The 288,358-nt window shown below is 41.9% G+C and overlaps 1 protein-coding gene across 1 annotated transcript; it reads right to left on the reverse strand.

The window, feature by feature from the left end:
- Positions 1–9,726: 9,726 nt before the first annotated feature.
- LOC126092609 (glycogen phosphorylase) lies at positions 9,727–175,248 on the reverse strand. The gene is made up of 15 exons (XM_049908311.1): positions 174,944–175,248; positions 42,577–42,678; positions 42,283–42,465; positions 40,115–40,246; positions 38,793–38,904; positions 38,563–38,708; positions 38,314–38,487; positions 37,894–38,040; positions 30,484–30,647; positions 27,955–28,069; positions 23,869–24,051; positions 23,651–23,776; positions 11,082–11,303; positions 10,265–10,594; positions 9,727–10,122 (listed from the first exon to the last, which is right to left on the reverse strand). Exons 1-15 carry the CDS (start codon positions 175,184–175,186, stop codon positions 9,928–9,930), a joined length of 2,574 nt encoding a protein of 857 aa, XP_049764268.1. The 5' UTR covers positions 175,187–175,248; the 3' UTR covers positions 9,727–9,927.
- Between the last annotated feature and the right edge of the window lie 113,110 nt (positions 175,249–288,358).

Raw genomic sequence — 288,358 nt, forward strand, 5'->3', positions numbered from 1 at the left:
ACCACTGTTGTTTTGAACCGCAAGGATTACCTGGCAGAAGGACTCCGCCAGCTGTCAGATACTTCCATCAACAAACCTTGCCACAGTGACCCTGTTCCAGTAATCCAGCAGGGTCTCCTGCCACTCCTCAATCTCTACTCACCCCTACCACTCCCTGTACTCCTACCTTCTACAACCTCCCTAAAATCCATAAACCTAATAACCCAGCATGCCCCATTGTGGCTGGTTACTGTGCCCCCACTGACAGAATCTCTGCCCTTATTGACCAATACCTTCAACCTACTACCCAGTACCTACCCTCCTATATAAAAATTACCAACCATTTCATCCACCGACTCTCCGCAGTTCCGGTCCCTTTGCCACACCGTGCCCTGCTCATCACTATTGATATCACCTTCCTGTACACTAACATTCCTAATGCTCACGGCCTTACCACTATTGAAAACTACTTTCCCCAATGCCCGACAGATTCCAAACCAACAACCTCCTTCTCAGTCGCCATGACCAACTATAGCCTCACCCACAATTACTTCTCCTTTGAAGGCATTACCTATAAACAAATCCGGTGCACCGCTATGGGCACCAGCATGACACCATCCTATGCCGACCTGTTCATGGGCCATCTAGAGGAATCCTTCCTAAAAACCCAGAATCCTAAACCCCTCACCTGGTTCAGGTTCACTGATGACATCTTTGCTATCTGGATCGAAGGTGAGGCCACCCTATCCACATTCCTCCAGAACCTCAACAACTTCTCCACCATTTGCTTCACCTGGTCCTACTCAACCCAACAAGCCACCTTACTAGATGTTGACCTGATGATGGCTGCATCAGTACCATCATCCATATCAAACTTACTAACCACCAGCAATACCTCCACTTCGACAGCTGCCACCAATTCCATACCAAGAAGTTCCGTACAGCCTAGCCACCTGTGGTCGTCGCATCTGCAGTGACAAACAGTCCTGCTCGAAATATACCGAGGGTCTCACTGAAGCCTTCACTGACCATAATTATCCTCCCAACCTTATACAAAAACAAACCTCCCATTCCTTATCTTTTGTCTCCCATCACCTCCCAAAGTCCCACCGTCTGGCCTCAGAGGAGCATTTCCCTCGCAACTCAGTACCACCCAGGACTGTAGCAACTGAATTACATTCTCTGCAAGGGTTTCAATTACCTCTCATCATACCCTGAAATGAGAAATGTCCTGCCCACTATCCTTCCCACCCCTCCCACAGTGGTATTCCGGCATCCACCGAACCTACACAATATACTCGTCCATCCTTACACAACCCCTGCTCCCCATCCCTCACCTCGTGGCTCATACCCCTGTAATAGACCTAGATGCAAGACCTGTCTCATACATCCTCCCACCACCACCTACTCCAGTCTGGTCACTAACATCACCTATCCCATCAAAGGTAGGGCTACATATGAAACCAGTCATGTGGTCTACAAGCAAAGCTGCAACTACCGTGCTGTCTTCTATGTAGGCATGACAACCAACAAGCTGTCTGTCTGCATGAATGGCCACTAACAAACTGTGGCCAGAGAAACAAGTGGACCACCCTGTTGCTGAATACACTGCCAAACATGATATCCTCCATTTCAATGACCCAGGCCCTTCCCATTCCAGCACTACACAGCCATTATTCCACCATCACACCCAGTCTTTTTATTTCTCTCATTTCCTGCTATTCGCCTCCCCCCCCCCCCCCCACACACACACTCCCCACTATATTAATCCTCCCCCTCCCCACCCCAGCCTCCTCCTTACCCCCTCAGTCGCCACTCCCGTCATGCACTTGTGCTGCTGCTCGCAATGTTGTTTTATTTGCCTGAGACTGCAGTCATGTGTTCATGTGTGTGTGTGTGTGTGTGTGTGTGTGTGTGTGTGTGTGTGTATTGTTGACGGAGACCTTAATGACCGAAAGCTTTAATTGTGAGTGTCTTTTTGTTGTGCCTGTCTGTGACTCAGCGTCTCCGCTATATGGTGAGTAGCAACTTACCTTATAGTATACCTCCTCATTATTCCTCACAATCACATTGTTAGCTTGGAACAGTCCTTAGTTGAGCATTCTTTGTAACACTGCTAAAAAACCTAACAAAAGCAATGGGCAGAACTTGTACGCATTTGGCTGGACATGACCACAAAAGCTGAAAGACAGGCACTTGGAAGCTCTATGCTCAGCAAAAGGCTATGTTCTGTAGCACTTGCAGCCTCTGTATCTTGTTTGGAGCAGCATGCTCCAGATATGCTTCCTCTAAACTAGGGTGATACCACTTGAAACAATCATTCAAAGATACTACACTGCGTAATTGTAGAACATTAATGTTAGCTGCATTCCACCAAGCTTTCACTGCAATGAAAGCAGTTTTGATTAACTTGTTGACTGTAATGTCCTGTGGTTTTCTCTGAACTGTTAATTTAAATCCAACAGTGTTCACTGCATTTGCAGTATATATTATGCAAAATAAAGATTAAAATGTGCTTTACAATTTTTAATTCTGGGAAAACAGTTTATTGAAGGAATAGGGCTTATGATAGAACCAACTGAAAATAACGTAAATGATGGGAAAATGTAAAATCTTGGAATGTAAAAATAGGTTTTAATATTTGTCTCTCCTAATAGTCATTAGCCCCATTTCCTCTGGTGTTTTGACCATATTTGCAATTTCATTTTGGCAATGTGTAGTTGGTAACAACCCAAATGAATATTGCTCATCATATCTTTCATGTGACACCCATTGTTGATGGAAAATGTCTGTTTCCCATTATGAAGAATATAATTTTTAAAGCAAATTTTTAAACGCCTATTTGATAAAACTGTCTTGTATAAGTCTAGTGCCACACCTGTTTAATCAAGATATATTAACACAAAGAATAATCAATTCTTCAGCAGCGAATTGCTGGGCTGGATGGTTCTGTCACTGCGACAGTACTGTTTACTCTTTGTGTTTTACCATCTCTGTTAACCGATGCTGATAAAACAAATATCGACTAGATTAATATGGGACTACTCTATCAAATGGGCATGTAAAACTCCACTTTAAAAATAATTTTGTTTAAAATGAGAAAGAAACCATTGCTTTCCATTGACTGTGTGTGTGTGTGTGTGTGTGTGTGAGAGAGAGAGAGAGAGAGAGAGAGAGAGAGAGAGAGAAGAGAGAGAGAGAGAGAGAAGAGAAGAGACAGACTGAATGACATGAAAAACTGCGGGCACCCCTGGTGAATGCAAGGGTTGTCCCAAAATATAATACCACACATGGTAATAGAGTGAAAGTAAACAAACATTCGTATTTCAGTGTCAGAGACAGAGGAACTCATTCTCAAATGTGTTAGATCTCGAACATGATACTTTTGTTGCAGTTAAGCATTTATCTCTTCTCAGAAAGTTATCCGCTGATGTTACTAATTACCATCTCTTTCACAATAACACTTCCGTCATCGAAGAGAGAACAATGTCTATGTCAGGTGTCACTTTTAAGGGCAATCAATGATATTTACTGTGAAAAGCAATCAACCCAAAAAGAACATTGTGGCAACCCCCCCCCCCTTTTCTCCCACTTTACATGACTAGTCAGACCCAAACCTCTCACCTATTTGTCAACACTGGTGGACAACCTCCTGCTTCCTACATTTAGATATTAAGTGAACCACTGTTGACCTCTTCCATAATCCCATAATGTTCTAGTTATGCAAAAGTGTTATCTGGTCCACACAATGAAATGCTTTTCTTAAAGAAAATCTCTATTATTTAGCCCTGCTAGTGTCTCATACAGACAATATTAATAACAAACTAGTATTTTCTGTCGGTATTCCTTTCCTGAGGCCAAAGCGATGGTCCGACAGTAAATTATATATACCGAGATTTATCACTACCCTCCTATTCTATGCTTTCTCAAAAACTTTTCAAAACACTGGTTGCAAAGAAATGGGCTGCTAACTATCTATGTTGTCTCTTTCACTTTTCCTATAAAGTGGTTTCACTGACAAGTATTTCAGTCTGTAAGGAAACTGACCACACATGAAAGACACATTGCACAGGTGACAGTACAGAACTAATGGATGGTGTATTGATCTTCATACACTACTTGAAATTCCATCATACCCACGGGAATCTTTACTCTTTAATACCATAGTAAGTGATTCAGTTTCCTGTAGCTGCATGTGATGTAGTTGTCTTGGAACACCAGCTTTCAAGAGTTCAATGTATTTACCTGTACCAATAAAATATTGGTTTGACTTGATGACTGTTGACAAGAAGTAACAACTCTGGTGGGTCAGTAACAGTTTAATGCTCACACAAGAGGTGCGATACATTGAGCATGCACATTCTGCCCTGGTACCTCTTTCATAAGTGTCCATATGCACTGTGCAACCCAAATAAAGTGCCACTTTTCCGAAAACTAGTTATTGTTTCCCACTGTGATGTATAAGTTTGAAATTTTGTTCAAAGGGCCCTACAGCCTTCCTCAGTAAAGGTGAAAATGCGTGGCACCCTGCAGTGTCACTCTCCAACTCATTGATGCTTCAAACTGCAAGATGTCGATATATGTGAAAAAAATGCCAGAGCTCAGCAGTTCATGCGATATGCAAGATGGGGCACTAGATTTCACCACAATGTTACTGTGGTTGTGTAACACAATGGGAATGTCATCACATCCCCTCTTATCCAAACTTCAACCCTCCATTTGACACCTCAGCAATAGAGGACAGAACCACAATACCCAGCAACCAAATCACACAGTTTTATTATTGGTGATGAAGGAAAACATTTCAGACACACCACTGCTCAAAATTGACATGTAAGGGCCTCAGGAAGCTGCATACAGGGTATCAATTAAATCATCCCCTCCCTTACCTTGGTGTGTCGATTCCCACACATTTCACAGTAAAAAGCAACAGTATGACATTCTTGATAATCTTTAATACTGCCCCCCCCCCTAAACTCTTCAACACTTCTCTAAGAACATTGTGGGCCTGCAACACAAGTGAACATGATCACACTCCTTTGGAGAGAGTGGTGAAAATTTTTGCTATGGTGTACAGGTGGAACCTCTAGGGACCCTTAAAAAGTGTTCAATGAAAGTTGAATGTGATCTGAAGCAGCAAAGGGTGTTTATACTCTATCACTCTAAAATCCTCCAGTTCAGCAACACCTTTGGTGCCACCCAAGCACTTTTATTGGGCACTTTACAAATGTCCCTAGATACAGACCACCATTCACCAATTTCAAGGTGCCAGTATGACCGGCATCCCTTTCCGCACCCCTTAGATTTTGCATGCTGCCAGCAGGTGATAGTTCAGTGATGTGTCGCCACTTAGCCGTGCTGTGTCAAATGGTTGCCTGTCACATCAGCACCAAGGAATTTGTGAACAGCTGTCTCTGTACAAGGATATTTTTAAAGTGCCAAACGAAGGTGCACAGATGCACCGAGGGTGTTACCAAAGTGAGGTTTCTTGGGCGGACCCTTTGCCACTTTATTCAAGCCTGATGACGTCACACTAGGGTGCAAAATGAGGAGGCTGCAAATATATAGACACCTTTTGCTGCTTTTGATCATGTTCATACTTTATTGAATGGTTTTGAAGGGATCCTAGTGGTCCCACCCTGTGTACCAGAGAAAAAATTGTGGTTGCACCACACTCCAAAGGGGTCAGCTAACGTTCAGTGGGACTGCGACCCCACGATGTCCTTGGTAAAGGTCTGAATTGCCTGGGGGTGCCAGCAGTGTTGAAAGTTGTCAGGAACATTGTCCTGTTGCTCATCGCACTGCAAACTGTTGTTTTTGACCATGAGATGTGTGGGTTCAAATGGCTCTGAGCACTATGGGACTTAACATCTATGGTCATCAGTCCCCTAGAACTTAGAACTACTTAAACCTAACTAACCTAAGGACATCACACAACACCCAGTCATCACGAGGCACAGAAAATCCCTGACCTCGCCGGGAATCGAACCCAGGAACCCGGGCGTAGGAAGCGAGAACGCTACTGCACGACCAAGAGCTGCGGACGAGATGCGTGGGAATCAATGCCCCAAGGGAAGCGGTGGTTTCATTGACACCCTTTATAGCACTCCCTGACGCCATTTCATGTGGATTATGAGCTGCAGTGTGTCTGAAATGTTTTCCTAGGCCACGCATGAGAAAACTGCACGATTTTAACGCTGTTTATCTTGGTTATGACCTCCATTGTAGAGGTGCCAAGAGAAGGGGGTTAAATGTGGTTGATAGGGGCTATAATGAACTTCTCATCATGTAACATGTCAACAGTGGAATTTGTAAGAATTGTGGTGAAATTTGGTACCAATGTGGCATCTTTAACCCACCTTACACCTCACGAGAAACTGCTGAGATCCAGCCTATTTTCACATGTGTCAATACTTGTTTGAAATGTCAGTAAGCCCAAGGTTGACACTGCAGAATGCTCACCTTTTGCACCATTACAGAAGAAGGTTGTATGCACCTTTGAGCCAAATTTCAAACTTCTGCATTGCAATGTGACAACTATGGGGGTTTCAAAAAAATTAACCCTTTAAAATTCCACTGCACAACACAATTTTGTTCCGAGAGCTCCTTGTTCTCTTGGCATAATTTTAACCTGTCTGATGACATTCCTCAGAACTTCAAGATACTGTCTGTTGTGGAATTCTCTTACCAGGTTCCAACTTTCTGTCATAATATTATACAGCTCCCATTTCCTCCTACATGATATTCTAATTCCATTAGTTATACAAATCAGTTCATTAGTACTACATATATGCCTGCTCTTCGTTTAGTATGAAAGAGGTGTTACAGAGAGTGATAAAGGCTTGAAGGAATATATTATATTTGTTGTTCAAATTGTGTGTGTGACAGACTTCTCGCCAAATTAGTCCTTCGAAGCTGCCTTTAGATGTTTACATTGCAAATGGATTTATATATCTAAATCTTCTGTTTACTACTTTGAAACATGACTGGGTTGATCCTTTTGGTAATACTACCTACACATTCTGTTGTAACATGCTATTTTTAACTTTCCTCACAATATTCATCAACTAGAAAACTATCTATGAAGATATTATCCGATAGTGCTGCTATTTCCTGAACTTTATTTGTTAACTATCCTGTCTAGTGGGTTGTGAGATCCAAGTAAATTCACTAACAATCTTTCCTCTAGAGACTCAGTCAGAAAACTTACATTGAAATCACCACAAAAAATTAACTTAATGACTTTCTTTAGAACTGAGCATTGTGATGTGTGAAGTCTGAAATGGATGGAGCTATAGAGGCTTGGAATGAGAAGCTTTCTTCCTTAAAAATTTCTTTGTTCTTTGCTGCACAACTTTTAAGTATTTGGTCATTGCAATGTCTTGATAGGTTAACTCATTTTTGTAACATGAGAGAGAACATTTGGCATAAATGGCCACACCTCTCTTTTGCAATGAACTCCTTGTAAAGAAATCAAATAACATACACATCACCTTAGCATTTCTTTGCTACGTAAATAACGATGAGATACAAATAATGTAAGTGTCAATATATACAAGCAATTTATTTACTTTGCTTTTAATTCCCCTAATATTTTAAAGAAATACTCTCACTCCACCTTCTGACTTGCATTCCCCATTTATTGAATTTTCTTTCATCATTAAAGGAAACTTCTTCAAGCAGTTATACTTCCTATCTGAATTCACATAAAATACTGGTCCTTGTACACATTATCAACAGGCTTTAGCCTTGAGTGAGCCCAAATCCACCTGCTATACTGTCACTTATTGGCTTCGCCCACCATCCTTTTCCCCTGTTCAGGAGCAGACCATGTTTAATGTAGTCAGACCTATGGATACCTCTACTGGCACCATCAAATGGTGACGCTGGCAACTACAGGACACTCCTGTCCATATGACTGAAAGTTGGATAAATCTATTACTCAGCATTCAAAATGAAACTGTCTGAGCATGTTCTCTTACAATAGCCTTACTGCCAGTTCCTACTTCTCCATCCTCCTGCTCCATAGCCTCTTCAGTTCTTGTCGGGCTTTCTCTAACTGTGCCTGAAGGGCACATATTCTCTCTTCCTGCTTGACTATTAAAGTTTATTCCTACTATACGTCCAGCAGTTTCAGGAGAGGGCCTCTCTTACATTCACTCTGGTGAAACTACTTACTGCATCTGGTGCAGCACATATGAAGTCCTATCTGAAAAAATACATGTTCACTAGATGAACAAACTGAACTGACCCTTTGTACAACACAAATGCTGGTTTTATGTTTTTATTCAGATCTCTTTTCCATACAGCAAATACAAAAATTAGTATTATAACTTAAATGTACAACAGAAGCATGCATTCACGCAAGTCATAAATTACTAACATGCAAAAACCCAATAAAATAAGGAATAAGTTAATTGTTATAAAATAGTTCCACATGTCTGAATGTATTACAGGATGGCTTCATTTACATTCAGTATGTACAGTTATGTTATCTCCAGTACTACCATACGTTATAGTGAATTGAAAACAAGATGATCAAATAACCAGTATGAAAATTTATGGTATGAGATGAACAATGTTTTCTTTAATTGAAGCAAAATGTTGAGAAACAGTGGAAGACAGAATAGTATAAAGGAAAAACAGATGAAGATGGTTTACATAGTTGATGCCATGATTTGGAATGGGATAACTACAATGGAATGGCATAGAACTTCAGCAATATGAATTATAAATCTAGTTTTTAATGCAGTTACAATGTTGCCTGAGTTGTCAGGGTTGGAGCTTAGGCTATGCACTGGGCCACTGTTGCATACTAGTATCTGCTCAAGGTTTCATATGGAAGGGGAAGGGGGGGGGGGAAGAGGACAATAATGAGCACTACATCCACTGTCTTGTGGACATTGCGATTACAATGACAATCATACCAAAGTATGCATTCAAACCTTTTACTTACTTCATGTGTTTTTACACCAAGCCGTACTTTGTACTGGGTTTGTAAAATGCTTGAGCAGCAGTAGTCCCAATTTTACTAATGAGCTTCAGCAAAAGGAGGATCACTTTTGTTGTAGTTAAGACATTGCATTGCCAATGGAAGGATTAGAGGGTAAAATTTTCAAAAACCTGAAATTTTCTGCTATACATCAACGACCATCAAATGAAAACTGGAAGAGCTTGCTTGGACTAATTTCTCATAGAACATATGAGTAGACAATTTCTCTAAAACAACATCAGAATTCCTTTTCATAATGTTACTATCCTACCTGGATTTTCCATTGTTAGAATATATTATTAAGCTGCCATACCTACATGAAACAGTGTATTTTCACCGGAATATAAAAAACACCCCGCACAGAAATGAAATGTAATAGTTTTTAGCATATCACTAATTACTTTTCTGAACAGTTGTTGGAAAAAAATTTGTTCTGTAAATATGTTTTTATCTAATTTAATACAAGAAGTTTCCTAAAATTACATTTATTTCATATTGTGAAGAAGATTGTATTATTTACATGTGCAGGCTGAATTTCATGGAGCTTATACTGGCAGTGAGCAGTAATAATACAAGTACTATATTAAAATACTTAATATTTGTTTAAAAAATTCAGTTTATAATTAAATTTGTCATTGGTTGTACTGTAAGAGGAAGACAGCTTAAAACATTCTTTCTACACACTCCAAATTTTAATGCCCAGCCAGCCTGTTATAACACGCTACTGATATATGCAAAAATAAATAAAAATAAAATTAAATTTAGTTTACTTTTATTTCTGAAAATAGCACAATGTATTTACATGATGTCAGCACTCTTATACACACAAGAGTCTTTCAGTGGCAGACCTGCCCAGCAAAGAAATGTTCTTTTCTTTACAGTAAGCGCACTAAACATTTCTTGCACACAGCAGCAGAGTGTGCCACACAGAAACGGTCTTTTCGGAGGCAGCCATTCTACTTCTTAGCTTGTTTGGAGGGTGCTTCTTTGGCAGCATCCTCTTCACGTGGTTCATGCGGTGCTGGAAGTTTTTCCCAACTGGGTTCCACACCCCAAATTTCTCTTGCATATTCTGCTATTGTGCGGTCACTTGAGAACTTCCCAGATGAAGCAATATTGTTTATTGCCATTTCTGTCCACTTGCTCTGGTTCTGGGAACAGAACAGTGAATTAACAACAATGGTGACAATGATAATCCGAGAAACATAGATTTATAGTCATGATACGTTAAGTTTTCATACATAGTATCTTCATCTTGAAGAGATTTTTAAGTGTATCAAGCCTGTCACATACCTGGTACACTTCACCAACTTTTTCTTGGCACTTAATATATGCTTCATAGTCAGCTAACAAATAGAACCTGTCATACTTCATTAGCATGTCAGCAACATCTCTGAACTCGTCAGGGTTGCCAGGGCTGAAGAAACCATTCTGTATCTGATCAATACACTGCCTAATTTCAGGGTTACTATTATAGTAATCGTAAGCATTGTAGCCACGCTTCTTCAGTTCTTCTACTTCATCAACAGTCATGCCAAAGATGAAAATATTATCACGGCCCATCTCTTCTGCCATTTCTACATTTGCACCATCTAATGTGCCAATTGTGAGAGCACCATTCAACTAGAAAATGAAAATAGTACACCATATAATGTATTATTTTGGCCTGCTTTAACACAAACATACAACTTTACAGCTGTTTATGGATAAAATCAATGGTGAGTTTGAATAGAAATATGTATATTAGTGATGGCGAAAAGATATTTTACACTCTGAAACATGTGAATCGTTATTCAGTTATTCACTGTTCTGCTTACATCTTGGTATAGAACTACTTGAATTAACAGTGCTGTGGCCAGCTGTATGTTATGCTATTAAAAATCGGCACGATTGCCACTCGCACTATAATTTGACATTTACTCATACAGTTCAATGAAACCTCCTAATACAATTTAAAAGGCAAAAGTCATGCCCATCAACTGAGAGAATTTACCAGGGTTGACATAATGAGAAAATAAAAGCCTTCTATTTGTCATTTTCGAACTTCATTCTTTATACTTAATCAGTCATACTGGGGTAGGTGTATTGTTTGTACTTTGTCTACACTCACCATGAACTTCATGTTCCCGGTTCCTGAGGCTTCAGTGCCTGCTGTGGAGATTTGTTCACTCAGATCTGCTGCTGGCATTATTCTTTCTGCCAGAGTCACCCTATAATTCTCCAGGAAGATCACTTTTAGTTTGTCACCAATAACAGGATCATTGTTCACAATATTACCAACACTGCATATTAGTTTGATAATCTTCTTTGCCATATAATAACCTGGAGCAGCCTATGAAAAACAAACAAAAGCAGAGTTCACAAGATGGAACAGTTTACATACTCTTTTGGTTTCATGTTCAATGACTTTTTTTTAAAGATCTTATGAACTGCGCAGAAATAAATCTTCTTTTCCCCATTTGGTATCTTTCTCAGGTTCATATTTGAACAAAGAAATACATCATAGAGAAGTTATATTTCTAGGAATGTGTACCTCAGAGCTTCCCCATTCTTTTATCAGCACATACCACATAAGTAAGTGTAATAAACTATTTGTTTACACACATGAAGTAATGGCTTTACTGCAAATATTTCATTTGTGAAAATGATGTTGTCATTCATATAGATGGACACTGGGTGTAAATGATATAACTAAGCAGAAGCTGTAATTGTCAATGTTGTGTTGCCCATTTATGTTTCAGACATGATTAATAAATATACATTGGTGTCCAAAAGTGAAGCAACAAACCACTATTTCCCTGTTCTGTGCCCAAGTCATGATATAATCATACCAACTATCAACAAATGTCCTTACAATCATGTTCTGCACCGAAGATGGCACTCTGGTCAACGGATAACCATGCGAGCAATGACAATAGGGCACCCGTCAAACGGGGTAGTACCTGTCCACAATCACAATGTACTAAGTCACAGATGGTGCAGGATGGGACAGGAAAGACACCTACTAGACTCTCTCCATTGGAAAGCCATAGGAAGAAAGGAAGTAGGACAGTTGCAAACTGATTTGGACCAATGGCTTAATGTGAATCGTTCTGTTGTTTCTTGGATGTGGCGACAGTTTTGAGAGACCAAAATTGTATCCCAAAGACCTGGGCGGGGCTGACCATGTGTGACATCAGAAAGAGAGGACCGTTACTTGGTTGTAAGGGCACAACGGTACCACCTTAGTACTGAACAACAACTGGGATCTGATCTAGCAGCATTTTCTGGACACGTTGGATCGAGGCATACGGTGTAGAGGAAGCTTTGGAAGAGTGGCCTTTATTGTCGGAGACTTGCTGTGAGTGTACCTTCGACATCTCTTCTCAGGAGGGAACATCTAGAGGGGAGTTGTCAACATGCCACCTGTATGGTTGAAGAATGAGCCAATGTTCTTTCACAGGTGAGTCCTGATATGGTCTGGAGAGTGATTCTCAATCGATTCGCCTCTAGAAGGAATGTGGAACACTATTTTGAGATCCAAACTTTGTGGAAACAAACTGATGTCGAGTAGGGTCCATAATGGCATGGGCAGGGATTATGTTTACCACTCGAACAGGTCTTGAGGAAATTGTACAGGTGAATCGACAAGGTTTAACTGCTGTCAGGTATCGTTATGAGATCTTGGGACCTCATTTGCTGCTGTTGTGAGGTGCTGTGAGCCCAGACTTTGTACTGATGGACAATAATGGTCAACCTCATTGAGCACAGGTGGCTGATGTTGTCTTGGAAATTGGACATATTGTGTGCATAGCATGGCTTGCTAGCTCTTCTGATTTGAATCCCATAGAGCATGTTTGGGTACACTGTGGAGACAGGTTACATCATGTCAGCATACACCAACCACTCCCCAAGACTTGCAAGCAACTCTGCAGGAAGAATGCAGGTTATTGCCTCAACATGCGATTGATGACATCATTCACTGCATGTCCCATCATTGTCAGGCCTATGTTGCTGCCAGAAGTGGTCACACTCCGTACTGAGCACACCAATCAGTTGCTGGAACGTGTGAGCAATGCTGATAAGTTGGAAAAAAATGAAGAACATTTTTGTCTACCATTACACATATTGCAATTGTTTACGTTCTGTATTTTTTACACTGTTTCTACTTTACTGTCATCTATTTAAACTGTTTTCTGGCAAAGTAAATGCAACCTTGCAAAGTTTTCATTTGTGCTTCAATTTTGGACACCAGTGTACTTCAAATAACACGATTTACGTAAGTATCAGATTCATAAAATACGTTGCCTATGTTTCAATTAAGTTTTTAATAACAGCCACAAGTTGCACTTTTTTCGCTCTTCAAATGTACAAGAGCATCATCAGAATATACAGTTTAAAGTTGGCTGACAGCATTAAAGATTGCATTTAAAGTTCGCTGACAGCTCTAAAGACTAAACTGGCTGTATTGTAGTACTATATTTAAAGTACAGTAGTAGATTATGCCACTGACAGCATCCAAGATTAAATGGAAATGCCTGTTCTTGCTAAATCTTTGAATTATTCAGTTCTTTGAGGTGCATCATACGTGTTAGTTATATCTCACAGCCATATTGTACAGCAAACAGTGTGCTGCTGGTCTTCATTCTTGATACAAATGTTACAGAACTGATATGTCAGTGGTCAATGTGACAGTAGTCACAACATTCAATTGCTCCTGATGAAGATGGAGAAAGCTCAAGATTTTTGCCCAGATGTGACATACACGTAAATAAAAAATGTACAGGTTTGTCTGCCAGTTGAAACAGTAAATTTTTTATCCAAAATAAACAAATGAACAAGAACTATTGCTGTATTATCAGAATCAGAGCCCTTCTGAAAAGTCTGGTTATTTAAACCTGCAGTAGTTGTGTGTGGACTGGCAGTCCATATGGATGATTTTTTTTTTCTTTCCTTTTAATCTCGTTGGACCTAAGAACCACTTGATCTGTGAACCTTCCTACAATCAGCAGTACTATGCTACTCCTTTGTGTCATTTGGACTGGAGCAGTGGTGGTGGAATGGTTTACAGTCCCGTGCAAGCAATGGTGTTACCTGAGTAATAGTAAAAGGTATGCTACTATTGTCATATTATTGTTAATTTTCAAGGTGTTTCTTATTATTGGAGTGTTACTTTCTGCTAGTTACATTGTTTTGTTAGGTTCAGGTTAGTTACTTACTTTATTTATTTATTTTGCAGAATGGTTGCATATGAAAAAGTCTGAAAGAATTAGAAACTTGCTTGCTGAGGTTTTGGCAGAGAGTGATCATGAAGGTGACTTTGATGATGGATGTGAAGAAAGTGTAGATAAGGCATAGGAGCAACCTGAAAATTCTGATACAGAACACGAGGTGTCTGATGGCAAAGACACTATTGACAATATCAAAAATGATCCAGTGTATGTTGGAAAAGATCAGGTTACAAAATGGAATAAACACGAACCTTCCAAAAATGATACCATAATCCATGTTCCTGGTGTAAAGTCTACTCTAAAACATCTGAAAATGCCAATTGAAATTTGGAAGCATATTTTTTACTGATGATATTATCAGCACAATAGCAGAAAAGACAAGCCTGTTTATTGAGCCCCAGAAGGGTAAATTTTCCAGAGACAGGGACTGCAATGCTATGAGTGCAAGTGACATTCAAGTTCCAATAGGTTTGCTGCATTTGGCTGGAATGATGAAGGCTAACCATCCAAATGCAGACACTCTATGGAAGATTGATGTCACAGAGGTAGAAATTTTCAGGGTCACCATGTCACTGTCTAGATTTTGCTTCCTTCTCAGCTGTCTGCAATTTGACAACAAGTTGACAAGAGACTGAAACATGTCAAGTTAGCTCCAATACAAAACCTTTTGATATTTTTGTCTAGAATTGCATAACAGCATACACTCCCTTTGAATACCTCACGATCTAGGAGAAGTTAGAGGCATTTTGAGGCAATTGTCGGTTTAGACTGTATATACCCCGCAAGTCAAACAAATACGCAATAAAAATATTTACCCTTTCTGAGGCCAAAATGTATTATGCCCTTGATATGGAAGTACATGTTGAAACAAAACCAGAGGGGCCATATTATGTAAGTCTCTGTAGTTCAGAGACTGTCTACCTCCATCAAAGGAATTCACAGGAATATCACAGTGGATAACTGGTTTACCAATCTTCAGCTGGTTGAAACACTAAAAAAAAGATTTTTGGCTAACTTTATCAGGAACCACATGAAAAAACAAAAAGGAATTGCCACGTGAATTCACAAAGCCAAGTAAGCATCCAATGGGTTCAAATATGTTTGCCTTCAGAAAATCTTGCAGTCTTGTAACATGTACTGCTAACAAGGGAACCTCCCCATCCCACCCCCCTCAGATTTAGTTATAAGTTGGCACAGGGATAGGCCTTGAAAAACTGAACACAGATCAATCGAGAAAACAGGATGAAGTTGTGTGGAACTATGAAAAAAATAAGCAAAATATACAAACTGAGTAGTCCATGCACAAGGTAGGCAACATCTAGGAAAGGATCAGCTTCTGAGCGCCGTGGTCCCGTGGTTAGCATGAGCAGCTGCAGAATGAGAGGTCTTTGGTTCAAATCTTCTCTCGAGTGAAAAGTTTAATTTTTTATTTTCAGACAATTATTAAAGTTCAGGCACTCAAACATAATCAACTTCGCTCTCCAAAATTCCAAGACATGTTTAGATTTGCTTGGACATATGCAGGATTTGACGGTCTACACATGGAAACATTTGAAAACGAAAAAAAAAAAGATGTTTTGACAGAGCACAGGGAAAACTGTGCGACTGTGAAACTGTTGCATTCATTTGTTGCAGTTTATGTGACAAACTCTTATGTTTTCATCACTTTTTGGAAGTGTATCACATCCACAAGAAAACCTAAATCGGGCAAGGTAGAAGAATCTTTTTACCCATTCGCCAAGTGTGCAAGTTAGGTGGGTCGACACCATATTCCTGTCATGTGGCGCACATGCCGTCACCAGTGTCGTATAGAATATATCAGACGTGTTTTCCTGTGGAGGAACCAGTTGACCTATGACCTTGCGATCAAATGTTTTCGGTTCCTATTGGAGAGGCACGTCCTTTCATCTACTAATCGCACGGTTTTGGGGTGCGGTCGCAAAACACAGACACTAAACTTATTACAGTGAACAGAGACGTCAATGAATGAACGGACAGATCGTAACTTTGTGAAAATAAAGAAAGTAAAATTTTCACTCGAGGGAGGACTCGAACCAAGGACCTCTTGTTCCGCATTTGCTCACTCTAACCACGGGACCACGGCGCTCCGCAACTCACATTGTCCTTGATGTTGCATATATTGCACATGGACTATCCAGTTTGTATATTTTGTTCATTTTTTCATAGTGACACACAACTTCTTCCTGTTTTCTCGATTGATCTGTGTTCAGTTTTTCAAGGCCTATCCACTGCATCAATTTATAACTAAATCTGAGGGGGGTGCGATGGGGAGGTTCCATTGTCAGAAAGGCAAAAATCTTGTACAGTTATAGGGTCTCCACCATGATGAGAGTGCTGATGAAGAGACAGGCAAAGCAGAAATGATAGTCATGTGTAACAAGACGAAAGGAGGTATAGACATGTGTGACAAGTTGTGTGCTGTCTAAAATTGTGCAAGACACACTTGCTGATGGCCTATGGTCATATTTTATTCATTACTCAATGCTGGAGGCATCATTTCTTTAGTGATTCATGCTGCCAACAACCCAGCCAGCTGCACTCCACAAAGAGATTTTCTGCACCAGTTGTCTTATGAGCTTGTTACAGAACACATGTGAGTCCGAGCTGCCATGAGTACCATACTGTCTAATATTCCTTCAAGGATTTGTGAAATTTTCCTAATTGGGGTGAAAGCAAGGCCCACCAACTATGGTAACAAACAGAGAGGACATTGTGTATACTGTGACAGGAGAAAACAGACCTACCAGGTACAGCTGCTGCTAATAAGTAAATATCTGTGTTTGGAACATGCATGTGTTATTTGTTCAGAATCTTTAAAACACAGAAGACTGTGACTGAACTGTGTAAACTGAAAGAACTGTTGCAACCAATGTGTGCCTATCATCCTGTTTACGATATTATTAAACATCTTTTTCATATCCACACAAATATTGTAACATATTTGGAGACTTAGTATTTCAGTGGAACTAGACAGAAAAAAATATACCTTTATAAAAGGTATGTACTTAGTACATTAAAATCAAACATAGTAAACAGCATATTCTCATTTACTTTGTTGATTTGCACTTTTAAATTTGTATGTATCGCCAAGTGGACTAAAAGACCGCAGTGACTACTGATGGTACTAAACACTGTGCAACTACTGCAGGTTAATATGGGTTTATTTGTACAACTGACAGAAATATATTTGGAGTAGGCATGGCACTTACTGGTATGGTGCACTGCCAGTCTTTGGCTAGTTTCTAGGTGGTTTCTTGAAAGCCCTGTCAAGAATGGTATGCTGGCTCCCTTATTTATGAAACTATATGCATGGTGAATCCAAATGTTATCATCAAATTTCCAGGACTCAATCAGGAGATGCTCGATTTCCTATGCCTCCACATGAGCCCTAATTTTTCCTGCCTTTGTCTTCATGGTTCTTAAGCGAAATAAATGTTGGTGGCTGTAGAATCATTCTGCAGTCAGCTGCAAATGGCTGTTCTCTAATATATTGTATTCTCTCCAAGGATTCCAATTTGAGTTCACAATGCATCTCCCCAACTCTCACATGTTGATAGAACCTACTGGTAACAAATCTAGCAGCTTGCTTCTGAATTGCTTCCATGTCTCCCTTTAATACAATCTGGTGGGGTCTCAAACACTCAAGCAATGCTCGAGAGTGTTGCACAAATGCTCTGTAAGTGGTCTCCTTTGTAGATGAACTACACATTCCTTAAATTCTCCCAATAAATCAAAGCTGACCATTCACCTTCCCTACTACTGTCCGTATGTGCTCATTTTATTTCATATCGCTTTGCAACATTACATCTAGATATTTAATTGTCACGACTTTGTCAAGCAGGACGCCACTAATACTGTATTTCAGCATTATAGGATTGTTTTTCCTACTCGTTCATTAAATTAGATTTTTCTACATTTACAGCAAGCTGCCATTCATCACATGAAATAGAAATTCTGTCTGTCATCTTGTATCCTTCTACACTCATTCAACAATACTTTCCCATATTCTACAGCATTATTTGGAAAGAGACACAGATTGCTCCTCATCCTGTCCTCAGATAATTTATATATAGGGTGATCCAAAAGTTAATTAATATTTGAAAATTCAATTCTTCACACAATAATGTAGGTACAGAGGTAAAAATTGACACACATGCTTGAAATGATATGGAGTTTTATTAAAACCAAAAATGTACATGAAACAGCCAAGAGATGGCACTTCAGATGATACAAAAGCAATAATTAGCACAACAATTAATATGTAGCAAAGATTTTGTTCCTTATAACAAATGCTTAACATTTCACCAACATTCATTAACAATACCTGTAGCTGAGGGACAATGTTGTGAACAGTACTCTATAGCATATCAGCAGGTATGGTGAGTTATTTCCATTAGATGTTGTCTTGTTAACATCCCTAGTAAGGTTGGACGGTCACAGTGCACTTGCAACTTCAGGCAGTTCCACAACCAATAATCACACAGATTGAGGCCTAGGGTCTGGGAGCTCAAGCACGATGGACATGGCAGCCCAGCATGCAAGCCTCAACAAACGATATGCACAAAAGATCTTTCACACATGTAGGAATATGGGGTGGAGCATCATTCTGCATAAAAGTTGTATCTTCCAGCAGGTGTTTCTCATGACAGTCCATGTTTGACATGATTTTCATGCGGCCTCACTGATGTGTTGCTGTCCAGCACCATCTTGTGGCCGGTTTTTGTATTTGTTTTTGGTTTCAATAAAATCCCGTGTCAATTCAGGCACATGTGTCAATTTATACCTCTCTACCTACAGTGTTTCGTGTTTTAGTGCATTTTCAAATGTTAACCGACTTTTGGGTCAGCCTGTATATAGAGAATAAGAGTTGTCCCATCACACTTCCCTGGGGCACTCCTGATGATACCCTTGTCTCTGCTGAACACTCAACATCAAGGACAATGTACTGGGTTCTATTAAATAAGAAGTCTTTGAGCAATTCACATATCAGAGAATCTATTTCATATGCTCAAACCTTTGTTAATAGTCTGCAGTGAAGCATTGTGTCAAACTGTTTCTGGAAATCTAGGAACACACAATCCGCCTGTGCCCTACATTCATAGTTCACAGGATATCGTGGGGAAAAAGGGCAAGCTGAGTTTCACTTCAAAATACTTTCTAAATCTGTGCTGACTTGTGGACAGAAGCTTTTCTGTCGCAAGGAAAATTATTGTATTTGATCTTAGAATATGTTCAATAATTCTGTAGTGTACTGATGCTAAGCACATGGGTCTAATTTTGTGGGTCCATTCTCAAATCCTCCTTATATACAGGAATCGATGGCATTTTTTTTCCAGTCACTTGGGAATTTGTGCTGGGTGAGAGATTCCTGATAAATGGAAACTACGTAAGGGACTAAAGCTGTTTAGTATTCTCTGTAAAACCAAACTGGGATTATATCCAGACCTGTGGAGTTATTTGTTTTCAAGTCTTTCAGTTGACTCTCAATGTCAGGGATGCCTATTTCTATTTCCTATATATGGAAATCTGTGTGATGGTCAAATGATAGTATGTTAATGTGATCCTCCTCTGTGAATGATTTTTTGAACATTAAATTTAAAACTTCAGGTTTCCTTTTATTGCCTTTTGTTGCACAAGACTCGTTGCCGAGTGACAGAAACCTTCAGCCTGCTTAATGATGTTATGCAGGACCAGAATATTCTCAGAAAGATCCTTTGGCAAAGCATGGTGGTGAAAGTAGTTGTGTGCATTAATCCTTTACAGATGCACAAATTTCTGCCAACCTTTGCCTCTTGACATTTCCACATTCTTTTTTTACCCGAAAGTTAAAAAAAAAATATCTTGTTCAGCATTTTCCACATTTTATTGCTAACAACACTGAGTCATTTCCATCCTTAATCCACTTACTAACTACATGTTTCTCCAGGGCGAGACTTACATTCAATTTAAAGTTTGCTCATAATTCCTTTACATATATCATACTGAAACTAAATTATGTCTCTTCACTATCCAAGTAGGACACCAAGAACTGCTTATCTGCTCTTTGTACTGTAAATACTCTCCTAGGTTTCTTGATGGATTTATTAACTTTAGCACACATTTTTGCTATGATGACATCACAATCACTAATCCTTGCCTCACACTGTTGGTAAGGTCAGGTCTGATTATAACTACAAGGTCTAAAATATTTCCGGTTGTCGAACTAACTGCTGAAGAGTGTTTTTTGAAAATGTATTCACAACTATTTCACAGGACTCTCTGTCTGTACCACCTGAAGTGAATACACTGGTATCCCAGATTATTCTCTATATGTTAAATTTATCTCCAATTTGCATGATTGGGGTATTTATGTGCTACTTAGTGTGGACTTCCTTTGAATGGTTCCACAACTCTTACAGCAGAATCGGGTGGCCAGTAAAAGCATCCAATTATTAATCTGAGTTCACCAAGGCTGATAACTCATGTCCAGATAACTTCACAGTCAGTTTTGATTTCAACTTCAACAGACAATTCATTGTATTCTATTAGCTGAACAATGAAATGTCCTCATGCCTGAAGTATGTTGCTGAATCATATATTTGATTTTGTTTCTGGAAATGTCGATTGTAATATGCAGTACTGGCTGATATTGAACTCATGAAAAATTAACACTTCGAAGAGCTGTTCCCACCGTAGGCATTGTTATGAGATTCTACATTCTTTGAGCAAAATATTTTTCTGGGTTCTTTCAATCTGCGGTGAATTGCCCCTCCCATTTTAGCTGGTTGCATACAAGCAGATTTCTGTGATGGGCTAGTTCTGTAAATATATCTGATGGGTCTGGCCCACTGAAATCAGACCCGTCATTTCACTCTAAGGTGTAGTCCCTGCTCAACCAAACTAGTCTCTCCAATTTGCCCACAGGCAACTGATTTTAGGGGTTGCAACTGTGTCTTACTGCAAGCACATTGTACAGTGTGGTGTTTTATAGGTGTCTTATTATTTCTTGTACATTTATGCACTTTAAAATAGTTTATACCTTCAAGAGAAAGAATAGATGATGCTAGGAAGAAAACTGTGGCATTCATCCATCATTTGGCTCCTTTGGAAGTACAGTAATTTATAAAGCCAGTAAAAATGGACATAATATACTTACGGGCAATAGCCTTCCATAATGAACATTGTACCAGCAACATTTTATAGGCACTCACTATAATGTTGGTTTACACAACTCGCACCACCCCCCTTTTATGCCTCTTTCAAGACACCAAACCTTTCTGAGATTATTTCTGAAATTACTGAAGGCATTTTAAATCCGCATTTGCAACTACAATAAAATGTGTATTTCTGTCACCAAATGTTTCTTGTTTTACTAAAATAAAGCATCATCAGTGGTTTCTAGAGAAACATATTTACAGTCTGGCTTGCTGTCTGCATCTAAAAAGAGTTCATTGTAAAAGATTTTTATTTTACTTACAGTACTTTTATCCAGTTTTCTGCTTGCAGTTTTGTGGGGTATTCTGCATTTGGCACTTTTGTTAGTTTTTATAAGACACTTTGAGTATCGTATAGAAGTGTTCCAACCATCTCTCTGTACAGTCTATTTCTTTACATTTTTGTTCGTGTATTGCTCATGTGTCAGTTTTCACAGACAAGATATGTGGTCTTGGGCCTATCCTCTTTTCTTTACTTGTAGTAACTAAAGCTTGCTGTCACCTATAAACCAGGTATTCATCTGCGGCAAATTTCGAGTATCACCTACTTGTCTCTGGTTGGCAAGTTAAAATTTGCTTCTTTTGACAAAACAAGGGAGGGTTTACACAGTGTCACCTCGCTAACATCCTAATGCGATTGCAATTGTGGTAGAATGCTGAAACAGTGGTTTATTAAATGAGGAAATGAGGAAATGAGGACAAACCAGGTCAAAATCTTGGTATAAGTATACAAGTACAATTTCTTCACTTACATTGTTGCACAGCCACACTAACTCACATTTCATCAACATTGATGACCTTCAAAAAATTATGTCATTCTACTGCAGAAGTCTGCCGTTAATTGTACACTGCGGTAGATAAGAAAGTTCCACTTGTTTACCTTATGGCAACATACTCTCCTCTTTGCTTGCTATCATTTGCCAAAATCCTGTTTTGATATCTCAAACCATTTGGGAGACATGAGGTCTAGCTTTATTGCTGGTGCATGCGATCGCAAATGAGTGCACTATAGAACATCATTTCAAAGAAACTATGTGAGAAAGATTGCAGGGTAGCAGATGTGAGCGTGCCATCTGTCAGACTAGTGTGTCAGCCACTGGCTCGCCAAAAACTTACGGACTTGGCTGAATGAGGCCCATTGCAAAACTCTGCCCGTGTGTGTGTATCTACTGAAAGACGAATCAGCACTTTCCAGTACTACAGGTAACAATCTCAAGGTTGTGCCTCCACTAATGCACAGAAACTGCCACAAATGTCTGTGGTCCATCACTAAAATCTACTTGTGTGCCCAGCTTTTGTCACATCCAAGAAATATTTAGTGTAAGTTGGTTTTTTAGTGAGTTCAAACAGCAAAAACCAAATTAACCATACCAGTACTTAAGTAGGCATATCAGGTCTATACATAAGTACCATATTTTGGAGGAGGTGCAGAGGCTTCTGCTGATTTTTTGTCCATTTCTTAAGGATTATCTGACATTCCTCATGATCATTTAAGTTTGTTAACAGCCAATTTATCAATTAAACCTTTGTCAACATACACAGATCTTGCTCATCAGACAACTGACCAAAGAGTGAGCCATATTGTGGGGCAACAATTTAAACTAATTTGATAATTCTAGTTAGATCATATTTATATGATAAATATAATGAAGCAAATAGAGAGAAAGTGAAAGGGGGAGATTATGCTGTTATCTATGAAAACAGCTGTAAGACTTAGTTACTAGTTTATGAAGACACCTCAATCTGAAAGTTTTAAATGAATGAGAAGATTATTTATGGCAAGTACATTAGGGTAATATCCCAGAGGGAGTGGCTACAGCATATGTAACATCTGTACAAGGAAGCAATTTATGTGGAAGAATGTATCAAATGATAGTTTAGTGGCTTGACAGGGAAATGGGATGAAATATTGTAAAAGAATACTAAGAAGTAAGTTAAGTGTGCATGGTCAAGATATTTTCACAGCCACATTAGGACCAAGATAAGTGAGAAGCAGTGGGAAACAGATGTCTGACAGGGATAATCATACAATGTTGCACTAATTTTTCCCTTTGCATTAACAAGACACTCATTCATATTTCACAGAGAAATAATGGAGCTACGTGGACAAATGACCATTGTGAACAAAACAAGTTATGGCTGGAAATCAGTTGTGATCATTGTTAGTTTACACAGAAGAAATATTAATGTTATAACAGACTAACAATATGCATGATCGACAATAGAAAAGTAGATGTTTTTCACTGATTGCTTACCTTGCCACCAATCATAATAGTACGAGGTGAGATCTTGACATTAGGGTTCCTTTTAATTCTATTGTACATTGTTATTATATGAAGGCAATTTAGCAACTGACGCTTGTATTCATGGATTCTCTTCACCTATGGAAACAAAAGAGTAGCCATGTGTCACAAAAGAAGGTAAAAATATTTTTGTCACTGAACTGAAACTTCATATGTTCTTTTAACGATACCTGAATGTCAAACATTGAAGCAGGATTTACTTTCACATTATACTCTTTTTCTAGCAGTTGGGCCAGTTTCAGCTTGTTCTCCTGTTTGACCTTCACGACAGCTCGCTGGAATGTTGCATCCTTTGAAAATGCCTTTAGTTTCTGCAGTTGCTCCAAATGCACAATCCAGTCTTCACCAATTTTCTAAAGAATAAATAAATAAATAAATAAATACTCATTGCTTTAAATCTGTATGAAGCTGAGAAAATGATTGTACAATCAAAATTTTCCATCAAGACCTTTTTTAAAATATTCAAGCAGCATTTAATGTAACAATGTCAATTTACACAGCACAGCAACAACAATCTTAGTGTTAGAATAACTGCATGAAAACTTCCACAAATACTTAGATATGATAAACATTTTAAGGAAGAGTCATGTGCAGGTTAAGTTTTAATTCTGGACACATCTAACACAAAAATAAGAAATCAAAATAATATGCATTAAAATAAGTTTCACTTATCCCTGCCCAAACACCATCCTTACACAGCAGCAAATTCGCTCAAGGTAGTGGTGACAGTTACTGTTTTTTTAAGAGATTTAACTGACTTTGACAATTCACTTTTTATAGTGACACAAATTTTCTCATTTTACCATTACCAATTTCGAGCCACTTAGCAACTTTTCATCAAATGGTACACAGTTCTTAATCATTGGTTGTAACATTGAGGGAGGTGTCATGCAGCTGTGCCAGGAAAGACAAAAATCGAAGAAAGTATGGGTTGCATGTCTGCTGCTTCAACAACAGATTTTATCAATCACGACTTATTTACAATTAAATCATTGAAGTAACAGTTCCAGCTTTTTCTGGAAATACACAAAACCAAATACTTCTGGAGATGGCTACCATGTGGTCAGTACAGTACTGAACATCAGTATTGGCTATCACTGTCTGCAGGTTCAACTGTAAACACTCAGATACAAACCACACTTTTGGTGCACCCTTATGCTGTCAGTCTGTTCACTGAAAAGACAACCTTCAATTAGACACAATCTCACATTAGACAGACTGACAAGTCTGCGTGCTAGACAAATGTCAACTACAGATATCAACAAAGACCAAGCAACGTCATCATCAATAGATACTCCAGAGACTTTGCTGTAAACATCAGTTGGTTGATGAGTGAAACCATGGTGGTTTGCAGCAGTCATTGAATCTGATGTGAGTGTTTTGTCATGTGATGTGAAGTGGGAAAATGTATCCTTCCACACCATGCCTATCAGATGATGTGCAAATATACTGAGTGATATATTTATATCCCCGGAGGGCTTACAAGAGCAAACACTGAATGTGGCAAAGTATCCGGAATTATTTAGTCATAAGGGTGGTGTTACTTACTGATGAAAATACTTATAGTAATACAGCAATATTGTAAGTAATATTGTCAAATCAACCTTATGATGTGCATAACTCCAGATATTAAGTTGATACATAAGTTTGTAGCATTTTTGTTTTTCATGTTGATGTGCTGGTTGCTTGAGTTTACATACTGTCATTTTGTCACTTTGGGATAGTGAGCGGAGCTGTGGACACTATAAAATGGAGTACCAAGGGGAGAAATCTGAACATTTCAAACATATCTTTCTGTTTGATTTCAATAGAGGAGTGACAGCAGTGAAGGCAGCCAGGAACAGTTGTGCTCTGTATTGGACAGAGCACAGGAAGAAAATGGTTTTCTTGTTTTAAGGAGGGTTGTTTTGACATCAGTGACTCTCCACATTCAGGAAGACCTTTGGGTTTGATGAAGAGTGTTTAAAGGCATTAATCCACAATGATACATGTCGTTGTATTCAAGAACCGGCAAATGTGAAGAACTGTGATCATTCCGCCATCATGTGACATATGCATGCAGAGGGAAGGATAAAAAAATTAGGTGTATGCATACTGCATGCGCTCCGCTGAAATCACAAAAATCAGCAGGTGACCATATGTGCATGTCTGATTGGTTATCATCAATTGGCTCGCCAACAAAAGTGTCCATTCCTATCTTGTATTACTGGTGACAAGAAATTGTGTCTTTATGCTACCATAAGGAAAAGCTCTATGAAGTGATGCTACTCAATGATAATGCCCATCTGCATGCTGCTAGACTGACAAAGAACACTATACAGGAGTTGAGGTATGAAGTCATTCGCACCCACCCTATTCATCTGATCTTGTGCCCTCATATTTTCTCCTTTTCCACACTCTATCAAACACCCTTCAACGAACTTCCTCTCTGGATAAAAATGGGGTCCAAACGTGACTCAAGTTCTTAGCCTCAAAACCACATGATTTCTACAGTCACGGAATCAAACAGTTACCCCAATGTTGGCAGACTATTGTAAATAGTTAAGGAGACTATATTATTGATGGTTAAAGTCTCTGTTATGTGTATCTCTTGTGTTTATTAAACTTACGGAATAACACTATGAACTTATGCACCAACCCCATACTTTACCACATTCAATGCTTACTTGTTTCAATTTTACTGTCTTGCCACCACCATACATTCCCCACAACGCAACAAACAACTGTGAAGAACTTTATACCATCTAATGACAAGTCATCAGGTGACATGAAACAGTAATGGTAAAATAAAAAAAATTTAGTAGTTATTTCTAAACATTCTTATTCATCACAGGCACAGTATTCCACACCCACAATGGATGAAAGTTTTCTTTTTTGAGGTTTTGAGTTTGACCAACAATAATAGCAGGTATATGAAGCAGTGTCACTACAAATTGACTCATTTACCCTTCCTGCAGAAGTTTGGAACACGTATTAGGTTCGAGTATAATGACTTTTCTGGAGACTAGAAATCTCCTCTGTAGGAATCAGCATTGGTTTCGAAAAAAACGATCGTGTGAAACCCAGCTCACGCTATTCGTCCATGAGACTCAGAGGGCCATAGACACAGGCTCCCAGGTAGATGTCATGTTTCTTGACTTCCGCAAGGCGTTCGATACAGTTCCCCACAGACGTTTAATGAACAAAGTAAGAGCATATGGACTATCAGACCAAGTGTGTGATTGGATTGACGAGTTCCTACATAACAGAATGCAGCATGTCATTGTCAATGGAGAGAAGTCTTCCGAAGTAAGAGTTATTTCAGGTGTGCTGCAGGGGAGTGTCGTAGGACCATTGCTATTCACAATATACATAAACGATCTTGTGGATAACATCGGAAGTTCACTGAGGCTTTTTGCAGATGATGCTGTGGTATATCGAGAGGTTGTAACAATGGAAAATTGTACTGAAATGCAGGAGGATCTGCAACGAATTGACGCATGGTGCAGGGAATGGCAATTGAATCTCAATGTAGACAAGTGTAATGTGCTGCGAATACATAGAAAGAAAGATCATTTATCATTTAGCTACAATATAGCAGGTCAGCAACTGGAAGCAGTTAATTCCATAAATTATCTGGGAGTAGGCATTAGGAGTGATTTAAAATGGAATGATCATATAAAGTTGATCGTTGGTAAAGCAGATGCCAGACAGATTCATTGGAAGAATCCTAAGGAAATGCAATCTGAAAACAAAGGAAGTAGGTTACAGTACACTTGTTTGCCCACTGCTTGAATATTGCTCACCAGTTTGGGATCTGTACCAGATAGGGTTGATAGAAGAGATAGAGAAGATCCAACGGAGAGCAGCTCGCTTCGTTACAGGATCATTTAGTAATTGTGAAAGCATTACGGAGATGATAGATAAACTCCAGTGGAAGACTATGCAGGAGAGACGCTCAGTAGCTCGGTACGAGCGTTTGTTGAAGTTTCGAGAACATACCTTCACCGAGGAGTCAAGCAGTATATTGCTCCCTCCTACGTATATCTCGGGAAGAGACCATGAGGATGAAATCAGAGAGATTAGAGCCCACACAGAGGCATACCGACAATCTTTCTTTCCACGAACAATATGAGACTGTAATAGAAGGGAGAACCGATAGAGGTACTCAAAGTACCCTCCGTCACACACCGTCAGGTGGCTTGTGGAGTATGGATGTATATGTATATGTAGATGTAGATGTACATGCATGGTACCCACTTGAGCATTAAGTTTACCTCTGCAATGAGATCAGCCAGTCCAGGGTTGCAGAGCAGCAACCATCTTCTAGGGGTTATTCCATTTGTCTTGTTCTGAAACTTATGAGGCGTCATCTCATAAAAGTCATGGAACCTGCAACAAAATAACAAATTTTGTGAAAGGAACTACCTCTATGAATCTTAAAAACTAAAATTATGCACACCTAGTAATTATCTGTATTTGCAACTTCTGCAAAAATTTTACTATATTAAAAAAAATGTTGTTGTTGTCTTCAGTCCAGAGACTGGTTTGATGCAGCTCCCTATGCTACTCTATCGTGTGCAAGGTGGTTCATCTCCCAGTACCTACTGCAACCTACATCCTTCTGAATCTGGTCTCCCTCTACGATTTTTACCCTTCACGCTGCCCTCCAGTACTAAATTGGTGATCCCTTGATGCCTCAGAACATGTCCTACCAACCAATCCCTTCTTCTAGTCAAGTTGTGCCACAAACTCCTCCTCTCCCCAATTCTGTTCAATACCTCCTCATTAGTTATGTGATCTACCCATCTAATCTTCAACATTCTTCTGTAGCACCACATTTTGAAAGCTTCTATTCCCTTCTTGTCTAAACTATTTATCGTCCACGTTTCACGTCCATACATGGCTACACTCCATACAAATACTTTCAGAATTGACTTCCTGACACTTAAATCTATACTCAATGTTAACAGATTTCTCTTCTTCAGAAACGCTTTCCTTGCCATTGCCAGTCTACATTTTATTTCCTCTCTACTTTGACTATCATCAGTTTTTTGCTCCCCAAATAGCAAAACTCATTAACTACTTTAATTGTCTCATTTCCTAATCTAATTTCTGCAGCATCACCCGATTTAATTTTACTACATTCCGTTATCCCCGTTTTGCTTTTGTTAATGTTCATCTTATATCCTCCTTTCAAGACACTGTCCATTCCGTTCAACTGCTCTTCCAGGTCCTTTACTGTCTGACAGAATTACAATGTCATCGGCGAACCTAAAAGTTTTTATTTCCTCTCCATGGATTTTAATTCCTACTCCAAATTTTTCTTTTGTTTCCTTTACTGCTTGCGCAATATACAGATTGAATAACATCGGGGAGAGGCTACAACCCTGTCTAACTCCCTTCCCAACCACTGCTTCCCTTTCATGTCCCTCAACTCTTTTAACTGCCATCTGCTTTCTGTACAAATTGTAAATAGCCTTTCATTCCCTGTATTTTACCCCTGCCACCTTCAGAATTTGAAAGAGAGTATTCCAGTAAGCATTGTCAAAAGCTTTCTCTAAGTCTACAAATGCTAGAAACGTAGGTTTGCCTTTCCTTAATCTTTCTTCTAAGATAAGTCGTAAGGTCAGTATTGCCTCACGTGTTCCAACATTTCTATGGAATCCAAACTGATCTTCCCTGAGGTCAGCTTCTACCAGTTTTTCCATTCGTCTGTAAATAATTCGTGTTAGTATTTTGCAACAGTGGCTTATTAAACTGATAATTTGGTAATTTTCACATCTGTCAACACCTGCTTTCTTTGGGATTGGAAATATTATATTATTCTTGAAGTTTGAGGGTATTTTGTCTGTCTCATACATCTTGCTCACTAGATGATAGTGTTTTGTTAGGCCTGGCTCTCCCAAGGCTGTCAGTAGTTCTAATGGAATGTTGTCTACTCCCGGGGCCTTGTTTCGACTTAGGTCTTTCAGTGCTCTGTCAAACTCTTCGCGCAGTATCATATCTCCTGTTTCATCTTCATCTACATTCTCTTCCATTTCTATAATATTGTCCTCGAGAACACTGCCCTTGTACAGACCCTCTATATACTTCTTCCACCTTTCTGCTTTCCCTTCTTTGCTTAGAACTGGGTTTCCATCTGAGCTCTTGATATTCATGCAAGTGGTTCTCTTATCTCCAAAGGTCTCTTTAATTTTCCTGTAGGCAGTATCTATCTGACCCCTAGTGATATGCACCTCTACATCCTTACATTTGTCCTTAGCCATTTTGCACTTCCTTTCAATCTCATTTTTGAGACATTTGTATTCCTTTTTGCCTGCTTCATTTACTGCATTTTTATATTTTCTCCTTTTATCAATTAAATTCAATATCCCTTCTGTTACCCAAGGATTTCTATTAGCCCTCGTCTTTTTACCTACTTGATCCTTTTCTACCATCACTATTTCGTCTCTCAAAGCTACCCATTCTTCTGCTACTGTATTTCTTTCCCCCATTCTTGTCAATTGTTCCCTAATGCTCTCCCTGAAGCTCTCTACAACCTCTGGTTCTTTCAGTTTATCCAGGTCCCATCTTCTCAAATTCAAAAAAATGTAAACGACAAACATTTGATATTATGCCAGTGCTTATTTTTTCCTGGAATGAAATGAAATGGAAGTTAATCTTTTACTATGAAACTCAGTTGTACATAAACTTACTATCAGTACGTCCGTATTAATTTTGCACAGCAGACAATACTAAAGTTGTGTGTTTATCATAAGGTCTTATAATAACATAAATGTTTATATAGATTTACAGGTTCTTACACATCTTTCTTCAGAATGTCTGAATGAATAGCTGCAACTCCATTTACAGCATGTGAACCAACAATGCAAAGATGTGCCGTGTTGACCCTCTTTTCACCATGTTCTTCAATCAGAGACATACGTCGTAGTTTGTCTAGGTCTCCAGGGTACTTCTTGCCAACCTCCTGTAAATAATAGGAATTGAGGGACATGTGAATAAACTTAGAAAGTACAAAAAATAAAACAAAATTATTTTTATATACGAAGACAGTGAAAGAGATGAGTTATTTCTGACCTATTTCAGTTTTTAATGCTGAGTAGTGATTGGCACGGGTGAACAAAGTATTTGACTTGCAGAACTCAACTCCATCAGCATCTGTCATGAATTTCTGCACTTTGACAGATGTGTAGTATTCCTCATTCATTTTCAACAAAAAATTAACAGTATATGTCAGGTCAAAACAAATTTAAAGTTATACAATAAAGGAACTTCCAGGATGGAAACAATGAGCAAACATAGTTGTTTTGATGTGGGGTACAAAGACAAACACAACACACATATTTAATTAATTTTGAAGATATAACATTTTTCCAGTGTAAGGGAAAAGAACACTACCCCACAACTGCAGTGACACTGAGAACTTCCTCAGGATCATACATTATTTCAGCTCTAATTTTGTTAGTTCTGTTGAGTGCCCCCTGTCTCCCTCCTCTATCGTGCCTTCCACTACCTTTCCATCCCAGCTGCCACTTGGTTCCCTGCCTGTAGCTGCAGGTTGGTGTGTTCGCATATGTGTGCTTGTACCCATGAGTCACAACTGTAGTCAACTTTTGCATACTTGGGAACAACAGTTTCTAGAGATATGAAATGGTATGGTCATTTAGTTTCAGTTATATTAGGCAGATGGCAGACTTTGAATCATTGGCAGGATACCGGGAAAATGCTGTTGGTCTACAAAGGATACTGTTTACAAAACCCAAATAGGAGTAGCAAGGGATACTGAATCTACATGAATGGGTAGCGCGAATGGTCCCAGATTTGCGCAATTCATGGGAGAGTGTCCCATAAATGTTGAAAAAAACATTAATTGTCACACTTTGAGATAGATAGAAATTATCCCACTAAAGCCAGCTTACAAAGTTTTTAAACCAGTATTATTTGGAGAATTTAGAGATGTTCTTTAGCTCCCTATGTATTGCTCCGTTAGCGGCTGAGAATATATTATTACACTAACCATAGCACATGCTTCTCACACTCCACACAACCCTTAAAATTGGCACTGGGCCTTTACAGCCAATGAAAGGCAAATGAAATCTTGGTCCAGCTGTTGGTTTTAATATGTAATTAATTTCCAGTCCCTGAAATACTCCACTGTGAGTAATATTCTCTAAAAATAAAAATGTAAAATTAACTAGAAGAGAAAAGAATATTTTCCTACATGAACAGTGCAAAGAACTGGAAGAGAATAACAGAATGGGGAAGATAAGTGATCTTTATCTCCTCATATTCCAATGCCATATACTAACTTTATTTTTCACTGCACTTTTATGAGAATCTTGTGATATTTTAACATATCTAGTACCTGCCTTTCTGAGCTTCTCATTAAGCTTAATTTCATTCAATGTTGGATCATTGGACAGTGATCTTACCCTGAAAATGAGGTACTTTCATGAGTTTTAGGTTCCCCCCCCCCCCCCCCCCCCGAAATTATTTTGCTATCATCCTGGACAATTTACCCTTCCCTTTCCTACTGAGATGCAAGGTCATGCCTTGTGAATTCCATTCCTTTTGAATTACTAACTTGGATGTTGAATTGAAAAATGAATGTGTTACTGTGCATGGGAACTGCATGGTTTGGCAGTTTATCTGTGTGGATTCAATGCCTTCTAACTGCAATACAGTGCAGTTCCAGTGTTACAAAAAGTGAACTGTTGCTCATGTTTCTAAGTTATACATGGAGGCAGGAGATTACTACAGATTTTGTCTCCTGAGTAAACTGTTGAATACTGCATTCTTCGATGGGGAAACAGAAGGGAATAGATAAGATATAAATATGAAGTAAATAGCTATCTCGACATAAGTGAAATTTATGCTTGGGTTTTTTGAAGTGATATAAAATCTCAATGCCAGCTACAAGAGAACTGCTTTGGTATAGAGACGGACTTGACGCCAGATGGGATTTCAAAGAGTTTTCCTGTGTTTTGTCACTCTCCCTTGCATTATAGCTTCACCGTTTTCTCTCTGCTATGCACCAACACAAATCTGACTGAGGTTTAACAAAAACCTAACTTCCACTGATCGACTGTTAGATTATTTTATACATTATGAACGAAAACACATAGCACTGGTGTTATGTTTTACAATATTTATTATTTGTTCACAAACCAGTTTTCGGCTGTTATGTCATCATCAGGTACATAGAGAAGTATGTGGTGCAGTGAAACTTTGTTGGCTCAAAGATTTTAAACTAGTGCATCTACACAGTATCCTCATACTTTCTGGAACATGTTACCAAAGTTTATTGTTCAATTATTTTCTTCTGTGTACAACTGTTGTAATTTGTCCGTAGTTTATTAATTAATTTGTCATATGTTTTATCTTAGTTAAATAATCTTACATTGCATTTACGCTTAAGTAATCCCTCTCGTTTTATTCCTAAATCTAAGATTAAAATTTTTCATCTCTGGTAATGGAGATACTCTGTAGATGCATTAGTTTCAAATCTCTGATCCAACAAAATTTCACTGCACCTCATATGTATCTTTGTACCTGATGATGCAATAGTCAAAAATCAGTTTGTGATGTTTTCATTCACAATGAAAACCTTAGTTGTACATACAAGTCTGAGACATCACAACCTTTATTTATGAAGGTGAACTGGTTAAGTTCAATGAAGAACTAAAATTATCCCTGACAGAGAGAATTCTGTAGCAGTACTGAAGGGAAATTCAACTAAAAAAAAAACTAATAAATTATGAGACAGAATGACTGACTAGTATGTAATTTCAAATGGGAAAATGTGTTTACTGTCGATAAATACATGTAAGTAAAAGTGACAGACTACAGGAGTCATTGGAACTAATAGTTCCTTTGTCAGTGAGGAGAGAGAAGCCTATAGAGTTGTTGGTGCATTATGTGAATAGTCATTGCCTTTTATAAATTTTCTAATAGTGTTACAGTTGATATATATTTTTAAAACAACAATTTGAGAGATAGCTGCTGCAATGATGACTAGACCGAAGAAACTTTTGTTTATGAGAAAGACTGAAATGATACATTTTCTGTAAAATTTAGGGGAAATTTGTTCAGGTTTACACTGATGAGACAAAACATTATGACCACTACCCACTGTGAGGCTGAATGCCTCCTGGTGGTGTTGTGGACATGGGGCACAATAACGAAAGAATGTAAGCAGAATGGAGACAAATGGGCAGTCATTATAGCTAAGGTAAGTGCCACAAATGCAGAAATCCACTGATTCGGTTTTGTTTCGTTTTAGGGTGCCAAAACAACTAAAGTCATATGCGCCCATGTTAGAACCTTACAACACTAATACAAAAAAGGAGCTAAAACCAGTCAATGGAAGGAAAGAGCTAAGAAAAAGACTTCCTCTTTGAGTATCTCCACAAAATATGCCATAGAGACAATGGAGGTTCCAAACTATGACGTATAAAAAGTAAAATACAGTTGACAGTCTATGCGTTGTTCGCTGCAACAGCCAATAACTCAAGATGGCAAACAGACATGAGAATGTAAATGGTTAAGAAAAGGGCATTCGGTCACAAAATGGCAAACTGTCAAAGGTTGATTTTGATGAGCACAAAGTGGTAGGCGAGCACCACTTAACAAGTGGCAATGGCTAAAATGACAGTCCCCAATATAACTGTCTGAAATGATCTCCTTGTGGCAAGAGGGCTGAGAGGAGGATGGCACACCACTGGAGATAGGTTAATTCCCCGGAGCTTGTTCCCTGGAGATAGAAAACAAGTGGACCCTGTGATTCCAAGAGCATCTGTAATTCCTCCTTGTTGGATTTAAGGCCCCAAACATGCTATTGGAGGAGAGTCATGACGGAGAAAGCGAAGGAGGAAAAAAATGAAGGGTTGTACCTCATTAGTTGCTGAGTGCCAGCCTTTGAAGACACACTGCTACAGGGTGCAGAGGCTGGAGGAGATCTACAGAGTCTTCAGCATTCTCTTTGGGTCAGGCTGCAGATTCCAGGACAGCAAAATGGTTGGCAGTGCGCACCAATGAAATGGAGATCTGCCAGGTGAGGGTATCATGGGACAACACTGTTTAAGGGGGGGTCTCTGCATTGGCAAAGGAGAAGACTGTTCGTCTTTGTTTGATTTTTTTGAGCCTTTGTGATTGGCAGATGAAGACTCAGATGCCTGTTGGCCGAAGGAATGTAAGAAGTCACTACAGAAGTGTCCCTTCCATCCTTTTGTGGCCTGTCGGTTGTGAAGCATGAGATTTTGATGCCAAGGGCATAGATCTGGTGGCTTTGTGTGCAGTTGTAGGAGAAGCAGACAGGGATGCTACAGTGATACTGGGCTATTTGATAACTGCAGTGCTGAATTTGAAGTTGCAAGTCTGTGTGGCCATGTCCTTCGTGGAGCAATGCATAGCAAGAATGGTACTGTAAGTGCCAGATGGTAAAACACAGGGCTTTTCGACTAACCAACAATTTGTGAGCAAGAGGGAAAGGGACTTTTTCCTTCAGCCACACCACCTTTACAGTCCACTCACTGAGATAATGGGACATTCTCAGGATGAAGCGGCATGGTCTCCATTATAATTAATACAGTGGGGAGGAGAAGGAAGGCAATCGCCCTAGTGGGCAACCTTACCACAAGTAACACATTTGGCAGTGTTTTTACATAACATTCAAGTGTGGTTGTAACATGGACACTGGTAGCAATGCATCAGATTTGGAATGTACAGTCAGACTGTGATGACTTCGTAGCCTGCTTTGATCTTTGATAGAAGCACTACTCAGTCAAAAGTGATAAAAAAGAGTGTGCATAGGGACTTAGATGGCATCAATCATTGTCATTACCCAATGCACTGCAGTGGTGCCCTAATCAGGGAGATAAGTTTTGATTTCTCCCTCAGTCACACCATCATGCAGCCGAGTGTAAATAATACCACATGAAGAATTCAGCATTTGATGGACCGCTACACAACAGGATACCTGTGTAGGAGAGAAGCTGTAAGCAGTTGTTAGGATTGAAAATTAACATTGGCTTCCAAAAGCAAAGTCCTATTATGCCGATGAGAGCAAGATTTCAAAGAGCCAGCAATTGCATCCACATCTTTCTGAATAATAAAAGGACTAACTGTAGCAAAGGACTGACCTCCTTCAGTACGTGATGCCACGAGGAACCGAGGTGCGACAGGGAGAGTCTTTGAATCTCTAGCCTCAGTCTGTTTACATTTAGTAGACACAGACTGAGATGAAGGTGAATGGCTCATTGCGAAAAAATCCCCCATTATTGCCAGTGTCTCTGATGGCATGCTCCTTCCAACTGGGGCTCCTTTCGGATGTGGGCTCACCCACCTTATATGATTGTTCACACCTCTGGTCACACCTTCTGAACTTCTGACAGAGGTACCAATGAGCAATTTGGAAACATCACAGTCGGTCATCCCTCCCTGGGCCTGGCCTGCATCGGGCGTACGTGTGAACCCTACCTGTTAACCCTGGGCTGGGAATTATGAGTTACCCAGTCACCAGTTATGCATCAAGCATGTGGGCCTCCCTTCAGAAACTCACAGGGAGGAAGAAACAAAGGAACCTCAAACACCAAAATGGAGGAAAAGTATGATATGGGGAATGAAGAAAGAAAGAAAGAAAGAAAGAAAAAAGAGATGAGGGACCGTTCTAATGCCAGGCTATTGAAACATCAGAATACATTCCCAAAAACATCCCAGACATGTTCCCCAGGAGAGGGGAAAAAGGATATCAGAAGGATAGACATGCAGCACGGAAAGGGAAGAGGTACTGCAAAGGCTTGCGCCCATGGTAGCCAAGTATGAACTCACCAAAGAGTGGTGAGCCCCCTGGGGGAAAAAATTCACTGACGTAAGTGGTGTTGACAAAAGGCACATTGTTGTGACACAGCAGGTGGAAATGATAATCTCTGAAATAGCAAAGCCGGTCAACAGTTTCTGTACTACTATTGTGAACACCTACGGAAATCGGTTGAAAGGTAATGGAATAACGCATAGGCTGTATGGTAGTTGATGTACACATCTCATCACAAAATGCAGAGGTCGGAGGATCCGCCACTGTGTAATCCAGGACACGCACTTGTCTGTGGCAGATCTGATGACAGAATACGATGCTAGTGCAGGAACACACCATTCAAAGGCCATTGTTGAACATGGAGGTCCACATCACATGACCCCTACATGTTCCTGTGCTGACCCAACAACATCATCAGTTACGATTGCAGTGGGCACAGCATCACTGAGTTTTCACCATGGATCAATAGAAACCTCTTACCTATTGAATGAATTGCATTTCTTGATACAACACGTTGATGGTTGGGCCCTTACACACCATCATCCAGTCGAATGGCTGCTGGAAAGGTGCATTGTGCCACAGATGCAGGCCGCCAAGAGCACACTTGTGCTATGGGGTTCACTGAGTTGGGCTTCTATGGGACCTCTGGTATTACTCAAAGACACTATGACAGCAATGAACAACATGAACATTATTGTGGACCACCTGCACCCCTTCATGATTGAAGTCTTCTCTGAAGGCAATGACATCTTCCAGTAGGATAACTCTCCACAATACAAGACTAGAATCGTGCTGCAGTGGCTCAAGGAGCATGATAGTGAACTCATATTTATGTCTTAGCCAGCAAATGCCACTGACCTGTGGACATTGGAACACATGTCGGGCACCTGCTGCATGCCCACAAACCACCGTCCTGTAATTTAGTCAGTAGACATCCAGTACCACATACTTCTGGAAACCTATCAAGGACTTGTAGAATCCATGCCAAGCAGAATCACTGCTCTACTTTGTTTGATGGAGAAACATGCTATTAAACTGGTGGTCATAATTTTTTGGCTCACTGGTGTATCTTACAAATGGCAGACATAAGAGGGAGAGAGGCTAAAGTTACCTTTTCTCCTATTTTCTTATCAACTGTACTATATCAGTGAAGCTCTCCTTTACATGTTTTTACAACAAAAGATGATAGAAGTAAAATGTTTCTTTTTCCTTAGTATTTAATGGAAAACTTAATTTGACTGCTATAATTTTTCCGATTTTTATCAGGAATAGTGCTCAGACTTAAAGCTCCTGTAAAAAGTCATCCCTCAGATGTATGAATAAGGCTCTCAAAATCAAGGATATCAGGGTCCAAGTCATATCAAACCACTATTTTGATATGCTGATTAAGCATTTAGCTTACCTCAAGATGGAGATGATTGATGTGGTAGATGATCTGCATGTGCCGTGGCAAAATTCTTTCAATCATATGCACAGGCCACCTCTCCAGAGCTTCAGGTAGCACAGTGTGGTTTGTGTACGCACAGGTACGTACCACAATATCCCAAGCCTAAGGAAACAGTGTTTCATTATATACATACATAAATTTTTGTGCCTTCAAACACATCTACATCATTCTTACAACAATCTCAGGAAACTTACTTCTAGGGACCATTATATCAGATAATCTGCAGTCAGGAAAGCATTATAAGGACTGTAAAGTTATTAAAAATCTTAAATGAGTATTGAAGTTATATCTATTGTCTTCCATGAGATAATTTTTGTCAAACACTTCTGAAAACAATTACAAAATCACAGATGAGAAGAAATCACAGCATAATACCTTCTCCCAAGGTAAACCTTCAACATCCACAAGAATTCGTTGCAACTCTGGAATAGCCATTGATGGGTGAGTGTCATTTAGTTGTATTGCAACCTTCTCTGGAAATTGATCAAATGAGGTTCTCACAGCATCACGGCTGCCAAATTTAGAGGCCTTGAAACGACGTATTATGTCCTGTCAAAAATACCACATTATCAAAAATCACTTCTCACATCCACCAAAATCAGCATAAGATTTCACAGCTGTTACCTGAAGTGTTGCAGCACACATGAAATACTCTTGTTTCAGTCTTAGTTCTTTACCCTCAAAGAAATTATCGTTGGGGTACAATACACGTGAAATATTTTCTGCAAGGTTTCTGTCCAATACAGCCTGAATATAATCACCATCATTGACTGAAAAAGAAAAGAAAAATGTGCCCTATTGAAACATAAATAATTTATTTTGGTCAAACATAAATCACGATTCACAACACTTACAAAATTTGAGGTTAAATTCAACAGGTGATTTTGCTGACCACAGTCTCAAAGTATTGACCACATTGTTACCATATCCTGGAATTGGACTGTCATATGGCATTGCAAACACAATCTGAAACAAAATTGTTGAACTGCATTACAAACTTACATATTCACTTCACAAGCTACCTTACAGTTTGGGGTGGAGGGCATGTAGAGTACAATGATCATTTTGCCCTCACTTTCCTGTTTCATTTGTGAATAATGTGCAGAAAGAGTGTGTGCTGATCAGCCTGCAAATGTAACAATAATGGCAATTTCTATATACAGAAATATGTAAAATAAGGGAAATTCAACCACTCACCTATAGTGAATTGATATGTGGAGCACATAACAGAAAATGGACTCTCACCATGGCAATGGGAATGTTTGTGGGCATGTCGGTATGGTTGGGCATGTGAGTGTATTCTTGTGGCAAAAATAGTTAGTGCTTGAAACTACTGTGAATGCTGTTTTCTGTTATGTGTAGCAGTGCTCCATGCATCCATCAGCTACAGTGAGTAGTTGCCTTTACCTTATTTTACATAATGTGTTAGTTTATTTGTTGTGGAAGGTGCATTGTACAACTTGTCCCAGCAAACCTCTGAGTTGCATGTATTGCTTCTCTTTTACCATCTCCTGTGAGATGGACGCTCACCTCTTTGCTGTTATGTGACAAAGTTATGGCATGAGAGAAAGTTGGAGAAATAATGTACACCATAGCAAGACTACAGGATTTGTCATTAGCATGGGGAATGTTATGTAAATAGACTTGAAGTGGATAAATGATGATAAACAAAAATATTTTACTGCATAAGATACAGAACATTTTGTATTTTAGATAATTTATAATGGAACACAGGAAAGAAGAATGAAGACAAATGGTAACTTACAGAATTTTCACTGAGAGATCCTTCTGTGGATTCAAACAAGATGTACACAAAAGTCACTTCAGGATGGGTAGCAAGGAATGTAATAACTTCCTACAGCACTGTGTGGATGGGGACTTTGCTAGTATGGAAAGTGATGCCGATAACAAGAAATGACTGGTCGATTCTCAAATTCTCAACTGTTCTTTACTTTTTAACAAATCTTTGTAATTGAAGTCAAATGGATACTGAAAGATCAAGGAAATTAGAAATTAACAGTATTTATTGACATTAATTGCTGCAATAGTCAATTAAAGAAATATAGTCCAAGAGCAGCAACAAATGACTAAATAAACTTACTTAATTAAAAAAAAAATTATTAAGTAGTCTGCTTTAAAGCAATATTTAAAATAAAGAATTATGTCAAAAACAAACCTGTGTATCAACCCATTTCTTGCCCTGGGGAGTATCTTCCACTCTCCCATAGAAGTTCACTGGTAGCATGTATTCCGGTCGTGCCTTCTCCCAGGGATTTCCAAATCTTAACCAGTCATCTGGCTCTTCAACCTGACGAACACATTGTCAGTGTGCAAAAAAGGAAAGTAACATTTTGTGTTAACAACAATTTTTAATAATGAAGCCCATGGCATGCCTACTTAATTGATTTCACTCTACACTACCCTATACAGTCTTCAGTATTGTTTTACTGTTTAACAGTTACACTTCTACCAGTGTTTGCTTCTTACGTAGAGATATGGAAAAATCATTAAAAACTGTAGTTTAGTCAGCAAACAATGGTGAGATGTATGTTGAGAATTACTAGGTGAGATGATAAAACTGAATCCCTGCTATTTGTTAAGCTGTCCTTAGTTGCCAAAAGAATTTGGTGTGGAGGCAATGGAAGAATGCTATACTCAGCATAATGGCTGTTGCTATCAGAAGAGAAGTGTGGGAGGCACATACTTTGCCCTCTTCACATAGTGCTGGTACTGCACTTATTAGTACTCCATATCAAGCATCTACTGAAGCAAAATTGACTTACATCTCATTTTGTTTGTGACCCTCATTCCCCAAGTAGCTGCCCACAATAGATTCAGAATTTTTCACCATTTATTTTGAACCAACCAAACAGACAACAAAATATGACACTCACTGACAGCTGTTGCACTTTAAACATTATCAGCCCAAAGTCTTCCAACGTCCATCAGTTCAAGAACTAGAGAGCCTAGAAATCAAGAAAAATTGGAAAAATAACATGTTTTGGAACTGTATCTTAGTCAGTGTCCACTACCGTTATGTCTTTCCACTCAGAACTATGTCTTTTCAATCCTATCCTTTCTCCCAACCACGAAGTAAAAATTAGGATTTTATTATTTTTCTATCTGAACATATAAACAAGGTGCCTGCCTCAGAACAACATATGCAGTCATCAAGGGCACTCAACATCCCATCATTGATCATATTACAGAATGTGACAGCTAGGACTGCCCACTTACTACACTGTTATCATCTGGATATTTGGATTCTACTTCCAAGTACAAGGGCCTCTGAGCTGCAGAAATTGTAACTTTAACTTTAGCTGGACTGCGAGAGCTAATGTATTTTAATTTAAACTAATTCCCTGCTTCTTTGGTTTTTGTATTTCATTCTGCTTTAACATTCCCTCTGCCAGCCTAACAGCATAATTTATTTATTATCTCCCCACAGTTTAATCCCCCCATAGTTTTATCATGTTTTTATTTCTCATTACCATTATCTACCTCTAAATGCATCATATTTCATCTCTCATCTTTGATCTGTCAGTTATCAATAGTTCATTATCAGTAGTACTCTGCAATTTAGATTTTGGCTCTTTGTTTACATTACCTTCTGATTGATTCCCACATTTTTCTTTTTTGCCTTATCCAGAGGGTGATTCCTCCTTTCCTCTAGTACCTGTAATCCTCTCCTTCCTGACACTCTTTTCCCCAAAAATGAAATTTTATTAATACTGTATTCCACAGATTCAATTTTTATTTTTTGTATATGTAAGCCCTGGTAGTGAAGTTCCCATTTCTGGGGTTCGTGAGGAAGAGGCATGACATTATAACAAATAGCCACAGCTGGAAATAATCCAGACAGGCAATTTGAAGCCAGATGTTACTGATTGTAGTCTTGGATTAACAGGATGAATCTTTTAGCAGCAAGGAACTAAGAGTAAAAGTTTCATAACTGTTTCATATTTAGATCATTAGCCTGAATTCGGATCACACTAATATTCAGTAGAGGGTGAATTTGAATAACGATGGGAGAGAAATAGGAACTTTGAGGAGGAGGATTTGAGTGTAAACAGCAAGACATATTTGAGTACCATATATATTTACAATAGTACTCACAGTCTCCATTTCATTCATCTTTATATTCTCTCATACTTACTAAGTGGTGGATAAAGTAAGCAAATGTGGATTGTCAAAAGAAGGCTTTTTTAGCGGTATTCAACACAATATGTTTTACTGATAGCACTTCATAAACTAGGTGATTTCTAATCAAGCAAATGTTTTATAAATAACATTTTAACATTAGTGTCAACTGCCAAAAAAAAATAAAATAAAATATCAGCGAACCTGTTCTCCATTCTTGATTTTTTGAGCAAATATACCATACTCATATCGAATTCCATATCCATAAGCAGCAAGCCCAAGTGTTGCCATCGAGTCCAAGAAACATGCGGCAAGGCGCCCCAGGCCTCCATTACCCAAACCAGCATCTTCCTCAAGTTCTTCTAACTCTTCTATATCTAACCCCAGCTGCAAGAATAACATCACTTTTCTTTATTCTACAGCAACAGAAAACAAAGTAAGAATAAAAAATTATATCCCCTTTCATGTAATAAAATGCACACAGTAAGTTATTCTTACCTGATACATTGCCTCATCACATGCATTCTGTATGCCAAGGTTAATCATCGTGTTCTGAAGGGAACGGCCCATATAATATTCCAGTGAGAGGTAGTATATCCTCTGCAAAAAAAAATATCGATGTTAATATTTACATTAACACTTCAAGTATATGACACAATTAATATTTATTTTGTATGTGTATGTCCATGTATAATGTAACTGGCAAGAAAATCAGCCAGACAAGTAAGTTTATAAAGCAACAGATTTCCGTATGGTATTAACTCTATATGGATCATATCTGTCACTGGTACCCAAATCATACACAACATGGAACCAAATAGAATCGGTTGACTTAAATCATTGTTATCATTGCAGTAACCCAACACAGATTTACTTCCAAAGGAATGATTCCCAAAGCTCTTGGAGCTGAATGTACTGGAACATCATCAATTTCTAGTTGCAAAAGAATGACGACTTTATATATGAGGTTTTGATATGACTCAAGAAAACTCAACACATTTTAAAAATTAATTAAATTGATTATGAGTGAAAAATATTATAATTTGCATTACTTTCTTTAACAGTATTACTCTGCTTGCATTGTGCAATGTGTTATGTGCTTGTTTGTAAGACAAGTCAGTAAGAAAGATGTACCACATTAACAACAATTAGTCTGGCAAGCTGGCCTACTGAACAGTTTTCCTAGGCAGTTTCCATTCTTATTTTGGTAAAAGATAGATATGGTAGTAGCCAATTTAAATTTACAATGAACTATCAAATAAATATATAAAAGTATATTGAAAAACTCAATACATGACTTTCCTCATTTATGCATACTATTGTGAAACTTTTGCAGGCATCCAACACACAGCCACATGATGATCTGTTAGGCTTCCAAGATAGAAATTCTGTTTAGTTGTTTTCAATACGAAGTTGAATGAACTACAGTAAATTTAAAACTGGGGAAAAATAGAAAAGAAACTGCTGACACCAGTATATTGCATCGCACATCAGAGGGACAAACTATTGATCAAATACTTCAGTGTAATAACATGAGGTATGAAGCTTGTCATGCCCTGGTTGTCTATATTTCCAGACAACATAAACAGGATAACAGACCTTAAAAGGTCACTTCAGAACTAACAGCAAGTCATCACTGGCAAGATGGCTTTGTACTGAGAAGCCTATACCAGTTACATGTTGTAAATATAGATTATGTGAAAGGGCTGATCCAGCTACAGAATTATTGTGGGAAGACATCTGATCTTCCTCACTTATCACTCAAGATTTTGTAAAGTAGACAAAGTAGGGAGGGATATAGTATAATTCCAAGTAGATACTAATCAAAGTTACTGGCAGAAAAGTCATTTTATTAAGTTTTGCACATGTTCAGTGTTCACCGGTGTAAAAGTCAAATGCTTACTTACATTATTTGATTTACAAAATAATGTAATGAACTGCTCTGTAAAAAGAGAGGAAGGGCTACTTAAGATATCTGTTACTTGCTAACAATTGAAAAAACGTGTCTACAGGTTCTGCAAGTTTTATTCTTTTGGTAAATGTTGGAAAAAAGTTTTCAGAAATTTTCTACTGTAGCACAATAATCCAGTTGTCTTGAGAAGTTTTTAGATAATACCACATGATCTGAATTCACTTACATGAAATGGATGCAGGTAATGGAAATGATATCACTGACGTGTGACAGGCTGAGCCAAATTCATTTCATTGCTGACCCTATTCTGGAATGGAGAACAATCTACACATTTTCAGAGCTTTGTAGTGGCACAGAGCAACAGCAAGTGGTCAAATCATAATAAAGTCTTACTTCATATTATAATTTATTAATGGGCAGTTTGAAATGACACAAACCTGTTATCAACTTTCAAATTTGACGAAACATCACTTCATCGCTATTCCAAACGTAATAAAAGTTGTGTTACATGAAACCAGGCATCAATAACTTGTAATGTGCAAGTAAGACTGTATACTACGCACTATGATCTCTATTTGTTCAGAAGTAACAGAAGGGAAGTCTGTGACTAAGGAAGCTTGAGTCAGGCCTGGAGTCATGCTCAGATCACCTAATGGTTAAGATAACTGCTAATGAAAAGCAGGAATTAAGATTCAAATTTAAAGGTGACACCAATTTGCATTACTCATAGATGTCAATCAGCATCTATTTTGAAAACACTGGTCATCTGAAACCCAACTCTCACTTGACATCCTAAAAGCTGTGGATCAAGACAGTCAGGCAGATGTAGTACTTCTTGACCTCTCAAAGAATTTGATTCAGTTCCCACTGTTTGCTAGAAAAAGTATGATCATATGGGATATGAAACAGAATTTGTGACTGGATGAAAAATTTATTGGGTACGGATGACAGCATGTTATGTTGGATTGAGAGTCAGCCAGAGATGTAGAAGGAACATCAAGCACATCACTGGGAAATATGGTGGAACCCTTGATTTTCATTTTTATATTAATGACCCTGTACATAATAGTAATCCCAGGTTTTGCAAGAGTGCCAATCTGCTTTATGAGTAAATGTACAGAACTGTAAAACTGTGAACTTCACAATGAAAAACTTAGTGTCCTATGACTGCAATATCAATGAATCCCAGTGAAGTCAATCTGGCTGTATCAATTTGTACTGAAGTGAAATGGAATCGTCACAGATGTTAAATTGTATTTAAAATTTAAAGCAGTGGGTTGAACTTCAGTTTCTTAGTAATAAAAATACAGCAGTCACATACCTAGGGGTTTGGTTGTGGGGAGGGTGGGGGTGAGGGTGAGGGGAATGTGAGAGTTTGTTACTTCACCCCCACCCCCCACCCCTCCACTCCCTCAAATATAACTTGATACCTAAGATTTTAAATATAATAACAATATATCATTATTGTATTACAACATTTTATACAACAAATTGGTTACATCCACACACAGTACATCACTTTAGCATAACTTCCTAGGAATTGCAAATCAGATAAATGCATCATTTGAAAAGTACTTGTCCAAAAATTTTACAGAGAACTTGGCCATCCAATTGATTCAATAAGTATAATAGCAACAAACATCCACAACTTTGACAACTTATACAGTATAAAATCGAAGTGTGCAGTCACCATTATGAGTGCTAGCTCTAAGATTGTGAACACAGATCCAAAGACTACAGCTGTATGCGAACATGTAAATGGGGCAGAATGAGATTTTTACTCTGCAGCGGAGTGTGCGCTGGTACGAAACTTCCTGACAGATTAAAACTGTGTGCCGGACTGAGTGAGACTCGAACTCGGGACCTTTGCCATTCGCGGACAAGTGCTCTACCAACTGAGCTACCCAAGCACAACTCACGACCCGTCCTCACAGCTTCAATTCTGCCAGTATCTCGTCTCCTACCTTCCAAACTTCACAAAAGCTTCACAGAGGTTCGCAGAAGAGCTTCTGTGAAGTTTGGAAGGTAGGAGACGAGGTACTGGCAGAATTGAAGCTGTGAGGATGGGTCGTGAGTCGTGCTTGGGTAGCTCCGTTGGTAGAGCACTTGCCCACGAAAGGCATAAGTCCCGAATTCAAGTCTGGTCTGGCACACAGTTTTAATCTGTCAGGAAGTTTTGTGTAAATGGGGAGGCTACTGTGTCTTTGTGTTGTTTCCACCTATGTTCAGAAAAGTCACTCTTTCCAGCATTTTTTCTTTGTGAAGCACCTTTTCCCCTTCTATCCTGCTTTCTCACAATGGCCTGTAGTTTACCGGTTCCACTGGTCAGCTCACAAACTATGTCAGTTTTGTTGTTGGGAATAGTATGGTCAGCCTATGAATAGAAGCATTTTCCTGGCTGGAATGTTTTATATCGCCAGTCAGAACGAAAACCAATCCATGTGGACCAGTCCTCAGGAAAACAAGTGAAACGTATCCTGTGTTACACAATGCATGGAATTTGTTAGAATATCTTGCCATGTTCGAAGGAAGGAATGAAGGAAGATCCAGTTCAACATCCCATCAACATTGAGGTCATTAGAGACACAGCACAGGTTCGGATTGTGTCAAGGACGGGCAAGGGAAACGGTCATGCCCTTTCAAAGGAACCATCCCCCCCAGCATTTGCCTAGAGAAATTTAGGGAAATCACAGAAAATTTAAATCTGGATGGCCAGATGCGGGTCGGAACCATCGTCCTCCCAAATGCGAGTCCATTGTGGCGATGTTTGAGGCGCTCAGTTCTTGTGATACTGTATTCTCCAAAAGTTAGCAGAAAACTTTGGAAATTTATATTTTTTATATATATTAATATTTTTGTAAGATCTTTGGCTATGCCTGAAGTGCAAACAGTGTGTAAAGGAGGCTAATTATAAAACATTGATGTGTCTCACCATAGCATATTGCTCTAGTGTGTGGGACCCACAGCAAATAGCACTAACTGGGAATATTGAATGTATTCAAAGAATGGCAGCACCAATGGTCAGAGGGTTCTTTGACTCATGGGAGAGCGTCACAGAGATTCTGAAAAAACAAATGGTGGATGCTTGAAGACAGATGACAATTTTTACATTAATGCCAACTTACTATGAATCAAGAACTAGTATTAACAGAAGAATCTAGGAATATAATTCAGCCTCCAAGACATCACTGCTGTAGTGACTGCGAGGACAAGATTATACTAATTCCACACTCTATTCTCAAATGGAATGGGGGAAAGATCCTCTCTGAAAGTATCTGTCCTCACTACTTTTGTCAAATAGTGACTGTGCACAGGCAGATTTCGTACTGAGTTTGAATATTTTTAATTATTGTAACTAGATATATCTGAGTTGCAATGGTTCTTTTCTCACACAATGCAAAACAGCTAGCCACGTAGAGGCCGATGGAGTATTGGTGGTAGCAAACCCAAGCTGTGCTACATTGCTTGTAATACTGACCTTACACAATTTTAAAAATGCTTCTTTTGCATGCTGAAACTACAATATGATGGTCTGTTGCAGATGCCAAGGAAATCAAGAAGGCAGACCATTATGGGGAGTTGAAAAGAGCAAACAATAAAATTAATTCAAAATTTATAGAAAAAAGTTCAGTAACTGATGCTAGAACAATGGTCAAAGGCCTTTTCAGCACCCAACTTGAGCAGAAAAAACTAAACAAATAAATGTAATATTTCAATTATGACAAAAATTAATTTCACTTATGAATAACAGGCAACCCTTATCAAGCGGATAAAACTGTTAGGCAATGCAGTCTGCTCACAGTACATGGACAGTACTGCAGCCTTGGAATTCACAGTAACTCCTCATAGATTTTCTAAAACAGAATGTCTAGCAAGAAAAGATTGGTTTGGAGCATATCTGAATGAAACCCAAGGATCAGAATTACGAGAAACAGAGCAGCATCACACATTAACAGATTAGCGGGCTTCATCAAAACTATGTTAAGAAATAGTTTGAAAACCTGGAGGATTTTTCTTCTCCTTCTAGTTGTGGCTTCACACCAAATAGCATATACCTGATAATGCAGGTAACCACAAGAGCATGGCACATCATTTGCCAAAAACACAAGTTCTAAAATACTTGTCTCAGTAAAAATTCAGTTTTCAGTAATGACATCACGTTTTACAAAAATTTTTATTCCTCTTCACACACTGAGGTACATGGAGAACTGACGTACTGCCTTTACCACATGAGGCTGGGAATGGCAGGTGGATGTAGTAGTTTAAATTTTTAATTATTATCTCTTCCCACATGCACAGTAGGCCTGTCAGAATTATCTGAAATAAATAGAACAGCATTACATTGATGTGACAATAGTCACGGCACACCATTAGGTGACAACAACCATGGCACACCACTTAGTATCGTGTCGGATGTCCTTTTGCAGCAATTGGACATAGCATAAACTCAACAAGTCATTGGACATTCCCTGCAGAAATATGAAGCTATGCTACCTCTATATTTGTGAAACTGTTGCCGGTGCAAGACTTCGTGCATGAACTGATCTCTTGATTATGTTCTATAAATGTTCGATGGGAGTCACAACAGCTGAACTGGGTGGCCAAATCATTCGTTCAAATTGTACAGAATATTCTTCTAACCAGTCACTAACAACTGTGGTCTGGTGACGTGGCACATTGGATTTTGAACATGAAGTACATGAATGGCTGCAAATGGTATCCAAATAGGCAAACATAACCATTTCCAGCCAATGATTGGTTCAGTTTGACCAGAGGACTCAGTATATTCCTCATAAACACAGCCCACATCATTATGCAGCCACTACCAGCTCGCAAAGTGCGTTGTCGACAACTTCGACCCGTGGCTTCGTGGGGTCTGAGCCACACTCGATTCCTACCATCAGCTCTAACCAACTAACATTGGGACATATATGACAAGACCACAGTTTTCCAGTTGACTAGAGTCCAACCGATATGGTCACAAGCCCAGGAGAGGCGCTGCAGTTGGTTTTTTTGTGCTGTTAGCAAAGGCACTCGCAACGGTCATCTTCTGCCATAGCCCATTAATGCCAAATATGAGCTGCACTGTCCTAATGGATACATTCATTGTACATCCCACACTGAGTTCTGCAGTTATTTCATGCAGTGTTGCTTGTCTGTTAGCATGGGCAACTCTATGCAAGTGTTGCTGCTCTTGGTCATTAAGTGAAGACTGTCGACCACTGCGTTGTCTGTGGTGAGAGGTAATGCCTGAAATCTGGTATTCTCAGCGCATTTTTGACACTGCTGATCTCGGAATACTGAATTCCCTAATGATTTCCAAAATGATATGTCCTATGTGTTTAGCTCCCATTCCCCATTCAAAGTCTTAATCCCTGTCGTGCAGCCATAATCACGTCTGAAACCTTTTCACATTAATCACCTGAATACAAATGAGAGCTCTGCCATTGCATTGCCCCTTTTATACCTTGTCTACGCGATACTACCGTGATGTGTATATGTGCATATCGCTATCCCAACGGTTGCTGTAGTCATATTTTTAGCTAAAACTCCTTGATCTACCGGAATTCACTCCCTAATACTTCGTTGTGCAGGAGAAATGGATTTTCGTAACAGTACATCTATATCTACATCCATACTCCACAAGCCACTTCACGGTGAGTGGCGGAGGGTACTTTGAGTACCTCTATCGGTTCTCCCTTCTATCCCAGTCTCGTATTGTTCGTGGAATGAAAGATTGTCAGTATGCCTCTGTGTGGGCTCTAATCTCTCTGATTTTATCCCCATGGTCTCTTCACGAGATATACGAAGGAGGGAGCAATATTACTGCTTGACTCATTGGTGAAGGCATGGTCTCGAAACTTCAACACAAGGCCGTACCGAGCTACTGAGCATCTCTCCTGCAGAGTCTTGCACTGGAGTCTATCTATCATCTCCGTAACGCTTTTGCGATTACTAAATGATCCTGTAATGAAGCACGCTGCTCTCTGTTGGATTTTCTCAATCTTCTATCAACCCTATCTGGTATGGATCCCACACTGGTGAGCAATATTCAAGCAGTGGGCGAACAAGTGTACTGTAACCTACTTCCTTTGTTTTCGGATTGCATTTCCTTAGGATTCTTCCAATGAATCTCACTCTGGCATCTGCCTTACCGATGATCAACTTCATATGGTCATTCCGTTTTAAATCACTCCAAATGCCTACTCCCAGATAATTTATGGAATTAACTGCTTCCAGTTACTGAGCTGCTATATTGTAAGTAAATGATAAAGGATCTTTCTTTCTATGTATTCGCAGCACATTACACTAGTCTTGTCTACAATGAGATTCAATTGCCATTCCCTGCACCATTCGTCAATTCGTTGCAGATCCTCCTGCATTTCAGTACAATTTTCCACTGTTACAACCTCTCGATATACTACAGCATCATCCGCAAAAAGCCTCAGCGAACTTCCGATGTTATCCACAAGGTCATTTATGTATATTGTGAATAGCAACGGTCCTAAGACACTACCCTGCGGCCCACCTGAAATCACTCTAACTTCAGAAGACTTCTCTCCATTGAGAATGACACGCTGCGTTCTGTTACCTAGGAACTCTTCAATCCAGTCACACAATTGGTCTGATAGTCCATATGCTCTTACTTTGTTCATTAAACAACTGTGGGGAACTGTATCGAACGCCTTGCGGAAGGCAAGAAACAAGGCATCTACCTGGGAACCCGTGTCTATGTCCCTCTGAGTCTCGTGGACGAATAGCGCGAGCTGGGTTTCACACGATCGTCTTTTTCGAAACCCATACTGATTCCTACAGAGTAGATTTCTAGTCTCCAGAAAAGTCATTATACTCGAATATAATACGTGTTCCAAAATTCTACAACTGATCGACGTTAGAGATATAGGTCTATATTTATGCACAATCCTTTGGAACGCTACGCTCTTCTAGAGACCTACGGTACACCGCTGCAAGAAGGGGGGCAAGTTCCTTCGCGCACTCTGTGTAAAATCGAACTGGTATCCCATCAGGTCCAGCGGCCTTTCCTCTTTTGAACGATTTTAATTGTTTTTCTATCCCTCTGTCATCTATTTCGATATCTACCATTTTGTCATCTGTGCGACAATCTAGAGAAGGAACTAGAGCGCAGTCTTCCTCTGTGAAATAGGTTTGGAAAAAGGCATTTAGTATTTCGGCCTTTAGTCTGTCATCCTCTGTTTCAGTACCATTTTCGTAACAGAGTGTCTGGACATTTGGATCCATGTGTATGAGACAATGATTGCTGAACAGCCCTCGCACCAGTTTTGGGAACTGGTTTCGGTATTCCACTGCATTACTTAACACGTCTCGTAATCAACCGAGTAAATTATTCGTACCCGAGGCGGCGCGGGCGTTCTAGATTCGAGGGCGATGGCCTCGGCGCTGCACCCATTAGCAGGGGCCGCTGCTACTCATGGGATGTGGGACGGCGCCTGCAACGCGATACGTGGTCCCAGTTCACTGACCGCGCGACCACTTTCACTTGCGGCCCCATACATCTCTTAACGCGGATACCCGGCTGCTCTGCCTGAAGCGTGTCGCTGCAGCGATACACGACAATCTAAATACATAAACGATTTGTAGGGATCGAGTCAGGCGATTCACCAGCAAGGCTAGTTACAGGCTGTTATCTGTTATAGGCTAGTTACACGCTGTTATCAGTTACAGACTGTTATCCACGGCCAGCCAACAGGAAGAGTGCCGAGATTGGTGTACGACATGCAACACATGTACAGCTTAAATTTGGGCTACCTGTATGGGATCAACTAGCAGCAAATCGGACTGCAGGAGGGTGTCGTCTGCCCTGCTTCTATTGGACGTCTAGCTTATTTACACCAGTAGTTAAAAAATCAAATGGCTCTGAGTACTATGGGACTCAACTGCTGAGGTCATAAGTCCCCTAGAACCTAGAACTACTTAAACCTAACTAACCTAAGGACATCACACACATCCATGCCCGAGGCAGGATTCGAACCTGCGACCGTAGCGGTCGCGCGGGTCCAGACTGCAGCGCCTAGAACCGCTCGGCCACACCGGCCGGCACACCAGTAGTTGAACAACTACATTAGTTTCCACACACTGAGGGTTTTTCCCCCCACAATCAGTTTTACACTGTGAATGATCTTATACTGCGATTTAAGTTGCCAACTTTAAATTATTACCGCCCGCATCTCGTGGTCGCGCGGTAGCGTTCTCGCTTCCCACGCCCGGGTTCCCGGGTTCGATTCCCAGCGGGGTAAGGGATTTTCTCTGCCTCGTGATGGCTGGGTGTTGTGTGCTGTCCTTAGGTTAGTTAGGTTTAAGTAGTTCTAAGTTCTAGGGGACTGATGACCATAGCTGTTAAGTCCCATAGTGCTCCGAGCCATTTGAACCATTATATTATTACGTACTCAGTGGTAGCCTTCGCTTCCAACAATCACAGCAACACTGAGCGGTTCACTGGGCCTCTTGAATGGACGAGTTATTATGTAAAGTATTTAAGTATTAAGGTTGTGTATAGAAGTTACTTTGTATTTTAGTTTTATAATTTAGTTTCTCCTCTTTTACTCTCTTTTTGAACAGATCTGAGAATTAATTTATAATACAGAGGGATCCAAAAAAATGTATCAACTGTTTAAAAGTCCATAACTGGCAAACTAATTGACGGAGTTGTCTCATATCTGGTAGTGTAATAGTTTCTAGTTCCAGCAATCGCCACACAAGCGATGTATTGCGTTGTTTTGCTTTGTCAGATGACAGTCGCCAGATAGTCAGTGTTTTGTTCTTAGTTGCACCTAGTTACTCGAGTAAACATGGCTGGCTCAAGGCTTACATTCGATGACAGGAAGTCAGTTTTGAAGTGTTATTTTAAGTACGAAAACATTAATGAGGTTCAACGACAATGGCGAAATGAGTATCAAACAGAGCCACCGACACGTTTAACGATTCGTCGCATTCGAGACAAATTTGAAGCCGAAGGCTGTGTTAAAGATGTACACAAGCAACGATCTCGGCGACCTGTAACAGTAGCAAGTCCAGCTAACTCCCGTCTTGTGTTACAACAATTCACTCGCTCACCACAGAAGTCTGTGAGACAGTGCGCTCGTGAAACTGGAGTGAATCGCTCAAGTGTTCGGCGAATTTTGAAGACAGCAAAGTGGAAGTGCTACATCCCACGATTGCTACACATAATGAACGAGGACGACCCAGATAGTAGAATGGAGTGCTGCGAGTGGTTTACTAACGTGGTGCGCAACGATGAAGAGTTTGCAGAGATGATTGTGTGGTCTGATGAGGCACAGTTCAAACTCAGTAGTACAGTAAATTGCCACAATTGCATCTACTGGGCCGCCGAAAATCCGAACGTCCATGTAGACAAAGCCGTGAATTTGCCAGGAGTAAATGTGTGGTGTGGGTTGTCTTACCGGCGCTTGATTGGTCCATTCTTCTTTGACGGCACAGTTAACGGTGAGGTGTACCTTCAGAAGCTTCAGACATCCATTTTACCTGCCATCCGAGACATGTATGGAGACGGAAGAGTTTACTTTCAACCAGATGGTGCCCCAGCCCACTACCAAAATCGTGTTTGGGCGTATCTCGACGAAAATCTACCAGGAAGATGGATAGGCCGTAGAGGTGCTATGGAGTATCCACCACGTTCCCCAGACCTAACTCCTCTGGACTTTTACCTCTGGGGAACACTAAAGGACGTCGTTTATCGACAAAAGCCACGCACATTGGATGAACTTCGAGAATCCATCGTACATTCATGTGCAAATATCCAACTGAACACGTTGCAGTCAGTGGTTCGAGCTGCAGCTCGGCGGCATTGTTTGTGTGTGGATGTAAATGGTGACCATTTGGACTTTAAGCTACACTTTCACCAAAAATGAGACAACTCCGTCAATTAGTTTGCAAGTTATGGACTTGCAAACAGTGGATACATTTTTTTTGGACCCCTCTGTATGTCGAAACTGGTACTGATAGCACTTCTGTGACATGCAGCTGAAGTATAGGGCCTACAACAAAAAAATAAATTTTACAAGACGGTCACTGTGTAAGTAACTCTTCATCATATAAACGATCCCGATGGAAACAAACAAGCGCGGTGATTGGTCAGCGGTCATAGAACACGTTCACGGGTGTTGTTACGTTATTGGAAATAGGCTCTAATTATATATAAAATATTTTATGTTATACTAGCGCTAATGAAATTTTAAGATTTTCTGCAGCATTAACAACAGCAATAGTTTTGCTGTCAGTAAGCTGAATGCTTACGCCATGTACTTATTATTTCAAATCTCAGTGTTCAGTTATTTCCTCCGAACAGTTCTTGGACGACATTATGGCCAGTTCTCATCGGTACATGTCAGCTTGGTTTGTAAATACTCTCACTTTCTCCTGTAAACGTGAAATATCGAAACGCTTGATTTTTCACATTTTTAATAAATTTGAAAAATATGGTATAGGATCATTACAAAAATACCACCAAATCTACACAGTTGCGGTAGCGTAGTGGGTACAGTAACTACAGCAAGCTTGTGGGTGTCAATTGCTTTTATGTTTATCGAAATTGCATCTTGTGTTGCACACTTGAGAATAAATGGAGTGTGCGAAGGAAAATCAACCTTTGTATGTGACAATGCACTATTCATCATTCGTCAGCTTGTAAACGGTGACCTTCCTTTACAGAAGCGTTCAATTATACACATCATTCTGAAGAAACATCCGGAGGATAGGAGGGTGCAAGGAACCTCTCCCAGGGAGGGTAATGAATAAAATGGTGGGAGAACATATGTGTACTATGAAAAACAGATCTTTGTACATACGAAGATATTGGGCGATGTTAAAATAATCTAACTGATTTTTAATAACTTTGAAAGTTTTTCAAACACATGTTTGTTTCTTTCAAATGAACTTTCAGTTTTTATTTAAAACCCGGCATTAGGAACCCCTTATCCGAAGGACCAAATTACACTCTTTAGCTGTAAGATCTCCTCCTTACAAATGCGACTTACGTGTCACCTGAAGATTTATGTTACAAGCAGTACCAAGGAATGTGTGCTACGTATATCTGAAAATTTTGATTTCACAGTTTCGCCAAAATAACTATTTTTAAAAAGTACCACGAAACAGAGAATTTTCCACTATGGCCGACCGGACAATCCAACTCCATTCTTCCTGAGAACGTGTCCTCTGCTTTACTCCAAGTGCCTCATCAATCGGCGACGAATCTGGGAGATGTGGTTACCGCGACCAACCGGAAGTCATTTAAATGTGGAAACCTTCCCGCTGATCTGAGATGTTGCTAAACAAATTTACGGGAACCTCAAGCGAGAAAAATGTTTCATAGGTCTAACATGAACGACTGAAAACTGTTTTTTTTTTTTTTTTATGTATACATCTTCTCAACGTCATCGATTAGCGGTCTGCCGATGAATGCGAGATGAACACCCATCCCTCCCACATTTTATCTCACAGATTAGGATGAATCTCACCGAATGAACTTGATATTGTCCTATAATGATATCTTGATGTGAATAGGATTGCCATACGTCCGCCGGCCGCGGTGATCTCGTGGTTCTAGGCGCTCAGTCCGGAACCGCGCGACTGCTACGGTCGCAGGTTCGAATCCTGCCTCGGACGTGGATGTGTGTGATGTCCTTAGGTTAGTTAGGTTTAAGTAGTTCTAAGTTCTAGGGGACTGATGACCACAGATGTTAAGTCCCATAGTGCTCAGAGCCATTTGAACCATTTGAGAGCCATACGTCCGGGTTTCCCCGGATTTGTCCTAGTTTTGAGTGCGTCCTGGTTTTCTTATACAACTGCCCACAGTAAAACACTTTTTTTTCCGTGGGACTGAGTGATGTGGTGCACTGGTTAACACACTGGACTCGCATTCGGAAGGACGACGATTCAAATCCGCGTTGGGTCATCAAGATTTAGATTTTCTGTCATTTCCCAAAATCTCTACAGGTGAATGCCGGGATGGTCCCTTTGAAAGGGTACCGCAGATTTCCCTCCTCATGCTTGAAACAATCCGAGTTCGCGCTCCGTCTCTGATGACCTCGATATCGACGGGACGTTAAAAGCTAATCCTCGTTTGTTTATAGAGAAAAAACGGATTGCAAATAAACAGATTTTAAGACATCTTAGTTAAATTCACTAAATGAGGACTAGTGCGTAGGTTCTTTCGTTCCTTTTACGTTGAAAAACCAGCGGCTAATACGTTTAAACGTTCCCTACCCCCTATTTCCCATACTTCTTTACTGAGAACAACGAGAAGCCGCCAAAAATCTAGGATTGTATGCGCTGAGGACGGGAAAAACCGGCCGGTCCAAGCCGATACCGGTATTTTAGTTCTAAATAACTGGTATTTTTCGGTATTTGTTTCGTCTCGGTTATAACACATACATTTTTTAGTGATAACCAAATAGAAAACCGAAGTATTAGTTAGCCGTAGCAGAAGTGCTAAATTTGCATATTTTTCAATAACAACTTTTTTTAAAAAGGAGTAATTTTTATTCGTAAAATTTGCATTGGTTTGAAATATTGCGTTATTGTAGAAAATGGGAAAAGCGATCAGTGATACTATAATAACAATGCCGGCAGAAACGAGCAAGCCGGCCGCTGTGGCCGAGCGGTTCTAGGCGCTTCAGTACGGAACCAAGCGGCTGTTACGGTCGCGGGTTTGAATCCTGCCTCGGGCATGGATGTGTGTGATGTCCTTAGATTAGTTAGGTTTAAGTAGTTCTAAGTCTAGAGGACTGATGACCTCAGATGTTAAGTCCCATTGTGCTTAGAGCCATTTGAGCCATTTTAGAAACGAGCAACACACACATGACATAAGAATTCGTACAGTATTGCTGAGACAGTACTGTCCCTGTTTCCATGTGCCGTGGCCTAAGGTACGCGTGTGCGTTGTACTGCAGAAGGCTTCAACCCTAGTCTGGAAATATTTTTACGACATGACGTAGCAGTGAAGTACAATGTTTCATTTGGTTTAAAATATTAAAGATCTGTCTGCCATTTATATGAAAGTGGAAGAAAACTGCGGTAACAGTAATAAATTAAACGAACGAGCGAGGTAGCGCAGTGGTTAGACACTGGACTCGCATTCGGGAGGACGACGGTTCAATCCCGCGTCCGGCCATCCTGATTTAGGTTTTCAGTGATTTCCCTAAATCGCTCCAGGCAAATGCCGGGATGGTTCCTTTCAAAGGGCACGGCCGACTTCCTTCCCCGTCCTTCCCTAATCCGATGAGACCGATGACCTCGCTGTCTGGTCTCCTTCACCAAAACAACCAACCAACCAATAAATTAAAAACTTAACAGCAATCCATTCATGTAGACAATAAAAATAGAAAGTAGCCGATCTGCTGCCTATGTCTACATGATAAGCCTTTATCTGCTTGTAGCCTTTGAAAACGGACAAATTTACACGAAAAATAGAGTTCTTCACACCCTCAATTTTCACCTTATCCTCAATTTTCACCTTTTAGCGCTGAGTATTAGTAATGTCCAAACAGTGGTATGATGCCCGATTACATGTTTTCTGAACAGTTTCAAAAAATTACAATCAATAGGAGAATATTAGTGACTTTTTACAGTATTCAGCTACTTATTACTCTTCGAGAAAAGCAGTGAGTGGGCGGATTAAATTTTCTTTTATTTGCCTGTTTAATGTTTCAATTCTATGTATCCTGAAACAGTGAGACGAAATTTTTCAATCTACGTTTACTACACGCTATTAAAAAAAATTGTTACTTCAGAAGCCGGTTATTTTGCGCGATTTTAACAGTCAGGTTAAACTGAGGCGAAAAAATAACCGATAGAAGCCAAAACCGGTTGTTTCAGCGATAAGCGCCCTTCCTACTATGCACCGCGCCGCCGCCCCACCAACCTATACGCAAGCAAGTCAACAGTGTAAGTACCTTTCACTCCTCATGCCCATGCTGCAAACATAATATAATGTTTTAACTGTCATTTATCTTCTAGTGATTGAGTTGAATAACAAATAATTTAAGTTCATGTTCATAACTGTAAATAAGCAGTACATTCGAACCATGAACGTCACTATAGGCGCTTTCACAAATCATTGTTACTATTGTGCGTAATTTATATCATAGCCGCTCATCAGTATAAAGCATGCGTAAGCTGGCGTTGACAGCACTGAAAGACAAACGGGGAAACACCTTCCCTTCCCAAGTCCCCGTCTCGTATGGTACGCCGTGTTCGTCGGCCAGCTTATTGTCGACGGTCTGTGTGTGTCTCGGAAAAAAATACGATTTAACCCAAATGTCGCGAGTTTTCGATATCTTTCTCCGGGGTCGACAATTTAAGTGATGGTAGGCCTAGATGCGACGGAGGTTTGTTGACCTAGTCAGCGTCACATCAGCTGCTCCACATGCTGAAAGTTAACGTAATGCTAGTGTTTCGTCCTGTCAAATGGCTTTTGTCTGTCGTTTTGCTGCACCATGGAGAACAAAGTTATTCAGGAGATACGAACTCGCAGTACGGAACATTGCGCAACGGGAAGAATTCATTGTCTCTTGGCTGGGGAGACTGCATTGTCTTGCAGGGCGTTCGAAATAGAGACTGCCTCCATACCCCTCCCCTACCCCACTGCGAAACAATGCACGTTACTTGGAAACCTGCAAGAATTGCCAGTAACACCGCAGTTGTAACTATGTCTATTCTGCAACCAACAGAGTACCTGGTTTACTGGTATCGTGGGGCAAAACTGCAAAATCCCAAAATCCCGCAAATTTAAACTAAAAATAGTTTTTGAAAACGAGAACTGGCTATTCCTTGATACCTCATGGTGTGTCCACCCGACAGATCCTTTATTTTCGCCAGGCTGTGCCATAAACTTTCTTCCCAATACCTGAAACCTAATCAGTGGCAATGTTCTCAGCTTCATTTAATTTAAATACACCTATAAAAGACAAGAGGATTATTCCTTAGCTGAGAGTAGATTGCCAATAGGTTCTGTATTACCGTTATCATCACGCAAACCATCTTAGCATTTCGTGGTTTTGCCACTCAAGGCGAACAGTATTCTTACTTACCACAAACTTTTATAACCCACTGTATACAATTTTGTTAGAAAATATAGCTGAATCGATGAGTACATATACGAGGGCGGTTCAGAAAGTAACCTCCGATCGGTCACAGTGCGGGTTGTGGGGGGAGTAGCGACGCCATCTGTGCGTTCACGCACTCAACAGGTCAGTCGGCATCAAGCCGTGGTCGAGTGAACGTCGTACCTGCGCTAGTTTAGTTTTTGTGGCAGTTTGAAATGTGTGCTGCAATAGAAAACCCCGCCAAATGTGAAGTGCGTGCTGTCATAAGGTTTTTTACAGCCAAAGGATATTCTGCAGCAGCTATTCATCGTGAGCTTTGTGCCGTGTACGGACCAAGAGTTATGAGTGAAGGAGTTGTCCGTGAATGGGTACGTTTATTTAAAAGTGGACGAAAAAACGTTCATGATGAAGAGAGGAGTGGTAGACCATCATTGGTGACTGACGAACTCGTTCAGACAGTTGATGCAAAAGTTCGTGAAAATCGACGTTTCTCAATGTCGGAGTTGTCTACTGGTTTTCCACAGATTTTTAAGACTCTCTTGTACGAGATAGTGACAGCAAGATTGGGTTACCGTAAGTTCTGTGCACGATGGGTGCCCAAAATTCTTACTGACCACCACAAAACTCAAAGAATGGCCTCTGCATTAGACTTTCTGTCACGTTATGAGGACGAAGGAGAACCATTGTTAAACAGAATCGTGACCGGTGACGAAACCTGGATTAAGTACGTGAACCCTGAGACAAAAGAACAATCAAAGATGTGGGCACATTCAAATTCGCCTACCAAACCAAGAAAAGCCTCGCAAGATTTTTCTGCCAGAAAACTGATGGCAACGGTGTTTTGGGATGCCAAAGGGGTGTTGTTGGTTGAATTCATGGAACGTGGTACGACCATTAATCAAGACGTGTACTGTGAAACAATAAAAAAGTTACGACGGGCTATACAGAACAAACGCCGTGGTATGCTGACTTCCGGTATCGTTTTTTTGCACGATAACGCCCGTCCTCACTCTGCTCGCAGAACAACGGCCCTTCTTGAGTCCTTCAAGTGGGACGTTATCAACCATCCACCTTACAGCCCAGACCTGGCGCCAAGTGATTATCACCTCTTCATGCATTTGAAGAAATGGCTCGGGTCACAGCGGTTTGATGACGACGAAGAGCTCAAAGATGCGGTCACAGGCTGGCTCCAGGCACAAGCGGGTGATTTTTATGCAGAAGGAATTTCAAAGCTTGTGAAGAGATACGATAAGTGCCTCAATCGCTATGGAGAGTATGTAGAAAAATAGTGCAAAGATGTAGTTGTAAGATGTATATATCAAAATATTTTTATTTAACTTGGTGTATTTTTTTAAATCAACCGGAGGTTACTTTCTGAACGGCCCTCGTACTAGAAACCGAAAGATCTGTGGTTCACTTCCAGACCAGTCCTGAAGTGTTACTGATGCTCAAAGCGTCTACGCAAATGGTCTGTACACAGACGAGAATAAGGGGCGGGCGCATCAGCTCAAATAGGATTCACTATTTTACGGATTTTCTGCCACTCCTTAGTCGTCAAATGTAATAATGCTGTCTTCGTAGCGTATAAATCCCGTCTCTGCAGCTATACACGTTTCGCTTCTTTTATTTTTCAAGAATTTTCGGTGGTCTACAATACGCATTTTGTTTCTTACTACATTTGTATATTAGATATGTGATGAAATGAATTCTGAATCTGTTTCTACAAAACAGTTTTTAGTCTGAAAAGTCCGAAGCTCGTGGTCGTGCGGTAGCGTTCTCGCTTCCCACGCCCGGGTTCCCGGGTTCGATTCCCGGCGGGGTCAGGGATTTTCTCTGCCTCGTGATGACTGGGTGTTGTGTGATGTCCTTAGGTTAGTTAGGTTTAAGTAGTTCTAAGTTCTAGGGGACTGATGACCATAGATGTTAAGTCCCATAGTGCTCAGAGCCATTTGAACCATTTTTTTTAGTCTGAAAGTAGCCAAACATTGTAATGCATAAACAAATTCAGAATTATTTCACCACACGTCTAGTATACAGGATAGACAAAAACTACCTGATAAGATCAGAGTCCGTCGATTCGAGCAAAATTTTCCAAATAATCGCCGGTAGGAAATAACTTGTGGAGCTAGGCTATAAAACGACAGCCAACCAGCCATGGATAGGAATTTAAGGTTTGCCTAGTTTCCACTGTTCAGTTGATACCCGTATCTTTAGCTAATTTAATTAGTAACTGCATTCTTTCGCATAGCTGGTATTAGCTGGGGCAAGTTAGTGCAAATTAGAGATCCGGCCCGGCTTTGCACGGGTAGCAGTAAGTATCTAGGGCCCTCGTTCAGCGTTTCTTGTTTGTGAGCCACTGCGTCGAGTTATGAATAAATGTCAAATAATAGCGTTAATAACTGAATTTCACTACTTTCATATAACTTACGCGGTGTAAGCAGCGCACTGCAGGAAAGTTGCCTGGAGCCACGAATGTTGTGGGTTCGATAAGGAATGGGCGTTTGTAGTATCGCGATGTAAGTAATACGTTTACAACCAATATAAATACTGTCTGCGAATTGTGGATGTATGTGTGTTTGATATCGTGGCTGGCTGAGGTGGCACAATTAAAAAATAAGAAAAAACACGTTTGATGTACATGTTTCGCTCATGTTACAACACTCCACGTACAAAATCGTGTCCACATATAGGTTTGATTCAAGGAAGGCAGAAAGCTGAGTCATTTTCTGCGCTGTTAGCAGAACGTACTGTATGCAAACGATGCAGATTTGCTGAAGTAGTTTTTCAGCAAACGCCCTTGTAGCATAAAAATGAAACAACACATATTTTGGATTCGATATTTCCATTATGCAACTGTTTTCAAACGGCTGCGGCGAAACTATTGGTTAAAAATATTTGGTCATATTTAATACGTTACTTCACACTTGAGTAACTCACTACACGTCGTTCGAAGAATTTGAAAGAGCGTGAACTGTGGTTACTTTGAGGACAGCAAAAACTGGCAATCTGAAATGAATGCTATGTTAAAAGGTGGAGTGAAGGAAATGACTCAGCCAGGATTGGCTCCCACATCCTTCAAGCTTCCAGTCACATTCTCTACCACTAGACGAGGGGTTCCAAAACTTTTCCTCAGACACAACACTGAATCCTTTTTGTTTGATGGAACACCTTGTATATTTTGAAGGTTAGTAACAATTTAAAAAAGGACAAAATATTGTGTATGTTCAGTGATTACTTCAATTTTAAATTACAACTAATAACACAGAAATCATAATGAAATTAAAATAATCAGTCCAAATGTTGAAAAGAACACGCCCTGTAATATTAAGTTTTTCCGCAGAGCACTTATTCAGTTCCTGTAGAACACCAGTGTTCTGCGGAAAACAGTTTGGGAAACCCTGCGCTCGACCACCAGGCCAGAAGCGAATTACATCCCGTTTGCTGCGTTCTCGAGGGATTGCTCCTCTCTCGATTTACGGCGGCTGTTCGCTAGGTGGCACTGGCATCATTTTCATAACCTAACTGCAATTGAAGACATGCGCGGAGAAACGGGCTAACCCTCAAATGTAAAAGCTCAGGGGTAAGTGTTGTCATCTGTTGCCGGGTACGGGAAGTATCAAAATTGACATTGGTCTCACCCCCTAAATATCACTTAAGGGTGAGACCAATGTCAATTTTGATACTTCCCGTACCCGGCAACAGATGACAACACTTACCCCTGAGCTTTTACATTTGAGGGTTAGCCTGTTTTTCCTCGCATGTCTTCAAACAATCATAATTTAAACAATCATAATTCAGACAATCTGAACGACATATTTATAACTTATACACAAAAACTTTCCTCGTAAGTCAGTGTATATATTGGTCAAAACCGGATCAAAATCCATAAGGCAGTTCCTGAGATTAGCGTGAGTGTACAAACGGATGCGAGCAAGCGACTTCAGCTTATATTTACTGATAACAGAAGAGAAGATAAGAGATGTACACACTTCCGTACGCCCGTCCCTGATTGTCTGTCGTTTTATTGAGCTAGTTCCACACTGGTGTATTTCTAACCTATAGTTGCCGGAAAATTAATCCCTATTTGATATGCCCTATCCTGCTCTGACCTCACTACCAGACTGATTTTCTCCACCCGTCACTTGGGGCACCACGCCGAGATGAAGCTCCCAAGCTTAAGTACGTATACAATGCGAACCACAATTAGCAGGAAAAACCGACACAGGTGGAAGTGCAGGAGGGAAAATGGGGGCGCCAAATGATAACTGGCTTGTGTAGAAAAAAAAAAGTACTAGAACTGACCCTGCATATAGCCACAGACGCACTTCGGCACAACTTACGAGCAGAAAACTGACTCACGATACAGGATTCCTTTACGGAAGCTCTATGAAACTCAAGGACGCCAGTCGTAAGAGGTAGTGCGGTATTCACAAAGATCTCTCAGTTGCGTAAGTTCAGTACTTTCATCTACACTCCTGGAAATTGAAATAAGAACACCGTGAATTCATTGTCCCAGGAAGGGGAAACTTTATTGACACATTCCTGGGGTCAGATACATCACATGATCACACTGACAGAACCACAGGCACATAGACACAGGCAACAGAGCATGCACAATGTCGGCACTAGTACAGTGTATATCCACCTTTCGCAGCAATGCAGGCTGCTATTCTCCCATGGAGACGATCATAGAGATGCTGGATGTAGTCCTGTGGAACGGCTTGCCATGCCATTTCCACCTGGCGCCTCAGTTGGACCAGCGTTCGTGCTGGACGTGCAGACCGCGTGAGACGACGCTTCATCCAGTCCCAAACATGCTCAATGGGGGACAGATCCGGAGATCTTGGTGGCCAGGGTAGTTGACTTACACCTTCTAGAGCACGTTGGGTGGCACGGGATACATGCGGACGTGCGTTGTCCTGTTGGAACAGCAAGTTCCCTTGCCGGTCTAGGAATGGTAGAACGATGGGTTCGATGACGGTTTGGATGTACCGTGCACTATTCAGTGTCCCCTCGACGATCACCAGTGGTGTACGGTCAGTGTAGGAGATCGCTCTCCACACCATGATGCCGGGTGTTGGCCCTGTGTGCCTCGGTCGTATGCAGTCCTGATTGTGGCGCTCACCTGCACGGCGCCAAACACGCATACGACCATCATTGGCACCAAGGCAGAAGCGACTCTCATCGCTGAAGACGACACGTCTCCATTCGTCCCTCCATTCACGCCTGTCGCGACACCACTGGAGGCGGGCTGCACGATGTTGGGGCGTGAGCGGAAGACGGCCTAACTGTGTGCGGGACCGTAGCCCAGCTTCATGGAGACGGTTGCGAATGGTCCTCGCCGATACCCCAGGAGCAACAGTGTTCCTAATTTGCTGGGAAGTGGCGGTGCGGTCCCCTACGGCACTGCGTAGGATCCTACGGTCTTGGCGTGCATCCATGCGTCGCTGCGGTCCGGTCCCAGGTCGACCACTGGCGACAACATCGATGTACTGTGGAGACCTCACGCCCCACGTGTTGAGCAATTCGGCGGTACGTCCACCCGGCCTCCCGCATGCCCACTATACGCCCTCGCTCAAAGTCCGTCAACTGCACATACGGTTCACGTCCACGCTGTCGCGGCATGCTACCAGTGTTAAAGACTGCGATGGAGCTCCGTATGCCACGGCAAACTGGCTGACACTGACGGCGTCGGTGCACAAATGCTGCGCAGCTAGCGCCATTCGACGGCCAACACCGCGGTTCCTGGTGCGTCCGCTGTGCCGTGCGTGTGATCATTACTTGTACAGCCCTCTCGCAGTGTCCGGAGCAAGTATGGTGGGTCTGACACACCGGTGTCAATGAGTTCTTTTTTCCATTTCCAGGAGTGTAATAATGCGCCCAAGGGATCCGAAAGGCTTGTATGCAAATTTAACACAATGGTTTATGAATGAAATCTGCGTTTCCCTTATGCAAACGTGCGATCGGGACACCACTCTTGAATAAACAAGATAAACTCGTCGATAGCATGTGCCCCAGAAATTAAAATACGAGATATCATATTACGTACAAAGTATTCTTTTACATTTATCTCGGATTGCACTATAAGTTCAGGGTCGTGGCTTCTGACATGTCAATTCGTCTCGTGTGCGCCTTAGATAATCAGAGCGCTTCGGCCTTGTAGGACATGCGGTCTCACTCGCAAGCTGTGACGCACGCATATACGTTGTATCCAGCTCACTGGAGTCTACAGTCTACAAGTTAGAAACGTAGCCTTTTCTTTTCTACGTTAGTATTATGCTGAATCCAACAACAGAGTCTACCGCTACATTTGAAAATTTAAAAGATCAACAAAGAGCAATATCCTCTTTCCAAGCCTTCCTTGACTAGATCTGCAGGCCGTTGTGGCCGAGCGTTTTAGGCGCTTCAGTCTGGAACCGCGCGACCGCGCTACGGTCGCAGGTTCGAATCTTGCCTCGGGCATGGATGTGTGTGATGTCCTTAGCTAGGTTTAAGTAGTTCTAAGTTCTAGGCGACTGATGACCTCAGATGTTAAGACGCATAGTGCTCAGAGCCATTTGAACCATTTGACTAGCTCTTTCATTCAAAGGTAGCGAATATTTCGACGAATATCGGTCGACTTTTGGGGTAACACAAAAAGAGGTCCATTTTTTGTCCTCTGTCAAAGACCAGGTACCTGGTATATTCTCTTCAGGACGTCTTACGCCTGTGCAACGTTGCGGTCTACCGTGTTCCCCGCAGTTGCAGCTTGATATAGGCTACTTAGATCAGACCAAGAGGCATACACTATAAATTCTTCCGCAACTGCCGAATAAGTCTGATGTTCCAGAGCAGTGCCGCACTACTGATCCAACTGATAGCTACAAGATGGAACTTTCCGTCCCAACTTCAGACTACTAGGTCAACGTTCAGGAGGTCAAGAATGAGATTTGTCTACCCCGTGGCCTGTTAAACAAGGATGGAGACTTTTGAACTCCGAGTGAGATTCAGCTGTGTTAAAACTGAGAGGTGCAGAAGGCACCAGCGATTACTAGGCAGTCCTCGCCTTGCGAACATCCTTAGCTGTTATCTCTGGTTTTAACCGTCGACAGGTGGCGTTCGTGCTTCCTAGGTATAGTCCCTCTTCGCTTGTCTTTCTAATGGAGTGTGTTGACGCTGCCCTGTCCAAGGCAAAGTGAAATTACGCAGCAGCATTCTCGCATGCAGGTATTGTCTTGAACGGAACATCAGCCGTCTTTGACGTCTGTTCGCCCGATTCAGTGACCTGCTTCAAACAGACATCACTATGTCGCTGGAAGTCTGTTGTACGACACCAGCAAGCCCGTCAGCCACACCTCACCGTTTCGCTTCGGTTACAGTCGATGTTTGATATACGTTAATAATTCGACTTGTGACAAAAGATATTTTTGGATCTGACCTACTTTACGCAGCAAACACAGCTTCTAACACGACTTACAGCCATTGCTAAATGTGCTCAATTCGCTTGCGACTTTGTTAAATAAAAACGTACTATTCCTTACCAATGATTGCCTGATACCTACGAAGCTTATTTGTGGCCACGGCAATTTCTTAAATAGTTACAGCTTGCCACAAATCTCAACAGTTTTCAGACAACACACCGCAAACACTTTCTAATATAACTGCAAAAAAATGTGGACAGGGGGGCATGAAGTTGTTTTAAAATCACAGTACCCTGACTACGACACTTCTGTCACCGTTCCTACTTCACAGACCTTTGGAATGCACTATTACTTGGTTAGTATTATGCTATTGTCTGCATCAGATAGCTACTTTAAAAATAAACCGCAGCTGTTTGAACCCTGTTACCCATAAACTTATGACACGATACGTAATTTATCTCTGGAGTTATTCATTGCCGCCGTTCTGAAATCCTTATTGGACTTTTTGAATCGAAAATTGCAGTTTGTTCCATCGCCGCACTACGTTATTTTCTTCTTCTCTACTGTATTTAAAGGACGACCCCCACAGAATTTTTGGGCAACGCCCATCCTCGTCGCAGATAGTGCTTGTCTTGTATACTTCGTCAGGTTATATTTTAATTTCTACAACAATAAGCTTTGACAATCTACTAGTCTTGTGCTTAACGTAAGTCTCTCAGCGAACCAGGATGCTCAAATCAGGTGTCTAAAATACTGCTTCTTTTCCTCACCCACATGCTTACGACAGACATGTTCAGATACGAGAAAGATCCGATAGCAGACCTTGTGGTGGACAAGCATTAGGGAAATCACAATACAGGATTAGAATGCATTAGAGCCCGCATCTCGTGGTCGTGCGGTAGCGTTCTCGCTTCCCACGCCCGGGTTCGATTCCCGGCGGGGTCAGGGATTTTCTCTGCCTCGTGATGGCTGGGTGTTGTGTGCTGTCCTTAGGTTAGTTAGGTTTAAGTAGTTCTAAGTTCTAGGGGACTTATGACCACAGCAGTTGAGTCCCATAGTGCTCCGAGCCATTTGAACCATTTTTTAGAATGCATTAGAAAAAATAACTCCAAAAACTGTGACGGCGCAGTTCCTACTGCAATCCGAGATCATCACAAAAGAGAACAAAATCTTTCTACACTGACAGCTCAAAGGCTTAGTCGATTTATCGATAGGCTGCTCTCAAATCGCACTGTTCGCGAGTAAAATATTGTGTACTGGTTACTACAGTGAAATTACTTGATATTCCAAGTTAATCAGAAACTAGTTTTAAGCAAATAAAATTTGAGCATGGAAAAGGAAATACACGGAATTCAACATTTCCTTTGTGCTTTATTTGGCGGTATTATTTTAGTGTTTACATAAAAGCGCACAAAACAGCACCTTACCATCACGCAACTTCCCTGTGAGAGCGAAAGACGGGAGTTACTGTCAGTGACACGTGCATTACTTTCGGCGCGAAGTGTGAGCTACTAGAGTATTTCTCGGCCTTCTGGGTTTATTATTACGGTACAGACTACACAATAAAGTCGGCCAAGTAACCGCTGGATCTGTGGAATAGTTCAGATCGTACGGCTTTTTAAAGTTATCATGTTGTACGAGTTTTATTCTAATGCTTTAACTGTAATCAGTACCGTCATAAAATTCTGTGTTTTTGAGGTTTACTGTTATCGGAATTTCATCAAAATTGGCGAAGGCTTACACGGAATTAATTCCTTGATTTCTTCAAAATTTAGGAATAAGGTTACTGAATTAAACCACATCGAAAACATCAAGAAATGGCAAGACGCGGTGGTAGAAATATGGCGATTAATGCTGTATGAAACAGGTGACACTATACGCATATCAGAAGAAAGGGTATGGTACACTTGTGTGCAAAACTTAAACGATGAAAGTAACTTTCGCATGATGTGTCATTACCAAGTAACTGAGCTAAAAACTTTTGAATCATACATAGAAACAATTGCTCCCGTATTGTACAGAAGGTAAATACGCAACGAGACGAGCAGTAATGACGTTTTTATTTGAAGATAATATTTTACTGGAGTCACCACGATTCAAGACGTGTCTCTTATTTATTCCCAAACTCAGCGTTTTTTTTTTTTTTTTGTTTTTTTTGTTTTTTTTTTTTTTTTTTTTTTCTCCTGGTGACATCGAAGTTAGTTATGCTGGAAGTGAACTGCCATTTTAAGATAATACACGAACCTCGGCCTTGAAGAGATTAGAAGTCAAAATGCGATTTTAAAAGTCGATACCTACCAGTTACGAATGTTAGTAAACTGTCGTTCTGAGATTTATTGAATTTTTTTTCGCGGTATCTATTTCATATTATTTCGCTCAAAACAGCAAATGTCGCGTTACTTTTCGTTTTATCGTATGCACGAAATTTTCCCGCCTTTATCAATACGGGGTTATGACAGCCCGAAGACAAGTATTTTCCCGACTTTTCATAACAGCATTTTGGGAAAACGTCGTCTAAAACACACTGATCCTAAAATACTATGTGGGAAAGAGTTCGTTTTTATTTAAGAAACAGGGTGTAGAATGGTTTTTTAAATCTTCAGCGTGGTTTTCGCTAGTTTGCAACCTCCTGGCAGATTAAATCTGTGCGCTGGACGGGTCTCGAGTCTGGAACCTTGTCTTCCATGAGCACTGCTCTTAGCGGCTGAACTATCCGGACATGACTCACTACCTGTTCTCCCAGCTTTGCTTCTGTCAGTACCTCATCTCCTACCTTGCGACCTACTCATAGGTTCTCCTGTACACTTTTTCGGAACCAGCAGTCCTGGAAGAAAGGATACTGCGAAGATATGGCTTAGCCACAGCGTAGGGGACTGTTTCCAGAAGGCAAACACCAGTCTTCCTCTTTTTGAGCCGAGACATTTACTTCACTCAAATTTTCTGCCACAAACGATAAAAATACACACTATCTAACCAAAAATATCCGGACACTCTGCTGCGAGGCGGAATTGATCACCAGATGTCGCCTGAGGCTGACCTGCCAGTGAAAATGTAGGCGAGGAGTATTGGTTTAGTAGATAATAGGTCAGTAACAGCAGAATGAATTGGTCAGAAGATGATGATGATGCGTTGGTGGGGTGCTCAACTTCGCGATCATCAGCACCCGTATAATGCCCCAATTTGTACACAGTCGAAATTTTACACAATCTAATCTAGCTAGTGTCACGAATGATGATGATGAAATGAGGAGAACACAAACACCCAGTCAACGGGTAGAGAAAATCCCTAACCCGGCCGGGAATCGAACCTGGGAGCTCGTGATCCAGAGGCAGCAATGCTAGCCACTAGACCACGAACTGTGGATGGTTGGTCAGAAGAGCTCAGTGACTTCGATGGTGGACTGGTCGATCACCTGAGTAACAAATCCATCAGCGACATTTCAACCCCAATGAAGCTGTCTAAGCCAGCAGTTGGTGATTGTGTTTGTGAGATGGAAACTCGAGGAAACAACCACAACTAAGCCTCATACACTGACGGACAGGGACCGTTGAACACTGGGGAGGGTGGTTGTACAAAAATCGCATGAAATAAGCGGTACGGATCACTCGAGAGTTCCAAAGTTATACTAGCTGTTCAGCCACCACAATGACTGTGTGAAGAGTTAAAAAGGATGGATCCAGTGGTTGAGCAGCTTCTCATAACCCACACACTTCTGTAGTCAGTGCTAAGTGACTGGTGTAAAGAACGACACCAACAGATTGTAGATGTCTGGAAAAAAAGAGTGATTTCGGGTGATGAATCACTCTATACCCTGTGATGATCATCAGCGCCTGTACAAGGTCCCAATTTTTTTTCACAGTCCAATCTAGCCACTGTCACGAATGATGATGATGAAATGATGAGGACAACACAAACACCCAGTTCCCAAGCAGAGAAAATCCCCAACCCGGCCGGGAATCGAACTGAGGACCCGTGATCCAGAGGCAGCAACGCGAGCCACTAGATCACGAGCTGCAGACTCTATATCCTGTGGCAATCCGGTGGAAGAGTTTGGGTTTGGTGAATGCCTGTGGAATGTTACCTGCCATCACGTGTAGTGCTAACAGTGAAGTATAAGAAATCGCTAAATGTACTCGCCAAAGGATATTATGATGATGATGATGATGATGATTAGCGTTTGAGGGCGCAAACAACGAGGTTACCAGCGCGCGTTCCCAAAAGCCAAAGGATATGAACACATCTTACAGCATTGTGCACTGAGTACAGTAGAGGGACATCTCAGAGATTATGACTGATTGTAACAGCATTACAATGCATACTGCCATGAAGCAGGGTCTGTGAGGCAACGGTTTCTGGACGGTAACATGCCTGACATGGACTGGCCCCCCACGGTCCCGACCTAGACCCCATGAAACACTCTTGGGATGAGTCGATTCCACTCCAGAACGCAGCGTCTACACCACAACCTCCTCTGGTTTCCGACCTTGAGGAAGAATGGGCTGCCATTCCTCTACGTAGGTTCAGACATGACACCAAAAGCGTGTAACATACGGGCGAATAGTGGACACATCCCAAATGTATGTCCATTAACAAGTGTCCACATACTATTGATCAGAAAGTACCGTAGTGAAGCATCACATGCTAGCAAAAAAGGATGGAAGGTGTTAAATACATAAAGAGAATCTCATGTCGCGTCAACAAGGAAATCGTTACAGAGGGAGTTCTAGCACTATCAGAGAAGACTGGATGAAAGGAGTCGCAATGGTTTTGCACAAGGAATTACTCCGTGACCTACTTAGTCTTGCATGAAGTAAGAAAAGCGAGGGAAATCTACATACGAATGATCGAAGGGAGCACTTCTGATTCTCCGAATATGAGGCTTGTGTGTTACGGCGCCATGTCGTTTGACCTGAGCGAGGGGGGAGAATGAACTTCGTTTTAGTTCAGTAAGCCTGGGAATATTGTCGATTCCCTTTTTGTGCACGGTATTCCAGCGACTCGTCTTGTCTGTAACAGGTACTACGAGCACTAGTCTACGATGTACTCTGCAACTCGACTCTAAATATATGTAATGGTTTGACCATCGACCCGAGTTCTTGACAAAAGACGTCTAGGACAGTTGCCGACGTGTGTGTAACATGGGAATCGGTAACATGCACGAATGCAAAAAAAAAAAAAAAAAAAAAAAAAAAAATATATATATATATATATATATATATATATATATATATATATATATATATATATATATATATATATGCACCGTCTACCAGCCACCCTAGGAAAAATGAAAATATCCTCTGTCGTACGAACGTCGAGTCTGAGGGATTGTTTATTTGACACCGCGACACAGATACAGAATGCTCTCTCCCAGCAGAAACATGGTTTTTCAGGTGTGATAAATCCGTAATTGTCAGCCATTCAAATCGTACTGAATTACTTTAGAAGTGCTTTGAAGTGCTTTTCCTGCCTGAAATCGGCCTTTTTCACGCACCCGTTTTTTTTTTTTCGGGAATTTCGACTTTGTAGCCGCGAAAAATTATTCTATGTTCTTTCCCATGACTAAAACTGATAAAGTGATCAAGGAGCTTACGACGTACTACGGCTTGGCGATCCGACGGCATTCCAATTCGGTGGAACAGATGAAGCAGGCAATTTGGGCAACGTATTTCTATAAGTGTTCGACGGACGACCACCCGTAACACCAAAATTGTCCGGCTGGGGAAACTAGTTGGTGCAAGTGGCGCATTGCAGAACCTACAGGACATTTGGACGAATATCAACACGACCAGCCGCTCTCCAAAAAAGTTCAGAAAGTGATTCATCAGATCTACGACGCCCTCTGAGAGGACGAGTTATTGTACCTGTGCTTGGGAGGAAACACAAAATTCAAATGAAAGTCTGAACGCTTGTGTTTGGAAGTTAGCCCCCAAGCATTTGCATTCTGGTGCGACGACTGTGGAGATTGTGACTTTCCTGGCAGTGAGCAGCTTCAACGAAGGGTATTCAGCAATTCTGAAGATCATGACAACGATGGACGTCACCCTAGGACTCTATTCATCGCAGTGCAACATGAATTTGGACGACCACCGGATTCAAGCGGCCGAAAACTGCTTGTCACCGGCCGTACGAGCGGCTCTGGAGCAGCGCAGGATGGCCCAGATCGAGCAGAACGTTCACTATGAGGAAGAGGAAGGACTAGTTTATGGACCCGGAATAGCAGATTGAACGTAAGTTGCATAATACTGCACTTATATGTGGTCAAAACTCAAAAAGGAGTTTTTCTCGAAATTACTTTCTTTTTATCGCGCGTTATGGTAACTTCAAATCTACTGAACCGATTGGCATGATTTTTTGTTTCCGACGAAGCTAACTATATTGTCTAGGAGTTGTACCACTTTTATTCCGATTCATCAACTATAAATATTTTTACTTGCCGACGAAGTCGAAAAATCGATGAAAAAACCCTGTTTTTTTCAAATGGCAGCCATTTTGTTTCCTATGGTCCAAATCACTTAAGCGAGGTACAACTCCTAAAGAATCTTATATACTTCACTAACGTCAACTCAATTTTGATTTCAGAGGAGCCGGCTGACCTATGACATACCGCACGTGGAGGTCTACATCGAAATTTTGTTTCGTTCCGACGGCACTTCCGCCTTTGCTCTTCGACATTTCCGGTCGAAAAAATTCCAGTTTGTAGATTAAATATCAATAAACATTTTGACCAAATTTGAAATTGATATCCATAACACATCCCGAGAAAAAAAATTCTCAAAGAACATGCCTTTTTCGGGCCAAAGATAGTAAACCTCTACATCTACATGTACATGATTACTCTGCAATTCACATTTAAGTGCTTAGCAGAGGGTTCATCGAACCATAATCATACTATATCTCTATCATTCCACTCCCGAACAGCGCGCGGGAAAAACGAACACCTAAACCTTTCTGTTCGAGCTCTGATTTCTCTTATTTTACTTTGATAATCATTCCTACCTATGTAGGTTGGGCTCAACAAAATATTTTCGCATTCGGAAGAGAAAGTTGGTGACTGAAATTTCGTAAATAGATCTCGCCGCGACGTCTTTGCTTTAATAACTTTCATCCCAACTCGCTTACCATATCTGCCACACTCTCTCCCCTAGTACGTGATAATACAAAACGAGCTGCCCTTTTTTGCACCCTTTCGATGTCCTCCGTCAATCCCACCTGGTAAGAATCCTACACCGCGCAGCAATATTCTAACAGAGGACGAACGAGTGTAGTGTAAGCTGTCTCTTTAGTGGACTTGTTGCATCTTCTAAGTGTCCTGCCAATGAAACGCAACCATTGGCTCGCCTTCCCGACAATATTATCTATGTGGTCTTTCCAGCTGAAGTTGTTCGTAATTTTAACACCCAAGTACTTAGTTGAATTGACAGCCTTGAGAATTGTACTATTTATCGAGTAATCGAATTCCAACGGATTTCTTTTGGAACTCATGTGCATCACCTCACACTTTTCGTTATTTAGCGTCAACTGCCACCTGCCGCACCATACAGCAATCTTTTCTAATTCGCTTTGCAACTAGTACTGGTCTTCGGATGACCTTACTAGACGGTAAATTACAGCATCATCTGCGAACAACCTAAGAGAACTGCTCAGATTGTCACCCAGGTCATTTATATAGATCAGGAACAGCAGAGGTCCCAGGACGCTTCCCTGGGGAACACCTGATATCACTTCAGTTTTGCTCGATGATTTGCCGTCTATTACTACGAACTGCGACCTTCCCGACAGGAAATCACGAATCCAGTCGCGCAGCTGAGACGATACCCCATAGGCCCGCAGCTTGATAGAAGTCGCTTGTGAGGAACGGTGTCAAAAGCTTTCCGGAAATCCAGAAATACGGAATCAACTTGAGATCCCCTGTCGAAGCGGCCATTACTTCGTGCGAATAAAGAGCTAGCTGCGTTGCACAAGAACGATGTTTTCTGAAACCATGCTGATTACGTATCAATAGATCGTTCCCTTCGAAGTGATTCATAATGTTTGAATAGAGTATATGCTCCAAAACCCTATTGAAAACCGGCGTCAATGATATAAGGTCTGTAGTTCGATGGTTTACTCCTACTACCCTTCTTAAACACTGGTGCGACCTGCGCAATTTTCCAATCTGTAGGTACAGAGCTATCGGTGAGCGAGCGTAATCTGAAAGGAACCTCCCCTTAAAATAGTTATTCTAAATACTGAGCGCGGCGTGCAACCATAGGACACGGTAAGTTCACGAGCACTGGAGCAAGGTTGCATCGCTAGTGCGGAAGCATTCTATGAAAGTCTTAATGTGTCGACATGGCGCACGGAATTATCATCCTAAGACGAGCAGCGTTTCCCCACGTGAATACCCAAACGCAATAAACCGCTCACAGTGACCCGTCCCCCCAACAGGTCAGCTATTCTGACGGGCGGAGATTACGTGCGACATCCGTCTCACCCTATCTTACGCGCGTTTTTCTGATGCAACTCCACTTTTCCGTCCCCTGCGATTGTGGCAGTCTGCACGACAAACACTTCTGTGATACTCTGTTGCTACGTCTATTGCTTGCGTAATGAGTCTCTTAGCAGCGAATTCTTTCAGCACTGAATGACGTCATACTGCAATCAAAGTTTTATATCCGCATTCGTACGCGGCAAACCACCGTAGGATGTGTGGTGCAAAGTATGTGTGTACGGGCGTCATTTGCACATAAGGAACTAGGACTAGAGATATTTTTAAAAAACATCGGGGATCCGATCTATCGATATTTAAAAATGATCTTAGACGGCTCTCGATATATCGAGAAAACGTAGCGATATATCCAGAATGAGACTTTCACTCTGCAGCGGAGTGTGCGCTGAAATGGAAATTCCTGGCATATTCAAACTGTGTGCCGGACCGAGATTCGAACTCGGGACCTTTGCCCGAGTTCGAGTCTCGGTCCGGCACACAGTTTTAATCTGCCGGAAGTTTCGTAGCGATATATCGACGGAAAAGTAAAGATATAACTGGCTATAAAAATATCGGCTGAACATTGTAAATACACTGCCTGTTTTAGAGCTGTGTATTTTAGTATCGATTTATTATTAGATATTCTGTTCATTAACAAGCTAGCAGCCTGTCTACCCCCTTAGAGCAAGAATAGAAAGGAAAACGATGCACCCGGCCGTGGTGGCCCATCGGTTCTACGCGCTTCAGTCTGGAACCGCGCGACCGCTACGGACGCAGGTTCGAATCCTGCGTCGGGCATGGATGTGTGTGATGTCCTTACGTTAGTTAGGTTTAAGTGGTTCTAAGTTCTAGGGGACTGATGACCTCAGATGTTAAGTCCCATAGTGCTCAGAGCCATTTGAACCATTTTTTCGAAACGCTGCACATTGACGCTTGGCGATAACCACTTTGCTAACATTGGTAAGTGCATGTAACTAGCACAATAAAAGGTGTACGATAGGTCCGTCATTCGATTTCGTCACATATCGGATTTGTCTGCAACACCTCATATCGACTACACTGTTTTTTTCCAATTTCTGGTAACACCAGCGACATAGCAGTTGTAGTGTCAAAATTGTGTGGTGAAGCTAAATATCACAGTTTCTTTTGCTAGCGCCGAGCGACGATTACGTCAGCATTTCCCCTCATACGTCTCCGCTTAACGTGAAGATCAACCTTGCCATTTGGCTACGAAGTCTTTCGCGACGTATTTCTTGAATAAAAATCTCTCGTTGTACATGCAGCGTCAATTCAGAAAAAAACTCCTAAACTTTCGACCACTACCTCCATGGTCGTCGTCAGGGCTAAAACAGTTTTAGCCCTGACGACGACCATGAAGGTAGTGGTCGAAAGCTTGGGAGTTTTATTCTGAATTGACGCGGCATGTACACAGAGAGATTTTTATTCAGCCTTGCCATTTATTTTTTTGTTCATCATTTTCATTGTTTTCCAATGCAACTGTTGAGCTATTTCTTCACATCGAAAATCTTGTTGCTCTATTTATATCGGCACCTACCACTGCAATCACACTTCTTTTGAAAAAAAATCGATATATCGATATTTTATCAACAGCCCTAGTGAGAACGACTGTCGCTTGGGTATATACACAAGGAAACTAGAAGCGCGCCGTCAATGAAGTGCCATTGGAGACGGAGGACCAGCTGCGATTAAACAAGGAGTACGAAGGAATTCAAAAGAGTCCTTTCCAAAGGAACTACTTCGGGACTCAATCGATGTAATGTAACCACGTGCCCCTGTTATTAAGTTGCTGCAGGCTGGTGTGTCCCTTAAATCTGCTTACACCTGAAACTGTTACAAGCTTTCGAAGGTGTCTCCTCGCCGTGAACTGCCACACAGGCGTCTAGCGGTTCTAGGCGCTCAGTCCGGAGCCGCGCGACTGCTACGGTCGCAGGTTCGAATCCTGCCTCGGGCCTGGATGTGTGTGATGTCCTTAGGTTAGTTAGGTTTAAGTAGTTCTAAGTTCTAGGGGACTGATGAACTGAGATGTTAAGTCCCATAGTGCTCAGAGCCATTTGAACCATTTTTTTGCCACACTGGCCGTATGATAAACACTTCTGCTTGAAAAGTCCCGTACATATAAATATGCCGGTAGTAAAGAAGTGAGACGACGTCGTTAGTGAGGGCTAAGTTGCTTCTCATGCGATGAAAGAATAAAAATACGAGGGGACTTCAAAAAGTGAGTTTACACCTGTCATCACACGCTACGACCGTTGCGTAACAAGAATGGCGCTTTGTCCGAAGAGAATAAATGTTGTGGCTTTCCTGCAGACACTGTTCTGCTGCAGTACAGATAACTAGTGCGCCACAGTGGGAGTGAAATGACGCAGTAACTGGAAACGTGCTTCAGAGCTGAAGTGCGCGAGGCAGTACGATTCTTATTGCCAAAACGTCTAAACTGCAGACAGGTTCACCGTCCAGTTCTTGCCGTATTAGGACCAAATTTAATGTCACGTCTAGCCGTAGTGGAATGGTGCCAACGAATTTATCAAGGCCGCAAAAGCATGGGTGGTGGTGATTGGGTAGGAAGGCCATCGACATCGACTACAGACCACAATGTCCAGGCAACCAAGGAAGTGGTTCACAGAAATCGCAGATTTTTCAACGATACAGACTTTCAAGCAGCAGGTCTCGAATGGCTCCGAGACCAAGAAGCTGAGTTCTATCGTCCAGGAACTGAAGACTCCGACCATTGTTTACAGACCTGGTGACTTTATTGAAAAATACTGTCATTTATCTGCGTCACTCAAGTGTAGCGCAGCATTCAACAGAAGTTACTTGGCCAGCCATAATAATGTGTCACTTTATATAGTCTCTTCGTACTTTGAATTGGTCTTCTACTAGTCAGACTGAGCTGCTATTGCTATCCAATCTGTACTTTCTTCAGGGGAGTGTTTTATATACATGATGTCTAACGTAACGCGACACAACAAATATGTCACACACTGTTCGAGATAAAGAAAAAAATCGTACTGTGGTACAACGAGAAGGAGCTGTAAACTAGACTAACACTGAATATTTTCTCTGAATAATACTTTCTCTCTTGAAAAGAAGAGAGCAATAACACTTTTCTGAAAACTTGGGGGGAAATGTGTTTAGAATATTACGGTTTGGCGTAAGTGCGAGTTAGTCAAGGAGCGGAAAGAGGTCGGCCGTGACTTTTTCAAACAAACCACCCAGATATTTGGTTCAAGTGTTTTAGGAAAATAACGGAAAATGTAAACCTGAACAGCTGGGCGGAGCTTTGAGCTCCCTTCTTCTGAAACACAAATATGATACCCTAACCACTGCCTCAACTCGTATGGTGGGAATCTTTTTATTGTACGGTTGAAGTCAACGCACCCAAGACACTATCAGCATTCGTATTCTATCTTAACGTGACCGCAGAGATCAGAATAAGCTTTGCCATCTATGTCCATCACGTGTAGCACGTGACCTGCCGCATTCTTCGAAAAGTCTCACTTTTATTCCACTATTCTTTTAAAGAGATACTCAACACTACTTAGACAAGTTCACAATTCCACAAATATACAAAAATTGGGTACTTCACTATCCCGACAGATAAAATTTGGAGTATTAAACGTACAGTAAAGTAATTGTACTTCCCACACTGAGATCATTACTTCGGTGTAATGAATCATTCATTAAATATTAACAGTGTCAAGGTTACACTGGACACCATATTAAATGAATGTGTACATAGTTTTACTTCGTTACGAATATGGTGTTACGACATGACGATTGATTTGCTATGCACTGTGTTTAGAGATTCCTGCACTCTACATAGACAAAATATACTCACAAAAAAAAGTTATGCACCGAAGAAGAGTGAAACGCAATTTCATGCGTTGAGATTTTGTCATTTTATTTCAGTGGTAATAAAAAAAAGTAAAATGACTAACGAAACTGGCAGTATGTGCTCAATGCTGGTAGGGCATTTCGATGCACGCTGTGGCTCGGGAAGGATATTATACAGTGATATCCCCTCTTAGATCAGGCTCTCAGTGTCCTTAATTTTGGCACTGGGATGGAGTTGACATTCGAGCTGGCCTGGTAGCGTTCTGTCGGGGACAGGACAGACTGTAGGGTTTTGCTTGTCAAAGAGCACTGCGACCACATGCAAGTGGTTTATGGAGACACATACCATACGTTGGAAGACAGAGCCACGACACAGTGTCATGAGTAATAACACTTTTTTGTTTTGTTTTGTTTCGTTTCGTTACAAGGCGCCAAAAACAACTGAGGTCTTAAGCCTTAGAACACCAGTAAGTAAAGGAAGATAAAAGCTATTATACGTTAAGCCCAATCTACGGAAGGAAAGAGAGTAAAATGTAGGACGTCCCCTTACAGAAAGGTCCACAAAATACGTCGTAGAGACAGGGGAAATTTCTAATCAAAGATTAAATGTCCTTAGCCATATTAATACGACGGATAAAAAATAAAACGCGATCGGAAGCTTTCTTGGACCTGTTGCATTAAGGGGTTGACTGTGTACCGCACACAGAGGCTCTGAAGGGCACAGAGAATCGGAGCCTGTGTCGCTGTACTGGGTGGCCGGACAGAGGGCGAAGGGCTCTGCTGTAAAAATTGGGCAGTATTGTGGAAGCCGAAACCGAAAATGGTCGGTGCTAATGAAGGCACACCCGGCTCCACAGTCGGTCTTACGTGTATCAGTGAACATGAAGGTGCTATCGCTAAGTTCCGTGAGAAGGTCGAGAAACTTTCAACTATGATCGAATCCGGAGTACTGTACTTGGGAAGAGAATGAAGCCCACTATGGTCGGCCGCACGAAGACAAGACGGTGCAGGGTTCACACTCATCGGGAATGTGGCAGGTAGTGTGAAGTTAAGCTGCCGGAGCAGTAGCTAGAAGTGGACTCCGGGGAGGTAACAAAGAAGGCCGCGCCACATACTAGCGGTCAAGGGAGTCATCGGGAAAGGGCGCATACGATGGGTGGCTGGGCATGGAGGACAAACGGCATGCTTATCCTCTGACGAGGTCATCACGCCGGTATGACAGCGATGGTTTGTCAGCTTCTGCAAAGACTCTCAACCGGGCTGAAAGACGCCAGAGGCCAAACGTAAAACGCGATGGTAGATCGTGTACAGACGACATAAGATGGGCGGACGTGCAGAGGAATAAAAAGAAACACTCATACTCAGCTTCGAAGGAACAAGAGATGGTATAAAGGTAAGAGGATGGTCCGATCAGCTCCCCAGGAAGTACCACTTGGGACACTTAGGACATTGATTGGGTACAGCGTGTGGCCGGGTAAGACATGTGGGATGAACAAAGTTTCCTTTCAAATATAAGCCCCAGGAATTCCGTACTTTCAGCAAATGGAAGACCAAAAGGTACAAGATATAAAGACGGTGGAAGGAACACAGTGCTCCGCCAGAAATTCATACAAATGGTTTTGTCAGTGACAAAGCGAAAGCCATTCTCGGTGCTTTGCAAAAACAGACATAATGTCTGATGGGATACCGCAATCACTGGTTATACAATGTTACTTATAATCCGTCTTGATTGCAAAAATGTTTATTCACATGACCGGTTTCAGTTCATCTAGAACCATTTTCAGATCTGCAATTTCGGTTACAGGAGTAACCCGTCCACATACAGTACCATTGCATTTTCGATGCTCCACAAGTAAAGACGACCGATACAACGCTGAAGACGCCGCTCGAGGAGACAAGTCCGTGGTGAACTGTAATAGACTGCAAAGTCGTCGACGAAAAGGAAGCGTGCGACAGGCCATAATGGGTTAATCGCTATAGCAAGGAGGACGTCGCTCAGGACGGAGCCTTGAGGCACTGGCTAAGACTGTCCAACAAGACCGAACCCACACATACCTTGTAATCTCAGACCTTTAAAAATTCCTGAAGGAAACGGGAGAGGCGGCCTCAGAAGCCCCACCTGTAAGGAGTCTTCCAGCACGTGTAGTAGGCTTTCTCCAAAACACGACCACAGTCTGGTATTTCCGCCGAAAACCGTTCATGAATTGGATTGACAAAGTCACGATATGGTCAACTGCAGAACAGCGAGCACAAAATCCACATTGTGCAGTGGCTAGTAGATTGCGAGATTCAAGCCATCATACCAGCCATCCTTGAATCAAACATTCCGTCACCTTGCAAAGAAAGCTGGTGAGCGAAAGGGGACAGCAGCTAGACGAAACGTGTTTGTTCTTACTGGGCTTACGTATGGGTATGACTGTGGCTTGACACCGCCGTTTGGGAAACGTGCCACCTGCCCAAATGCGATTGTATATATGAAAGAGAAAGTGCTTGCCCGCAAGAGAAAGGTGCTGCAACATCTGATTGTGATCATCATCTGGCCCTGGGGCGGAAGATCGAGATGAGGTGAGAGCATGGTAAAGCTCCCTCATAGTAAAGGCAGCATTTTAACATTTACGTTTCTGAGAGGAGAACGGTATCATCCGAGCCTCCTCCACATGTTTACAAGGGAGGAAGACGGGGTGATAGTGGGTGGAGCTCGAAATTCCGCAAAATAGCGGCCCAAGGTGTCGGAAATAGCAATGTGGCGCATAATGACATCATCTGCTACAAGGGGCCAGAAATCGGGTCCCAGAACGCAAACGGAGGTTGGCCGACACGACGGAAGTGGAACTGTTAAAAGAATTAGTAAAGGAAATCCAGCTAGCTTTTTTGCTATCCCGAAGAATGCGACGACACTGGGCACACAACTGTTTATAACGAACCATGTTCGCCAAGTCTCCGCGAGTGAATCGCACCGCAGCGTACCTCAGTCCACCGTGGAACCGGGACACAGTGCGGTGAAGAAGTGAGTGGTGTGGAACATTCTGCAGCAGTAAGGACAACGCTCGTAAGGTGCTCTATCTGGTCATCACAACTGGGGAAATGTGGTTCGCTGAACGCCGTCAGCAAGGAGTAAAGCCTCCCGTCGGCCTTAGGAAGCTGCCAATGAGGTTTACACGCAGGTGGGGTAGGAGTCAGCAAACGAACAGAGATGAGACATATCGCTCATGTAATAGACAACAGACTTGGGCAAGGTGGGCAGTGCAGAAGAGAGGTCTAAATAGGAATAGGTGTGTATGGAGTCAGAAAGTAACACTGGTGGCTCCACTGTTAAGACATGTGAGGTTGAGTTGATTGAGATCAGCCAAGAGGGAACCTCTCAGACAAATTCCCGAAGAGCCTCAATAGGGATAGTGGTCGTTAAAGTCGCCGAGCAACAAAGAGCGAGGGCGTCGACAAATAAGCTGGAGTGACTCTGCCCTGGCGACAGTGAATGACAAACGGATGTAAATGTTACAAAGAGAAAAGGTGAAACGAGGAAGGAAAATGCGGACTGCAACAGCTTGCAGCCAGTTGGTCATTGAGATAGTTTGTGTATGGACGACATCCCAAATTTGATGGAAACACTACTTAGTCAAATGAAAGAAATAGTGTGTGTAAGCACTAAGTTTGCATCAACATTTTCCATTACCCGATGGACAACAGTGACACCCTGATCAGAGAGATGGCGTAGGATTCCCCCCTCAGTCAATCCATCAAGCAGCCAAGTGTAAACACCACCATGCGAGGAATTCAATGTACGTAGGGCCTCGACACGAACAGAATAGTTGTGGAGGAGTGAAGCTGTAAGCAGTTACTGGGCTTGAAAATCACAATAGATTATGTAAACGAGAGCAGAATTTCACAAGGCCTGCAAGGGAAGTGGTTCTGCAAAGACCTGGGCCCTATGGTAGCCAAGCACAAACTTACCAAATACACTCCTGGAAATTGAAATAAGAACACCGTGAATTCATTGTCCCAGGAAGGGGAAACTTTATTGACACATTCCTGGGGTCAGATACATCACATGATCACACTGACAGAACCACAGGCACATAGACACAGGCAACAGAGCATGCACAATGTCGGCACTAGTACAGTGTATATCCACCTTTCGCAGCAATGCAGGCTGCTATTCTCCCATGGAGACGATCGTAGAGATACTGGATGTAGTCCTGTGGAACGGCTTGACATGCCATTTCCACCTGGCGCCTCAGTTGGACCAGCGTTCGTGCTGGACGTGCAGACCGCGTGAGACGACGCTTCATCCAGTCCCAAACATGCTCAATGGGGGACAGATCCGGAGATCTTGCTGGCTAGGGTAGTTGACTTACACCTTCTAGAGCACGTTGGGTGGCACGGGATACATGCGGACGTGCACTGTCCTGTTGGAACAGCAAGTTCCCTTGCCGGTCTAGGAATGGTAGAACGATGGGTTCGATGACGGTTTGGATGTACCGTGCACTATTCAGTGTCCCCTCGACGATCACCAGTGGTGTACGGCCAGTGTAGGAGATCGCTCCCCACACCATGATGCCGGGTGTTGGCCCTGTGTGCCTCGGTCGTATGCAGTCCTGATTGTGGCGCTCACCTGCACGGCGCCAAACACGCATACGACCATCATTGGCACCAAGGCAGAAGCGACTCTCATCTCTGAAGACGACACGTCTCCATTCGTCCCTCCATTCACGCCTGTCGCGACACCACTGAGGCGGGCTGCACGATGTTGGGGCGTGAGCGGAAGACGGCCTAACGGTGTGCGGGACCGTAGCCCAGCTTCATGGAGACGGTTGCGAATGGTCCTCACCGATACCCCAGGAGCAACAGTGTCCCTAATTTGCTGGGAAGTGGCGGTGCGGTCCCCTACGGCACTGCGTAGGATCCTACGGTCTTGGCGTGCATCCGTGCGTCGCTGCGGTCCGGTCCCAGGTCGACGGGCACGTGCACCTTCCGCCGACCACTGGCGACAACGTCGATGTACTGTGGAGACCTCACGCCCCACGTGTTGAGCGGTACGTCCACCCGGCCTCCCGCATGCCCACTATACGCCCTCGCTCAAAGTCCGTCAACTGCACATACGGTTCACGTCCACGCTGTCGCGGCATGCTACCAGTGTTAAAGACTGCGATGGAGCTCCGTATGCCACGGCAAACTGGCTGACACTGACGGCGGCGGTGCACAAATGCTGCGCAGCTAGCGCCATTCGACGGCCAACACCGCGGTTCCTGGTGTGTCCGCTGTGCCGTGCGTGTGATCATTGCTTGTACAGGCCTCTCGCAGTGTCCGGAGCAAGTATGGTGGGTCTGACACACCGGTGTCAATGTGTTATTTTTTCCATTTCCAGGAGTGTAGTAGTGAGCCCCCCCTTGGGACGAGAGGATGCACGACGTCTGATGTATCACAACTCTGCCGGAATTCTCTGTCCTGACCTGAATTCATACACAATGACTCCCATACGGCAATGTTAGCGATAAATGCTGCAGAACCGCAATTCATTGCTGACAATAAGACACCACTCGTCAGCAGTCCATGCCTTCCGAATGTGGCACCATCCAATGATAGCAATCTGCGGTATTTTGTTAATGACCATCTACTCGTCAGATGGCGGATCAGAGCTCAGCTTCTGCTAGTTTCCGACCAATGGATGGGTGATATGGGGTGTTGTGGTGAGTTTATTTCTTATGGCCGCATTGTTGGCACAGATGTGAAGGTGTTCTGATGTATTTAATCCACCATTAGTATAGTCAGACTTGGTTGACCAAAACATAGGTAATGTGTGTAGTTTACATGTTACCATTACGTCCTACTGTCGTAAAAAACGCCCCAAACGCCAGGGTACTGCAAGATGCGACCAGCCGGCCAACTCAAGCCTCATGATACCGTTTTAAATTCTGTCAAATTTTGGGAACACTGTCTCACCCGAGCACGTCACATTCTCCGTGGTCAGTAACCATCTGGTGGAGCACACGTCCATTATACCTGAATTTTTCATTTTCTATGTAGAGCCGACTGTTCACGTAATGACCATGTAGCAGGGACTACTCAGCCAGGCAGGCTGGTTGGAGGCAGAGGAGTTCCCATTTGGGAATCATTGGGAGAGAGTCTACGAGGACATGCTAAAAAGTAATGCCTTTGAATTTTTATGTGAAATCTCTTAAAACTTTTTAAACAAAACATGCGTTATTATCATTCCACGTCTTTATTCTTCATGCCTACATATTTATTGCTCAACATGGCCACCCTGGAAATAACCCTTTTCGCCCAACGAGAGAACAGTTTGTTGATATCGTTACTGGAGAATGTTTGGTTTTGTTGACGGAGGCAAAACCTCACCTCTGCTTGAACCGCTTCATCACTTCCAAAGCGAAATCCTGGAAGACGTTTAAGTTTTGGAAACAGATGAAAATCAGATGGGGCCAGGTCGGGACTATATGGAGAATGATAGATGCCAGTGAAGCCAAGGCAGAGGATTTTCGCAGATATCACAGCGCTCGTGTGTGGTATGGCATTGTAATGCTGAAGGGGAGGCTGCTCAAGGTGCGGACGAACTCTTCAAATTCGAAAGTATATTACAGCACACCGTTTCTCACACACACCAACAACGTAGTTAAAGTTACATACCGCCATGTTACACACAAATGGAGCCCTCTTGCGGCAGAGGGCTGCAAATATGTAGACACGAATAATTAAGACGTAGAATGTTAATAACACTTGATTATTTAAAAGGGTTTAAGAGATTTACATAAGAAATTCGATTTCATTACTTTTCAGCACGCCCTCGTAGTTCCGGCATTGCCTTACGCAAAAGGAGAACCTTCCCAAAAACTTAAACCCTTGGGTTCGAACTATTTTTAATTTGATTCTGGGACAATACGTCGCAGGCAAAAAAAAAAGCCTAGATTATCTACATCTACATCAATACTCCGCAAGCCACTCAACGGTGTGCGGCGGAGGGCACTTTACTTGCCACTGTCATTACCTCCCTTTCCTGTTCCAGTCGCATATGGTTCGCGGGAAGAACGACTGTCGGAAAGCCTCCGTGCGCGCTCCAATCTCTCTGATTTTACATTCGTGATCTCCTCGGGAGGTATAAGTAAGGGGAAGCAATACATTCGATACCTCATCCAGAAACGCACCCTCTCGAAACCTGGACAGCAAGCTACACCGCGATGCAGAGTGCCTCTCTTGCAGAGTCTGCCACTTGAGTTCGCTAAACATCTCCGTAACGCTATCACGCTTACCAAATAACCCTGTGACGAAACGCGCCTCTCTTCTTCGGATCTTCTCTATCTCCTCCGTCAACCCGACCTGGTACGGATCCCACACTGATGAGCAATACTCAAGTATAGGTCGAACAAGTGTTTTGTAAGCCACCTCCTTTGTTGATGGACTACATTTTCTAAGGACTCTCCCAATGTATCTCAACCTGGTACCCGCCTTACCAACAATTAATTTTATATGATCATTCCACTTCAAATCGTTCCGCACGCATACTCCCAGATATTTTGCAGAAGTAACTGCTACCAGTGTTTGTTCCGCTATCATATAATCATACAATAAAGGATCCTTCTTTCTATGTATTCGCAATACATTACATTTGTCTATGTTAAGGGTCAGTTGCCACTCCCTGCACCAAGTGCCTATCCGCTGCAGATCTTCCTGCATTCCGCTGCAATTTTCTAATGCTGCAACTTCTCTGTATACTACAGCATCATCCACGAAAAGCCGCATGGAACTTCCGACACTATCTACTAGGTTTATATATATATACATATATAGTGAAAAGCAATGGTCCCATAACACTCCCCTGTTGCACGCCAGAGGTTACTTTAACGTCTGTAAACGTCCCTCCATTGAGAACAACATGCTGTGTTCCGTTTGCTAAAAACTCTTCAATCCAGCCACACAGCTGGTCTGATATTCCGTAGGCTCTTACTTTGTTTATCAGGCGACAGTGCGGAACTGTATCGAACGTCTTCCGGAAGTCAAGGAAAATGGCATCTACCTGGGAGCCTGTATCTAATATTTTCTGGGTCCCATGAACAAATAAAGCGAGTTGGGTCTCACACGATCGCTGTTTCCGGAATCCATGTTGATTCCTACAAAGTAGATTCTGTGTTTCCAGGAACGACATGATACGCGAGCAAAAAACACGTTCTAAAATTCTACAACAAATCGACACCAGAGATATAGGTCTATAGTTTTGCGCATCTGCTCGACGACCCTTTTTGAAGACTGGGACTACCTGTGCTCTCTTCCAATCATTTGGAACCTTCCGTTCCTCTAGAGACTTGCGGTACACGGCTGTTAGAAGGGGGCAAGTTCTTTCGCGTACTCTGTGTAGAATCGAAGTGGTATCCCGTCAGGTCCAGTGGACTTTTCTCTGTTGAGTGATTATGTGAAAGTGCAGCTGTTTGTGAGTACAGAGTGTGAAGTCTACCACTTGCTCGACATGTGCACTGTACAGACGTCAATATCGATTGGAGGAGATGCGAACGACGGTCACTGTTGGTAGCTGTGTCCTCTCTTGGTCTAGTCCGCATCTCGCGATCTAGTGGCTAGCGTTGCTGCCTCTGGATCATGGGGTCCTGGGTTCGATTCCCGACCGGGTTGGGAATTTTCTCTGGCCGGGGACTGGGTGTTGGTGTTGTCCACATCATTTCATCATCATCATTCGTAACAGTGGCTAGATTGGAATGTGTACAAAAATTGGGCTCTGTAAAAATTGGGACTTTGTACGGGCGCTGATGACCGTGCAGTTGAGCGCCCCACAAACCAATCATCATCATCTCTTGGTCTATGTTACTAAACAGGTAGTGTCACTCGTTTGAGGCTGTAGGTTGCCCGTCGAACGGCCGCCAGTGGCAACACAAATTCGATTTTCCGTATTTCATATAATTACTGACCGAATTTAAAATCCTGTCACAGTCTACCAGTTAAGAGCTACAATCTTATGTTAAAGGCATAACACAATAAATTCTTACGGAGGATCTGGAGAAGATGTCAACTTTCTTTAAGAATTGGAGATTGATCCCAAGCACATCAAAAACTGAAGTCTCTTGTTTCCATCTAGCGAATCGTGCTGCGAACTGCAAACCAAGAGTTCTGCTCAATGGACAAACGTTGAGGTACAATCCTTTCCCAAAATATCTCGGAATCACTCTAGATAGAACCCTGAGCTACAAAAGGCACATCACCAAGCTTTCTCATAAAGTTGCTGCAAGGAACAATATACTACGTAAGCTCAGTGGTACAACCTGGGGAACCTCTACTGACTGCTTTAACTGGCGTCAGTCTTGTGTACTCTGCTGCTGAGTACTGTGCACCTGTCTGGTTGGAAAGTGTACATGTGAAGAAGGTAGACACAATGCGCTGCATTGCTGGTTCCATCAAATCAACCCCATGCCACTGGTTACCTGTACTGAGTCACATCCCTCCATCTCACTTAAGGCGGAAACAAGCTCTACTGAGGGAGGCCAAGTAAATCTCTGCATCACCCTCTCTACCACTGCACCAGGAATTCTGTCATCCGCCACAGCAACGATTGCGATCAAGAAGACCAGCAAGAGTTACTGCAGGACAACTCATTGCGGAAGGTTTTGATCTAAATGAAAGCTGGAAGCATGAATGGACAACAGAAACATTGGGAACAATAGCCCATCACCTTGATCCCACAAAGAAGCCAAAAGGTTTTGACCTACCGAGGAACCTATGGTGCCGCCTCAACAGGTTAAGGACTGGACATAGTTGTTGTAGCTGCTTCAGGTACAAATGGGGCTGGATCAGTTCACCAATGTGTGAATGTAATCAAGAAGAGCAGACAATTGAGCATTTAGTCCAACGCTGTCCACTTCATTCATACCCTGGAATTCCCGACGACTTGTTCACTCTCACACCAAGCTTAATTAATTGGTTGAAAAACACGGACTTTAAGGTTTAATCTTGTCTTATATCAAATGTATATTGTATAAAATTTTTGTGTTGGGAGAAGAGCCAACACCGTTTTACGAGTGGAGGCCGAAATGCACGTGTTTTAGCTCACGCAGACTGGCGTGAGGAGGGAAGAACTGTACTGACGTGAGGTCTGGAACATGACAAGGAATGAGAATTCAGAAAACGGACGCAATTAGTTTAATACTTAACTTTAATCCATTAATGATGAACGTCGCTCTTGACGGTACATGAGTCACAATATTATCTGTTCAGAATACATTCTTGAAATAATTATAGTAACTGAATATGGCGCCTTGCTAGGTCGTACCAAATGACGTAGCTGAAGGCTATGCTAAACTGTCGTCTCTGCAAATGAAAGCGTATGTATGCAGTGAACCATCGCTAGCAAAGTCGGCTGTACAACTGGGGCGAGTGCTAGGGAGTCTCTTTAGACTAGATCTGCCGTGTGGCGGCGCTCGGTCTGCATCACTGATAGTGGCGACACGCGGGTCCGACGTATACTAACGGACCGCGGCCAATTTAAAGGCTACCACCTAGCAAGTATGGCGTCTGGCGGTGACACCACAAAAATCACTTGCCTTGTATCAACTGTATATTGTATAAAATCACCATACGATTAAATAAATAAATAAACACAATAAATCAAGAACTGAAGTTAGAAACTGTGTATATGTCTTATGGTAGCTTAATTCACGGCGCGCAATATATATATACACACACACACACACACACACACACACACACACACACACACACACACATACACATACACACACACACACACTTTCAAACCTTGCCTGGTTTTTTTTCCTCGCTTACAGTCCCACAAAACAGTTAGGCCTTTGCTTGTTCAACAATAAAGGTATTACATGCTTAATGTCAAATATTAAACACATTAACTGATTTGTAAAGCAAACAGAAAACTGAAGTTGTTTTATTCGTGGGAGTTCGATTGTATGAGGACGGGGATGGGGACTACATGGTCATTTGTTGGTAACACTGATGCACTATGGGAGCATTTCTAGCCATCACAGTTTATTCGAACTAGGTACAGCAGATGAAGCTACGTACGTCTAATAATTACGTGTACATCGGACAATTTCTTGCAGGCGTTTAACATTTTTGTCACTCTGTGTATTACAGTATTCGCTCCTCTAGTGAAATGTACAGGTATGCTCGCTTAACAGTGCAAACAAAGAGCGACGACGACCAGTGACCCGCGCAGGTAACGGTAAGCGCTCGCGCGGCGGGAATTGTGCGTGACGATTCTACTCAGGCAAGTCGCCAAACTGGTCCCATATGAAACTTGACGAGGTGCCAAAGGGGGCCCAACAGGACACACAGAGAATGAACGGACCCCGCTTTGCTGGTACGACTCGGCAGGAAATCTGCAACAGCGGCGATCGAACTCACTGACTACTCTACAACTGCGTCCTAGGTTTGTCACTTGTACACAGGTGGTTCATGTGAAAAGGTTTACGACGTGGTTATGGCCGCACGACGGGAATTAACAAACTTTGAACGCGGAAGGTGGTTGGGGCTAGACGCATGCGACGTTCCATTTCGGTAATCGTTAGGGAATTCAGTATTCCGAGATCCGCAATGTAAAGAATGTGCCGAAAATACCAAATTTCAGGCATTACCTCTCACTGCGGACAACGCAGTGGCCGAGATGGCCTTCGCTTAACGACAGAGAGCAGCAGCGTTTACCTAGAGTTGTCAGTGCTAACAGGCAAGCAACACTGCGGAAAATAACAGCAGACATCAATGTGGGACATACGGCGAACGTTTCCGTTACGACAGTGCGATGGAATTTGGCGTTCATGGGCTATGGCAGCATACGACGGAAGCGAGTGCCTTTGCTAAAAGCATGACATTGCTTGCAGCGTCCCTACTGGGCTCGTAACCATATCGATTACACCCTAGACGACTGGAAAAGTGTGGTCCCGATTTCAGTTGGTAAGAGCTGATGATAGGGTTCGAATATGACTGAGACGCACGAAGCCATGCACTCAGGTTATCAACAAGTCAGTGTGCAAGCCGGCCGGGGTGGCCGAGCGGTTCTAGGCGCTACAGTCTGGAACCGCGCGACCACTGCGGTCGCAGGTTCGAATCCTGCCTCGGGCATGGATGTGTGTGATGTCCTTAGGTTAGTTAGGTTTAAGTAGTTCTAAGTTCTAGGGGACTGATGACCTCTGAAGATAAGTCCCATAGTGCTCAGAGCCATTTGAACCACTTTGAACCATCAGTGTGCAAACTGGTGCTGGCTCCATAATAGTGCGGGCTGTGTTTAGGTGGAATGGGGGGGAATGGTTATGTTTGGCTACTAGGAAACAATTTGCGGCTATTATTGTAATTCATATTCCCAAACAGCGATGGCATTTGTATGGATAACAATGCTCCATGTCACCGGGCCACAATGAGCAGATTATGGCAGCATTTTACTTTTTGAAATTAAGTCAATAATTATATGAAGTACTGAAAATAACATTTTTGATGCCCCTGGAAGCATTTAGATAGGCAAACTGCAATGATACCTGGATGACCGTACACTGGGTTAGCGATTTAGTAATACAGATACAAGGTGGTTACGATGAACGCAATACAGACCGAGAAAACTTTGAGATTATTGAGTGATCCATTAGTCCGAAGCAACTCCAATTCTATAAATAGCTGTTCGTACGGGGGAGTTTTGGTCGGACGAACACCTGGTCGACTTCCGCTCCCTGGTCGGCTTCCGCTCCCAAGTAGCTTGCCCTTTCTATAGCGACAGGTGTCTTATTTGCTTTTGGGAGGATATAAATGTTCTTGCACTGAATGCTTTGAATAGCCTCAAATGCAGAACTGGTTGTTAAAGGGGGTAAGACGTCAAACGGGCCGACTTGGAGCAGGAGAAGCACCACAGGACATTTTAATTCCCACTGTCTATACCTTTAAAAAAAAAATTCATAAAACTTTGTCAGCATGACCAGGAAGGATTCAGGATTCACATTCATAGCAGTGGAAGTTCAAAAACAGAACAAAATGTTTTTTTTTTATTACATGTGCGATTTCGTCATTTTCTCACTTAATACTGGTTGCATTTGTTGCTATAGGTACACTTTTCTTCATAAGTAAGAGAGATTGTTCGATGAGTTTTCCACAGCATACAAACCATATTTACAGGTGTATGAAACTGTAGCATTTTCCAAATCTATTAAAAACTGTCATAAAAATTGAGATAATTAACCATAAAATTTGTTTTTTCTGAACATGAAGTTTAAAATGTAACAGCTCACTCATTTCTTCATAAATTAAATAACTTCTAGAGTCTCACATACCAGTAAGTATTGTTTGTATGCTGTGCAGAATTCATCGAAGAATCTCTCTTACTTATGAAGAAGAGTGTACCTATGGCAACAAATGCAGCCAAGAGTAAGTGAAAAAATGATGACATTTCACATGTACAAAAAATTTATTTTGTTACGTTCTTGAACTTTCACTGCTATGTGTGTGAATCCTGAATCCTTACTGGTCATGCCGACAGAGTCTTATGAATTTATTTGTAAAAGTATAGATAGTGGAAATTAAAATGTCCTGTGGTGCCTCTCCTGCTCCAAGTCGGCCCGTTTGTCGTCCTACCCCCTTTAATCATGGGCTGCTATCGTATAACCGGACTGTGAGTCGCTTAGTGAATAGTTTTAATACTCAATCAAATTTTTAATAGTCTGATTATCCATTTTACTACGTTGTCCTGTGGAGACATTATATTAAAAGAAACAGCGTTAGTACCGTACTTTACAGACGGTAAGACGCCCTTTCTAAGAAAAATTGCCTCCAAAATTCAGGGGCGCCTTGTACTCGAAATTAATACAAAAATGTCCAGTGTTTGATTTAAAATTCCGGCCAGTCTTGAAAATGGCCATATATTCGATGTCGCGGAAAAACTACCTCTATCTCGCAACATTAGGTCAACTGGCAGCAGCAGTGCACCGATAGGACGAACATGAATTGCGGGGATTCACAAGCTTGCTAACACTGTCTCCCTCTCGCTCCGCCATCACAAAGCCTGAACATTTTCCAACCTATGATGCGTCATTGCAGGCTTCGGTGCCAGTGAACTTGAATTGAAAGTGATTTGCGTTATCAGTGAAAGTACAATACTTTTGTCAGTAGCTAGTTTCGTGATGGAAAAAAATGGTATTCATACAATGCGGGCTATAAATTGACAGGAACAGCGTATGCAGAAGAACATGGAAACAGACGAGCTGAGCGGGGTTTCGGCCATCCACCAACAGAAAAAAAACATTCGAGATTGGAGGGCTAGTAAAGAATAACTGAAAAAAGAGGAAGACTGAATGTGCAAATAGAGGACTGAATGAAAAATGGCCAAAACTAGAAGACGACGTATTGAAATGGATTCAAGGACACCGTGAAAATGGCATTGTAATTAATACAAAAATGATTCAAATACATGCTCGTAAGCTAGCGCTACAGTAGAACTTGACAGACTTTAAGGGTGGAGTTGGTTGGTGCTACAGCTTTGCGAAGCGTTAAGGACTTAGCATGCCAAAACCTTCTGAAATACCGCCAGATGTTGTTCACGAACATGACAAGCGTTGGATGGACGAGGCTGGTGTGAAATTATGGTTAACAGAGTGTGGGCGAGAAGGAAAGGTGCTTTATTAAAGAGGACTTTTCCTCTTGTGCTAGATCAGTTTAGTAGTCATTTGAAAAATTGTGTGAAAGAGAAATTGAGGCAGGGAAATACATAGCTTGCTCTTATTCTGGGAGGACTTGCTTCACAACTGTAATCTCTTGATGTATCGATTAATAAACCATTTAAAGCGTATGTGAGAGAGAAATGTAACAAATGGATGAAACCCAAAATTAATTCTCGCCGAAGGGAGCTTTGAAACGGCCTATAATCGAACAAGTGCCTCAGTGGATAAAACAGTCGTTGTCTGGAGTGAGAGAAGACATTATTGATAATTCTTTCAAGGAGTGTGGCATAAGCAACGCTCTCGACGGCAGTGAAGACCATCTTATACATGACGAAGACAACGATGAAGAAGAAGAAGAAGAAGAAGAAGAAGAAGAAGAGAGTTCGCATGAGTATTTTCGGCGATTTTAAAGGTCAGTTCGGTTTTACAAACTAAGAATTTTAGTCTAGCTTTGCAATTAAATAATAAAAATGGTAAATATCTTATTTTTTTAACAAATTGCTTAAAAGTTTACATGCGTTTTATAGTCCACAACTTCTTAAAGTCTGTCCATTTAATTCATGGGCCGGATCTAGTTTCCGCTTACCAATGCAACTTGTTATAGTTGGGAAAAGGAATGTCGTATAACGCCAACGACGGATTTATATGACAAAAGGGGCAGTACTATATACACAAGGCGGTCGGAAACAGTCTGAAAAGCTTGCAAGGGAGTTGGAGGGTAGAGTGTGCTCAAAATAACTGTTAAAAAAAAAGATTCGATACATTACGCCGTTTTCGAGTTAATTAGCTTTGAATTTAGCAAATCAGGCTGTTGTGCACGCAAATTCTAGCGGACCACCTAATATAATTAGTATCAGTTGTTCTTATAGCTTGTAACAGCGCAGGAGACTACTCTGCTTTTGGATCGGTTTAGATCCTTACCACTTTCCCACTTCCAGTACCTGTAACGCTCTCTTGTTGAGTTTTAGGAAACCGAACTAAAAACACATCTCTAGCAGGCCGCTTCAATTCGCGCGCCCAATGGCCTGATCGACTATCTGCAATGCTAACTGACTCTGAAACGGCGCAACGTATCGAATTTCTTCTTTTAGCTTGCTTTCGTAATATACTGAAGGAATACTGAGAATATAAAATCTAAGGAGAAATATAATTTGTTCCACCATGAAAAGTGAGCTTTCAAATAGCAGACATCAAATATAACCAAAAATAGGAAAGAGTTGCTTTGCATGCAGAGATCGTAGTATCTACCAACTCTTACTGTATTCTCAGATTAATAAAAGAAGGAACAAAGATCTGAACAAAATCGCATTTAGATTAAAGTTATTCCAATGAAATTAATTTCATAGAGTTAAGGGAAATACTTAATTCATATCCTTTAAACTGATTAAAAAACTCTCGTTAGCAATAATAATCAGTAGTTAGCGTGAGTGATCGCGAACGAGAGAAGTGCAATATAGCTGAATTATTGCCGGGCTGAGAAACAAAGGGAGGAGGAGGAGATTAGTGTTTAACGTCCCGTCGACAACGAGGTCATTAGAGACGGAGCGCAAGCTCGGGTGAGGGAAGGATGGGGAAGAAAATCGGCCGTGCCCTTTCAAAGGAACCATCCCGGCATTTGCCTGAAGCGATTTAGGGAAATCACCGTCGTCCTCCCGAATGCGAGTCCAGTGTGCTAACCACTGCGCCACCTCGCTCGGTGAGAAACAAAGGAAAGATATACACTTCGTGAAGACGTGGAGGTATAGTATTGTTATAACTCTACGTGTAAGGAGCAATTTAGCATAAAACTTAGTTATTGGTAGCGGAAAGAAATATCAAAGAGCTCTTATACAGTTGTAATGATGATGAAGTCCCATACTGCTTGGCAAAGCGCAGGGGAACGATGCGGGAGACCCGCACCGCCGTACTAGGCAACGTCCTAGTGGAGGTGGTTTGCCATTGCCTTTCTCCGACCATAATGGGGATGAATGATGACTATGATGATGACGACGACACAACAACACCCCGTCACCTCGAGGCAGGTGAAAATCCCTAACCCCGCCGGGAATCGAACCCGGGACCCCGTGCTCGGAAAGCGAGAACGCTACCGCGAGGCCACGAGCTGCAGGCTATAGAGTTGAAAGGTAAACTAGAAAAAAAAAGAGACGCTTCACATTTAGTAGATACTGTTAACAAAATTATAAATATTTACTATATATTTAGCGATTTACGCGGTCAAGATTATTATAATATTTCATACTTTTAACTGTTTGCATGCATACAGTGTGTAGTAAGTTATTTTATAAGGATACATTTGCTTCAGACGTACTTTATACTTATTACTAAAATGGAATATTAAGGAGTATAACTGTAAAGAAAAGTACTTTTTTACCACTGCGGTGTCTCTAATTTAAGCACCCAGTCCGCAGTAAAAGTCTAAGTTGGTTTCTGGTTATTTTGCTGTATCGATTAATTGTATCTTTAGTAGACACACTGAGGAGCTAAAGAAATTGGTACACCTGCCTAATATCGTGTAGAGCCCTCGCGAGCACGCAGAAGTGCCGCAACACGACGTAGAATGCACTCGACTAATGTCTGAAGTAGTGCTCGAGGGAACTGACACCATGAATACTGCAGGGCTGTCCATAAATCCGTAAGAGTACGAGGGGGTGGAGATCTCTTCTGAACAGCACGTTGCAAGGCATCCCAGATATGCTCAATAATGTTCATCTCTGGGAAGTTTGGTGGCCAGCGGAAGTGTTTAAACTCAGAAGAGTGTTCCTGGAGCCACTCTGTAGCAATTCTGGATGTGTGGGATGTCGCATTGTCCTGCTGGAATTTGATGAGTGGGAATGTCGCATTGTCCTGCTGGAATTGCCCAAGTCCGTCGGAACGCACAATGGACAGAAAGGATGCAGGTCATCAGACAGGATGCTTACGTACGTGTCACCTGTCAGAGTCGTATCTAGACGTATCAGGGGTCCCATATCACTCCAACTGCTCACAACCCACACCATTACAGAGCCTCCACCAGCTTGAACAGTCCACTGATGACTTGCAGGGTCCATGGATTTATGAGGTTGTCTCCATACCCGTACACGTCCATCCGCTCGATAAGTTTGAAACGAGACTCGTCCGACCAGGCAACATTTTTCCAGTCATCAATAGTTCAAAGTCGGTGTTGACGGGCCCTGGAAAGGCGTAAGGCTTTATGTAGTGCAGTCATCAGGGGCACACGAGAGGGCTTTCAGCTCCGAAAGCCCATATCGATGATGTTTCGTTGAATGGTTCAATGCTGACACTTGTTGACGGCCCAGCATTGAAATCTGCAGCAATTTGCGGAAGGTTGCACTTCTGTCACGTTGAAAGATTCTTTCAGTGGTCTTCTCCCGTTCTTCAAATGGTTCAAATGGCTCTGAGCACTATGGGACTCAACTGCTGAGGTCATTAGTCCCCTAGAACTTAGAACTACTTAAACCTAACTAACCTAAGGACATCACACACACCCATGCCCGAGGCAGGATTCGAACCTGCGACCGTAGCAGTCCCGCGGTTCCGGACTGCAGCGCCAGAACCGCTAGACCACCGCCGCCGGCGACTCGCGGTTCCAGACTGCAGCGCCAGAACCGCGCGGCCACTTCGGCGGGCTGTGTCCCGTTCTTGTAGGATTTTTTTTTTCCGCCCACAGCGATGCCGAAGATTTGATTTTTTACCAGATTCCTAATATTCACGGTACACCCGTGGAATGGTCGTACGGGAAAATCCCCACTTCATCGCTACCTCGGAGATGCTGGGCCTCATCGCTCGTCGCCGATTATATCACCACGTTCAGATTCAAATCTTGATAACCTGTCACTGTAGCAGCAGTAACCGATCTAACTACGCCAGCCACTTTTCTTATATAGACATTGTCGACCGCAGCGCCGTATTCTGCCTGTTTACATATGTCTGTATTTTAATAGGCATGCCTATATCAGTTTCTTCGGCGCCTTAGTGTATGTCAGTCACTCAGTATTAGAAAACGAACAGGGATTATGGAATTTACGGACTACGCTGTGTATGCTACGTCAGACGCGTATACTATAGCTACATGAAGGCACACATGTCCTCACAAACAGAAATCCATCTTCCTCAACTTGTGGACGTGTAAGAAAGAACGACAGCATGAGGAACAGACCAGTCCCCCTGAAATACAACTAACACCAAATACTTCCCACAACGCAGTGTGAAGCAGCTGTGTATGAACAGTATGTCATCACTAAAGATGTTTGTCGCCTTCAGGAAAGCTACTGGGAGCACAAGGAAAGAAAAGCTTTTGTTTGTCCATCGAGAAATGGAGATGCTCTGACAGCGATGGAGCTGTCTTCTGTATGCCGAATGTAAATAAAGCCCGTGTGTTTCGTAATGGCTTGCAGGTGGACAGGAGCGAGTTCTGGCGCCGCCGCTGTCTGCTCGCTTTGGCTGGCTGCCAGAACAACCTGAGCAGTACAAGCCGTCTCCAGCACCCTGCGCTGTGCCGTGACAGTGTCCTACCTGCTAGCTGGCGGTGGCCGAGGCCTTGGCGGCTTGTCAAGGTGACTGACGGTTCAGCACATTTCCAGTGACGCTGTGCATCATCCAAGTGTAACTGCCAGTCACTTCCTGCGACATTTCACAACTCGTTTCATAACGATGATCTTGCTGCTGCAGAGAAGTTATTGCCTGAATCCAGAATTTGTCCACATGGCGTGTAGCAATATTTTTCGATTGATACCGAATCAGGTGTACAAAGCTAGGAGTCAAGATTACATTTTCACGCAAATTACGTGCATAGATCCTCGGAAATCAGTACCCAGAACAACCACCTCTGGCCGTAATAACGGCCTTGATACGCCTGGGCATTGAGTCAAACAGAGCTTGGATGGCGTGTACAGATACAGCTGCCCATGCCGATTCAACTCGATACCACAGTTGATCAAGAGTAGTGACTGGCGTATTGTGACGAGTCACTTGCTAGGCCACCGTTGACCAGACGTTTTCAGTTGGTGAGAGGTCCGGAGAATGTGCTAGCCAGGGCAACAGTCTAACATTTTCTGCATCCAGAAAGGCCCGTACAGGACCTGCAACACGCGGTCGTGCATTATCCTGCTAAAATGTAGGGTTTCGCAGGGTTCGAATGAAGGGTAGAGTCACAGGTCGTAACACATCTGAAATGTAACGTCCACTGTTCAAAGTGCCGTCAACGCGAACAAGAGGTGACCGAGACGTGTAACCAATGGCACCCCATACCATACGCCACGTGATACGCCAGTATGGCGATGACGAATACACGCTTCCAATGTGCGTTCACCCCCCGCGATGTCGCCAAACACGGATGCGACCATCATGATGCTGTAAACAGAACCTGGATTCATCCGAAAAAATGACGTTTTGCCATTCGTGCACTCAGGTTCGTCGTTGAGTACACCATCACAAGCGCTCCTGTCTGTGATGCAGCGTCAAGGGTAACCGCAGTCATGGTCTCCGAGCTGATAGTCCATGCTGCTGCAAACGTCGTCGAACTGTTCGTGTAGCTGGTTGTTGTCTTGCAAACGTCCCCATCTGATGACTCAGGGATCGAGACGTGTCTGCACGATCCGTTACAGCCATGCGGATAAGATGCCTGTCATCTCGACTGCTAGTGATACGAGGCCGTTGGGATCCAGCACGGCGTTCCGTATTACCCTCCTGAACCCACCGATTCCATATTGTGCTAACAGTCATTGGATCTCGACCAACGCGAGCAGTAATGTCGCGATACGATGAATCGCAATCGCGATTGGCTACAATCCGACCTGTATGAAAGCCAGAAACGTGATGGTACGCATTTCTCCTTCTTACAAGAGGCATCACAACAACGTTTTACCAGGCAACGTCGATCAACTGCTGTTTGTTTATGAGAAATCGGTTGGAAACTTTCCTCATGTCAGCACGTTGTAGGTGTCTGTCGCCACCGGCGCCAACATTGTGTGAATGTTCTGAAAAGCTAATCATTTGCATATCACAGCATCTTCTTCCTGTCGGTTAAATTTCGCATCTGTAGCACATCATCTTCGTGGTGTAGCAATTTTAATGGCCAGTAGTGCATTACTCTACGCTAAATTCTGCTACCAGTAACTTAAAATAACTCATTTTCGTGATATGCCTCGATCCGTTCGTACCTTCGACAGCGATTACTTGTTTCATTACGTCTGTTTGTACATAAAGTTTCGGCGAACTACTTATTCTAATAGGCGCAACATAATACATAATCACCATTCCTGGTTCTAGGGTAAGATATAGTTCATCCAAATTCTTGTGCTCCTTCTGGGGAATGGTTTACAGCTTTCTTTGAACAGTCCATGGAGATATTCTGTTTGAGTGTGAAGATGGCATCTAAACTGGGATTCTTATCGGTTTGTCATCTTGCTGGACGAAATTATTCGATTTCTTTACCTTCAAAACATATTTTCAAACCATATCCTTCACTCAAAGTAGTAAGTTTCTAGCTACTTTCGTCGTTGTTTGCCTAACCCGCAAAATGTACGGCGGCTATTAAAGTCTCCCAAGCTGGTAAAAGGAGTCGGTAATGGCTGCAACGATAGGGGTTGCCCTAAATATCTGGTGGTCTGTACACTTATGCAATCTTCAAATCACATAGATCAAGATAGTCACATAGTTCAATGTTGTACCCCCCCTTCCCGTTTTTTGGGCAAGTTATGATTATTTGGTTATGATTATTTGTTGTGAACAATCAGACATTCTTTTCCTGTTCGTAACTGTGACTATCAATATATTAACACAATACATGACAAGCACAGATCAACTTGTTAAGAAATAGAATGGCGCATATATTGATAATTATATCTAAAGAAACAATTGTTACTCCCGTATCAAAAAGCATAAAAAAATAATTAAACCTGTAAAATAAATCATAATTGCTAGTAATTTTTTTGTTTTTGTAGCTGTGGCCTTTTGTCCCCATCACATTTCAAAAGCTTCTCTTCTCTTATTGTCTGAAATGCTTATTGACTGCGTTTCACTCCATGCAAGGATATACTAGACACTGCATGTCGTGACACCCCTCAATTTACTTCGAACACTTCGACTGTTAACAATGTGTACTATAACATTCTCAGCTCCTCATAATTATATCTCTAACGCGTTTTAATGACTGTGAAGTTTTTCCTGAAATTTGCCAGTATAAAATTAGGCGGGGAGTATTGTATTGTCAGTATAGAAACAGTAACAGAAGAATGGGTCGGACAGCAGGGCTCAGGAAGTTCGAATGTGGGCCAGTCACTGGATGTCACCTGAGCAGAAAATTCATGAGGGAGATTTCACGCCTGCTCAAGCAGTCCAAGTCGACTGTTGCTAGTGTTGTGCTCTCTATCTAAAAAAAATATACCTGTCAATCATGTCAAGGTTACTGTACATATTAGTATTTGGCAGAGACTGTTTAAATGAAATGATAATGCGTATATGGATTCTAATGTAAGACAACAACCTAGCATTATTGACTGTCATTGACATGACAATGTGAAAAAAATTTATTGTTACTTCAGGATACTGTTAGACAAATGTTGTGCCGTAAACCCACGTGTAAGAGACATGTAAACTGTGTTTACAATGTATTTTATTGTTATTTCGTTAGCCACGCTTAAGGGAAAAAGAAAGTTGGATATTAGACATGCTGAGAACAAAAACCAGTCCTGTTCTTTGTTTTGCGTAATAAATTAAATGTGCACCGCCGTTGACAGCTACCGGTAAGATCTTTACATATAAAGGAGATGCGCTGACTGTGAATGACTGTCTGTCTGACTGACTCATCATCGCCCAGCTAAAACCGCTAAGAATAAAAGTTGAAATTTGGAGAGGGTGTTGATATTATACTATAGTCGTTGTTTAAGAATGGATTTTTGAAATTCCACCCGTTAGGGGTTGAAATGTTTTATGAAAATATTTTTAAAGCTAAACCTACGAAAGTTTGAATTTGGCTTATCAGTTAGCAATAAAAAAATGTATTTAAGAGTTTTTTGAAATTTAGTAAGGCATTTTTCGAAATTCCACCCGTAAGGGGGATGAGAGGTCTCTTTTGAACATATGTCGCTATTACGGCAATTTTTAAAGCTAGAACTAGAGAAAATTGTATTTAGGTTCTCGATCAGAAATAAAAAAAACATGCTTCAGAATTTTTGAAATTCAACCGTTAAGGGAATAAAATAGGGGATGGAAGTTTTTATGGAAATATATCATTAAGAAAGCATTTTTGCAGCTACATCTCTGAGAATTTGTACTTGACTTTCCGGTTAGAAACATAAAAATACATGTTTCAGTTTTTAAGTTCAACCCCTGAGAGAGCGAACATTTTTTATGAAAATATTTCGTTATATTAAAAGTAAATTATGAAAATAGATATCTGTGTTAGAGGATGAAACTTTCTATCAACATAAGAACTCAAAAGGCAGGATTAATAAAGACCTCCGACTCTAGCTATCTGAATAGCTTTTCGGTCAGAAGTATATTCGGAAAAGACCATGCTTATACGACCTTAATTATCATGGAAACTTTAAAAGCTGTCGCAACTTGTGAACAGCATAAAAATTCGACTAAAGAAAAACGAAAAAAATCTGTGCTGATTACACAGTCTACGCGAGTGAAGCAGCGAGCTCTAAGCTAGTAATTAAATAAACACCATAACATAATGGTGTCTGGTTGTTACAAATCCTCCCTCAGTAATGTAAGACACGGGTCACTGCGTTCCTCTATCGACTGAGAAACAAAAGCAGGAAGTTTTCACGGGGAGCGGCTGGGTAGTGTTCTACGCAATGGAGGCGGCGCAGACCGAGCTGCCAAGAGGCGAGAGACGCAAGCTGTTGCTTCGGGCTCCCACTGTTCCTCCTCCCCTTCAGTTCCAAGACAAACAGGCGGCAGCCGTGGCGCCGCACCTCCACTGACGTGAGTCACGCACACAAACCCAAATACCTCCAAAATAGACCGCCTGCACCCGTGTTGACACGTTCAAGGCAATTGCACATAGTGCGTGAGACGCTAGCACGTGTCTCCTGGAACAGCGCTATGTGGACGGAACAGTCCCACAGTGAGTCTGTTTAGCTTTTCTCACACAGCCTACACGATTTACAGTCCACGAAATGATGGAAATTCATTTCTATTACAGATGCCGAAGAGATGACAATTCGCCACTAACTTAACTGACTCACCATACAAAAACATAGCCGCTCGAAGGAATGTATAGACCAAGGTTAATTAATGTAATAACATCATCCAGACTCATCTAAAAGGCAGCATTCTTCAAACCCTTTGCGCCAAATACGAAGGGCGTTTGGAAAGTCCGTGCAAAAACAAATACTACTTACTTGTTTGGGGTAAACCTTTTTTATTTTTCGGCATGGTCTCCTTCGTCCAACGCTGTTCTAATTTGTTGATCCCTTACGAATAATAGGAATTGTCCAAGTCTGCAAAATAGCTATTAGTTGCTGCAATCCCCTCCTCGTTTGAATAAAATCTTTGTCCCGCCAGCCATTTCTTCAAATTGGGGAACAAATGGTAGTCCAAAGGAGCCAGGTCTGGAGAGTAGGGGTATGTAAAACGAGTTGGAATCCTATTTCCATTAATTTTGCGACAACTGCTGATGCATTGTCGTGATGGAATGGACTTTTTTGCGGTCCAATCACCGTCGTTTTTCTTGTAGCTCGATTTTCAAACGGTCCAATGTAGATGAATAATATGCACTATAATAGTTTTACCCTTTTCCAGATAGTCGATGAGGATTATCCCTTGCGAATCCCAAAAGACAGTCGCCATAACCTTTCCGGCCGAAGGAATGGTCTTCGCCTTTTTTCGTGCAGATTCTCCCTTGGTAACCCATTGTTTACATTGTTGTTTGGTCTCAGGAGTACAGTAATGTATCCATGTTTCATCCACAGTGACGAAACGACGCTTAAAGTCCTGCGGATTCTTCCTGAACAGTTGCAAACCATCCTTGCAACACTTCACATGATTCCGGTTTTGGTCAAGAGTGAGTAATCGCGGAACCCATCCTGCGGATACCTTTCTCATGTCCAAATGTTTATGAAAAGTATTATGTACCGTTTCATTCGAGATGCCCACAGCACTAGCAATCTCACGCACCTTAACTCTTCTGTCATCCATCACCATATCATGGATTTTATCATTGATTTCTGGAGTCGTAACCTCCACAGGGCGTACAGAACGTTCAGCATCACTTGTGCGCATATGGCCACTCCGAAAACTTTGAAATCACTTATAAACTGTTCTAATCGAAGGTGCAGAGTCACCGTAATGTTTATCAAGCTTCCCTTTAGTCTCCTGAGGCGTTTTGCCTTTCATATAGTAATGTTTAATCACCACACGAAATTCTTTTTCGTCCATTTTTTGACAACCACTCGACTTCTTTGAGACTTACGAATTTCAAACACAACGAAATAGACCAATATGGCTGAAATTTGGTGTGCGTTCTTTCCAAAGATGCTACTAACTAAACATGAGCTCGATACGCGCCGGTGGTGCCATCTCTCGGACTTTGTGCGGACTTTTCAAACGCCCCTCGTAATTTTCGGAGAGATACACAAAAGGATGACAACCTCAAAGGAGCGATTTCTTAAAAACTTAATGTGGTAGCTTGTTATTATAACAACCTGACGAAATGCAGCTCTAATATTAGGAAGAGTGTACAAAATATGCGTCATTTCTCAATATTGAAGAAACAACGAGTTCTCGAAAAGTCTTACAATGGAAACTCCTTAGAAACTGAACACAGATCAACCATGAAAACAGGAAGGAGGTGTAGTGAACAGCGAAAACAGCAGAAAAATCGTAACAGTGAACGGTCCAAGCTCAACATGTGTAACACAGAGCGAGTTTGAGTAACGGTGGCGTCGCGGATATTATGTGGCCACAGTGTTGGACTGCGAAGGGGAAGACGTGTGTTCAGAACTCCCTCGTGCCCCATGTCTTTTTTTTTTCACAAAATTATGAACTGTCTGTCCTGTCTTTGACGTGACTGTTCGCTGTATTGAAATATGTATCTGTGTCGTGGTGTACTGTCGGTTTGCAGCAGCGAGGTATACGGAAGGGACCTCCAGAAGCACACATACCTCCTATTTGTCCTACATAAAATACCACTTGTCGCGCTGGATTAGCCGAGCGGTCCAACGCGCTGCAGTCATGGACTTTGCGGCTGGTCCCGGTGGGGGTTCGAGTCCTCCTTCGGGCATGGGTGTGTGTGTTTGTCCTTACGATAATTTAGGTTAAGTAGTGTGTAAGCTTAGGGACTGATGACTTTAGCAGCTAAGTCCCATAAGATTTCACACACATTTGAACATTTTTGAAATACCACATGTTATGACTCTTGCGTTCCATTTTGGAAGGTTTGACTCTTGAATTCCTTTATTGTAACACAGTTCACGCCCGTTTATTTGTTGTTTTTCCTTTCTGTGCGAGATCTATGTGGCATCTCACCTGCTCTCACTATTTATCATATTTACTTGTGATGGTAATACAGGGTGTTCCAAAAAGAACTTTACAAGTTTAAAAATTCATGTAAATTTTTATTGAAGGAAGATACAGAGCTGGGTTTAGTGTTATTTTGTAAGGAAACGCATCAAGTTTTTTAACTTAAACTGGAGACGTTGTATGTGGCTTCCGTTAGTTATCCTACACACATCCCATCGAAAGTCAATTTATTCCCAAACTCGCTGAAGCATTGCAGGTGTAATTTGCTCAGTGGCGGCGTAAATTCTTGCTCTAAGTTCAGGGAGAGAAGCCGGCACAGGAAGTACAAACACGATATCCTTGATGACTCTCCATTAAAAAAAAATTGAATGGTATCAGGTCTGGGGAACGTGGGGGCCATGTAACTGGCGCATCATGGCCAATCCATTGACCTGGAAAGCGGTCGCTGAGAAAATCCCGGACTTCAGCCAGGTAGTGGGCTGGTGCACCACCTTGCATGAAGTAAACATGTCGTTCTTCGTCATCCTCATGGATCCGTGGTATCAAAAATTGTTGTAAGATATCCAGGTACATTATCCCGTTGTTGGTTCTCTCACGGAGAAAAAGGGACCGTACACTTTGCTCTTGCTCAGTACACAAAGAACGTTCAGTTTAGAGCTTTCACGAACGTGTTGCAATCTTTGATGTGGATTTTCACTGCCTCAAATCCTACAGTTAACCTTCGAATCTTCAAAACACACAGCTAGCACGCTGGGGTCCAGTGAAGGCAGCCATCTTTAACGCAATTGCCGCTAGCGCTCCTTACGATGCGATTCGGCACTAGGAACTACGCAAGACAGAACTTTATGTATTTCCCTACAAATAACACTGCAATCACCTCTTTAGGTACTATGAATTAATTAATATGAATTTTCAAAGTTGTAAAGCTTTTTTTCAAACACCCTGTATATTACCACACAACTCAGATTCTGACCATGTGTAGTATGACAATTGCCATGACTACAGAAGAAAAAAAACACGTTAATGACCGTACAAAAACAAATTTCAGGGCACAAGGGACGTTTGAACACGGATCTCCCACTTCGCAGTGTAATACCGTAATCACACAACCACGATGTCAATATACTTGCTGGCCTCTCGATGTTGCATATCTTGAGCTTGTACCGATCACTGTTTCTACTTTACTTACTTTCCCACTGTTCACTACACCTTCTTCCTGTCATCATGCTTGATATGAATTTTCCTGATTTTGTATTAAAAAAATACTTAAATTTATACTGTGCCACCAGCATTCCCCTGTAGCTTTTCGTTACACACACACACACACACACACACACACACACACACAAAAAGGAGACGCAGAGTTAGTAAACTTGGTACGACATTTTGGTAACGTAGCGTACTGCTAGCACCAGGTGGAATTAAAATTCCTGTTACGTTGAAACAGTTCTGCAGACCGAGCACAGACATAACGCCTGAACTGCCCTCCCAAGACAGGCTATAAACGATGTTTCTCAAGTTCACAACCGCATCAGTTTGAACTGTGTCAACGACGCATCGAGCAGAATCTCGATATTTTCCGTTGAAATGGCAGTCTGTCCAGACACACGACTTGGTATCACCGAACTGCTTCAGTCTACCACTATCCATCCTTACGGAACATCGCGCGAGTTGTAGAGAAACAAAAATAATTTGGCTCGACACAGCTTCAGTAAGTATAACGATTCTTAAGCCTCGGATCACACATTCTTTTAACCGACCGTCCTATCTGTCGAGTTTTATTTCTCACAGGTCTCTCCGCCTTTCACCTTTTAGGATCTCATGAATTAAAACGAAACTTCTCGCTGAACAGAGAATATACAGTGTTTGTGCGAAATGTACTAGGAAGTTAACACCACACTGCGCAAAACACTAAGTGCCGTTAGCTGTTCTTAGCAGCAAGCTGCCAAAGACTTCGCGCCAGCACGCGTACCTCGTTCGCCACGCATCTGTTAGCTTAGAGCGGCAGATATGGCTTTCAGCCAGCAGTATAAATCACGTACACGTAGCCTGCTGAAATATGCACTCACTGCAGCTAAAAGCTATAATCTAAACCTGTCTGCGCTTAGCAGAGTACAGTTAAATGTCTGACATACTGTCCATTCCTGAAGCGTCATCAGCCACACTTTAAATACCTAAACTGAACGCTAGATTGCAGTACATTTTGACCTGGAGCCGTGCGGTCATCAGAGACGCTAGACGATTTTCATTGTTGGTAAAATACTGTAAGCTGTTCACGGAAGACACCAATAACTTTCCGAGTAAAAAATATTCAAATCTGTGTGAATTCCGAAGGGACAAAACTACTGAGGCCATCGGACTCTAAACTTACGCACTACTTAAACTTGTGCTAAGAAAAACACACACACACACACACACACACACACACACACACACACACACACACACACATGCCCGAGGGAGGACTCGAACCTCCAGCGGGAGGGGCAGCGCAATTCGTGACATGGCGCCTCAAACCGCGCGGCACTTTCCGAGTAATCTTTTGTCATATTTTTCGATTCTTGGGTTTAATACTATAGTTGAAAGGTAAAGTGATAATACACTACTGGCCATTAAAATTGCTACACCAAGAAGAAATGCAGAAGATAAACGGGTATTCATTGGACAAATATATTATACTAGAACTGACATGTGATTACATTTTCACGCAATGTGATCACAAGTCAGTTCTAGTATAATATATTTTGGGGCATAGATCCTGAGAAATCAGTACCCAGAACAACCAGCTCTGGTCGTAAAAACGGCTTTGATACGCCTGGGCATTGAGTCAAACAGAGCTTGGATGGCGTGTACAGGTACAGCAGCCCATGCAGCTTCAACACGATACCACAGTTCATCAAGAGTAGTGACTGGCGTATTGTGACGAGCCAGTTGCTCGGCCACGATTGACCAGACGTTTACAACTGGTGAGAGATCTGCAGAATGTGCCGGCCAGGGCAGCAGTCGAACATTTTCTGTATCCGTACAGGACCTGCAACATCCGGTCGTGCTTTATCCATCTGAAATGTAGGGTTTCACAGGGATCGAATGAAGGGTAGAGGCACGGGTCGGAACACATCTGAAATGTAACGTCCACTGTTCAAAGTGCCGTCAATGCGAATAAGATGTGACCGAGACGTGTAGCCAATGGCACCCCACACCATCACGCCGGATGACGAATACACGCTTTCAATGTGAGTTCAACGCGATGTCGCCAAACACGGATGCGACCATCATGATGCTGTAAACAGACCCTGGATTCATCCGAAAAAATGACGTTTTGCCATTCGTGCACCCAGGTTCGTCGTTGAGTACACCATCGCAGGCGCTCCTGTCTGTGATGCAGCGTCAAGGGTAACCGCAGCCATGGTCTCCGAGCTGATAGTCCATGCTGCTGCAAACGTCGTCGAACTGTTCGTGCAGATGGTTGTTGTCTTTCAAACGTCCCCATCTGTTGACTCAGGGATCGAGACGTGGCTGCACGATCCGTTACAGCCATGCTGATAAGATGCCTGTCATCTTGACTGCTAGTGATACGAGGCCGTTGCGATCCAGCACGGCGTTCCGTATTCCCTCCAGAACCCATCGATTCCATATTCTGCTAACAGTCATTGGATCTCGACCAACGCGAGCAGCAATGTCGCGATACGATAAACCGCTATCACAATAGGCTACAGTCCGACCTTTATCAAAGTCGGAAACGTGATAGTACGTATTTTTCCTCCTTACACGAGGCATCACAACAACGTTTCACCGGGCAACGCTAGCCAACTGCTGTTTGTGTATGAGAAATCGGTTGGAAACTTTCCTCATGTCAGCACGTTGTAGGTGTCGCCACCGGCGCCAACCTTGTGTGAATGCTCTGAAAAGCTAATCATTTGCATATCACAGCATCTTCTTCTTGTCGGTTAATTTTCGCGTATGTAGCACGTCATCTTCGTGGTGTAGCAATTTTAATGGCCAGTTGTGTACATTCACTTTTACGTATGCCTACAGGACAGAGTGTCACTGGTAACTGTCTGGACCAACTGTTATTACCACCCAAATGATTCAAATTAACGGGGGAACAGTTCTCTCAAAACCAACGCCGAACTAAGAGCTGCAGCTTCGGCCTATTAAAATCGTCTATCTTTAGCTACATCCAATATGGATCACAGAATGTTGTTTAGTATTTCACAATGACATCAATGCCACACGGTCTTCGCTAAATTAAGTACACTACACGTCAATTTACGGCGTATCGCAGGAGTCAGTCAACAATGGCTACGCGGTGTACTTTCGCGAATTTCACATGGAGTCACTTGCCAACCAGTATATAAAATTTGATTTGCTTCCGGTAAGAAATAATTCACGCTTTATCCATGATTATGCTCAACCCTTTAAAGCTTTAAATTGTTTGAAACCATGTTTCTTGTTGTTGACATCAGAGTGGTTCAAATGTGGGAGTCAATAGAGATTAATGAGTTACTGGCAGACAGCGTATCTGACTGCTCCAACGGTAAATGGACTCAAGTTCATTAGAAATTAGAGACACGACGGCAGCGACACGTCGCACTATGGACTTCACGACATACCGAAAGCGATGGTGAGTCATCGTGGGTCATGAACGCTCAACCGCCGCTCACAACTCGGTCAATGAAGTGCCAAATGTCCTCAGCAGGAATGAGGTCAAGTGACAAGACAGAGGAAGGGCGGAAAGGGAGCTCTCTCAGACAAGCACACTCATTTGCGTGGTGATCCTTAAACATTGCGGGTGCAATGGTGAGGTGCATAGGTATCTTGCTGAACGCACAAGTCGCCTGCGGATTGCTGCAGGGTTACAAACGGATGTACATCATAATGGTCAGCCGGAGTTTTATTACAGATAATGTGAACGATGTTTCTAGTAAAGGCGTGGGGCCTACGTTGGAGAATGAAATGTGTTTCCGACAGTCCACCTCAGTTTTCTTGTGACACACATACCACTATGTATCTAAATCCTTCAAAACGCTGCATAATGGTTAGTCTTCTGTGACTTAAATGTTCTGCAGATTTAAATGTCGAAAAATAATTGACATTTGTACACAAGGAATTAACATTCTCGACTCTCGTCTTGGAAATCTACCACCAAGAAATGCAGGCGATTTGGCAGCACTGCCGACTTAATCCTCTAATCACGAAACGGAATCTTTTAAGTCGTGGATATCACAAACATGAACTGTCGATAGCTGTGCCCTCACAGAATGCGACAGTGAGTGAAGACTAATACAGTGACCTAGGGTACGCATACCGACTCATACTTTTCGTCTCTAGGAAATCACAACGAACATGTTCGCAATTAAAATTTGTCGAAGCAACAAGGTGGTGGTTGGTTGGTTTGGGGGAGGGTCCCAAAGAGCGAAGTCATAGGCCCCATCGGATGAGGGAAGAATGGGGAAAGGAAATCGGCCGTGCCCTTTCAAAGGAACCATCCTGGCATTTGCCTGAAGCGTTATAGGGAAATCACGAAAAACCTGAATCAGGATGGTCGCAAGCGGGTTTGAACCGTCATCCTCTCGAATACGAGTCCAATGTGCTAACAACTGCGCCGTATCTCGCTCAGTCAACAAGGTGACCTTTTACCTTCGCGATTAAAAGGATATAATCTTTCTTCGAGGAATGAAATGGCTGTTAACCGTGAACGCCATGATGCATTTTTATGAATATTTCTCCAAGATATGACTTTTTGGCAATAATGTCACGTCCATTATGAAGACTCTTGGCCACTATGTCGGTGTAAATGAATGGCGCATCTTCATAGATTCCAGAAGTTAGTCAAAGCAGTTCTTCTTCGCAACGCGGAAAAGATTTCTTTCAGTGCCGACTGCTCAAGCGGTCAATCTGAAGAAGACTTGAGAGAACTTTAAACTGTTACTCACATTTATCAAGTATGAGAAATACAAATAACGCAAATGTGGAGATCTTACGAAAATTTCAATTCTTCTCAGCTTGCAGCTCGGGTACAAAAACTGCTTTCTATGCGAGTGGGACAGCAACGACAGAAGAAAGTAATATGACGGGAAAAATTTCCTGCTCGAAATTAACTACTGTTTGGACGAAAAAATGTCTAACTCTCCTCCTGTAGGCTCCAAAAATTAGTATCTATCTCTGCTTAATATTAAATTGGTATTCGTGAAAAATACAAAACTTCACATGCATTTAAGTACTTGCGAGAGAAGTTTCCAAGTATTAGTCAAACCAAAATAAAGGTAGGAATATTTTTTGGACCGCAAATTGAGGAATGAATGTCTGATAAACATTAACTTGGTTTGTTGAGTGATGTTGAAAGAATGGCAAGGTTGTCTTTCAGATTGTTTGTAAGAATTTTTTCTGCAGTCATAGGATAGAGGCGATATTGTTCAAGAACTACAGCTATCAAATCACTTTCTAGCTTCAAATGGCTCTGAGCACTTTGGGACTTAACTGCTGAGGTCATCAGTCCCCTAGAACTACTTGAACCTAACCAATCTAAGGACATCACACACATCCATGCCCGAGGCCGGATTCGAACCTGCGACCGTAGCGGTCGCGCGGTTCCAGACTGAAGCGCCTAGAGCGGCTCTGCCACATCGGCCGTCGCGGCAACGGTTATTACGATTCTGCAAACTTGCCTAGCGTTGAAAATCAGCTGGTGTAGCGTCTTACTGTAAGATGGCAAATTTTATTTATCAGGTCATTCCCATAGCTTTGTTGCTGTTTTGTAATAAATTTCTTGCTGAGGTACTTTCTATGTATGGGTAAGGGTGCTCCCATTGTTTCTATTACTAGTCAATTCGTCAACATGGATCCTAAAACTTATGAATAGTCGCAGCGTTTTGTAGAGATACACATCGAGAGTCTTCACGAGATGCCTAGTAACTCCACCATACATGTCGACGTAATCTAGATGAGGTCTATCTCTATCACGCGTGATACACTCGCAAAGCCATGACCGGATCCATGCCCCTTATGTTTCCCGTTTTGGAGTGAGATACAGAGCTTAGAACAGATAAAACGATTACAAACGCCTTGAACTATTTGATGCTTTGCAATACACTGATAAGAATCACACAGAATGTGAAAGAAACCTCAGAATATTTTCAGTTACTTATAGGTACTATGTTTAAGAACCTTCAACATCGCACCACGTCAGCAATCTTTGGTTAATATATTAAAAAACTAGAAACCCGCCTCGATTGCGAAAAAAGCACCTAGTGTTAACCTAGGTTTCGGCGTAGATAACTACACCTTCTTCAGAACAATAAAATCCACAAGTGCCAAAGAAGACCTTTGTCAATGATTAAATGAACACCATAGCTATACATTTATAAACGAAAAAAAGGGAAACACAAACAGCACATGTGTACAAAGTCTAAACCGTTACTTAACTTAATGGTGTAATCTCCACTGCAGTTTACGGCGGGTCATGGCCCATCGAACATAGGCCGGTGTGAGGTGGAGGTTACACCATCAAGTGAAGTAACGGTTTAGACTTTGTACACATGTACCGTTTGTGTTTCCCTTTTTTTCGTTTATAAATGTATAGCTATGGTGTTCATTTAATCATTGACAAAGGTCTTCTTAGGCACTTGTGGGTTAGAAGGTGTAGTTATCTAAGCCGAAATCTAGGTTAACACTAGTTGCTTTTTTCGCAATCGAGGCGGGTTTCTAGTTTTTTAATATACTGTGTTTAACTTAAAGGCAACGTATTTCAAGTGGCCGACTCGTACTTTTTCCTTAGCAGAAATATGCCATCTGCTTCCATTTGTAGGTGCTTGATTGTATCGCTGATGCAATTTTTGCACTGTAATGTCAGTTATGTTGGTCTGCCAGACAACGAGGCTGCTGCCAAGTCTGCAGTTCTCGTACGTCAACCCACTTGTTCCTATATTCCCTCCGATGATCTCTGTGTTGCCCTCTGTCAGGAGGTGGTGTCACGTTGGCATCGCCATTGATTCTCCCTTCATGGGAATAAGCTCCCAGCAACTTGGACGACCTCCTCTCGACCCTTCCGCCGCGAGGAGGTAATTTTAACTAGGATGCGTATAGGGCACTGCCTTTTTAGCCATCGCCATTTGCTAAGTGGCGCTCACCCACCACTTTGTGCACACTGTGACCAAGTTTTAACTGTCCACCATTTCCTGACGAAAAGCCCATTTTTTAACCGTTTACGGCCCGCTTGGGTTTGCTCTCTGAGTTATCGGCCGTTTTAGCGAATGAAGCGCAGGCTGTCAACCGCGTTTTACTTTTTATCCGTCATAGCAATATGGCGAAGGCCATTTAATTTTTAGTTCTGGACCTCTGTTTCTCTATGGCGTATTTTATAGCCCTTTCTCCACGTCCCTGTTTTTACCTCTCTTGTCTTACGTCGATTGGGATTGACATGTAGTCGTTTTTTAACTCCTCTCTGTCTTCGTGTTCTATAGTTTTGCCTTGGGCGCGTATGACCCCAGTTGTTCTTGAGCGCAAAAAAAAAAGACAGAACAACAATTGAAAAATTCTATTACGCAAGATGCCTAACATATGTGATCCTCCACTGTCACTTATATTACGCAACTTCCATTTATACTCACAGCGCATGCGCCGGTATCGGATTCACTAGGGTTGCGCATATATCGAAACTGGACTTTCTATTATATTATCTACAATTCTTGTCGATGTGCACTATGCATTTAACAGTTTTAGCTGTTCATAAAAGATTTCGCACTTCTTAACAACGAGGATGCGTGCGAACGCGTGGTCTACTAGCGCCTGGTTCTACTGCCGCGCTGAAGTTCTCACCAGCTGCCTCGGCTAGGTCACGTCCCCTCTTCGCAATTGGCTGAGATCATCTCTAGTAGGCCGCAAGCCTATCATGCCATCAGGCACCCCTCCATCCTCAGCGTCCGCTCTGCCACAGCTGTCCGCTCAATTTCCTCCACTCCTTCATGAGGCTCCATCCGCCCATCTTATCTCAGATCACTCTTAATGTCTCTAAGCGAACGCACGTAGTTTATAAAACCACACACGCAGGCACATCTAGCATGAAAATAAAAGAATTAAGTTTTTGCACAGAATGGTTTACTTTCTGTCATCTAGCCCAAATGACAACTGAAGGGGTCGGCGGAAGAAAGTGTTAACCCATGATAGCATAATTTTGAGTTAATGCATGTTACTTTTTGGTTAAATTCAAAGGCACGAACAAAAACAGTAAAACAGAACAATTTACACTGAAGAGCCTGCTCAACATCGTATAGTGCCCCCGCGAGCATGCAGAAAAGCCGCAACACGACGTGGCACAGACTCGACTAATGTCTCAAGTAGCGCTGAATTGACACCACGAATCCTGCAGGGCTGTCCACAATCCGATGGGGAGTTTGGTGGCCAGCGGAAGTGTTTAAAACTCACAAGTGTGTTCCTGGAGCCACTCTGTAGCGATTCAAGACGTGTGTGTCACGTTGTCCTCCTGGAAGTGCCGAAGTCCGTCGGAATGCACAATGGACATGAATGGATGCAGGTGATCAGAGAGGTTGCTTAGTAAGTGTCAGCTGTCGGAGTCGTATTACACTTTAGGGGTCCCATATCACTCCAACTGCACACGCTCCACACCATTACAGAGCTTCCACCAACTTGAAGAGTCCCCTGCTGACATGCAGGGTCCATGGATTCATAAGGTTGTCTCCACACTCGTACACGTCCATCTGCTCGATACAATTTGAAACGAGACTCGTCTGATGATGATGATGATGATGTTTGGTTTGTGGGGCGCTCAACTGCGTGGTTATCAGCGCCCGTACAATTTCCCAACCTTTGCTCAGTCCAATTTCGCCACTTCCCTGGATGATGATGAAATGATGAGGACAACACAAACACCCAGTCATCTCGAGGCAGAGACTCGTCTGACCAGGAAACATGTTTCCAGGCATCAACAGTCCAGCGTCGGTGCTGACGGGCCCAGTCGAGGCGTCAAGCTTTGTGTCGTGCAGTCATCATCATCAAGGGTACACGAGTGGGCCTTCGGCTCCGAAAACCCATATCAATGTTTCGTTGAATGGTTCGCACACTGATACATGTTGATGGCCCAGTGTTGAAATCTGCAACAATTTGCGGAAGGATTGCACTTCTGTCGCGCTGAACGATTCTCTTCAGTCGTCGTTGGTCCCGTTCGTGGAGGATATTTTTCCTGTCGCAGCAATGTCGGACATATGATGTTTTATCGGATTCTTGATATTCACGGTACACTCGTGAAATGGTCGTCCGGGTAAATCCCTACTTCATCGCTACCTCTGAGACGCTGTGTCCCACTGCTCGTGCGCCGACTATAACACCACGTTCAGCCTCACTTAAATCTTGTCCACAGCTCGTGGTCTCGCGGTCGCGTTCTCGCTTCCCGAGCACGTGGTCCCGGGTTCGAATCCCGGCGGGGTCAGGGATTTTCACCTGCCTCGAGGTGACTGGGTTTTCGATTTCTCCTCATCATTTCATCATCATTCATGTGAGTGGCGAAACTGGGCTGAGTAAAAGTTGGGAATTTGTACGGGCGCTCTGATAACGATCACTGAAATCTTGATAACCTGCGATTGTAGCAACAGTAACCGATCCAACAACTGCACCAGGCATTTGTCTTATATAAGCGTTACCTACCGCAGCGCGGTATTCTGCCTGTTTACATATCTCTGTATTTGAATACGCGTGCCTATCTAGTTTTTGGTGCTTCACTTTGCGTATCTTTATGGGATCAAAAGTTATTGGAAGTGAAATAATTAGTCAGCTAAACTTGCATTTGAGGTGTTGGTTAGCGTATCAAAATGAAAATTAACAGTGTTCGTTTCTTACGTTCCATTGACATTTAGTTGCCAATTAGGAGGGTGACCCCAAAAGCAATGCACACTATTTTTAAAAAAAAATCCATCTTTTATTCCACATGTTTGAAAGTTTTACAATGTGTAGAAACATTCTCTAGGAACAATATTTTCATTTCTCCACATAATTTCCATCCCTCTTAACTGCCTTACGCCATCTTGGAACCAGCGCCTGTATACCCGAACGGTAAAATTCTGGACCAACCTGTTGGAGCCACAGTTTGGCAGCGTGCACAAGGGAGTCATCATCTTCAAACCTTGTTCCATGAAGAGAGTCTTTCAGTTTCCCAAGGAGATGATAGTTACATGGAGCTAGGTCAGGACTGTAAGGCGGGTGTTTCAGTGTTGTGCGTCCAAGTTTTGTGATCGCTGCCATGGTTTTTTTGACTAACATGTGGCCGTGCATTGTCGTGCAACAGCAAAACATCCTGCTTTTGCCGATGTGGTCGAACACATCAGAATTTATGGTGGTTCCACTTGGCATGATGTCCACAAGCAAGAGTCCTTCGGAATCGAAAACACTGTAGCAATAACTTTTCCAGCAGAAGGTGTGGTTTTGATTTTTTTCCTTGGGTGAATTTGCATGATGCCACTCCATTGATTGCCTCTTCGTTTCTGATGAAAAATGATGGAGCCATGTCACAATTCTCCCAAGAAATTCATCTCCACCGTTCTCGTAGTGCTCCAAAAGTTCAGCGCATACCGTTTTTCTTGTTTCTTTGTGAGCCACTGTCAACGTCCTGGGAACCCACCTGGCACAAACCTTTTTTAACGCAACATTTTCAGTATTCTGCAAACACTTCCTTCCCCTATCCCAACGTAGCGTGACAATTCGTTCACTGTGATGCGTCTGCCAGCAGTCACCAATTCGTTAACTCTCTGCACATTGTCTGGAGTGTGTGTATTGCGAGGCCTGCCGCTGCGAGGGCAATCCTCAATATTGCCGTGCCCACTTTCATCACGTAACCTGTTTGCCCACCGACTAACTGTACTGCGATCGACAGCAGCATCTCCATACACCTTTTTCAAGCTCTTGTGGATGTTTCCCACTGTCTCGTTTTCAAAGCGCAGGAATTCTATGACAGCACGTTGCTTCTGACGAACGTCAAGTGTAGCAGCCATCTTGAAGACACGCTGTGACTGCGCCACTCACGGGAACAGATTGAACTAAGTTTGAAAACAAGCGGGAAGGACGTATCTACACACTGTAAAACTTTCACACATGCAGAATGAAAACTGTATTTTTACAAAAATAGTGTGTATTTCTTTTGGATTGACCCTCGTATTATAACTTTCTTCATATTTGCTGCAAGCACTGAGAAAGTACTAGCAGCGTTTCCTCAGACTGCGTGTGGTTTGATAGACGCACCACCAACTGCAGCTGTGTGTGTGTACCAAAATCTTCCCGGAACACTTCGCAAGCTGAGGCGCAGGTCAGAGACCTAGGATGAATCCACTAGCAGCTAGTGCTGGGACGAGAGTAGGTGCCTGATTAACTGCGCGGAATTGATCCTACCAAGTTCGCTGCCGTCCTCTTACACTACCACAAGGTTGTTGGCACCTCCGCAGCTGTCTCCCTAGCGCTTTGAACCCCACCTCAGCGGCAAGGTGGTGTAGGGACTACGGAGCGCCAAGGTCACGCGGAGGTCAGATGGCTCGGCGAATGTGAGCGCGATACGGTGCGGGCGCGGCTGTTATTTTGAATGCGACTAAATGCGGACTGCTGGCAGCTGCCCACCGCGCCCGCGGCCGGGTCACCGCTCGGTAGGGTGCAAGGATAGCCGGCGAATCGCGGGCCCGCTGAAGGTCGAAGCGGTCGCCCTCGCGCCGTCACCACCGGCCCCTCTCGGTCGCTTCATCGGCGGCATTTCAACAGCCCACGGCTCACAACTGCTATTACGAGGGTGAGTCAAATGAAAAACTTAAATATTTTTTAAAATATTATTTATTGTGCAGAAGTGGTACAACGCTGTATCACTTTTCAACATAATCTGACACACGCTCAATGCAAGTCCTCCAGCGCTTACAAAGTGCATAAATTCCTTTAGAAAAAAATTCTTTTGGTAGTCCGCGTAACCACTCACGCACCTCGTGGCGTACCTCTTCATCAGAACGGAACTTCTTTCCTCCCATTGCGTCTTTGAGTGGTCCAACATATGGAAATCACTTGGGGCAAGGTCTGGTGAGTATGGTGGATGAGGAAGACACTAAAAATGCAGGTCTGTGATTGATGCAACTGCTGTACGGGCAGTGCGGGGCCTTGCATTGTCATGTTGCAAAAGGACACCTGCTGACAGCAATCCACGTCGCTTTGATTTGATTACTGGCCGCAGATGATTTTTTTTATGAGATCTGTGTATGATGCACTGGTGACAGTGGTCCCTCTAGGCACGCAATGCTCCAAAATGACGCCTTTTTTGTCCTAAAAGAGAGTCAGCATAACCTTCCCTGCTGATTGATCGAAACTTCTTTGGTTTTGGTGATTCTTGCAAGGAAGCCATCACCTTCTCGTTCAAAGCGCCGAAGAAATTCTTCAGAAGCATCAACACGTCGTTCTCTCATTTCAGGAGTCAGCTGTCGTGGCACCAATCTTGCGAACACTTTGTGAAACTGGAGCACATTATGCATAATGTGGTGTGCTGACCCATGACTAATCTGTAAACATGCTGCAATGTCATTCAGTGACACTCGGCGGTTTTCCTTCACTATGGCTCCAACTACTGCAATGTTCTGTGGAGTCACAACTCGTTGTGCCTGATCTGGACGAGGAGCATCTTCCACTGACGTCACAGCATTTGCGAACTTCCTACTCCATTCGTAGACTTGCTGCTGTGACAAACATGCATCACCGTACTGAACCTTCATTCGTCTATAAATTTCAGTAGGTTTCACACCTTCACTACGCAAAAACCGAATAACAGAACGCTGTTCTTCCCTGTGCAAGTCGCAAGTGGTGCGGCAACTATTATACATTATACTGATACTGCGACGGTATGTGTTCATCTGCACTATGCTGCCACCTACAGGCCATTCTGCACAGCACTCTGTTTGCAGCACGCTTACCAACTTACAGGATAACGGCACGAAATTTCGATTTGTTATTACAAATTTAAGGTTTCCATTTGACTCACCCTCGTAAGTGCGTCCCTCTGAACTGCTACTCTGTACCATCCACATGGGCACTCTGTAAACTAACGGAATGTGGCGGTGAGTATTTCTGATACTACTATCAATCCCCCCACCACTTTCCGCTATTACATTCACGAATAGTGCGCAGTAGGAACGACTACCGCTAAACCCCTATATTCTTCTTAGGTCTTCGAACATCAGGCTTGTTACCAGCAGCTCGCCATGGATTTGTCTTACGCCTTCCTCTTGAGAGCAGTACAGGTGGTGCAGCTGGTATCTTCCGTGATCTGGTTTATGTATTCTAGTCTCTGAAACTTCCTGGCAGATTAAAACTGTGTGCCGGATCGAGACTCGAACTCGGGACCTTAGCCTTTCGCGGGCAAGTGCTCTACCGACTGAGCTACCCAAGCACGACTCACGCCCCGCCCTCAAACCTTTACTTCCGTCAGTACCTCGTCTCCTACCTTCCAAACTTGACCGCGAAAGGCAAAGGTCCCGAGTTCGAGTCTCGGTCCGGCACACAGTTTTAATCTGCCAGGAGGTTTCATATCAGCGCACACTCCGCTGCAGAGTGAAAATCTCATTCTATTCTAGTCTCTGTCTGCCTCTTGTGTACTTTGTTTCTATTGTCCCTTCAATGATAATTTTAATGGCATCATCATGGCTCAGTAGATGGCCCACCCATGTGTTTCTTCTGTGCTTCAAGAGAGAGAGAGAGTTTTTCTTCCTCCACTCTGTGGAGGGCCTTATCGTTTTATATCTTGCCAACGCAGGAAATGTTGAGCATTCTGTGGTAGCACCGCATCTCAAGACTGTTACTGTAAGTTTTTCTGCTTCTCCGAATGTCTCATGTTTCACTTCTGCACAGCAGCACACCTCAAACTTCTTTATGAGATGTGAAAAGGTTTCTTTTCTCGTTAAAAGCAGCTTTTGCCTGGTGGATCCGGCTTCCAGTGTCATTCCTTGACCTTCCATCTGACGTAATTTTACACTCTAGATGGGTAAAGAATTCGACAGTCTCCAGTCGCCCATTGTTTGCTGTGTAGTTCCCTTTGGAAGCAAAGGGAACTTCACAGCAAACATAAACATAGCCAAAGCCTTGCAGACAAACAAAAATTACGCGAAGCGAAATTTAGTGTGTGGAGGGCTATGCGAGAGGCCTTCAATGAATTCGAAAGTAAAGTTCTATGTACTGACTTGGCAGAATATCCTAAGAAATTTTGGTCTTATGTCAAAGCAGCAGGTGGATCAAAACAAAATGTCCAGACACTCTGTGACCAAAATGGTACTGAAACAGGGGATGACAGACTGAAGGCCGGAATACTAAATGTCTTTTTCCAAAGCTGTTTCACAGAGGAAGACTGCACTGTAGTTCCTTCTCTAGATTGTCGTACAGATGACAAAATGGTAGATATAGAAATAGACGACAGAGAGATAGAGAAACAATTAAAATCGCTCAAAAGAGGAAATGCCGCTGGACCTGATGGGATACCAGTTCGATTTTACACAGAGTACGCGAAGGAACTTGCCCCCCTTCTTGCAGCGGTGTACCGTACGTCTCTAGAAGAGGGTAGCGTTCCAAAGCATTGGAAAAGGGCACAGGTCATCCCCGTTTTCAAGAAGGGACGTCGAACAGATGTACAGAACTATATACCTATATCTCTAACGTCGATCAGTTGTAGAATTTTGGAACACGTATTATGTTCGAGTATAATGACTTTTCTGGAGACTAGAAATCTACTCTGTAGGAATCAGCATGGGTTTCGAAAAAGACGGTCCTGTGAAACCCAGCTCGCGCTATTCGTCCACGAAATCCAGAGGGCCATAGACGCGGGTTCCCAGGTAGACGCCGTGTTTCTTGACTTCCGCAAGGCGTTCGATACAGTTCCCCATAGTCGTTTAATGAACAAAGTAAGAGCATATGGACTATCAGACCAATTGTGTGATTGGATTGAAGAGTTCCTAGATAACAGAACGCAGCATGTCATTCTCAATGGAGAGAAGTCTTCCGAAGTGAGTGAGATTTCAGGTGTGCCGCAGGGGAGTGTCTCAGGACCGTTGCTATTCACAATATACATACATGACATTGTGGATGACATCGGAAGTTCACTGAGGTTTTTTGCAGATGATGCTGTGGTGTATCGAGAGGTTGTAACAATGGAAAATTGTACTGAAATACAGGAGGATCTGCAGCGAATTGACGCATGGTGCAGGGAATGACAATTGAATCTCAATGTAGACAAATGTAATGTGCTGCGAATACATAGAAAGATAGATCCCTTATCATTTAGCTACATAATAGCAGGTCAGCAACTGGAAGCAGTTAATTCCATAAATTATCTGGGAGTAGGCATTAGGAGTGATTTAAAATGGAATGATCATATAAAGTTGATCGTCGTAAAGAAGATGCCAGACTGAGATTCATTGGAAGAATCCTAAGGAAATGCAATCCGAAAACAAAGGAAGTAGGTTACAGTACGCTTGTGCGCCCACTGCTTGAATACTGCTCAGCAGTGTGGGATCCGTACCAGATAGGGTTGATAGAAGAGATAGAGAAGATCCAACGGAGAGCAGCGCGCTTCGTTACAGGATCATTTAGTAATCGCGAAAGCTTTACGGAGATGATAGATAAACTCCAGTGGAAGACTCTGCAGGAGAGACGCTCAGTAGCTCGGTACGGGCTTTTGTTAAAGTTTCGAAAACATATCTTCACCGAAGAGTCAAGCAGTATATTGCTCCCTCCTACGTATATCTCGCGAAGAGACCATGAGGATAAAATCAGAGAGATTAGAGCCCACACAGAAGCATACCGACAATCTTTCTTTCCACGAACAATACGAGACTGGAATAGAAGTGAGAACCGATAGAGGTACTCAGGGTACCCTCCGCCACACACCGTCAGATGGCTTGCGGAGTATGGATGTAGATGTAGATGTAGATTGTTAAGTGAGCATGGGGCAACGTTGTTTTGTCTACTCACCACTAAGATTTTTGTTTTCCTTTATTAACTTTGATTTTGTAAGAAGAACTGAGGGTAGCCTCCATCAGGGAGAGCAAAGGTTCTAATTTTTCCCAATCTTCACTTAACACTGCGAGGTCATCAGCAAATCTGAACATCTCTATTTTCTTACCGTTGTTGTTGTTGTTGTTGTTGTTGTTGTTGTTGTCTTCAGTCCTGAGACTGGTTTGATGCAGCTCTCCATGCTACTCTATCCTGTGCAAGCTTCTTCATTTCCCAGTACCTACTGCAACCTACAACCTTCTGAATCTGCTTAGTGTATTCATCTCTTGGTCTCCCTCTATGATTTTTTTTTTTTTTTACTCTCGACGCTGCCCTCCAGTACTGAATTGGTGATCCCTTGATGCCTCAGAACATGTCCTAACAACCGATCTCTTCTTCTAGTCAAGCTGTGCCTCAAACTCCTCTTCTCCCCAATTTCATTCAATACCTCCTCATTAGTTATGTGATCTACCCATCTAACCTTCAGCATTCTTCTGTAGCACCACATTTCGAAAGCTTCTATTCTCTTCTTGTCCAAACTATTTATCGTCCATGTTTCACTTCCATACATGGCTACACTCCATACAAATACTTTTAGAAACGAATCCCTGACACTTAAATCTATACTCTATGTTAACAAATTTCTGTTGTTCAGAAACGTTTTCCTTGCCATTGCCATTTTTTATATCCTCTCTACTTCGACTATCATCAGTTATTTTGCTCCCCAAATAGCAAAACTCCTTCACTGCTTTACGTGCTTCATTTCCTAATCTAGTTCTCTCAGCATCACCCGACTGAATTCGATTACATTCTATTATCCTCCTTTTTGCTTTTGTTGTTCATCTTATATCCTCCTTTCAAGACACTGTCCATTCCGTTCAACTGCTCTTCCAAGTCCTTTGCTGTCTCTGAAGAATTACATTACCATGAAATGTAATTCCTTCTGTAGCTTCTAGTTTCTCACTGACTTCATATGTTGGCCTCAGAATGTTTCCATTGAACAAGACAGGAGCGTGTGAATAGCCTTGTTGTACACCTGCCTTAATAGCAGCTTCTTCTTCATGTTCTGCACATTTTATCACAGCCACCTCTATATAGTCTCAGCAGGACTTTTCTGTCTTTATACTTTATGCCACTCCCTCTTAGCATCTCAAAAATCTGTCGACAGTGTACCCTGTCAAATGCTTTTTCTAAATCAACGACGGCAATGCGTGTCTTGATCCTTCCTTAGTGTTTTATCAAGAATTAATAGTAAGCCAAGTATTCCTTCTCGCGTGCCTACACCTCTTCCAAAGCCAAATTGGTCGTCTCAGATCATTGCTTCTATCCTGGCTTTGATCCGCTTTAGAATGATAGAGGTCAAGGTCGTGGAAGCTTGTGTTACCAAACTGAGGGTCATACACTGTTCACATCTGTTTGCAGATGCTGTCTTTGGTACTAGCACTGTAATACATTTTTAAAAGTCTGTTTGGAGCACCCTGTTTCGTATATAACTTGTGTGAGATGAAAGTGTTCTTAATGTAGCTGTTGTCTAGTAGTCTCGATGTGTTCTGCTCGTATTTCATCAACTCCACTGTCTTTCCCACGTTTTAGCTCTAATTCATTTTTTCGTCGTGGTCATTTCGCAAGTCACATTTGGAATGAATATGTTGTCAGACTCGTCTTGGAACGTACACTATCGGATTTTCGACAGTAAACCTCTCCATGATACACAACACCTTTCTTGTGGCGTCTGCCATTGGAGTTTCCGCAGCATCTTCGTATCGCACTGCTTTCACTGCACGATCCCATGACGAAACACGCCGCCCTTCTTTGGATCTCTTCGATCTCTTATTTATCCAACCTCGCATCGATCCCAGACTGATTAGCTGTATTCAAGATTCAGTCGAAAATGTCGTTTGTAAGTCATTACAGTTCCTTGATATTCTCCCAATGAATCACAGCTTACCATCTGATTATCCTAGAATTAGTTATATATGAATATTCCACTTAAGGTCGTTCCGAAAGAATTACTCCGAGGTGTCCCATGGTTGTTATCGTTTCCAGTGGTTTACCACCAACAGCGTAATCAAACAATAATCAGTCTCTTCCCTTATTTATTTGCAATATGTTACATAAGGAGGTATTGAATAGGATTGGGGAGAAGAGAAGTTTGTGGCACAACTTGACTAGAAGAAGGGATCGGTTGGTAGAACATGTTCTGAGGCATCAAGGGATCACCAATTTAGTATTGGAGGGCAGCGTGGAGGCTAAAATTCGTAGAGGGAGACCAAGAGATGAATACACTAAGCAGATTCAGAAGGTTGTAGGTTGCAGTAGGTACTGGGAGATGAAGAAACTTGCGCAGGATAGAGTAACATGGAGAGCTCAGGACTGAAGACAACAACAACAACAACAACATTAATTTACAATCACGGTAAACTGTCAGTACTTGCATCAATTGTTTGTGCTCCGCAGGTGTTCCTGAATTTGCTACAGTCCTCTGACGTTGAAACCATCCCATAGACAACAGTATCGTCTGGGAACAGTCCCGGGAGTTTCTGATGTTATCCACTGGATGATTTTTGTCACTTGACAACAGAAGGGAATAAACTGCAAAAGCGAACTAATACTTTATGGACAAGAACCAAATGAGAGCAAAAAGGAAAAAATTTAAAAAGAAAACTGTGTGTCCAGACTTTGTGAGGCACACCTGCGATTATTGGCACTGTTTATGTGGAACCGTAAAGACATAAAATGACCCACATATGGCATACGTCTTATGGCCAAAAGTAAAAAAAGTAAGGAAAAGTTAGAAAACAGAATGGCACTACACACACACACACACACACACACACACACACACACACACAGAGAGAGAGAGAGAGAGAGAGAGAGAGAGAGAGAGAGTTGAAGTGATTTTTCGTTGATTTCCGACCACGTGGCGGATGTCTGAAACCTGTACAAACCAAACTAACTACTAACTAGGGTTAAAACAAAAAACTTATGATTTCTAACGCAAGTACCAATAGATGTGTACGTATGATAGCCTTTAAATGCGGGAGCATTAGTCCAATTCTGTTGTGTATGCAAGAACTTTCACTAGTTTCAGCGTAATTAGCTTCCAGCTACATGGGATTTCGGTTGTCGGGCCTACCGTAAAATTTAAGCACCACTGTCTGATATCGACGATAGAGACCTCGTGTATCTGCATCCACCGAAACCCCATGAAGAGGTAGACCTACGAGAACGTGTCAACTTTCTCCAGTACTGTCATGAAAGGACTGCTTTCACTTCATTTCTATTCTGCGATTACAAACACGTACTTCTACTCGGTACGAAATCGTGCCTCGCTGTCAATGTGGAATGTAAACGAAAGTAGGTGGCAACATCGAATACCATACGTCATATTAGAAGTGAAGTCTGGAGTATTACTGTACATCATTATCATCATCATCATCATCATCATCATCATCATCATCTTGTTTGTTTCGGAGGCACTGACAGTTATCAATATTACAATACGTCCACGGTCTTCAAAAGCCTCTCTTCTATCATTTGCAAAGGGCAGACTGCCACCGGATTGATAACGTCCTGACAGAATATGCGCTACTCGGAAAAAAGCCTTACGTAGTAACCTACATGTGCGGCTAACTCCTAGCTGAGTGAGTACAACGGTAGACTTCTACGACTGTCCAATATGGTAACAAATGCACACCATATCTACTGCTCCACGAAACTTTTAGAGGGTTTCCCCTCGTCTGCAAGCGAATAACAGCTCACTGAGAAGAAAACAATTCTCAGATTTCACAATGAGCACTCAAAACTTATTGTGTGTAACATCTGTCCCACAGAGAGAGCATAAGTAATTGAAGACAACTGCCTCCGCTTACTCAAACTCTTTACTGGCGCAAGTTGTATGTCTTACGCAGTTCGATTGAATTATGGAACAATCATATTGTGTCTGGAAAACTACGATTTATATTCGATCTCTAATGAAGTTATATATCTGAAGATGAGGGGAGGTGCCTTGAACGTCGTCGTGGTGCAATGAACAGATTTTTATGGCTGACTAGCATTTTTGGTGTAACGGACTGGAACTGAAAGGCCTGAACAAAATTACATCTTCATCTAATACATTCCATCAGCTCGGAATTCGAAGTGTCTGTACGGAAACGAAGCAGACGATGACGGCGACGACACTATTATTATTATTATTATTATTGACTTTTTTTTCTCAGACTTAAGTCTGGTTTAAAATGGAACGTGACGCGGACCTCGGTCAAGCGTGACTTCCTTGTAACTGTATGGTATATGTTATATTGCATTTAGGAACTTTCGGGTAATTGAACAAGTATCAATAATTACAGATTTTTGTAATTGTATATATATGTTTGGATGTAGCTGTATTGCATTGATGTACTGGTGAATATTGTGAGGTATGACTCCTGTAGTTGATAGTATAATTGGGATAATGTCGACTTTATCCTGATGCCACATACCCTTGACTTCCTCAGCCAGTTGGATGTATTTTTCAATTTTTTCCCCTGTTTTCTTCTGTATATTTGTTGTGTTGGGTATGGATATTTCAATTAGTTGTGTTAATTTCTTCTTTTTATTGGTGAGTATGATGTCAGGTTTGTTATGTGGTGTTATTTTATCTGTTATAATCGTTCTGTTCCAGTATAATTTGTATTCATCATTCTCCAGTACATTTTGTGGTGTGTACTTGTATGTGGGAACGTGTTGTTTTATTAGTTTATGTTTTATGGCAAGTTGTTGATGTATTATTTTTGCTACATTGTCATGTCTTCTGGGGTATTCTGTATTTGCTAGTATTGTACATCCGCTTGTGATGTGATCTACTGTTTCTATTTGTTGTTTGCAAAGTCTGCATTTATCTGTTGTGGTGTTGGGATCTTTAATAATATGCTTGCTGTAATATCTGGTGTTTATTGTTTGATCCTGTATTGCGATCATGAATCCTTCCGTCTCACTGTATATATTGCCTTTCCTTAGCCATGTGTTGGATGCGTCTTGATCGATGTGTGGCTGTGTCAGATGATACGGGTGCTTGCCGTGTAGTGTTTTCTTTTTCCAATTTACTTTCTTTGTATCTGTTGATATTATGTGATCTAAAGGGTTGTAGAAGTGGTTATGAAATTGCAATGGTGTAGCTGATGTATTTATATGAGTGATTGCTTTGTGTATTTTGCTAGTTTCTGCTCGTTCTAGAAAGAATTTTCTTAAATTGTCTACCTGTCCATAATGTAGGTTTTTTATATCTATAAATCCCCTTCCACCTTCCTTTCTGCTTAATGTGAATCTTTCTGTTGCTGAATGTATGTGATGTATTCTATATTTGTGGCATTGTGATCGTGTAAGTGTATTGAGTGCTTCTAGGTCTGTGTCACTCCATTTCACTACTCCAAATGAGTAGGTCAATACTGGTATAGCATAAGTATTTATAGCTTTTGTCTTGTTTCTTGCTGTCAATTCTGTTTTCAGTATTTTTGTTAGTCTTTGTCTATATTTTTCTTTTAGTTCTTCTTTAATATTTGTATTATCTATTCCTATTTTTTGTCTGTATCCTAGGTATTTATAGGCATCTGTTTTTTCCATCGCTTCTATGCAGTCGCTGTGGTTATCCAATATGTAATCTTCTTGTTTAGTGTGTTTGCCCTTGACTATGCTATTTTTCTTACATTTGTCTGTTCCAAAAGCCATATTTATATCATTGCTGAATACTTCTGTTATCTTTAGTAATTGGTTGAGTTGTTGATTTGTTGCTGCCAGTAGTTTTAGATCATCCATGTATAGCAAATGTGTGATTTTGTGTGGATATGTTCCAGTAATATTGTATCCATAATTTGTATTATTTAGCATGTTGGATAGTGGGTTCAGAGCAAGACAGAACCAGAAAGGACTTAATGAGTCTCCTTGGTATATTCCACGCTTAATCTGTATTGGCTGTGATGTGATGCTATCTGAATTTGTTTGGATATTAAGTGTGGTTTTCCAGTTTTTCATTACTGTGTTTAGAAAGTGTATCAATTTAGGATCTACTTTGTATATTTCCAAAATCTGTAGTAACCATGAGTGGGGTACACTATCAAAGGCTTTTTGGTAATCAATGTATGCGTAGTGTAGGGACCTTTGTTTAGTTTTAGCTTGATATGTCACCTCTGTATCAATTATCAGTTGCTCTTTACATCCTCGTGCTCCTTTGCAGCAGCCTTTTTGTTCTTCATTTATAATTTTGTTCTGTGTTGTATGTGTCATTAATTTCTGTGTGATGACTGAAGTTAATATTTTGTATATTGTTGGTAGGCATGTTATGGGGCGATATTTAGCTGGGTTTGCTGTGTCTGCTTGATCTTTAGGTTTCAGATAGGTTATTCCATGTGCAAGTGTATCAGGGAATGTGTATGGGTCTGCAATGTAACTGTTAAATAACTTAGTTAGATGTGAATGTGTTGAGGTGAACTTCTTTAGCCAGTAATTTGCTATTTTATCATTTCCAGGGGCTTTCCAATTGTGTGTAGAATTAATTGCTCGGGTGACTTCATGTTGCAAAATTATCACTTCAGGCATTTGTGGTATCATCTTGTATGTGTCTGTTTCTGCTTGTATCCACCGTGCATGCCTGTTATGTTGTACCGGGTTTGACCATATGCTGCTCCAGAAGTGTTCCATGTCTGTTATGTTTGGTGGATTGTCTATTTTAATGTGTGTGTTATCCATTGTTTGGTAAAATCTCTTTTGGTTTGTGTAGAATGTTTGGTTTTGTTTCCTTCTATTTTCACTTTTTTTGTATCTTCTAAGTCGTTTGGCCAATGCTTGCAATTTCTGCTTTTTTTCATCTAATTGCTCTATTGCTTCTTGTTGTGAGATTTTACCTAACCTTTTTCGTTTTTTGTCTGATATTTCATTTCTTATAAATTGTGTTAGCTGTCCGATGTCTTTTCTCAGTTTTTCTATTCTGATCTGTAACCTGTGTTGCCATGCTGGTTTTGTGCGTTTCTTCTGTGTGTTGGTTTGTTCTGATCTCTGCCTAGTGTGTATATTTAGTGTAGTGAGTGCTCCTATATAAACCAGTAGTTGTAACTCTTCCATAGTTGTGTTTTCATTTATTTTGTTGTGTATGATTGTGTTGATAGTTTTTATTGTTGTTTCGACTTGTGGGTTATTTGGCGGTCTATGCAAGAATGGTCTAATGTCTGTATTTGTGTCTTTGTATTCTATATATGTCAGCTGAAATTTCTCTTCTATATCTAACACGTGTGTCTCTTCGTGTTCTATTTGTGCTTGTTCTGGTGGCTGTCTTAAGATTTCGTTTTCCTCTGATTGTTTAATTGATGCGTGTTGGTCTTTGTTTGTTTGCTCTGGGATGTTTGAGTCCATTACTGTGTTTTCTTCTTCTTCTGATTGCACATTATTTTGTTCCAGTATTTGTTGTACTTGTTGTTTGATGTTTTCTAATTCTGACTGGGGTATCCTGTTATTTTTGATTATTGCACGGATCTGATCAGCTAGTCGTTGTTCTGTTAAAAATTTTAATTCCGGGTATCTGGTAATAAATGTTGTGTATACTTGTGATCTGTATCCAGTTGTGTTGGTTCCTAGGTTTGTTGCTTGGTAATAACAGAACATGAGGTGTCGATTTACTTCATCTGACCATCTCATCCTCTGTCTTTGTTTTCCTTCTAGGGTGGTTGCAGGAAGCATATCCTGCAAAACACCTCTATTCGGATTTAAATCATTTTCCATGTGGCTAGCAGTGTCGTTACCATTGTGGGCGGGCATAGGGTTCAAGCGTCGTCCCCGACCATGACGGCGCTTGTCCGAGGCTTCTTTAGTTCTGTCCTGAACCAAGTAATCACACTAAAAGGGGGGTTAGCCCTATTAGTGGTTTGTTCTTTTCGTCGCCTTTTACGACTGGCAGAACATACCGGAGGCCTATTCTTTTCCCGGGCCTCCACGGGGGTTATTATTATTATTATTATTATTATTATTATTATTATTATTAATATTTTGTACTTGCTGGGATCGACCTCCAGCGCGCAGATTCTTTAGCAAGTTTCAAGACTTTAGCCCGCATCTCGTGGTCGTGCGGTAGCGTTCTCGCTTCCCACGCCCGGGTTCCCGGGTTCGATTCCCGGCGGGGTCAGGGATTTTCTCTGCCTCGTGATGGCTGGGTGTTGTGTGCTGTCCTTGGGTTAGTTAGGTTTAAGTAGTTCTAAGTTCTAGGGGACCATAGATGTTAAGTCCCATAGTGCTCAGAGCCATTTGAACCAAGACTTTAAGAACGTTCTTCTTATCTGTGAAGAAAAGTAAAGTACTTAAAGGATTAAAAACATCAAAACATTGTGATGATAAAGCGTTTGGAGCGCCGTACCACCAACCTGTTTCCGCACGTGACACATGGAATGTAAGTAGCTGTAGGTTTGTTATAATGTTTAGAGAGATGGTAAAACGAATATTATATTTCGTTGTTTCAACTGTAGTTTTGGAAGAAATGTTTGTGGTTATTTCTGTTTCATGATACGAGCTGGGGTGTGGCAGTAGCGGAAGGAAATGTCTTCCCGTTGTCACAAAGTTACCGACCATCAGAAACGTGACCACGACGGTCGAGTTCCAAACAAGGCGTCCCGAAGCGACTCGCCCAGCCTTGCCGTAGTAATATTGGGAAAAAGAAGAATGTTACAGACTGAAAAAGATTTTGTATGGAATTGATACTGTAATGATAGAGAGAGTTCATGTTCAGCTTTAGTCACGAACTGGTGCAAACTTACTCATCTACGTTGTTAATGTTTGATACGTGGCTATTTATAACTGTGTGATTTCACTGTAATGAAGTGGATAAAAAGTGAAGTTATTAATTCTGAAGTGTTCAGTCGAAAAGTTATCATTTAGCTACAATATAGCAGGTCAGCAACTGGAAACAGTTAATTCCATAAATTATCTGGGAGCAGGCATTAGGAGTAATTTAAAATGGAATGACCATATAAAATTAATCGTCGGTAAAACATATGCCAGATTCATTGGACGAATCCTAAGGAAATGCAGTCGGAAAACAAAGGAAGTAGGTTACAGTACACTTGTTCGCCCACTGCTTGAATACTGCTCACCGGTGTGATATTCGTACCAGATAGGGATGATAGAAGAGAGAGAGCAGATCCAACGGAGAGCAGCGCGCTTCGTTACAGGATCATTTAGTAATCGCGAAAGCATTACGGAGATGATAGATAAACTCCAGTGGAAGACTTTGCAAGAGAGACGCTCAGTAGCTCGGTACAGGCTTTTGTTGAAGTTTCGAGAACATACGTTCACCGAGGAGTCAAGCAGTGTATTGCTCCCTCCTACGTATATCTCGCGAAGAGATCATGAGGATAAAAGAGAGATTAGAGCGCACACAGAGGCATACCGACAAACTTTCTTTCCACGAACAATACGAAACTGGAATAGGAGGGAGAACCGATAGAGGTACTCAAAGTACCCTCTGCCACACACCGCTCGCGGAGTATGGATGTAGATGTAGGTAAGTTTATACGAAGATAATTGTTACGAACTGAGTCAGAGTGGAATATATTGTGGATTAAGTGAAGCTGATTTTTTAAAGTTGAAGTGAGCTTAATGAAACGGAGATCAAATTATACAGGATAATGCTATCTTTGGAATACTGAATGCACGGACGTGATATTTTATGGACTACACCTCACGGCGACTACGATGCTGAGATTTTCTTTAGCAGGCATACAAAAGATAAATCTAACATTGCAGAAACGAAGGTTTATCAAATTACGGGCGAAATAAGTTTTCAAGGGACAGTTGTAAATCAACAAACAAAGATTATCTTTGTACTTGAAGCGCAGCTGCGGCGGACCACTATGCTAAAGTCACTGGATATTGTAAGTTACGTTACATGCAGTTTTAAAGTGGAAAGTCATACTAATTACGGAAAAGTGTTAATTGGAACTATTCCAAAAGCCAATTATTCTTTAAAAGTGAAACTTCGTGAATGTGGTTTTTTTTAATGAAAAATCATAAACTAGTCCAACATTAAATGTTATTAGGACCAAAGATGAATTGCTGTGGAACTTGATAGAAAGTGAATATCTTTGGGTTGCTATGTCGACAATAACAAACAAGACCGTGATAAGGAAATTTTTACAAACATGAATACTACTAAAGCTACTGCTACTAATGCGCTTACGCCCTCGACGATCGAACGTTAAAGTTGAGCCTACATATTGACTGTATCTTCGGAACTACACAGTGTACGGCAGCTACAGTATGTGCTTTACTTTATTGCAATAGCATATCGTCACTGACAGGTAGCACCTTTTCATCACTAAGTAAGAAATTTGCCGTGCCACTGTAACATCTTTCAGAAAAATCTGAACTCGGGTAAACGTACGCATTTCGCTATTGGACTTCTTTATTGTCTAATGACAATGTTCTCACACGCGTTACGGGAGGACCCACAGGCGGCGAACGGTAACATACCGCAGGTAACGTAGGCGCCAGACTGATTCACTGACAGAACCCTGAAGAAGTGTAATCCATCACGAAAGAGGTAGCTTACAAAGTCTTGTTCGACTGATTCCAAAAAGAGGCAGCGCATTTCATAACAGGTTAAGTCTTTAGGATATGCCTGGAGACCTAAAATCTCCTCTGCAGGAACCAACATGGGTTCCGAAAACAACGATCGTGCGAAGCCCAGGTCGCTCTGTTTGCCCACGAGGCACTGAAAGCAGTAGATACAGGCGTCCAGGTAGATACCGTGTTCCTTGACTCCCAAAAGGCATTCGACACAGTTTCTCACTGCCGTCTAATGAACAAAATACGAGCGTATGGAATACCCGACCATCTGAGTGAAGTTTCGAGCGAACAGAACACGGCATGTCATTCTGAACGGAGAGTAGTATTCAGACGTAAAAGTAACTTCCGACGTGCCCCAGGAGAGTGTTAAGGCACCATTAATTTCCAATATATATGAGTGACCTAGTAGATAACGTCGGAAGTTTCATAAAGCTGTTCAGGGATGATGCTGTTGCATACAGAAACGTGACGACGCTAGAAAATTGTACCGAAATGCAGGAGGACAGCACGGATTGGCAATTAACTATCAACATAAACTACTGCAATGTACTGCGAATACAAATACAGAAAGACAATTTACCAAATGATTACAAAATTGCTGAACAATCAGTGGAAGCAATTACTTCCGTAAAATATCTAGTAGTATGCTTAACCTATCGCGAGTAAGATAGATGCCAGAAAGAGTCATTGGAAGAGTCCTCAGAAAATTTAGTCTATCGAGAAAGGAATAACTTACAAAACATTCTTAGACCAGTACTGGAATATTGTGTCCGTACGTTATAGGACTGATAGAGGAAACAGAGAAGAAGAGGAGGAGGAGGAGATTACTGTTTAACGTCCCGTCGACAACGAGGTCATTAGAGACGGAGCACAAGCTCGGATTAGGGAAGGATGGGGAAGGAAATCTGCCGTGCCCTTTCAAAGGAACAATCCCGGCATTTGCCTGAAGTGATCTAGGGAAATCACGGAAAACCTAAATCGGGATGGCCGGACGCGGGATTGAACCGTCGTCCTCCCGAATGCGAGTCCAGTGTGCTAACCACTGCGCCACCTCGCTCGGTGATCCAAAGAAGAGCAACACGTTTTGTTACAGGTTCATTTAGTAAGTGCGAAAGCGTCAAGGAGATGCTTAGCCAATTCCATGGCAGACGCCGCAAGCGAGCCGTTCTGTATCACGTTAGCGTTTACTGTTGAAGTTCTGAGGGCGTACATTCCTTAAAGAGTCAAACAACGTATTACTTTTTCCTACATATATCTCGCGAAAAGACCATGAAGATAAAATTAGAGAGATTCCAGTAACCGTTTTTCCCGCGAACTATTCGCGATTGGGACAGGAGAAGGAAGCGACACTTGTACACAAAGTACCCTCCGCCACACACAGTACGGTGACTTGCGGAGTATAAATGTCGATAATGGGCTGGATCGTCAGGAAGCAAGTTACGTTACCGTTGACACTGTGGAATCAATCGATCGACCTCCTGAGGCGTCAAGGACTCGTCTATTTCGTAATTATTGAGGAAGACTAAGGCCTGACTATAGTAAGCCAGTCCAGATGGATGAAGGTTGCTTTAGTTATGCAGAAATGAAGAGATTTGCATAGGCAACGTAGTGTGGCCAGCTGTAACCAAACAACTTCGTGTGGACGCAATGCATCCTGACGATAATGGACATAATTAGGCAGAAGCTGACTAACGTTCAGTTTGTCACCGAGTCCACTGCACGGTGCCAATCGAAAATCAGCAGGAAGTAATTAGATGATTTGAGAGCAACTGGATGTAACCGGTTGTACTGGTGCAATCATTCCCGCGTCCACCACACGCGGCGAGAGCGCGACAAGACGCGAAGTGCCGGCCTACAATGCGTGACGTAAGAGCGTGACGTCACGGAGACCTCGCGCAACTGAGCACGAGGCTACAGTGTGCGAGGGCAGTGACTGGCGGTCAGTCCTCCCGCGCCAGAGCCCGGCTTATCTCCACGGGGTTGCGGAACGGTTATCGCCGACGCGTGTTCCGCCGACAGCTGACTCGGTCCGGTCCCGCTGGAACCTGAACGCGTGGCCAGGTAGTCTGCACAACCACGCCCAAACGCTTTACTTATTAGGTTGCGATGTCTCGTCATCACGATATCCCGGAGAAAAAATATGAAGTATGGGAGAGACAGTGCACATGTAAAACTAATAAAGCGTAAACTTGGCATTCACAATGGCCTCTGGGCACGTTCGTGTGGCACCGTCTCACACAGCCTACACTGAGATGACAAAAGTGGTGGGATAGCGATATGCCCCTATGCAGATGGTGATAGTATCAACTACACGTGGTATAAAAGGGCAGGGCATTGCTGGAGCTGTCACTTGTACTCAGGTGGTTCATGTGAAAAGGTTTCCAACTTTATTACTGCCACACGATGCCAATTAACAGACTTTGAATGCTGAATGTTAGCTGGAGATGGGTCATTCCACTTCGGAAATCGTTAGGGAATTCAACATTCCGAGATGCACAGCGTCAAGAGAGGGCCGAGAATAAGAGATTTCAGGTAGTACCTCTCACCACGGACAAGGCAGTGGCTGACGGCCATCACTTAAGGGGAGCCGGAGGTGCCTATGTTGCCCATGTTAAAATCACTAAGTTTGTGGAACATTTATGAATAAACTACCAAATACAAAAATTTGAATTTATTTTTTTTACACATAGAGTGGTTTAGTATTGCAGTTATGAAGTTATGAAAGAGGGATTTTGGAGTATCTTTTCTAGTTTCCTTCCAATAATTTTTTTTATTAATGACCCAAATTTTTTTTACAAATAATTGCTTTATAATTAAACTGAAATGAAACTACTGAACATATTGCCAAATGGCTGTGTTACAATGTAAGTTTGACCACTAGGAGTGCTGTATAAAAATTTCATCTCTCTACCTTGAGTGGATTTTGAGAAAATGTTCCTTATATTCTAAAAATTCTAATTTACGGGAAATGGCTATCAAAGATTTTCAATACATTCCTGCACTATAGGATGGATTATCAGGGTCTTCTTCTTCATCCTCCAAAAGCTTCCTCTTCTGTCTTCTTTTCTGACCTGTTGTTCCATCATACTTCATATGTCTTTCTCTTCTTTCTGCTCCTCTTATCCTCTCTCTGTCAATATTTCTTAGTGCTCGTACAGTGTTCACCCCAGCTGTAAATCCTAATGCCTTCAGAACTTCACACTGTTCCCTTGGTTGTAGGTTGCTATTGCATCATAAATGCCAAAGTGCAGTGTTTTTATGCTTACAAATACCCTTTTAGGAATCACTTTGCAAATCAAATTGTTTACGCTCTCATTAGGATTAGGATTCTGCGTCTTTCCGTATAGGCATTTGTGTAACAATTCTGGCTGTGCTAAGTCATAAAAAATTGGTTTTATTGCATTTATCACAGCTGCTGGCAAACCATGTTTGTGATAATAGTCATTTTTTGCATTATATTTGCACCAGGAATCTTTTGGGCACAGGCTGTGTTGAGGGTATTCATTGGAAGAGGCAGTATGAAGGAACAATGCCCACACTGCTTTTCGCATGTCACTAACATTACTAGTATTTTGCCTTATAGCATACCCATAGTATCTCTGTAGACGTTCAATCACCTCATCAGTAAGCCTGCCTCTCCCTCTTATTGTCTTTCCATCATTGAGCTTACTTGAACCCAAAGTTTGTTTGAGCCTTCGAAGCCGTGCACCCATACGCTTTTGCACATGCCCAATGCATTCCAACTTTTCAATTACAAATTCATTTCCATATGGTTTCAGTTCCTCTATAGTCTTGAAACCTTTGGAGTCAACATCCACAATGTAGTATTTGTTATACGGTGTCACAGGGCTATTGCTTGCTTAGCAGAAGAACGCACTGTTTCAGTAATTGTAGTATCGCAACTTGGTATTAGTGTTAATTTTCTTTTCCCTACGTTCTTCCTCTTCTTATATACACGGTTACTAAAACGTGGCATCGTAACCAGAACAACGCTTTACACAAGAAGTATAATACTACCAACAACAGGCGCAACACTGAACTAATTCGAAACGGTAAACAGCAAAGAGACGATGTTCCGCGCTCTTAGCGCTTCATTTGTCACAGAAAACAATGTAGTCAACCCTTGCACACTCGCTGTATGCGTAACATAAGGCGCTGTATGCGTAACAGGCCGAAAAAATCCCCAGTAGTTCGCCAGGAAGTCACGAGACGGTATTAGATGCATTCAGCGGCCGCCCATTTCCTCTGCAGGCGTGGGGGAAAATGGTAATAACTCCACTTCTAGGGCGAGTAGAACAATAACTCAAAGTTTACATTAAAGAGAAATGTTCCAATTAATTTTCGGTAGCAAAAATCGTAGTTTTTTGGATTTGACCACCTCCGGCTCCCCTTAAGGTTGAGAGCAGCGGTGTTTGCGTAGATTTGTGAGTGCTAATAGACAAGCAACACTGCGTGAAATAACCGCGGAAATGAATGTCGAACGTATCCGTTAGGAGAGTGCGGGTAAATCTGGCATTAATGGGCTACGGTAGCAGACGACCGACGCGAGTGTCTTTGCTAAAAGTAAGACATCGCCTGCAGCGCCTCTTCTGGGCTCGTGCCCATATCGGATGGACCCTAGAGGAATGGAAAACAGTGGCCTAGTCAGTTGAGTCCCGATTTCGGTTGCTAAGAGCTGAGTGAGGTGCAGACGTAAGTTGTCAACAAGCACTGTACAAGCTGGATGTAGCTCCGTAATGGCGTGGACTGTGTTTATACGCAATGGAGTGAGTCCTCTGGCCCAATTGAACAGGTCATTGACTGGAAATGGTTGTCTTCGGCTACATGAAGACCATTTGCAGCCATTCATGGACTTCATTTTCCCGAAGGTTCAAATGGTTCAAATGGCTTTGAGCACTGTGGGACTTAACTTCTGAGGTCATCAGTCCCCTAGAACTTAGAACTACTTAAACCTAACTAACCTAAGGACATCACACACACCCATGCCCGAGGCAGGATTCGAGCCTACGACGAGAGCGGTCGCGCGGTTCCAGACTGTAGCGCCTAGAACCGCTCGGCCCCCCCTGCCGGCTTTCCCGAAGGACGATGGAATTTTTATGAGTGACAATGGCCTACGTGTTTGAAGTACAACCTGGACAATTCGAGCGAATGATTTGGCCATCCGGATCGACCGACATAAAACCCATCGAACATTTATGGAATATAATCGAGAAGTCAGTTCGTGCACAAAATCCTGCACCGGCAACATTTTCGCAATTGTGGACGGCTGAAGAAGCGGTATGACTCGATATTTGTGCGGGTGACTTCAAACGACTTCTTGAGTCCACGCCACGTCAATTATACTGCGACGGGCAGAAGAAGACCCGACTCGAAATTAGGAGGTAAACCACGACATTTGTCACCTCAACGTAATGTTCCCGTGCACGATCCAGATATAGTCCCTTGGGGGTCATCAAGACTGCTTTGACACGATTCGCCACGACTTCCTCTGATCAAATTTTATATACGTACTTCGCAAGTCACCATAGGATGTACGGAGGAGGCTAGATTGCACCATTACTAGCTTTACAAGTCCTAATTTCTCTTACCTTGTCTTCTTAGATCTTAAGCGAAATGTACGTTGGCGGCAGTAGAATCTTTCTACAGGCAGCTGCAAATGCCTCTTTAATATATCTCATTAGCGCTTCCTGAAAACAATGTCGTCTTCACCCCACGCATTCCCATTTGAGTTCATGAAGCATCTATGTAATACTCGCGTGTTGGGCGAACCTGCCGGTAATAAACCTAGCAGCAAGCCTCCGAATTGTTTCGATGTCTTCCTTTAATCCGACTTGGTACAGACCCTAACAATGGAGCAGTACTCGAGAATGGGTCGCACTTGTGTTCTATACGCGATTTCCTTTATAGAGGAGTTACAACTTCCGTAGAATTTTCTCAACATACCGATATCAACCTCTCTCCTGCTACTGCCAATCTTACGTGCTCGTTTTATTTAATATCGCTTTGCAACGTTACGCCTAGATATTTAATCGAAGTCAGTGTGGTAAGCAGTACTGCATTAATACTGTATTCGAACACTACAGGATTGCTTTTTTTAATCATCTGCACTAACTCTGATTTATCTATGCTTGGAGCAAGCTACCATTTGTCACACCAAATAGAAATTCTGTCTAAGTCATCCTATGTCCTCTTGCAATCACTCAAAGACGACAATTTCCCGTCATTACAGCGTCATCAGCAAACAGTCGCAGACGGTTGCTGACCCTGTCCTCAACAAGAGCAGTCCTATGAGATTTGCCTGGAGAACTCCTGGCGATAATCTTGTCTCTGATGAACACTTGCCGTCCCTGACAAGGTATTGGGGTTTTATCTCTTAAGAAGTTTTCAAGCCAATCACCGTTGGGTGGCTTGCGGAGTATAATTGTAGATGTATATCTGAGAGTCTATTCCGTGTGCTCGAAACTTCGTTAACAGTCAGCAATGGGGCGCTGTGGCAACAAAAATCTAGGAATGTCTCTCGCCCTTTGTTCACTGTTCGCAGAATATCGTGAGAGAAATAGGCAAGCTGAGTTTCGCACCAGCGATGCTTTATAAATCCGCGCTGATTTGTGGACAGAAGCTTTCTGCCTGAAGGAAATTTTATGTAGTCGAACTTGGAACAGTGTCAAGAATTCTGGAGCAAAACGATTGTGAGGTTATTGACCTGTAATTCTGCGGGACCGTTCTTTTACCCTTCTTATAGACAGCAGTCACCTGCGGTTTTTTTCCGTGGTCTTCGGGCTGGGCGATAGATTCACGATAAATGTAAGCCAAGAAAGGTGTCAGTGTCTAAGATTATTCTCTATAAAACCGAAACTTGCACTCAACGACCTCGATTATGCTTTGGACATATTCCAGCCTCTAGTTGGCCTTAGTGTTTTTGGCCTATACGGTTCGCTCTGGTTCCTTCTAAGTTACTCCCTGACTTAACATACATCTTATTATCCAAATCATTCTTCTATTCCATGTTTTCTATGTATTCACCTCCGATTCTCGAGAGATTTTCTGTGACACCACTTCTCAAAACATTTCGATTCTCTTCTCTTTTGCCCGCATCTCGTGGTCGTGCGGTAGCGTTCTCGCTTCCCACGCCCGGGTTCCCGGGTTCGATTCCCGGCGGGGTCAGGGATTTTCTCTGCCTCGTGATGGCTGGGTGTTGTGTGTTGTCCTTAGGTTAGTTAGGTTTAAGTAGTTCTAAGTTGTAGGGGACTGATGACCATAGATGTTAAGTCCCATAGTGCTCAGAGCCATTTGAGCCACTTCTCTTTTGGTTTGCCCACAGTCCATGATACACTTCTATATAACACTGTGCTCGTGACGTACATTCTCAGAAATCTATTCTTCAAATTAGATCCTATGTTTAATACTAGCAGACTTCTTGTAACGAAGAATACCCTTTGCCTATGCTAGTATGCTTACATAAAGTTAGCGCAGCGGATGTCAATATGCAGTGAACTGTTTCCACAATATGCACCGACTTCATTCCTTCCCCTGTCTAGTGATGGGATAAACAACCGGGCAAAGACGCGTAATTATCTAGTTTAATAATTATTTCAGACAGCACAGAGATATGTTCAGCCCTTGCGGTACTGAGAATCACCGGTGTGTGGAATGAAGGGAGAGTACTGTACCTACCAATGGCGATGCAATTTCAGTAAGATCGATCGCCCATCCACACCAATAAAAGAGTTATGCCCAAGTTTTCGTCATCTGGCTGAAATCCACCGTAAAAAGTAACCGACTTAGAGGATGTTACAGCGTAGGATTAAACTACCGCCGGCCGGAGTGGCCGTGCGGTTCTGGGCGCTACAGTCTGTAGCCGAGCGACCGCTACGGTCGCAGGTTCGAATCCTGCCTCGGGCATGGATGTGTGTGATGTCCTTAGGTTAGTTAGGTTTAATTAGTTCTAAGTTCTAGGCGACTGATGACCTCAGACGTTAAGTCGCATAGTGCTCAGAGCCATTTGAACCATTTTTGACTAAACTACGATTAACGAGGTGACAGTTCGAACAGCTATCTTGGTAAGATTCGCTGATGGCATTGCTGTTCTCGCTGAATGCTAGGAAGAATTACAGGACCTGTTCAAAGGAATGAACAGGCTAATGATAACTGAATATGGATCGAGAGTAAATAAAAAGAAAGAAAGCCAAATTATTGAGAAGTGACAGAAATGAGGTTAGCGACAAACTTACCAAAATTTGTGACTACGTAGAGATGAAGTGAAGGAATTCTACTACCTTGCACGCAAAATATGCCCACCTCCGTCGTTCAGCCATTAGTGCCTCATCCTGCTACGCAGATGATCTAGTACAATCCCGATACAAACTGGGATTTTTCCTAGTGGGAAGACTGGAACGGAGTGCAATCAGCCTCTTGAGGCCAGATTGAACTACTGGAACGAGAAGTAGCGGATCCAAGTTCTGGAACGCTAACAACGGTTTGCTGACCCCACGACCCTCCCTACCGTATTGAAGGATGCCACGGAGGCTGGTCAGCAAGGCGTGTTCTCTGGTCCTCACCCCCCGAATAACTTTCTTTTGGCAACGAAATGCGTGACGAACGAAAGCAAGGGGGCATAAGGAACAGGTTCGCATAGGCAAAGATACCATTCCTAGGGCGAAAGCTTTACTAGGCCCTAACTTCAGAATTAAAATTTCTGAGAATTTACGTCTGCAGAACAGAACTGCATGAAAGTGAAATACTATTTGTTATTTTCTTTTAGCCTGTTACCTACTTGGAAGAACAGACCAAACGGTGCACATGAATTGGTATATATGAGCATAAAACGCAATATTTTAATATAAAATATCAAATATGTTCATATAACTCAGCGATAGGATGTTTAAGGAAAAAATGTATTACAATATCTACTGAAATAAACAAAAAATAACTAAATCTACAAACTACTCTTTGGCCATATGCCACGTAGGTATACGCTCATCCGCAATTCGGAAGGCACACACTACTGGTCTACTGTACTATACGACATAGCTACGTCACAAATTTTGTAGTTTATAATTCTAGATTACACTATACTATACAATACTAGACTGTGCACCACTGCACTACACTACACTACTGTACTTGGTATCAGAAGCAAAACTAGATTTCCTTATTTTGTCTGGGTTGTTGACCTCTGGCGCATGGAGGCATAGCTCAGGGTTCGCATGGGCTGTACGACCACGCCACCCGAAGTGCTGAGACTGCGAAATGGCTGTTGGGTCTCAGGAAATCCTTCCTAGTGCTGCCCTAGGCTCATCTCCTCGGCGCTTACGGACTCGTTGTCATGACGTATGGCCTCCTCTTCTTTTCTCTCTCCACCATGTAGCCTTGCATTTCGTAAGCTGATATTTTGGCCGTCAGAAACTTCAGTTCATGTCACAGTTTTTCATTCATTATTTTATACACTGGCGTATTACCAAGACTGCTGACGCATTGCCAGATAATGTGATCCGGGGTGCCGATTGCTCTGCACTCACAAGTGTCTGTGGTGCGTTGGGGTATTTTCAGTACATACGAGGGTCACTCTAAAAGAAATGCACACTATTTTTGTAAAAATACAGTTTTCGTTCTGCATGTGTGAAAGTTTTACAGCGTGTAGATACATCCTTCCCGCTTGTTTTCAAACTTAGTTCAACCTGTTCCCGTGAGTGGCGCCGTCACAGCATGTCTTCAAGATGGCTGCTACACTTGACGTTAGTCAGAAGCAACGTGCTGTCATAGAATTCCTGTGCTATGAACACGAGACAGTGGGAAACATCCACAAGAGGTTGAAAAAGGTGTATGGAGATGCTGCTGTCGATTGCAGTACAGTTAGTCGGTGGGCAAGCAGGTTACGTGATGAAAGCGGGCACGGCAATATTGAGGATTGTCCTCGCAGCGGCAGGTCTCACACTGCACACACTCCAGACAATGTGCAGAGAGTTAACGAATTGGTGACTGGTGATAGACGTATCACAGTGAAGGAATTGTCACGCTACGTTGGGATAGGGGAAGGAAGTGTTTGCAGAATACTGAAAGTGTTGGCGTTAAAAAAGGTTTGTGCCAGGTGGGTTCCCAGGATGTTGACAGTGGCACACAAAGAAACAAAAACGGTATGTAGCGAACTTTAGGAACAGTACGAGAATGGTGGAGATGAATTTGTTGGAAGAATTGTGACAGGTGATGAAACATGGCTCCATCATTTTTCACCAGAGACGAAGAGGCAATCAATGGAGTGGCATCATGGAAATTCACCCAAGAAAAATTCAAAACCACACCTTCTGCTGGAAAAGTTATGGCTACAGTGTTTTTCGATTCCAAATGACTCTTGCTTGTGGACATCATGCCAAGTGGAGCCACAATAAATTCTGATGCATATGCGACGACAATGAAGAAACTTCAAGCTCGACTGAGTCGTGTTCGACCACATCGGCAAAAGCAGGATATTTTGCTGTTGCACTACAATGCACGGCCACATGTCAGTCAAAAAACCATGGAAGCGATCACAAAACTCGGATGGACAGTCCTGACCTGGCTCCATGTGACAATCATCTCTTTGGGAAACTGAAAGACACTCTTCGTGGAACAAGGTTTGAAGATGATGACTCTGTTATGCACGCTGCCAAGCAGTGGCTCCAACAGGTTGGTCCAGAATTTTACCGTTTGGGTATACAGGCGCTGGTTCCAAGATGGCGTTAGGCAGTTGAGAGGTTCAAATGGCTCTGAGCACTATGCGACTTAACTGCTGAGGTCATCAGTCGCGTAGAACTTAGAACTAATTAAACCTAACTAACCTAAGAACATCACACACATCCATGCCCGAGGCAGGATTCGAACCTGCGACCGTAGCGGTCGCTCGGCTCCAGACTGTAGCGCCCAGAACCGCACGGGCACTCCGGCCGGCAGTTGAGAGGGATGGAAATTATGTGGAGAAATGAAAATATTCCCAGAATGGCAAATGTCCCGAGTTCGAGTCTCGGTCCGGCACATAGTTTTAATCTGCCAGGAAGTTTCAATGAAAATATTTGTTCCTAAAGGATGTATCTACACACTGTAAAACTTTCAAACATGTAGAATAAAAGATGGATTTAAAAAAAATAGTGTGCATTTCTTTTGGAGTGACCCTCGTAGGTGGGATACAGACCATGATCCGACAGGTAGTTTACAGCTCCCTTGGGCGGAAAGAGATATGACTTCTGTTCCTTCTCCCTGTTTCTTGTCATTCTCCATCAATGGATGTTTCATTTTATTTTTAGATGTGGTACTAGCGCCCAATATCTCCTTTTTCGTATCATATTCGCCCTTTTTGAGCCAATATTGTGCACCTCTTGTCTTATAGCCACGTCGGAAGCGTATCAGTCTGTGTTGTTCTACACGCGCGTCAGGGATGTGGTGTTAACTGTTGAAAATCAATTGAACTGTTACGAAATAAGGTGGTTCTCTGCGGAAGTAGAGAAAAGGAATATGTAGTGAACATCTCTGAGGTGAAGACACTGGCAAGGGTCGTAGCATGACTCACTAAACTAGTCGAAAGACTGGCGACATCGCGCCCAAAGAAGTGAGAAAATGATGCGGGCTGAAACAGAGGTGGGCTTGAACAGGTACGAAAGACATGCCACAAGCTACCGCAGACTTCATTAGCTTCCGGAGAGATGATTCGTTGCGAGACGGGGTCAGCGCCGGGCCAGTCAGCGACTTATCACCAAGACACTACGTGATGCCTGTTGGCACTATAGCAGCGATGAGCACTAATTGTCGCGAGTATGCGTGAAGATTGCGTCCTGCGCTCGAAAGAGGTCACTGGGGTTAAAGGACGCGAGAACTTGCAGATGTACCCTCACGATCAGCACCACAGTCTAAAATAACTCAGTCGCGACGCTCACTACTGTAAAAATTGCTAGGTCTGACAGGTGATACGACTCTAGCGCCCCAAGCGGCGAAAACGGAACCATCATTGTAATTATTTCTCTACTTAATTAACACAGCAGTTATTACATTTTTGCGTTCCAAGCATTAGTAAATTATCAGAAGACATGAATGATAGTGAAATAAATGCAATAACAGCCTAAAGCCACTGATACAGTTATATTAACGACAACTTATTTTTTAAGAAATAGCTTCGAATATGCGTATAACTGCATTACAATCAGCTGAAAGGAAGAGAATATAAACTCATATTTCGTGCATGAGAAGCGTATATTTCTTTTGTTATTTGTTCTTATGGTGGAAGTCATTTCGTTGATACGTAAGAAGTCTAATGATTCGCACAGTCTTCCACTTCATTCGACTTTCTAATGCATGAATATTTTTGTAAACGCAATTACTTTTGTCTCAGAAGCTAATGTGTTTTAAGATTCTTGCCGTTTGTGTCTCAGATGTAGCAACAACCGTGAAATTGGCTGCTTCTGTGTTGGGAAACAGTTCTGCTGATTTTGTTTTATTGTCATGTCTGTGTCATTTTTCCTTCACTTGCAGTTGTGGTGGCTTAATTGGTGTGTTAAATAATGCAGATATCGCATTCCTTGCAGGTTTCCTATGTTCCACATTCACTGATTTGACTGGAAGTTTGGTGAACAAAAATTCACGTTGCAGAGTGGATATGCGATGTCGTTCTGCAAATGTCAGGTCTTCTGCTGTTTACTAGCAATTTTTTTGTTCTTACAAGAACACGACATTCTTCAGTAACTATCTGTTGGTTACAAGACAATCGTAAATAAACTTCTGTAATGTAGCGGTTCACACCTCCCGGGCTTCTAAAAAAAGTCTTGCTGTTGTTGTTGTAGTTGTTGTTGCAATTTATTGCGCTACAGACACTTATGTCTGTAAAACCCATTCTGCAGATCGATATAAACAGTTATGATTCGCATTTGCAAGCTCACGCCGTGCTCGACGGTATAACTTCCTGGCCGCTTCGCGTGTTGCTTGGGTAACAGACACGAGACAAAGTGTCGCAGCTGTTTCGTTACACTGTGACCAGAACGAACAACATCGCTCTTTCCAGGTGTCGTAGCAGAGGGGGATCTTTTGTTTGAGGCATGGTGTATCTTCCACACAGAGGTCTGGGTGCCGATGGTGAGTTTTTGCCCTGTCATGGAGAAACAGTCCATTTCTACGATTATTTCAATTTATTTCCAACTAGATCACCATAAACAGCGTTGATTAATATATTTAACTATGGGCGAACAAGAATTAGTTCAAAGTGATCTGCAGGGCACACTGGACATAGCCTTGCTCACTTGCTGTTGGACTGACTGCACACTATAGCAAGCGAGCATAGCCAAGTGCAGTATGCTATGGGAAAAGTTGTGAGTAGTTAATTGTACAAATGTGACCCATCAGTTGAAAACCTCTACTGTGTGTCTAGTGTCTACAGGAGAATACTCGGATACGTGAAAAACAGTTAAATAAAAACGACTGATGATGCCTAGTATGGGTAGGTAAAACATGTTTCGTTAGAAACAGAAACACTTGCAAAAAATGGAACTTTCCGTATTTACCACGTTAAATGTAACATTTTGAAGTAGCAACCGCGAAAGAATGGCTACACATATTAACTTGCTAAGTCGCAAATATTATTATTCTATGAAGAAGAGTGCAAATTTTGCTGATGAATTGCAGGAGTTACTCTTGTACCATTTACAATCACACCTGAAGATAATTAATGTGAAACGAAACTGGTCACGATTTAAAAAAAACGGGATGGAATCTAGACGACACTAAAATCTGAAATGTGATATACTTCCTGCAAAAGAAACTTCAGTTTAACCCCGAATTCTGTGGTTTCTGCAAAACTGCAGATGACTGAGCTTGACATAAGAGTAAGACATTTTAGCACTTTCATTAAGATCCGTCCGTCTTTACTGTATGCAGTTTGTCAGTAATTTCCCGTGGAATGCACATATCTACTTAGAAGTCATTTTCCAACTATCTGCAGTGAAGCCCAGGTACAACACAAAATACGACACAAAAAATTAACTACACAGTTTTCAGCCTTCTCCGTAGACGAATGGAGGAGACCAAAGCAATTTTAAAATTTCTTAGAACAATGGCAATGGTAACGTTTATGATATTGTGCGCTCACTGTTAACCAAGCATCCCGCAAGGGAAAAAAGAGAAAAAAAAAAACAGATGTGCAGTCAGATTGAATAAATTTACAGCGAAAATCTGCGGTCGATTAGGCAAACTTACGGGCTACGGCGTAAGGCAAGAAGTGGAACAACTGTTTCCAATCAAGAAAAGGTTTAAACAATTTCCGTGCAATAATTAATTCAAAATTTTTTATCTTGGTACTACTGTAAAATCGGAAAAATATTGTTTTTCACTGTACCGAATCTTAATAACCCCTTCCAATCATGTTTACGACCAGAATATCGGAGGAATGGCTGCTGATGTCCGTCTGCGTGAACAGCCATTATTCTTATTTTATCTTCTTGGCCTTAATAACAGCGATAAGAAGGGGGATTAAGAACACGAGCAGATTTTGCCTTTAATTGAGAATGCTTTCTTGGACATCTTACAAACAACACATTTAGGTGAACAGGCGGATTCCGTATTGCTGTATTTCCGAAAGGTGCCAGACACTGTAAAACATAGGCGCCTGCTGATTGAAGTACGATCATGCGGAATGTCTTAGCAGATATACTATAAAGCTTTTAGCACACTATGCTGTTGTCTATGGCAATGTATCGTCGCCGGACTATCGCAAAGAAATGTTGGAAGACTTGGACCAAATTCCACTCTTGTGTTAGGAATGATAGCTCCCTTTAAATGTAGATAAATGCAACATAATACCTTCAACGGCGAGAAAGAATCTGACAGTTTGGGATTACAAGACTAGTGGCGACCGTAAATAGTCCACATCGTGTACGTATTTCGGGGTATGACACGATATGAACAACGCGACCACATAAAATAAATCAGGGAATGCGAACGGAAGACAAATTTATTGGGAAGGTTCGGGGAAACTGCAGTGCATCTGTAGAGGAAACAATATCTAAGACGTCAGTGTGACTGATTCTAAAGAATTGACATGGGCGACATAGCCCATACGAAAGTTTAACAGTAATTCCACGGGAAATGAAGAGAGAATTCTTGGAAAAAGTCGGGCAGTTCTCATGAGACCATGTAATCCAAGAAAAGCGCCGGCCGTGGTGGCCAAGCGGTTAAAGGCGCTACAGTCTGGAACCGCGCGATCGCTACGGTCGCAGGTTCGAATCCTGCCTCGGGCATGGATGTGTGTGATGTCCTTAGGTTAGTTAGGTTTAATTAGTTCTAAGTTCTAGGCGACTGATGACCTTCGAAGTTAAGTCGTATAGTGCTCAGAGCCAGCCAATCCAAGAAAACGGCGCGGCAATTCGTCTTTCAGGATCCCGCATTCAGGGTAAGAATCATGAGAATAAACAAAGAGTTAGGGCGTGTACATAGGTATGTAGACATTTATTTTCATTCTTTCAGTACGTCAACGGAATAAGAAAGAAAATCGCTAATATTGCACGAAGTATCTTCCGCCATGCACTTATTTACATGTGTACAATACGTTTTCCGTGTTACATCTGGGGTCTTTCACCATACGTCTGCCACATGCGACTCTGCAGCATTGCTTTCAAACCTTCATATAAAGTAAAGAAAAGCATGTTTTTCTTTATATTCACTTGACTTTCCTTATTAGTGCAATGTTGGTAAAAGCTTCTATAAGCAGTCTCGTTCGTAGATGAATTACAGTTCCCCGTTTATTATTAATGAAACGAAATCTCTCTTGCGCTTTACGTATTGTTGTGCATAAGGGTACGTTCCATTTGATATCCCCACTCGAATATCATTACAAAGAAATGAAGACTGCTATAACTTACAGACACTGAATCTTAACAAAGTAGAGAAATGTGCATACTTTGTGGAAACCCAATGAACAACAAGAACCGATTGTCTTTCTCATGTACGGTTTTCATACCAGGTGGCTATAATCAAAGTGAGCTACTGACGGACGTGCAGTGTGGGCTGTAGTTTTTGTATGGCGGCAAAAATCGACACGAATACTAATGCGTTAGAGCGAAACCGATTTGCACTGAAGAAAAAACGGTTTCGGTTTTGACCAACATGTGCAAATTGGCGCCGAACATTGTATTACATCTATGCTGTCATCTGACAAGCAATAAGGGTTAATAAGAAAATTAACATTATGCCTTTCTCACTTGTTTGACCTTTTCTGCCTATCTCCTGTTCCTAAACTATTAAAAGGTAACATTTCTAAACATCTTTCTTGCATTCACAGCGCCAAATTTGCACGTGGTTGACAAATTTGGAACTAATCTTTTTCCAGTGGTAATCGGTTCCGCATTAATTCATTAGCATATCTCCTCAAGTTTCACTGCCATACCATAATTGCAACTCACACTTTACCTCTGTGAGCAGCTGCACTATAATTATAACCATCTGGTACTTATGCTGCCGTAGTCCCATGTGGCAAGTTTCGCAAGAAACAGCATCTTTTCTATTGTAGAAGGAGCCAGCTGGCAAATTTCCCAATAACGCTCTAGACAAAGTATTCGGAAATATCTCGCTACCAGAAAGGTACATTACGTAATTCCCCAAATAACGCAAAACCAACACATTACTTTCCTGAAACAACGAAATTTTGAAAATAAGTATCTACTCGCTCGGATACTACAAAGATGTACGAGGGCGTGCTGAAAAGTAATACCTCCGAACTTTTTATATGAAACCTCTTAAAAATCTCAAATAAAACAAACTTTATTAACAGTCTTCATTTTTATTCTTAACGTCTATATACACTCCTGGAAATGGAAAAAAGAACACATTGACACCGGTGTGTCAGACCCACCATACTTGCTCCGGACACTGCGAGAGGGCTGTACAAGCAATGATCACACGCACGGCACAGCGGACACACCAGGAACCGCGGTGTTGGCCGTCGAATGGCGCTAGCTGCGCAGCATTTGTGCACCGCCGCCGTCAGTGTCAGCCAGTTTGCCGTGGCATACGGAGCTCCATCGCAGTCTACACTGGTAGCATGCCGCGACAGCGTGGACGTGAACCGTATGTGCAGTTGACGGACTTGGAGCGAGGGCGTATAGTGGGCATGCGGGAGGCCAGGTTGACGTACCGCCGAATTGCTCAACACGTGGGGCGTGAGGTCTCCACAGTACATCGATGTTGTCGCCAGTGGTCGGCGGAAGGTGCACGTGCCCGTCGACCTGGGACCGGACCGCAGCGACGCACGGATGCACGCCAAGACCGTAGGATCCTACGCAGTGCCGTAGGGGACCGCACCGCCACTTCCCAGCAAATTAGGGACACTGTTGCTCCTGGGGTATCGGCGAGGACCATTCGCAACCGTCTCCATGAAGCTGGGCTACGGTCCCGCACACCGTTAGGCCGTCTTCCGCTCACGCCCCAACATCGTGCAGCCCGCCTCCAGTGGTGTCGCGATAGGCGTGAATGGAGGGACGAATGGAGACGTGTCGTCTTCAGCCATGAGAGTCGCTTCTGCCTTGGTGCCAATGATGGTCGTATGCGTGTTTGGCGCCGTGAAGGTGAGCGCCACAATCAGGACTGCATACGACCGAGGCACACAGGGCCAACACCCGGCATCATGGTGTGGGGAGCGATCTCCTACACTGGCCGTACACCACTGGTGATCGTCGAGGGGACACTGAATAGTGCACGGTACATCCAAACCGTCATCGAACCCATCGTTCTACCATTCCTAGACCGGCAAGGGAACTTGCTGTTCCAACAGGACAATGCACGTCCGCATGTATCCCGTGCCACCCAACGTGCTCTAGAAGGTGTAAGTCAACTACCCTGGCCAGCAAGATCTCCGGATCTGTCCCCCATTGAGCATGTTTGGGACTGGATGAAGCGTCGTCTCACGCGGTCTGCACGTCCAGCCGGAACGCTGGTCCAACTGAGGCGCCAGGTGGAAATGGCATGGCAAGCCGTTCCACAGGACTACATCCAGCATCTCTACGATCGTCTCCATGGGAGAATAGCAGCCTGCATTGCTGCGAAAGGTGGATATACACTGTACTAGTGCCGACATTGTGCATGCTCTGTTGCCTGTGTCTATGTGCCTGTGGTTCTGTCAGTGTGATCATGTGATGTATCTGACCCCAGGAATGTGTCAATAAAGTTTCCCCTTCCTGGGACAATGAATTCACGGTGTTCTTATTTCAATTTCCAGGAGTGTATTTACACATTTCTCCCAACGACAGACCAATTTGTTGATACTGTCACTGTAGAATGCTCGACTTTGTTGACGAAGACACAACCTTACCTCTGCTTTCACCGCTTCATCATTACCAACGAGAAGTCATCAAAGTATTTTTCTTAAGTCCTCAGAGATTCTTTCTAAGTTATGGAAACAGATGAAAATCGGATGAGGTCAAGTCGGAATTGTATGGGGGGTGATCGATGACAGTGAACACAAGACGTCAAATTGTTGCAGACGTCGCAACGCTCGTGTCTGCTCTGACAATGTTATGCTGAAGGGCAGGGTGCTCCACGTGTAGACAAAGTCTCCGAATTCGGAACTCGGTTATGGCACACTGTTTCTCACACGTGGGCGTAGTTCCGTTACACGTCTCTTAAGAGGCAGCCGTTGTGGCCGAGCGGTTCTAGGCGCTTCAGTCTGGAACCGCGCTGCTGCTACGGTCGCAGGTTCGAATCCTGCCTCGGGCATGGATGTGTGTGATGTCCTTAGGTTAGTTAGGTTTAAGTAGTTCCAAGTCTAGGGGATTGATGACCTCAGATGTTAAGTCCCATAGTGGTCAGAGCCATTTGAACCATTTTTGAACCCTGTTGCGGTAGTGGACTGTGAATATGTAGACGCGAAGAATAAAAATGTAGAATCTTAATAAAGTTTGTATCGTTTAAGAAGCTTTAAGAGTTTTTACATAAAAGATTCGGAGGCATTACTTTTCAGCACGCACTCATATTAAGTAGTCCACGATGCTGATCGCTGTGAACAACTAAAATGGAAGTAGGCTGTTATCAATATTTTGCAACATCCGAATGATTCGATAAACTAACCCAACGACCTTTTAATATTTGTGCTGTCCTTTCTTCGAGACTTCTGCTTCTTACTGGCAGTAACCAGATATGCTCAAGTTGGAAACTTTCAGTTTAACGTCCAAATGCGAACAGCTGGACATACTGACAGTTCCATACATCATTTGCTAGAAATCCACAAATATTCGGGTTGTACAGAGATGAGCGCCACAGGGGAATGAATAGCCTTTTTTCCTCGTTTTCAAGAATCAGCTACTGTCTTTGCACAAATTTCATATTCGCCATGGATACTCTCGGCAGCAGCGGTTCCCGTCAGATCACCAAAGTTAAGCGCTGTCGGGCGTGGCCGGCACTTGGATGGGTGACCATCCGAGCCGCCATGCGCTGTTGCCATTTTTCGGGCTGCACTCAGCCTCGTGATGCCAACTGAGGAGCTACTCGACCGAATAGTAGCGGCTCCGGTCAAAGAAAACCATCGTAACGACCGGGAGAGCGGTGTGCTGACCACACGCCCCTCCTATCCGCATCCTCATCTGAGGATGACACGGCGGTTGGATGGTCCCGGTGGGCCACTTGTGGCCTGAAGACGGAGTGCTTGAGTGCATGGATACTCTTAGTAAGAGAAAGACTTTTGAGTAGTCACACTCCACATTTCAGCATAAGACAAACGGGAGGCCTTTTTTCATTATATGGAAACACAGAATGTTCTAGAATCCCCCCTGAGCATTAATATCATCTGATGTACCTTGGGGGCCTGTTCAAATTTATGGTGATTGCAGGGTTTGGCCGGAAATGATAACAACGTAAGTGTGAGCTCCTGAAGGCCAGGCGTCAGAAAAAAAAAAAGAAAAGCAATTTTGGCGCGGATCGAGCGAGCTATATTCAAGCAGCGGCGCTTGGCGCAGCAGCAAGAGTTCACAACGCTAAGACGAGGGTCGTGTGTTCGAGTCCCAAAGTAGAATCCATTTTTTTTCAATTTTTACGTTACTTATACTGCAAATAAACTGAAATAATGTCCAGTACGTTGTATTTATTAACATTTTCATTAAAGTCATGGAAAGGAAAGGTAAAGGAAAATGTTACATTGCCAATAAATTTCAAGGAAGGAATTATAACCTGTCCACGATAACTTATGTATATAAAATTAGATTCATATTATTTTACGGTTGTGGGGTAGTACGGTGAAATTTGGCGTTAAGGGACTAAGGCAGCAGACGACTGACGCGAGTGCCTTTGCTAGCAGCACTACATCGCCTTCAGCTCCTCTCCCAGGCTCGTGACCATGTCGGTTGGACCGTAGACAATTGTAAAAACGTGACCTGGACAGATGAGTCCCGATTTCCGAGTGTGGTGCAGACCTCACGGAGCCATGAAGCCAAGCCGTCAACAAGGCGCTGTGTTAGCTGGTAGTGGCTACATAATTGTGTGGGTTGTGTTTACATGGAATGGACTGGGCCCTCTGGTCCAACTTAACCGATCATTGACCGGAAATGGTTATTTTCTGCTGCTTGGAGGTCATTTGCATTCATGAACTTCATTTTCCCAACCAATAATGGAAATTTTATGGATGACAATGCGCCAAGTCACAATTGTTAGCGATTGGTTTGAAGAACATTCTGGACAATTCTAACGAATGGTTTGGCCACCTCAATCGCCCGACATGAATCCCATCGAATATTTATGGGACATAATCGAGAGGTCAGTTCGTGCACAAAATCCTGCACCGGCAACACACTCTGAATTACGGAGTCCATGTGCATGCACTACGCCGAGCGAAAGAAACGCCGACATAATATTAGGAGGTATCTCATGACTTTCGTCACCTCAGTGCAAGGCGTCCACGAGAACATATATAAGATTCTTTTGTTTTTTACGGTTGACGATTTACAGGTTAAATACGGGAACTTATTATTCGCCAGCAGCTGAGGAAAGCTTCTCGAACGTCGAAATAACACTAACGGAATTCCTGTATCCTTTAATTACAATCCCTTCTTGAAAAGTTACCCAGAGTCCTCGTGGACGGTGTTAGTACTCCTTTCTCGGAAATTTTTGCAATATCAAATTTTCCTTTGTCTTTTCTTTTCATGCCTTCTATATATATTCATTAATAAATACAGGGTTATTACAAATGTTAGAAGCGATTTCACAGCTCTACAATAACTTTTTTATTTGAGATATTTTCACAATGCCTTGCACACACATACAAAAACTCAAAAAGTTTTTTTAGGCATTCACATATGTTCGATATGTGCCCCTTTAGTGATTCGGCAGACATCAAGCCGATAATCAAGTTCCTCCCACACTCGGCGCAGCATGTCCCCATCAATGAGTTCGAAAGCATCGTTGATGCGAGCTCACAGTTCTGGCACGTTTCTTGGTAGAGGAGGTTTAAACACTGAATCTTTCACATAACCCCACAGAAAGAAATCGCATGGGGTTATGTCGGGAGAGCGTGGAGGCCATGACATGAATTGCTGATCATGATCTCCACCACGACCGATCCATCGGTTTTTCAATCTCCTGTTTAAGAAATGCCGAACATCATGATGGAAGTGCGGTGGAGCACCATCCTGTTGAAAGATGAAGTCGGCGCTGTCGGTCTCCAGTTGTGGCATGAGCCAATTTTCCAGCATGTCCAGATACACGTGTCCTGTAACGTTTTTTTCGCAGAAGAAAAAGAGGCCGTAAACTTTAAACCGTGAGATTGCACAAAACACGTTAACTTTTGGTGCATTGCGAATTTGCTGCACGAATGCGTGAGGATTCTCTACCGCCCAGATTCGCACAGTGTGTCTGTTCACTTCACCATTAAGAAAAAATGTTGCTTCATCACTGAAAACAAGTTTCGCACTGAACGCATCCTCTACCATGAGCTGTTGCAACCGTGCCGAAATTTCAAAGCGTTGTCAGGGCTTGTAGCAATTGTAAACGGTAAGGCTTCTGCTTTAGCCTTTTCCGTAAGATTTTCCAAACCGTCGGCTGTGATACGTTTAGCTCCCTGCTTGCTTTATTCGTCGACTTACGCGGGCTACGCGTGAAACTTGCCCGCACGCGTTCAGCCGTTTCTTCGCTCACTGCAGGCCGACCCGTTGATTTCCCCTTACAGAGGCATCCAGAAGCTTTAAACTGCGCATACTATCGCCGAATGGAGTTAGCGGTTGGTGGATCTTTGTTGAACTTCGTCCTGAAGTGTCGTTGCACTTTTATGACTGACTGATGTGAGTGCATTTCAAGCACGACATACGCTTTCTCGGCTCCTGTCGCCATTTTGTCTCACTGCGCTCTCGAGCGCTCTGGCGGCAGCAACCTGAAGTGCGGCTTCAGCCGAACAAAACTTTATGAGTTTTTCTACGTATCTGTAGTGTGTCGTGACCATATGTCAATGAATGGAGCTACAGTGAATTTATGAAATCGCTTCAATCATTTGTAATAGCTCTGTATAGTATATCGAGTATTATTATAGTTTATTTGCTGTGAAAATAATGTAAAAACTGAAAACAGAGAAAAATAAAAAAGTTTCTACATTGGAACTCGAACGCACGGTCCTCATGTTACTGTTCACTCTACCCGCGAAAAAAAAACTGCTTTTTTTCTAAACGCTTGGCCATCTGGAGTTCCCCCTCCTTTCACTCTCATTTCTGGTCAAGCCTTGCTTATACATTAAGTTTGTACAAAATCGATGACAGTAAGTAGGCGCTGTCCCCTTGTACGTTGAAGTCTTAACAGTCACACTCTGTGATGGCACTAAGACGCTACGCGTAAGAAGTGTCACGTTTCTCACTTCGCATCCGTGGCAGTGACTAACTTGTAAGTGAAAGAAATTCAGCGATTCTGTCTGTCTGTCTGTCTGTCTGATGCCGTGATAGAGGAAGAACAGGAGTCGACAGGGAATAGATCGGGGATCAAGAATTACAATCAGAATTTAAAAGAGCTCTGGAAGACTTAAATAAGGCACAAGGGATAGACAAAATTCCATCGGAATTTCTAAAATCACTGGGGGGCAGCGGCAACAAAACGATTATTCACGTCGGTGTTACAATGTACAAGACTGGCGATATACCATCAAACTGTCGGAAAGATATTATCCATACAATTCCGAAGATTACAAGAGCCGACAAGTGCGACAATTGTAGCACAGTCAGCTTAACAGCTCATGCATCCAAATTGCTGACACGTATAATATGCAGACGAATGGAAAAGAAAATCGAGGATCTGTTAGATGACGGTCAATTTGGCTTGAGGAAAGGTAAAGGCACAAGAAAAGCACTTCTGACGACGCGGTTGATAATGGAGGCAAGACTAGCCAAAAATCGAGACACGATCATAGGATCTGTCGACCTGGAAAAAGCGTTCGACAATGTCAGATGGTGCAAGATGTTCAAAATTCTAAGAAAAATTGAGATCTATAGGGGAAGATGAGAAATAGTACATGCAAGAACTAAGAGAGAACAATAAGAGTGTGTGACCAAGAACAAAGTGCACGGATTAGAAAGAGAGTAAGCCATGGATGTAGTCTTTCGCCCCTAGTGTTCAATCTATACATCAAAGAAGCAATGACGGAAATAATAGTAAAGTTCAAGAGTGGGACTAAAATTCAAGGTAAAAGGATATCAATGATAAGATTCACTGATGACCTTCTTGTCCTGAGTGAAAGTGAAGAAGAATTGCAGAATCTCTTGAATGGAATGAAAAGTCTAATGACTACAGAATATGGACTGATGGTGAACCGAAGGAAGACAAAAAGTAAAGAGAAGAAGTAGACATGAGAACAGCGAGAAACTTATCAGAATTGGTGATCACGAAGCAGATGAAGTTAAGAAATTCTGCTACCTAGGCAGCAAAATAACCTATGACGGACGGAGCTAGGAGGACGTAAAAAGCAGACTAGTGCTCCCAAAAAGGGCATTTCAGGCCAAGAGAAGTCTACTAGTATGAAATGTGAGGAACACATTTCTGAGAAAGTACGTTTGGAGCACAGAATTGCATGGTAGTGAAACATGAACTGTGGGAAAACCGGAACAGAAGGGAATCGAGGCATCTGAGATGTGGTGTTACAGACGAATGTTGAAAATTAGGTGAACTGATAAGGTAAGGAACGAGGACGTTCACCGTAGAATCGGCAAGGAAAGCAATATATAGAAAACACTGACGAGAAGAAGCGACAGGGTGATAAGACATGTGTTAAGACACCAGGGAATAACTTTCAAGACAGTAGAGCGAGCTGTAGAGGGTAGAAGCTGTAGAGAACGATAAAATTGGAAGAAAACCAGTTAAAAACTGAGGACAAAGTTTTCACGTGTTGATCTGAAATGTAAAGATTGGCGCAGGAGAGGAATTCGTGGCGGGCCACATCAAGCGAGCCAGAAGACTGATGACTCGAAGTTCTCACACACAACACACTTATACGAACATGTTTTCCCCAAGAGTGGTTCCGCGACCGCATTGAACTTCAGGCTTCGCTATAACTGGCTCGTTACGTCGTTTCTAATGTTAGAGGAAGGGAAGAACATACCCGCCGCAAAAGGACCATGGCTAATATACCACTGTGGTGTTCAACTGTCATGTTGAGGACAGATTACCAAGCGTCATAACAACAGAGGAAATTACTGCTCAATTACACACGTAACAGTAATGTTTCATCTACATCTACATCCATACTCCGCAAGCCACCTGACTGTGTGTGGCGGAGGGTACTTTGAGTACCTGTATCTGTTCTCCCTTCCATTCCAGTCTCATATTGTTCGTGGAAAGAAAGATGGTCGGTATGCCTCTGTGTGCGCTCTAATCTCTCTTTTATCCTCATGATCTCTTCGCGAGCTATACGTAGGAGGGAGCAATATACTGCTTGACTCCTCGGTGAAGGTACGTTGTTCTCGAAACTTCAACAAAAGCCCGTACCGAGCTACTGAGCGTCTCTCCTGCAGAGTCTTCCACTGGAGTTTATCTATAATCTCCGTAACGCTTTCGCGATTACTAAATGATTCTGTAACGAAGCGAGCTGCTCTCCGTTGGATCTTCTCTATCTCTTATCAACCCTAACTGGTACGGATCCCACACTGGTGAGCAATATTCATGCAGTGGGCAAACAAGTGTACTGTAACCTACTTCCTTTGTTTTCGGATTGCATTTCCTTAAGATTCTTCCAATGAATCTCAGTCTGGCATCTGCTTTACCGACGATCAACTTTATATGATCATTCCATTTTAAATCACTCCTAATGCCTACTCCCAGATAATTTATGGAATTAACTGCTTCCAGTTGCTGATCTGCTATATTGTAGCTAAATGATAAGGATCTTTCTTTCTATATATTAGCAGCACATTACACTTGTCTACATTGAGATTCAGTTGCCATTCCCTGCACCATGCGTCAATTCGTTGCTGATCCTCCTGCATTTCAGTACAATTTTCCATTGTTACTACCTCTCTATATACTACAGCATCATCCGCAAAAAGCCTCAGTGAACTTCCGATGTTATCCACAAGGTCATTTATGTATACTGTGAATAGCAACGGTCCTACGACACTCCTCTGCGGCACACCTGAAATCACTCTTACTTCGGAAGACGTCTCACCATTGAAAATGACATGCTGCGTTCTGTTATCTACGAACTCTTCAATCCAATGGTCTGATAGTCAATATGCTCTTAAAAAATGGCTCTGAGCACTATGGGACTTAGCCGGCCGGAGTGGCCGAGCGGTTAAAGGCGCTACTGTCTGGAACCGTACGACTGCTACGGTCGCAGGTTCGAATCCTGCCTCGGACATGGATGTGTGTGATGTCCTTAGGTTAGTTAGGTTTAAGTAGTTCTAAGTTCTAGGGGACTTATGACCACAGCAGTTGAGTCCCATAGTGCTCAGAGCCATTTGAACCATTTGAACTATGGGACTTAACTTAGAACTAAGCAAAACCTAACTAACCTAAGGACATCACACACATCCATGCCCGAGGCAGGATTCGAACCTGCGACCGTAGCGGTCACGCTGTTCCAGACTGTAGCGCCTAGAACCGCTTGGCCACCCCAGCCGGCATATGCTCTTACTTTATTCATTAAACGACTGTGGGGAACTGTATCGAACGCCTTGCGGAAGTCAAGAAACGCGGCATCTACCTGGGAACCCGTTTCTATGCGTCTCGTGGACGAATGGCGCGAGCTGGATTTCACACGATCGTCTTTTTCGAAACCCATGCTTATTCCTACAGAGTAGATTTCTAGTCTCCAGAAAAGTCATTATACTCTAACATAATACGTGTTCCAAAATTCTACAACTGATCGACGTTAGAGATGTAGGTCTATAGTTCTGCACATCTGTTCGACGTTCCTTCTTGAAAACGGAGTTGACCTGTGCCCTTTTCCAATGCTTTGGAACGCTACGCTCTTCTAGAGACCTACGGTACACCGCTGCAAGAAGGGGGGCAAGTTCCTTCTCGTACTCTGTGTAAAATCGAACTGGTATCCCATCAGGTCCAGCGGCCTTTCCTCTTTTGAGCGATTTTAATTGTTTCTCTATCCCTCTGTCGTCTATTTCGATATCTACCATTTTGTCATCTGTGCGACAATCTAGAAAAGGAACTACAGTGCAGTCTTCCTCTGTGAAACAGCTTTGGAAAAAGACATTTAGTATTTCGGCCTTCAGTCTGTCATCCCCTGTTTCAGTACCATTTTGGTCACAGAGTGTCTGGACATTTTGTTTTGATCCACCTACCGCTTTGACATAAGACCAAAATTTCTTAGGATTCTCTGCCAAGTCAGTACATAGAACTTTACTATCGAAACAAACAATGAGCTTTGCACCTAGGGAGAGCATCGATTAGGCGTGGAAATGATCGCGAAAAAAGTGGAACAGGTCACGTGTCGCGCTGGCGGGGTGGTGCTGGTCATAGAGGCAGACGCTCACTTTCCGACTAGGACTCGTCCACGTGTTGCGAAACGGCACAATTAAAACACAGGTGCCAGGGTCCTGGCGAGCGATCAGCTGTCTGACTTGGCACTGCACCACGGGGCAGACCTCCAAACCTTCCTCTCCTTGCACTCCACGTGCAACGAAAAAAGGAGTTGTGTGTGTGTGTCCAAGAACCCTTTTTCTCGGGAAACGTTCGAATGTACGAGGGTCACTCCAAAAGAAATACACACTATTTTTGTAAAAACACAGTTTTCATTCTGCATGTGTGAAAGTTTTACAGTGTGTAGATACATCCTTCCCGCTTGTTTTCAAACTTAGTTCAACCTGTTCCCGTGAGTGGCGCCGTGACAGCATGTCTTCAAGATGGCTGCTACACTCGACGTTCGTCAGAAGCAACGTGCTGTCATAGAATTCCTGTGCTCTGAAAACGAGACAGTGGGAAATATCCACAAGAGGTTAAAAAAGGTGTATGGAGATGCTGCTGTCGATCGCAGTACAGTTAGTCGGCGGGCAAGCAGGTTACGTGATGAAAGCGGGCACGGCAATATTGAGGATTGTCCTCGCAGCGGCAGGCCTCGTACTGCACACACTCCACACAATTTGCAGAGAGTTAACGAATTGGTGACTGCTGACAGACGCATCACAGTGAACGAATTGTCACGCTACGTTGGGATAGGGGAAGGAAGTGTCTGCAGAACACTGAAAGTGTTGGCGTTAAAAAAGGTTTGTGCCAGGTGGGTTCCCAAGATGTTGACAGTGGCTCACAAAGAAAAAGAAAAACGGTATGCAGCGAACTTTTGGAACAGTACGAGAATGGTGGAGATGAATTTCTTGAAAGAATTTTGACAGGTGATGAAACATGGCTCCATCATTTTTGACCAAAGACGAAGAGGCAATCTATGGAGTAGGATCATGTAAATTCACCCAAGGAAAAAAAAAAAAAAAATTCACAACCACACCTTCTGCTGGGTGTTTTTCGATTCCGAAGGACTCTTGCTTGTGGACATAATGTCATTGGAATCACCATAAATTCTGATGCATATGTGACGACACTGAAGAAACTTCAAGCTCGACTGAGTCGTGTTCGACCACATCGGCAAAAGCAGGATGTATTGCTGTTGCACAACAATGCACGGCCACATGTCAGTCAGAAAACCATGGAAGCGATCACAAAACTCGGATGGACAACACTAAAACACCCGCCTTACAGCCCTGACCCGGTTCCATGTGACTATCATCTCTTTGGGAAACTGAAAGACTCTCTTCGTGGAACAATGTTTGAAGATGATGACTCCCTTGTGCACGCTGCTAAACAGTGTCTCCAACAGGTTGGTCCAGAATTTTACCGTGCGGGTATACATACGCTGGTCCCAAGATGGCGTAAAGCAGTTGAGAGGAATGGAAATTATGTGGAGAAATGAAAATATTCCCAGAATGGCAAAGGTCCCGAGTTCGAGTCTCGGTCTGGCACACAGTTTTAATCTCCCAGGAAGTTTCAATGAAAATATTTGTTCCTAAAGGATGTATCTACACACTGTAAAACTTTTAAACATGTAGAATAAAAGATGGATTAAAAAAATAGTGTGCATTTCATTTAGAGTGACCCTCGTAGGTGGGATACAGACCATGTTCCGACAGGTAGTTTACAGCTCCCTTGGGCGGAAAGAGATATGACTTCTGTTTCTTCTCCCTGTTTCTTGTCATTCTCCATCAATGCATGTTTCATTTTATTTTTAGATGTGGTACTAGCGCCCAATATCTCCTTTTTCGTATCATATTCGCCCTTTTTGAGCCAATATTGTGCACCTCTTGTCTTGCAGCCACGTCGGAAGCGTATCAGTCGGTGTTGTTCTACACGCGCGTCAGGGATGTGGTGTTAACTGTTGAAAATCAATAGAACTGTTACGAAATAAGGTGGTTCTCTGCGGAAGTGGAGAAAAGGAATATGTAGTGAACATCTCTGAGGTGAAGACACTGGCAAGGGTCGTAGCATGACTCATTAAACTAGTCGAAAGACTAGTGATGCCTTTCAAATTTACGACAGAGGAATACGCCGATCTGGTGTTTATTTATGATGAATGTTCTTCTGTTGAGAACTTTGTGCAGTTGTCTGGAATTTAAAAAAGAAATTGGGCCAAGTAGTTAATAAATTAAAAATTTTACGAAATTACGTCTTAGTTTACCTGGATATTCTGGAAAACTTTTGCAGATACACGTCTGGGACATGTTTTATTAGATTCACCCGACCAATAACAATAAAATAAATAAAACCAAATATGCAGCAACTAGTCGCAAAATCATGTTTTACTTATTCACTTTTGCAAATCGATTTCAACTGATTAACAGACATCATTGGTGGTTTCAACCAATATGTGCCCTGTGTAGTTGATGTTTGACCTCTGCTTAAGACAGTATTACTACTCAGGGCACATATTGGTTGAAAGCACCGATGATGGCTGTTAATAAGTTGAAATAGATTTGCAAAAGTGAATAAATAAAACATGATTTTGCGACTGGTTGCTGCATATTTGGTAACTTAATGGTTTACGGTCGCTGCACGACTTGGGAACCACATGGAGCCCACCATTCATAGCAAAATAAATGGAAATCGTGCTTTACTTTAACCTCGTACAGTTTTGCGACGGCTTCATATTAGCGAAGTTACTAAATTTCAGGAAGAATCTCTTATTAGCCATAACTTCGTAACTAAACATTTGCAGAACTATGTTTATCTGAACTTTTTCCTTTAGTTTTACTTGTAGAATAACATATATATTTGCATATCTTCATGAATCAAAACGAAAAAATAATCTTTCGTCATTTTTTATCCGTCTGTCTATCTGTTACGACCATTTACCTCACTATCAGTTTGGCGTGTCAACTTCAAATTGATGTCACATATTTACGCCTTACACGTTAGCGGTGTAAAATTTTTAAGCTTCTAACTCAATGCAATCAAAAGATAGGCCATTTAATACCACATACTTTGATACTCGAAAACGAACTCATCACAGCCTACAGGGTACTTCTGTTGACCAAGAATCATGAAATTTGGAGAGAAGCAAGATTTCGCAGTACAAGTAAAGGGAAAAAATCCGAAATTGTTAATTTGTAATCATATCATACGAAAAAACTATTTCTTTTGTTATTTGTTATCCGACATCGAAACTTGAAATTGAAACATTCTCGGAAGTCTAAATCCTGGGACTAATATCATCTCAGTACCAATGTCAATAAAAAGCAAAAACCGTCAATATCCTCGACTCCTGGAATGGATATACTATCTATACGCGTAATTACGTTTTTATTGAACCATCGGTGCGCGAGACCTGCTCATACTTGGCACATATTTTTGTTGATTACTCCGACCAGTGTCTGGGTACTTACACCAGGATTTACTTGTAACCACTGGACAATGATTCTGGTGACCGAAACTGATCATATCGGTCAAAAATAAAAATTAAACTGATGCTGTCATTTGATTCCAAGTAATGCTACAGTTGCAGAACTTGAACTTCCATGTTTCAAACCCTCTACAAGTGACTACGATCAACTAAGGCGGGAAGCGTAAATGACATTCCTCCGGAATGTCTAAACCACTGGGGTGTAAGGCTACTGTTCACAAAAAAATGGCTCTGAGCACTATAGGACTTTAACTTCTGAGGTCATCGGTCCCCTAGAACTTAGAACTACTTAAACCTAACTAACCTAAGGACATCACACACAACCATGCCCGAGGCAGGATTCGAACCTGCGACCGTAGCGGTCGCGCGGTTCCAGACTGTAGCGCCTAGATCCGCTCGGCCACCCCGGCCGGCTACTGTTCACAGATCTCGTCCGAATATCGATGTGCGCATACGAGGCTGGCCTAGAAAATAGTTGGCGAGTTGTGAGAATAAAGCGACCCCTTGACATTCAACTTCATTGCTCATTATTTCCGGATGAACAATAATGCTCAACGTGTGTAAGACTGAGAACTGCGCATTAATATTGAGCACATCAAAAACTTTTGAAACATATGGCATATATGGCGCGCCTCGAAATACTGTGCCGTCTGTGGGCAGTATTGACAATACCCTTACCAGTCTCGCACTTATTACGTTCTCTGTGCATATTTGTGTTCTTGCTGTGCTGAAAATGAATATAAAAGAAGACGAAAATGCGTTGTTCTTAGAGTGCACTGAAACTTATAAATCATTGCCGGCCTTGTGGGATGTCAGAGCCGACGAGTACAAAAAAAAAAAAAAAAATAAATAAATAAATAAATAAATAAATAAATTTAGAGTGACTCGTACGAGTTGTTGCTCACAAAATACAGGGAACGGTACCCTACAAATGCTTAAAAAACTAACTAATGCGAACTTGTGGATGTCAAGTCATCGAAAGAACTGGCAATAGCAAGGTATCATAACGTAAGAGATTAGCGCTGACATGGTGGACATGTGCCTCTCACTGAAGAGTTTTGTTTTTTGATCGTGGACACAGCCATTTCCAGTTATGTACCAAATATTGGACCATCAACGCGTAAAATGTTCATACCGTTTTTTTCGTTCAATCTCAGTTCTCCTATGTTTTCCTTCTACTAATTTTTCATCGCCATACCTCTCTTTTCTATTTGCAAACAATGTAGACCAATTATCACAGCAGCAGTGCCTTGAGTGCCCAACATTTCATATCGAAATTATTATTGTAAATTTTTACTGAGAAGTCGAGGGACAATGTCAATAATATTCTACAAAATTATAGTGGGATAATATTGAGTTCTACGGTCAGACAAAAAAAGGCTGTAAGCACTATGGGACTTAAAATCAGAGGTCATCAGTCCCCTATACTTAGAACTACTTAAACAGAACTAACCTAAGGTCATCACACACATCCGTGCCCGAGACAGGATTCGAACCCGCGACCGTAGCAGCAGCGCGGTTCCGGACTGAAGCGCCTAGAACCGCTCCGCCACAACGGCCGGCCACGGTCAGACACAAAAATGTTTTGAGGAGGGCCGGAATCCAGTTCCCGGTCTGCAGAATCCACCGCCTCCTGCGTAAGAGAAACTACGCCAAGCGCGTCGGCGCCAGGGCGCCCGTCTACCTCGCCGCCGTCATGGAGTACCAGGTAGCTGAGGTACTCGAACTGGCCGGAAATGCAGCCCGAGACAACAAGAAGACGCGCATCATCCCGTGCCACCTGTAGCTCGCAATCTGCAACGACGAGGAGCTCAACAAGCTTCTGTCAGCCGGCCAGTGTGGCCGAGCGGCTCTAGGGACTTCAGTCTGGAACCGCGCGACCGCTACGGTCGTAGGTTCGAATCCTGCCTCGGGCATGGATGTGTTTGATGTCCTTAGGTTAGTTAGGTTTAAGTAGTTCTAAGTTCTAGGTGACTGATGATCTCAGAAGTTATGTCCCATAGTGCTCAGAGCCAACCATTTGAACCACAGACAAGGAAAACTAGGATATTGAAGCATTTGAATGCGGTATTACAGAAGGTTGCTGAAGTGGACTGATAAGAGAAGAAACGAGACTTTCCAAAAAAAGTCTGTCAGGAAAGGAATATGAGGTTGGCTAAAAAATAAACGGAATGGTTTTTTCCCGCCATTTATTCACCTGCCAGCCCTTCAGACAGGTCGTCGTTTCTGTTAGGGCGAATCTCCGAAGCCCGTCGAAAAACACCTTAGTGTTTTGAAAGAGCAACAGATTTCACGTTAATCTTAAGTGAAACTTCGAAAGTCCGCCACAGAGGCCCATTCTTCATTGGAACAAGGGTACGATGGCGAATGTTTTTCACGCACTCAGTTTCTTGAGTGGTTTAATTTTAAGCGGTTCAAAGCCGTATGAGAAGAGTTTGACGAGCATCGTCAAAGCCAACAACGCACGAAATCATTCAAAAAAATTGGAGATTTAATTCTAAAAGACCGTCGGTTGATTATTCGTGCGGTTGTTAATATTGTAAGAATCGTTAAAGAAACAGTTAGGCACAACTTACGTGAACAATTTCACACGAGAAAAGTTTGTTCAAAAATGGCGCCAAGAAGTTGATGCCTCTCAGGTTGTTTATTGCTAAGGATGGAATCCGTGATGGAAAATCCACCCTTCTCACCACATCTAGCTCCGTGTGACTTTCTGTGCCAGAAAACGAAATCTGCACTGAAAAGAACAATATTTGAGACAGCTAAAGGCGTGAAAGGAGACCTTTCTTTCCGAAGGTAACTTCAGATATTACAGTGGAAAATTCGCACGGACCGGTATAAGGATCATGGAGGAGATTATTTTGAAGGGGATAAAGTAAAAGTTGTGAATAACTAAAAATAAAGAATGTTATATAGTAATCCGGTTATGTTTTAGCCAAACCTCGTATGTGGCAAATACTCACTGAAAGAAGTTGATAAGGAAATACGTTAAGACATCACGGGATAATTTCCCTGGTACTAGGGGGCGCTGCAGAGAGTAAAAAATTTTAGGGGCAGACAAAGATCGTGAAGTATACATCAAATAATTGAGAATGTTTGAGACGCTGCTTTGAGATGTACGGATTGACGCAGGAGACGGTATCGTTCTGTTGTTATGTCGTCTGAAGCGTAAGACAAAGGAAAAGCGGCCGCGCGAAAGTGCTCTAACCACAATATAACCGTCCCGCACAAAACGTACTGCTTACAGTACACAGCACAGCATTATTTGGAATTTACAATTGGCCCACAGCAAAACTAGATACCAAGAAAATGTAGAGATATTGCACTTTGTTACGAAAAAGGTGTGGTCTGGTGATATGTGAATTGCAGGTGTTATAGGAGAACATAAGACGAAAGGAATATATAAAAACATAAAAGATAAAAAACATTACGATTAGAAGGGGGCGTGTTGATGATTGACTAGAAAAATTACTAGACGAACACATTTTTTCGGACACGAAAAATCAGAATATGGAAGATAAGTTAGTGAGAACGTTCTGTGTAGTAATATGCAGACGTTGGCGCTAAACATACAATGGAGTGCAAAACTTACGGACTTAAGTAACTTTCACATGATGTGTCGCTGCCAAGTAACACAACTCTAAGAAAGTTGAGCCATACATAGTACTGCTACATTATAGACAGAAGATTACTGAAAGAAATACGCAATGAGACGAATAGAAATTACACTTATTCTAAGACAATAATTACAGTAAACTCACCGTAATTTATGATGGTCCCCTGAACATTAAAACCATTAAAAAGGTTCTCAATAGGGTGTGTGATCAGTACAGACACCAATGCATGCTCTGTAACGTGCTCGCACGCTGGTCGCGAAGTTGGTACGCAGTCCTTGTGATAGGGCGTTCCATTCACCCACAGGCGTGATTGCCAACTAACGGATTGTCGGTGGTACGACGTACTCGATGGAATTTAAGTCGGGGAACGGACAGGTCAGTCCATTCGTCTAATATTCTCTCGCCCCCAAGAGCTCCCCCCAATTGCGCTGTTCTGTGTGCTCGCGCACGTCAGCCTTAAAAATGAAGTCATGGCCCAATGCACCCCTGCAAAGACGCACATTGTGAAGGAATACCGTCACAATAACGTTGACCGGTGAATATATCACTTTCAAAAATTTGGGGGGCCAGTACACCAATGCAGCAATTTGCTTCCTCACACCATTGTACTTGGACCACCAGAACGATCATTTTCGACAATGTTCCTGGACGCATAGGTTCCCCCATCTCGCCATTTGAGGATATGTCCAGCACCGCTGCTCGCACTAAATCTGCTCTCATCCTAGAAGACCAGGCGACCCCTCTCCTGATTGGTCCAGTCCCTATGCTCTTGGCACCACCGCAAAAGGTGCTGCCAGTGTGTGGGTGTCAACGGAGCACAACGGAATGGCAGTCGGACAAAGAAACCATCACGATGCTGTCGCCGTGCCACTGTGGAGCATGAGATTGCGTGCCTTGCAGTCCTGTTAAATGTGGTTGCTTTTTGACGTAGGACCCTTCTTCTCTGTTGCACAATATAGCGGTCATCTGCTGCTGTAATTCAATTTTTCAGCACCTCTGTTCTTCTTTCCAAAATGTCCTACACCTTTCTGGCCTAGTGCTCCTGCAAGAATTAATTACTGGGGAATGGCTTAGACTTAGCCGGAAGTTTGTTTTCAGAACGAATCTTTCCAGTCTGCAGCACGAACTTTCCTTCATTACTTGATACTGCCCGATTACCTCAACAGACGCTTGTTAACAATTTCGCATGTCCTGTCTGTAAATTCTCAGCAAATGTGATCTCGATGAATGCGTTATTCAACAGTAATCTGATTTCGAAAAGGTGCTGCTGTGCAATACTATTTCCAACCAAAGTAATTATCTGCTTACTACAACAATTTAAGTTTCAGTCGAAGGAAGTTCTCGATATAAAAAGTTCCAATGAAACTGGTTTTGAATACAGTTAAACAGATCATTTGCGAGCAACGGTTGATACTATCGCTATGTAAGTTGAGCGAGCTATAGGCTTGGCTTGGAACTTATCTTTTATACTGGGAGTGGCATTCAGACTAACACCGTCGAAAACAGCTGAAGACACGAGAGAAGATTTAATGGCTTAATGGAACTAAAAACCCTGCATTAAAAAACAAAAAACTTTTTAGGATCTATCTGTCGAAGATGTACACATGAATGCAATGGAGAGAGACATTGGTGAATACGAAGCAGCACAGAAATCTCATGCTGCACCTCGGTCCTGAAAAGTCTCTGACACACACACACACACACACACACACACACACACACACACACACGTGCGCGCGCGACCAGAACCAATGACACCTGAGACCGATCGATTATCGCACCGCCATGTCGTTTCCTACAATGATAGAACTCCTACTAGGGAGGAGGCAAATCGTCAACTAAGCACCTTGGAAACAGAGATGATTTTTTCTCCAAGAATTTTCCCAACATTCCAGACGAAGGCCTTAATGATACTCCCCTGCCATTTTTAGTAACAAGAAATTATCATAGACTTGACATTATTAAAAAACTGGACAGTGATGGACCTGTGCACTGTTGCACCGATAAGGAGACCCCTATGCGCTCCGAAAACAAAGTACAGTACTAGAGCAAAGTGGAAGTGACGAAGCAACGCATTATACAAGGATCTACACTCCTGGAAATGGAAAAAAGAACACATTGACACCGGTGTGTCAGACCCACCATACTTGCTCCGGACACTGCGAGAGGGCTGTACAAGCAATGATCACACGCACGGCACAGCGGACACACCAGGAACCGCGGTGTTGGCCGTCGAATGGCGCTAGCTGCGCAGCATTTGTGCACCGCCGCCGTCAGTGTCAGCCAGTTTGTCGTGGCATACGGAGCTCCATCGCAGTCTTTAACACTGGTAGCATGCCGCGACAGCGTGGACGTGAACCGTATGTGCAGTTGACGGACTTTGAGCGAGGGCGTATAGTGGGCATGCGGGAGGCCGGGTGGACGTACCGCCGAATTGCTCAACACGTGGGGCGTGAGGTCTCCACAGTACATCGATGTTGTCGCCAGTGGTCGGCGGAAGGTGCACGTGCCCGTCGACCTGGGACCGGACCGCAGCGCCGCACGGATGCACGCCAAGACCGTAGGATCCTACGCAGTGCCGTAGGGGACCGCACCGCCACTTCCCAGCAAATTAGGGACACTGTTGCTCCTGGGGTATCGGCGAGGACCATTCGTAACCGTCTCCATGAAGCTGGGCTACGGTCCCGCAAACCGTTAGGCCGTCTTCCGCTCACGCCCCAACATCGTGCAGCCCGCCTCCAGTGGTGTCGCGACAGGCGTGAATGGAGGGACGAATGGAGACGTGTCGTCTTCAGCGATGAGAGTCGCTTCTGCAGGTGAGCGCCACAATCAGGACTGCATACGACCGAGGCACACAGGGCCAACACCCGGCATCATGGTGTGGGGAGCGATCTCCTACACTGGCCGTACACCACTGGTGATCGTCGAGGGGACACTGAATAGTGCACGGTACATCCAAACCGTCATCGAACCCATCGTTCTACCATTCCTAGACCGGCAAGGTAACTTGCTGTTCCAACAGGACAATGCACGTCCGCATGTATCCCGTGCCACCCAACGTGCTCTAGAAGGTGTAAGTCAACTACCCTGGCCAGCAAGATCTCCGGATCTGTCCCCCATTGAGCATGTTTGGGACTGGATGAAGCGTCGTCTCACGCGGTCTGCATGTCCGGCACGAACGCTGGTCCAACTGAGGCGCCAGGTGGAAATGGCATGGCAAGCCGTTCCACAGGACTACATCCAGCATCTCTACGATCGTCTCCATGGGAGAATAGCAGCCTGCATTGCTGCGAAAGGTGGATATACACTGTACTAGTGCCGACATTGTGCATGCTCTGTTGCCTGTGTCTATGTGCCTGTGGTTCTGTCAGTGTGATCATGTGATGTATCTGACCCCAGGAATGTGTCAATAAAGTTTCCCCTTCCTGGGACAATGAATTCACGGTTTTCTTATTTCAATTTCCAGGAGTGTATAATTCGTAACACAATATGTATAAAACAGTTAATACATGTGAAACCCAGTCACTATGTCATGAAAGAGGGTGTATGCTACAGTTGTCCAAAACAACATCACTGTCGAGATAGACGAAGTTACTTTAATGGGACGTATGAAGATGGTTAGTCATTCGGGCTGTACTACCACTGCTGCGAAAAAAGTGTTAAAAATTTCGCAAAAGAGATAGATGAAGTGAGGAGAGTTGTTAAAACGACCAGTCCCAATGGACGTGACAGACTTATGTTAAATCTTTTCTGCAGACTTTCGCAGCATCTGCAAGTCTCAACAAGAATCACACATATTATGGGTGTCTGTCTTTGACTACGATGATTAACCTAACTGAATTTTAGAATGGCGATGTGTTAACGTCAGCCTGACTATGAGATCACTGTAGGGAAGGAACAACTGCTCTGTCTGGACTGGAAAGGGAATGTACCTATCACAGCTTTTACCCTGAGTAACTCTGGGATACCAAGGCAATTTGAAATCCATATAGCCTGCGGGCGATTTAAGTACACGTTCTGCTGAATGCGAATCCACGTCAGTTGACAAATGATTGTCTTGTGGCTGGCTATATGTCAGTGGCTCCCAACCTTTCTTCGACCATTACCCCTGAGTGCAATTAGACATTAGATAGTACCTCCGGCCTCCCCCTCATAATCACCAACATTAGCATCCAACTAAACTTTAGAATGAAAGACTTTTCTTCGAACACATTTTTAAAATGATGGAAGATGAATGATATTTAGTTTCTGTGTGGTGCACCGCAAGTGCTACCCACAACTCCTTGTCAGAAAAGCAAACTAACTATCCACACTGAGGATACATATTTGTTACAAAACATGCTTCCCCTGCATTATTCCTCTCCATTGCAACACTTGGTTGGGGCCGGCCGGGGTGGCCGAGCGGTTCTAAGCGCTACAGTCTGGAACCGCCCACCGCTACGGTCGCAGGTTCGAATCCTGCCTCGAGCATGGATGTATGTGATGTTCTTAGGTTAGTTATGTTTACGTAGTTCTAAGTTCTAGGGGACTGAGGACTTCAGAAGTTAAGTCCCATAGCGCTCAGAGCCATTTGAATTTGCTTGAGCCGGCCGATGTGGCCTTGCGGTTCTAGGCGCTTCAGTCTGGAACCGCGTGACCGCTACCGTCGCAGGTTCGAATCCTGCCTCGGGCATGGATGCGTGTGATGTCCTTAGGTTAGTTAGGTTTAAATAGTTCTAAGTTCTAGGGGACTGATGACCTCAGATGTTAAGTCCCATAGTGCTAAGTCATTTGAACCATTTTTGAACTTAATTGAGCTGCACACTGCAACCCATTTAAAATCAAACAAGTTCAGATGTGCGCAGTATACTTACTGTTCGTAAATCACGTCGTTGCTGCAGTCCTTACTTCTGAACTGGCAGAAATTAAGACGACTTCAGGCTGTTATTGCTTTCCGTCTGACCACTCTAGTAAAAAAAACTCTGTACACCACTATAGTAGCCCTGCTGTGTCGTGCTGTCAATTAATTCATTTATCTCTTTCGAAGCGAGTAATGAAGCAATTTCTGGACTCCTGCAGGTACATGTACAACATGGAGAAAACGTTTTCCCTGAGGTATTTAGCATTTGTTACGTATATGTCTCACTTTTATAATCAGCGATGTATGGGACAGAGCATAACATACACGTGAAGTGGGTGGACTATCTAACGAACCTATACCGTATTAATGCTACTAATTGAAAAGAAATAATTGTTGATAATTTATATAATCAGTATTAGAGTCCTACAAAATTGTGATAATAGTAAGGATCTCTTGAAAATATTTTAGTTTCGTGACTGAAACAGAATGGAATCTTTTATCTTTTACTCCTTAGAAAGTTTCATTTTACCCCTCAGGGGGTAATAAACCCCACGTTGTGAATCAATGCCATAGGTTATAGCCAGGCATTTAAGATCTACAATAAACAAGAACCAACGGTCTAGTCCCTAACGATAAGTGGTCCTAATCCGCTTGTGTCCCTAATGAGGATGTCAGTTGGCAGGCACTTGGCAGTTCAAAATTGCCTCCCCCCTTTCGCAGGTGTGAGATTCTAAAGAGATTACATAGCACAACGCTATTGTGTCTACATGCTGTCGCAACTGGACTCAGGATCTCTTGGTCGAAGGCGAACGCACTATGTACTCTTGGATAAAGAATAACTTCCGGCGCGCCGTATGTAAGTATACATGGATCCTTGCTGTTTATTAATGACTTAGCAATTTTTTTTGCAGATGACGTCGTTATCCAAACTATGTACTGTCTGAAAAGAGCCGCAGAAATATTCAAGTCAGGTCTTGATAAGATTTAAAAAATTGTGCTAAGACTGGCTACTCGCTTTAAATGCTCAAAAACGTAAAATTCTACTCTTCACACAACGAAAACTACAATATCAATGAGTCATAAATGGAATCAGTCAACTCATCAAGATACATGGGTGAACAGTTTGTAGGGTTATGAAATGGAATCACCTTACAGGCTCAGTCGTGGGTAAATCGAATGGCAGACTTCAATTAACAAACAGGGCACTTGAAATGAAATGAAATGTCGTGTGGCTAAGGCCTCCCGTCGGGTAGACCGTTCACCTGGTGCAGGTCTTTCGATTTGACGCCACTTCGGCGACCTGCGCGTCGATGGGGATGAAATAATGATGATTAGGACAACACAACACCCAGTCCCTGAGCGGAGAAAATCTCCGACCCAGCCGGGAATCGAACCCGGGACCTTAGGATTGACATTCCGTCGCGCTGACCACTCACCTACCGGGGCCGGACACAGGGCACTTGAAAAATGCATTGAGCCTACGTAGGAATTTCCTTACGGAACACTCGGGCGCCATGCTAGAATGTAACCTTAGTGTGCAGGTTCGATGCCAAATATGACTGTCAGAGGAAATAGACATTTACGAAAGGCTGCTCCCGCGAAAGCCTACGTAAGAAGTTAAAAAAAAAAAAAACAGCATTAAGTTAGTAACCGAGAAATATACAACTCCCCGTGAATCCATCCCGCAAGGGCCGCGAAGACATAGTGATTAAGCGCACACAGATTTAGCGATCATATTTTAAGCACTCTACACGCGAATGGAATAGAACGAAGCCGTATGTCGTACAATTTGAAGTATCCCTCTGCTATGCATTCACACTGGTTTGCAGAGTACAGAAGTAGAACAGACGCAAATCTGTATTTGTACGAAGTGACCTTTACCGCAACAGAATAACATGAACATGTAAAAAATTATGCGTTAGAATTGCGGAAACTTTAACACATCAGTTGTGTGTTTTAGCTTCTTTAATAGAACCTAAGCTTTTAATGACCATTATTTATCGACAACATGTTGGCATATTGGGGCAACGTCTAAATAATACAAGTTAGCAGCTTTTCTTCTTTCACCAGATGTCTTGCTTCATGTCGCGTTCGTTTGTATATTTGACCTTACGTTTTTTCAAACAAGCTCTACGTAACTTTTTACATCTCTATAGACCGAAGTGGAGAATTTGTTATGACACTGGGTGTCATTCAGGAGGAAAGCTGTTAATATTCCTGTAAAGCCAACCTGATTAACGCATTCCGTGGTTCAGGCAAATGCCGGGAAGGTTCTTTGACAACGCCACGGATTTCTTTCCCTACCCATATCCAAACTAAGTCCTGCGTTTCTTGTGGCCTTGTCGGAAGGATTTTCTGCTCTAACCATCATCCCTTCTTTCTTCTAATCTTTCACATAATATCTCCAAAAAACTGTGAGCTGTAGAGTCTTGGATGTTCACTAGTACAACAATGACCATAGATAATACCAGTACCTCAGTCAAATACCGTCACAGAACAATCATTTCTAATGGTTTTGATTAGCAACGGTAAATTACAGGCCAAAAAATTTATATCTCTGCCTTGGCGACTTTAATTAAAATGTAAAGTCTTGAGAAAAGAGGAGTACTGGCAGTCTCACGCCAGCACTTGAAGCCTCGAGGACAGGATGCTCTCTAGTGACCTCTCTTACGACTCTGCGCAGTTCTCCATGAACGACATATCAACAGGATTTAAATATCAACAGTAAAAATGGAAGCTATCAAATGAATTGACAGCGTTTATACTGTAACAGCAGATGTCCTCTGTACGCCCACTTACGAAGCTATCTACGCTTAATACCACATAGATCGGAATATACCACAAATATTTAAAAGCAAGCGTCAAAGTAGCAAATATTTTTTAAAAAAGAAGTCTAGGACGATGGCTAAAGGAACTATACATGAGCACAAAAACAAGAATAATGCGAATATATCACCGATTTGAAAATGCAAACGTTGGCATCATTTCACAATCGCCGGCGCGCGAGATTTATGTAGTACTGTAAGATTTTATTTCAATATTAGCGCAAAAAATACGTTGTCTTACCCTTAACAACAATTAGAACAGCGCGTACAAAATTGAAAATTGTGTTTTAGTGGATTTTTTTCTGACAACGACATTTCCTTTTTGGTAATAAAGAGGATTTCGTTGGAAACAAATTTCGAGGCTGTGGTGTTAGGTTATACCGTAATCAAATTATTCGAACAGAAATTTGCGCATGTTAGGGATCGATAAATCTAGGGTTTTTAATTATTTTCCTTAAGAAAGAAGGTTTTTTAGGTAGTTTACTAAAAAGATATATACATTTGCAACTACTCATGAACAATGCTAATCGTATATACAAGCGGAAACATACAGTAAAAAAATCAGTCTTAGTTTCTGAAAGTATTAATGTTGCTATTTATGTAAATTTTTTACGGCACGAGAAAGGGTGTTTACCCACAACAATCAGCTGTTTGTTTATTTACAAATGTGGATTAGAAGCAGACGACAAAGCTACAACGCTTGCATGTTTCAGTATACATTAAATTACATACATAACAAAGACACTTACCTTTGGGTCTTTTTCGTAATAATACTGCTGTGTCCTGATCCATCTTGAGACTAAATTGTCTCTAACACAATGGGCTAAAGCAAAATAGTAGTCCCTCGGTGTCGAAACATTTCGGTCTTTGACAAGAGTGTAATGCAGATGCCGATTAAACGATTTCTTTAGTGTAGATACAGTTTCCACTTGTGCTATTCCTCTCACGCTAATCTGCTTCCTCTTCTCGATATCAGACTGAGGTAATGCCATCCTTACACTTTGCTTCCGACCCCTAACCAACACAGACCGCGAATGGGATAGTCACCTTCAGGAAGGTCGTGTCTGGAAACAGTGGCGATAGGTGTCACTGGTGTAGCTGTCATCTGCTGCGCGCCGACGAGGGAAGTTCAAAAAGGAGGGTACGTGATTCTTTACATTTCATGTTATTCTTCCACAGTGGTTAGATAGACTCCTTAGAACATAAGTGATGGGAGTATTTAATGTGAATACGTTTTAAGGGTGTCGTATAACTACGGTGTAGGTGGTTAGTCACGGTATACGAGTCTCCGAAACTGATAGCTTTTGTTGCTTGTGCTTGTTTAGAAGAGTGACTGTGTGAACGTTTGACACAGTCACATGTACGTATTTTCCTCTCTGTTGTTGTTTTCTTTGTTATTCTTCTCATACGAACTTAAACAATTCGGACGTATTTGTTTCTTCCAGAAGTGGTAGCCAGGATTTTCGTCAGTCATTTCATTCTTGTACGTCTACGGCCTCTTGTAACGTCTCTTTTATATTAATTGCCTGTTGGCTTTAATCAGAGTAGATGTTTATCAGTCGATTTAGTAATGAGCGCACACTGTTTCTGCGATACTACCACCGTTCAATTGTTTTCATTTTGAGGCATCAACAAGAAAGGGATATTCCAAGGGACTTTATGGTGAGCTCCTTACTTGAACCGGGGTAGGATCACTATTAGATTCAGCCATCTTTAGAAAATATTCGCAAGATCACGAGATGTGTTAATTTTGCCTGTATATGAAGATAAAAATAATAAAATTGAAGGCTGGTGAGAGTGTTACAGTTTTCTTATCGATTTTCATCTTAAGTTAATAACATTCCTGATCCTTTTGCGAGAGTTAGAACCAATTTTAAAAAAAGGAGATGTTGCAATTTTTATTCACAACACCCTTAGGTCACAGGTTGTAGGTGTAAGTTAATACTGCATTGAATAAGATTGTGAATGCTGGCAGTCAAACTAAAACTCTGGAAGCAGTACAACATAATCATAACCATCTATATGGTACCAGTAGGAGATATCCCAAAGTTTCTTGCTCAATTATAAAGAGTGTGTACAAAACTTTACAGGAGTAACAGTAAAATTTCGTAATGTGGCGTTTTTAACATTGGCTTTTTGTCAGCCAATAGTAACTGTAGACAATTAGAAACAGTGATGTCTATTTTAACTTATATCCTTTCAACTCCTTCTCAAGAAGGATTTGTATGTGTATGGGTGCATGACTGCAGTAAGCCTGTGATTGACAGTGCTTCCCCAGACTCCACACTGTACTATGATGTAAAAATACAGGCTGTAGTAAAAGGCCTATCTGATCTTTATGGTCAAATAACGGTCTTAAAATTCAGGAACAGGAAAAGATTTTATGGACAAACCCAAGTTAGGTGTATCAGAATAATAAACAATGATTCCTCCAATTTTTTAGAAACAGTCTACAGCAGGAACTATGGGAAGAAGCCTACCATGAAGACCTTATGGATAAGAAACTTTTACTCATTTTTAAACCTTTTTCTGAAACCCTTTGAAGCAAGTTTCCTCCAAAGACAAAACTAAATCAAATCTAAGTAGACAGAAAGAATGGATAACATATGGGATTAGAATATCATTTGTCAGAAAAAGAGAACTTTACCCAGGTTAGAGGAGTAGTACACACAAAGCAAAGAAAATACACTATAAGATCTATTGTAAAATCTTAAATGTGTAATCAGAAACTGTGTAAAACAAATTACTACAATACTTCCTCACTATGGTATCAAAAACCAATCATTAGCTTGGCAACAATCATACTCAGGTAAAGGAAACAGGGTTGCCTTAACAGGTGCAGCTGAAACAATAAAATCAGAGTGGGGAACTGTTTAATACCATGTTCCCCAAGGCCCAATCCTTGGCTCACTGATATTCTTAGTGCACATTAATAACCTACCAATATCAGTACATAAAAATGCAAATGTAGTAATGTTTGCTAATAGTATCTTGATGAAGAGTGTGGAATCCTCAATGCAAATTACAACTGAAGCAATAACACAACAAGTATACAAATGGTTCACAGCTTATTCCCAAGAGTTAGCAGCTTTCACTCAGTTAATACTAGGCAGAAATCAAATCTGCATGTGGAATGCACTTCCTTGACTCTTGTGCAGAAAGGAGGGCAGTATTCTGCTGCATACATTTTCAATAAGCTACCACAAGAACTCAAAAATCTTAGCAGTAGCCCAAACACTTTTAAGTCTAAACTGAAGAGTTTCCCCATGGCTCACTCCTCCTATTCTGTCGAGGAGCTCCTGGAAGAGCTGAAAAATTAAGCAAATTGTTGATTTTCTTTATTTAAACTTACGAACTGTCACCTGAACATGTTTCTTATATTTCATTTTATCTGTTTCCACTATCGTGTTATAATTTCATGTATTGACTCGTTCCATGACCATGAAGACTTCTCCTTAATGTGGTCCCACAGAACAATAAATAAATAAATAAATAAATAAAATAAAATAAAAAGATAGTCTGTCATCAAAGCTTTCAAAAACAAATTTAACACAGTTTCAGACAGCAAATAACAAGCTTAAAGCCTTTGAAATAGATTTCAGTGGTCAGAAAATAAATGAAACTTCACACATATGATTTATGGAACTACAAATAGTTAATACATTAAGATGGAATTAACATATTGATTACCTGCTCAAGAAAAGCTCAGCATGTTTTCCTCCAAGAGCTATTTTGCGCTATTTTGATAGGGAGACAATAATCTTGTCATATTTTGCACATTTCCATCTCATATGGTGTAATATTCTTGGGAAATGCTGCAAAAGTGAAAAACGTTTTTCATGTACATAAACGAGCTGTGAGATTGACCTATGGTGTTTCAAGTTTGACATTCTGTAGGCAGCTATTCAAGACATTCGGAATATTGACACTCGTAAGTCAGTACATCTACTCATTTGTAATCAACAACTAGAGCTTTTTCAGAACAAACCGTGACATTCACAGTTATAACACAAGGCAGAAGCAAAGTCTTCACAAAGACTCAACTACTCTTAATGTTGGACAAAAAGAAGTTATCCAGGCAGGAATAAAAACTTACAATAATCTCCCATTGAGTATAGAAAAGGCCATTGACAATCTTCATGTATTCAAGAGGAAACTAAATCAGTTCCTCATAAACCATTCTGTATATAATTTAAATGAATTTCTAGAGCTATAATTTTTGCAAAAGATGTATTATAACACAAGTTATGTAATTGTATTCCAGTGTGTGTAATACTATATCTTGTACAATACTGCCTGCAGTATTGTTGTTTTTCTTGAAACCTTGAATGTAATATTGCATATTCTGTATTTATACTGATTATAGTATTGTTTCTTTTTCTTCTTTTTTGCCATATAACATTGTAGTCATTGACTTGTTCTGCATTACAGTACAATCTTTGTACAAAATTTAATTTCACAGGATCAATCAATTAATGGGGGATGAAATTGTTTGAGTGTTTGTGGCCTTGCGAATGGAGCATGCAGTCTTCAGAATTTGTTGTAAATGTTTCCACCTTTTAAAAAGAATATATAATACACACATCACTGGCCATTAGCGCACTAAAGTACCATACATTGCACAATGTGAGATACTTCTCCAATCCCAGAAGAAGTTACTTTCTGTTCTTGTGCCCATGATAATTATTTACAATTTGCTTATTCAGAAGCAATTAACATAACAATTTCAAAGAATTTTAAGCTATGCATCAAGTGCTTGGACACTTCCTTGCACACTGTAGCTGCAATTACTTCATCTTAATATGTAAGAGGAATGGGAATTTGTAAGTGGTAGTTTACTCTCTTGGTGTCATACTGGAGCTGAGAAGCTTATCAAAATTGTGGTGCCATCTCTCACAGATCTCTTTTCTCACACATGATTTTCCTGTTTCATACTTTACCAAGCTAGTTTAATGACTGAAGGGTTTATGGGTAGCATTTACCTCCATATAAAATTTACTCATCTCATTCTGGTTCCTCATTTATTCCAGTTCTTTGATGTTTGCCTTCATCTACTCCCTCTTTCTTTTGTTGATGGATCCTCTCTTCAGTCCTACTTTTTTCTTTATAAACTTCCACTACTGTTCTTGTACAATTGAACTGTAATGCTATTCTACATGCCACATTCTTTTCATCTGTTGCCATCTCTCTCATGATATCAGACTAAGCAGATTTTATGCACCTTGCCTCAGTATTCAGTGTTTCATTTGCTGTCATCTCCCCCACATTCTTTGTCATTTCCCACATATCGTCGATTCTGTAACATCTTCAGCAACCCAATGACCTGTGATACCCCTGCTATTGCTCTGTAATTGCAGATGATTCTAGAGCTGTTAAAAAATATTTTTCTCTGTTGGCTTGGGTATCTTTAGATGCATTGGAGATTTTAGCTGTCAGTTGTACCCACAGCAAAACATGGCCCGAAACTACATTTGGGCCTCTGAGGCTCCTGACGTCTAAGAGGTCCAACTTGTGTCTGGCATCAATCAACACATGATCATCTGGTTAAAAATGTTCTCATGTGGAGACTTCCTTGTTCCTTTGTGTATAACTTTGTGCAGGAACAGTGATGAACTCATAGTCAGGGTTCTGGGATAGTAGCATTAGAATTTCACAACACCTGAACGACATCCTGCACAAAGTTCAAAAACGTACATTAAAATATTACTCTGATTGCATTTTTCTGAGTGTAGAATATCCTTTGAGAATGCACAGTGTTACACCTGAACGACATCCTGCACAAAGTTCAAAAATGTACATTAAAATATTACTCTGATTGCATTTTTCTGAGTGTAGAATATCCTTTGAGAATGCACAGTGTTACCAATAAATTATAATAAAGTGAAAAAATGGAAGTAAACAAGCTTTCACATTTCATTGTCAGTGAAGATTATCTTGTCATTCATTTACGGTGCCTATTTATCATGTTTATTGGATTTAATATTGAAAATTTTCATCAACAGAGTAAAAAAACTGTGGGAAACTAAGCTGTATTTACCATTAACTATCTGTAAATTGTTATATTACTGTTTTCTTCCACATACTAGAAATTAACATAAGGAAAGTAGCAAAAAAACTCAATCTTTTGAAAGAAAGTTGATGATTCACCAATGATACCAAGTAGCTTCAGTTTTCTTTTAAATAGCAGTCTAACATTTTTGTTACTTTATCAACACCTGCCACCACCTTCGTAACCCTTCAACAGTTGGGAGCATTGGTATGAGTCAGGAACTGGCTTGTTCCATAGCCTCTTCTCTACAATTCCAGTTGGCAGGAAGCCTTAGCATTGATAGGTTGTGTTGTTACAGTGTAAAGTATGCAACCCTGCACAGACGGTCGGTCAATGTGCTTTAAGTAACGTGCAGCCATTGAATTCTTGACAGCAGAAGGTGTCACCCCAAAGGAGATTTATCTGAGAATGTAAGCAGTTTATGATGATTGTGTTGATGTGAGTAGTGTGTATCGTTGGGTGAGTAAGTTTAAAGATGTTGAGGCGAGATCATCTGACCTGTGTGACAAACAAAGAGTTGGATGGTCTGTGACAGCAACCACAAAGTTTCACAAGCAGATTGTTTACAGATTGATTCACGATGATCGTCATATCACTCAGAGAGAAATTGCAAGCACAAACGTCATTTCACAAGAATGTGTGGGTCACATTATTGCTTTGCTTGGCTCTTGGAAGATTCTTCGCTCGATGGGTACCCCAGATGCTGACTCCTGAAATGAAAGCGCACAGACCTGAAATTTGCCGGGAACTCCTCTCGCGTTATAAGAATGAAGGTGACACCTTTCTCCATTCAATTGTGGCAGGAGATGAAACGTGGTTACACCATTATGACCCAGAGACGAAACGTCAGTCTATGGAATATCAACACAAAGACTTGCCCCAGAAGAAGAAATTCAAGACGCAGCCCACAGCTGGAAAAATCATGGCCACAGTGTTCTGGGACACAAATGGTGTTATCCATGTTGATTTCCTTGATCGTGGAACAACAATAAATTCAGAGCATTATAGCACAATGCTAACGACAGCTAACAAGGGTCCAAAAGGAAAACGGAAATGTTTACCTGCTGCATGACAATGCCAAACCACACGCTTCATGTGCCAGCACAGCAGAACTTCAGAGACTGAATCTCACCACCATATGGCATCCTCCAGATTTAGCACTGTTTCCATATGTTCCTGATAATGAAAGACGGCACAGGAGATATTATATTTTATTGATAACAGGAGAAATCATAAAATATAGTAGGTGAAACACCCAAAATGGATACAAATTTCTAAAAATAAGATTGACAGAGAGTGTAAATTGAGAAAGGAGGACTGGCCAGAGGAGAATTGCAAAGCTGTAAAAGTAAATATAAATGTTTCAAGAAGACAAGAGAAGCTGTATGGACAACAAGAGCTCAGATGACAGGCAAGTACTAAGTAAAGCAGTGAAAGTTGAAGGAATATATAGAGTTCAAAAATTGTTCAAATGTCTCTGAGCACTATGGGACTTAACATATGAGGTCATCAGTCCCCTAGAACTTAGAACCACTTAAACCTAACTAACCTAAGGACATCTCACACATCCATGCCCATCAGGATTCGAACCTGCGACCGTAGCAGCTGCACTGTTCCGGACTGAAGCGCGTAGAACCGTGTGGCCACAACACCCGGCGAATATATAGAGTGCTATGCAAAGAAAATACATTGTTATTGAAAGGGAAGAGGGAGTGCATGAAAATGAGACAGATGACACAATACTCCAAGGAGAATTACACAAAGTACTGAAATGTCTAAGTCAAAACAAGGCATTTGGAACAGATGACATTCCTTCAGACTTATTAAGATCCTTGGGAGAACTAATCAAGATAAAACTGTTCCACAAGGGAACTAATCACAAGAAAACTGCTCCACCTGGTAGGCAGGATATATAAGATGTGAATTTCAGTAAGACTGTAATAATACTAGTAATAAAGAAGGAAGATGCGAGTAGTAGCAACAGTTTAATAATATATGGGGTGTAGGATACTAATGTGAATAGTCAATAGAAGAATGAATTGCGTAGTAGACTCTGACCTGGGTATAGATCAATTTGGGTTCCAGAGAAACATAGGAACATTTCAAGTAATAATAATCACATGACTTACCTTAGAAGATAGGTCAAGGGAAGCAAACCTACATATACAGAAAAACTATTGATGATCTGGACTAGAATACATGCTTTCAAATTCTTAAGTTGTTTTTGTTGTGGTCTTCAGTTCTGAGACTGGTTTGATGCAGCTCTCCATGCCACTCTATCCCGTGCAAGCTTCTTCATCTCCCAGTACCTACTGCAGCCTACATCCTTCTGAATCTGCTTAGTGTATTCATCTTTTGGTCTCCCTCTATGATTTTTACCCTCCACGCTGCCCTCCAGTACTAAGTTGGTGATCCCTTGATGCCTCAGAACATGTCCTACCAACCGATCCCTTCTTCTAGTCAAGTTGTGCCACAAACTCCTTTTCTCCCCATTTCTATTCAATACCTCCTCATTAGTTATATGATCTACCCATCTAATCTTCAGCATTCTTCTGTAGCACCATGTTTCGAAAGCTTCTATTCTCTTCTTGTCTAAACTATTTATCGTCCATGTTTCACTTCCATACATGGCTACACTCATACTTTTAGAAACAACTTCCTGATATTTAAATCAATACTCGATGTTAACAAATTTCTCTTCTTCAGAAATGCTTTCCTTGCCATTGCCAGTCTAAATTTTATATCCTCTCTACTTTGACCATCATCAGTTATTTTGCTCCCCAAAAAGCAAAACTCCTTTACTACTTTAAGTGTCTCATTTCCTAATCTAATTCCCTCAGCATCAGCCGACTTAATTTGACTACATTCCATTATCCTCGTTTTGCTTTTGTTGATGTTTATCTTATACCCTCCTTTCAAGACGCTGTCCATTCCGTTCAACTGCTCTTCCAAGTCCTTTGCTGTCTCTGACAGAATTACAATGTCATCGGTGAACCTCAAAGTTTTTATTTCTTCTCCATGGATTTTAATACCTACTCCGAACTTTTCTTTTGTTTCCTTTACTGCTTGCTCATATACAGATTGAATAACATCGGGGAGAGGCTACAACCCTGTCTCACTCCCTTCCCGACCACTGCATCTCTTTCATGTCCCTCGACTCTTATAACTGCCATCTGGTTTCTGTACAAATTGTAAATAGCCTTTTGCTCCCTGTATTTTACCCCTGCCACCTTCAGAATTTGAAAGAGAGTATTCCAGTCAACATTGTCAGAAGCTTTCTCTAAGTCTACAAATGCTAGAAATGCAGGTTTGCCTTTCCTTAATCTTTCTTCTAAGATAAGTCGTAGGGTCAGTATTGCCTCACGTGTTCCAACATTTCTACGGAAATCAAACTGATCTTCCCCGAGGTCAGCTTCTACCAGTTTTTCCATTCGTCTGTAAAGAATTCACGTTAGTATTTTGCAGCCATGACTTATTAAACTGATATTTCAGTAATTTTCACATCTGTCAACACCTGCTTTCTTTGGGATTGGAATTATTATATTCTTCTTGAATTCTGAGGGAATTTCGCCTATCTCATACATCTTGCTCACCAGATGGTAGAGTTTTGTCAGGACTGGCTCTCCCAAGGCTATCAGTAGTTCTAATGGAATGTTGTCTACTCCCGGGGCCTTGTTTCAGTGCTCTGTCGAACTCTTCACGCAGTATCTTATCTCCCATTTCATCTTCATCTACCTCCTCTTCCGTTTCCATAATATTGTCCTCAAGAACATCGCCCTCGTATAGACCCTCTATATACTCCTTCCACCTTTCTGCTTTCCCTTCTTTGCTTAGAACTGGGTTTCCATATGAACTTTTGATATTTATGCAAGTGGTTTTCTTTCCTCCAAAGGTCTCTTTAATTTTCCTGTAGGAAGTATCTATCTTACCCCTAGTGAGATAAGCCTCTACATCCTTACATTTGTCCTTCAGCCATCCCTGCTTAGCCATTTTGCACTTCCTGTCAACCTCATTTTTGAGATGTTTGTATTCCTTTTTGCCTGCTTCTTTTACCGCGTTTTTATATTTTCTCCTTTCATCAATTAAATTCAATATTTCTTCTGTTACCCAAGGATTTCTACTAGCCCTCGTCTTTTTACCTACTTGATTGTCTGCTGCCTTCACTACTTCATCCCTCAGAGCTACCCATTCTTCTTCTACTGTATTTCTTTCCCCCATTCCTGTCAATTGTTCCCTTATGCTCTCCCTGAAACTCTGTACAACCTCTGGTTTAGTCAGTTTATCCAGGTCCCATCTCCTTAAATTCCCACCTTTTTGCAGTTTCTTCAGTTTTAATCTACAGTTCATAACCAATAGATTGTTGTCAGAGTCCACATCTGCCCCTGGAAATGTCTTACAATTTAAAACCTGGTTCCTAAACCTCTGTCTTACCATTATATAATCTATCTGAAATTAAAAGAAACAAGGAAAAAATTTGGAAAGGGAATCAGTGTTCAAGGAGAAGAAGTGAAACCCTTAAGCCTTGCCAGGGAGACTGTAATTCTCCTAGAGATGGCAAAGGACATCATACATCAGTTGAGCGGATTGGATAGTATCTTGAAAAGAGATTATACCAAATGTAAACACCACTAATGGATTAGGTCTCAGGCCTGTTCTGAGTGGTCATCTGCTGCCTAAAAGGTGTTATGAGATGCAGTCTATGCTCGTGGAACAAGTGGTCAGCATTTCACCAATCCCTTGGTCATTATTGCTAGTAGATAAATCCTGATGATGCTGCTGCTGCTTATGTATTCAAGCTCCTCCTCCCTCAGAAGGTCTGAGTGGACCCCATACCAGATCTCCCTAAATCAGGAAAAATCTGAGGTAGTACCAGGAACTGAACCTGGGTCCTTCAGCTCTAAAGATATTGATGCTATGCTAATCTCTCCCCCCCCCCCCCCACCCCGTCCATCCCAATCAAGTTTCACTGTGCGGGCACATGTTAGCAGCTTTTTTTATTTGCAATTAAATTTCACAAGAACACTATTCCAGCATTACAAAATACAATATTTCAGTTAGGAATGCTGATAATAAAACAAATTTATATATATGAACATAATGATCATTGTTCTTATATGAAATAGCACGTACTCCTAAATTAACTTTTATCCATTGACTAAAAATTACAGAACACAGGTAACTAACAAAATAATTTTGTGTGGGTGTTTTCTTGTTATGCAGTGTAAAAAGGATACCAGAAAACTCCTTTATTTAACTTGGGAAACAGGAAAAAAAAATTCAAAGATGCTCCTGGTGTGTGAAAATGAATCGACTACCACTCATTTTTAAGTCGCCAGTTGGGGACATGCCTTCAGAAAGTGAACACCAAGCCTTTGATGGTCGTGCGAATATAGTTTCATGTGTCAACCCTGCTCATCAGAGAGGTTCCAACTGTGGGGCAGGTTGGAAAAAATGCTCCCTAGATAATTAGCAAAAGTAGACTGGTATTTATTGTGTTGTCTCGGTATATGGTGTTGTGTTAGCAAAAACATCCAAAAATCAATCACGTTCTTTGGTCTATTTCTGATGAGACAAAAGATGGCGATACCCTTTTTCCAGGTAACACTATGCATCTTTGATGGTGGAAAATATGTCTTGTCCAGTCAGAGGAGCATACTGGCGACAATAATGTGTGTTGGCACCCAGAGACAGAGGACCAGTACCTGCTGGTGAAGCAACCATATGCTGCAGAGGAGATGGTGTTTGTCTGTGTCATCCATATTATACCTCCAGCAGAGGGGGCTCTGTGCCAGGGAAATGGCATGGAGTTTGCATCATGTCAGGTATTTACCAGTAACGACGTTGTGCCAAGTGGCGCTTGTTTCTGTGGTGAAGTATGGTTGGTGAGCTGTCGACAACACTGCCGGCCACCTAACCTCTTGGTGATGTCCTTCAACAGCATCCCTGTGGTGAATCCACATAGAGCCATAGTATGAGGAATGTCTTCATGGAAAAGTTTGATATGTGACTGCGTTAGTGCATTGTGGGCCAGGGCGATCGGGAGTTGACAAGAACGTTGTGTGAGTTCATCTACCAAAAGTCTGGTGATATTGTTGAGGTTATGATTCTATAACTTCAAGATTGTACATATGGAAAGATCAGTAGCACTTGCGTGGACACTGACCAGGGAGAGACCCTCTCTTCACTTGGGAACTGTGAGGTTATCACAATTGACCTTGAATATGTGTCCAGTACTGACAAAATAGCTGAAGACTGCTTGAATCCAACACACCATCACTGTAGAGACAGGTTAAATTTGTATGATGTGTGTTATGCAGGATGCCATATAAATGATAATAAGCTGCACCATTCTTAACAAGTCCATTGCTCTCAATTACTGACTTTGAATGACCATCCTGATGTTCTGAAGTAAATGCTAGAAGCTGATCACCATGGTGTGGTGGCTGTCTCAGTAAAAACTATTCCTAGATGTTGCTGAGTCTTCCCATCCTGAACACAGCCACACTATCATCAGGTAGTTCCCTTCCAATGATCATCACACAGGATTTGGGGACATTCATGTGGCTGCCTGCACCACTCCTGTATCATTTGAACCACTATGTTGCCTCTTGAATCTCTTAATTGGTACATACAATAAAGACAAGGTTGTCTACATAGGTGCGGCACTTGTGTCTTTACAGGGTGATCCCTGATAAACAATGTTGCAGGCCACAGAGGAGTCATTCTAGTGTGATGGTGTACAAGGTTGCTGAAAGGATACAACCCTGTCAGACTGACCATGCGATTGATATTGGTATCGTCATCTGTCAGTTAACCATGCCCTCAATGAAGAATCACTAGGTAGGTGCGTGATTATGAGGACAAAGGCTGGTGAGAAAGCCATTCATTCTATCACCTTCGTGAAGAAGGTGTGGTTCTTGCTATTGAATATCTGATCAAAATCAGTGGAAGTCATGGCTCCCTGCAGTTGACAGACTGTTGCAATGGTGATGACACCTCTATAGTCTCATAGCGTTGATTGTGTATTAGAATCTCTGTCCAAGGACATTTGTGCAGGTGACAGGGCCTGGTGCAAGACCTGTCTGAGATACATTGCAAGGAGGTTTGTATGAATCTTAAAATCTGAATTGAGTGAAGTGATTTGCTGATAGCTGTCAGGTTGTGTGCCTCCAGAGAGTTAGGGTATCAGAATAATTAGGTCTTCCAGAAATTCTGGTGGTGCTGGCATTTCAGGGGACAGTAGTTTCTGGTGCATTTCTCTACATCATGGCACATTAAGACCTTGAAGGCTCTATAAAATTCTAACATAGGTCGTCTGGTCTGGGCAATTGATTAGAGCCCTTTGGTGAGTGGATCAGTGGTGTCTTAAGTGAAGATGTTTGCTAAAAGAGCATCTGCCACCTGACCATCAAGGTTTCAGTGGATTGTCTGTAGTATCTCTGTAAGTGCCTAAATGTTAGAGTCTTCTTTGTGATAGAAGTGACGATAGTGAGCTTTGAAGGCTGTTGCATTATACATCTGTGATACCAACTTCTGGCTGTCAGGAAAATCTAAAGAATGGACCAGTGACTGTTGATAGTGTCTGAGATCTGTGATGATATGATGCATTGAGGACATTTCTCCATTGTTGCTGTCTTGGCATCATGCTCAGACAACTATGCCTTGCAAGCGGTGCCGATTAAGGGCCAAAATCTTAGCCTTGACGCATTGACCCTTGACCTGATGGGTGCTCCACAAGATCCGAAAGAATCAAGTAGTAAAGTTCTGTCATGACTCGGTGCTGCTGCTTTCATTCCTTGCCATACTAGACCAGCGCTTGGCATATGGCTGACTTTAAACATTGCACCCGTCACAGAAGTATGGACGAGTATCGTGTGATGCATCTTTCTCAGGAATACAATGTGGTCATGGTCATTCATCAAAATTACAGTTTCTGTAAGTAGGCATTATTAAGTTTGTATTGACCCCAACTGCACCATATTGTTTGTTGTTGGTGGTTGAATGTACGTACGTAAGTACTATGGTCTCAGGAGGGCGAAGACCACCTTTCTGCGAGTTGACGTACTGTGTAAAGGAGTTTGGGAGAGGTAGTAAAATTTGATATTGGTCCTTCCTCTTGAGAACATAGTTGAAATCTCTGCTGATAATTATGTGATTATATCATCACAGAAAAAGTAGTGTGGTTTTTTCAGAATAAACCTGCGAGTGCCCTCATCATTGGTCTGTGCCAGATGGTGCATAGGCATTCAGTAGTCTGATCCCATGTACCGCTGCAAGTAAGTGACGTCTTCTATTGCAATGCCATTGCGTTTGATAATCGCTGCTCCATTGCCACCATTGGTGGCTGGTGTGAAGTGTGCAGCATAACCATAAAAATTGGCCAAGTCTCTATCCATAACTCCTGGAACAGGGCCATGTCAATGTCTACTGTTCATAATATGTTACATAACAAATGAAATTTAACCAATCAGATTTAAATTGATGGTGGCAATTCTGTATGCCTACATCAGCACCACATTGCCGTGCACTCTCATATCGGTAAGAACATATGTCGTGGTGTCTACATATGTCGTGGTGTCTTAAGCATTGTCTGTCTCCTGATCATCCATGGTTCACCAGGGCAGCCTGTGGCATTTCTTCATCTGGTGAGGGTCCAGGAACAATGTCATCTGCCCATGAAACAGGGCAGTCAAGTCCGATCAGCGCTAATTCAGGAAGATATGTTGTCATAAGAACGTCCTTGTTGATGGCATGGGAAACATCACAATGGGGGGTCTTCTGGATGTTGTTGTGTTCCAGAGTCACTCAGTAAATTGTCCTGCCTAAGAGGGGAGTGCGTACCAGCAACTGTGCAATTATCCTTCTCCTGGGAATCATCTGGTGGGTGCATGATGGTTTCATCCTGGAAGTATGTCTCCCGACTCTTCTGTCTATGTCATTCTCCTCTTCTTGCATAATTTTGTTGATCTTTGTTTGTGGGGATGTGGTTCAGAGTTGGATGATGCTATGGAGTCGCAACATTTGAGAATGAAGGCGGCAGTAGGCACAGCCATGGCATTGAGAACCATGTCACCTTCACGTCCGTAAGATCTTTGCCTGGGGGGAGGCAGGTGGTCGGCCTTATCTCATTCCATCTCTGCAGGTTGTGGAAGATCATGCAGAAATTGCTATGCAGGCATCTGGAGGGCATCGGGTCTCAGTGTTGCCATACAGGTGTATGGAAAGTATGTCATAGCTGGAAGGAGGAAAGCTTTGTCAATCCACAGCTGTATAATTCTGTGTTGGAGGCGTTCATTTCACACACGACCTTCTTCATCACATCCAGAAGGGGTCTTTGGCTATCATCATATATGACTATGGACTGGCAACCACCAATGAAGAGGTAGGATGGGATATGTTTCTTTGGCTCGATGCAGACTTGCCGCAGTCCGTTCATAACTGGGTGTGTAGTGCAGTGTGCCTATTTGTCTGCTACATGTTCAAGTACTGTTTCTTGAGGATGCAGTCCTGCCATCACAACTTATACCAGCATTTCGAATGGAATTTTGAAGACACGGATTGTGCATAATCCCAGACTGGCATGTTCAACAAGTATTGGACCAATGTGGACGTCCAATACTGGAATCTGAGGCCATCGTTCATCCATTCTAAGATCTTGTTGCAAGCTGCATCATTTATCACTTTGACATAAACCATGCTATTTTCAATGGACAGGTGTATTCTAATCATGTCTTCATGGAGGATCTTCAATTCATCATGTGGGAATTTTTCAACAGTCAGTGCTTTTGGTCACACACATTCATCTGAAAAGGTGAACTTCAGTGTGGTTTTATAGTAGGAGTTACCCATTCTATCATTGATTGTAACACATGCAGATACCACTGTGAAGTAAACAACCACGGGGAACATATCGTGGCAGGGACGTAAACAGCTTCACTTGTACTACTTTAGCACCGAAGGTGAACTGTATTCGGCTGCGAAGATGATCAAAAGAATTTATAATATGATCACAAACAAAAAGATAATGAGAAGTTTTAGACAGTGACACAGCTGACTGGGAAATTGACACAGTAGTTCAAGTTGGGGTAGCAAATGACTTTACTGCAAAAGCAATTCGGAAATTAGGTGGAAAAATATCCAAAATGGTGGAAAAGCAAGCAGTCAGTACTAAAAATGCTGTTTCTCTTTCTTATGTTGGCTCATGCTCTGCAGAACTGCTGATGCTTTCAAAAAAATCTAGCACACAAGTAAATTTCCAAACAAATTTTTATGAAGGTCATTGTATAATAAACTGCGCCGGTCTTGTGATAGTTTCTATATTGGTCAGATGGATTGTGAATTTAAGATAAAATTTGGGGAGCACACATATGCCACCAACAACAGTGCCCTTCGTTATCACTGAGAGAACAAAATCACTGTTCAAATAATTGAAAATAGCCTAAGTGTTTTACAGGCAGAACAAGAAGTTAGAGCACTAGATGTCCTCAAAGAGCTTTAAAATTACACTATCTTCCACTCAACCCCCAAATGTAATAATTAATCAACAGATTACCAGTAGTGGACAATGGTTTTAGCATTTTTGACAAGTTGTTACTGAATAAATAGAGGGTAAAACTATGAACAAAAATCTGCATCTCCATATTTCATTCAATTAGGCAGTATTTGTTGTGACTCGCCGATCTTTCAAAGTGCCGCCGCACAGTTACACACATCCTCTACATGCGGCGCTGTCTGCCAGCCATGCAGCAGCCACGCCACCTAAGTGGCCAGCCAGCCAGTGGCCGCTAGACTTGGACTCAGTGCTGATTTGACTGTTACAGTGTACACACATCTTACTTTGTTTACTTGATCTGTGACTACATGTATTGTGTCATCCTGGAAATATATTTGTTGAACTTGACATTATAACAGTATTCTTCTGTGTATTTTGTGGTTTAGCAACTTTTACCTCTTGACACAGGCTCCTAGTTCTATTTCTTTTTATTGTACCTTTCTACACAAAATATTTTTGTTGCAAAACCCTGTGTATATTTTAAACATGTCCTTGCCTCATGTTGGCATTAAAGCTTATTCATAATGTAAGAAAAAATCTGTATACATTTTATGCCAAATACTTGTAATGTTTTGAAATTACCACATTTAATTACATGTATGTCAGCGTCATAGCACTTTTACGTCATCCAACATCAGTAACCTCTCATCTGTGGTACTAAAAATGTATATTTATAATAGAAGGAAACATTCCACGAAGGAAAAATATATTTAAAAAAACAAAGATGATGTGACTTACCAAATGAAAGTGCTGGCAGGTCGACAGACACACAAACAAACACAAACATACACACAAAATTCAAGCTTTCGCAACCAACGGTTGCCTCATCAGGAAAGAGGGAAGGAGAAGGAAAGACAAAAGGATATGGGTTTTAAGGGAGAGGGTAAGGAGTCATTCCTTTCCCGGGAGCGGAAAGACTTACCTTAGGGGGAAAAAAGGACAGGTATACACTCGCACACACACACATATCCATCCACACATACACAGACACAGACACAGCTTGTGTCTGTGTATGTGTGGATGGATATGTGTGTGTGTGCGAGTGTATACCTGTCCTTTTTTCCCCCTAAGGTAAGTCTTTCCGCTCCCGGGAAAGGAATGACTCCTTACCCTCTCCCTTAAAACCCATATCCTTTTGTCTTTCCTTCTCCTTCCCTCTTTCCTGACGAGGCAACCGTTGGTTGCAAAAGCTTGAATTTTGTGTGTATGTTTGTGTTTGTTTGTGTGTCTGTCGACCTGCCAGCACTTTCATTTGGTAAGTCACATCATCTTTGTTTTTTAAATACAAAAATGTATATTTTTATATTTGTTTTTAAATTGTCTTTACATAAGGTTGGCATTAACTTTTATTTACAGTGTTAGAAAAAATTGTATAAATTTTGTAATAGATAATGTTATTACCACTTGCAATTACGTATCGGCCATTTATGAGGTTTGTCCGGAAAATACGTATAAAAGTTGAATAATGTCTTTATGTTACAAGTTGCAGTCACCGCCAGCTGGGACTACTGCTGTAATCAATCCCATCAACGCTCAGTTTGAGTCAGAGTACTCTGCGTGAAGGTGGGAGTGTGCAGCAGCTTGTTGACAGTTACCCGTTTTCACCTGCCGTCGGCATGGAGCTCTCTCTGATTGAGGAACAGCGCGTCAACATAAAGTTTCTTGCAAAGCTAGGCAAGAATGGCCGTGAGAGTTTTGAGTGTTTGGAACAGGTCTACAGAGACAATTCTCTGAAGGAACCAACCGTGAGCATGTGGTTAAAAAGGTTTCGGGATGGCCGAGATGAAATGAACGATGACCCTCGCCCAGGACGCCTGTCGACATCGAGTTCCGATGCAAATGTTGAACGAATTTGGGCTTGTGTTCTTAAAGACCGTAGATTGACAGTCAGAATGATTGCTGACGAGATGTCAATCCCCAAAACAATCGTTCATGAAATCCTGACACAAAAACATCAAATGAAGAAATTGTGTGCGAAAATCGTACCGAAGCTCTTGACACCAGAACAGAAAGCAAAGAGGGTTGAGTGCTGTGAGAATTGGTTTGAAGCAGAGGAACGAGGGGACTTTCTCAACCGAGTCATCACTGGAGATGAGTCCTAATTTTACGAATTCGATGTGGAGCTGAAATCTCAAAGCAAGTAATGGAAACTAGCAGGAGAACCGTGAACAAAAAAGTCATGAAAATCAAGGTCCAATGTGAAGACAATGTTGATTGTTTTCTTTGTTTCTAGGGGCATTGTTCAAAAGGAATTTGTCCCTCCCGGCCAGAGAGCGAACGGAAATTCTTATGTTGAATTTCTGACACATCTCAGAGCTCGTGTGGCCCGAGTTCAACCGGAGTTGGCAAAAGGGGGCAGGTGGATCCTTCATCACGACAATGCGCCTGCTCACATGTTGCTCATTGTGCGCGAGTTTTTTGGCCCGAAGCTCAATCACCGTGACAGACCACCCGCCTTATTCACCCGATTTAGCCCCATGTGACTTCTTCATGTTCCCGAAATGCAAAATGGTGCTTCGGGGGCGGCACTTGGGAGATGTGGAAGCCATCAAGGTGGAAACGATACGGCAACTGAACAACATCACAACTGAAGACTTTCAGCAATGTTATCAACAGTGGAAATGGCGTTGGCAGAAGTGCATCGCGTCTCAGGGCGAGTACTTTGAAGAAGACCATATTGTAATACCTGAATAATTGTAAAATAAAGTTATTATTCAACTTTTATACGTATTTTCTGGACAAACGTTGTACAGCAGCATCACAGCATGTATACCATTCAGTGTCTACAAGTTCTCTTAGGTGGGACTGTCTACCAGCCACATCACTCACCTGTAACCAGCAAAAATGTTGATCATAGAGTTACTTGTGGAGGGAAATAGTAAATTTTATATTTCTTTCGATGTTAATTGACATTCTTGTCGAAGTTTTATATTCATTCTGTACTAAATGATGTGCATTTTCTTTTACATGTCTTTATTGTTCAATCATGTTTTAGCATAGGTCCTCTTTTAAGATACTTGTGCAAATTTACAAAATTGTAAAAATATTTTTCTGTTACCAGTTGTTCAGCAGGTCGTTTGTCAACATGTAATGAATAATAAATGGGTCCAGAGACAGAATTGTCCAAAATTTACGAGATTGTAAATAATTTTTCTGTTACCAGTTGTTCAGCAGGTCATTTGTCAACATGTAATGAATAATAAATGGGTCCAGAAACATCCTGTGACCCTTAGTTTGTGATCAAGCAGCTATTTTAAAGCCATTTTCATCTTTTTGAAAAGAAGAGTACTGGGTGTAACATCATCTGATGCAGAGGGCATTAGATTAGGAAATGAGAAGCTGGAAGTAGGAGACAATTTTGTTATTTGAGCAGCAGAATAACTGATGACAGCAGAACTAAAAATTTGTGATAGCAAGAAAAGCTTACCTGAAAAGAGAAATATGTTAAAATCAAATACAAATTTAAGTATTTGAAAGACCTTTTTGAAAGTATTTTCATGGAGTGTAGCTGTATATCGATGTGAAAACTGGATGATAATATAGACAAGATGAAAATAGAATCTTATGAAATGTGGTACTACGGAAGTATGCTCAAGATTGGATGAATGACTTGAGTATCTAATAAAGACCTACTGAATCGAATTTGGAATAAAAGAGCTCTATGGCACAATTTTACTAAACAGTGAGGTATGTTCACAGGGCAAATTCCAAGGCACCATTGAATAGTTAATTTGATAATGGAGGCAGATAGAGTATGTGAAGACTGTAGATGGAGATCAAGGTTTGAATACAGTAAACAGGTCAAACAGATGTAGGTTGCAAAATATAGACCAGTGGGAACAGCTGCATAAAATCGGTCCTCAGAGTGACAAGAACAGTGACATCAAACACAACAGAAAATGTTTATGAAAAGTTAACTGTGCTGCTGATTTTTATCAAAAGTTGTCTGGCTATTAGGTGTATTCAGAAGAATGTTGGTGAACCCAGTGTAGAGGAGAGGGAGTATTGTAGATAATTTTCCATCTTGAGTTGTACTAGAGAATCTCTTACTAAAAATTCAGTTATAGTAAATCTAACTTTTCTCATATTTTAACTTTCAGTCATCTTCATATAATCTCCTATGTAAGGAAACTGAGGACCCATAAAATATACACTACATTCACCATCCTGACAATCTTATTGACATAGTTTTCTCTTTGTCTGCCCATACAATGCTTCTGCTTCAGTTTTTCCTCCGCGCTATTCCTTTCAGCTACTGGTATCAAACACGTTCCAAAATTTTGTGGGGTAACACATCTCACCCAACGTAGTGATTTCTCATACTGGTTACTACTATGTATATATTAAAGATAGGATTTTTATATGTTTAGTTTTTGGTTCAAAATTGTCTTGTCTTAGTTTAAGATGTATTTTTCTTTTTCACTGTTTTACATTTTGATTCTGCTGTCAAGTCGTTAAAATAGGATTAATTGGGTTGAAAGCTATTAATGACTACACCTTTGAGTGCCATGTAACTAACAATGTCATTTGATTTTTCCAGCAGTACTTTTACTGTTCTTTGATGTCTCAGCAGATGATATCACCAATGATACAGATTCTTTGTGAAAGGATCTTGGAAAAGAAGATGTGACAATTGTAGATGGTATGGGTAACAGTTTGGACCATAACCTTAATCAAACAATAGTGGATGACATCAGTCACATTGCTGAGAATGCTCCTCACAATAATGTGAAGAGAAGTATGATAAGATTTACTTGTGCAGACACTGGATGCACCACCAAAAGACATTAGTTGCCAATGTATTAACCCTAAGCACAGTACAGAATTTGTCAGGTCACTGAAAAGTAATAATTCACTGACTATGGTGGAATTTCTAGTGTAAAATCATAAGCTCACTTGACTGAATTACCCTTAAGCTAAATTTGTAGTCAATCATTAAATTGGGGAATGTTTCCTGAAGATGGTGTGTGACAGAATACAGACTCATTTGATTGAGCAGAACGTGCCTGTCGGTTTGGCTTTCATAAAAGATACTCCACAGATACAGCAGCACAAGACCTCACAAAAGCAGTCTGGGTAGAGCTAAAAAAGGACAGTTATTCTGTTGGTATCTTACGTGATGTAGCCTTTGATTATGTGGACCACAAAATTCTACTTGGTAAACTAAAGTGTTATGGCTTTGATGACAACCCTCTTGCATGAGTGGAATCTTACCTTACTAACAAAAGGAGTGTTTCATTATCAAACTGTTCCTCGGGTGTGAAACTAAATTCAGAATGAGAGAACATAACATGCAGAGTGCCACAGAGATTGGTACTGTACCCCCTCTTGTCTCTAATCTATGTAAATGATCTTCCAATGTCTTTAAAGTGTGGTTCAAAAACTGTAATATTTGTTGATGACACAAGCGTACTTATCAAGAATCCAAATGCAGCCTCAGCTCAGCTGATAGATGAAGATACCTAAAAGTGTTCACAGCTAACTGTTAAGTCTCAGTCTCACAAAGACTCATATTAGGACGATTTAAAACCAGCAATAAAGATCTGTTAGCATTGGAAGTAGACATTAATGGTCATATAATAAATGAAAACACCATGTAAAATTCCTTGGGTCCATTTGGAGAAGAATTTAAAATGCAGGCAATACTAAACTAATCAGTGCTAAACTAATCAAGAAAAAGTAATGTACTGTAGATAGGAATCCTATCCTGAAGAAATGCAAATCCTCATTTATGATGTTTGTGGATTTGAAGAAATCAGTTGATAGTGTTGATTGGAATACACTCCTTGAAATTCTGAAGGTAGCAGGAATAAAATGCAGAAGCAAAAGGTTCTTTACAGATAGTATATAAAGCAGACTGCAGTCATAAGAAGGAACACAAAAAGGAAAGCAGTGGTTGAGATGGTAGTGAGTCAGCGGTGTACCCTGCACCTCATGTTATTCCATCTGCACATTGAGCAAGCACTAAAGGAAACCAAGGAGAAATTTGGAAAGGGAATTAAACTTCTACAAGAGAAATAAAAGCCTTGAGGTTTGCTGATGAGATTGTAATTCTATGAGAGACAGCAAAGAAGGTAGAAGATTGGTTGAATGGGATTGATAGTGTATCGAAAGGAGGTTAAAATATGAACATTGACAAGAACAAAAGAAGTATAATGGAATGAAGTTGAATTAAATCAGGTGATGCTGAGAGGATTAGATTGGGAACTGAGACACTAGAAGTAACAAACAAATTTCGCAAGTTGAGCAGCAAAATGACTGATAATGGCTGAAGTAGAGAGGTCATATAAGCTAGAGCAATAAATGTATTTCTGAAAAAGAGGAATTTGTTAACATCTAACATAAATTTAAGTGTTAATAAGTCTTTCATGAAGATATTTGTCTGGAGTTAGCACTGTACAGAAGTAAAACATGGACAATAAGTGGTTCAGACAAGAAAAGAATGTGGTGCTGCAAAAGAGTCCTGACGATTAGATGTGTGGGTTGATAGACTAATAAGAAGGTTCTGAAACAAACTACAGAGAAAAATCATGGCACAGCTTATTAAAAGAATGGATAAATTGATATGAGACATTTTGAGGCATCAAGGAATAATAATTTTGGCAATGGAGGGACTTAGAAAATATTTTCTTTGAAAAATACAATTTTATTCAAATAAATATTAAGCACCTAATAGTAGATAAACAGCAGCAGCAGCTATACAGGGTGCACTAAGAGGAATGATCAATATTTAGGGATATGAGAGGAAGAACAATAATCCGTAGCAAAAAAATCTAGCAAACATGGGCTCTAAAGTGTGTACCTTAAGAGTTATCTCCCCCCCCCCTCCCCCTCCAGGGGGCTTGTCGCTCTTTGGCAGGTTTGTGCTTGGCTACGACGGGGCCCGAGCCTTTGCAGTATCTTTTCCCTTGCATGCTGCATGTCTTGCTGTTCTTTTTCCCCTCCCTTGTGGAACATGTCTGGTTTTCTTTGGAAATGTGTTCTGCATTTTCAGCAGTCAATATCAGAATACTCTCCACTACTCCTTTTTTCTTTCTTTGTTCACCTTCTCCTATCCTTCCCCAACTTTGGCATTTGAGGTTCCTCTTTTTCTTCTTACTCCCTGTGTGCTCAAGGCCAGCCCATGCGTTTGCCATGTAACAGGTGACTGAGTAACACGTAATTTCCAGAACCAGGTCGACAGGTAGGGTTTGCATGTATCCCTGGTACAGGCTAGGCCCAGGGAGGGGTGACTGCCTGAGCTGCTACCTTCCCAAATTGCTGATTGGTCTTTCTGCCGGGTGTTGACAAGGTGTGGCCTGAGATATCAACAATCACCTAAGGCAGGTGCGCCATCTTCTGAAGGGGGGCCCAGTTCGAAGGAGCATGCCATCAGAGATGCTGACAATCATGGGGGATTTTCTCACAATGAGCCAATCATCTTCACTGTCAATGACTACAAAACATGAACAGAATGAAGCTAATGATTTGAAGACCATCCCAGCTGCACCAAGGTTCCTCGTGGTTTCATGTACTGGAGATGGTCATTCCTTTGCAACAGTAAGTCCATTTATTATTTAGAAAGGTGTTGATGCAATTGCTGGCCCTGTGAATCCTGCTCTCATTTATGCAGTGGCACTTTGCTTTTGGAGACTACTTCTGATTCTCAAGCACAACAACTGCTTGCAGCTTCGCTCCTCCATTGCTATCCTGTTCGTGTCGAAGCCCATCAAACGCCGAATTCTTCCTGTGGCTTTATTTACACTAGGCTGCTCGATTGTCTGACTGAGGCAGAAATCCAGATCTACCTCTCTGATCACAGTTTCATTACCATCCATCAAGCGATCAAAAAAGTAGATGCCTCCCTAGCGCCCACACACACTCTCTTTCTCACTTATAGAATGGTTCTTCCGTCAAAGATCAAAGCAGGTTATGAAGTTATCACAGTCTGACTGTATATTCCAAACCAAATGAGCTGCTACCAGTGTCATCATTACAACCACACTTGAGAGTCCTGTCAACACCCAACCAAATGAGTAATCTGTGGTATGGATGCTCATGAGGGCGATTGTCTGACTCCTTCTCCCTGCTGCATCAACTGCAGTGGTGACCATGGCACCTCCCCCCGCGGTTGTCACATATACGTCGATGAGTGGGCTGTCCAGGAGATCCGGGTGAAGGAAAAAGTGCCTTACACAGTCACTTGCAAGTTGTTGGCTGGTCGGAAACCCTGCGTCCTACCATCTGGTACCTATAGTACTGTTCTTGCTACATCTCACTCCACGAAGGACATGGCCATGCAGACATGTGACCTCAAATTTAGCACTACTGTTGTGAAATCGCCCAGTGACATGGTAGCATCCCTGTCTCCTCCTCCAGCTATGCAACACGCCACCAAACTCTTGCCTCATGGGGCAGAGTCACCAGCTACACAATCGGTGGGCTGGAAAGGCCAGAAGGAATTCTCCTGTGAAGACTTCCTATGTCCCTTCTGTCAACGAGCACCTGAGTCTTCCTCTGCTAGCCAGAAATTCTCAAAGAAGTCAAACAGTCTTCCCCTTTGCCAACTAAGATCATCTTTGACAGTGTAACCACATCATACCCTCGCCCGGCCAACCTCTGTGTCACAGTGTGCATCACCAAGCTGCTGAGGTGACACCTCTTCGTGTTTTCCTTGTCATGATTCTCCTCCAATGGAACGTTCACAGTCTTCGATCCAACAAAGAGGATTTATGGCTGCTCATAGAATCACAGTGTCCACTTGTTCTCTGCCTTCAGGAAACAAAATACTGTCCTCACGACCACTTTGAACTCTCACATATCTCCCTGGTCCATTTTGACTCACCCCTAAAGTTGGCATTCCATCTCAGGGGGAAGACATGCTGCTCATACAAGATGATGTCTATAGTCTACCCATCTCCCTAACTACCCTTCTTCAAGCTGTTGCAGTTCACTTTTTCCTTCTTCACTTGACCTTTTTCGTTTGTACCGTTTACATCCCTCTGTCATTCGATGTCACCAGGGCAGACTTCCTCCAGCTTATTGGGCAGCTACTTCACCCCCTTCTGCTGCATGGTGACTTTAATGCACACCATCCCCTTTGGGTTTCTCCCAGAACCTGTCCGAGAAGTGCCCTCTTGGCTGACGTTCTTAATCAACTTAACCTCTTCTGCCTTTCAGATGCCTCACACACCTATTCCCATTTGGACCTATCCTTCTGCACTGCCCAGCTTGTCCATCATCTCGAGTGGGATGTTCTCTCTGACACATACTTGTGCTATCTGTTTGCTGACTTTTACCCCACTTCTGTGCACACACAAATGGCAGCGTACTAAGGCTGACTGGAGGCCTTACTCCTCCCTGGCGAACTTTGACAGACATTATTGTCCCATTTGTGATGACCAGGTGGAATATCTTACAAACTTTATCCTTACTGCCGCAGAATGTTCTGTTGCTTGCACTTCCTCTTTACCATGCCGTGTCCCAGTCAGTTGGTGGACTGACGTGTACTGCAATGCAATTTGCGCATGGAGATGTGCTCTTCACATTTTTAACTGTCATCCTACAATGACAAATTGCATTCCTTATAAGCAGATGTGTGCACAGTGTCGTTGCATTCTTTGGGATAGCAGAAAAGCTAGCTGGAGTGTGGGCCAACCTCTGATAGCTCTCTGGGACCAAGATCCATTCCCCAGTTTCCAGCCTGACCATAGCAGACAATGTCATCATGAGTCCTATTGCTATCTCCAACACCTTGGGCCGCCATTTTGTGTAGACTTTGAGCTCCTCCCTCTATCACCCTATCTTCCTCCATAGGAAACAAGCGGAGGAGGCTCAGACGATATCCTTCTCTTCTCTGAATTGTGAGTGCTACAATGCTGCCTTTACTACGACAGAGCTTGATCATTCTCTCACTTCATCCTGATCCTCTGCCCCAAGGCCAGATGCTGTCCACATTCAGATGTTGCAGCACCTTTCTCTTGCAGGCAAACACTTTCTGCTTAACACGTACAACCACACCTACCCAGAGAGCACATTTCCCGGATGTTGGTGTGAAGCCCAGTAAGGACAAAATCCTTCCTTCTAGCTACCTTCTCATCTCTCTCACCAGCTGTGTTTGCAAGGTCATGGAATGTATGATTCATGCCTGGCTGGTATGGTGGCTTGAGTCTTGCAATTTACTAACCGCTGCACAGTGTGAATTTTGAGCACAGCATTCTGCAGTTGACCATCTCATCACTTTGTCCACACTGTGGCCTGTTTTCCAATTTGGAGAAAGCCTCTGACACCTGCTGGAGGACTGGTATCATCCACACTCTCTACATGTGGGGCTTCTGTGCCCCGTTTTCATCAGGAATGTTTAAAAGACCTAGTTTTCAACATACATGTGGTTTCTACCTTGTTGGATACCTTTATCCAGGAAAACACTGTGCCTCAGCATTCCGTCCTGAGCATCATCCTCTTTGCTGTTGCTATTAACCCTATAATGGCCTGTGTCCTGCTGGTCATCTCTGGCTCCCTTTTCGTTGACAATTTTGCCATCTGTCTTCAGCAATGTCTCGATCATCTCTACTCATGGAGCATCGACAGTGACTCATTTTTCCACTGACAAAACCATGTGTATGAATTTCTAGCAGCGCAACTGGTTTCTTCCACTGTCTTTACATCTTGGGTCTGTTGCTGTTGTATTCACTGAAACTATGAAATTCTTGAGTCTCATGCTCAGTAGGAAACTCTCTTGGTCCTCTTACGTGTCTTACTTGGCAGCTGCTGTATGCGGTCACTCAATATCCTACGTATCCTCAATGGTACTTCCTGGGGTGCAGATCAAAGCACCCTCCTTTGTTTGTACCGGTCCCTTGTCCAGTTTGAACTAGACTATTGGTGTTTCGTTTATGCATCTGCATGTCCATCCCTCTTATGCCATTTCAATACTATCTGTGGTGTCACCGCCAGACACCACACTTGCTAGGTGGTAGCCTTTAAATCGGCCGCGGTCCGCTAGTATACGACGGACCCGCGTGTCGCCACTGTCAGTGATTGCAGACCGAGCGCTGCCACACGGCAGGTCTAGAGACACTTCCTAGCACTCGCCCCAGTTGTACAGCTGACTTTGCTGCACGGACCAGTAAACAGTCCTCGCGCCCGGCCGCGCCAAAGCCGCCTGGCTCTCAGCCACATGTCCCGCGCCAGCATGCAAATGCAGTGAAATCATGCCTGCGGTGTGCTACTAGACATTCGCATGAGAATTGCCCGTCACGCCAGGCTATTTGCTTTTTCTGTAATAAAAAAGGCCATGTTCAAAGTGTTTGCCAGAAAAAGCTCAGAGCGGACACTCACAACCATTCCAGGCCCTTTGCTTCATGCCGGAATCGAACCAAGAATACTCGGGCTCGTGAACCTTCGCCCATGGAAATTCATGTAGTTCATTCCACTCCGCCCAGTGCCACTCTCTCTAACAGTGACGGTATTCGTCCCACAAAAAGTGTGCGTCGACATCGACGGGAATCCCGTCAAGTCGCAAGTGATTTTGTACCAGTGTCAGTTCACGTTGCACGAGACAGTCGCTCTTGTTGTCAGCAGGACAATAAACTTTTTGTCGACTTGGACATTAAAGGCAAAGTGATACCGTTCCAGCTTGATATTGGAGCTGCGGTTTCTCTGATCAATCACGACACGTACAAACAGCTGGGCACACCTCCGTTGCATGCCGCAAATGTTAAGCTAACTACATATTCAGGTCACGGGCTCCCTGTGTTAGGACAGTGCAGCCTTCTTGCAACATACAAGGGACAAACAAAACTTGTGTCATTTTACGTCCTTCGTTCTTCTTCTGCAGTGAACTTGTTTGGTTTAGATTTATTTCAGTTGTTTAACTTGTCTATAGTAAATCAGGTCCTATCAGTGAACCAGACTGTGCCTTCAGACAGTGTTTCTCGTCTGTGTGAAGAGTTTGCAGACATTTTTGCACCGGGCCTCGGTTGCGCTAAGAACTATAAAGCACATTTGGAACTGAAAGTAAATGCGCAACCGAAATTTTTCAGAGCGCGCAATGTTCCCCACGCATTGCGTGATAAGGTTGCAAAAACATTACACGATTTGGAATCACAAGGTGTAATTGAACGTGTGCAGGCTTCTTTCTGGGCATCACCCTTAGTAATTTTGCACAAACCTTCCGGAAAATTGAGACTTTGCGTGTACTTCAAGGCAACAGTGAATCCACAACTAGTGACTGCAACGTTTCCTTTACCCTGCCCGGAAGATCTTTTTGGCAACCTGTGCCCGGGTAAATATTTTTCGAAGTTGGACCTAGCAGATGCATACTTGCAAATACCGGTGGACGAAGAATCCCAGCACGTTTTGGTGGTTAACACGCATCTCGGTTTGTACTGATTCAAACGACTGCCATTCGGGTGTGCATCCGCCCCTGCATTGTTTCAGCAATATTTACAGACTGTTTGTGCGTCGGTCCCTACTGCAGCAAACTATCTGGACGATATTGTGATCTCCGGAAAGACGGAAGAAGAACATTTAGCCAATCTCAGAAAAATTATTTCAGGTCTTGCGACAAAATGGCCTTCGCTTGCGGAAGGACAAATGTGTGTTTTTTGCTCGTGATTTGCCATATCTGGGACATGTACTCAATGCCCAAGGCATACATCCCAGTCCAGAGCACCTCCGTGCCATACAAGACTTGCCTTCGCCGCAGAATTTGAAGCAGCTACAGAGTGTGCTGGGAAAAATAAATTACTATCATCGCTATGTGCGCCATGCCTCTTCCCTTTCAGCTCCGCTTCATCGCTTATGCCGTAAGGGTGTTCCGTTCGTCTGGACGATGGACTGCGAACACGCCTTTCACCAGTTGAAATCGGCGTTGCTTTCCACTACTTGCCTTACGCCATTTGATCCCCAAAAACCCCTTTTGTTGATGGTGAATGCATCGGATTTCGGGATCGGTGCTGTGCTTGCGCACAAAGGTGGTTCACACGATCGCCCTATTGCCTTTGCGTCCAAATTGCTATCGTCTGCGCAACGAAATTATTCACAGATCGAGAAAGAAGCATTGGCTCTCGTATTTGGTGTTACAAAGTTTCATGACTTCTTGTGTGGTCATCACTTTACCATCATCACAGACCACAAACCTTTGACATCGCTTTTTCATCCGACCAAGCCTGTACCTCCACGTACAGCGCAGAAATTCATTCACTGGTCTATTCTCCTCTCGCAGTACGGCTACGATATCTTGTATTGGTCCACTGCTAAGCACGGAAACGCCGATGCGTTGTCCCGTTTGCCTGTTACTGAGGATCGAGCATTCGATTCCTCCGAACTTGCTTGCATGTTCATTGATTCGGAAACCGATGACATGGTCGAATCGTTTCCGATTGATTTTCGTCGTGTAGCTACAGCCACAGCTGCTGACCCTGTCCTTGCTACCGTTTTGCGTTTTGTTGCTACGCAATGGCCCTTGTCCAAGTCACAGATCGAGGGTCCGTTGGTTCGCCGCTTTTTTGCTCACAAGGAGAGACTTTTTGTATGACGTGGTGTTTTGCTGTTGCGTTCTGATAATGATCAGTCCAGGGTCGTGGTCCCACGTTCGTTACAGTCCTCTGTCTTACAGCTTCTCCACCAAGGACATTGGGGTATAGTGCAAACGAAACAACTTGCTCGTCAGCACTGTACTTGGTTCGGAATCGATGCTGCGATTATGAATATGTGCTCTTCTTGCATGGTGTGTGCCGAACAACAATCAGCACCACTGCGGAAATGCTTTTAATGGCCAAAAGCCACTTCCCCTTGGCAACGCTTACACATCGATTTTGCTGGTCCATTCTGGAATGCTCGATGGTTGGTTCTGGTCGATTCCTTCAGTAATTTTCCTTTTGTTGTCCGGATGTCTTCCACGACGTCTTCTGCCACCATGCAAGCGTTATCCACTATCTTTTGCATTGAAGGTCTTCCACAGACTATTGTTTCCGACAATGGGCCACAATTCATGTCCGCAGAATTTGTCATTCTGCACGGCCAATGGTATTCAACATCTGACGTCCGCGCCATTTTCAAGTCACAGATGTTGAAGTTGAAAGCGTCGCATTCTCGGGAGGACGTGTTATTGCTCTTTTTGTCCTCGTATTGCTCTCAGCCTCGAGATGGTCGCTCGCCGGCTGAGTTGCTTCACGGTCGCCCTCATCAAACCTTGATGTCTTTGCTACATCCGCCGCATCAGGTTCCTGTGCAGCGGCAGACACCTGCTTTTGCCCCAGGCGATGTTGTATACTATCGCAACTATCGAGGTTCACGGTGTTGGCTCGAAGGGCGCATTCTTCGCTGCCTCGGCCACACGATGTATCTGGTTTTGGGGGCCTCTGGTGAGGTGCGTCGGCATCTCAATCAGCTGCGCCTCTGTCGTCACACGGGATCTGCCGCTGCCCGTCTGCTTTCAGCGACGGTGCCGTCCGGTCAGTGCCCTGGGGACCCATCTACTGGCTCGCCTCAGCCCCAGGTGTTACCGATGCTGCCTTCTATTTTGCCCCATGGCGACGTGCCGCCACCGCCGCCGCCGCCTGTTCTCTTGCTGGCGACGCCCGCAGTGGACACGTTGCTGCAACTGCCGGGTGCCTCCCTGGGTCATGCGCCACCGATCGCTTCCCTTGACCTGTTGTCCTCTGCCATGGACTTCTTGTCCGCTCTGGACCACATGGCGTCTTCGCCCGTTGGGTGTCCCGACCCGATGGAGGTCGACCCTTCGGCCCCTCCTGTCTCTCTACGGGCACGTACACCACATGTTTGCGTGCACCCTGGACTAGGTTTTCAGGCGTTTCCTAGCTCCCCTCAGACTGAATGGAAGGGTGCGGGTGGCACAGCCTCGCCTGTTGTTAGGCTCCCCACCTCGTCGCATACGTCAACATGGGGTCCTCCCCACGGCGGGCGGAAGCCTTATAACACAACCGTTCACCGATTTGCGGGGGAGGAATGTGGTGTCACCGCCAGACACCACACTTGCTAGGTGGTAGCCTTTGAATCGGCCGCGGTCCGTTAGTATACGTCGGACCCGCGTATTGCCACTGTCAGTGATTGCAGCCCGAGCGCCGCCACACGGCAGGTCTAGAGACACTTCCTAGCACTCGCCCCATTTGGACGGCAGACTTTGCTAGAGATGGTTCACTGACAAATTACGCTCTCATTTGCTGAGACGATAGTTAGCATAGTCTTCAGCTACGTCATTTGCTACGACCTAGCAAGGCGCCATTATCATTTGCTATTTATCTTGTGATGCATGTACCGTCAGATCGATGTTCACCAATTATGGATTAAAGTTAAGTATTTCAGAAACTCTGTACTTTTTTTACTAGACTCAACTCCTTTAACTGTTCCAGACCTCACGCCAGCCTGCATGAGCTTAAATGCATGCCTTTCGGCTTCCCCCTCCTAGTGGCTTGGCTGTCTTGCCAAGTCACAACACTATCCATTTGTGTGGTATCCATTTGGCCATTGGCGCCTTCTACCCTAGCCCAGTTCGCTGTTATACTGCTGTGACTTTCTCCTTAGCATATTTGCATGCCGTTTGTCTGCCATGCGTGGCCACCCATCAAAGGCCTCTTTCTTCGATGACTCCTTTGGTCACCAGTATGGGGAGTGCCCCTCTTCTCTGTTTCCTCCTGGAGTTCACTTTTGGCTCTTGCTCCAGCAGCTTAACTTCATGCTACCTGCAGCTTTCCCAGTGGGTGTGAAACCCTCACCACCTTTGCTTCATGCGGTAGCCCGTGTTCACCTTGGCCTTCATTTGCTTTTTAAGGACACAACTCCAGCCTCGCTCTATTACCTTCAGTTTCATGACCTTCACATGGAATTTTTAATAGTACCTTTGTGTACACTGCTGGCTCTATGACTGACTCTGGTGTCAGATGTGCCTTTGTCATTGGCACTGACAGTTTTTGGTATCAGCTTCTGGAACACTGCTCAGTATTTACAGCAGAGCTCTTTACTCTGTATCAGGCCACACAGTAAATTTGACGACAGACTTTTCATTTGCATCATCTGCTCAGATTCCCTCAGCACCCTTCAAAGCCTCTGTGTGCTGCTCACCATCAATTCCTTAGTGCAATGGGTTCAGAAAAGCTGTCACTTACTCACTCTTGATGGAGCCACTGTGATGTTTATGTGGGTTCTTGGTCAAGTCGGTGTAAGAGGAAATGAGGCCACTGACATTGCTGCAAAGGCCGCAGTCCTCATATCTCAGCCTACTAGTTCTTAAATTCCCTCTGATGACCTCTGTATTGCCATCTGTCAGCAGATGGTGTCACTTTGGCATCACCACCTGTCCTCCCTTCATGGGAACAAGTACGAGTTATTAAGCCTCTCCCAGCAGCTTCTACCACCTTCTCTCGGCCCTCTCGCTGCGAGGAGATTATTTTAATAGGTTGCATATTTGGCACTGTCTCTTTAGCAATCACCATTTGTTAAGTGATGCTCCACCACAACTTTGTGCAATTGCACCCAACTTTTGACTGTTTGCCATTTCCTGACACAATGCCCTTTTTTTAACCCCTACATTCCTCTTTGTGATTGCCATATGAGCTGTCAGCCATTTCAGTGAATGAGGCATGGGCTGTTGACTACATTCACTTTTTATCCATCATAGGAATATGGCAAAGACTATTTAATTTAAGTTCTGGATCTCCATTTCTCTATGGTGTATTTTATAGGCCTGTTTTGACCTGTCTTCTCTTCCGTAAATTGGGATTGACATGTAGTCACTTTTAACTCCTCTCTTGGTCTTCATGTTCCGCAGTTTTGACCTGGGCTTGTATAACCCTAGTTGTTTTTGTGCTCTAAACAAAAACAAAATAAAATTTATGAGTTATGAGTACTTGTTCATCTTTGCTACTGCAAAATATGTCTCTTCTACTGATCAAGCACTCATAGCTCTTAACGTATGCATCTTAGAGCCCATGATTATAAGACTTTTTTGTTTTAAATTATCATTCCTGTCATATCCTTGAATATTGACCATTCCTCCTGGGCACCCAGTATAATAAAACTGAGGTGCTAGCAGCTTTTTTCAAAGTAGCAGCTTTCTTAATAATGTAGCTAATTAAATTCACACAGCATAAGTAGGATTCTCATTCATTCCCATTTTTTTGGAACAGTTCTGATTTTTAATAAAATGTTATGGTATCCCCAAAGTCTCTTCATCCCAAATGTTCATCTTAGCTTGTGTGTTTTTTTAAATTTTTATTTATTTTATTTATTTATTTATTCAAATCACTTGTCCTAATATGATGTTTTTCTGGCCAGGTTTGGAATGTTAGCAGTGCTTCATTCACATGGGCAAACTAAACTGTATCACTTGTCAAGCTCGATTGTAATGATTCTCTCACAGTGAACAACCACATGTGTTCATACCATTTGTGCTTGCTGCAGTGACTTAGATACACTTTATCTTAATATTACCTGTGTTAATCATGGGAAAACATAAGTGCAAACTGAACAGTAAGATTCTGTGAGAATTCCCACATATTACAGGACACAGTGAGAATGCTGAGTGTACAGTTTGTAGAGCAAAATTTAACACTGGAAACAGATGATGCATGAAACATAGTAACTCATGTAAAGTCAAACAAACATGAAATTGTGCTGCTGTTCAGCTCTTTGATATCAAACACTGATAAATGGTTATTAGTGAAGGTAGTTTCAGATATGGATAAGCAACTTTCGGCGCAAGAACACACATTTATATAACTTACAGGTATGCACAACCATAGAGGGACTGCACGATTGACATAATTAAATCATTGTTTACTAAGAAGTTCTCATGCTCACAGGCTAAAATGAGATCAGTTATCACAAAAGTGATTGCACTGCTTGTGATAGAACAGATAATGAAGGAACTGAAAGAAGTACAGTTTATTTCAATGATGATGTATTCTTCCAGCCACAAAGACTGCAAACTGATTCCTGTAATGGTTAGATTTTACCACTTAGGCAAAGGAATTGTAGTGAGAGTGTTGGAGATGATGAACCTTCGTGTTGAAAATAGAGACCAGTTGACTTCATATGTCTCTGAGGGACTGGAAGAGTTCAGTGTTAAGAGTAGTGTTATAGTAATTTTGGTTGACAACACAAATACCAATTATGGAGGAAAGAAAAGGAAAGGTAAACTCAATCCTCATATTCATAATTTAATCGTTATTGTACATCCAACTCATATTGTGCATAATTCTGTTGAAACTGGTGCTGACAGTTTACCCATTGATATACAACTCATAACTAGATATCTATCAATTTCCACATTAATGCTGCATGTTTTGAAAAACTAAAATCATTTTATGATTTTGTAGAAGTAGAACACAAGAAACTTTCAGGTCATAGATGGTTTTTCTTGTAGCAGCTGTTGAGAGAGTCATCGGTGTTTCTCAAGCATTAAAATCCTACTTCCCATCTCTTGACAAATGTCCTATCACTGTGAAGAATTTTTTTCGAAAATGTGCTGTCCTTCATCACACTTCAATTTCTTTCAGGCCATTTATGTATTTTCTCCAACTGTTTTCTGTACTTAGATAAAGAAGTTGTATCTACATTTGTAGTTTCTGACAAAATAAATATTTTGCTCAGCAAATTAGAAGCCAGAAAATCCAAAAGATTTTTAGCATCTCAATGGAACAGCTGTTCTTGGGATGGAAAGTGGCATCTTATCGATTTAGTGATATTATTACAGCTTTCCATCATAACTGCATTTGATATGTTCAGGAATGGTGTGAGCCATTTCTGGAACCTCAGCCAATGTAGTGGACCACCCTAAATGAAACCATCAACTGAATTAGCATTAAAGAATTGTATAGTTTTGTAAAATCTAGTGTCACAAATTTCACTGTGAATGAGATAGAATTATTTGCTAAGTACTGTTGTATAAGTAAATTCTGTGAAGGTAAAATTATGAACTGGATATGAAATTGAAGTTAGTCTCAGTGAAAAATGGCAGGAAATTTTTACTCATTGTCACAATGATTGATTGTTTATTAAACATATTTGAAGCTTGGTTGAACTTCCACTAGTTATTCCAGTCTGTAATGCATCTATTCAAAGAAGGCTACCAGTGATTAAAGCTTTGTGGACAGATCAAAGAAACAGATGCAAGTTAGAGACAGTAAAAGCGCTGACAATGAGAAAAACCACATTTGTTAGCCTCCCTTGTATGGGCTTTTACAATTTGATAATTAATGAAAATAAACTCCTAGAGCAAATACACACCACTGAAAGATACTCCTCAAGTACTAGTGAGTCTATAGCACCACCTTCAATGTAAAATATGTGTTCTGCTGGATGAGGTAGCACTCGCCAGCTCAGTGGTGGGTTCTTAGATTTACTTTTGGTGGAGACTGAGTTGGTACTACAACACACATAAAGTGTTAGATCACTATATTATAACCTGAACCAGATGAAATATTTAACTTTGTAACAATCCCTAGACACAAGAATGCCGTGTGTATTTATTACTGTTACTGAATGCTAATGGATCACTTGATGCAATGCAGGATAATAGTGCCTTCTCTCAGAGTTTATTTATTTATTTTATTTACACATCAAGTTCCATAGGACCAAATTGAGGAGCAAATCTCCAAGGTCATGGAATGTGTCAATACATGAAATTACAACATAAAAGCAATAACAGATAAAAATAAAATGTCTATGAACCCAAAAGAGTCAAACCATAAGTTTAAGTACACACAATAAAAAATATAAGGATCAGAGTACAGTTGATTATAATCTTTGATACATAATCTGTCTAATATAACTCTCACACTGGTGGCCCTTGGACTGAGATGATGCTGTTGTCTTCAGTGATGATTGCAGACAGGGCTGAATGGTACTCCACTCTGATGCAAGTGAGCATGCACCAGTGATGGCATATAGGAGCTCTTGAGGGCATGTCTACACCGATGTCTCTCATCCATCGTCGCAGCTGGCAGCAATGACTGTGCTTACTTTTGATTCTGTCACAAGGTACCAACCTTGCCTTGGGACCTCGTTTTTTGGACGACACCACCTTCCACCCCCAAACCTCAGCACCATCATTGCATAGTGCTGTGTGATGTGACAACGAAGGGGCAGAGACCTGAATGTGAGCATAGAGGAGGAGACAGGGTGTGAAATGATTACTAATGGCTCCTCCCTGTCTGCACGCCGTTATCCTTCTTGCCAAAAAACCAGCCACAAGATGTATGCATAGCAAGTGGAACTCCAGGGGCAGCATGGCGACTGTCTGGGAGCGGCGTCTCCACAAATATTGGCTCAGATTGCAGAAAGGGCTTTGACTTCAGCAACAGAGGTGGCGGGGTGATGTCAGTCTGCATTGGCACCACTTTGTATGGTGGTGAACATGACTGGTGGAGATGTCTGTTGCTGCGGACCCCAGTGGTATACCTGGTCTGTGAGCAAAAATTCTGCAGTAAAATAACTGACATAAGAGCACTGCAGCTGGTTCCGGTGATGCTGATGCAGCCCATTGGAACCTTGGATGATGTAAGATGAACATCCCAAGACGTATGTAATGACACCATGCTTCCAATACTGTTCATTGCTAAAAAGTTTAAAGAAGACTTCACCCTGTGGCTAAAACTTTTGTCTGACCTGCAGAACGAGTTTTTTGTTCCTGCAGTGGCTGCATAAGATACAAAAGGGTACAGTGGCGATGACCATGTAATAATTCTTCTGATGACTTTCCATCATGTGGCAAGGAGTAGTAGATGGAAAGAAAGTCTTTATGACTTGCTCCCATGTGTGGGAGGAGCAGAGTTGTTCCATATGACTTTTGAATGTTCAAACAAACTGTCCAGCTTCATCATTAGACTGAGTGTAAAAAGGAGCAGCAGTCACAAGGCATATGCTGATGGCAGCAAAAATCTGTTTGAGAATAGGCTAATGTGAATTGTAGTCCATTGTCCAAGACAAGGACCTCTAAATGACCTTCAAGACAAATAATAGAAGACAAAGCCAATAACATACTTGCAGTAGTGGTGGATGTCATGAAGAGAACAAAAGGAAATTTACTGTATGTGTCTACCACGAACAAGTGTGACACATTCCAGAATGGACCTGAGAAATCAATTGGATGCATTGCTATTTTCTGGATAGCATTGTGATGGAGCTGATTGATGTTCCACATTAATGTTACAACAGGAACACATTTGCTCAATCTGGGTGTCAATGACATTAGGCAAGCTGCTTTGTGCAAACTACACCCCAGTGACCTTGGTGCAACAAAGATAAAACTTTCCTCTGGAAGGAGTGAGGAATCACAACCGATGCATCATATGCATCATTATTCTCTGTATGTGACAGCAGAATATCTGACTGTGTAGATAGTGTGTGATGATGTGGAAAACAATGACATCTCAGTGGGTGGGGAATTTCTTTCAAACTACATGGCCACCCATGGCACATGAATCACAGGAATACCTAAGGGCTGGGTCAGAAGCAGTTGCTGCAGCAATACACCAAAATTCGAGATGGAAATTTTGAAGAATTTCAAAATCCTGTTTATCGATTTGGTAACATGATTCCTCTGATGAATCAAACTCCACGTCGTTACCAACTGTTGACTGAGACAACAAGTCAGCATTCGAATGTTGGGCAGTGGGCCTGTTCAACAATTCATACTGATAACACTGATAATTAGATAATATCAAAGCCCAACATTGCAGTTTTTGCACTGACAGGCTTAGAATGACTGAACAAAGCCGTTAAAGGCTGATGATCTGCGGTAAAAAAGAACTTCTGACCGTTCAAGTGTTGGTGGAACTTGGTAACACCAAAGATAATGTTGCGTGCCTCTTTTTCAAGTTACCTCTAATTGCACTGCACTTTGTTGGAAGTTTTCAACACAATAGCAATGAGCCTATTAGATGAACCAATTCTATGGGAGAGCACAGCTCTAATACCTTAAGATGATGTGCCCACAGGTAACACAACAGGTTTAGCTGGATCAAAATGAATCAAACAATGAGAATTTAATAAATGTCCTTTAACACTGAAATGCATTCTAATGCTCTTGTGATTATTCAAAGAAAACACTTTTCCAGCATTGCCAAGTCAGCGGAGCAGTGGTTTGTGCAGCATCTACAATGAATTTAATATGACATAAAGCTTCCTCATGACAGCTTGTTATAGGGAGCAAACAGATCTTTAATTACAGACAAGTGCGAATTAGCAGGATGAATACTTTGTGCATTTATAACATGTCTTAAATATTCAGGTTCTGAGTGGAAACAGAAGCACTTTTCCATGTTGCACTTTAAAGCAACAACAGAAAGAACTTAAAACAAGCAATCTAAATTTGCTAAATGTTCAGTGGGCATATAACCCCTAACAACAACATTATTAAGATATTTTATACATGAAGGGATTTATGCTCTTAATTGTTCCAGGAACCACTGAAAAATAGGAGGAGCCAAAGCACTTCCAAAAGGCAGTCTTTGAAACTGGAACAATCCCAGCTGAATGTTGATAATAAAATATTGCTTAGATTGCTCATCCAGCGGTAACTGTAAGTGTGCCTCATGTAAATCAGTCTTGGAAAAGAATTTTCCCTGCCCCAATCTGCCCATTAATTCTTCTGGTTGTGGGAGAGGAAATGAATCCACGACAGTTTGTGGGTTTACTGTGGCTTTAAAATCAGCACACAGACGTAAACATCCTGATGGCTTTTTCAAAATGACCAAGGGCGATGCCCACTGACTTGCAGAAAGGGTTTAGTTGTTGTTGTTTAGTTGTTGACTTGTTTATTTATTCATCCGTAGACAACTTGTGTTGTATGGATGTCGTCAACTGTATACATGGAATGAGTATATACATAATAGTACTTCTGGTAGTACATATTTCTATGGTGCAACTTAATCGTTTGTACACAAAACAAATGCACACCAATCTTAGTTACAAATAAATATAAATTTACAAATGTATTCTTGCATGGATTACACAAAACAAATACACACCAATCTTAATTACAGACATATATAAATTTACAAAGGTACTCTTGCATGAATTGAGGTGAACACATGTCATTTACAGTATTCTTTGACAGTATAGTAACATTTATCTGCTAAACAACTTTTTGCAGCTTTCCTGAAGGCATGTATTCCAGTTTCAGCTTTGATCTCCTCTGGAAGTCTATTATACATTTTTATTCCATTAAATAATAAACTATTTTGGGTTTTTGTTTTGTTTTTTCGTATGAGATGCAAATGGTGGCAGGATCTAGTCCAGTGTTGGTGTATAGATCTGTTTTGTGTGTACTGGTCAATGTGTTTCTTTATATATATCACAGTCTGAAAGATGTATTCACATGGTACAGTCAAGATTCCCATGGTTTTGAATAAATCAGTACAGTGAGCTCTCTTGCTGCTTTTTGTTATTATTCGTACAGCCCTCTTTTGCAGCTTGAAAATTGCTTGTATGTTCTGCACATTTGTACCCCAGAAGGTTATGCCATAACTAATTATTGAATGCACATATGCAAAGTATGTAGTCTTAGCACATGAACTATTACATACTGACATAATTATCCGGAGTGCATAGCAAGCAGTAGCAATTTTCTTTTCTAGTGCTGCAATATGGTCAGTCCAGTTAAGCTGTGAGTCAACATGCATTCCTAGGAATTTTGTGTTTGTGACACGATCTATAAGTTCATCTTTAACTTTTAGGCCTATGCTATTATGTTTTTTATTTATGTGGAAATTAATACTGTTTGTTTTTTTAATATTGAGGGTTAATTTGTTGCTTACTACCCACTTGCATACGTGATCGAGAGTTTCTTCAGCTTTGTCTCTCAATTTGTCTGGTGACTCATCACTGATAAGAATGCTGCTATCATCTGCAAATAGTATTGCTTCCCCGTATTTGACACTCTGGGGAAAATCATTGATATATATTAGGAAGAGTATTGGCCCTAACACACTTCCCTGAGGGACTCCTATGTTAATATGTTCTGGTTTGGAAATGTGTTTTGTCAATCTGCTGAACTTCGTTTGTGAGATCTCTACACACTGTACCCTATTTTCCAAGTACGATTGAAACCAATTATTTACTGTTCCCCTTATTCCTAGTGCCTCCATTTTGTTTAGTAGTATTTTGTGGTCTACCGTGTCAAATGCTTTGCTAAGATCAAGGAATATGCCCGTTACATGTTCACCTTCGTCAAGTGCTTCTAAGACAAAATTTGTGAAGTGAGCTACTGCTGAACCTGTGCTTCTTCCTGGCCTGAAAGCAAACTGTTCTTTACACAGTAGGTTGTACTTGTTTAGGAAATCCATTAGTCTCTTTTTCATTATATTTTCTATTACCTTGGAAAAGGATGAGAGTAATGAGATGGGCCTATAGTTTTCTATATTTTCTGGATCGCCTTTCTTAAATAGAGGCAGGACTTTTGCACATTTTAAGTACTTTGGGAAGCAGCCTGCAGTGAAAGATTCATTTATGATGTGTGCCAAAGGATGTTGTATGCTGTCAATGCAGTCCTTCAGTAAGCACACTGGCACTTCATCTAAACCTGCTGATGTTTTATTCTTTAGATTCTTCACAACCATCCTTACTTCTTCTGTAGAAGTTGGTAACAGTAACATTGAGTTATCCATATAGTTCAATTTTTGTTCAGGCTGTTTTTTGCCAAACTTTTGCTGTAGCTTGCTAGCAACACTGCTGAAGTACTCATTTACGGTATTTGCTAGTGTATTTGGGTTATGTATAATAGCACCATTATGTTTAATTTGAATGTTTACTGCTTTTAATTTATTACTGTTTGTTTCCTGTTTGGTAACAGTCCAGGCTGCTTTAATTTTATTTTCTGCCTTTTCTATAATACTGACATTGTGGGCTTTTTTTGCATCTCGTAATACTCTTCTGTATATTCTTTTGTATGCGTGGTAGTAGTTTAGGAAACCAGGATCACTATGGTAGTTTTTTAACCTGTTCAGTTGTTTGAGTGTTGCAGAGGATTTCCTTATTCCTTTGGTCACCCAGGTATTTCTTTTCTGTGAGTGTACTGCAGTTTGCACCGTTGGGAATGCTTCATCAAATCTGAGTTTAAATAATGACATGAATTTAGAAAATTTCTTATTTATTGGTTGTATAATCCCACTGTCTTTCCATTGTTGCACTTCCTGAGCAACTTGCTCACATACTGCATGAGGGACAGGCCCTGCATGAAAAAATTGTGGTTGTGCTTTGTCTTTAACAGTAATCTCTCCTTCAAAATATTCAGCCCTTCCTACAACTGGTTCAGACAGTTCACTGTTCTTATTACATAAGCAGAAACAATAGCATGAGGAACTGAAACACTGATTTGTAACACACTGTCTTGTGTGCACAGACTGAACATATCAAATAAGTCTAAACCAAAAATGTTTGTTCTGTTCCTAGAATTGAGAGCATGAAACGAGACACATTTTTTAATGACATGAAAAGTTGCCGGCAAACAGCACACACCAAGTACTTGTAATTTCATGTCTGTTGTATGCAGACAAGACAGAAGTAGGCTCCTTTGGTGATGGGCTACTGATCCTTTCATATGTGTCTTTATTGATCAGGGAGACAGATGCACCAGTGTCTAATTGAAATATCATTGTTTTATGAGCTACTTTAACTGGATAAAAAGTTTGTTCTTCTGTCTATCTACTACAGCAGAAAATTTATATGAGGTCAAAATGTGAGCCATCGCATGTGCCTTCTCTCGTGGCAATGCTGTAACAACATGCATTTCCTGAATGCATTGCTGAAGCTTTTAATTTTTTTTTGGTTCATTCATTTCTGGACTGAGACAATACAGTGAATTATAGTAATCAATACTGAATATCATGGTAACTCTCGGCACTTGAACATGGCTTTTTTTTTTTAAAGGTCAGTTCATATATTTTTTAACTGTGTTTCTTCTATCTGTGTTTAAAATCAGACTTTGTAATAAGACAGCACCCGAAGATGATGGTGGATCGAGCTGGTTGACTTTTTGCTTAGAAGTACGGTACCTTTTGCCATGCCGAGTCACCCAAGAATCTTACAATGACTAAAGATACAATATAAAACATACATAGGTTAATAGTAACAGTATATTCTGAAATAAAAACACGATTTAAGTTATGACACTTACATTATGCAATTATGAGTGCCGAATGGTTGCAACTCATGAATGTATTAATAAAATAATGTAGTATTAATGGTGGTGTGCCAAAATACGTCTGATCTGGACAAGGCCTAGAAAACAAAGTGTGCCTCTTATTTTGCTAATGATGTGACGATCGAAAATCTTCAAATGTTTCCAGCAGCTGCATACAATATTTATACAGCCATGGACTATATCTATGTATCAAATTATTTCTTTATTTCATTACTTACAATTACTTTTTCTGCTAATAAAAGCTCAGCATGCAAATATGCCTTTGAACTGAGTTGTGAGGCAAAAGGACACATCTGCAGGTGAGCAACTCACTCTAAAGCTCATTGCATACATAAGTCTACACATATACATATGTATCATATGTAACACAATATCATAACATAATATTTACACAGAACAGATTTTCAATGTTAGAATGTGGTGCATGCACCTATAACAGTTTTATGTTGGTATTGTGCCTACTGTGCATGCGCAGTCACGTAAAGTTCATAACTAGTGTGGCCATTGCGAAGCGACTTCATCACACGACACATAGTTTATACTCTGTGTGTTCATGTGCACAAGACACCACAGAGACAACATTTATCATCATGGATTTCACAAATATGGTTTAACATTTAAAACAGATACAAAATCCTCAAGTTACAACATTTTTTAACATGAAATTACAAATTCTTATTGCTGATAGTCTCTTCCACACAGTATTGCACTTGAAATGTCTTTTTGTTTCAGATATAATGTCTTTTCACAATGTGTCATTGTTCACAGTACCATGAACCAAAAACATATAACAACATTATAAAGGTGAGCATTGTTTGTGGCAGGTAATGTAACAGTTTGCAATTTTGATACAGATACGTGTGCGCGATCACTCGTAGCACAGTTTATATTTTTTCACTGGTTACACTGTTTATTTAGACAGATGTCACTGCTTTTATGCCATAGGTCATACATCACCTGATAGAAGACCAGTGGATTCCCATTCCACAGCGTAAGTTCATGAAGGCATGGTAGCAGGACCTTGGATGGCACAATTCTGGTGTCAATCCTCGTTTAGACCAGGTAAGAGTGTCCATCACTTCCAAAAACATTTTGCTGCCTGAGGACCTGTCCAAAATTCCTCCACCTGTTGAGTGGTCTTCGTTGTTTTGGAACAAAGTGACTGTAGGTGCAGTAGGGAACCAGTTCTTGCTATTCAGACTTGCAGAGACACAGAGATGCTGCATAGTAAATGTCAATTTGCGATGCACTCAAAAGTGTCAGAGCACTTCACTATGACAGTTTTTTCACATACTCAGTTTGTCAGGCGATATAAAAATATTCTTATACAAGTAGTTGTGATGTAGAACAAATGCCTGTTGACAAGTCTTTACACAAACAATTCGTAACAAGACTTTACATTAACAGTTTGTAAACAAATTTCAGACATAAATAGTTCATCAAGTCTATATACATAGCAATATATCATGAATAGTCTTTTCAATTATGTGGTTTTGCACACCAGTTTCCTTGTATTTACAAGTTCAACGATGTATAGTAAACATCCACAAATAATTTCAGGTTATGCAAGTCCTGTAATGTTTCCCATATGGGCACATGTAACAAGTACAGATACCATATACAAGTGAGCGTAAATCATTTAGCTTTACCTAAATACAGATAAATACATAGAAACATGATACACACCAGATTTTTACAAATACATACAAACATATTACATACTGCCTTTACATAAAAATAGAAACATTTTTCTCTTGTCTTCACACAAGTATGATTGGTCATATGGAAATATTTTTCATAAGTTTACAATATTTACAGTATTTACAGTCATTACAAGTTTAGATCTATGTTTTGCTTTTGCAAATGATGCCACCTGGAATAGAGGAGGATTAGACCCAACATCCCACCCCATGATCCATAGAAGTGTTTACTGTTGAGTGTGTTATACTCTAAGATCATGGTGAGCACATTGTCCTATAATTGTTTGTTTTAGGATGCTACAACAGACATGCACCAGGATGTGGAATGCTGACAATGAATAAGGACCGTTGTATAGCAGACGCCACTTCGCGTTTCGCCACTGAAGAGCAGACGACTTATGGTGATTACGCAAAAGCATCAACATACCAGCTTTAAATTCGAGCTTCCTCTTGACAGTGCGAGCATAAGTTTTGTTCCTAATTTTGGCTTCCACAGTCAGTGTCACACAGACTTACCTTATTTTTTCGTCGTGTGTTGTTTGCTGAAAAGAAAGTTTTGGTAACGGTGTTGTCCAATCGTTGTCTTCTTTGCGATCGAACTTGAGCTCATTAGGAGTGTATGGAGTTTCATAAACATTGAGGTTGTTGTGCACCTCTTCAAATAAAGACAAATATGTTACCCAATTGGTATGTTTGGTAGAAGTGTAGGTTCTCATAAATCTGTTAATCTCATCGAACACATGTTCAGTGGGATTACGCTGGAGACTATACCTTGAGATAAAAATACTATTAATACTATTGTCTTTGAGAAATTTACACCACTTGTACCCAGTATAGTATGCAGTATTGTCGGATAAAATAGCTTTTGGTTTTCCCATGTGAGGAATGTCGTCACGTGAGAAACGACGAATGATGGCAGCAGCAGTAGCAGATCATATAACATACAGTTTAATGTGCCTGGAGAATAAATTGTAAAATGCAAGAATATATTTCACACCACCACTGCTTGTGGGATGTGGACCGTTTATGTCACAACTTACAATTTCATGAGATTTACTGGGTAGTATAGAATGCAAATCAGTCTTCATAGACAAGTTCAATGGTTTAGATTTTTGACAAATCGCACATGTTTTGAGTATATTGTGGATTTTATGTCTCATATTGCTAACATAACAATAGGTACTAAGCTTTGTTAGGCATTTCTTGGTACCATAACGCCCCAAACAAAATGTGTGTGCCAAATTAGGTTGCGTTCAGATTCCTTAGGAAAACAAACACACAAAGTAGTGGCTTCAGGATGACGGCAATAAAATAACACATCATTATGTATCTAATATCTGTTGGATGGAAGATGGTCATGTTGATTTGTGAGTAAAACTCTTATCCTATTCCATTGAGGATCAGATTTTTGAAACATTGACATATTTCTACATAAGTTGATATAATACTGATGATATAGCTTATCCTGCATAAGAAGTATTTGGTAATTATTCACATTCTCCAGGTCAGAGTTACACTCATTCAAGCCTTGAGGCAGATGAGACAAAGCATCGGAAATGATGTTGTCTTTATCCTTAATATATACAGTTTCAAAGGAATAGTTTGCAAAGGTAAAGCTCAGCATGATAATCTCTTATGTACAAGCTTACAAGTTAACAGAAATGTGAGAGCTTGGTGGTCAGTATAAATTTTTGTGTGCTTACCATACAAATAATAATCGAAGTTCTTAAAGGCCCACACTTTAGAGAGCATTTCAAGTTCTGTGGTAGAGTAAGTGCATTCACATTCACTTAGTGTTTGGCTTGCAAAACTGATAATTTTTGCATGTTCTTGTTCTCCATTCTTTACAACTTGAAACAAACAACAGCCTAAGCCATAGGATGAGGCCTCACATGTCATACAAAAATCTAAATTAAACTCAAGATGATTCAAAATGTTTACGTTAACCAAAGCATGCTTAAGACTATCAAAGTCTTTCTGACACTGGCCAGACCATATCCATATCTGATTCTTTTTGAGTAGGTTCCATAGATGTTTGTTGTTTAAAAGTTGGTGTGGTAAAAATTCTCAAAAGGAAGAGAGTCCAAGGAAAGATTTCAATTGCTTTCTAGTCCATGGACTAGGAAAATTCATGATTGCGTCTGACTTACCTGGCTCAGGTCGTATACCCTGAGCATTAATAATATGTCCAAGCTACTTAATATCTCTGCAAGCAAAATTCAACGTTTTTAGATTAGTTGTCACTGTCACTCCAGCTTGTGTGAATTTATGCAGAATCTTTTGCAAAGTATCAATGTGTTCAGATCAAGTCTTACTAGCTATGAGCAGGTCATCAGTGTAATGAGTAACTGATTCACCAATTCATCACCAAGTACAATATCCAATGTGGTGATAAACATGCCTGAACTGACGTTCAGACCAAAGGGAAGGACACAAAATTGATAGGTTTGCCCCCTGAATATAAATGCAGTATACCTTCTAGAATCTGGCATGATTGTGACTTGCCAGAATGAATTGGTCAGATCTATCATAGAAAAATACTTAGAATCTAAAAATTTCGGGAGTTGCTCCTCTAAATTCTCAGGTTTCGTATGAACAGGTAAAATAATCTCATTAATTGCATGAGCATTCAAAACAACTCTGATATTCCTGTTGGGTTTCTTTACAACAAGTAAATGGCTCAAAAGTAAGTAAGATGACGTGGAAGGTTCGATAATTTTCTTCTCTAACATTTGTTTTAACTCGTGCCACACAGCAGGTCATTGGGATAATGGCACATTACTGGTTTTGAGGGAGAAAATCTGCCGAGGCTTAACTTATGTTTTATACACATATGTGTTGATCACACCTGGTTGTTTGCTAAATACTTGTATGTACTTGGACAAAACATCATAAAGTTCATTACATTCATCATGTGTGACAGCTGTTGTTTCTGATAACTTCTTACTAATTAAAGTTTTCAAGTCCTCAAACTCGGCATCAGGTGCATGTGTCTGTGTGTAAACATCATCAGTGTCCTGTGTTAACTGAATCTTGCACCCTGTACAATATTTATCATGCTTCAGAGTCCTGGTATCCAGGTCAATTGAAATTTCACTGCCCTTATCTTTAAGTATACATTTACATTGGGAGAAGTCAATAGTGCTGTCCTTCTCGCACAATATATCTACACTTAAAATACAATTAGAGACCAGGTTTTGGATGACAAGGAATGGCCATTGTACGATTCCATTACTTACCTTGACTGTCATAAATACCTGTTTCATAACCCTAGAAGACTTATTGCCCACGGCAGTTGAAATTTTACAGTTCTGGACAGGATACTCTGGTAGGGATTCAAACTCACACATTTTCTTGTAAAAATCATAAGACAAGATACTAACAACTGCTCCTGTGTACAGAATAATAGTAGTGGGAACACCACCCACAACACCAGGAGTTGAGGCCAAAACAATTCATTGGTCGATGAATGACATTGTATGTTCTCTCGTAACAGTTCATCAGACAAGTTTTCGTCATGATTATACCTTATGAATAATAACGGTTGCTGTATACTACTGTCAGGTACATGATTATTGTGCCTTTGCAAAGTGGGTGGGTCAAATAATAAATTTAAATTGAAGTCGCCCCCCAAATCTTCCACAGCCATGACCTGGGACACAGTAGTGACTGTTTTTAGTTTGACATCGTCACATTTGTAGTGGGTGCAGGCACAGATGGAGGTGGAGTATCACTAGTTACTTTGATAATATTTAAATTTGGGTATTGTTTATTCCAGTCTCCAGATTGTGGCGGTCGCTGCATTTTCATGTTTTGTCTCACCTGCAGGTTTGTAGACGCATTCCAGTTTTGAGTTTGCATTTGCAGCAGCAGCAATTGCTACTGGCCTGTATTATTGTTTTGCTGCAATAGTGTTGGAGTGTATTATTGTTTAGCTGCAATAGTGTTGCAGTGTTTTGATACTGAGCAGCATAGTTGTTACTCCAGGTCTGTTGCTGGTTTGGTGGGGATTGATAGTTATTTTTGTTTCTCATAAAATTTTTATTACCATTCTGATAATTATAATTACCGCTGTAGTTGTAGTAGTTGTTGTTGCTTTTGTGCTGTCTCTTATTTGGATTGCCACCAGTAGAATAAGAAGTGTTATAATTGCTGTTTGTGCTGTGTTGAGCATGTTGGTTCTGTTGTGTATATACACTTGCCATGTGAAGCGGTTGATTCTGTTGGCTTGCGTGTCCGAGAGCAGCCAGCATGCTGTAATTGTATTGGCTAGCCTGCATATTTTGCATGGCACTGCTGTAAACATTGTAGCAATTGTTTTGCCGTACTGGACGCTGGTCCTCTTAAAGCATATCAACAGTCAAGCATGTGAGAAAATACTCTGTGTCGTTGTCTGGGATGTATAGAAGTTTTTCTTTGATATTAAACAGCAGTCTTGCCTTCAATGCGCAAAGGATGTCACATGTTGCAACCAGCTCATCAAGGAAATGTCCCATATTTAAATATTTCTCAAAATATCTTCAACATTTCGTGGCCCTGTCAGCAACTGTCTAAATATTAATTTTAATAATGAACAGCCTCAGTTGCACTGTTTACCTAGAAATTTACCTAGGTTTCAGTCGGGATAACCCAACCTTCTTCAGAATAACAAACAGTTCTATCGTTCGTCCATAGGGGACATCGTCAAGCTAAAACTACAAATCCATAAATTATCATCAGAACGTAAAACTTACCTGGCACTGCCTCGGCCCCACTTCTAAAACTACAAATCCGTAAATTTTTGTCAGAATGTAAAACTTATCTGGCACTGCTGTACAGATTACCCTAGTATGTGTTCGCTGCAGCGCAAGGGTGGCAGAGTGCTGTACTGGAACAGCACTTGTGGCTGCCGCATCCAGGGACACATTAAGTCTCAACTTCATTTGCAATAAAGAGTTCAGACCTGAGTTTGGATCCTGGCATTGTTAAAAATTTTAATTCACTACTTTGGTCAGTATTCATTATCATAGATAAAGCTGAGACTTAATGTCTCTGGAATGTATAATTTATCTGATTAATATATCAAATGCACCTGAGGCACAGGCAGGATTATCTCCATTTTGTTCAATGCTAAGGTGCTATTAAAATGTTGGAGAGCCTCTGCAGTACTGATACAAATTAAGAAAGGGAACACCAAGATTGACTGAGGTGTGACTTGGGGTTTGTATTAGGGAGAGAGACTTGCTAGGGTAATCTGTGCAGCTACATTAGCCACTGTAAGGGGGTGGTGTATGGGCTAGCATATCTGCTTAGTGAGCAAGAGGCCCACATGTAACTCTTGGGCTCGATACAAATTTTAATTCATTATTATAGATAAAGTTGAAACATAATATGCTTCTGGAACATATAATTTATCTGATTAATAATTATAAGCCAATCATGGCTCCCGTTACCTCTGAAGCATGACAAATTTACTGACTTTTAACCTGTAGCAAAATTTACCTTACGAAAAGTGTGGCAGTCAGGATTATTTTCCATGATTAAAACACACAACAACAATTAAATTTTCTTCACTCACTGTATCGTAGGCTATATGTTCAGATGTTGGTCTCACATGGTGACATCAGAATCCTGGCACCAGTGAAAGAGGACTGGAGTCAAGAGAATCAATAGACTGGTTTTGGGTTTTTAAAATTCCTTTATTATGGCCTCCCTCATGTGTGTGAGAGTGTGTGTGTGTGTGTGTGTGTGTGTGTGTGTGTGTGTGTGCACATGATGTTCCACCATGCTGACAAAACATGCTGTGGCTGAGCATTGGTGCATGCTGAGCCTCTGGGACATCAAAACGTCCCCTCAGCCAAACTCAGACAGATGTCATGTCACACCTTCCCCATTTTGCACATGAACAGCAAGCTCACTGATACTTTATGCACAATGCATGTCTCTGACTAGCTGTCATTCCTTGCCAGATGATGCTACTATTGCCCGGACAGGTTTATATCAATAGTAGGTCAGTGGTCATAATGTTCTGGTGGATCAGTGTATGTTGTGTGAAGCAGCTGAGTGTAAGTGATACGAGTAATGACATGGCATGGTGCATATGCTAACAAACTTCCTGAGGTCTCACAGTAGCTTAATAGTAGCAGTTAAAAGTGGAAACTCATGTTACAGCATACAAGAAGTATGATTGGTTAAAAGGGTTCAGGGACTGATGACCTTAGCAGTTAAGTCCCATAAGATTTCACACACATTTTTATAAAGGTTCTGCACGCACAGCAAATGTTGGTGATTGACATTCATCATCAGCTGTGCCAATTCTATGGGCCTAACACCCTGAGCAAGCAAATGGTGCATTATTGATGCAGAGACTTTGCAGAAGGTCGCCACAATGTTTATGATGAGGACTGCAGCAGAAGGCTACACATAATTACAGGTGACCTTGTGGAGCTAGTGTGGGAACACATTACTGAGAATCGTTGCTTCACAATCATATAACTTGACAGGCATGTGGTATTCTGGAAATTGTGATTCAGGTGGAATATGATAAATGCATGAATGAATTGAGGGTGCCTTAAACATTAATTTTTATTTAAATTGGAAGTGCTTCATATGATGAAAGCAATAATCAGTAAAAGTAAGCTTATGACACTGGTTGTTTAGTTTATAGCAAATATGGTCACAGGGAAATGTTGACAGTTTATTTGTGGATGCAAATCTGGTATAACAATATTTCTCATTTTACATGAAATGACAGTGTTATAATGTCAAGTTTAATACATATATTTCAGAATGACACAACACATATAAGTCACAGAGTAAGTTGACAAGCGAGACATGTGTACACATTAGCATTCGAATGAGCACTGAGTCTCAGTCTAGCGGCCGCTGCTCGGCTGGCCGCTTAGGTGACGCAGCTGCTGCATGGCTGGCAGACAGCGCCGCACGCACATGACACGCGTAATTGCACGTAATTGCGCGGCGGCGCTTTGAATGATCGGCGAGTCACAACACTTTTTCCCCCTTTGAAATTGTTGCACTGGTCTTGATGGAGGTGTCCTGGAGATGGCTAACGTCCATAGGCATTGTTTGACTCGCCGTAAAGTCTCGAGGAGGAGGCGTTCCGTACGGATGGAAGTGTCCCCGATGATAACGGGTGGAGATGACAGGAGACGTAGGGGTCGAATCTGCTGGGGCCCCATGCATCAATCTGCCTGTTGTGGCAAGTCCAGTTGATATAACAGGAGACATGGGCGATGTGTCGGCGTCCATTGGAGGAGGAGGCGAGTAGATTTGCTCTGACAGAGGATGGTCATCCGGTTCCTGCATGGGCACGTCTCCTGGTGGCGTCCGTTCTTGTGCTGGCATCGCGATGACGGTGAGAGGGCTGCGTTGTGAGTATTGAGAGATGCCAAGATCCCGAGCATCAGGTAGAGCCAGAGGTGGTGTAGCGGCATTCGGAACAGGCGTTGCTGGCACCCGAGGCCGAAGCTGGTCTGAATGACGCACTGCAACACTTGTGTCCATCTGGATTTCATACAGGCGTCTGCCACGGTGTCTTAAGATGCGGCCCGGGCTACATTTTGGCCGCCTGCCATATCCCCGTATCCAGACGAGGTCGTCGGCGGTGAACCGTCTAAGTGAAGGCACACGCGGCCGTGAGGTGGAAAGCCGCAGAAGATGAAGTAGCGTGCGGGGCTGTCGGCCATGTAAGAGCTCAGCCGGGCTGTGGTTGCCCATGGGGGTGAAATGGTAAGACGCCAGAAACTAGAGAAGTGCATCATCAGCAGCAGAAGAAGTCAGAAGTTTCTGCATCTGAGCCTTAAATGTGCGGACCAGTCGTTCAGCCTCACCGTTGGATTGTGGATGGAATGGTGGGGCCGTGACATGCATAACGCCATGATGAGCAAAAAATCCGCAAATTCGGAAGAGGCAAATTGCGGACCATTATCAGTAACAAGAGTAGAGGGGAGGCCTTCCAAAGAAAAAATGCAGGCTAGAGCACTGGTGGTTGCCGTGGTGGTAGGCGACGTGCAACGGACAATGAAAGGAAAGTTAGAGTAGGCGTCAATTACGAGGAGCCAATAAGTACCTAAAAAGGGTCCCACAAAGTCAGCATGAATGCGTTCCCAGGGCTTCTCAGGCGAAGGCCACGGTGACAAAGATGACTTCAGGGCAGCGGCCTGTGACGCACAAGGACCGCAGGCAGCGACCATGTGTGCTATTTCAGAGTCGATGCCAGGCCAGTACACATGACGGTGCGCCAGAGATTTCATGCGAGACACACCCCAGTGCCCTTGGTGAAGGAGGCGCAAGACCGAAGCACGCAAAGACGCAGGTACCACAACACGCAGCGAAGCATTGTCAGTGGAGACGAGGATAATACCATCCCTAGCCGTGAGGCGGTAGCGCAAAGTGTAGTAGTTCCGCAACGGGTCAGAAGTCTTAGCGGATGGGCAATCTGGCCAACCCTTCTGAATACAGTGTAAAACCCGGGAGAGGGTAGGGTCAGAACCCGTAGCAGCCGCCAGCCTGTCCTCAGTGATGGGGAACCTGTCCACAACCCACTGCTCGGCAACATCCAGGTGGAAACACAAAAGTTCGTCCCTATCAAATGCGTGATCAGGACCCATGGGAAGGCGAGACAGAGCATCAGCATTTCCATGTTGAGCCGTTGGCTGGAAATGAATCTCATAATTGAAACGAGACAAGTAAAGAGCCCAATGCTGGAGGCGGTGTGCAGCCTTGTCGGGAAGTGACGTTGATGGATGAAACAAGGAAACAAGTGGTTTGTGATCCGTAACAAGATGAAATTTTGAGCCATAGAGAAAAATACCAAACTTATGAAGAGCATAAATAATGGCCAAAGCTTCTTTCTCAATTTGAGAATACTTTTGTTGGGCATCCTTGAGCGTTTTGGAGGCAAAGCAATGGGTTGTTCCGAACCACCAGAAAGAAGGGAGCACAAGGACTGCACCGACCCCGTATTGAGAGGCATCTGTTGCAAGAACCAGATGTTGGCCAGGTCGATAAGTAGCCAGGCACGGGGCCTGTTTCAATTTCTGGAAAGCCGCTTCGCATGACGCGGACTAGTGAAAAGGCACGTTTTTATGCAACAGGCGATGCAACGGCTGAGCCACCGAAGCTGCAGACGGTAAAAACTTGTGATAGTATGCTATTTTCCCGAAGAAGGCTTGCAGTTCCTTAACAGATGTAGGGCGAGGAAGGGCATCGATCGCAGCGACAGTTTGCTGAAGCGGACGAATACCATCCTGAGAGAGTTGAAACCCCAAGTACGTGATAGATGCCTGAAAAAATTGTGATTTCTGAAGATTACACTTAAGACTGGCAGTCTTTAAGACATGAAAAAGTGTGCAGAGATTTTGAAGATGTTCTTCAGTGGTGGAGCCAGTGACAACAATGTCGCCCATGTAATTGATACACCCAGGGACAGGGAGCAATAATTGTACCAAGAATCGCTGAAAGAGAGCAGGGGCACTAGCAACCCCGAATGGCAAGCGTTGGTATTGATAGAGGCCGAAAGGCATGTTAAGGACCAGAAACTGCCGGGAAGCAGCATCGAGAGGAAGTTGATGATAAGCTTCTGACAGGTCAATTTTAGAAAAATACTGGCCTCCAGCAAGTTTAGTGAACAGATCTTCAGGACGGGGCATAGGGTAAGTGTCGATGAGGCATTGAGCATTTACAGTGGCTTTGAAATTGCCACAGAGACGAATATCACCATTTGGCTTAGCAACGACAATGACAGGAGAGGACCACTCACTGGGAGTGACAGGAAGCAAGACCCCTGAAGTAGTGAGACTATCCAACTCCTGTTCTACCCAATCATGAAGGGCCACAGGAATGGGCCAAGCCCGAAAAAACTTAGGCCGAGCAGTGGGTTTGAGCATGATATGAGCTTCAAAGTCGTTTGCACGGCCTAACCCAGGAGAAAAAAGGGACGAAAATGTCGTTGACAAGGAATCCAGTTGAGCATAAGGAATAGCATCAGAGACAATATTGACAGAGTCATCTACGGAGAACCCAAAAACGCGAAAGGCATCAAAACCAAACAGATTTTCTGCATTGCTCTGGTCGACCACAAATATGGGAACAGTGCGAATGGCGGATTTGTAAGATACCTCAGCATTAAACTGTCCCAAGAGAGAAATCTTCTGTTTATTGTACATTCGTAATTGCCGAGTGACAGGTGACAGGAGTGGAGAACCCAACTGAAGATATGTCTGAGAATTAATTATAGTGGCAGCAGAACCGGTATCCACTTGCATGCGAACATCTCGACCAAGGATTTGGACAGTGAGAAATAACTTCTCCGAAAGGGAAGAAGTGCAATTAACAGACAACACAGAATCAGAATCAGCGTCATGTTCATGAACATCATGTATGCGGTCGGATTTGCAAACAGAAGACACATGACCTTTCTTTTTGCAATTGTGACACACAGCCCAACGTTGGGGGCAATCCTCGCGTGAATGTTTCGTAAAACACCGCGTACGTGAAGGAAGTTGCCGGGGGTTTTGCTGCAGTTTCTTAGCGGGTTGTTTACGGCTAGGCCGAGGCTGCGCGTGGAAGCGCACTGCGGCCACGTCGGCCGGCAGGGATGTGCCGCACGCATCGTCAACAGCGCACAGAGGTTGTATTTCCCCGACATCACCCCACGCCTCTATTTGCGCCCCAGCGGCGCGAGAAATTTCAAAAGACTGCGCAATAGAGAGAACTTCATCTAGAGTCGGATTCGCCAACTGAAGGGCACGTTGCCGAACTTCTTTGTCGGGCACCGACCGGATAATAGCATCCCGTACCATGGAATCGGCATAGGATTCTTTGTGAATGTCAGTAACAAATTGACACTTTCGACTGTGGTCATGAAGTTCAGCAGCCCAAGCGCGATAGGACTGATTTGGTTGTTTTTGACAACGATAAAAGGCAACACGAGAGGCTACCACATGCGTTTGCTTTTGAAAATAGACAGACAGAAGGGAGCACATTTCAGCAAAGGACAAAGACGCAGGATCCTTCAAAGGAGCCAATTGCGACAACAACCGATACATTTGAGGTGAAATCCAGGAAAGGAACAGAGACTTACATGGTTGTTCGTCCGTTACATGAAATGCCAAGAAGTGCTGTCGAAGACGTTTTTCATAATCAGACCAGTCTTCTGCTGTCTCGTTGTAAGGAGGAAAAGGAGGTATAGCCAACGACGAGCAACACCCCGCATTTGACGCCGTGATGAAATCGCGAATCACCACTGTTAGACGCGTTTGCTGTTCAAGGAGATTTTGCGATAGTTGCTCGACAGTAGCCATTGAACCCTGTGGGTCAATGGTGAAAAGGAAAAATACACTACCTTGTCGCCAATTGTTATAACGTCAAGTTTAATACATATATTTCAGAACGACACAACACATATAAGTCACAGAGTAAGTTGACAAGCAAGACATGTGTACACATTAGCATTCGAATGAGCACTGAGTCCAAGTCTAGCAGCCGCTGCTTGGCTGGCCGCTTAGGTGGTGCAGCTGCTGCATGGCTGGCAGACAGCGCCGCACGCAGAGGACACGCGTAATTGCGTGGCGGCACTTTGAATGATCGGCGAGTCACAACAGACAAGTAACTTGCTAAAAGTTTATTTAAATAGAGCAAAATCACACTGTTACTTTGGCATGATAGTTGTATCTGTATCTTTTATCATGTTTGTAGAATGTCATAATTTGCCTGGGGAAAAAAAAACCAACGCATTTGTTAGTTAAAGGCAATGTTCATGAGGGAAGTTTTGACTTTTCTATAGTAGTAGCAAGATGACAGCAACAAGTTTCTGGACTGTGTCATCAAAAGTGATGAGATGTGGGTTGCATACAATAACTCAGAAGCCAAGCAGTAGTCAGTGAATTAGTGTTACAATGGCTCTCCTGCAAGATGAAATTCAAGCAGACTGTCAGAGTGGGAAGTGCTGTGTTCAGTATTCTGGGACAATACATAGTTCTCCTCATGAAATTCCTGACCAGAGGTGAGATAGTAAATGCTGAGCATTAATGCAAAACAATATGGAAATGGTGACGGGCCACTCAAAATGAGCAGCATGGGATACTTAATGCTGGTTATGTCTTTCTGCAAGATAACACTCTGCCACACATGACTTAACAGACAACAAAGCTCGTGCAAACATTTGACTGGGATGTATTTGATCACCCACCCTACAGCCTGGACTTCACTCCCAGTGATTTCCAGCTGTTCCAGAACTTCAAGACATTCCTGTTCAGTTAGAGTTAGCATTTTCAGACTGAGGGAGAAGCAGACATGGTCCTCACACAATGGTTCCAATCTCAGGTGGCAGACTTCTATGACACAGGGAATTTGGTTGATGAATCTGTTGAAAAATAGCTCAACTATTCCTATATCTGTTCCAATAAATCTTTCAATCAAATTGTGTTTTGTGTCTGTTCATTACCCCAAGGAATGTTGATGTATGGATGTGCCTATTATTTGTCAAATGTACTCTTCTCTATAATTTAAATCAAAGAGCTTCATCAGTGGCTACAGCTCTAGAGATGCACTTACTGATAAATATTTCAGTATAGCATATGGGAAGAAGTACTTTCCACAAACATGATAAAAGATACAGATACAACTATCATGTCTAAGTAACAGTGTGATTTTGCTCTATTTAAATAAAATTTTAGCAAGTTACCTGTCATTTCATGTAAAATGAGAAATATTGTTATACCAGATTGGCATCCACGAATAAACTGTAAACATTTCCCTGTGACCATATTTGCTATAAACTAAATAACCAATGTCATAAGCTTATTTTTACTGATTATTGCTTTCATCATCTGAAGCATTTCCAACTTAAATAAAAATTAATCTTTAAGGTACCCTCAATTCATTCATGCATTTATCATATTCCATACATCTCACAAAGCAAGAGAACCTTAAGGCATGTGAAACAAGTACATTGACACACAACAAAGATATCATAGAAACTTAATATGTCTACTGTATTAACAATAAAATATTACTATAATGCTGTTCACACTTATGGCTTCTAAATTTTACTGTGTAAACTGGTAAGGAATTGTCTAGTTTGAAAAAAATCTGCTGGCTCCACAGTTTTATTTTATAGCTAATGTTCATCTGCTATTAGTAGCTTACTGTTTACTTGATTACAGTGTATTTTCCAAATAAAATATTTTTTACATGCATAAATATGGAGTCTTAATTATAGCACATCGTTACTTGTCCTGCATCTTTATAACAAACATTGTTACTTGCCATTGTGACATTCTTCTATCACGAGCTCAGACAAAAATATTGTTTTGTAGTGTGTATTGTTTCTGATAAATAATAATGCATGACACAAACTTAGAAAATGTAGTAGCAGAATGAAACAGAATTATAAAATTTTACTTATCCTGTCTGGTTGTTTGTTGTTGACAATGAGTTTCATTATTTGCTTCATTAATTCTTCCAGTTTCTTATATGTTTGATGAATCTCAAAAGATAGTATTCTAATTAATGTATGTATAATTTTCAGTTTAATACTCTTCAATACATATTGATGCAAATTTTCACAAGTCAAACACATGATCTTGTACTGACTTAAAATAATGCTGCCACTGTGAGAAAATTAAGACTAACATGCTGGACTAACATGCTGGACACAAACTGAAATGTTACTGACCTGTTTTACATCTTCTAAGTCTCAAGGAATTTCTTTTTACCTGCACTCCTGCAACTGATGGGTTTTATAAATAGTTGTTAAATAATATACACAACACAATATTTATTGACACAAAGTTCCATTTCAATGATCACCTTAGTAAAATGCATGTGATTCAATATTTTAACACAGATTAGTAAGCTACCTTAATTAACAGAAGGTTGACATATTTCATCAGAGGGAAGAACATTGCACTGCAAACAATGAAGTTTAATGAATTATTGTAAAGGTAAGAATTTAGTCATTTTATGTAACTATGGTCTATGCATTATGTGTGTAATGGAGAAAAGAAAAAGAGATTACGTAATTAAGGAGTAGGATGTACCAAGTGGAGCTATCACACCTTGCAACAGTCATACTTGAATAAAGTCATAACAAAACAGTTGTATGAAGCCATTATTTAAACCTTTGCAGTAACTGACTTACAATGCGTTACAGGCAGGTGGCCCCATAAGGATCAGGGTACTCCAGTAATTACTGACACTATAAGATGTTGGGATGGTGACTCAGAATTGTGCGCAGAGAGATGGTGTGAAGCACCAGTTCCTCAGCAGCTGTGGAATCAAAAATGCATTACTATAAACATCACACTTTATTGAACAAGAACTGGTACAGTCGTTGTTAGTGGCATCTCGGTGGTATGTGTTAAACTGGGTGGGAGCATAAAACAAGGTAGTGTGTTGGTGCTGCACAAATGCCAGTGTGTTGGCACTGCACAGATGCCAGCAGGCAGCAAGGAAGACTTGGCAGAGTTGCTGCATCAGTGACCACGTGGGTGCATAACTATGTGAGGCATGTTACTGATGGTTTCAATTACTGATAGTATCTAATTAACATGCTCTCTAGCCAAACTAATTATATAATGGGTTCAGAATAATCAGAAGAACAATTGGAGTAATAATGTCACATTGAACTGGGCTTGACTATGACATTCAAGTTTTCGTTTCTACTATACATTATGAAAATGGCTATTTTAGGAATCTAATGAATCTGGAAAAAAATATTCTAACTATTGGCAGAGTGAAACATAACATGTGAGGGATACCCCTAATTCCTACATTATTTTCCATTTTTGGTTTGAAAATCTCAAAGATTGACAGTGTTCTGCAGCCATATAGTACTTCACTTGGTGACGGACTGAAATTTTTTCATGGATTTGAACTACAATCTGTGGCAGTGTATGGCAACAGAGTGTTGCAGTCATTGTAATGGCTATTTACGTAGTGGTTTACCATTTTCCCTGTTGTTTGATGTACTCTCTCTGTTTTTCCATTCACCTGTGAATGTAATGTGCTCAATCTTAATTTAAGCATAAGTAACAAATGACACAGCTGTTTCATTAACAGTGATGCCCTGATTGATAATTAACATTTCCAGAACACAAAGCTTTGGTAACCAATTATTCACCATTGCTTGCATCACGGACATAGTCAGTCAATACATACATGAACAATAATAATAGTTTAGTAGTAGAAATAAAGTACATACAACATTAAAAATCCTTGATGGATTACAAACATTTAGCAATTAACAGCTGCTTTAATTTTATTTTAAATATGTTTCCTTTTAACATTTTTATGGTATTTGGCAGTCTGTTGTAAGAAAATCTTCCAGCAGAAAATGGATTATGATCGGTTTTTATTTCTGAATTTTATGTTGTAATTAGCTTTCTTCCTTGTATTATAACTATGGATATCACTATTTATTATACTGTGCTCCGTATTTTCTTTTACAAACAGTATAGTCCTTAGAACATATAATGAATACACTGTTAGTATATTATACTTAATGAAGTACTCTCTACAGGATTGATGTTTACTAATATTCACTATTATCCTAATTGCTCTCTTCTGGGCTCTAAAAGCCCTATCCATGTATACCGTTGGTGCCCCGCCCCAAATCTCAATACCATATTGTAGGTGGGAGTGTATAATACCAAAATAGATTTGTCTTAAGACTGGTGACGCTGTTATGCTAGAAAGGCGTTTTAGCAGGTAGGTATTACACGAGATTTTTTTACACATGTAGCTGATGTGCTCCTTCCATGTAAGATGTTCATCAACTATAATACCCAGGAATTTATGCTTATCAATTGTTTCAATTGATAACTCTGTCTCAGTATCAACTTGTCTTGATTTGCAATTTAGCATAAACTCCATTAGAATTGTCTTTTCCTTATTTAATGCTAATTTATTTTTAGTCATATATTCTGTGATGAGGCTAGTGTTCTTCATATTATTTTGCACTGCTAGCTGTTTTGTAGGGCCCCAGCTTATGAAGGAGGTGTTGTTGGCATAATTCACAAGGTCTGCATTTTTTGGGATTATTATATCATTGATGTACACAATGAACAGAAAAGGCCCAATAATACTTCCCTGAGGGTCTCCACAGTTAAGAATTTTATAAGATGATTTTACCGTTTGTATAAGTCCCCGGTTGTATGATACAACTTAACACATTGTCTCCTGTCAGCAAGGTACGATCTTAACAAATCTATTGCCACTCCTCTGACCCCATAAGTTTCTAACTTATGTAGAAGAATGGAGTGATTTACAGTATCAAAAGCCTTAGATAGGTCTAGAAAGGTGCCAATAACTTTGTTTCCATCATCAAGTTTATTCAATACTGCTTGAATGAATGTGGTTATGGCTGTTATTGTAGACTTGCCCTTCCTGAAACTGTGTTGAGAACTTTTTAATATATTGTACTTAGAGAAAAATGATTCCATTTGATCGAGAAATAGCCTTCCCAACAACTTACTAAGTTCTGATGTCAATGAAATAGGCCTATAATTTTGTACATCAGTAGTTTTTCCCCTTTTTATGCACTGGTCTTATTTCAGTGACTTTTAACAAGCCAGGAAGTGACCCCTGTCTGAAAGAGCTGTTTATTAAATGTTGCAGTGGCTTTATTAACTCATTACTGCATTCTTTCAGAAATTTGGCTGAGCTGTCATCCCAGCCACTGGATGTATTTGCTTTTAAGTTGGAAATGATTCTCAGGATTTCCTGTTCTGTAACACACCTCAGGAAGAACGAATTGCTGACATTACTGGGATTTAGCACCTGCGGTGGGTTGATCACATCCTCCTTACTCATCTTACTAAATTGATCTATGAATCTCTTGCATACTTCTTTTGGGTCACTAACCAATTTTTCATTGCCCCTTATTATTATGTTGTTACACAATGCCTTGTCATTTCTCTAATAGGTGTCAGATTATCTGTTTCCTTTCTCTTAGCTCTCGTAGATTTGTCGTCAAAACGTGTACCTCGGGGAAGTGTGCGGAATCTACCTTTGCTTATTGATGCAATTAAGAAATCTGGTGCAGTCCCATCACTGGCCCATACATCATCAGTATTAAGATGCTGTGCCTTTTTCACTCCTGTGAGATATAATACACCAAAGAAAGAAGATAACTCTTCAAAATATGTCCGTGGGCAGTCTAGAGCACTCCATGAATAATATGCTGCCATTCTGGTTTGTGTATTCCACAATGTGACCAATCACACTATCTGGAAAAAATAATTTCCAGAATTCCAAAATTGTTTTCGAATTTTTTGCAACACCCTTCACACCTGGAAACTGTGTTACAGTATTCTGATGGGCAGTTTTTGCTGGAGGAGCATGTTGCATCAACCATTCTGTTATTCCACACTTACCAAGAAAGGTTTCATGATCTGTATATTGAGAAACAGCTGTAGCAGAAGTATCAGATTTGCTGTCTGACTGATCTGTTGCAGCATTGATCTCTTCATGCTCAGAGGGTGCGTCAGTATCTGATGACAAACCCTCCACGTAAGTATCCTTGTCTAGTGGTTCATCTAGCCACAGCAATATCTGTTCCTCTGACAAGACTTCTTCCCTGAAACGTTATATATATTTTCATATCTGACAGAGAATGTCATGTACTCTGTCTAAACAATTGCTTCATTCAATTTGTAAAACCCAATAAGAATACTTACTTTTCTTATAAAATACATAACATATGCTGAACACTTTTAGTAGAAAACAATCAAACACAGCCGCATGTTACAAGTACAAGAAACAGACTAAAAGGAAGAAGGCGGTATTCCACGAAAGGAGAAATAATTGTTTTGTAAAGACTCACGTGTTAGAAAAAAAATCTATCACTGCGCACCCCTTCAAATAATGGCACAACTAGCAAGCTATTGTTGAAATTCAATTGTTGAGTCACAGATTAATTGAAGCACGGGATATGAAAGAAAGCATTTCTAGATCGTCAGTTCATTAGCTTTGAAATGTGCTGGAATATTAAACTAAAATCATAAATGTTAGATTTAGGCTTAGAAACAAGAAAATAAGAATCAGTTCACAGAAATTGGTCATTCAATAGGAACATTACTTGGTAAAAAGACAGCTCAGTGAAATGATATCAATCAAAAAATTGAAAGGTTAGATGGTTGAGTGGAGTCTTTGGAGTACAAAATGGAAGAAATTGAACTTAAATTTAATAATTAAGTTAAAAATGTCAAAGATGAGATCAATCAAGTCAGAAAAAACAAGATTGTTTTTAATAAGTGCATGAGGAAATAAAAATTGTTGACAAAAATGTAAATAGTCGAATTTAGACTTTGGAAACTAATGTTGACTCCAAAGTGGCACTTGTTGAAAGCAGTTTTGTTGAACGCATGAAAACAGTAGACAGCAAGCTCACAGAAAATGTAAAATTAACTAACAGCAAAACTAGCTCCCATTTGTGTAAAAATTTGAAGAATTGTCTAATGATGTAGCTGATTGAAATCTTGTTAACAATATGGGTACAATGTCTTGCAACATTTCAGCAAAAAAACTTTTCAAGTGAAAGTAGTTTACATCCAGTAGATTTTCTGCAGCATTGCAGAAATAACTTTGCCTAATAGGACTGATATTATGAACATCAAGTTTGTTACGAAGTATGGAGGGTGAAACATCAAGCTGGGCAAATCACTATATTAATAATGACACAACCTATGTAGGTTTTAAGAAAGGATTTTTAGGTGAATTTTGGTCAGAGACTGAACAAGCTAGAATAAAAAGTTTATTTCTCAATGGACCAAATTACAGGGAAGGGCATATTAGTATGAAACAGTTTTTCAAAATCAGCTTAAAAAATTATCATGTTTGAGCTAACCTTTCAGTGAACTCACCCAGGTTGGTGTTTTAAAAAGGAAGTTACCAGCTTAGGTACAGCAGGACCTGGTCCATGGGACAGATGCTACAGTAGGCCAGTTTTTGAAATATGTAGATAAATTAGATAGAGTTTTGAAAAAAACAGGAAATTACAATAGGCACATACATTTTGAAAGCATTAGTAATCAAAATTGGCACAGTGATAATCACAACAGGGGAGAACATAGTAATCACAATGGTAACAATTATCATCAGAAGGAACATAATAGAGTAAATGGTAAAAATTTTCATTTTGGAGAGCAACATGGTTGGAACAGAAATTGAAATAGAGATGATAATAGAAACACAAGGAAGCAGGATGGGTATTAATTCAGGAAACAAGAAACTAGCTAGTGCCCCATTGTTGGTTCACAAGTTAGGACTCATGAAACAAAAAACAAATGGACCAGAAATTACACAAATACTAACACACAAGAAAAACACTCTAGTGAGGCAATCAGTAGCTATCCTAAAGATGTATACTATTTTGTTATAATAGAAGGAAACATTCCACGTAGGAAAAATATATCTAAAAACAAAGATGATGTGACTTACCAAATGAAAGTGCTGGCAGGTCGACAGACACACAAACGAACACAAACATACCCACAAAATTCAAGCTTTCGCAACAAACTGTTGCCTCATCAGGAAAGAGGGAAGGAGAGGGAAAGACGAAAGGATGTGGGTTTCATCCTTTCGTCTTTCCCTCTGCTTCCCTCTTTCCTGATGAGGCAACAGTTTGTTGCGAAAGCTTGAATTTTGTGTGTATGTTTGTGTTCGTTTGTGTGTCTGTCGACCTGCCAGCACTTTCATTTGGTAAGTCACATCATCTTTGTTTTTAGATATACTATTTTGTTAATGTGATATCTGTCGAGAAAGAAATATGTTCCACAGGTAAGGCAAAATATGCAAATAAGGTAAGTGAGCTCACAGAAACTGAAAAAGATGACACCGAAGAAATTAATTTGTCAAACTTCTATAACTGTCATTTGTGAAATACTGAAGTAACTGATTTTTTGAAGATTTTGGAATTTGGAAACTAATGTAAGAACCAGCTAAGAAAAAAGTGAATACTGTATTAATGAATAGCAAATACTACAATAACAGGGGATATAAATATAGACTTATTAACCAATGATGCCAACTCCAAAAAGCTACACCTCCTACTCAATGAATTCAATCTGACACCACTTATCCATGAGCCAACTAGAGAGACTGGCAATAGTAAAACATGTCTGGATAATATAGTAACAAACACAACCCATCTTTCCTACAGAACAGCTGTTCTGAAACTGGCCATCTCTGATCACCATGCAGTACAGCTTCAATTGCAGGGAAATGAGATGCCCTTTCTATATATAAGCAAAAGAATTATGCATAATGATAACAATTGACTGAACTGTATGTTAGCATACATACCATGGTTTGAGAATGATAGGTTTTCCTATGATGGCTTTGCTGCTGACTTCTACTATTGTTTTGATGCCACATGCCCAGTTGTAGCCACAAAAGTTAAACTAAAAATATAAACAAAAGTATCTGGATAAATAATGAGGTTATTGAAGTAAGGGAAAAATTGAAATTATTCCATAAGGCAATGTTGAATAATAGACAAAATCTCAAGCTAAAGGAGGCCTTCAGAACTTATCAAGAATACTATAAAGATTTATTAATACAGACCAGGAGCAGCTACATTGCAAATAAGCTTCAGGCTTCACACAGTGTTAACACTGGTGCCTGGGGATTGATAAATAGTTTTAGAACAGGCAGAGACAAATGCTGTATGGACTTTAATATTGACCACAATGGGATGGTAGTAAAAGATCAGATTGAAATTGCTAATATATTCAATGAATATATATCTTTAACAGGGGAAGCTGTCAATGACAAACATAATAACCTGCAGTATAATTTTAAAGGCAATCCATCAGAGCATAGAATGTATCTAGCCCCCACAAATTGCAAAGAAATGGTTGAGATCATTAGCACTCAAAAATCTTCCAGTTCCGCAGGACATGATGGTCTCAGTATTAATGTATTAAAAGTGTGCAGACAAAGTGTCTCTGTACCTCTGTCTGTAGCAGTAAATAATATAATAGAATCAGGCACCTTCCCAGACAGACTAAAAATAGCTCTGGTAACACCAATCATTAAAAAAGGAGACAAACTCAAAATTCAAAACTACTGACCAATGTCAATACTTCCAGTCTTTTCCAAAATAGTTGAAAAAGTCATATACAGCAGAATTGTAAACTTTCTACAGATGCACACCTTAATGCATGAAAATCAATTAATTGAAGAGATAATAAGTGGCACTGAGAACAAGCAACATGTTGCAGATATATACCTCGATGTTGTGAAAGCTTCCTACTGTGTGAACACCACAATCCTATTAGAAAATCTATGGAACATTGGCATCAGAGGCACTGCTCATGACCTAATAAAATCTTACATGAGTAACCGAAAACAGTTTGTATTGCTTAAAACTGAAAGTGGTGTTTACAAATCCAAAATCACTGATATAAAATATGGAGGGGTCAGTATTGGGTCCTCTTCTGTTTTTGATTTATGTAAATGACATAAGCTATTATACTCAGAATTCCAAAATAGTTCTGTATGTGGATGATACATCCACTGTGTGTAAAAAGGAATCTTAATGAAGTAGAGATCCACTGTAATAACATGACAAATGAAGTTGTAGAGTACTTTAATGAAAGCCACTTAAATGTAAGCAGTAGTAAAACATGTCTCATGGAGTTTAACAACGGTAGTTTTAATGACGAAATTAAACTATATATAGGTGATGAATTAATAAAAAAAAAAAGAGTTTAATGTAAAATTCCTCACTTTAACAGTTCAAAGTACTCTTAGAGTGGGACGCACAAGTTGACACTCTAGCATGTAAGTTGTCCAAGAATATATTTGCAATTAATACAATAAGCAAGTTCTGCAAAGACACTGTTGTCCTAAAGACTGTATACCATGCTCTATTTCCCCCTTACCTGAATCACAGAATACAAATATGAGAAGCAACAATCATGCTCTATTTCCCCCTTACCTGAATTACAGAAGAGAAACATGAGGAGCAATAACCGAAGCAAATCTAAATAAGCCATTGCTACTTCAGGAAAGGGCTATAAGAATCATCTGTGGAGAATATAAGGAATGGTGCCATGGCTTGTTTTCAAAAATTGATGTACTAACTGTAGTGAACATCTACATTCTAAAAGCCATATTACTCATTAAAAGACTGCAGCCCAACATTTGTTCCAATATGTATCAGTAAAACATGAGAAGTGAAGAAAAATTTTACATCAGCAGCCACAGAACAGCAGTCTGTGGGAAAGGTCTACAATATGCAGGTTCAAAGTTAGCCAGTGGACTGCCCAGTAAAGTTAAGACCCTAGCCACAATGAAGCTTAAATTTCAGCTAGAGATTTACTGTTACAAATTAATTTTACACTTTAGAGGAATACCATGCTTACATGCAGAATAAGAAGTGCTTCAAAAATGTTTAAATAGTGTTTATTTTTAATCTAATCATTTTGTTAGTCAATGACATATTCAAAGAATGTTTTACTATGCTTTGTATCAAGGGTTGTATCCTGTTTTTATATATATGTGCAATGAATCATTTGATGTTGAATTAAGTATTATTATTATTACTTAAGTGAAACTGGGCACATAAACAATAATGAAGTAGGGAATGATGATGTTGGTAATTTGTGTGATGATATTAATGATATTTATGGTATTTTTGAACATAATAAATTGAAGGTAAGCGATGATGAGAATAGCAATGAGGGAGAAAAGTATTTTGTTAGCCTTAAAGAAGAACTGGAAGCATTAGGTATTAATAAGAAAATGTGTAGTAGTAGTTTTGATGCTGTAGAGACACCCAAGGACAATGTTAAAAGATAAAGCGACATTAATGATGGTATCATAGCAAACAAAACTCTTGATTTAATTATTAGTAAGGAGGCATGTATAGATTATCACACTAATTCAGTTACCGGTTATGACAGTGAGAGAAACCAGCTTAATATTATGAATGAAAAGGAATCCTTTTTATGTAATATGTGGTTAAATAGTGATGCTATTCAGAAAGATGGAAACTTTAGAATGACAATAAAAAAACTTGTATTTAACTTTGTATCCAGACTGGTGACGTAAAATTAAACATCTTATTGTAAAAGAACTTAAAGACAAATACCATAGTGCTGATCTATGTGAAACAGGTAAGTGCATATGAATTGATGAAATTCTCAGTGACAGTGACAATGATATCCATGTTAATTTAATGAAAGTCTGTCAAGACAATGAAAATAGAACAGCAATTATTTTACGGGCTTTAGTTTTGAAGAGATGGAAGATGACATGTCATATGAGGATGTTAAGACTGATAAACGTACTGAAGTTTGTTGTCCATTCATTAAGGTCAGAATAGGACCATGGGATGGCAGGTGTCTTGCTGATACAGGCAGCCAAATTTTCAGAGTATCAGAATCCTAAAGTAAAAAAATAAAACATAATGAGGACTATGTAGAATTACCTGTAATTGGAGTATGGATTAAAGGTGCAACTGGGAAACATAGTAAATTGGTTAAAAGTCAGACTTTAATAACTTTTACAATTGAGGGAGTGACTTTTACACAAGGATGTTTAATAATTCAAGATCACTGTGAAGATCTCATCTGTAGCATGACACGAATAATTAGTGTGAATGCAGGGTTTGATTGGGGAGGACACAAGTTGGTTATCAGTTCACCTGATGGAGATTGTATTTGTACTGATCTTATAAAGTTAACTATATCTTATGAGGAGTAAAATAAATAGCATATAATATTTAAGTGGGTTCGTAGTCAAAAATATGCCAGGGTTAGATGCAAATGAAACAGAATTTAAAGAACTTGTAGAGCTAAGATTTCAGAAGCAAAAGGGTTAACTGATAATCAGAAACGGGCATTGGAATCTTTATTATGGGAGTATAGTGATGTGTTTAGTAATATTCCAAGTAGAGCTGAGGATATCAGTGTACTTTACAGCTAAAACCCGTCAACCATTCTTTATAAAGTCATATTGTGCACCTGTAGCTAAGGGAGCTGCATTTGAGAAGAACTGCATAAGATGGAAGTGTGTGATTTCACTGAGAGAAGTGTTAGTCCAAATAACAACCCATTAGTCATTGTTTCCAAAAGAAACAGAGGAGTGAAAATGGTTCTTGATTCTATGCATTTGAACAAGTACACTCCTGGAAATTGAAATAAGAACACCGTGAATTCATTGTCCCAGGAAGGGGAAACTTTATTGACACATTCCTGGGGTCAGATACATCACATGATCACACTGACAGAACCACAGGCACATAGACACAGGCAACAGAGCATGCACAATGTCGGCACTAGTACAGTGTATATCCACCTTTCGCAGCAATGCAGGCTGCTATTCTCCCATGGAGACGATCGTAGAGATGCTGGATGTAGTCCTGTGGAACGGCTTGCCATGCCATTTCCACCTGGCGCCTCAGTTGGACCAGCGTTCGTGCTGGACGTGCAGACCGCGTGAGACGACGCTTCATCCAGTCCCAAACATGCTCAATGGGGGACAGATCCGGAGATCTTGCTGGCCAGGGTAGTTGACTTACACCTTCTAGAGCACGTTGGGTGGCACGGGATACATGCGGACGTGCATTGTCCTGTTGGAACAGCAAGTTCCCTTGCCGGTCTAGGAATGGTAGAACGATGGGTTCGATGACGGTTTGGATGTACCGTGCACTATTCAGTGTCCCCTCGACGATCACCAGTGGTGTAAGGCCAGTGTAGGAGATCGCTCCCCACACCATGATGCCGGGTGTTGGCCCTGTGTGCCTCGGTCGTATGCAGTCCTGATTGTGGCGCTCATCTGCACGGCGCCAAACACGCATACGACCATCATTGGCACCAAGGCAGAAGCGACTCTCATCGCTGAAGACGACACGTCTCCATTCGTCCCTCCATTCACGCCTGTCGCGACACCACTGGAGGCGGGCTGCACGATGTTGGGACGTGAGCGGAAGACGGCCTAACGGTGTGCGGGACTGTAGCCCAGCTTCATGGAGACGGTTGCGAATGGTCCTCGCCGATACCCCAGGAGCAACAGTGTCCCTAATTTGCTGGGAAGTGGCGGTGCGGTCCCCTACGGCACTGCGTAGGATCCTACAGTCTTGGCGTGCATCCGTGCGTCGCTGCGGTCCGGTCCCAGGTCGACGGGCACGTGCACCTTCCGCCGACCACTGGCGACAACATCGATGTACTATGGAGACCTCACGCCCCACGTGTTGAGCAATTCGGCGGTACGTCCACCCGGCCTCCCGCATGCACACTATACGCCCTCGCTCAAAGTCCGTCAACTGCACATACGGTTCACGTCCACGCTGTCGCGGCATGCTACCAGTGTTAAAGACTGTGATGGAGCTCCGTATGCCACGGCAAACTGGATGACACTGACGGCGGCGGTGCACAAATGCTGCGCAGCTAGCGCCATTCGACGGCCAACACCGCGGTTCCTGGTGTGTCCGCTGTGCCGTGCGTGTGATCATTGCCTGTACAGCCCTCTCGCAGTGTCCGGAGCAAGTATGGTGGGTCTGACACACCGGTTTTTCCATTTCCAGGAGTGTATTTGTACAGAGAAACAGATCAGCCTAAAATGTAGACAAACTTTTAAAAAAATTTAAAAAATATTCAGATTATGTCTAGTTTGGATTTAACTTCTGGATTTCATCAGGTACCGATAGCTCCTGAATCTTGTAAATATACTGCCTTTCTTTACAGTGGTAGATGTTACCAATACTGTGTAGTACCTTTTGGTTTGAACTCATCTGTAGCTGAGTTTATAAAAGTATTGGATTATATAATTGACCAAGACCTGGTAGGAAAACTTACTGTTTATGTGGATGACATTTTGGTAACTGGACAAAGTTGGCAAAAGCACTTTGAGTTGTTGAAGCAGGTACATCAAAAACTTGGACGAGGAGGTATGACCCTGAAATGCAAAAAATGTAAATTTGCTGACCCTGAACTAAAATTCTTAGGTCATGTAATTACTGGGGAAGGTATCTTGGCAGATCCTGATAAAATTAAAGCAATCTCAGATTTTCCAGCACCATGTAGTAGAAGACAATTGAAGTCTTTGCGTGGATCATGTGGATTTTATTGAAAATTTGTGAGTGGACAATGTTTGAAAGCATCCTGTTTGGGCCCAAGAATGTTGGCAAGAATTTGAAAACATTAAGAAAGAATTGAATAATCAAAATTTGTTACACAGGCCAGATTTTAGCCTACCATTTTGTTTATATACAGGTAATAGCCCCCCATGAACCACGGACCTTGCCGTTGGTGGGGAGGCTTGTGTGCCTCAGCGATACAGATAGCCGTACCGTAGGTACAACCACAACGGAGGGGTATCTGTTGAGAGGCCAGACAAACGTGTGGTTCCTGAAGAGGGGCAGCAGCCTTTTCAGTAGTTGCAAGGGCAACAGTCTGGATGATTGACTGATCTGGCCTTGTAACAATAACCAAAACGGCCTTGCTGTGCTGGTACTGCGAACGGCTGAAAGCAAGGGGAAACTACGGCTGTAATTTTTCCCGAGGGCATGCAGCTTTACTGTATGATTAAATGATGATGGCGTCCTCTTGGGTAAAATATTCCGGAGGTAAAATAGTCCCCCATTCGGATCTCCGGGCGGGGACTACTCAAGAGGATGTCGTTATCAGGAGAAAGAAAACTGGCGTTCTAAGGATCGGAGCGTGGAATGTCAGATCCCTTAATCGGGCAGGTAGGTTAGAAAATTTAAAAAGGGAAATGGATAGGTTAAAGTTAGATATAGTGGGAATTAGTGAAGTTCGGTGGCAGGAGGAACAAGACTTCTGGTCAGGTGACTACAGGGTTATAAACACAAAGTCAAATAGGGGTAATGCAGGAGTAGGTTTAATAATGAATAGGAAAATAGGAATGCGGGTAAGCTACTACAAACAGCATAGTGAACGCATTATTGTGGCCAAGATAGATACGAAGCCCACACCTACTACAGTAGTACAAGTTTATATGCCAACTAGCTCAGCAGATGACGAAGAAATTGAAGAAATGTATGATGAAATAAAAGAAATTATTCAGATAGTGAAGGGAGACGAAAATTTAATAGTCATGGGTGACTGGAATTCGAGTGTAGGAAAAGGGAGAGAAGGAAACGTAGTAGGTGAATATGGATTGGGGCTGAGAAATGAAAGAGGAAGCCGCCTGGTAGAATTTTGCACAGAGCACAACTTAATCATAGCTAATACTTGGTTTAAGAAACATGATAGAAGGTTGTATACATGGAAGAACCCTGGAGATACTAAAAGGTATCAGATAGATTATATAATGGTAAGACAGAGATATAGGAACCAGGTTTTAAATTGTAAGACATTTCCAGGGGCAGATGTGGACTCTGACCACAATTTATTGGTTATGACCTGTAGATTAAAACTGAAGAAACTGCAAAAAGGTGGGAATTTAAGGAGATGGGACCTGGATAAACTGAAAGAACCAGAGGTTGTAGAGAGTTTCAGAGAGAGCATAAGGGAACAATTGACAGGAATGGGGGAAAGAAATACAGTAGAAGAAGAATGGGTAGCTTTGAGGGATGAAGTAGTGAAGGCAGCAGAGGATCAAGTAGGTAAAAAGAAGAGGGCTAGTAGAAATCCTTGGGTAACAGAAGAAATATTGAATTTAATTGATGAAAGGAGAAAATATAAAAATGCAGTAAGTGAAGCAGGCAAAAAGGAATACAAACGTCTCAAAAATGAGATCGACAGGAAGTGCAAAATGGCTAAGCAGGCATAGCTAGAGGACAAATGTAAGGATGTGGAGGCTTATCTCACTAGGGGTAAGATAGATACTGCCTACAGGAAAATTAAAGAGACCTTTGGAGATAAGAGAACCATGTGTATGAACATCAAGAGCTCAGATGGAAACCCAATTCTAAGCAAACAAGGGAAAGCAGAAAGGTGGAAGGAGTATATAGAGGGTCTATACAAGGGCGATGCACTTGAGGACAATATTATGGAAATGGAAGAGGATGTAGATGAAGATGAAATGGGAGATACAATACTGCGTGAAGAGTTTGACAGAGCACTGAAAGACCTGAGTCGAAACAAGGCATCGGGAGTAGACAACATTCCATTGGAACTACTGACGGCCTTGGGAGAGCCAGTCCTGACAAAACTCTACCATCTGGTGAGCAAGATGTATGAAACAGGCGAAATACCCTCAGACTTCAAGAAGAATATAATAATTCCAATCCCAAAGAAAGCAGGTGTGGACAGATGTGAAAATTACCGAACTATCAGTTTAATAAGCCACAGCTGCAAAATACTAACACGAATTCTTTACAGACGAATGGAAAAACTAGTAGAAGCCGACCTCGGGGAAGATCAGTTTGGATTCCGTAGAAACACTGGAACACGTGAGGCAATACTGACCTTACGACTTATCTTAGAAGAAAGATTAAGGAAAGGCAAACCTACGTTTCTAGCATTTGTAGACTTAGAGAAAGCTTTTGACAATGTTGACTGGAATACTCTCTTTCAAATTCTAAAGGTGGCAGGGGTAAAATACAGGGAGCGAAAGGCTATTTACAATTTGTATAGAAACCAGATGGCAGTTATAAGAGTCGAGGGGCATGAAAGAGAATCAGTGGTTGGGAAGGGAGTAAGACAGGGTTGTAGCCTCTCCCCGATGCTATTCAATCTGTATATTGAGCAAGCAGTAGAGGAAACAAAAGAAAAATTCGGAGTAGATATTAAAATCCATGGAGAAGAAATAAAAACGTTGAGGTTCGCCGATGACATTGTAATTCTGTCAGAGACAGCAAAGGACTTGGAAGAGCAGTTGAATGGAATGGATAGTGTCTTGAAGGGAGGATATAAGATGAACATCAACAAAAGCAAAATGAGGATAATGGAATGTAGTCGAATTAAGTCTGGTGATGTTGAGGGTATTAGATTAGGAAATGAGACACTTAAAGTAGTAAAGGAGTTTTGCTATTTGGGGAGCAAAATAACTGATGATGGTCGAAGTAGAGAGGATATAAAATGTAGACTGGCAATGGCAAGGAAAGCGTTTCTGAAGAAGAGAAATTTGTTAACATCGAGTATAGATTTAAGTGTCAGGAAGTCATTTGTGAAAGTATTTGTATGGAGTGTAGCCATGTATGGAAGTGAAACATGGATGGTAAATAGTTTGGACAAGAAGAGAATAGAAGCTTTCGAAATGTGGTGCTACAGAAGAATGCTGAAGATTAGATGGGTAGATCACATAACTAATGAGGAAGTATTGAATAGGATTGGGGAGAAGAGAAGTTTGTGGCACAACTTGACCAGAAGAAGGGATCGGTTGGTAGGACATGTTCTGAGGCATCAAGGGATCACCAATTTAGTATTGGAGGGCAGCGTGGAGGGTAAAAATCGTAGGGGGAGACCAAGAGATGAATACACTAAGCAGATTCAGAAGGATGTAGGTTGCAGTAGGTACTGGGAGATGAAGAAGCTTGCACAGGATAGAGTAGCATGGAGAGCTGCATCAAACCAGTCTCAGGACTGAAGACCACAACAACAACAACAACAACAGGTAATAGAGATTATGGTTTGACAGCAGAACTATTTCAGGGAAAACAAGTTGTGAGGAAATTCTGCAAGACATAATTGCCTTTGCAAGCAGAATGCTGTTAAAACATGAGAAATCTCACACAGTTACAGAGAAGGAATTATTAACTGTTTACTGGGCTTTTACTAAATTCAGGCCCTATCCATTGGGAGATAAAGTAATTTTATATTTGAAACACAAAGCACTAAGCTACCTACAGGAATGTAGATTATATCACAACAGACTTACCGCATGGGGAATGTATTTGCAACAGTTTGATTATGAAATGAAATATATTAAAGCTGCAGACAATGTTGTTGCAGATGCTTTGTGAAGGATGCCATTGGGTGGCGATAATGAAAGATTTGATTGAAACAAGGAAAAAGAGTTTAAAATCAGATATATTAAATGTATACATGAAGAGAAAATTATTAGGAGAATGTTCAGCAAAATTAGAGGCCACTAAAACCATGAATCAAATTAGGGGTTAGTGAAGAGTTGTTTAAGCAAAAGAGGTTATGAAAAATTGGACAGGTATTATAAAGTATAGAAAGGGACACTTTTCAGGAGAACAGATGTGGATTCTGATGACTGGAAGTTATGTTGGCCAGAGGAAGAAGCTAGAAAAGTGTACTTGATTAAGTATATAAAAGAAGCTATAGATGCTGTGGTAGTCATAAATGTATTCAAAAGCTACAAAAAATGTCTATTTCTATAATATGTCTAAAAAGGCTAGGAGAGGACTATCTGCTTGTGACAGGTATCAGCGAGTCAAGGTATGTAACAGAACTTGCCAGGACGAGATGTAAAATATAACACCTGAGAAACTTATGGATTTAGTTGTCGTGGATTTTTATGGAAGTTTAGCAAAAAGTAAAAATGGTTATTGTTATATTTTTGCTATGGTTTGATATTTTCTTGAAATATGTAAAATTATATCCTGTCAGAAAAGCTACACATAAGTAGATTATTGCCAAAACTGAGAAAGATTACTTCAAAAACATAGGAAAACATAGAGGAATACTGTCAATGGATCACGGCTTGTATCCGAGTTGAAAGTCATTCATAGAAGAATCTGGTATTAAACACATTTTGATTTCAGTTTATAATCCTTCATCCAATCCAGCAGAAAGATGTATACTTGAAATTAATTGTCTATGTTGCACATACTGTAACCACAAACGCCCTACATGGTGTGAATACATTAGCAATTTTTGAATATATACTGAATAGTTTGTAACACAGTTCCACTGGATTTTCACCTTTTGCAGTTATGTTTTACAATAAACCAGCAAATCCTACCTCTGAATTAGTAGATTATTCACCATGTACTGTCATGTCTGCTCAAGAACATGAAGCAGTTGTGAGAGAATCCATGAAATAGCAGGGAGAGATGTGAAAGAAAAAAACCTGATAAAAATGTCAAACTCACTAAGTTTAACATTGGAGATAATATTCTTGTTAAAGCACATGAGAATGTGAACTGTTAACATCTGAGTTAATTAGTTCTTTTTTTGGATATGTATATCGGTCCATTTGAGGGCTTTGAGAAGCTGCATCCCAATGCCTGCCAAATGATTTATCTTAAATCTAAAGAGCTTCTTGGGCTTAGAATCATTACCTCATTGAAACCATACAAACAAAGAGGTAAAGATAACTAATAAAAAGGATTGTTACTGGAATGTTACAGAAACAAAATGTTTTCTACCATATATAATGAACTATGAAGTTACAGCTTCTCACACATTTTTGTGCATATGATCTAGATGTAAATTATTACTTTTGATTGTGTTGTATTATTTTCTACAGGCCATGATTTGTATTTTATTATGTTCTTTCGTGAGAAGTAATTAGTTTATTTTTTTAGAGTGTTATTTGTCAATTTTTAGAGTAATTTTTAAGTGCAAGTATCAGTCAATTCTCAACATTTATTCAGTTATTAATATAACTTTCTTTATGGTACATAATGGATTAGTATTTGTGTCATTTCCATGTTAATTTTGATCGTGACATTTGTGTAGAAAAAGAAAAAAAAAAGGCTCTGAAAGCAGAAAAAGACCGTTAAAGCATCTTGTTTTGCTGTCTAAAATTATTGGTCACCCAATGAAAATACGACATTTCTTGTATTCTAGTTTTAGGAATGTGTGTGGAAAGCACCACACCATTTCACACAAAATAACTGCAATTTTTTGTACTGTATGTAATTTACTTGTGTTTACTATCATAAATAATTTTTTTGGTGTTTGATATTGTTTTGTATATGTTTTGAACTTTCATATTGCCACACTGAATCAGTGTACTTTAGTACATGTGAAAGAAGAATTTTAAATATAACTACGACAAATAGTTAATGAACAGCACTTTAAAGTAAATTTCAGTGTCGGTGACATTTTTGGCATAATTTATGGCCAATATTTTTTTTGCATAAGTAGCTAAATAATTCAATTTTTAAGAAAACATGTAAATTCCGTTTCTCTCACATCACCGATCATTATTAGCCGCTTCCCACAGGTTTTAACGTCATTATTTCTTCATCAGACAATTGTTAGCCTCATTTCCATAATCTGCCACCACCAAACCACTCCTTTTAATACATCCTCACGTAGTTTTTTCGAAATTTTCCCGAATTTCTCCACCCTTTAACGTGTTTTGGCGGCAACACAACCACCTAACCTTTATGCACATCGTTATCTACCTACACAAGTTCACCACAGGATCAACATAGCCCAGCTCTAACCAACCCTTTTTCGCCTTTTTTCACACCAGATCTCCATTTGCTTTCTAGTTCACCTTTATCTCTCCCCATATATTTTTATATTTATTTTCATTTTCATTTCAGCCTCATGTTACACTTTCCACCTTCTAGTACCATGTCACATTCACAACACCTCCACAACGACCCCATTAAGTTTTATTTACATTCCCTCCGCAAACATGCCTTCGCCCTAGCCAGATTACACTCCCATATTTTATTTTCTCAGGCTTGTCTGACATTTGGCATCACCCCCAAAGGCCTCACACTTAAAATTCCCATCTCTGGCTGCAACCCTTCTTTCCATCAGTCCCTATACCAGTTCCAAACTGAACAATCCATTGCCCTCACCCACCTAATCCTTCACCTACACATCCACTCAGCCAATCAACACACCCGTCAACTCCTATCCTTAATAAAAGTCCTCAATCTTTCCTCTCCCACATCCACACCGGCTGTTCAGAGCATCCTCCTACAGGCCAACCACAAATTAGAACAGCATGCCACCCTCCACCTTAAAAAACTATCCAATCTCCTTGTTTCCCACCTCCGGAAAGGCAACTCACTCACCCTTCACAACCTTTCCAGCAAACCTCAACCTCCTCTCATTGCACACAAACCCAGTCTCTCCCATCTACTCAATCTCCCACTTCCAGTTCCACTCCCTCCAAAACCTCAAAAGTCCAACCAACACAATCTGGAACCACAACACCCCAATTCAGTAGTTAACCTTTCCTCCAAACCTCTCTCCCAATCTGAAACCTCTGTCCTATCCAAAGGCCTCACCTTCAGCCCCACTCCCAGATTTAACCAAACAGCCCTCGTCAAAGATTTACTGTCCTACACCCGTACTCTCTGCTGGAAATATCACTTTGCCATGAAGAAAAATGATCCTAATCCTACTCCTAATGATCCAACTCCCCAAGACACTATCCAAATTGAACCCTGCCTGGAACAGTTCCGTCCTCCGTCACAGTGGGACCCACCTCCTCTTCCTCAAATTCACCCTCTCCTAACCTTCCAGGAATTTCTGACTTCCAGCCTTGCCTCTCAATCCTTCTTAAAAAACCTTAATCCTACTCCCAACATCACCACTGCTGAAGCCCAGGCTATCCGTGATCTGAAGGCTGACCAATCCATCGTCATTCTTCCGGCGGACAAGGGTTCCATGACTGTGGTACTTGATCGTTGGGAGTATGTGGCTGAGGGACTGCGTCAGCTTTCAGACAACACTACTTACAAAGTTTGCCAAGGTAATCCCATTCCTGATGTCCATGCGGAGCTTCAAGGAATCCTCAGAACCTTAGGCCCCCTACAAAACCTTTCACCTGACTCCATCAACCTCCTGACCCCACCAACACCCCGCACCCCCACCTTCTACCTTCTTCCTAAAATTCACAAACCCAATCATCCCGGCCGTCCCATTGTAGCTGGTTACCAAGCCCCGACAGAACGCATCTCTGCCTACGTAGATCAACACCTTCAACCCATTACATGCAGTCTCCCATCCTTCATCAAAGACACCAACCACTTTCTCGAACGCCTGGAATCCCTACCCAATCTGTTACCCCTGGAAACCATCCTTGTAACCATTGATGCTACTTCCTTATACACAAATATTCCGCATGTCCAGGGCCTCGCTGCAATGGAGCACTTCCTTTCACGCCGATCACCTGCCACCCTACCTAAAACCTCTTTCCTCATTACCTTAGCCAGCTTCATCCTGACCCACAACTTCTTCACTTTCGAAGGCCAGACATACCAACAATTAAAGGGAACAGCCATGGGTCCCAGGTTGGCCCCCTCATACGCCAACCTATTCATGGGTCACTTAGAGGAAGCCTTCTTGTTTACCCAGGCCTGCCAACCCAAAGTTTGGTACAGATTTATTGATGACATTTTCATGATCTGGACTCACAGTGAAGAAGAACTCCAGAATTTCCTCTTCAACCTCAACTCCTTTGGTTCCATCAGATTCACCTGGTCCTACTCTAAATCCCATGCCACTTTCCTTGACATTGACTTCCACCTGTCCAATCGCCAGCTTCACACGTCCGTCCACATGAAACCCACCAACAGGCAGCAGTACCTCCATTATGACAGCTGCCACCCATTCCACATCAAACGGTCCCTTCCCTACAGCCTAGGTCTTCGTGGCAAATGAATCTGCTCCAGTCCAGAATCCTTGAACCATTACACCAACAACCTGAAAACAGCTTTCGCATCCTGTAACTACCCTCCCGACCTGGTACAGAAGCAAATAACCAGAGCCACTTCCTCATCTCCTCAAACCCGGAACCTTCCACAGAAGAACCCCAAAAGTGCCCCACTTGTGACAGGATACTTTCCGGAACTGGATCAGATTCTGAATGTGGCTCTCCAGCAGGGATACGACTTCCTCAAATCCTGCCCTGAAATGAGATCCATCCTTCATGAAATCCTCCCCACTCCACCTAGAGTGTCTTTCCGCCGTCCACCTAACCTTCGTAACCTCGTAGTTCATCCCTATGAAATCCCCAAACCACCTTCCCTACCCTCTGGCCCCTACCCTTGTAACTGCCCCCAGTGTAAAACCTGTCCCATGCACCCTCCCACCACCACCTACTCCAGTCCTGTAACCCGGAAGGTGTACACGATCAAAGGCAGAGCCACGTGTGAAAGCACCCACATGATTTACCAACTGACCTGCGTACACTGTGAAGCCTTCTATGTGGGAATGACCAGCAACAAACTGTCCATTCGCATGAATGGACACAGGCAGACAGTGTTTGTTGGTAATGAGGATCACCCTGTGGCTAAACATGCCTTGGTGCACGGCCAGCACATCTTGGCACAGTGTTACACCATCCGGGTTATCTGGATACTTCCCACTAACACCAACCTGTCAGAACTCTGGAGATGGGAACTTGCCCTTCAGCATATCCTCTCTTCTCGCTATCTGCCAGGCCTCAATCTCCGCTAATTTCTAATTTCAATTTGCCGCCGCTCATACCTCACCTGTCTTTCAACAACATCTTTGCCTCTGTACTTCCGCCTCGACTGACATCTCTGCCCAAACTCTTTGCCTTTACAAATGTCTGCTTGTGTCTGTGTATATGCGGATGGATATGTGTGTGTGTGCGAGTGTATACCTGTCCTTTTTTCCCCCTAAGGTAAGTCTTTCCGCACCCGGGATTGGAATGACTCCTTACCCTCTCCCTTAAAACCCACATCCTTTCGTCTTTCCCTCTCCTTCCCTCTTTCCTGACGAAGCAACCATTTGTTGCAAAAGCTTGAATTTTGTGTGTATGTTTGTGTTTGTTTGTGTGTCTATCGACCTGCCAGCGCTTTTGTTTGGTAAGTCTCATCATCTTTCTTTTTAGATATATTTTTTCTATGTGGAATGTTTCCCTCTATTTTATATATATATATATATATATATATATATAATAGAGGGAAACATTCCACGTGGGAATCTCCAGCAGGGATACGACTTCCTCAAATCCTGCCCTGAAATGAGATCCATCCTTCATGAAATCCTCCCCACTCCACCAAGAGTGTCTTTCCGCTGTCCACCCAACCTTCGTAACCTCTTAGTTCATCCCTATGAAATCCCCAAACCACCTTCCCTACCCTCTGGCTCCTACCCCTGTAACCGTCCCCGGTGTAAAACCTGTCCCATGCACCCTCCCACCACCACCTATTCCAGTCCTGTAACCCGGAAGGTGTACACGATCAAAGGCAGAGCCACGTGTGAAAGCACCCACGTGATTTACCAACTGACCTGCCTACACTGTGAAGCATTCTATGTGGGAATGACCAGCAACAAACTGTCCATTCGCATGAATGGACACAGGCAGACAGTGTTTGTTGGTAATGAGGATCACCCTGTGGCTAAACATGCCTTGGTGCACGGCCAGCACATCTTGGCACAGTGTTACACCGTCCGGGTTATCTGGATACTTCCCACTAACACCAACCTGTCAGAACTCCGGAGATGGGAACTTGCCCTTCAGCATATCCTCTCTTCTCGCTATCCGCCAGGCCTCAATCTCCGCTAATTCCTAATTTCAATCTGCCGCCGCTCATACCTCACCTGTCTTTCAACATCATCTTTGCCTCTATACTTCCGTCCCGACTGACATCTCTGCTCAAACTCTTTGCCTTTACAAATGTCTGCTTGTGTCTTGTATGTATGGATGGATATGTGTGTGTGTGCGAGTGTATACCTGTCCTTTTTTCCCCCTAAGGTAAGTCTTTCCGCTCCCGGGATTGGAATGACTCCTTACCCTCTCCCTTAAAACCCATATCCTTTTGTCTTTCCTTCTCCTTCCCTCTTTCCTGACGAGGCAACCGTTGGTTGCGAAAGCTAGATTTTGTGTGTATGTTTGTGTTTGTTTGTGTGTCTATCGACCTGCCAGCGCTTTTGTTTGGTAAGTCTCATCATCTTTCTTTATATATATATATATATATATATATATAAAGGTGGTATCAGACATTTCATTAGAGTTTTGGGGAAGGCTGTATCATTATAGCATGCATTGTAAGGATAATTGCTGCCTGTGCACTTCAGAAAAACCAGTGGTGGAGGGGAGGTTTCAGATGGCCCAGGTTGTGAATCAGGCACTGAAACTGAGCATGCTATGTTCAGCTGAATGTTGTGCAACAGGGTGGTTCCCTTTGCTCTTGGTTTCAATTTGATGGACGTTATTCGTCACCCTGGTGGACAACTGATTGGCAGTCGCACTCATATAAAAAGCTATGCAATGGTTGCAGCAGACGATGGTATATGAGATGGTTGCTTTCAAACATAGCCAATCTCTGATTGTAGTACAAGCTGGTAACATGATTAGAATAGGAAGTGCTGGGTGGGTGGATTGGCATGTCTTGCAGCCTGTGGCAAGTGGTTGGGATTAGGAGTGGCATGGGGATGGACTAGCTTGTTGAAGAGGTTGGATGGGTGACAGTACACCACTTTAGGAGGTGTGGGAAGGATCTTGGGTAGGATGTTTCTCAGTTCATAGCATGATGATAGATAATCAAAACCTCAAATCTCTGTCTGGTTTAGGTTCATTGATGATATCTTAATGATCTGGACAGAGAGCCATTTCAACTTGGTGATTCCAGTTTAACTTGTCATCCAGATGACACTAAGTAATTTTACGCATTGCGCTTCATTCAGTTTACAACCATTAATGTCTACTTCTGGTACCTGAAGGTCATTATTGCTTGTTTGAATGTGCTTAATATGAGTCTTTGTGAGATTAAGACTTACATTGTTAGTTGTGAACCACTAGAAGGCCTGTTGAACTGTGTCTGTTAGGGTGAGTTTGAGCATTTGGCTAATATGTATGTATCATCAGCAAACATTACAATTTTTGAACTGCTATTTGAAGTTGTTGGAAGATCATATACATTAGAAAAAATGAGTGGGCCAAGTAACAAGCCCCGTGGCTCCACATTTGGAAGTTATTTTCATGCCCTTCTTCCTACAGAAAATGTCAAAATGACTAAAAAATTAACTGAACTATGGTCCTTTCAAACAAAGAGAAATATTAACAATATTATGAAAATGATACTGTGCTGTCTGTAGTTCTCATATGGATGATGTCTTAAATGAATATCACACCCACTTAATCCTAGCCCTTCCACTCACTGAAACTGTAACAGATAGATTGCTACTCACCATAAAGATGACACACTGAGCTGCAGACAGGCATAATGAAAAGACTGTTCCACATTGAGCTTTTGGGCGAGGCCTTCTTCAGAACTGAAAACACACATGCACATTCACACAAGCAAACACACCTCACACACATGTGACTGCTACCTTTGGCCACACCTGCCAGAGTGCAGTTGTGTCTTGTTGAACTGAAGTAGCAATATGGAGTGGTGTGGGGAAATATGCAGCATGCAGGGACTAGACAGTGGCAAGACAAGGCTGCCAAGTGCATAATCAGGAGGCTGTAGGAGAGGGAAGGGATGGGAAATGGGGAGCAGACAAGGAAAGGAGCGGAGAAGGGGCAAAGACAGGTGATGCATTGGCAGAGAGTGGCGCATAATGTGGGGGAGGTGACATGAACTGGGAGGATTTTATAGGACAGAGAGGGCAAAGACTCTTGGGTGAAGGGTGTGGGGACAGAGTGTTTCTGTATTTGAGGCTGGGATGATTTTGAGAACAGAGAATGAGATCTGCCAAACTGTGGCCAAGAGCATAGTGGACCACACTCTAGCACAGCATGCAGCTGAACATAATACGCTTGATTTCGATGGCTCCACTACTAGCTTTTCTAAACTGCGCAGATGGGAGTTACCCTTACAACACATTCTCAATCAACCTATGGTAATATACTGTTCCCGTACCCTTCGTCCAGCAGTTTCTGCCCCTCCATCTTATCACCTCCACCCTCACTGTGCACCACTCTCTGCTAATGCACACCCACTGGTCTTTGCCACTTCTCTGTTCCTCCCCTGTTCACCCAGTGTTGTACCTGGCAGCCTTGTCATGCCACCATCTAGTCCCTGCATGCTGCATGCTTTCCCACCCTTGCTTGGATTACTACTTCAGTTCAACAAGACTCAGTTGCATTCTGGTCAAAGCAGCTGGAGCTAACAGTCATGTTTGTGTGAAGCACATTTTCCTGTGTGAATCTGTATGTGTTTTTCTTTCTGAAGTAAGCTTGGCTGAAAGCTCAACGTGTGACAGTCTTCTCACTGTGCCTGTCTGCAACTCACTGAGTCATCTTTATGGCAAGTGACAGTCTATCCTTTTCATAATATTGAGATATTGTCAGTTACAAAACTGGTCATGACTGTGGTTCAACTAGAAGCAATTGAGGAACATCACATGTACAGTGGAAATCAATAATGGGCTAAGTGCCAATAAACTGAATCGAAGTTATTCAGTGCTGTTTTTTATTTTGACAAAAATATTTTAATGAAAAAACCTCAACAATATTTTTTATTTACTGTGTACAGTAAGACTCACACTACCATTGGAAATTTTTTTAAGTTCCCTTCCTTTTATCAATGAAAATAAATATTTCGTTCTGCAAAACACAGTATGTCCTAAGTATGATAGTGGTACTGGTTAAAATTAGGTATGAATTTATCAGATTTTTTTAATAATAAACAATTTAGAGACGTATTTTACAGATACACTACCCTGTGATTAATTATTTTTAATCCTTCTTTTCATTTTATAGTGCACGAAGTAATTTTAATTGATTAACTGTTCAAAAAATTTTCTATTATCTGTTTTCAAGTATGGCATGGCAGGATCTGTCTGCAGATCCTTATTCTTTTCAGCTAAGAGTTGTTTTTACATTGTTGTGATGGTAAAACAAAGTTCTTTGTTAAGTCAGTGGTAACCCTTTTCTTGAAATCTTGTAGGTGTTCCAGTCTTCAAGTTTGTTACACATTGTTCTCATATTGATAACAGCAGGTGCAATTTTTTTCACTTGAATCCAACTACATTTGGGAATATTTACTGTTTTAATATGTATATCAGCTCTTTTTTTTTTTAATTAAAGTTCCTAAGCCTGGAGCACAGTAACCACAAGTGGATCAGTAGATGTAGCATTTCGCAATGTCCTTAGATACTTTTGACACTCTGATGTTCTACCGACTACTTACATTTTTCAGTCTGGGCAAAATCTCTGTCACATGTTGCAAACACACGAAGCTTTGTGGCACTTAGCCTGCTTTGGCCTCATATATGAACTATTAGAAATGATCATAGTGCTTAGCCTGCTTTTCAGGATGTTGGAAAAGGCACTTAGTTTGGTTTTTTGGGTCTAACCAAAAAAAACTTTTTTGGTATTTAGCCTGTTACTGATTTCCACTCTACACATAATATTAAAAACGACACTTTCCACTCTACACATGATATTAAAAATGACACACAGTAAAGGCAATATTCTTTGTACAGCTAGCCTAAAAGGTGGATGTTGTGATATAAAAGTAATTGTTCTTGCTCTTGGACTCCTATAGATAGTATTTAGAGAGCAGCAGCCTCAAAAAAAGTTAACTGCAACATAAAACTTCCTGGCAGATTAAAACTGTGTTCTAGGGAGACTCGAACTCGGGACCTGTGCCTTTTGTGGGAAAATGCTCTACCAACTGAGCTACCCAAGCACAACTCACGACCCATCCTCACACCTTCAATTCTACCAGTACCTCGTCTCCTACCTTCCAAACTTCACAGAAGCTCTTCTGTGAACCTTGCAGAACTAGCACTCCTGGAAGAAAGATTCACAGAAGAGCTTCTGTGAAGTTTGGAAGGTAGGAGATGAGGTACTTGCAGAATTGGAACTGTGAGGACAGGTTGTGAGTCATAGTCCAGTTAGAGCACTTGCCTGTGAAAGGCAAAAGACCCGAGTTTGAGTCTTGGTCCGGCACACAGTTTTAATCTGACAGGAACCTTCATATCAGTGAACACTCTGCTGCAGAGTGAAAATCTCATTCTGGTAACTGCATCATGCCTGTGAAGAGTACTCCCTAAATGTATGATTTTATGGCTCTCATGTTTACAATGATTAGTAGCAAGCTAACAAATTATAAGCTTCATATGTCTAGAACAGGCATTCTTCTAGGAAGCAAGAGGGGGTATTTACCCCCTCTTGTAATCTAGAGGTATAGACATATTCATTATAAAATTCTCATGCATTTCTACCAATGATTGTCTGTAGTTCTACTGAACAGCAGATTTGGTACATCCTAGTGAGTTATGTAATTTCGTGGCTACAGCAGTCACTACATAACTTGCATTTATTTGTTTGTCACTCTGTTCAGAGGAAGTTATGCCTTTTCCTTAGCATTTTGATGGTATTGGCATTGCCTACAGTCTATCTTCATAGAACATGGCCAAAATAAGAGCTCTGAGTCTTTTCTCTGTCACTTCCTCATACAGTCCTCATTGAACTACAGAAAAACATCATTTTAACTCTCCAGTGCACAAAATCTGCAGACAGTTTCCAGCACAACATAAAACATGACAGCAGCATACCTGCCCAGCATCTGCCCCCAGTAGCAACAAGGACACACCCTCATCCTGTCGCACAAAGTAATCACAACAGTAGTTTACCATTTGTCCAAGGAGAGAGAAGAGCATGACCATGCCATGCTGTATACAGAGAGGTGATGACAGTCACAGGATAGTGATGTGAACTTACACAGATGGTGGTAGTATTGCATACATAACATATGAAAGGGCAATGCATTGGCAGAGCTGATATTTATATGCAGGTGTTTCGATTGGAAAGATTCCCAACACGATTATGACCACACAGTGGAAATAAACAGACTCTGAATGTGGACTGGTAGCTGCAGCGAGACACATGGGACATTCCATTTCTGAAATCATTAGGGAATTCGATATTCCAATATCTATAGTGTCAAGAGTGTGCCGAGAACATCAAATTTCAGGCATCACCTATCACCATGGATGGTGCAGTGGTCAACTGAGAGCAGTGGTGTCTATGTAGAGTTGTCAGTGCTATCAGACAGGCAACAATGCATGAAGTACCCACAGAAATCAATGTAGGACATATGACAAAATTTGGTGTTAACGGGCTATGGCAGCAGACATCCGACACAAGTGCCTTTGCTAACAGCGTGACATCACCTACAGTGCCTCTCCTGAGCTTGTGGCCATATCAGTTGGACCTTAGGTGACTGGAAAGCTGTGGCATGGTCAGATCAGTCCCAATTTCAGTTGGTAACAGTTGATGGCACAGTTTGAGTGTGGTGCAGGCCCCATGAAGACATGGACCCAAGTTGTCAATAAGGCACTGTACAAGCTGGAAGTGACTCCCTTATGGTGTGGGCTGTGTTTACATGGAGGGGAATGGATCCTCTGACCCAACTGAACTGACCGTTGACTGGAAATGGCTACTTTGAGATCATTTGCAGCCAGTCATAGACTTTATGTTCGCAAACAATGATAGAATTTTTATGGATGACAATGTGCATTTCACTGGACCATAAGTTTCACTACTGATCTGAAGAACATTCCGAACAATTTGAATGAATGATTTGGACATCCATATGAGCCAACAACAATCCCATTGAACATTTATGGGCCACCAGCAACATTTTCGCAGTTATGGATGACTATAAAGGCACATGGCTCAATATTTCTGCAGAGGATTTCCAACGGCTTGTTGAGTTCATGCCTCATCAGATAGATGAAATATGCCTCACAAAAGGAGGCCCACCATGATATTAGGATGTGTGCTATGACTACTGTCAGTTCAGTGCATGAACAGAAATGGGATGTTTTATAACTACCGGTATATGCATTCATAGAGTTTAGAATCCGGTAGTTCAGCTGACATGGCTGCATGATCATGTGTCACACTGGAAGAGTCGGGTGGGTGGGGGTGGGTGGGCGGGGGCCATAGGGGGTGGGAGAGGAAGTCAGTGCAGGGCAGCTTTGGTTCAATCCCAGACTGTTAACTGATGATTCTACTGGCCATTTAGAGTGGTGTTTTGTAAGGTCTCTCAGATTCATTCAGTTAAAAGCTAACCCAGGGTTACACTTTACCTAAGAACCCAAAAAATGTAGCTCTCAAAACAAATTTTGTTAAACTACAAGTACATCAATCATAATTAATGATAGAAGGCTTGAAATGCAATAATTCATTTAACACAGTCGGTTGGTAAGTTTTATAAGCAAACAAAGCATTCTAGATGGCACAAAATTTGACTAAGCCATTTTTAAAGTTCGTTTTATTTCTCTGCTTTGAGCGGTATTGATGTGGCGTGGTTTGCTGGTTATTTTTATTGCTATCCAGCAGGATCAGTAAATTATTCTGATCTGTCATTCTTTTTCCGATATATAAGTTTCAGTATCAAGCTCAAGTTACTGGTATACAAACAAAATACTGAAACTTCCTGGCAGATTAAAACTGTGTGCCGAACCGAGACTCAAACTCGGGACCTTTGACTTTTGCAGGCAAGTGCTCTACCATCTGAGCTACACAGCCCATGAAAGCACTTGCCCATGAAAGGCAGAGGTCCCAGCACACACTCTGCTGCAGAGTGAAAATTTCATTCTGGGAACAAAATACTTTTTGTGTATGACTTATTTGATATCCTGGATTGAATCATCACGTGATGTCACATTTGATCATAAAGTTGGCATTTATATTCATATTAATAATAAAAAAGGTATATTTTGCATGTATCAAAGAAATATTTAGGTCTCAAAATAATCTACCTTAAAAACATTGAGTATGTACCTTACCAATCATTTGACATAAAATGTGAGTGCTTCCCGTCTTGGACATAATATAAGGGGTTCAGAGCACAAGTGGCGTAACTGGACTTTTCATCAAAAACGAGTTACAGAGATATTCGTTAACAGAGAGACAGCTACAGTTCATAGCTGTAAGTACCTATCTCTGAGGTTTCATCATCTGTGGATAGATAGCAGCACTGCATTAGTGCTTTAACTGTTTCCTGCTTTGTGCAGAACACAAATATGTATGTCCATGTGCATTAGTAGAAGATAGAATGTGAAGTTTCTTGTAGTGACCATATTATGGAGTGTTGTTCAGAATATCCAAGAGACAGTGAGGAAAATGTTGCTATGAATGATACTATGATAGGTAAGCCACACCAATAACAATTAATAATATTCTATATGTAGCCAAAATGAATAAGATAGTGTTTCTAACCCAACCCGTTTAAGGGCACTGTATTTACATATACACTTGAACAGAAGTGCAATTTATAACAATTACATATTGTGTATATTATGAACATAAAATAACTGCATTGTAGCATGGAACTATGGTATTTGTCATAACTTTATTTATCACACTTTTAGATTCTGAGGAGGTGCACAGGGGACGTAAAAGGATGTAAACTCCCAATGCATTGAAACCCAACATCCATAAGAATAACAGGAACAGTGGACAATTATGTATATCTCGTAGTGGAAAAGATACTGAGAATGAGGAGTGTAACTGCAGGAGAGAATGTAATGCAAAAATTGAAGCAAGTAAGGGGAAAGGAAATAATAGTATACAGCTGTGCAAAAAGTACTTCTTAGGGACACTGAAAATAAATGAAGGGAGATTATACATGTGTATAGGAAAGGAGGAAGTGATTGCTATGACTGATTCACAAGGAAGAAAAACATCTGGAAATAAAATAGGTGACACTAATGTTCAAGAACATATCAAGTTGTTTCCATCTTACCAGAGCCATTATACCAGAAAGGATAATGCCAATCGACAATATCTCAACCAAGACGTCACAGTGAGAAAAATTTATGAACTCTATATTCAATGGTGTAGGAATGCTGCCAGAGAACTGGTGAAAGCAAAATATTACTATCATGTTTTCAGTTCAAAATTTAATCTACACTTCAAGCCTCCATCCAAAAATCCTTGTGAAACATGTGATGAACTACAGTTGAAGATTGCAACTGAGGATGATGTACAAAAGAGATGTAGGCTGCAAACTGAGGAGAACACACACCTAGCACAGGCTGAAGAAGCAAGAGAGTCAATGAAACAAGACACAAACACAGTATCTAGTGACCACTAGCTGTGTATGTTTTGAGTTACAGAAGGAAATACCCTTTCCAAAACTGCAGACGTTTGTTGCCTACTATAAGAGAAATTTATTTGTGTGTAATTTGGGATGCCATTCTTTTAATGATGGCAATGGGTAAGTGTGCATGTTGGATGAAACAGGAGGAGGTTGAGGTTCCCAGGATGTTGTGTCCTGTGTTGTGAAACACATTGAGGAATATGCAAAGATGTACAAAGTAATAACTGCATATTCTGTTTCATGTACAGGGCAGAACCATAACTGCAATGTGTGTGTTTCCTTGATGAAACTAGTGCAAGACCCAGACATGAAAGTGTAAGTAATAAAACACAAATTTGTGATACCTGGCCATAGCTACCTACCTAATGATGCAGACTTTGGTCTGATTGAATCAGCCAGTTACAAAAAACAATATATTTACTCAGCTGGTGATTGGGTAGATATTATCCAAGGGTGTAAAAAGAAAAAGCCTTTCATTTTTCACATAATGAAGAACGATGACTTTATGCCAACAAACGAGCTACTAGACAGCACAGTGATCAGGAAAAGGGGTACTGATGGGCATCAATTAAATTGGCTGCAATTTGAATGGGCAGTGCCATTTTCCATGAGGTTTAAATGAAGTTTCTGTCAAAGTGAATAATTTTCATGAGGTGAAGTTTCATAAGCACATTTAGACATTTAGGGAGACATCTGCAAAGCCTTGCATCAGTGTCTCAAGGGAGACTTCACAAGACCAAGAGGACTGTGACAACTGACAAGAAGAAGGATATGCTTGATCTTCTAAAATTTATTCCTCCTGTGTATCATGCATGCTTCAAGTACTTGGCTACAAAGGCGTCTGCTCGACATTCAGAGTCCCAGTATCAGATTTTGGTAAAGGAAAACGATGATCCTGTATTCACCGAATATACTTGAACTTACAGTGAGTGACTGATAAAAGTGTTCAGCGCACAAACTAAGTAGCTCCTTTCTTTTTTGTTTAACAAGTCATTTCCTACACATTTTCTGTATGATATTCTGTTTTGTTAATATATTTAGAGAGACTTTAGTGCATATTATCCTGTATTCATCAATACAAATAAATTATTAAAATTAATAATTGTTTAAACACCTCTTAATGAATGCTCCTGTTACTCAAAACTATCATAGATGGAGTGATACCACTTGTGCTCTGAACCCCTCATATGTTCTTAAACTCTCTGAAGTTCATGTGATCATAGTGGAAGCACTTCCAATCATGACCCCTGTCAAGTCTGATACTAAATTTGTATCATTTTATGTATTCTGCTACCAAATGTACTATATCATATCATTATGGCAACCAACAGAGCAAACCAAGTAAACAGCTGGCTCTTTTCAGAACCCACCCTTGTAATTATTTTGCTCAACATTGGAGAAATGTTAGCAACTAAACAAGACTTAATTGAAGAAGTCTGCCAAAATAACAGATCTGATATCCTTTGTCTACAAGACACTTGAAGAAGCCCCTTTCAGATGAAGCCCGATGTTGTTGGTATGTGGCTGGTAAATGAGTCATCACATGGAAACTATGGAAGTGCTAACATATTTTCAGAAGGAATCATTAATGTGGATAAGACACAAGTACAGAGAGTACTATGATACCTTTGTAAAAGTCATTAAGGAAAATTCTGTTACAACTATCCCCAGAGGTTGCAGGACTGATTACATACCTGATTTTAATAAAATGATCAGGGACACATGAGAAGTATTCTGATCTTTGCATTAAGAATCCCCCTCAACAGAAATAATCAAGGCTGGGGAGGAGCTTTAGCTGACCAAAGGTGCTGCACTTGGATTGAAACTGCCAAGGGAATGCATGAAATGCACACTAGTAGGAAAGCTATGGTAACTTATTAAAAAGCTATCAAATGACCCAATCACAAAAGTGTCGCACATAAATGTAACCACTAACCAAATAGCCAGCCAACTTCTACTAAATGGTAAAAAAAAATAAAAATGTGTGTAAATTCCTAAGGGACCAAACTGCCGAGGTCATCGGTCCCTAGACTTACACACTACTTAAACTAAATGCCCGAAGGAGGGCCCGAACCTCTGACGGGAGTGGCTGCACAGTCCGTGACAAGGCACCTCAAACCATGTGGCCACTCTGCACAGCTAAATGGTAAACTTAACTTAAACAAGAACACAACTAGGTCTGATTTGCAAGCTGGAAAGTATGGGAGAGTAAAATACTGGATAAAGATTTCTTCATGGAAGAAACAGAAGAGGCCATATGCAAACAGGGCAAACCACTGGGCTTGACATCAGAAACAAAATTATTAAAAATCTGTCCAAAAATGACAAAAAGTGGTTACTAAGTATTTTCAACTGATGCTGGAGGACTGCAAAACCTGTAGAATATGGAGACATACAAAGACAACCACAGCTCTTAACGACTGGAAGGACCCAAATATTTCAAAGAGTTATAACACATCACTGCTGTGTTCATTGTTAAAACTTTTTGAAGAAATAATAATGAACAGAGTAGATGGATATGAAGACAGCTTTTTAATTTAGCAGCAAGAAAGTCTCCATTTAGGGAAATCCTGTACAGGTCAAGATTTCAATTTGATTTAGTTTGTTGAGGACAATTTTGAGCAGAGCTTCCAACTGTAATGGTTTTCAACGATCTGTCTGCAGCATACGATACTGTAAATCTGAAAACTCTTATTTCAAAAGTAAATCAGAAGACCAACTGCAGCAGACTGGTAGAAATTCTTTGGACACTGCTATTCAACACAATTTGTTGAACTGCAACTCAATAGGAACAACTAGCTAAATCAGAAGAATGCTTTCCCACAAGTAGTGTGCTTTCACTACTATTCTTTAACATATACATAAATGACCAACTTGTTGTGGAAAAGACAATTTTTTTCCTTTATGCAGATGATAGGGCTCTTGCATACCAGGCAAAACCTCGTAATGAAATTGAGAATGACCTACGCAAGGATCTTGTGACCCTCACAAACTACTACAGGGTAAATCAACTAAATAGAAATCCTAGCAAAAACCCAAGTGTGTCATTCCCACATTAACAACAAGCAGGAACTAAATATCATTTGGAATGGTATGCATCTAGAAGACTGTCCCCATGTAACATATATGGGCATTGCACTCAATGGAAACTTGATGTATAAGAAACATACTGAGAAAACCAAAGAAAAAATTCAAACATGTTATGGCAGGCGAAGCATATTAACATCTAAAAAGTGTGGTGCCAATGGGACAATACTGTGCTCCACAGCACTTGCTACTTCCTTCTTGATTGCTAAGTAAGGTTGTCTCATTTGGAAGAAATCTAAGCATGCCAAGAAAATTCACATGGTACTTAATGACAGCTGCAGAAGGATAACTGTCTGCTTGAAGCCAACTGGAGTAGATAATTTGTATTCATTCCACACTTGGTTGACAATGGACACTCCAGATACTGAATATATGAATAAAACATCAACAATTATTTACAATATTTACAGAATAATGAAATATATACATAACTTGGATCATGGTGAATTTATTCCAACAATACATAAATGTATTCAGAATATTAATAACACTATGAAAGGTGTGTAGTAGTCCCACAGTGAGTCTTCCGAAATGTGGAGGTGGAACTCTGTGTGTGTCATCTTAAAAAGACATGCAGATGGAGACATTTGTGTGCAGTGAGTCAAAGCAAAGATGGCATCCTTTAGTGGCATCCATAGTGTCACCTGATGGAATATGGCGAACCCTGCTGGTAGTATCTTACTGATAAGTTGTGTCTGCCATGGAGATGTGGGTGCTGCATGGCATGCTGTTTGCGGTTGATGTAGACATGGTCCGTACGACATTCTTACCTCTAAAAAATGGTGCACATTATGCTTAGAGTGGGTGTGGGTGACAACAAGAGGAAAGTCTTGGTTGTGGTGCAGTTGATGGAGCTGGATGCAGCGCGATGGCAGATAATGCCAAGCAATCCACATTCCGACACTTACTTTGTGAACCACTCAGAACATCTGCCAGAAAATTGGAGGTAAGATGTCCATTCAACAACACAGGTGGTTGGGTGCAGCAGTGACCTGCTGAGGACACCAAAGAATGTGAGGCTGAAGCAGGCTCGATATTTCTGACTGCTGTTATTGCGAAAGGCAATGGATGCGGTGGATGTGTAGGCAGGCATGGATCAAACTCTCCCATGGTTGCCATTTTAATCAAAAGTTAAGAACACTTAATACAAAATAAAATGCCAACACTGCAGCAAAGAAAACTCATTAATTTGATGACGGATGATATTTTTGTCATATAATGTGGTTCACTGTAGCAAGATTTGTCTAATCATATCCCACGGATAACAGCAGTTCCATCCTTCTTGCCAGAAACATCTGTTATGTCCCTAGTTGATGTAATGTATCTTGGCTAACTATGAACACTCTAAACACATTATATAGGAATAAAACGCCAACACTTATTTACAAATTAAACAATGGAAAATCCACGATGGAATGTAACAATATTCTGAAAAGGAAAGTTGCTACTCCCCATACAGCAGAGATGCTGAGTCGCAGATAGGCGCTACAAAAAGACTGTCACAAATAATAGCTTTCAGCCAGTAAGGTCTTCATCAGAATTAGATGGCAAACATACACATACACACTCATGCAAATGCAACTCACACACACAACCGCAGTCTCAGGCAATTGAGGCCATACTGTGAGTAGCATCACCTGTGCATGATGGGAGTGGCGACTGAATGGGGGTAGGAGAAGGCTGAAGTGTGGAGGGAGAGTAGGGTAGACATAGCAGACAGTGACGTACTATTGGGAAACACGGAGGGAAGAGGTGGAAAGAGGGTAGGGCAGCTATGTGCAGTTGGAAGGTTAGATGGAGGGAACAAAGAGGTGGGGGGGGGGGAGGAGGCAGAACCAGGAAAGGAGAGAAATAAAATGACTGCATGTGATGGAGGAATGAGGGCTCTGTAGTGCTGCAATGGGAACACAGATGGGGCTAGATGGGAGAGGACGATGACTAATGAAGGTTGAGGCCAGGAAGGTTATGGGAATATAGGATATGTTGCAGGAAAAGATCCCAGCTGTGCAATTCAGAAAAGCTGATGTTGATGGGGAGGATCCATATGGCCCAGTCTGTGAAGCATTCATAGAAATGCAGGAAGTCATGTTTGGTAGCGTGCTCAGGAACAGCGTGGACCACTTGTTTCTTGGCCACAGTTTGTCGTTGGCCATTCATGCAGACAGACAGCTTGTTGGATGTCATATCCACATAGAACACAGCACAGTGGTTGCAGCTTAACTTGTAGATTACATGACTGGTTTCACAGGCAGCCCTGCATTTGATGGGATAGGTGATGTTTCTGACTGGGCTGGAGCAGGTGGTGGTGGGAGGATGTATAGGATAGGTCTTGCATCTAGGTCTATTACAGAGGTATGAGCCATGAGGAAAGGGGTTGGGAACAGGGGTTGTGTAGGGATGGACAAGTATATTGTGTAGGTTCTGTGGATGGCTGAATGCCACTGTAGGAGGGGTGGGCAGTTTCAAAACTTTTTCTGTTCTTGAATGTGATACGACACAGTCAGAGTGACGTCATGGGGAAGTGTCACCGCGGTGAGCTATGGGGGTATGAATGTGGTGAACCTAATGTTTTGGGCTAGTTAAGATGGTGGACATTGGTTTCAAGTTTGTGAAGTAATGCTACCTCCCTTCTTTTTTTACTTCCATGGTTATTACAGGCAAAGAAACAAATGAAATATGTTTCAAATAAATGAGTGCAGGGTAGGAGTTTTGTTAACTTACGCGCTCGAATCAATAATGAACCAAAAAGGTGAAAGGAATTTCTCTTCTATTATTTATATACATGAACTAAAACAAGTAAAGATTTTTGTTCCCAGGTTAATTTGTTACGTACCAGCAGCAGTAAGGACAATATGTTCTTATTTATCTCCCCCATCCCAAACAAAGAGGTAACGTGATGGCATATAATTGATTATAGACGTGAGACTCACAACAATATTTTACACAAGCCAGATAAAATTATTATATAATAGAGATAATTTCCAGTTGTTGCCACGAGAAGGAGATAATACACTCCTGGAAATGGAAAAAAGAACACATTGACACCGGTGTGTCAGACCCACCATACTTGCTCCGGACACTGCGAGAGGGCTGTACAAGCAATGATCACACGCACGGCACAGCGGACACACCAGGAACCGCGGTGTTGGCCGTCGAATGGCGCTAGCTGCGCAGCATTTGTGCACCGCCGCCGTCAGTGTCAGCCAGTTTGCCGTGGCATACGGAGCTCCATCGCAGTCTTTAACACTGGTAGCATGCCGCGACAGTGTGGATGTGAACCGTATGGGGACCGCACCGCCACTTCCCAGCAAATTAGGGACACTGTTGCTCCTGGGGTATCGGCGAGGACCATTTGCAACCGTCTCCATGAAGCTGGGCTACAGTCCCACACACCGTTAGGCCGTCTTCCGCACACGTCCCAACGTCGTGCAGCCCGCCTCCAGTGGTGTCGCGACAGGCGTGAATGGAGGGACGAATGGAGACATGTCGTCTTCAGCGATGAGAGTCGCTTCTGCCTTGGTGCCAATGATGGTCGTATGCGTGTTTGGCGCCGTGCAGGTGAGCGCCACAATCAGGACTGCATACGACCGAGGCACACAGGGCCAACACCCGGCATCATGGTGTGGGGCGCGATCTCCTACACTGGCCGTACACCACTGGTGATCGTCGAGGGGACACTGAATAGTGCACGGTACATCCAAACCGTCATCGAACCCATCGTTCTAGCATTCCTAGACCGGCAAGGGAACTTGCTGTTCCAACAGGACAATGCATGTCCACATGTATCCCATGCCACCCAACGTGCTCTAGAAGGTGTAAGTCAACTACCCTGGCCAGCAAGATCCCCGGATCTGTCCCCCATTGAGCATGTTTGGGACTGGAAGAAGCGTCGTCTCACGCGGTCTGCACGTCCAGCACGAACGCTGGTCCAACTGAGGCGCCAGGTGGAAATGGCATGGCAAGCCGTTCCACAGGACTACATCCAGCATCTCTACGATCGTCTCCATGGGAGAATAGCAGCCTGCATTGCTGCGAAAGGTGGATATACACTGTACTAGTGCCGACATTGTGCATGCTCTGTTGCCTGTGTCTATGTGCCTGTGGTTCTGTCAGTGTGATCATGTGATGTATCTGACCCCAGGAATGTGTCAATAAAGTTTCCCCTTCGTGGGACAATGAATTCACGGTGTTCTTATTTCAATTTTCAGGAGTGTATATAAAACCTACATTAACAAGAAATATAAAGCTGCTTCTTCCAGTAAAACATTTATATGTCAGGTGTTCAGGTGCACTTGAGAACTTTTTTTAGAACCAGGAACATCAACAGCACTCTCATTGTACATGAAACACTGAATAACACTCGCATCGACACTTCATACAGAGCCAGCAGACATATGATCAGATGTTGGCCGGTGACGCACTGTGAGACGAAATATACCAGGTAATCAAACAGTCAGTATAAATTTGAAAACTGAACAAATTACGAAATAATATAGACAGAGAGGTACAAATTGACACACGTGCTTGGAATGACATGGGGTTTTATTAAAACCAAAAAAATACAAAATTTCAAATAATGTCCGATGGATGGCGCTTCATCTTATCAGAATAGCAATAATTAGCATAACAAAGTAAGACAAAGCAAAGATGATGTTCTTTACAGGAAATGCTCAATATGTCCACCATCATTGCTCAACAATAACTGTAGTCGAGGAATAATGTTGTGAACAGCAGCACTGTAAAGCATGTCCGGAGTTGCCAGTACGTCGTCTCCTACCTTCCAAACTAGCACTCCTGAAAGAAAGGATATTGCGGAGACATGGCTTAGCCACAGCCTGGGGGATGTTTCCAGAATGAGATTTTCACTCTGCAGTGGAGTGTGCACTGATATGAAACTTCCTGGCAGATTAAAACTGTGTGAGGACGGGGCATGAGTCGTGCTTGGGTAGCTCAGTTGGTAGGGCACTTGCCCGCGAAAGGCAAAGGTCCCAAGTTCGAGTCTCAGTCTGGCACACAGTTTTAATCTGCCAGGAATATTCATATCAGCGCACACTCCACTGCAGAGTGAAAATCTCATTCTGGAAACATCCCCCAGGCTGTGGCTAAGCCATGTATCCGCAATATCCTTTCTTTCAGGAGTGCTGGTTCTGCAAGGTTCGCAGGAGAGCTTCTGCTAAGTTAGGAAGGTAGGAGACGAGATACTGGCAGAAGTACAGCTTTGAGGAGGGGGCGTAAGGTGTGCTTGGGTAGCTCAGTTAGTAGAGCACTTGCCCGCAAAAGGCAAAGGTCCCGAGCTCGAGTCTCGGTCTGGCACACAGTTTTAATCTGCCAGGAAGTTTCATATCAGCGCACACTCCGCTGCAGAGTGAATATCTTATTCTGGAATTAGTGTCATGTTCTGAATTTTGATTTAATCAGTGTCGTACTCAAAAGTATCTTAACAGTTTGTTGGATATTTTAACATACGCCCATTATTTATCACAATCAGCTTACACACTTTACATTACAGGTGTAGGGTATGCTGTAGTAACTGATGCTTGGCGAAATAACGCTTGATGCTTCTCTAAACGATACTGGAAAGTGCTGTAAATTTTGCTAAGCAGCTCATGCTTCTTGCCAATGCATTTCACTCTCAGCTCGGTGTAATGTGGCATGCATGCTGATTCCTTTGGGAAGGAAGGCATCGGCAAGTCTGAACTCGATGAAAAAGCGTTTTTGCTTGTAGGAGTAAGCCGCAATTTGTCCTTGCTTGCCTGAGAAAAGCACGCATGCATTTTTGTCGAAAGAGCGATTTATGACCTGCTTGGAAATTGCGAAATTATTAACTCGCTGACTAAGTGAAAAGATAGGTAATAGTGAGAGACAGGCACTAGCAGAAGAAAGTCATCGATGCTGCTGCCTCTGTGTGTGTGTCACATTGGAATACTGTGACATCTCCATTTTGCAACCTGTTGATGAATAAAAGAGCTGCTACAGACAGTTCAGTAGTCTAATTTATAAATAATGGGTGAGCCATTTAAAATAATGTTAAAATCAATGATGATTGCCGAGAGAGAATTTTGTGTGGATTCAGCTTTTAAAAAGCCGAATATGTGTAGTTGTTAGAGCCAATCATGACGGGTGTAAATAACATAATGTACATGCATTACCTGTAATCATCAATGGTTAAGATTGTTTCACAGCATTTGCAATGTGCATTTTGCGTCCTAATTCAGTCTCGAGTACGTACATTTTATTACAAAGACAGACAAATTCAGTAACAAGTTCACCATTCAATTCGTCCTTCAATAATCCAATTTCCATTTTATTTACAAGTTGAATGTTATGTATGTCATTTACAAGGAACTCTATAAAGTGTCAAACCATTTGATATGCTTGTAACACAGTTTTACAGGCTGAAACGTAGCCTGCTTGACGTTATCAAGTTAGTGCCAAGCCGACGCCTAATCCCTTAGATTTCTGGTGCGTATTAAATGCTTTCAGTAAGCTTTTAGCCATTGGGTGAGGACCATCGTCTGCATTTGAGCTGTTCTATGTTAAATTTGTTTCGAGACTTTTGTGTCTTCATATTAAGAAACAGACTGACCATAAAGGCCGGTATTACACTATCAAATTTCTTTGTCCAATATCTTTGTCAAAGATTTTTGATAGTGTAATAGGGACTTTGTCAAATGTCGTCCAATATTTGATCAAATCTAGGGCCTCGCTGTATATTTGATCAAAGAAACCGCTTGTCTTCTGTTCACTATAATGTGACATATGGAGCGCTAGCATCGCTGCAGCGTTCTGTCGTCTGTAATGTTTTTATAACCATTGCCGGTAAATACAATTGGTGTGTGCCAACAACTACAAAATTAATAAAGATGTCTGAAGCTGATGAGGCGCCTTACAACGTGAGGCACCCTGAATACAAAAATAGATTAAGAAGATTGGAGACCTGACCAGAACTGACCTGATCTGACCTGACCTGACCTAACCTAACCTAACCTAACATAACATAACCCTCTCCTGTAGCAAGGAATCGGAGTGTTACAGCGAGCCTGTCTTCTGAAGATGTAGCAGTTCTTAAGTGAATATTGTGCTTTGTGATATGAGGATACACTTCATTGAGCACATACAGAAATGTATGCTCATCCATTCTTAAGTAATTGATGTACAACTTGACGTCTTCCACTGTAAAACCCACGGCTTCACCCAGATTAGATTAGTTTTTCATTCCATAGATCCGTGCTGAGGAGATCCTCGTGAATGTGGAAAATGTCGATTTTTTTTAAGCTGAAATAACGATACTAATAGTATGAATAAATACAATACACCATTTGTTTCTATTAAAAATTTCGCCAATGGAGTAGAAGAAGTTGGCTAGTAGTAAGTTTTTCAGCCTCCTTTTAAACTGATCTTTATTTCTAACTAAATTTTTTATGTTTCCTGGCAAATTATTGAAGATGAGTGTTCCTGAGTAGTGGACCCCTTTTTGAACTATAGTAAGTGCTTTTAAGTCATTGTGCAGATCATGTTTGAACTGAGTTGTTTGTTGGAAAAAGAGATATATTATTTACGACAAATTTCATTAAGAAGTAAATATACTGAGAGGCAGTAGTTAGTATATCCAGTTCTTTGAAGAGGTTTCTGTAGGACGTCTGTGAATTTACTCCACAAATAATATGTATTACACGCTTTTGGACTCTGAAAACTTTTGTTTGACTTCAAGATTTACCCCAAAATAATATCCCATATGACATTATGGAATGAAAGTAGGCAAAGTATGCAAGCTTTTTCATTTTTATGTTGCCTATGTCTGCTAACACTCGAATTGCAAATACAGATTTGTTAAGGCCTTTCTGCAGTTCTGTGGTGTGCTCCTCCCAACTGAATTTATTATCAAGTTGTAATCCCAGGACTTTAAGACTGTCAACCTCGTATGTATGGTTCCATTTTTCCCCCACTTCTTTTCCGCATGTGCACACAATGCAATTGGGGTACGTACAACTGCTGCGGTTAATAACAAGTTGTTGTCAGCCATCTTGAACTTTGACGAAAAATTTGATGACAGTGTAATACCCCTTCTAGCGCTACGTCAAAGATCTTTGTCAAATATATTGGACGGAATATTGGATCACATCTTTGATCAAATCTTTGACAAAGAAATTTGATAGTGTAATACCGGCCTAAGGGGCGATCAAAAAGTTTCTGTTTGAAGATCACACCAACTCCTTACCTACATGTCGTTGTTTATATATCCGCATCGTGGTCGTATCTGCAGCAACGCGTTCAAACGGAAACTTTCTAATCACCCTTTATATATAAGTACAATCAGTATCTATAAGTAGTCTTTGCTAAATCGTGTGTAGCACGTTTTTCTTGCTGTCGATATATCGTTCTGCTACTTCTTCTAAGTGCTAGAAAGGGGGCGTACCTACGATGTACCAGGTTGTACAGCGTATTACCGGACGAACAAAGAAAAAAAATTCAACATTTTCTTTTCGAAAAGAAGCAATCATTTGGGAAAAGAGGATAGGTTCAATCCATTGTGCAAATTTCACACCTTCTCACGGCTCGGGGTAAACGATTAAATCAAGAGAATGTATGAATGAAATCAATTATTTGCACTTCACTTTGAATAAGATAAGATATTTTTTTCCGAGCTTGAGAACAATGATATTTTTACTTCCGTTGGTGCTTAGCAGCGTCTTCTGTGAACGTAGTGTTAAGGGAGAAAGGAGATTAATTGAGACAGCTGACTAACGCAAAATATTTTCTTTACCTTGCTTTTTATTCCGAGAAATCCATTTATCGTCTGACCAGCATGCACTCAGCAAGATTCTAGACATGAGTATGTTTTTAGAGGGTATATGAGGATTAAATACATGAGACTGAACTTTACTACGAAACATCTAGATTAATGTCTCGACAAACCAGAACTGATATTTGGTAAAGTCAACGTCCGCGCAGAGAGCAACACAACTGAAAATTCATAAAGTAAAAAGTGTATATCGCTGTCTTGCTATCGCAGAGGACAGCATATGTAACGCACAGCGTAAGGAAATCAAATAACTACGCCACAGGCGCAAAAATGAAACTGAAGTATTGTAATCCGGGAAGAAAGATGTAGTTTGCGCACCTACTTACTGAAAATAAAATCAGGAGAGCAACTGGATCTTTGCAAACAGTTCGTAGGACGATTCCCTAGTTAACTTCAGATGATGTTCGTTTTCTGTTTCCTGGACAATCATTTTACATATCTGTTCATCCTTCTGCTGAACGAAAATCGTCTAAGGAAAGAGCAAAAAAGATTTTGTTTTCTTAATGCACTGTAAAAACTTACAGCTTCCGTACCTTCCTCTAATCATACCGGAAAATTGACACCCGATATACAAAAATATCGATCATTCACTTAACTGAATACATTTTCGGAACTCTTGTAGGCTGCAAATGTCTTTATTAGGAGAGTTTTAGAGGGAACCTGTAGATAGGTTTGGTCGCTACAGACAATGGTGTCGTACATGTTAGCATGTGTCAGCTGCGCAGGCCTCGTACTCCGAAAAAGACAATGAAAATAATGAGTGTCTTAAAAATGACGTCCCCGTTGTTGGGTAAATACGAGTATAAAACCTGACATTGTGTTATGTAGAAACATCTGACGAAAAAGTGTCTATTTGGCATTTACAACACGTTCATGAATACGTAAATAAAACGGAAAACTCCCAGGATGATTTATTGGAGTTTACGTATCGCATTGTTTATTAAAACTAGTAAGCTATTGAGAAAGCGAAGAACTCATTTTTAGTTCTGATGAATTCACTGCAAACGGGATAAACAGCGATATTAACTCGTATTTACTAAATCTGTGCAGAGCGGCCTTAAAGCAATAAACTGTTTGGTTTTTTCAAACTGTCGCTGAACGTTAGAAACTGTTTTAAACATTTTTCATCTAATGACTTTGAATGCTCGTTCCTAAGTAACAAAAACCCTAGGGAAGTGTTGATATAGCTTCTGGAAATGACACCTAACTACTCTCGCTTTTAAGGCATGTATCTGAAGTAAAGATGTGAAAGAAATCACTTCAAAAACTTGTCACACTGTGGGAAATCTTTTCACAAATAATTATTCTAAAATAAGATGCAACCAAGTTGTAAATTGTAGTATACGAGGTGCGACAATAAAGTAATGAGACTGAGGTGAAAAAAAAATGTTGCTTACCGTTTTAGTCAAGTTTAGTGTTGCCTCCTTCAAAGTAGTTACCTTCTGATTGCACACATTTTTTCCAGCGCTTCTCCCATTGATGGTAACATTTCTGGAATTCATCTTCTGTAATATCCTCCAAGACCCTCGTCAGAGCTTTTTGGACATCTTGTGTTGTTTGAAAATGGTGTCCCTTGACCGCCGTTTTGACTCCTGGAAATAGAAAAAAGTTGCACGGAGCGATATCTGGTGAATAAGGTGGCTGTGGTAGCACTGAAATTTGTTTTGAGGTTAAAAATTGCTGTACTGTAGAGCAGTATGGGATGGCGCATTATCGTGATGCAGAATCCAATTATCAGCAATGTTGGCAAGGCACGAAGAACTCTTTTATGAAGTCTTTCTGAAATTTCTTTGTAGTAATATTGGTTAACTGTTTGTCCAGGAGGCACCCAATCTTTATGAACAAATCCCTTGGAATCAAAGAAGGACAAAAGCATGCATTTCACTTTTGACTTTAATGTGCGAGCTTTTCTTGGAATGGATAATCCCTTTGAGCTCAATTGCGAACTTTGGCGTTTTGTCTTTGGATCGTACTGAAAAAAACCAACTTTCATAACCAGTGATAACACTGCTCAACAATTCTGGACTGATTTCCGTTTGCTCTAACAGATCGGCTGCCACATTTTCCCGTGTTTCTTACTGTTGTGGTGTGAGATTTTTGGGGACCATTTTTGCACAAATCATTCTCATACCAAGATCTTCAGTTATTACTAGACAAACCGTTTTTCGATTGATGTTCAGTTCTTCTGCAATCATTTTCATGGATAATCTTCAATCAGATTGTACGAGTTCACACACCCAGGCCAAGTTGACATCCATCCGTGAGGTTGATGGTCGTCCACTGTGGTCTTCATCTTCAACATTCGTTCTGCCTTCACTAAACATTTTATGCCAACGAAAAACTTGAGCTCTTGACATAACCTCCTCTCCAAAAGCCTTCTGAAGCTTACCGTAAATTGTCGTCGCGTTTTCACCCAATTTAACGCAAAAAGAAATGGCATGCTGTTGCTCAATATTATGCGGTTCCATTTCTGTGCCGAGGGACACAAACACGTGTTAACTTCTTACAGCACAACTCATGACTGAGCAGTTGCATCGATGTGCCGCTTGGACTAGAAGCAGCTTATAGATGAAGGTCAAAGATATTGCACGTACGCAAGCCTGCAGGGTTGCCACATCTTGCAAAGAAAATCAGTCTCATTATTTTATTGTCGCACCTCGTATGTAAATTTCTTAAATTTACCAAAGAAATGCAGAATTATATGTAGTGTTGCATGTTTTCTTCTACAGTTTTTCGTTCTGAATATTTATTTTCCTGTCCACGTGAAATGAAAATCATATTTTTGGTATAATATCAAGTGACAAGACTGAATGTTTTACAGAAGCTCGGAAATGAAGAAAAATTTTAAATAATCATCTTGTGGCTAAGTTATATTACATACTGCTGAAGAACATTTATAATTTTAATTCACATTTCTTAGTTCCTCTACAACTGTTATGTAATATGTGTAGATTGTATAATACTTGACGGTTTAAGAGTTTGCACCTAAAATTAATTCTAGAAATCGAACTATGAACTGCTAGCGCCGTCGGATCTGTCCCTGTGCGTAGTACTCAGACTGTGACGTCACGAGAGGTAGTTGCAGGCCGACCTCCACGTAAGCTCGACACTAGCAACTCGGCCTCCTCCCCCTGCGAGGCGCCTTCCTGTTGCTGCTGGAGGCGGACGAGGAGCTGCTGGAGGCGTTGGTGGGCCGGCAACGACGACGCTGATATCGCTTCCCCTCTCGGTGCCGTGGCGCCCAAGCACTGCAGGTTGGGGGCGCGGAGGCGGGGAGTGGGCCAACCGCGTCCTGCACGACGAGGTCAGTAGTCCGTGAGATCGTCGAGGGGAATGACAAGTCTGGTAAATTTCTGTTGAATATGTCGGTTGTCAAACGGCGTCGCTTTTGTATGCACGTGACACTTGTGAAAGTTTTGTCGAACTGGTAAATACACTCGTGCTCATAAATTAAGGATAATGCTGATACATGGTGAAACAACGCTCTGGTGGGCGGTTTGCGGGTTTAAATCACCTCGGGATATGACCATGCGGTGCATTTGACCTGCGGTCGTCGCACAGTGGCGCTGGCAGCAGTCCACATACGCAGAGGTGTGTTGGTGCATGTCAGAGTACGGTGCAGCGAGTAAGTGTGCAGACGTTCTCAGATGTTCTAATGGTGACTGTGTGTTGAAAATGGCTCAAAGAACACATACTGATGTGACTGGAGGCTGGTCAAACACAGCAGGTCGGAGCACGGGCCCTCCGTGTGCCACAAAGTGTGATCTCAAGATTATGGCAACGATTCCAGCAGACGGGAAACGTGTCCAGGCGCTACAGTACGGGACGTCCACAGTGTACTACACCACAAGAAGACCGATATCTCACCATCAGTGCCCGCAGACGGCCACGGGGTACTGCAAGTAGCCTTGCTCAGGACCTTACCGCAGCCACTGGATCAGTTGTCTCCAGACACACAGTCTACAGACGACTGAACAGACATGGTTTATTCGCCTGGAGACCTGCAAGGTGCATTCCGCTGACCCCTGGTCACAGGAGAGCCTGGTGCCAAGAACCCAGTACATGGTCATTGCAACAGTGGTCCAGGTTATGTTCACGGACGAGTCCAGGTATATTATGAACAGTGATTCTCGCCGGGTTTTCATCTGGCGTGAACTAGGAACCAGATACCAACCCCTTAATGTCCTTGAAAGGGACCTCTATGGAGACCGTGGTTTGATGGTGTGGGGTGAGATTATGATTGGTGCACGTACACCCCTGCATGTCTTTGAAAGAGGAACTGTAACAGGTCAGGTGTATCGGGACGTCATTTTGCACCAGTCTGCCTTTTCAGGGGTGCAGTGGGTCCCACTTTCCTCCTGATGGATGATAACGCATGGCCCAACCGAGCTGTCGAGCTGAAACAGAAGATATCAGGCGAATGGAGAGGCCTGCCTGTTGTCCACACCTAAACCCCATTGAGCACGTCTGGGATGCTCTCGGTTGACGTATCACTACACGTCTTCAAACCCCTACGACATTTCAGGAGCTCCGATAGGCACTGCTGCGAGAATGGGAGGCTATACCCCAGCAGCTGCTCGACCACCTGATCCAGAGTACGCCAACCCGTCGTGCGGCCTGTTTGCATGTGCATGGTGATCATATCCCTTACTGATGTCGGGGTACATACACAGGAATCAGTGGCGTTTTGTAGCACATGTGCCGCCCGGTGTGGCCGTGCGGTTCTAAGCGCTTCAGTTTAGAACCGCGTGACCGCTGCGGTCGCAGGTTCGAATCCTGCCTCGGGCATGGATGTGTGTGATGTCCTTAGGTTAGTTAGGTTTAAGTAGTTCTAAGTTCTAGGGGACTGATGACCTCTGAAGTTAAGTCCCATAGTGCTCAGAGCCATTTGAACCATTTTTTTTGTAGCACATGTGTTTCGTGACGGTTTTCCCAACTTATCACCAATACCGTGGACTTACAGATCTGTGCCGTGTGTATTCCCTATGTGTCTATGCTATTAGCGCCAGTTTTGTGTAGTTCCACGTTGTGTGGACCACATTCTGCAATTATCCTTAATTTATGAGCATGAGTGTAGTTTCCGTGCGCAATTGGCAGGCTCTTTAAGTGGTCAGTAACACGGGTTTCGTAATTGGGGATAAAGGCAAGTGCTGTGATGAAACAATTTTACTAAAAGAAACAAACTTTTCAGCCAGACGCTTAGTTGACGTCGTTTCGTGGTAGACTCTACAAAAGAATTCAAGATCAACATCTCTAATAAAATTTAAACGCAGCCACAAGGAAGACCTCTGGGTTAACACGTTTCAAACAACAGATTAAAGTATAACATATTTGATCAAGTGAACATTCGCAATATTAAATTCAAGTATTTCTATAAGTTGACTGAATCCAGCTATGAATCATTATAGTCAGAGAATACTAGATTTTTTCGTTTTGTGAAGTGCTCAGCTTTAAATTTTTTAACATTGAACGTAATTTGCCAATCTTTGGTTCGCTCTGAAACCTCATCAAGATCTGCCTGAATATTTATGCAACTGCTTTCAGACAGTAATTCATTTGTAAATAACTGTATCACCTGCGAAAAGTCTGAGGTTACTATTATCATTTTCCGCAAGGTCATAAATATACAGCATCAACAGGAAGGGTCCCAACACAGTTGTCATCTAAAAAGCATCACTATATCACCGAGACGGTCTGATACCATGATATTTAAGAACCATTTCCTCAGAATAATCCTTAATTCGGTTTGCAGAATAAAAATCCTCTTCAGTTTCCAGTAATTCCTTAATTTTTTTCCACGACAGGTTTCGAAGCATAAAGCTACATTTCGGATACATTTCTTGTGTATTACCAGTACCCCCCGTCCTTGTTGTATTTGTATCTTTTGAATGTTATGCGTTCTGTCTCATTGACTGTTAGGCATTTTCCCCGATAACTTACCTTTATGTATATTATACGAGGGTAATCCCAAAAGTAAGGTCTATTTTTTTATAAGCGCATAGACTTATTTATTGCTACAATGGTTTACATCAGTTTACAGCTTAAACGTTAAGCTATTTTTCGACATAATCACCATTTCTGTCGATGCTTTTTTGTAGACGCTGTGGCAGTTTTTTTACGCCCATGTCATACCAGCTCGCGGCCATGCTGTTCAGAAAGTTATGAACCTCTTCTTTCACCTCGTCGTCGGAGCTGAATCGCTGGGACCACAATTAACGCTGACAGATACTGTGAGACTCTGAAAAAACTCAAACGGGCAATTCAGAACCGGAGAAGAGGAATGTTGGGCAAGGGCGTACACATTCTCCATGACAACGCTCGCCCACACATCGCTTGGCAAACCGCTGCTCTCCTACAACAGTTTCAGTGGAACATAATCCCCACTCACCCTATAGTCCTGACTTGGCGCCCAGTGACTATCACCTGTTCCCTAGGTTAAAAGAACATTTGGCCGGAAAGCGATTCAGCTCCGACGACGAGGTGAAAGAAGAGGTTCATAACTTTCTGAACAGCATGGCGGCGAGCTGGTATGACATGGGCATACAAAAACTGCCACAGCATCTACAAACATGCATCGACAGAAATAGTGATTATGTCGAAAAATAGCTAAATGTTCAAGCTGTAAACTGACGTAAGCCATTGTAGAAATATACAGGTCTATGTACTTATAAAAAAATAGGAGACCTTACCTTTTGGATTACCCTCGTATTTACTGATGCTCCGACATAACTAATACGGTTTATATTATTTCATTTCAATGACTCTGTCGTTGCATTAATCCTGTCGTATCCCAGCTACTTTTAGGCATTTTTACCGGTTCCTCATATTTTCATGTTATTATACACTCCTGGAATTGAAATAAGAACACCGTGAATTCATTGTCCCAGGAAGGGGAAACTTTATTGACACATTCCTGGGGTCAGATACATCACATGATCACACTGACAGAACCACAGGCACATAGACACAGGCAACAGAGCATGCACAATGTCGGCACTAGTACAGTGTATATCCACCTTTCGCAGCAATGCAGGCTGCTATTCTCCCATGGAGACGATCGTAGAGATGCTGGATGTAGTCCTGTGGAACGGCTTGCCATGCCATTTCCACCTGGCGCCTCAGTTGGACCAGCGTTCGTGCTGGACGTGCAGACCGCGTGAGACGACGCTTCATCCAGTCCCAAACATGCTCAATGGGGGACAGATCCGGAGATCTTGCTGGCCAGGGTAGTTGACTTACACCTTCTAGAGCACGTTGGGTGGCACGGGATACATGCGGACGTGCATTGTCCTGTTGGAACAGCAAGTTCCCTTGCCGGTCTCGGAATGGTAGAACGATGGGTTCGATGACGGTTTGGATGTACCGTGCACTATTCAGTGTCCCCTCGACGATCACCAGTGGTGTACGGCCAGTGTAGGAGATCGCTCCCCACACCATGATGCCGGGTGTTGGCCCTGTGTGCCTCGGTCGTATGCAGTCCTGATTGTGGCGCTCACCTGCACGGCGCCAAACACGCATACGACCATCATTGGCACCAAGGCAGAAGCGACTCTCATCGCTGAAGACGACACGTCTCCATTCGTCTCTCCATTCACGCATGTCGCGACACCACTGGAGGCGGGCTGCACGTTGTTGGGGCGTGCGCGGAAGACGGCCTAACGGTGTTCGGGACCGTAGCCCAGCTTCATGGAGACGGTTGCGAATGGTCCTCGCCGATACCCCAGGAGCAACAGTGTCCCTAATTTGCTGGGAAGTGGCGGTGCGGTCCCCTACGGCACTGCGTAGGATCCTACGGTCTTGGCGTGCATCCGTGCGTCGCTGCGGTCCGGTCCCAGGTCGACGGGCACGTGCACCTTCCGCCGACCACTGGCGACAACATCGATGTACTGTGGAGACCTCACGCCCCACGTGTTGAGCAATTCGGCGGTACGTCCACCCGGCCTCCCGCATGCCCACTATACGCCCTCGCTCAAAGTCCGTCAACTGCACATACGGTTCACGTCCACGCTGTAGCGGCATGCTACCAGTGTTAAAGACTGCGACGGAGCTCCGTATGCCACGGCAAACTGGCTGACACTGACGGCGGCGGTGCACAAATGCTGCGCAGCTAGCGCCATTCGACGGCCAACACCGCGGTTCCTGGTGTGTCCGCTGTGCCGTGCGTGTGATCATTGCTTGTACAGCCCTCTCGCAGTGTCCGGAGCAAGTATGGTGGGTCTCACACACCGGTGTCAATGTGTTCTTTTTTCCATTTCCAGGAGTGTATTTATTCCTATATTTTTAGTTCTATTTTGTGTCGGTCTTTATGTACCACATCCGTGTAAGCGGTCGGATCAGACAGCCCCCGTTTCCCGATCTGTTGTGACTATCTCCTTCAGTTCCCCACCTCATTGGCTCCTACGTCAGTAGCTTCTGCCGCCGCGATAAGCTGGCTTCTGGGTCGTATGCATTGGTCACTTGCGTGTCGTGCTCTCCTGGCGGGCGTTGTGGTTGCTGGTCCTACGTATGAGTTCGGTTACTCAATTATTTACATTATTATTGAGTTCATTTCTGTCGGGAATCCCTCACAAAGTTAGCGTTTTTATTCCAGTCCCTTAGGGTTGTTTGACGTGTGTTTGATCTCCCATGACTGACTGGATCTACCGCCACACATTTATTTTTCCATAATTATGTGAGTACACCACTTTTCACAACTGTAGCTTTCATTTCGGTATGTTAGTACTTTAGTACTTGTACACTAGTAGCCCTTCCTCTTCTTCACAGTTCGTGTCACTTGAAAATGAAACTTTACGCTTCGAAACCGGTCGTGGAATAAATTAAGAAATTTCTGCAACTGAAACGGATTTTTATTCTATAAACTGGATTAAGGGTTATTCTGAAGTAATGGTCGTTAAATATCGTGCTAGCAGATCGTCTCGGTGGTATAGTGATGCTGTTTGGATGAGAAGTGACTTGGGATCATTGCTGTTTATGCTGTACGTTTATGACCTTGCTGACGATGATAATAGTAAACTCAAACTTTCCCCATATGATACAGTTCATCATAATGAAGATTGTCTGAAAGGAGCGGCGTAAATATTCAGTCAGATCTTAACAAGATTTCAAAGCGGAGCGAAGGCTGGCAACTTGTTTTAAATCTTCAGGAATTTAAAACTGAGCATTTCACAAAACGGGAAAAAATCATAGTACCCTCTAACTATAACATCAATGAGTCGTAGTTGGATCAGTCGAGTCATACAAATACCTAGATGCAAAAAATGTAGGGATATGAAATGGAACGATCAAATAGGCTCACTCGTAGATAAAGCAATCTAACTTCATTGGTAATTAACTTAGAAACGGTGCAACATATCGAACTTTTTTCTTAACAGTTTTTTTTCCAGCAAAACCTACCCTGCATCAGCCTTACAAGCTTTCTAGATTGTTTGTGGCCACCCCGTATATTAAAACAAAAAAAATATGTAACGTATGTAAGTCCGAAGGCTCACTAGAGTGTCATGTAAAAATTTGAAGTAAATCCGTGAAGAACTTTTCGATATTTTTGGTAACAAAGTTTTCCTTTATATATTACACATATAGGCCTATTTATTCATTATAAAGGGTGATTTTTTCCACCGTGTACGAACTATAGGGATTGATCGACGGAACAAAAAAGGTCTAATGAACTTTGTCCGGAAATGCATGGTTTCCATGCTAGAGACAATTTATTCAATCATGCAATGTTACAGAGATTGCGGTCTAGTACGCGCCTTACCATGCAGCCACAGTTACAGTACGTGTTAAGAATGTTTTCCATGTGCCTCAACGCGTGAGTGCACACGCCGTGGCATGTTCTGTCTCTCACGTTCACATCGGCCAGGCTACATCTGAACAGTGTCAAAGGCAGCATGAATATGTTGCTCCAGTGTCTCCAAATCTGGAATGGGCTCTACATACACGATACTTTTGAGATGGCCCCATAACCAGAAATCGCACGGTTTGAGATCCGGTGGACGAGCAGGTCGTGCAACTGGACGCTCTCGTCACATTTATCGAACAGGGAAGACACGATTGAGAAACGTCCGGGCGTTAATTGCGAAGTTGGCTGCAGCAGCATCATGTTGCACTCACATAACCCTTCGAATCATCAGTGACACTTTTTCCAGCAAGATAGGCAAAGTCACCCGCAAGACACGCCGATAGTTCCCAACTGTTAGGTGACGTGGAAGGAAGACTGGTCCCAAAGTACGGTCGGCAATTATCCTGGCCCATACATTCTGGCTGTGCCAATGCTGATGATTCACTGCCACCATACCATGGGGGTTCTGCATACTATTGCACAGATGACTGTTAAGAAAGTTGAAGACACCATTCAGTATAAAGATGGCCTCATCTGTGAATAGGATGGGTGACACAAAACCCGGACTCGTTGTTGCCTGGTGAATAAAACAGGTAAAACTGCTCTCGACGTGGAAAGTCCTTTGCCAGTAAGCCATGCACACGCTGTAAGTGATAAGGGTAATAACAGTCGTCACGGAGAATGGAGAAAGTTCCACACGATCGTGTGGCTTACCCTGTTCTGGCGGACCAACTGCCTAGTACCGACATGGGAGTCGGCTTCCACTGTGTTAATCACATTTAGCTCCAAGTCTGGTGTCTAAACATTTCCGGTATGTCCTTCATTATTTCCTGCTTCCTGAAACGATCCCGTCTCAGACAAACGGCGAAACACTATTGCACACATTGAATGCTGTGGTTGTTGTCGGTGGGGATAAGTAAGTAAACGCCATATCAGCAAGCTCTCGATTCGAATACGGAACCATTGTGTACAACGCTGTATCACATCTACTACAAGGGGAGTCAGCTAGAGATGTGAATTGAAAACAACATTACCAATTACTATGGCAGGAGAGGGCGCTAGGGCCCTCCAGAAGGAAACCACTCCGTTTTCATTTCTTGTTTTTTTTTGTTTTTGTTTTTGAATGGTGGATACGTTTTCATTCATTACTATACTGGAAACTTATTACATGACTGTCATTTAGTGGAATTAATGCTTATCAAACGGAATCAGGATCGCTTATAAGCATTTTTGTTTTTGGTATTACTCGAGCTTCATTGTAGGGTATGAATACAAATGAGTGTAATGTAAACATTATAAACATGATCTACAGACTTCTAACGTTTATAGTGTATGGCAGAATGTTCATTACTTTAGCAGCAGAGTTTGCAGATAGTTTTTCAGTGGGTTTCGTAAAATAAAGTAATGTGATAACACTGAAGAGCCAAAGAAACTGATACACCTGCCTAATATCGTGTAGGGCACCCGCGGCCACGCAGAAGTGCCGCAACGCGACGTGGCATGGACTTGACTAATGTCTGACATAGTCATGGAGAGAACTGACACCATGAATTCTGCGTCGCTGTCCATGAACCCGTAAGAGTACAAAGAGATGGAGATCTCTACTGAACAGCATGTTACAAGGCATCCCAGATATGCTCAATAATGTTCATGTCTGGGGAGTTTCGTGGCCAGCGGAAGTGTTTAAACTCAGAAGAGAGTTCCTGGAGCCACTCTGCAGCAATTCTGGACAAGTGGAATTTCGCATTGCCCTGCTGGAATTGCCCAAGTCCGTTCGAATGGACAATGGACGTGTATGGATGTATGTGATCAGGCAGGATGCTTATGTACGTGTCATCTATCAGAGTCGCATTTAGACGTATCAGGGGTCCCATATCACTCCAACTGCACACGCCCCACACCATTACAGAGCCTCTCCAGCTTAAACAGCCCCCTGCTGACATGCAGGCTCCATGGATTCATGAGGATGTCTCCATACCCGTACACCTCCATCCGCTCGATACAATTTGAAACGAGATTCGTCCGACCAGGCAATATATTTTCAGTCATCAACAGTCTAATGGCAGCGTTGACTTGCCCAGGCGAGGCGTAAAGCTATGTGTCGTGCAGTCATCGAGGGTACACAAGTGGGCCTTCGGTTCCTGAAGCCCATATCGATGATGTTTCATTGAATGGTTCGCACGCTGACACTTGCTGATGGCCCAGCATTGAAATATGCAGCAGTTTGCGGAAGTGTTGCACTTGTGTCGCGTTGAACGATTCTCTGCAGCCGCCGTTGGTCCCGTTCTTACAGGATTTTCTTCATGCCGCAGCGAAGTCGGAGATTTGATGTTTTACCGGATTCCTGATATTCACGGTACACTCGTGAAGTGGTCGTAAGGGAAAATCAGCACTTTATCGCTATCTTGGAGATGCTGTGTCCCTTCGCTCGTGCGCCGACAATAATACCACGTTCAAATTCACTTAAATCTTGATTACCTGCCATTGTAGCAGCAGTAATCGATATAGCAATTGCGCCAGACACTTGTTGTCTTGTATAGGCGTGGGCCTATATAAGACAACAAATGCCTGGCGCAGTTGTTAGATCGGTTACTACTGCTACAATGGCAGGTAATCAAGATTTAACTGAGTTTGAATGTGGTGTTATAGTCGGCGCACGAGCGATGGAACACAGCATCTCCGAGGTAGCGATGAAGTGGGGTTTTTCCCATTTCACCAGTGTATCGTGAATATCAGGAATCCGGTAAAACATCAAATCTGCGACATCGCTGCGGTCGGAAAAAGATCGTTCAAGAACGGGACCAACCACGATCGAAGAGAATCGCTCAACGTGACAGAAGTGCAACCCTTCCGCAAATTGCTGCAGATTTCAATGCTGGGCGATCAACAAGTTCCAGCGTGCGAACCTTTCAACAAAACATCATCGATGTGAGCTTTCGGAGCCGAAGGCCCTCTCATGTACCCTTGATGACTGCACGACACAAAGCTTTAAGGTCTACATCTAAATTGGGCTGTTGATGACTAGAAACATGTTGCCTGGTCGGACGAGTCTGGTTTCAAATTGTATCGAGCGGATGGAGACAAGCCCATGAATCCATGGACCCTGCATGTCAGCGGGGGACTGTTCAAGTTGGTGGAGGCTCTGTA

The sequence above is a fragment of the Schistocerca cancellata genome, chromosome 7 (assembly GCF_023864275.1).
Source record: "Schistocerca cancellata isolate TAMUIC-IGC-003103 chromosome 7, iqSchCanc2.1, whole genome shotgun sequence".
Classification (NCBI taxonomy): Eukaryota; Metazoa; Arthropoda; class Insecta; order Orthoptera; family Acrididae; genus Schistocerca; species Schistocerca cancellata.

Bases quoted from the DNA above. Each gene is read 5' to 3' on its own strand.
- LOC126092609 (XM_049908311.1), bottom strand. From the start codon at position 175,186: ATGGCATTACCTCAGTCTGATATCGAGAAGAGGAAGCAGATTAGCGTG. The intron at 38,488-38,562 runs GTAACAGCTGTG...TATTTTTGACAG, and splicing joins TGTGTGCTGCAACACTTCAG to GACATAATACGTCGTTTCAA. The intron at 11,304-23,650 runs GTAAGCAATCAG...TGTTTTTCATAG, and splicing joins CTATTATGATTGGTGGCAAG to GCTGCTCCAGGTTATTATAT.